Raw genomic sequence first — 288,358 nt, 5'->3', positions numbered from 1 at the left:
ATATAAATTTTCCTCTAGATTATAAGTTCTATTAGTCAAAGATTTTGTCTATTTTGTTCCTCTTTGTACAAAATGTTGAGTATGGTGCCTAGCATATACTAGATACTCAATAAATATTTGTCATTGAATAAATTTTCCTCCATAATGTAGTGCCCCATTTATCACTTGGCTCAGCAACTGTTAGAAATTCTTCTGAGGACAGTTAAGTGTTGAATACTCTTTGATGTTTCATCTGTGTTCTCTAGTCAAGCCTTTCTGATCTATTCTTAACTTTTTGGCAGTTCTCATGTTTGGAGAGTTGATGAGGGTTCTCTGTCATCTGGGAAGATAAAAGGACAGAGCAAAGGAATTCAACCTGAGTCATAATCAGACCGTGACCATCATTTTGTTCCTTTAAGATCATACTTCCAGCTCCAGGAGAGTCACCAAGCAGTTGATAAGAATAATGTGCTAAGTTCCTGTTGAGTTCTTAACTCATTCTTCAATTCATCTGACTCTTCTTACAGTTCTGGCCATTCCATTCCAGGCTAGACTTCTGTTCTTGGTTTGTTGACTTCCTGAATAGTTAGATTGATTTACTTTGATATAGACCTTGATTCTTTGTATTTCAGATATGACTACTTCAGACTTAAAGAAGGATATACAGCCTACTTTATTACATTCCCCAGATCTCCCACGCCTCTTCTTCTCTCTCTATCCTTCCCTACTCTTCCCGACATACCCCTAGTGTGTCGCTTTTTCAGGCAACCTTGATTTGTTCTGGTGTGACCAAACCCTGCCTCCCTTCACCTAATCACCTAATCTCAAAAGGTGACTTAAGCTTTATCTACAAAATCTCCCTCACTTATATATGGGTTGTGATTTCATTGGTTCACAGAGAAACAGCAATACTGCTGTGAAAACTGAGTATTAAGCCATCAACATCAGGAAATTGGAAAAGAGACTATTATTTCTAGTGGCAGTTTCTGCTATAGTTCATGTCACATGGACTCAATGTTTGACTATCCAGAAAGTCTCTGATATCCTTTTACTTCCTGATCTTTCTGTCTACAAAGCCTGACTCAAAGGACTTTAGAAAACCACACTGGTTTATTGTTATAATTTCTCATTGTTTTTACTACAAAGAACAAGATCTTGTTTTAAGAATGTTTCCAAAACAAATCCTCCCTTCTTTTTTGTATTCTATTACTGTAAAACATGTCCATATGCATATTCATTAAATATTCCATTAATACCAAAGTATCTAGCCAGCATATATTCTCTATTATTCAACACTATTTATATGCTCGACAATTCCCCGCACTGCTGAGGCTTCTGCCCTTTAGCTAATGCCATTGTGTTGAGATGTCAAATGTATCAGTGTGTGAATTAAGACAACTTACTTAAGCTTCCTGAGTCTCAGTTTCCACATCCACGAGATGGACATAAATGGTACTGCTGCCTCTCTGGATTATGTAACAAGATGTGGGTGGCGAGTAAGAGAGATATTGGAAACTATGTCAGCCTCTCTTATGTCCAGAGATAGAGACCAAATCAACTTGGAATAAACCTTCCTTATTCAAGGATAAGTCTTTTAAATATCCGACTCAAAGTTGCACATAGAGTGGATAAATTCCCACTGTCTGGGATAAAAGGCGTAACAAAATCTGGCATGGCTCAGTCAAGACTGCCTATCTTTGAGACCTCTGATATGAGAAGCTCATCTTTGTGGAGGTTCAAATCAATTTACATAAAGAATCCAGGGTCTCTGTGAGAGGAAATGACCCACAAGCCCTACTCATGGGGATGTGATGTCAGAGAGATGTTGTTGAGATGTGTCAAGGAAATACCCAGGAATCAGTACCAGGGAAGAATGAGAATGTCAAGCTAGTATAATGATGGACTTTGGGCACAATGATAAAATAAAGCAAGGAAGTATGAGAGAAGGAGCTCCATACCTGTACCAAAAGAGGGTCACTGCTGGGTCCGGGGAAAGGACAAAGGGAGCAAGGGTTTCCCAACAGCAGTAGGCAAGCCTTATCTTTGGTTGTATATGATTGGTCCTGAAAGGAAATATTCTTAAGTTGCAAGAAGTAACAGTAATGGTGGACTGGTTCTATTCTCAACCCCTCTTTTCCTTGTTTTCTTCTTTCTCCTCCTTCCCTGCTTTCTACCATCTTTGGAACTGTAAAAATATACTTTGTTATAAATCCCTGAAATGTACCCTAGTGTTCTTTTGACTAAATATACCTTTGAGTTCTTAGACAATTTTGAAGCGGTAGGTTCCATAATGAACATACTAGATTTCCTGTGATTAGTTTGAGTAAACAGAGAAGCAAGTAATTATTTTAAAACACAGAGAAGGACTATATTTATACCTTGAGCCCAGACAGAAGACCGTACTATTTATAATAGTAACTAAGCTTTGTAAATAACAATACTCTCTATAAAACATGAGTGTGTTTTCCAGCTTTTGACTGTGATCTTTTCCTGAGGCCCGGAATACTCCTAAATTTTCCTAGGTCATCTGAAAAATTATCCGAGATCAACCAAGATCTAGAATAAAAATAAATCTTCTTGAGATACCTGGGGGGCTCAGTGGTTGAGCATCTGTCTTTGGCTCAGGTCATGATCCCAGGGTCCTGGGGTCAAGTTCTGCATTGGGCTCCCCACATGGAACCTGCTTCTCCCTCTGCCTGTGTCTCTGCCTCTATCTCTGTGTCTCTCATGAATAAATAAATAAAATCTTAAAAAAAATAAATCTTCTAGGCAGTATGTGCAAGATGGTGTAAGGGGATGTTTGAGGCAACAACTTTAAGAAATAGCATAAACCACTCAGCTCTGAGTTTGTATGATAAGAGCTATATCAAGACCTTTCTAAAAATTCTCCAACTCCCATGTAAAGAATTAAAAAGTAGGAGAGAAAACTCCAGATATCACTGACCTAAGGGCCTTGCACATCACCCTTGCTGTTAAATGGCAGTCACGTCCTATGCGTCCATGAATAGAAATTCAATATTGGGATCTGGAGATACCATTTTTAGCCAAGATTTTGGCCTTCAACTAGGTCCCCAGCTCCCTCCCCAAAACTGGACCACAGAGACCACCATCCTTAGCCAAGTTCCTCCGGCCACACTGTAGACAGGGCCTAAGGCTTAGACATTCATTATTCAACCCAGCCCAGCACCATTCTTTTTTCCTTTCTTTTTCTTTTTTTTTCTTTTTTCTTTTTTCTTTTTTTCTCTTTTTTGCCATACAGCAATGTGACATCTATCTTTTTTCATTTTGTGTTTTCATTATTCCCTGTTCCTTACAAAACAGCATTACAATCCAACAGCTCTTCTCTCCCACTTTCCACACCCCTGATCCTATCATACCTACTCCCAAATTCCAATTTCTAAACCGATTTCCTCTGCTCTTCAAGGTACTCTGAAATTATCATCATGGTCTTATCACTATAGCAGCGGTAGTACCTGGCACATATTATGTACTTCAGAAATATTTTTTGAATCAACTATGTTTCTTGAAGAACCCATTATATAAAATGAATTATTTTTATCCATTTTAAAATATTCAACCTTGTTGTGATATCAGTTATCTTCTTCTGAGATATTTACTGCCTTCATCTTTCTCTCTTTCTAACTACACTTCATATTTCTACTATTATTATCAATAATAATGAATGCTACATACTGTTTGTTGATTTATTTAAATTCCACCCTGGTTATCTGTTCTACCAAAGCACTTAAGGTGATGTATAAGAACACCCAAAATACAACAATGTGATATAAATTTAAAATAAGTAAAAAAGTGCTTGCTTTGGCAACACATATACTAAAATTGGAACAATACAGAGAAAATTAGCATAGCCCCTGCACAAGGATGACACGTAAAATAAGTGAAAAAAGAAAGGAAGGAAGGAAGGAAGGAAGGAAGGAAGGAAGGAAGGAAGGAAGGAAAAAGAAAGAAAGAAAAAGAAAGAAAGAAAGAAAGAAAGAAAGAAAGAAAGAAAGAAAGAAAGAAAGAAAGAAAGAAAGAAAGAAAGAAAGAAAGAAAGAAAGAAAGAAAGAAAGAAAGAAAGAAAGAAGAAAGAAAGAGAAAGAAAGAAAGAAAGAAAGAAAGAAAGAAAGAAAGAAGAAAAAAAGAAAGGAAAGAAAGAAAAAGAAAGAAAGAAAGAAAGAAAGAAAGAAAGAAAGAAAGAAAGAAAGAAAGAAAGAAAGAAAGAAAAAGAAAAACAAGAGTACAGAAATAAAATGGGTTTGGAATAAAGTAAATATAAAGCTTCATACCAAAGGGACCCATATGGCTGTTCTGGGTAGATTACTGATTTGACTTACAATTTCCTAGCTACCAGTCCCAAAAGGTAAATGCAATCATTTTAACAATTCATAGTATTTTTTTTTAAAGAAGAAATTACTCCAAAGAAACAATTATTTGAAATGTTAAGATAAGATAGGAACGTCTTTCATAGGGGCTACTGAGGAGTCCTGTGCATGCAGTGAACCACGTCCCCACAACACCCATACAGGCAGCATGCAGAAGTTTAGTAGGAACATTTGAACAGTGTTTCCCACTGAAAGCCAATGACATCTTTCCCAAGGGCAATGAAGTATAAACATCCTGATGGGCCCCCAGTATGAATGATACAATGCAGACACACAGATCTTTAGTGATCTGACTTAATCCAGAAGTAAATACAAAATCTAGAAGAACATGTGCAGTGCATAACTTCTAAGAAATTTTCCCTGGAGATTGTTTCTCTAAGTTGAGTTTTGGTTTAAAATTGGGTTCCAACTGCTACCAATAGAAAAACCAGCCACTTATCAGGCACTCTATTCATTATCTGGGATCCCCAGATCAACTCACATGGTGGATATTACTGTACATATTATGTTAATGAAAGAGCTGAGGCTCTGAGAAATTAAATAACTGCTCCAAGCCCACAATAGCTAGAAAATAAGGTCATGGGGATTTAAAACACAAGGCTTAATTCCAAACACATACTCATTTTATTTAATTATGAAAATTCTCAAACATTCAGACATAGAGATCGAAATAGCAAATAGCCACATACCTACCCACCATCCAGATTTGACAGATGTTAACATTTTCCCCTACTTTACTCAGTAGACCAAGTTGCTCCCTCTTGGTACCTCTTTGGTGTCTAAGAAATGGAAACAGACTAACAAAAATTGGAAAGTGGCTTCTTTCCAACCATACCAACAGAGACATTTCCTGGCTGCCTTCTGTTATAAATTTCTAACTGCCCAAATGGCTTGGGCTGCATTATTTAAAACATATTGTGTCTTTCATCCCCCCACCCCCAGCCCTACGACCTTGGCTTGCATGCAGGTGCAATTGGGAATAAAATTTTAATGCTTCTCTAGAGAAGAAAAGGCTCAGCTGTTGGTTCATCTGCCAACTTCTAAGGTGGGTAAGTGCCATTTGTTCCACCCCCCCCAAAGAATCCTTTGTAACTCAAAACACAATGTGTGATTGGCCTTTTTTTCCTTCCACTTGGCTGAACATGAAAAAGACATGTGAGAATATTATTTTCAAAGGTGCCCTTTTCTTGGGATATAATTTTTTTTCTAAACACCTTTGATGAAATTTTTAAGCTAGAAATTAAAGTAGATTCAAGATCTGTTAATCACGGGTAGGTATTGATTTGAAATACAATTTTCATCCTCTTTTACATTGTATTTTCTGTGGACTCTGGGCAGCCATGAAAAGTGAAAGAATTTTCCTAAAGCAAAGACGCCCCACATTTCAGAAATAAGAATGAAAAAAGCTCTAAATGGATCATCCCTTAACTCATTCTTTAATTAACACTATGATGAGACGCTGAAAATCTAGGGAAGAACATTGGCAGATAATGATAGATAAATAAGTAGGCAAGTAGATAGATTCATAAATAATAGATGATAGAGATAGATAGATGATAGATAGATAGATAGATAGATAGATAGATAGATAGATAGATAGATATTTTCTTCAAGTAACTGGTATGAAATTGGACAAGGTGATCTATTTACTCGTTACTAAGTTTAAAATTTTTTAACAGTATAGCTTAACTCTCATAACTTTCATTTGGACTATAATATCTACATCACTATAAATTAAAGTAGTTGTGATACATACAATTAACATTTGGGTTGGCAGTACTGAGTTCCAAATTTCTCACTATTGGCACCCAGAAACTAAAAAGAAATATCAACAATCCTCAAAGAAGTCAGATTGTTTATCAATGTCGTAAGCTCCAACTTGTCTCAACAAATATTTGAAGTCCTTCGTCGTCTTCAGCCGAACTTTAAAGATTTGCATTAGGCTCGATTTTTTAAAGTGTATTTTTAAAGCTTTCATGCAGTTTTCTTGTACAACCTTAAATAATTTTCTCTTAGACCCTTTTTCTTTCCCAGGCAGGCCATAAATGCTTAGACTTTGCACCTAGAAATGATATACAGTGGCAGCTAGACATACAGTGCCTGTGTCTACTGAACCGGAGCCACACACAAAAGATTATATGGATCGATCATTCAGACAAAAAAAAAAAAAATCCACATTGTGTGTGATTGTGTGTTTCCTGAAGATGTCAATTTGGAATAATAAATATTTGCAACTAGGAAGTCCTTAGTGATCTTAATGATTTTCCTTCGTTTTTTAGAATTGTATGATGAGGCCAGAAAGTTTAAGTGGCTTGTCCCAAATCAAATAACATGTCCATGGCAGTCAGCACTTAAAACCATCCCTTGATTCTTCTCACCATTTCACAAAGCCTGTGTTGGATATCTCCATTTTCTAGGTATATTTCATTCCATTTTCTCCTCCTCTCACTCCTCCTTCCTTTTTTTTTTTTTTTTTTTTTTGTACTATTTTGTTGTTGATTCTCTACCTTATGTATGAAGACAATGATCTAGCTCTGGTTTAATTCAAATTGCAATGACTTTTTGTAGCTGCTCAAAAAGAATAAATCTGGGCAGCCCAGGTGGCTCAGCAGGTTAGCACCACCTTCAGCCCAGGGCCTGATCCTGGAGAGACCCAGGATCCAGTTCCACATCAGGCTCCCTGCATGGAGCCTGCTTCTCCCTCTGCCTCTCTCTCTCTCTCTCTCTCTGTATCTCTCATTAATAAATTTTTAAAATCTTAAAAAAAAAAAAGAATAAATCTTCTATTTGTTTTAGCTGTCAGGTTTATTCCTCCAGGTCTCACAGGAGCAGCCACTGATCTCCTCTTTCCTTTGATCCAATAAAAAGATAGTTAAACCAGGCCAAATATTTTTAACACTTCCCCAACCCCATCCTGAAAAAAAAAAAAAAAAAAAAAAAAAGAGCGTACAGAGACAAACACACACACAAACATAAACACTCACATTGGGGCGACAAAATCGATCACCAGAAAACAATACAGTAATAGAGACAAAGAGACGCTCCTGGCAAGGCCCATAAAAGTCTTATTTCATCACTAATTTCACACTCTTGAACTCTGGTTGATCCTGGCCTGACATCCTCCTGTTACCATTTCTTAGTGCCCCAGCTCCAACTGGACATTGGATATGGAGCATGAATCTGTCCATTAAGGACACAGGGCCTGTAATCAAATACTAAGACAATATTATCTCAGAGCGTACATAGGGTATCACTTTCTTGCTCTTCTTAAGTATTCATAGCTAAATGATTTATGGACACACAAATGGATATAATGTCCCATAATATATAACGGGACTAATATTTAATGTGTTTCTTTTTTACTTTGTTTGAATAAAATTCCTAAAAATACTTTTAGCAAATGATCATTAATTATGTGCATTGTCAAATGCTCTCGGTTTCTAATAAGCAGGCCTAGAATTTACAGTCCCTGGTTCTTTGCAAGTGCCCATAAATTCAGTGTGGGTGACGCTATTCAATAAAATGGCCCCATCACCGGAACAGAAACCTCAAATGGTTCACTTTTAGAGATAACACAGATTTTCTTTTCCAGTGCCTATAACGCAAGCAGAAAATACCCTTTCCGAATGCTATTCCAAGGAACTTCCATATTATCTGAAGTTGTCTTTTTTGTTTTCTGTTTATAATTTTTTTTAAAATTAGGACTCTATGACCCACAAGGGCCAAGTTTGGCCTTCAGTCTGTGGATTTTATCAACTGCGTCTTTTGGACAGATGGGTTACCTGGGACAGAGATGAAAACCACAGAGGCTTCTTAGGGAATATTTATCAGCAAATATGTTTCCTCCCCCCCCAAAAAAATAATAAAGATTAAGGAAAAAATGTTAAAAAAGAGTTGTGACATCATAGTCAATTTACTTAATCTTCAATGTCTTTGCAAATCCATTATGCACTTGGGATGTCAGAGGGGTCTACAAATTACCAAGTTGTTTGAAGTTTACTGCTTTCTGAAGTGGCTTTGGTCATTTATTTTCATAGAAATGTTATTTCTTCAACTTACAAGGTATGTAATAGCAAGGTCTTTTGAGACAGCTGTCTGAATAGGAAATGATTATCTATGTTTCTAAAGAAAGATGACTTGTTCTTTACAAGAAGTCCTCCAGGGAGTATTTAGCATTTTAAGAATATAAAAAGAACAAACTTCAATTTTTGAAGTCTGTAAGAAGTTTCCATACAAAAAAAAAAGAGAAAAGCAGAGAAAAGAAATAGAAAGATGAGCTGCTTTGATCTGAGGTAATGGAGGAAAATGCCGTGTATTTAGTCTTGAATTACCTTTGTCTGAAGATCTCCAAATACTTTAGATCAATGTAAGAAGGTGTTATTGTCTTGTTATTTGAATACCAGCCTGGGGATTGAAGAAATATTTGGCCTCCAGTTTAAACTAGAATTAATGATTGAGTAGAATGAACTAGATGCTAGGCTAAGTGATGAATCATATCAGGATTTATTTTTCTTTCTAAGAGATCTGTCCCATGGAGGTTTAAATTATCCAACGAAGAACAGGATAATTCACACACTACCCTGCCTTTAATATGCCAGGAACCTGCGTAATGCAATGCAACCAGTGAGCATTGCCACTAGAGATTTTATTTAAAAGATATACTTCTAATCAAGCTCCAGCCCAAACAAGCACAAAAAGCAACATCACAACAAAATAGGAAAACACGTGAAAAGCAGAAAAATAAAATAAAAGCTAAGGAAATACCACCTGTCAAAAAAGTTTAAAGAAAATGACAATAAAGGCTAAGAGAAAGGAATATAAGATCCCTTGATCCAAACATAACAAATTTCAGGGTACACTGCACCCATGGGGGCTGGTCGCTCACAGGTTTCTTGATTCTCTGGCAAGTGCTTTCTTCCTCATGTGAGACTAAACGTTCAAAGGTCTGTAGTGTACTACCAACCGCACATTATCTTGGCCCTTATGTCAAGATTTCCCAGGATGAGCACTGGGTGTTATGCTAAATTTGGCAAATTGAACCCCAATAAAAATAAAATTAAATTTAAAGACTTCCCAGCTTTGGTGAGGACACAGCCTTCCAGCCTCTCTTTCCTGAATAACAATCCTTTCCTGGTTTCATTCTGGTATCGTGTAAGGTACTGATATCAACTCCATCCTTAAAAAGACACTCCTATTCCTGAAAAGTGCAGGAGCTCATCTAACCGGCAGGGTATAGTTTATGCACACCTGCTTCAAAGCCATCGCAAACCTCCCGAGTGTGACAGAGAAGGGCTATTCCTCCCACACCAGGAAAGGTTTCCAGGCTTCCAGGCTCTGGTTTCCAGGACAGACAACCCTTTCTCTTATAGCAGGCAGGGCTGTATCACCATAGCCTCCCTTGCCTTCAGGTCATCTGTCATGATCTGCTACTCCCGTTCTTTCTTCTCACTAGAGATCAAAATAAGGAATTTCCTGGTTCCTTGAAATCCCATCTATTCTTGGGCCTTCTCTGGGTCCATTCGAGACAGCTCTTGAATCTCTTAAGGAACCGGCTTTTAGAGTCTGCTGCTGCTCATCTGTCTGCATCATTGTCTTCACATCTTACTTGGTTTGAGAGAGATTGTGTTGAATTTATTTGGTACAGTCAGTCTGAAGGCACTGCATCCATGGTTTCTCAAAAAGCATTTTGTTTCAGAACACTTTGATGGGAGAAATTATTTATTTGGGTTTGGGGTTGGACTTTTAGAATGGGAAGAGGGGTTATGGAGGTCAGATAGCCCCATTAAGGAAGGAATTGTAACATCAAACAGGAGAACCAGAGTAGGATTTATTATTTTCTGAGTGATTCACCCTTCAGGAAGGAAATATTTGCCTCTGCAGAGCAGAAAGGAATTGTTTCATAATGATCACAAATGATGGTAAAGAAACAAGATGAAAACTAGATGTCTCTGAATTTAGATATCCTCAAGGAGATTTGTCTTTTGATTCACATATATTAACGATCAAGAGGTATATCAGGGCATAGGATGGGTGGGAAAGGGCATAATAAGGTCTGTAGGAAAATAGAGTGTAATTGATTGTGAAGGCGAGAAAGGACTTGGAAATCAGGGTTTTATCTCCCCTATCCATGAGGCAGAGAATCCCTTTTGGTGTAAACTGTTCAAACAGCGATATCTGCCTGCAAAGCTTGAAAACGTTCATTTGTTTAGAAGAATAAGATCAGAATGGTAATTCAACTCCTATCATGTCCACCCCTAAAGTAGGGACTCACTAACAAAAGCATCTCAGTATTTTGGCGAGTAGTCACATCTGGCAATTTCATTAACCCACAAGTTTTTCATCTGGGAATGGATCCAGATGTTTCAGGAGAATTTGTATTGGATCTGAAGGAATCTGGACCCTTTTGGCAAAGTGTTATTTCGTAGCCTGATATCAGACCCTTAGCTCCATCTACATGAAAGGGTCCAGATTTTGTTTCTATGTGATTTAAACCCATTGGAAAGGCAAAATGCTTTTGCAATGTGTGTGCTCCATTCTGGTGAGTCTGGACACTGTTGTTTTCCTGGCTCCTACAGACCACCCATAAAAGGGGGGGGGGGGAGAGAGAGAGAGAGAGAGAGAGCATCCCTAGATTTTAATGCAATGCATAAACTCTTACTAGTTTCTTAGATATATCCTCACAAAAATTAACTATTCTCCACCAAACTAACTAAAAGAACTTAGATGAATCAGGAAGATCCAAGAACACGATCTATCACATCTCTCTCCTCTCCTTCGGAACAGATTACATTTACAACAATTCCAACCAATACAACCTTTTAAAACCTTCTAGAGAAGCAGATTCTGAAATTATCATCATTGTCCAGCCTAGTTCTTACAAATCCTCAAAGAAAAGGAAATTGTGTTTGGAGTTACTGGACATTAAGAACCCATTTCTCTATACTGTGATTTCTAGGGTATTCCTAGCAAGCAAGGGAAGCATTTATATTGCTCACTCTCCATCTTTCCTGACCTTTAAGCCTATCTGATCCTACAGCTCAAGACACATGGCTATAACAGCAGCTACTGGGTTAGTCTAATCCCATTAGCTAACCTAACTTCCCTGCTACTTTGGGTGGTTGAAACTCTGGAGTCAAACCAGGCTCTCATTTGCAAGCCATGTGACTTTGGGCAAATGATGTGATCAATCACTCCATTTCTTCATAGGAAAATGGTGGTTATAATAGTATGTACACATCCTATTAAACATGTTTTAGGGAACAAATGAGATTATTTATGTAAAGTACTTACTATGGTAGGTGATCAAAATTTGTTAGCTTTAATGATGTCTGTTTAAAACTACCATTACTAATTCTTTCTTCATGCCTCCCTTTACCTCCCAGTTCAGATGCCTCTCACTCAGACCATCAGACCCTTGACCACAAAATAGAGATTCCCTATAAAGCCCATTTCAGAGCATGTGACACAGCCCCAGAGCTCGGTCATGGGAACCTTGAATGATCCTGTACTCAACCCCTTGGCGCTAACATTTTACATTCCAGATGTCTCCCCTAGTTCTCAGAACAACTCTATGATATATAAGGAACCAATATGATCATTTCTATATTGCCAGCAAGACAACTGAAGCAAGCTCATGAGAAGTCAATAATTTATCCGATGCCACACCAAAGAATGGGGTCTTCCATGCTGATTTCATGTTGCCCAGACCAAACCTTCCATTCCTTTCCACTGACTTGAAATCATATCTGAAAATCCTGGTCCTCACACTAACCTGGAGCCCTACCAAACTTCAGAGAAGGAGGTCTCAGAAGGGCAAGAGGGGGAGGGGGAGGTGACTCCCTCATATGTCAGAGGATCCTTGCTGTCTGTCTTGTGTTCTTCTCTTTACCAGAAAGCAAAATATGTTCTAGCTTCACCTCAGAACATGCTGAAAGTTCTCCATTTCTTGGACTTTCCTCACTTGGAATATATAGCCCAATAGCAGTAATCCCCAACTTCGTGTGTGCATAAGAATCACTTAGAGATAGTCAATTTACTGTGTCAAGGACTGGGACCCAGATATTTAAATACTTAATTGACACTCCAGCACTGGAACAGAGGTTGCTCGAGCTCTAAGACATTGTAAATTCTCTATTCTTAGTTTCTCTCACTGGCAGCTATACTATAATTCCCTTCTGCTGATTCTGCACCCACTCGCGATATTATTTTTTTACATTAAATCTGCTGATCATGTAATACGTGTAGGCATCAAGCATGTATATTATGTAGATCATTTCCTGCAATATAGCAAGTCTGACATCGTCATAAAAGAAAATTAAAGTGGTCTGACAGGATTTTAGCAACCACCAGTTATTTCTTAAGGTGATTTTAAACCAGATGCACTATCTATAGGGAACATTGGATGGGTCCTAAATTATTGCTATTGGTAATGGATAGTTTTATTTTATTATTCCTAAGATATATGGTTCTGATAATATAGGACAGAAGAAAGTAACAGAATCTGGTCCTCCACAGTATTATAGAATTAGAAGGAATTAGAATTCCTAATTAGAAGGAAAATTAACTTAGTTTACATCCAAAACCTTTAGTGTTCCAAATGTATCAGTGTATAGCCCTGACCTTTGTGTCCGTCCTTCTGGAGCTGATGCTCATGATCTTTCCTTCGAGTTTCTCCTAGTGATGCCCAGGCCCAGAAGTCTGTGCAATCTGAATGTTAATCAAAATTACAAGCCCCTGCAAGTCTGTGTGGATATCTATTGTGTGTGTGTGTGTGTGTGTGTGTTCATGTATTCTGAAGCAAAGAAAAAAAACAAAAGATAATCACAAAAATATCTGAAAAAGTTTTCTGAGACCATTTCTAATGAAAAATGTAGATGGATCACCAACATGATATAGCGCAGAGTAACACATATGTGTGACACATTTACATATATGTACGTGTGTGTATACATACATATATGATGTCCATATACATGGTGATACGCAGGTGGATGTTTAAGTAGTTCTTTGTGGGGTAAAGCACTGGTTTATGACGTTTGCCAATTTCCATGGTGTAAATGCTCCCCCAATGGCTGAATGAAGTCTACCAGCATGACTGGACACGCACAGTCTGCTTTCCTGAGCTGAAGGGCTCTCACCACACCACTACTATTTACCTCTCTCAATTTCTCTTTGTCAAAGAGGAGGATTTCACTAGCTGATCTCATTTCAACATTGCACATTATGCTTTCTCTCTTTACATATACACACTATAATTAATTGCCATGGCTTAAGTAGGAGAGTAGGTGGTCCACAGTGCTTTTAATCTGACCGAAAGTAAAAAAGTCATCACGCAGAGATTTGAAAGCCACCACACAAATTTAGGGCTTTGAAATCCACTGGAATCCACTGCTTCTCCCAGCATTTCTAATCCCATGTGTTGGCAGAAAGGGATTTTCCCTTGGTCTGTTTATCATTGCAATCATTTCTTCCCATATGATCTACGTATTTCTACATGTGTCTTTTCCTTCAAAATGATTTCCTTTGTTTCAGATGTGAAATAAGAAATGTTATTCCATGCCCCACCAGAAAGAAAAGAGGGGACAAAGTTAATTGTATCTGAACTGAAGTGTAACTATGGCCCTATTAAAGAGGTATAGCGATAGGCTATTGATCGCAGCGCACAGGAAAAGCTTGTCATGTAAAGTCAAGAGGTTAATGTAATTACAAGAACGGGCAGCAGGATCAGCTGTAGCCCAGAAGTGGCGAATAACTAAAAGCTGCTTTAGAGACACATAATGTTGTCAAAGCATAAATAATTCATCCTAGCGTTCGAGAAGAAATTACTCCTCTGTCCCAGCATATTATTCCACCATTAAAATCTTGCCTTCTAAAGACATTTGATGTAGTCATATTTTCAGTTCTTAGTCATTGTGAGGCATGCCACCTTCATTAAGCCTCGTATTGTATAGTTTTCAAAGTATTGGAGAGGATGTGGAATAGATCCACAATTTGTTTAATAACCACAGCAGAATTCAGCTAAGAGGGAAGAGGCTGGGAGGGTTTATGCTGCATCTAGTAGCGAAGTAGCAATGAAGATAAGCAAAACGGGGTGGAATTCCCAATTCTTGAGTTGGACCAAACTCCATTCGCTCCCGTTCCTTGCTGGAACCAAGTCCTAGCTGATCCAATCCCAGAAACGTGGCTCTAGTGCCGAAGAAGTAGAACAGGCATGGGAAACAGCGGCTGGTCTCACACCCTCGGTGTACATATCGTCATCAATTGTTCATTAGCTTTGATCAAAATACCCTGACAATGTTTGGAATGGAATCTGCTTTTTTTTTGGTTATTGTTTTTCTTTTAATCTGTGCATTTAGAAACAAAATGTTGTACTTCTATGGCAAACCGATAGCTATAGGCCCCTCAGAATCAATAGTCAACTACTGTCCCTGTAGTGATCACGACTATTATTTCTACATATGTGCTCAGTGTGTAAAAGGTCGTACACAAAACAATATAAGAACGAATATCAATATGAAATCATGAGACCAAAAGTGACCTTAGAAAGCAAATGTAGTGTCAACTCCAAATCAATTCTGTACCCTGCCCTTCCCTGCCCTGTGCCCCAGGATGGTGAGCCTGGATCCTTGACCCTCTGACTTCTTTTCGCAGATCAGCCAATGAGACACCCCCAGCAGACGATTGATCAGGAAGCAGGAGGAGAAAGGTGGGAACATTTCTTACCTGTTCCCTCCCTGCTGGAGTTCAGATCCGAAGTGGCTTCGTTATTGAATGATGCTTCTTTAATGTTTCTCGTCTCATGCAAGCTTTGGCAGAACTTTTGCCATCCCTTCTCTGTAAACCTATGAGATCTCACCACCTTTGCACTCTCCACGTGTTTCAGCACCATGCTTGGCTTGCTATCAGTAGTCCTTTAATTGGAAGTCTTCAAAAATCCCCGCTCAGTGTGCTGAGCATTTTTCCCAAGGATCTTGACTGATAGGTACAACAAGGAAAGAAGCAGTAGGACTGCTCCTCCTCAGTATATTCTCTGGAAGAAATTCCACCTCTTCGTTTCTTAAGGCATTGTAACACTTGCTAAAACCACGATGAAAAAGCCTAAGAGAAAGTCATGTCAAAACAAGATTCTGGAACGCTCAGGGTCAGGTGCTCAGAGGAGGGTTGTATCTTTTTGATATCCTAGGTCCTACTACCAACCAACTGGTTATCCTCTAACCACTCATAGGAGAGCCCTCAGATCAGATCAGCTTCCTCCCTACCCATGTTAGAACTGGGCTTTGCCTCTCTTTCAGTGCCAAGAAGCTTAATCTCCCCACCAGAGACAACAACTGTATATCCTGCCTCTGGGTGAGCTGCACTAGCGAGAAGCAACTCACTGTGTATTTCAATGTATTATATACCTCTAACTCGTTGTATATTTTAATTCATTTTATTTGACTCATTCTATAGATTGAATGCCATGTGTTTCAATCATTAACGGTTTCTTCTGTTTTTTTTTTTTTTTTTTTTAATTTTTATTTATTTATGATAGTCACAGAGAGAGAGAGAGAGGCAGAGACACAGGCAGAGGGAGAAGCAGGCTCCATGCACCGGGAGCCTGACGTGGGATTCGATCCCGGGTCTCCAGAATCGCGCCCTGGGCCAAAGGCAGGCGCTAAACCACTGCGCCACCCAGGGATCCCCGGTTTCTTCTGTTTTTAAACTAAAACTATGCTCCCCTGAATTGCTCCTGGTTTAACTTTGAAATTAAATAACATAATCTTCATTATAAGGAGGAATTTATTTATTCAAAAATGCCTGAGACATTCCCGTCGGTGGAGCTTACGGGCAGGAATACCCTGGATGGTACATGTTACAGTACGTGTGATAGCTGTGACCTCAGTGTTCACTTCAAACTCAGCCTAGCTCCTCTCCATAGGATTAGTAAATATTTCAATTTAGCATCAGCAGCTAGAAGTCATCCTTGATTTCAATTTTTGTCACCTCCATGCCAAATCCATTAGCCTATCAGATCATTTTCATCTCTAAAATGTATCCTAAATCTCTCTATATTTCTAGCATCCTTAATACCTGGTGTAGCCTGCCATCATCTCTCACCCGGATTAATATTAATGGAATAGCCTCACTGCTTCCATGCCTGCCTACCAATAATGCCTTTATACACAGAGGAACTGGTGTGACATTTCTAAAATGTAGATCAGATTACATCATCCCTTCCCACTGCAACTTCCAATGGCTCTCCTGATCTATACGGCCCCTACATAAACTTGCAGTTCCCTTTCCCTGTGCCCCTCACTCATGTTAATACAGTAGCCTCATGTGAGTGTATTTCTACGATTCAAATATGGCTCCTTCCCCTTCAAGATTTTCTTATTTTTCTGCCCAGAACACTCTGCCCCTAATCATTGCTTGGTTAAACATTCAAATCTCAACCCAAATGCCACCCTTCAGGGAGACCTTTGTTACCACTCACTCTAGCACCCTGTCCCCAAGCTGTGTCCCATCACATCTTACTATGAGGTTTCCTTCTAGTATTTATTACCATCTAAAATATATCATTTGTTTATTTGTCCTACCTGTCTTCACATTTAGGATATGAGTTCCAGGGGATCAGGAAGCTTGTCTGTACTGTTTACTCTTTTTTGCCCAGTCTCTGGAATGACACTGGTACAGAGTAAGGACTCAGAATCATTCACTGGGTTGCCTGTCTACTGCTATAGAGTGCGAGGCAAAGTGAAGTAGCCTCATGTTTATTGTTTTTCACCAAATGTTCTCAATTAGTTTCACCTTATGCTCAAATTATTTTGCCTCCCTCCTGGTAGACGTCAGCTAACTCTTAACCTGCTCTGTGCAGTGGTAGAAAATGCTAGAATGTGTACAGTGTGAAATATTTCTCATTTTTGGTGAATATTTCACAAGTGATGTTTAAAAATTTGATTCTTATGTATAATGCGAAACTACTTGTCAAGTATAGAACACAGAATTTAAAAACACAAAAATGTGACAAAATGAAAGAGAGGTAACAGGAACAAAAAGACCTGAAGTCCAAGTACTTTCCAGAATGAGCCTATCCTCCTCACACCAGCTCACCAAAGAGGAGCTATATAGGGTGCCTCTCTCTGAGAATTTCAAAATCAAAAGGTTATTGTGTATGATTGTTTTTTTTTTTATCTTGCTCTCTTCTCATACAATCTTTATGTTAGGAGCCAATGGGAAAGTCTGAAGGAGCATATCTCTGAATCACACCCCCCTATGGCACTGTTTATTAGATCTTGGGTAAGTTATGAAACCTGGCTGAGGCTCATTGTCCTCATCTGAAAATGAGGAGGCGCTAATACTCGCCAGCTCCTGGACAAGACTGAGGTGACCTGGAAGACCCAGTGTACCTGTAAGTACTTAGCGACATGTCATTCATTACTGCTTCAAGAGAGACAGATGAGAGAACAGTGGTAGCAACCTACACTGAGCATCACAACGGTGTACAAAGGATAATCCCCAAGTGCTGAATATTTAGAGGAAAAAATAGGGAGAAAAACATACCTTTGAGGAGGGGTAGGAGCTGGGAGCGCTTGGTCTAGAAGTTTCTGGTAGAGAAGATGTGACATGAACAAAGCCCTAAAGAAGGACAGAGTCACCATTTAGCAGACAGAAACAGGAAAGGATGATTTGAAAGAAGTGCCCAGAACTGCACAGAGGTCAGGGATCAGAACAAGCAAAGCAGAAGCAGGTGTAGGGAAATGCACTGCAGGTTTGTCTGACAGGAAGACAAAAGCCTGAGTGTAACAAGAGAGGAGATGAATTAACCTAGAGAGGAACCGAATAATGGGAGGGCTTAAAACCCCAGACTGGAGGGTTGTGACCAGGTCTGGAGACAAGCAAGGGCTTGATCAAAAGAATACCTGGGACCGCTGAGAATCCTCACACCCTTCTGCAGCAAGAGAAGAGGTGAGCCCGGATGAAGGAGGCAGGAGAGTCCTACTGCACTTTGTCAAGTCGGGTTGCATCTGCAGAACTGGGTTGTGTCTCAAGTGCCACATTTTTCAAAGGACATTGACTTGAAAGCACCCAGAGGAGAGTGACCAGAGTTGCAGAAGCTAATAGAAAGCATACCAAGCAAGGAAGAATTGAAGAGTCTGCCTACATGCCACCCAGAAAGGGAAGAAATGGGAAAATGGATAGAACCATCTTTTCTATTTGGGTTGATCTCAGATGATTCTTCAAGATGAAAGAAAATCTAGGACCTAGGAGATTCCACATGACCTAGAAGTCAGAGAGGTGTATGGAGAAGTCCACTTACCTGGAAGCCACAAGATGTGGATTTCAGTTCTAACTTTACCCTGGACTTGTGCATGCATTACTTACTTTTTAAGTTCCCAGTCAATTCATGAATTAAAAATAAATAATAAATAAATAAAAATTTAAAAAGTAAAAAAAAAAAAACTGGTTAGACTAGAAAATCTCTAAAATGGCAGAAGCACAAGAAAACATCTCATTAGTTCAGTCTAGTACTCACCAAGTTATCGGAATATTAATATTCCTCTTCCTTATTTGGATGAATCTAAAAGGATACCACACAGAATAGTAGAAATGGCAGGAGTTTGTAAGCAGTGTAAACTGGGCAAAGGAACAAACACTTGGAAGTGTATCAGAATCCCATTACCCAAGAAATCATAAAAGTCAAAGATGGAAAATAAGGTTAAATGTTCTTACTACTCAGGGAAACAAAGGGAAGGAAGGAAGGAAGGAAGGAAGGAAGGAAGGAAGGAAGGAAGGAAGGAAGGAAGGAAGGAAGGAAGGAAGGTGGGGAGGGAGTGAAGGTAAGGAGGGAGGGGAAAGACAAGAGAGACAAGAAGGGAGGGAGAGAGAAAAGGAGACTAGGGAAGGAGGAAGGGAGGGAGGAAAGAGTTCTATGATAAATTTGGTAAACAGTAGGTTCAACATAATTTTTCTTTATTGCAGGATTTCTCAGCACCTTTAATATGTTCAAGAGTCTCGTGACTCAGAATATTGTAGAAAAAAGCTTCTTTAAAAACAAACAAAAAAAAACCCACAAAGGTGAGCTTCCTCTCACACCCCTTTACAAGCCTTTTAGCAGGAGAGCGCTTATCAGACATTACTTTACAGCAACCCTGGAGGGCTCTGCTCCTGGGCCGGAGGGTCCCAGGGGAGAGGGGAGGAGTGGTGAGCTCGCCCTGTGGGAATAAAGCAGGGATCCCCTTAAATGAAACATTAAACACGAGTGTCTGGAGCAGAAGGTTCTGGAACATTGGCAGATAATGCTGGAAAACTGGCCGGGCAGGGCGTGGCGCTGATTCCCAAAGAGCCTGGGATCCCAACGCGGGACGCGGCCTGCGCTGCAAGGGCCCTGAGCTGCGGGGTTTCGGGGCAGGTACTTGGGGTCATGAGAACGTGCGCTCGCCTTCAGCTGCGTGGAAACGGGGCGAAGCTGCCCGCCCCTCGCTGCCCACCCACATTTCATTTTTTTTATTTCTCCAGCAAAGCGTCTGCCCGGTTCCTGCAGGAATTCAGGGTGAAGGGGGGAGTTTCTGGGTTGCCTCCCCCTCTGGCAAACAAGCCTTGGGGGGGGGGGGGCTATTTTCAGCCTCCTGCCAAGGACCCCAGCGACAGGAGGACAGGAGCGGTGGCCGCGTCCTGCGAAGAGCTCCGCCGCCTCCTGGGCCGCCTCTGCGCACTGTTTAAGTAAACAGCCTAAAAATAATACAATAAGCTTATATAACCGGGAGAGACAGGCTGTGAGTTGCAAAGTGATTGCAAGTGCTTCCTCTTTCAGTTGGGAGGTTTCTTTGAATTTCAGCCAAGAAAAAGCCACTCTCGGGTCTCAGGGAAGGAGCCTCGCAGACGTTTGCAGAGCCCCTCCCCCGCCACCTGCACCCCAGGGGCCCTCGAGCCCAGCCACCCGCCAGGCCCCAGCCAGGCAGCCAGGCCCCGGGGGACCCCCGGTGCCCCCGGCCTTCCCAGGGCGGGTGGGGGACCTCGGGACCGAATCCTTACTTGGGCTGGGGGCAGCCCCTCAGCTCCCTTATTTGCCAGAGCGCGTCCACATTCTCCACTTTTGCCCGGGCGCGTCCCTAACCAGTGTCTGCCGCTCCCGCTTCGGGGCCGCGCGTCTCTAATGGAAGCTTCCTTCTTCCCCAGTTGTATTTGGCCCACGAAGGTCCGGATTCCCTCCGCCGTGCAGCTCCTCTAAGGCAGGGGAGGTCAAGCCGCCTGCTTGGGAATATTTCTCCTTAGGAATAAAGGAAACAGCAACGCGCCAGAGGCTGGCAGGGCTAGAGGAGAGACAGTCGGGCCTTCCGACTGCCTGCTCGGCTTCTCCGCGGCCCCCTGCAAGCCCTGCGGCCGCGACCCCCTGCGCCCTAAGGCCCGCGGCCCCGCCTGGGCGTGTGCTCGGCTGCGAACGGCGCAGCTGGTGGGACCATGTGCGGGACACGTCGGCCTGGGACGGTGCTGGGCTCCGGCCGGGCCCCCCGCCCCCCCACCCCGGCTGAGCGGGGCCCCACCGCCCCGGGCATCAGCCGCACCGACGGCACCTTGGCTCCCAGCGGCCGGGCGCGGCGGGCGGGAGCATCTTGGAGGCCGGTCGGTGGGGAGGAGGCCGGGAGGGAGAAGCGGGGTCCGAGGGGTCTCGCAGGCCGCGATCGGAGCCCCCGGCCCGGCCCAGGCCCAGATCCAGGGGCGTCGGCGGGGCAGGCACTGGGGGCCCGGCAGGAGGCGGCTACCCTCGGGGAGAGCCCGGGGCTGGGGGCACCCAGGGCTGGTCCTGGACTAAGGAGGCCCCGGGGGGAGGGGGAGGGGGGGCTCGCAGCCCCGCGGGACAGACGGCAGCAGCGCCGACGTGACCCGCTGTGCGCAGGGCCGCCTGCTATTAATAATCACAATCAGAGGAAGAGGAGGAGGAGGGTGCTCGGGCCAGCGGGTCGGGCCAAGCCAGGAGGGACCTCGTTCCGGAGCCTTCCCTGAAGGAGACCCAGGGACCGGGGATGCCCCCCCCAACTCGGCGGGGCCGGGAGTGGGCGCGCCCCAGCAGGTGCAGGTCAGCCCGCGGGTGCAGCCCCCCCCCCCCGGGGTGCGGAGGCGGGAGCGGGCCTTTCGCAGGCTTCCTCCACCCCGCCCCGCTTTCTTGACCCCAAGGGAGGCTCTCGGGGGTGACCGGGGGTCCCGGGAGAGAGAACCCCTCACGGATCCTACTCCAGCTCCCCGCGCAGCAGGGACTTGTCTGACTCCAGAGGTGATTTCCCGGGACCCTGGACCTCACTGCTTTGGAAGCGGAGCCCGGCACGTAGAAGGTTCCGAACACGTGCTGGTTATTAGCCGGCAGCATTTCTGTCCCTCCCTCTCTTTTTTTTATTTTTTTTATTTTTTTAAATTTTATTTTATTTTATTTATTTATTTATTTATGATAGTCACAGAGAGAGAGAGAGAGAGAGAGAGGCAGAGACACAGGCAGAGGGAGAAGCAGGCTCCATGCACCGGGAGCCCGACGTGGGATTCGATCCCAGGTCTCCAGGATCGCGCCCTGGGCCAAAGGCAGGCGCCAAACCGCTGCGCCACCCAGGGATCCCTCTTTTTTAAATTGTATTTTTAAATTTCACTTTAAATCCGGTGTAGCTAACACACCCCGGGACAGCGGCTCCAGGTGCGCAGCGTAGTGAGTCACGACTCCGCAGGTGGCTCCGCGCTCGAGATCAGTGTCCCTGGAGCCCCCGCACCCATCCTCTCCCCCCTCTACAACCCCCGCCCTCTACCACCCTTTACACCCCCTCTACCCCCCTCTACCCCCTATTCCCCTCTACCCCCCACACCCCCTCTACCCACTCTACACCCCCCGCCCTCTACACCCCACTGCCCCCCACCCCCCTCTCTACTCTCCACCCCCCCACCGCCCCCCAACCCCACCCCCACCCCCCTTACGGTCACTATCAGTTAAGAGTCTCTACAGTTAAGAGTCTGTTTTTTGGTTGGTCTCTTTTAAAGATTTTTTTTTTTTTTAATTCATGATAGAGAGAGAGAGAGAGAGAGAGAGAGAGAGGCAGAGACACAGGCAGGGGGAGAAGCAGGCTCCCTGCGGGGGGCGAGGTACCACTTGAGACTTGATCCCGGGGCTCCAGGATCCCGCCGTGGGCCAAAGGCAGGCGCTAAATCGCTGAGGCACCCAGGGATCCCCCTTGGTTGGTCTCTTCTTTGCTCGTTTGTTTTGTTTCTTAAATTCCACAAATGAGTGAAATCATATGGGATTTGCCTTTCTCTGACTGACTTGTTTTGCTTAGCATTATACTCTAGCTCCCTCCATGTTGTTGGAAATGACTCCTTTTTATGGGCAAGTAATATTCCATCACACACATGCTTCTTTATCTTTTCTTTTTTAATATTTTATTTATTTATTCACGACAGACACAGAAAGAGAGAGAGAGAGAGAGAGAGAGAGAGAGAGAGAGACAGGCAGAAGGAGAAGCAGGCTCCATGCAGGGAGCCAGAGATGGGACTCGATCCTGGGTCTCCAGGATCAGGCCCTGGGCGAAGGCAGGCGCTAAACCGCTGAGCCACCCAGGCTGCCCCTTCTTTATCTTTTCATCTTTATCCTTTCATCTACTGATGGACACTTGGGCTGCTTCCACATTTTGGGTATTGTAAATAATGGGACAATAAACATAGGGGTGCATATATCTTTCTGAATTAGTGTTTTCATATTCTTTGGGTAAATGCTCAGGAGGAGAATTATTGGGTCATACAGTGGTTCAATTTTTATTTTTTTTGAAGAAACTCCATACTGTTTTCCATAGTGACCGCACCAGTTTGCATTCCCCCCAAGTGTGCAAGGGGTTCCTTTTTTTTCCACATCCTCATCAGCACTTGTTTGTTGTGGGTTTGTTTTTTTATTTTATTTTAGCCATTCTGACATATATGAGGTGATATCTCATTGTGGGTTTTATTTGCATTTCCCTGATGATTAGTGATGTTGGGTGTCTTCGTGTGCCTGTGGGCTATCTGCATGTCTTTAGAGAAATGCCTATTCATATCTTCTGCCCATTTTTAATTAGATTATCTGAGTATTTTTGGTGTTGAGTTGTAGAAGATCTTTATATATTTTGGATCCTAACCCTTTATTGGATATCTCATTTGGAAATATCTTTAATAGGTTATCTTTCAGTTTTGTTGATTGTTTTCTTTGCTTGTGGTGGCTTTTTATTTTGAATGTCATCTCAGCAGTTGGTTTGTAGCTTTGTTTCCCTTGTCTCAGGAGACAGAAAAATGCTGCTATGGCCTGTGTAAGAGAAATTACTGCTTGTGCTCTCCTCTAGGATTTTCATGGCTTCAGGTCTCACATTTAGGACTTTCATCCATGTCAAGTTTGTTTTTCTGTATGGTGAAGAAAGTGGTTCAGGTTCATTCTTTGGCATGCAGCTGCCCAGTCTTCACAACACCATTTGTTGAAGAAATAATTGCATGTTCTTGCCTCCTTTGCTGAAGATGAATTGACCATATAATCATGGGTTTGTTTCTGGGCTCCCTATTCTGTCCTATTAATCTATGGTCCCGTCTCTGTGCCAGGACCGTACTGTTTGGGTTTCTACAGCTTTGTATAACTTGAAACCTGGGATTGTGACACCTCCAGTTTCGGTTTTCTTTTCCAAGATTGCTTTGACTATTTGAGGCCTTTTGTGGTGCCATACAAATCTTAAGATTGTTTGTTCTAGTTCTATAAAATATGCTTTTGGTACTTTGATGGGAATCAACTTAAATCGGTAGATTGCTTTGGGTAGCATGGATGTTCTCACAGTATTGGTTCTTCCAATCCGTGAGCCTGGATTATCTTTCTGTTTATTTATGTCATCTTCAATTGCTTTCATCACTGCATTATAGTTTTCAGACTATAGGTCTTTCACTTGCTTTAAGTCTGTTCCTAGGTATTTTGTTATTTTGGGTGAAATTATAAACGGGACTGTCTTCTTAACTTCTCTTTATGCTGCTTCATTATTAGTGTATAGAAATGCAATAGATTTCTTATATTGATTTTGTATTCTGTGATCTTACTGAATTCATGTATCAGTTATAGTAGCTTTTGGGTGGAGTCTTTAGGGTTTCCTATATAGAGTATCATGTCATCTGCAAACAGTGAAAGTTTTACTTACTCTCTACCAGTTTGGATGCCATTTATTTATTTATTTATTTATTTATTTATTTATTTATTTACCTTGTCTGATTGCTTTGGCCAGGGTTTCTATGTTGAATAAAAGTGGTGAGAGTGGACATCCCTGGCTTGTTAGGGGAAAAATCTCTCAGTTTTTCACCATTGAGGATAATGTGAGCTGCAGGTTTTTCATAAACAGTCTTTATTATGTTGGGGCATGTTCCCTCTAGACCTACTTCATTAAGGGTTTTTATCATGAATGGCTGTTGCACTTTGTCCAATTTTTTTTTCCTTCATCTGTTGAAATGATCATAAGGAATTTATCCTTCCTCTTGTTGGCGTGATGTATCATGTTGATTGATTTGTGAATATTGAACCACTCTTGCATCCCTGAAATCCCACGCGATCGTGGTGAGTGGTTTCTTTAATGTATTATTGGATTTGGTTTGTTAGAATTTTATTAAGGACTTTTGCGTCCATATACTATATATAACTATCTCTGTTTACCAGAGATATTGGCCAGTAGTTCTCTTTTTTATAGTGTCTGTATCTTGTTTTGGTATGAAGGTAATGCTGGCCTCATAGAGTGAATTTGGAATCTTTCCTTTCTCTTCTATTTTTTGGAATAGTTTGAGAAGAATAGGTATTGCTCTTCTTTATTTCTTTCTTTATTTATTTTATTACTCTTCTTTAAATGTCAGGTAGAATTTGCCTTCAAAGCCATCTAGTCTTAGACTTTTGTTTGTTGGGAGTTTTTTTGATTGCTGATTCAATTTCATTGCTGATAATCAGTCTGTTCAAATTTTTTATTTCTTCCTGATTCATTTTCGGGAAGTTATATGTTTCTAGGAATTTATCCATTTCTTCTAGATTGTCCAATTTGTTAGCACAAAATTTTTCATAATATTCTCTTACAATCCTTTGTATTTCTGTGATGTCAGTTGTTATTTCTCCTCTTTCATTTCTGATTGTATTTGAGTCCTCTCTCTCTCTCTGAGTCTGGCTAAAGCCTTATCAATTTTAATGATCTTTTCAAAGAACTGGCTCCTGGTTTTATTGATCTATTGTTTTTGTTTGTTTCTATTTTGCTTATTTCTGCTCTAATCTCTATTTTTTCCTTCCTTCTACTGGTTTTGCGTTTGGTTTGTTCTTCCTTTCCTAGCCCCTTTAGGTGTAAGGTTAGGTTGTTTATTTGAGATTTTTCTTGCTTCTTGAGGTAGGGCTCTATTGCTATAAACCTCCTTTTCAGAACCACTATTTCTATATCCCAAAGGTTTTGGACCATTGTGTTATCATTTTCATTTGTCTCCAAGTATTTTTTTTTTATTTCCTCTTTGATTTCTTGGTTGACCTATTCATTGCTTAGTAGCATGTTATTCAACCTCTGTGTATGTGTGCTCTTTTCAGATTTTTTTCCTGTGTTTGATTTCTAGTTTCATAGTATTGTGCTCAGAAAAGATACGTGGTATGACTTAAATCTTTTTGAATTTATTAGAACTTGTTTTGTGGCCTATTATGTGATCTATTCTGGATAATGTCCCACGTGCACTTGAAAAGAATATGTATTCTGATGTTTTAGGTTAGAATGTTCTGAGTGTATCTGTTAGATGCACCTGGTGCAATGTGTCATTTAAAGCCACTAGTTTCTTGTTGATTTTCTGTTTGGATGATGTTAGTGGGGTGTAAAAGTCCCCTACTATTATTGTATTACTATGGGTTGCTTCCTTTATGTTATTAGCTGCTTTATGTATTTGGGTGCTCCCACATTGGGTGCATAAATGTTTACAACTGGTATATCTTCTTGTTGGATTGTCTATTATTATAAAGTGTCCTTCTTTGTCTCTTGCTTCAGTCTTTTTTTTTTTTTTTAAGTCTACTTTGTTTGGTATAAATATCACTGTCTTGGTTGTCTTTCGACATCTATTTGCATGATAAAAAATATTTCTCCATTCCCTCACATTCAATATGCAGGTATCCTTGGGTCTGAAACCAGTCTCTTGTAGGCAGCCTGTAGATGGATCTTGTTTGTTGTTCTGGTTTCTTAACCACTCTGTCACCCTATTTCTTTTGATTGGAGTGTTTAGTCTATTTACATTCAAAGTAATTATTCATAGATATGTATTTATTGTCATTTTGTTACTTGCTTTGTGGTTGCTTTTGTAGTTTTCTCTGAACCATTCTTTTTTTGCTGTCTTTCAGAGATTGTTGGTTTTTTTTTTTTTTTTTTTTTTAGTGATATGTTTGGATTGCTTACTCTTTATTTCCTGCGTATCTATTACTGGTTTTTGATTTGTGATTACCATTCAATTTGTAAATAACATCTTTGGTATATAGCAGTCTATATTAATTTGATAGTTGTTTAAGTTTGAGCCCATTCTTTACTTCTCTCCCCTGCCAGGGTTTTCGAGACAATCTGCTATAGGAGTTGACCTGGTAGGAGAGAGGCCTGGCTGAAGGGGGTGTGCCTGAATGGGAACTCCAAGGGTGGGGCTCACTTTTATGAAGTTACATAGGGAGTACTGGCACTTCCCTGGTTCTGTGCATTTAGGCTATGGGGTTGGAGGAAGGAAATGGTGCCCATGAACTGCTTTGTTCATGAAGTCTCCCAAGGATCCATGTCCCTCCAACACAGGTTCTGAGATCAGTAAACAAATCTCCCTCTCCTATGCCCCAGGGATTTTTCAAACTGCTGCTGCTCTACAGTGTCTCTGAGGGACTATTTGTTGGCTGTTTTTTAAAGGGTGGGGACTCAGTTTTCTCCTGCCAGCTATCCCGGAGCCAAGCCAGCTGCTTTTAAAGTTCTAGATTTTAATTCCTACTGTTTGTAAGAATGCACAAAATTCAGCCCCTATGGCTTTCAAACCCAAATATTATGGGGATCTGTCTACCCTGGGTAGGTTCCCTAGTGTGAGAGTCTGTTTCTCTCCCTTCTGCCCCTGTGGCTCACCTCCCTCTGGCAGCCAGACCCACAGGATTTTGTTTCCTACTCTGTCTCTGCCCTTCCTACCCTCTTCAATGGGGCCTCTTCTCTAGGTTTAGTTGTGGGAAGTCTGTTCTGCCAGTCTCTGGATTGTTTTCTGGGTTATTTACACTGATGTGAATATTATCTAGTTGTATCCATGAGACAAGGTGCACTTAGCATCCTTCCTCCTCCACCATCTTCCCCGGAAGTCTGTCCCACCTTCTTTCTTGGCTTATAATTTGCACTATTTTGGGAGAATGAAAAATACAATCATGAACCAAATACAGTTGCAATCACTACCCAGAGGTCTCATGATCCAGTTATTCACAATTAGATACAAAAATACAAACTCTGAGAAGTTATGTGGAGGAAAACAATGCAGGATAGTATGCAAGAGAATCATGGGGTGTATCTACTTTTGGCAAGGTATTCAGGGAAGGACTCACAAGGGGATAGTACCTATACCCTGTATCCTGAATGACCAGGAGAAGGAAGTCCTCTGAGAGTGGGGCAAAGACATTCAAGAAAGAGGGGAACTGTAGGTGCCAAGCTCCTGACCAGGCAAGAACTTGGCACATTTGAGGACCCTGAGGGAAGGTGAGAGGGAGAAGGCAAAAGATTGCCCCAAAATAAGTCTCCAGCAGTGGGTGGGTGGTGGTCACACCATGGAGGACCTTGATAATCACACACACACACACACACACACACACTCACACTGTGCCTACTGTGTGTTCTTCTAGGTACCCTATGTTTGAATTTAATAGAGAAGCAATGAAAAGCCATTACAGAGTTTCAAGGTTGGAAGAACCATGATTTATTTATACTTGAAAAGTATCTATTACCAATTGAAAAGTGGGAAATCAGTGGGAAGGGGGAGAAAGTGTTGAAAGGAGAAATTAGGAAGCTCCTGCTGTAATTCAGGAAGGAGTGGATGGGGATTTGGACTACAGCCATCCTTATGGGACTGGGAAGGAATGGCTGGACTGAGGATGGACTTGGAAACAGTGCTGAGAGCACTTGATGATACTGAGTGTGGAGACGAAGAAGGGAGGTATCAAGAATAATTCTACTGTCAGACGTGGAGCCCTGGCTTAATAAAAAGTATGAGAGGACTAGGCATGAAAAGACAAAAGTGCTGTGTAGATGTGTAAATTTTGAGATATTTGTCAGAAAATGAAGCTCAAGTAGGCAGAAGTGTGTATGAATCTAAAGCCCAAGAAAAGATACATCACTGGTCAGAATATAAGTGATATTTAAAGACAAGGACATGGGGCACCTGGGTGGCTCAGCAGTTGAGCATCTGCCTTCAGCTCAGGTCGTGATCCCGGGGTCCTAGGATTGAGCCCCGCATCAGGCTTCCTGCAAGGAGCCTGCTTCTCCCTCTGCCTGTGTCTCTGCCTCTCTCTGTCTCTCTTATGAATTAAATAAATAAAATCTTAAAAAAAGAAACTTAGAAGTTTATTACAGCATTATTTATAACTTTTTAAAAAAAAGTTAGAAATAGCCTAAGGATGTATCAAAAATTGATTTATTAAATATGTGACTTTATAAAATAAAATGTTTCCAGACATTAAAAATAATACATGACAGGTCACCTGGGTGGCTGAGTCGGTTAGGGAGCTGACTCCTGATTTTGGCTCATGTCATGATCTCAGGGTCATGGGATCAACTCCCATGTCAGGCTCTGTGCTCAGCGGGGAGTTTGCTTGAAGATTCTCTCTGCCCTTTTCCCCGCTCATGCTCCTGTGCACTCTCTCTCTCTCTCAACTATAAATAAATCTTAAAAAATAAATAAAATTAGTTTGTGTCTATTTACAGAAGCTGAAATCTCTCCTCTATGTATTTAATAAAATTTTAAAAAGTGATAGAGAATAGAGCATATCATTTTAGGATGATTCCCTTTAGGGAAAACTCTTCATATTAGCAGCTATATTTCTGTCTATTGCTATTTCTATAGAAAAAGAGTATCATTTTACTTATATCTATCTTATCCCCCAATTAATCCTTGAGCTTGTATACTCTCTTCATATGCTACCTACTCAAAAAAATTATTTAGTTAAATTTTATACCCACCAGTAAGATATCATTTCTGATTTTAAAAATTATACTATTAATAATGATGCCTATCATTTATTTAGCACATAATATGTGCCAGAATTTGTCACATGCGTCCTTCAGTATAAAAGTAGAGAACTGGCAACAAATATTTCAACGAACACATAATGAAGTTATCACTGCCTCTCATCTAATTAGCAAGTCAGAAATTTGGATGTTGACTGCCTTTCATAAAACTCTTCCAGCTTTTTCCCTTCAGGCCATCAGGCTGGGACTCTTCCTCCCTTTCTTGGCCAGGGACAAACATATCAAATAATTCATCCAAGGCTGACCTTGGTAGCTTCCGCCTGTATTTTTCCCCTCAGTCTACATTCTTCTAGATCCCCCGAGCCAGAAAACTGCCCTAAGCCTCAGATTCTGTTACCTACTTGGACCTCCCCTCCCTGCCATCCCTCCACCAGAGTTCTCTCCAAGAAATCCCCCTCCCTACCCAGCAGTGGTCTCATTTCCTTAGCACAGCTGGTCTTATCTAGGAATTTTGGGGAAGGCAATCTGACTCCATCTATTCTAAAGGAGCAATAGTTGACATACTTTTGATCTTCCAGAGTCATTTGTGTCAAAAATAAAATTAAGATGTAAAAGAGGTGGGAACCCTGTAGCAAAAATGACTGCCATTGGTGGAATGTTAACTAGTATAGCCAATTGAAGTGAGAAAACAAATACAAAGACAAAAAATGTCCAGATATCTCTGGACTATCCTGCTCAAGCTGAGGGTAGAGTTGGAAGCAAGAGCAAGAAGGTAAGTGTACCAGAAAAGTTGGGGTGTGGGAGACAGAAGAGTCACTTCCTTTAGGATGCTCTTAATTTTTAAAATGTTTTCCTTGTCTACATTTTGAAATCCATAGATCCTCTAAAATCTCTACATTCGGCCTTGTCTTGTTTTGTCTTGTTTTCTTGGAGACCCTTTCTCTCGCTTTGGTGATGGTGAGATCTCTGGCAACACAGAGGAACCAGCAAGGGGTTGAGACTCCTTGTGCCTGATAGTAGCCACCACGGGGAAGGTCAAGGAGATGTACATCGCAAGAAAGCTCCAAACCATTTCACCCATTTTTACTCTATATCTAACCTCATATTTCCTGTCTCCAAAGAGTCTCACCAGATCCTAAATTGGCCAGGCCTTGAGAAAACTGAGAAACCACACTGTCTTGGTCCAAAGAAATAGAGACACAGGGCTTACATTTTTCTCTTCCATTAGCATTCAAGTATTTTAATGAACACCAGATTTTACTATTTGTTCCTAGAGGAGAATGTTTGAGTCTTCTGTGGCTCGCTTTATTTTTAATATTTTAAAATCTCTTCCCTCAATGAGGCATAACCATAATTGCATTTGTACGAAGTAGACTCTATTTGGTTGGTGGAACTGTTTCATAAATGTGGTGACAAAAATTAACTTCATGTTCCTTTTGTAAGGTGTTCTTCTCCCCATCTTTAAAAAAAAAAAGAAAGAAAAAAAAAGAAATATTATCAAGACCTGGAGGTTTTCAGGCTGACCCAGATCCTTGTTATGTGTGAATACCAACGCGTAATGACTGATAAGAAGCCATGTAAGCAGGTAGATACAAAGAAAAAGTCAAGTGCAAAGGATATTCAAATGGTTCCCTCTAACCACAAAGAAGAGCAAATCATTCCCAAGTATAAAGCGGTTTAAAGCCAGGGAATTGAGAGCTAAATTTCAAGCTGACATCTTGACAGTCTCATGACCTAGTTTCAGGCACGAAGCTATACAAGAGTGACAACTGAGGGAAAAGAAGAAGAGGCAGATGGAAAGAGCCAGAGAAAAGGAAGAAAAAGAGAAAGGGGGTGAGGTGCTGCTGTGAGGGGAAGAAAAGCCATCCAAAACCAATTAAGGAGGAGATACTGCAGCTGAGTGTAGCACACATGGGCTGACAACCTGGAAGCCGCTCTTTGGCAGGCGATTGATCCATGAGATAAGTCTTATACATTTAAATATTTGTTAATATGTATTATTCTATTTATGAGTATACATTTACATGTTCCAATACACCTGTGACCAGTGCTCTAACAGAACAACAATCCAGTGAAACCTGAGGGACAGGAAGTCAGTTTTGTGCCTATTTTTCCAACTTCTGGTGAACAGCAGGCACCCAAATATCTGAAATTTTTTTTCTGCAACTACGTTAAATAAGACAATATTCCAGGGCGCCTGGGTGGCTCAGTTGGTTGAGCATCTGGCTTTGGCTCAGCTCATGATCCTGAGGTTCTGGGATCGAGTCCTGCATCAGACTCCCTGCTCAGTGGAGAATCTGCTTCTCCCTCTACTCCTCCTCCCTGCTTGTGATCTCATGCTCTCTCTGTCTCTCTCTCTCAAATAATAAAATCTTAAAAAAAAAAAAAAAAGACTACATCTCAAACAAACATCTCTGATTTCTTAACCCCCAACTGAGGGCAGATTATAAGAAAGACAAGAGAGGCCCCAGGAATGACTTCACCATAGTATGGGAATGAATACGTCTGCATGGTACAACACGAAGGCCTGAGGAGTAGAGAAAGCAAGAAAAGAAATATTCCTGGTACAATGTACAGGAAGTCTGCAAGGCTGGCCTGGCCCACCCTCCCTGGGCAGCCTGTACAGCATAGGGTGGAGGAGGATGCCCTGGCAGCCGCCCTCCTGTAAATAGCACAGGTGGGTCTCCCAAACATTCCATATCACAATGGCAGCAGCAACAAGAAGATGGACGCTAAGTCTTGCTTCAATGGGACAAATTCACAGCATTGCCCAGGTTTGGTTGCAGCGAATCAGTGCTGAGTATTGCAGGTCGGGGAGGCAGCAATGCCCAGGTCGGATGTACATACTTTATAAACAAACCTGGGAAGCCTCAGAAATGTCAGGGGAGTAGGACACTTGAATACACTGTATCTCCTGACATCAATCAGGTGAGGTGTTCAGCCAATGAAAATTGGATATTAAAGTCAATGTAATGCATTCATAATCCCAAATAGAGAAGGGTGGGTAAACTGGTTCCATTTGTATTATTTTTTTCCTGTTGGCTATTATACAAATCCACTCAACAAAGGAAATCCTGAAGACTTAACTCCTCTGAGTGGTGATTTTGAATGCCCCAAATGCCTTCGGTTTATAGTCTCCAATTTATGCCTCAGAGATAGAAGGTTGTGTTTTTCTTTTAAAGATAAGCTCGAATTTAAGATTAAAAAGTATATGTGTGTGTGTGTGTGTGTGTATGTATCTTCCAGACGAAGTGTTACTTCGCACGCTCATTACTCAACGCTCATTCTTCTGGTTATGCTTTTCCTATCACTTTAGCAAGGCTGGGCGTAGCAGGAAGCTCTGATGTTTTAAGTTTTGTGACTACTACACGTGGGTTTTGTTGTGGTGACCTGGCCCTGCCTTTTCCACATTCGGTCTTTGATGATCACTATCTCAGTGGAGGTGCCCATTGCTTCATTTCAAATTCCAGTCAATGCCCTCTTAAGATGCTTTCAGAAGCAAAAAAAATGAAGTCTCATTTAACTATAACTTGGGATTTTTAAATGTTTAAGATTAAATTTGTCATAACACAAAGGGAACACTGGCTGAGCTAAATGTTCTATCCGGGACTCAACATGGGTTTTCCTGTAAAACACCAGATTAGTGAATATTTTTGGCTTTGTGTGCCATGTGGTCTCTCTCATGAACCACTCACCTCTTCCATTATACCATGAAATGTGCAATGACAACATATAAACAAATAGGTGTGGCTATGTTCCAATAAAACTTTATTTACAAAAACAGGCAGCCTGCCCAGGGTTGCAGTTGGTCTCTAGTCTAGGTCCTCATATATGGCCACAGGTGTCTTTGTTTCGTGATGTTCGTAACAGTGGTACCTGTTTTTGTTGGTTACCCATGAGTAGGAAACAAACAACAGGCTTCAGAAAATGAGAACCCACCACTAGAACTGAAATGCCAAGCTCTGTACAAGAGCATTAGACTCTAAACAAACAACAAATTAAGCTATTTCAGTAAACAAATACTCTTCCAGGTTAAGAAAAAAAAAATCACAAAGGGCAAACTGGGTGTGCAGAATTTAAAATAAAGACCAGGTAAGTCTGGATCCTAATTATAAAAGCACATCGCATACACACAGTGAAAAGGATGATGTCATACAGAAAAGATAAAGGAACTACCTTATTATGTAGATTGATGAGTATTTGAAATGCATCGTTTCAGAAAGTCCCATCTCCCCATGTAAGCAACAAAGCTGTCTCTTGATTGCTGATTAAGCCCATAAATTCTCAGGAATGATAGGCACGAACAGCTAAAACCAAAGAAAGAAGCAAAATAAAAGGAATTTGCCTCGCTCTGCCCTGGTGTCTATCCATGGCAACCACGCTCAATGCTATAAAAGGTAGGGACGCACACTTGCCTACGAAAGGAAGCCAATGGGTTTTCACTAGCAAATGTCATTTCCAAAGATAATATGTTGATTTAAACTTTCAACTTTCCTCAGGAAATATTTTTTACAGGCCCACATTTGAGAAAAACCTCTTTTTTTTAAGCAATGAATATGCAAGGGGGGAAATGTGGCTTCTCTGTGGTTTCTGGCATAACATAAACATCAGTTCCTCATGTAATTCTCTGTTTTGCAGATCAGACGACTAGTTTTATTTGAACTTGAAAAATAAAATGATAAATTCCTGGTAGCTTGTCTAGGTATTCAGTAGTTTCTGTGGTTTCTCTGTGCAGCTAGGAAGAAATCCTTTTGCATTGGTTTCTTTCGTAAAAATTACGCTTACGAAGATTTAAACAAAGAGTGATGTCCCGTTGGATGCTCTTTCCTACCCATCTTCTTACCAATTTTTTTTTCTTACCAATTTTTTAAATTTAATTTCTAATTAACATACAGTGAAATTGACTTATTTGGATGTAGAGTTCTGTGAATTTTAATACATCTATAGATCGATGTAAACATAACAAACTGTTCAGGCAAGCCCCAAAATTCCCTCTTGCTATCCCTGCATGGCCACTCCTTTCTCCACCTCTGTTCCCTGGCAACTTGTGATCTGTACTCTGCCACTATGGTTTTGTCTTTTTGAGACTTTTCATGTAAAGCAAATTATGTAAAAAAAAAATCATGTAGTATGTAATCTTTTGAAACTGCCTTCTTTCATGTAACGTAAAGCTATGGAGATCCACTCAAGCTGTCCCTTGTGTCAATAGTTCTTTCCTTTTTATTGCCAACGAGTTTTCCATCATATTGATGTACCGTGGATTGTCACTCACGCACTCAAAGATATTTGGGTTTTTCCGGCTTCAGTGATGTTGAATGGAGCTCTGTAAATATTCATACACAGGTCTTTTGTGTGAACCTAGTTTTAGCTTCACTTAGGTAAATACCTAAGAATGGGATGACAATTGATATGTTAAGTGCATCTTTAACTTTATTAGAAACTGCAAACTGCCTTCCAGATCGGTTGCACTGTACCATTTTGCATTCCCACCAGCAATGAATGAGGGTTCCTCTTGTTGCTCAACAACAAGGAGCAAGAAGGGTAATAGTGCCCTCCTTCAAAAAAAACAATTGTTTTCTCTCTTAGTGTTTCTATTTTATATTCCCGCTAAAAACCACATCTTCTGACTCCCTATTTTGTTCTAGCACTAAAGAATCTATGCTTCAGGGGCACCTGGGTGGTTCAGTGGTTGAGCGTCTGCCTTGGGCTCCGGTGGAGATCTCAGGACCGAGTCCCACATCAGGCTCCCTGCTCTGCTTCTCCCTCTGCCTGTGTCTCTGCCTGTGTGTTTCTCATGAATAAATACATAAAATCTTAAAAAAAAAAATCTATGCTTTAAGGAAGATATACTCTCATTCGTCAACATCTTTCTTTCCTTTCCCATTCTTCGTGGTTCCGAGCTAATTGTAGATGTAATTCCTATTTCAGAAGGAGTAGTGAGTAAGTGGTTAATAGACAGTGAATCACCTACTTTGGAGCAACACCCTATTTGCCAAGGATTGGCCATGTTGATTCAGGTGTGTGTATAGTACTTTTTAAGGAGCAGGACTGGATTGTCCCAGTAAGGTAATACACCTACAAATTGTCATACATACCCGGGCTTGCCCTCTAAAGGAGATTCCTAACAAATACAGTAAATCTCCGCATACGTTGACAACCTATACTGTAATATGGTTACGTAAATAACACTAGAAGGCCAAACTTACCTCCACGTAGCTGATTTGGGGACTGATTTCGCAGACTATCAGGGGAAATGACCTGAGGGTGTAACTGGGGATTTCAGTGCAGGGGTTCATTCGGAAAACTGCCGAGGTAGTGAGAGTGACCAGAGGGACGGATGCTGAGGGATCAGCCAGGGAATGACTAGACTTGGTTCAGAATCCAGTTCCTCGGTTATGCATTTGTTTAAAACGGGTGGCATTGAAGTAGCCTACGAATGAGCGGCGGGCAACGGGAAGAGGTGAGCTTTGCAGCAGTGTGGCAGTGAGGATTCACACAGGGTGTCGTAGGCAAAGTGTGTGCCCTTACTCATTGGAGGTTGTCAAGACTGCAAATAATACACAATTAAAAAGATAGTAAAAAAAAAAAAAAAAAAAAAAAAGATAGTTTTAAAGAGGGATAACTTGACAGCCCAGGATAATGTGGAGAGCATAAAACAGAAAGAACGGAAACCATTTGGGAAACTCTGAAAAAAGCCTTGGCTCCAAACTCTTAATGTAGACTCTGCTTTTTCTCTCCTGTTTGGTCCGTGTCATTTCTTCTCTGTTCTCTTCTTTTATACTCACATCAATCCCACCTCACCTAGCACCGTGATGCTTCAATCTTGGGTTACTGTACTTCCTGTTATTCCCTCCTGGACAACGTTTGAAACAATTGCTCACGTAGCCAGCATACATATGGATAACATTTAGACGGTGAGGGGGCAGTGGTTTAAAAGGTTTTTCTCAAGGGACATCTGGGTGGCTCAGTGGTTGAGCATATGCCTTTGGCTCAGGACATGATGCCGGGGGCTTGGGATCGAGTCCCACGTCTGTCTCCCTGCAGGGAGCCTGCTTCTCCCTCTGACTGTGTCTCTGCCTCTCTGAGTCTCTCAGGAATAAATAAATAAAATATTTTTTAAAGGTTTTCTCAATATTTTCAGTGTAAATTTTTCGTTTCACACTTTGCTATTTCCCAATTAAAGAGAGTCAGGTTCAGTGTGATGTGAGTCAACAAAACCCCTCAACCACTCTTGTCTGCTAGGGAAGCAGGCTGCTGTTGCCACCTTAACTCCCTACAGCACCCACTGCCCACCCCCAACACACACACATGCCCCCAACCCAGAATCCTTGGACTAGACCAAGCACTTTTCTCAGGGTTACTTTTTCCTGATGGATTTAGAGGAAAAGCTAGACTAGAATCTGGACATTCCCAGGATCAGGATCCCAAGAACTGTATAAACAAAGTCCACAAAAATGACCAGACTCAAAATTCCTGATGTATTGGAAAATGTAGCACAGGGCCTTGTGTCTAGTTATTACCTAACATATACTTACTAAACTGAATTGGATCTCACCATTTTATTTGATGTAACCGTCTTTTCTGCTCTGTTTTTCCTTGCTTTAAGAACAAGTCAAGGGACGCCTGGGTGGCTCAGCAGTTGAGCGTCTGCCTTCTGCTCAGGGCACAATCCCATGGTCCTGGAATGGAGCCTGCTTCTCCCTCTGCCTGTGTCTCTGCCTCTCTCTCTGTGTCTCTCACAAATAAATAAGTAAAATCTTAAAAAAAAAAAAAAAGAACAAGTCAAAGTGAGTAAAGGGAAGAGGTTTTTGAAAGAGAAAAGCACTAACCAACTTCATGTAGAAATTGAAAATAACTATAAAACCTCTTCGCGTGTGGATATGCAGCTGTCACGGACTCAACATGCTGAAGCACTACGTGATATGTGTACACAGTTCCCTGGGTGGTAAGTTTGTTCCCCCACAATGAAATGTGTTTTTATTTAAACTTCAGAGGGAAATTTCCCATTAGGAAGTCTTCTGATTGGCTGCCACTGTCAAGTTACTCCTTCACTCTTATTTTCTACCTCTAAGAAGCTGGAGGCAATACACAAGAAAGAAGCATTTCAGGGGTGCCTGAGTGGCTCAGTTGGTTAAGGGTCCGACTCTCAGTTTCAGCTCAGGTCATGATCTCAGGGTCATGAGATGGAGCCGGAGCAGAGGGAGCCCTGGTTTGGTGGGTCAGGCTCCGCACTCAGTGGGGAGTTGGCTTGAAGATTTTTCTCTCTTTTCTCCTTCTGCCCCTCCTCTCCTTCTCAAATAAATAAATAAACCTTTAAAACAAACAAACAAAAAGAAGCATTTAGGAACAAACCTGCATCAGCTTATCTTCATTAGGCCATCCTTAATTACATACCCTTGGTCGACAGTTTATTAAATAAAACTACCAGAAAAGTCAGGTGATGTTCATGCTACTTGGCAAGTATTGCTTGGCAGTCAGTACCAACCTTCTTCCCCGCATCAATGATTCCCTCAGCCCATGACTTCATCATTCTACATCTTCTGAATGAATCTGCCCATCTCGCTGATTAAAGACCAAAGAACCTAAATCAGTGTATTAATACCCAATAAGACATGTGTCGGCACAGTCTTTAAAAAAATATCTGAAAGTAAAACTAACCTCATCATTGTGGAGGTAGGATAGCAGGCTTTCATTTTTTATTTTTTTTTTAAATAAAATTATGTAAGATGAGCGAGCTAGATATTACAATGAGGAGTACATTACATGCCTCCGCAGTTCATCTCCCTATCTGGAGCGGATATCACACGCAGGGCTTCCCTGCGAGATAACCTAACCACCACCAGACTGCCCTGAACAGCCTGCAATGGCAATGATATCTAGTTTTCCTACTCACCAGGGAGTATGTTTTTAATTGACCACATTTTTAAAAGCTTCTACAGGATCAATTCCATCATTTTCAGTGTTACGACTACAAACCTTTTTTTTGTACAGGCTCCTCTTTGGAAAGTCACAACACTTCTCATTGTGCCTCCATTGTCAGGATCTGTGTTTGAAATGTTAGAAGAGTTGCAAAGAGCCATCCCCCCCCCCCCCCCGTGCACTTCCCCTCCGTTCCTTTAGCCCCCCGGCCTCATAGAATTGTGTATCTGCATATAATCTATCAAAAAGATTAGCAAATACAACCCTGGGGAAAGCTGAGGTAAGGATACTGCCACAAATATTTACAGCCTTTGTGTCTGAGGCTCTGCGCATAGGCATTTCCCACTTTCATTTATGCCAAGCGTGAGTATGTCTGTGTTACCAGATTCTAAAAGAAGAATTAAACAGACATGGATTCTGAGTGACTTTAGGCAAATACTTCTCGAACCCCAGTTTCTATTTCTATAAATGTTGAGGTGGAAGGGAGCAGCTCTGCTAAGCAGCCTTCCAGGCTCCCTCCTTCAGCGGCAGTCTGAGACTCCAAAGACAAATCTCTTTCCGTTGTCGACCGATTGGTAATTATTACCCGTTAATTGGTAATAAGTACTGATTGGTAATTAATTACCTGTAATTATTTACGTGTGCAGCAAACAAGCCAAGACAGTCACACGCACAGCTTCATGGCACTATTCCTTCACTTGTGCGCCAGCTCCTGGTATCTCTGCATAATTTCCAAGCCGAGTTTGTCAACCATAAGACGGCTCCCTTGACGAAATCCCATGCTCAGCTCTTTGAGATGGTTGGATTCAAGCTTTCACTTCCCCCCTCTGCCTCCATCTCATAACCTTGAAAATAGCCAGGTGGCCTACTCTAAATCACTGAGGGTTAATTAGTCACTGTTTATTTGTAAGCGTCGGTCCTCTCTGCTCCCAACATCTGCTTCTTGTACTCAATGTTTAGCATCTATCATGCTCATCGTTAGCTCTGATGAGGCTGGTTGGTCACTGGGGCAAAGTTTCAGCCAAACTTTAAGTGAGTTTTCTTCATGTTGGCACATTGAACAAATATTTGTTGAATAATGACTGAATTTGGTTAGGAGGAAACCACAGGCTCATGTAAAGTCCGTGGCTCCTATTAAATTGAGCGTAAATGTCATCTGTTGGTGTTACTCACTACGATTGCATTGACATAATAGTTGTAAAGAAATTCAGTATTACCGAGTTCTTTTACCATCAGCTGCAGCAAATGAGTCCTGAATAGCTGGGCCCCTTTATTTTAGCATCTGCAACAGGCCTTTGTAAACCCGTGAGAAAACTGTGAAATGGACCCTCCAAAGATTTCTATCCTGGTACAAGACACACCTCCCACCCCTCTCCAAAGAGTTCTTGAATGGCCTACGAGGCATCTTGGCTGCACACTGGATGGAGGAGTGTCACGTCCAGTTTCCTGAGAACAGTTTAGTGTTCTCAAGAGGCACATGAAGGGATGTAACACTTCAAAGAAACTTCAAAAAACGTCAGTTCTGTCCATCATAAATGTGGCTCAAAGTGGCAATCCAAAAGGATTTTGTTCTTTACTCCCAAGAAACGTGGGGCTGGACTCCTCCCACAAGGGGAGAGTGTGAGAAAGAATAAACACTACATGGATTTCTAACACTACAATTTTGTGTGTGTGTGTGTGTGTGTGTGTGTGTGTGCGCCTGAATATCTTCCCTCCATCCAGACCCTAGAATTATAAAATCATTTACCAAAAATTAAAAGACTTTTGATTTGCTCTATTTTGGAGTTATTGGAAGTCTCAACTCCAAAGGATTGGGTCTGAACTAGCAGCCAATGGTAATTCCATGCTTCTTTCCTGATAGCCTCAGCCACAACCCAAGAATCCAAACACAAGTGGAAGTGGAACTCTGTTTGTCTCAACATCAACAAACTTGTCTTTATAATGAAAGACAAGACTTGTTTTCCAGACTCATAAGGAAAACAAATCTGTTTTGTGTACTGCAGCAAACTGGTCCATGGACAGTGTCACTAGATGAAGGCAGAGGCCTTTCAAACTACAAAGACCTATTGAGTATTGAGTCCCAGTCATACAGGGGTTGCCTGATTGTACCAAAGGCTCTCGGCTGCTGCCTTCCAAAGAGTAACCTTTGTTTTATATATCTTGTTTTTTTTTTTTGTTTTTTTTTTTTTTAATCTACCTGTGATTGTCCCTTTTGAACTGGCCTTGAAACTTGTTTCAACTTTACCAGCCACAATCCTGGGATTGATACCAAATCAAGACAGGCTGATTGGTGCTGATTTGGAGTTGATACAAAGCAAGAATACATAAGTTTTACATATGATTTTTTGACAGAAAAACATAGATTGATTGATTTTTGTCAGTTCTTTGAAGAGAAAGAGGTGAGAGAAGCTGATTGCCTTTGCAACATGAGTTTCACAAAAACTCCCTAAAAGGGAGTAAAATGAGTTGTTTCAAAAAACCAAAATGTTTATGTGGTAAACTATCTCGGTAAGTTGAGTTGGCTAGTATAAGAGAAAAAAAGAATAATTTAATTAGGGAAAGGAACTAAGAAATTGCCTTAATTTAGCAATTGAAGTATGAAAATTAAGGTAAAGAAAAACCCACAAATGTACATCAGATACATTTCCCTATTCATGAAATGTACCATTTTCTTGCTTTCCCTTTTGGCATTTCGGGGAGGTGTAGGAGCTACGTAGGAAGGACTGATTCTGGTAGAAGTGAGGACCTAAGTCTCGTAGCCGTGTCGGGCTTAATCCTTTTGCCCTGTTGCTCTGCATTCTCTGCTTTGAAATTCAACTATTCTGTATTTCATATCTTTTATTAGAGGCATGAAAACCTGACACCAGATCTCTGAACTTAAGATAGCAATCATGTCTGTCCCATCTTGTGATATAAGCTGTTCCAGTTGGCTAGTACAGTAGAGGGTAATGGTTAGCGTGTAGGCCTCAGAAGCAAAAAGCCCTAATTTAAATTCTGGCTCAAGCACTACTCTCTGGATGAACTCAGGGAAAATGTTTTCAGCTACAAAATGGGAATAATAATTTCCATCTCAGGAGGCCATTAGGAGAACTAAACAAAGCTCAGTCTGGTCACTTGTGAGCTGTTCCCTGGGACCTGGCACATATGCTAGGCTCTGAGTTTGGCAACGATCGTGGAGTGTGTATTATTTTATGTCATTTCAGATAGGAGGAAATCAGAGGCTACACTGCTCCTTGCTTTTCCATGATTCTGGTCTATAGATCAGTGCTTCTTGTCCAGCTCTTGTTTAGAAGCAAACTGGGAAAGCTAGTCCCCTTGGTCATGAAAAAATACTAAGAGCTGTCATTGGAGGTGCCCCTAGAGAAGCAACATAAATGGAGTAAAAAGAGTAATGATTGAAATAGGAACAATCAAAATAAGAATAATTCTTTCCTTTGTTCCACTTAAAATAATGGAAAAAAAAAAAGACAGAAGCAGATTTCTCATGAAGACACAGATACTCAATTTCTGAGCCCTCCCTTCCTAGGTCTTTACTAAATCAACATTTATTTTCCGGCCTAACTTTGCATTCTTTTCCTCAACGAGGGCCCTCAAAATTGTACCGGCATCAAGCTACGCAGCACCTAGCTCCACCCCTGGGAATGTCATCTCCAATTAATTTTCCTTGTATTATTCCTGTCCCTCTTTCATACTGAACATCAGACTTAAATTCTGAATGTGAAGTTTGGAATCTGATGTGCAAAACAAACAAAAGGAAAGTGATGGTCTGATTAATTGGCAAAATCCTCGCACTCAAAAAACACTGAGCACTGGCATATGTTCACTCAGCAGTATAACAATGCATCACATTTGGATATTTCTTGCTCAATTATAAAGCACGATTTTAAATCATTTGAACTGATGAACAGCAAACATACAAAGAGAGCAGAGATTATGAGTGAATAGCTGGGTGAATCTAAGAAATCAAAGATGTCCTTGCAATAGTCCCCCATTTCTAAATACACAACATTACCGACTTCCTAGAAAGCCCTTTTGTGCTCTGTCATTTGTTTATTTTCTCCAATTTTTTTAATGTGAAAAACTTCAAACCTTCAAAAAAATTAAATAACACAATAAACACAAGCACACCTTTTAGCTAGATTCATTGATTAACCTTTGGCTTGATCTTGCACTGTCCTCCCATTCGTTCTTTTGTTTAATCATTTGAGAATTGTCATAACACCTGACTCCTGAAAATCGATGTATTCCCTAAGAGCGGGACATTCCCCCAACAGACACAATACCAGTATCACAATAAATTACATGTCAATTCAGTGGCATCACCTGGTATTAAGTCCACATTCAAATTTGTTCCCCAAGTTTTCCTTATGGTTTTCTTTGCAACCAAGATTCAATCCGTGTTTCTGTGTTACTTATATTTGTCATGTATCTTCAGTCTTCTCTATTCTCTAATGGTCTCAGCACCATTTTTGCCTTTGGTATATTGAAACATAAACAATATGTCTTACAGAGTCTCCCAAAGCCAGGTTTTGAAACTGGGCCTTCTGTCTGTTTTTCTTTGTTATTGTGTTTGTTTGTTTGTACTCCTGAGGGTGGCTACCTCAAATGTCACAGACAAGACCAGCTACATAATTTATGGGACCTGCACAAAATGAAAAAGCAGGGCCTCTTGTTCAAAAAGCAGGAGGGGTGGAATGTTAAGAGAGGAAAATGATGAGTTTTTATTTTATCTTATTTTTCATTTATTTTTTGATAAGTTTTTATTTTAAAAATTATTTTATTCCTATGAAACATAATGGAGTAGCAGTAATACATGAGTGGCAATTTAAACTTACAAAATACAAAAAAAAAAGCCTTTGGTATTATGTTTTATATAAGAAATAATAATCCTGGGGATCCCTGGGTAGCTCAGCAGTTTAGCACCTGTCTTCAGCCCAGGGCGTAATCCTAGAGTCCCAGGATCGAGTCCCATGTCAGGCTCTGCCTATGTCTCTGCCTCTCCCTCACTCTCTCTGTATCTCTCATGAATAAATAAATAAAATCTTTTTTTTTTAAAAAAAAGGAAATAATAATCCTAATGAAGTCAAAACTTTATTAAGCACTTATATGATGTCTTGAGTGATCATAAAAGTTTTTCTGGCTGTCTTCACTTACTCACTTTATTAGATCAATCAAACATACTTTTAGCAACTTCATTTGAAATCAATATAATTGAAAGTAATTATTTTTGGCAAATGAAAGACAGCAAATGATTTTTGACCATTTTTAACTTCAAGAATGATCTTTATGCTGATGCAAGTGTTACCATAGTTAAGGGCATCTTATAGACTGGCGATATTAGGAGGAATTTTTGGTAGGCTATTTCAAAATAGAAGTTTTAGTACATTTAGAGCTAATGATGCTTGAGAAACAATTTTTCTAAATAGATTTAACTCTTCATACAAATCAGTTTTGTTTAAGTTTGAATTTAATTGTAAATGTAAATTTATACAATGGCATTTTAATGTTTCCTCTGATACTTTACATAACTTGTGGAGGTCACAGGGAGGAACCAAATGAAAGCTGCTTCACAGTTTGTATGTTATTCAAATGCCTATTTATGCTTCATATTGCTGTATCTTCGATTACAAGAAAACATTAATCTTAAAATTGTTTTCTTTGGTTAATCCAAAGCATCATATGAAAATATTCTTTTTTATTGAATGTGATATTTTTTAATTTAATTTTGGTTTCTAAGTCTGTGGGTGTTTGCTTTGCAATGGTGCAGCAGTGTTCAAGCCAAGAGCTTCTAAACTCTTGTAGGAATAACTCCTTAATATGCTTTTATTGCAATGTCCATACATATGCTATTATTTGGTAGTAATTGAAGGACAACGTTTACTGAATGCATGCCAGTAGTTCTTCTGCTGGTTATATACAATCAAGATGACTGGTTATGCATTCTGCTGCTGCCTTAGGGATCCGCGGTGGCCCACACTGCCCTAGGCATGCACATGTGCACTGGGCAGCCAAGCCAACTGCTCAGCATGCATGCTACTCTGCTCCCCTCCTATGCCCACCAGCCTGAGTCCATGCATGCTGCCAACCAGTGTACTTCCTCTGCTCACACACGTGATCAATTGTCTCATTACACTTCACTTAGAAAACATGAACTCAAAGATATAATTATTAAGAATTTCAAGACAGAATAGCAAAGCGTCAAATCAAACTCAAGCCTCTCCTGAGAGTAGGGCCATATGCCTGCATAGGTCACACACCTAGAAGCTGGCTGGGCTTAGGGACTGGCTAGGAAATTGTCCCCCAAGAAGTCAGGGGCAAGGGAGTATGTGTACACACAATATTTCCACAATAGGGTCGGGGGCAAGCTGGAACATCACAGACCAGTGGGAAGATGCCTGCTCCCAAGGAAGCTTTGCTGCCACAGAGCAGCGGTTCTCATGCTTGGCGTGCATCGGGATGACCTGAAGGGTCACTAATACCACAGTGTTTCTGACTGAGTAGGTTGGGAGGGCCCATTCACTTGCATTTCTACGTTTCTAGGTGCTGCTGGTGTTGCTGATGCAGCAAGCATACTCTCTGAGAACCAATGCTATAGAGTACAGCAAGACCAGTTTGCTTGATATTCCATTTTTGGGAGGGAAGGCAAAAATCCAGATTTTATGTGAAATATTCAAATTAAAAAAATATTCACTTGAAATTCATCAGACGTCAAACAAAATACTTATAGGTTGAATTTGACCAGAGTGTTCTTGGTTTATAACCCTTCTCGCTAAGAAATTATGCTAAATTAGATGAAAATAATACTTAAAACCTTAATGTTTAAAAGTTTAGTAGGAAATTGAGTCAGGGATACAATCCTTAAGAAGCCATAACTAGCAGAAGTAGAACTACATTATTATTTTTTTTAGATAAAACTGCCCTCAGTTATTATCCCTCAGACTCTAGAAAAAAAAAAAAAGTATGATGAGCAAATGTGTGTATGCCTTCAGACTTACATTATCAGATTAAAAGGAAAACACTCCTCACAAATCAGGTAATGAATTTCCCATTGTGGATAGGAGTTACAAGGCAAGATAGAGATTTATTGTCTCGGTCTCATTTTTATCTGAAATATGGAATGCCTAACATTAAGCCATCTCTCACCCACACCTTTACTTTCCTTTCCTTCCAATCCCCAAACTTCCTTTTTTCACAAATACTGTACATTTGGCTTCACAAATCCAATATTCAGCAGTTATAATTAGGATGGAGAGAAAAAAATGAAGGCATCTTTTTCTTACAGTGAAAAACAACTGAATTCATTTTACTTAGTGGCAATTAAAACACATTTGTGAATTTATAAATATTTTGTAGCATGGTTCTGCGAGTGTTTCTAATTTGAGCGATGACAGGTGTTTGTTGTTTAAAATAAATAGTGATCCTGGGGTCCTTTACTTAGGATTCAAAATATGTCACTGTGGAAGAAAACCTTGAATGCTGGCTAAATTTTCTTCAAAATCAAGTTGTAAAAAAAAAAAAAATCAAGTTGTGATGTGCTCTGTTTAGTTAACTTAATTGACATATGCTAGACTAGCATGTGAAGTGCCTACTAGATGGCAGGTGCTACTTCACCTACTTGCATGTAATCTTCAGGACAATTCTGAGACCCCAGTTTTCGCAGCTCCATGTTATGGATAAGTAAGCTGAGCTCAGAAAGGAGAAATGACCTAGCCAAGATCATCTTGTCAAGATGTGGCTGAGATGGAATTCAAACATGAAGCCTGACTCATACCCAAGAGAGTGGTCACTGGTGATGATCTTTGTCTTCGCCAGTCACAGCTCAGCTGAATACCTGTGGGAGTCATCACACTAGAGAAACACCAGTCTTACATGTAGTTTAGGGGAGGAAGGACGGTGGGCTTCTAGTGCATGGTGTCCAAATGCCTTCTCGTCTGCATTTTCAGGGGGCGATTGAAAAATTAAGTCCCTACACTTTGAGGTCAGACTGTTCGTATTCAAATCCTATATATGTAACCTACTTTGTGACCTTTGGCAAGTTGCTTGCCTGCCAAAAGCCTTAGTTGTCCCCCCTTGGTAGAATGAGGATGATAATGGCACCTACTCCTTGGGACTGTCTTGAGGATAAAAACAAATAATGAGTAGAATTCACTGAACATTGTACTTGGCACATTGTGAATACACAATAAATCTTGGGCACTGCTTAATATAAGGGGATCTTTGGGAATACTCCCACTCTCAGATAGCTTATCTCCATAAGAGTCACATCTGAAACCCCAACAGGACAAATTCAGTCTTAGAGGTCACTAGCTCGTCCTAATTTAACAATCAGTTCAGGTGTTTGTCTTGTTTTATTCTCCCCAGGAAATGTTTCCAAATGTCACAGACACATGTGTCTAGCATTCTGCTTATGGGATTATACACCATATGAAATTATATTACACTGTTTATGATGTATACTGTATTTATTTGACTTTTGCCCTGTGAGACTGTGTACTTTCTGAGGGTAGAATGTCCTTCTATCTTATCCACATCTGAGTATATCTATGAGTGCGGCTCTTGCTCTAACCTGCTGGCATAAGCTCTTACCTCTGCAAAACACTCCCTCCTGTTGCAAAGCATTTCTGTGAATTACTTACAATGTCAGTCTGTCTGGCAGGCACCGTGGCCCTACTTATATCTGTGGACATGCCTGACCCACCCTCTGGACCACTATCTCTGTTCATCACAGTCACTACATGCCAGGCTTTGCTCTCCTCCAAGTAGCAAAACTGAGCAGTGGTCTGTGAACAAATGGGGACCTCCCCCTCTCTGTCTGCACTTGGCCTTGTTCTAAAATTTCCCAAAGTAGTAGTGGAGTAGGAATGGTGGGAAAATGGCCTTGGTCCACCTTAGGAGAAGGCAACACAAGGATGTACTGCCTGTGGAGAATTAAAAATAAAAACATCCAAAAGTTGATTGCTGTACACTGGCAATCCTAACTATGATAAACTACACTCCTTCCCTCTAGTTTATCTAAGTTCTAGACAACTGCTGCAGTTTTTGTTGAGTTTTAATAATAGTAATAGCAAAACAACAATGGCAATAATAACACAGACTTCAAATTAGCAAGTTTTGTCACTTATCTCTTAATAAATGAGGTATTCTACACGAAAGTTAACTCAGAGAACTCCCAATTATACAGCCACCCTCCAAATACACAAACTCATCTACATAATTTCATTTGAAGAGTAAAAAATCTTTTGAAACCAATCCAGCTCACTTTGGGTGTAATTTGTGTCTTCAATTTCCTAACTACTACATATTTCTGCATTTAAACAGTGGTTCAAATTAATGACAACATAGTGGTTGGAAAGGTGGAGATAGATAGGACTTGAGTTGCTTTGGCTCTGTCATTGTATCTGATCACTTGGATTTTTTTGTGTTTGAAATTTAAAAACAATGAAATATAGTGCATATAGCAAGCTGTGCTTGGTAGGTGCAAATTTTAGTTCATATTATATTAAATGATTTATTGCATTTTAATAACATCATTATGATGAAGTTTCTTTTTCAACTGTTTGTTATTTCGAGAATGAATTGAGGGATGTCTGGGTGGCTCAGTGGGCTGCCTTCAGCTCAGGGAGTGATCCCGGGGTCCTGAGACCAAATCCTGCATGGGGCTCCCTGCAGGGAGCCTCTTCTCCCTCTGCCTGTGTCTCTGTTCTCTTTTTGCGTGTCTTATGAATAAATAAATAAAATCTTAAAAAAAAAGAATTGAGAAAATAAGGACTATTACATGATTTTTTAAAACAATTTTACGTTTTTTTTTTTTTAATTTTTATTTATTCATGATAGTCACACAGAGAGAGAGAGAGAAGCAGAGACACAGGCAGAGGGAGGAGCAGGCTCCATGCACCGGGAGCCCGACGTGGGATTCGATCCCGGGTCTCCAGGATCGCGCCCTGGGCCAAAGGCAGGCGCTAAACCGCTGCGCCACCCAGGGATCCCCTATTACATGATTATTACAGAAAATAATTTTGCTGAGTTGAAGGAAACTAATAAGTGATCTGCTCCAGGTGTCAAATATGTTAGGAATGCCATAAAAAGTTCTGCTACCCAGGCCATGATATCTTACAAAGAATGATCTTTTAGATCTTTCAGATATATAGATAGATATAGATATGTGACAGAGAGATATGTTACTGAACATATATATCACTGAAACATATCATATAAGATGTTTGATATTACCTAGATCTAGATCAGATGCAACAAAGTCTAAGCTGGAGGTCAAAACCCTTATTTCTAGGTGAAGCTTGTCCTGCTACTGGTCTTCCTCCACTCCTAGGGTTTCTGGGGCTTTTTGGCAAGGATTCCTAAGGAACCTGCCCCGCCGGTTCTCCCAGGTGCTCAGACATGTGGGCATATGGCCATTCATGCAGGGAAGGCTCAGACTGGAACCCCTCCACCTTTGAAACCAGGTAAAGTATAGAGCCTGGACAGAGCAGGGGTACCAGAAATGTTAAATGGATAAATGAAAGAATGAAGTGCATGAAATTAAATCACATCAACATGATCCCGTTTCACCAGAGCAATTTTAACTCTTGGGTTGACAGAGAAAGGGAAAGGAGGACAGGTGGGTGTCAGGCAGGTAGTCGAAGGGTCAAGGCTAATGCTAGACACCGGGGGAGTTTAGCTCACTTCTCAGCCTGGCCAGGCTGGAGCCTGAGTGGGGTCAGGTTTCAAGAGCTGCTCTACCGGGTGCGGAGTTGAGCAACCAACAAGCAGAGTCCCTTTATTGTTGCTTTTCTGTTTCCATAGCACTTTAGGTCTCTTGCTTTACAACCATTAATTATTTATTCCGCAAGGCACTCCAGAGAGATTATAGACTAGAAAACACGCAGAGCGAGATTGAGTGCCTTGCCAGGCCTACAGAGCACTGCAGTGAGAGCAAGGAAGACTGTCTTATGGTTTCCACTCCTGTGTTCAGGTCCCCACGGCCCTTCCACCAGTCTTTGCTGCCGGAGGTGAAACACACACACACACACACACACACTGGCTTTCAGAAGCCATTCAAAAAGCTGAATCCACCACTCACTTTTGCTTCATCATAATTGAAGACTTTCAGGAAAATGACATTAGCTTTTGAAACTAACTTAAAAGGAAACTATTTAAGAGGAAAAAGAAATAGTTAAGTATAAAATATTGAGCCTGGACTCAATTTTCCATCCCTTATCAAGTAGTGACCAGAGGTGAAGCAAGACTTTATTGACCTCACTATTTTGAACCCTAAGGATATTTGGCATTTTCTTATCTACCAACAGGGCAGGCAGTTAGTACTCAGCAAACAGTAATTTCAGCAAGAGTTCTGGAGTTCTGTGAAGACCTCCAACAGTGGGCATCCTGTTGTTTGGACTGTGGTACCACCAGCTGCCTTGAGTGTCTCCTGTAACACCTGTACCACCTCAGGGGGTTTCAGAAGTCCTACAAAGCTCTGTGTGCTCCTGAAAAGATGGCCTCTCTTGCAGCCACACCACCATCCACCTCACTCCTACAAATTGATCAAGAATAAATCTAAGACAAGACTATGAGCAGAGTTGATTAATTGCCTTCATTGAAAAGACCACCAGAGCTAATCTGATCATGCTTTAAATCTCTGCTCACCTCCACCACTACCAGAAGTTTAGGGCTTCCCATTATCACTTGGGTTTTTATGCTTCTGTAGCCTCATAACCTCCTAATCTGACCCAGCCTCCTGCTACTTCTCTACCTTCCACTCTTAATCTGGAATTTAGAGTCTATTATGAGCTAAACTCCCTTAATCACATTTCCTTGGTGTGGTGGGTGGGAGGCGGGCAGTTCTTTTTCTTTCTTTCCCTAGGGGGAATCTGCCTGTTGTTTCACAGCACTACTTCCTCAATAGCCCTCACCAACAATGACAATGTTTTTCTATGACTCCCTAGTATCCTGGGGCCTGGACATGCAGTGTTGTTGTCCTTGCTTCTCTTGGCCGTTTGCAAATAATTTCTCATCCCTTCTTCCTCAAACATACAGGCTCCTTTGAGTCACATCTATGAGGCAACACCATCAACTACTGCTCCTTGTTTTAGTCATCTAACAGTAGTCAATCAGGCCTCCATATTTATTGAAAATATTAGCACCCAGCTCACTGCCTTTCTTGCCAAAATTAATCCTGTCCCTGTCATCACTCTTGGCAGCTTCAACATCTAACAAAATAATCCATCCATCACTTGGTTCTCATTGTCAACAATCTTTCCTTCAGTTCACCTTAGCCATCAACTCTCATGATCTTAACAACCTAGATCTCATAATCACCATATCCATAACTATATTACCTCCACTATCTTGATTATACTCTCTGATCATCAACTGTTTTTCCAACTCACATGTTCTAGCAACCCCCCATTCCAACAATTCTTTGATTTTCATCGGGGCTTCCAATCTATTAACTTTATCATACCTGTAAGTCTCCCAATAGGTTTATATTCTTCTTTACTAAACTTAGATTCTATGGATCACACAGTTTCTATGGATAAGAATCAGAGAAAAGCTGGATATTTCTGCCTCAGAGTCTCTGATGAAGCTGTAGTCAAGATGCTAGCCAGACTATGGTCATCCAAAGGCTTGCCTGGGGTTCTAAGGTCTGCTTCTAAGTTGGCTCAATAACATGGCTTTTGACAAGAGTCTTCAGTTCCTTGCCATGTGGATCCCTCCATGACACTGTTTGAGTGTCTTCATCTCAGGGCAACTGACTTCACCCAAAGCAAAGAATCAAACAGTGAGAGAGAAAAGCACAATACCTTTTATGACCTAGTCTTAGAAGCCACACACCACTACTTCCACCATATTCTGTTAGAAAAAAAAAAAAACAACTAAGTCCAATGTACACTAAGAAGGAGGAAAATTATACTCTACCTTTTGAAGGGAGAAGTAACAAAGAGTTTGTATATATAGTTTAGAGCTAGTATACCATTTTACCAAGGAGGAAATTGATGTGCATGAAGGGCAAATAACTTGCTGGTGATCACACAGCCTCAAACATGAAAAGATTCTATTTCTCACTCATGTAAAGTCTTGATCAGTGGGTTCTCCTCCAAGTGATAACGCCAAGATCTAATACCCTTCCCTTGTACAGCTCCACCATCTTCAACCCATGGCTTCCAAGGTTAACATTTTTGTCTTAAACCCTGAAAAGGGAAAGAATATGAAAAATCAAACATGAGAAGTGTTTATGGGCCAGACTTTAGATCGACATAACACTGTTTCTGCTTATATTCCACTAGCTAGAACTCAGTCACATGGCCACAACTACCAGCAAGGAACTTGTGAAATCTAACTTAACTTGTACAGGAAAAAGAGGAAATGGATTCAGTAAGAAGTTAGAAGCCTCTACCACGTACAAATCCCATGCTCATCCTTGAAAGCACTGCGATGTGACAATGTGCCTGTGCATGTGTTAGTAGGAACAGGGTGGCAGGTGAAGGAGCAGGTAGGACCATGAGCTGCTTCCACAAATAGAAAGTGTGTGTCTTTTTAAGATAAAAATGGCAAAACTACATTGTATACCTTCAAATTGTTTCCCCCCTTTCTTTTTTTTTTTTTTTTTTTTTTTTTTGAGACAGAGACAGAGGCAGGGAGGGGCAGAGGGATAGGGAGAGAGAGAGAGAATCTTAAGCAGTTTCCACACCCAGCGCTGAGCCCAACAAAGAGCTTGATATCACAACCCTGAGATCATGACCTGAGTGGGGTGCTTAATTGACTGACTCACCCTGACACCCTAATTGTTTCCAATTTTAAAAATTGTTGGTTCACAATTGTTTGTTGACTAAAACCACCAGTGGGTCCCATACTCAATCCATTATGTCTAAAAATAAGCTTTCTGGGCTGTTCTATATATAAACATGTAGCTTTAGGCCAGACATGTTCTTTTCATCTTCACAATATGGATATGACTTATTCGAGGCTCTATTTTAGAATTATCTAGAAAATGGATCCAGTCTCTCCCTTCATCTATGGAACACAATGTTCAAAGGCAATGAATACAAATTAAACTGCACCAACTATCCTGCCTGTTCAGAGTTAAGCACCCCTGGAATTCTCCCACAGGTATTTTTTTAGACTCCCCGGGGGGTAGTAGCATCTCATGTGTGCTCAGCAACAAGTATACTCCTGCTGCACTGCTCCAGCATCTTACCAAAGCACCTGGCCCCTGACTACAGGTGAGAAGCCTCAAGAGAAAATACTGCTTCACCATGCTCATCAGTTCTCCACTGATGGGCTGCTCTAAACACTGGGAGTACCAATGCTGCAGCATAGTCTATGGCACTGTTGGGACGCTGATACTCCTAAGTATTTCATGAACATACGCCCTTTACTTTCTGGCATTATCACATGTGGTAGATGATAATATTGTTGGGGAATTGTGTCTTCCCTTCCCCTCCCTCATGACAGGAGAGTATTCCCCTACCCATTGATGTTTGTCTTAGCCATGTGACTTGCTTTGACCTCATAGTGGGTGGAATGATTCCCTACCCCTTGATCTTGAGGTCAGGCATGTAACTTGTTTTTTTGCTAATAGGATGTTAGTGTATATGACATACACGGAAGCTTGAAATGTGAGTGGCATCTTAGGGTGGCATGCAGATTTTATGTAGCAAGAGCCAACTTAATCCTCTTCTGTGATCTCAAAGTTAGTCCCTCAATCTAAGCCGGGGGGGTGGGGGTGACAACAATCCATCCATTCCGATGTTATTCCACCCATCCTGTCCCCTTCAGACACTCTGGGACCAAACTAATCAAAATGAAAGAAGGACCCAAATCCAGTTTGGGACTCAACTCAGATATCTTGGTACATTTGACTGACACTTACGTGGCCATGTTCTTTGTGAATCGGTATGTAGAAGTGCGTTAAAATGACATTCGGAAATAAAACTTCAGAACAATTTTTCACTATCACCTTAAAAAAGCAGACTTAGCATTTCCCATAGGGAGAAGTTTATGAGAATTTTCTCTATTTAATTAGGCTCTCATGAATCCTAGGTCTTACATATATGTGACCTCACCCTGCAGCATTAGTGCTATCTTTGCTGGCAAATATTTTACAAAGAGGGCATTTGTTTCAGAAATACGCGTTTAATTTAGATGAATTTTCATAGCCACAGTGCTTGATTCTGATGAAAATGTTTACGAGCAGCATTTCTGCTCTGGAAACATTTGTTTCTATTATTTTGACAGAAACAAAATTTGGCTGGTTGTTGTTTGGGATGTGAAGTGGTTTTGTAAGCATTTCAGCTTGATGCCCAGGCAGGCAGTCACAATAATTCTTCTCCAAATAAATGGGAACCACTGTTTCTGTATTCATTACTTCAATAAGAAAACTTTAACCAGTGAAAGGATTTGCAAAACACCGCATCACAAAAATCCTAAAGTGGATCCCAACAAAAGTTAGAACATTGTAAATATTTTGCAAAGGTTTGAGCAATCTTTTCTTTCAATAAATAGTCGTTTGCACAGTACCGGAATGAAAAGTCACAAGAGGAAATTGTGTTGCCTCTTTTGTAGTTGCGAGCAGCAAATATTACTGAATTCAGCAGAATTTTATTGTGTGCCTTATGAGTTATACATAAGGTGGGAGAGTGGAGTAAATTTCATGCCAACATAGTAAGTGACATAGAAGTGACTTCTGTAATTAAATCATTTTTTAATCATCAAAATTGAAAATAAGAGAAAACAACTTCTGAAGAAGTCCAGGGTCAATCAGCTAAATAAACTAAAGTCATTCAGTCAACTAGCATTGATTGGATTTTAGCAAGATGAAATTGACTTTGTTCCAACTCCACCCACTTCACAAACTAATTAAAAAAGCACATCAGCAACATCTTCAATCAGCTAAGCAAGATAAGTGGGCTTCAAAGCAATCAACTCCCAAACTCTGTCAAGAATAGCAATAGATCCTCAAAGAACCTCCGAGAGCTTTCTGAAAGTTACCTGCGTCAATCAGAACAAAGACTCAGAGCCATGTGCTTGTGATTTGGGGGGACTTTCTGGACAAGGTGGCTGACATATAAAAAAAGACACACCAGCAGGGCATATGTTAGTATCCAAGATCTCCCTTGAACTTCAGGCCACCTAAATTTCCATCAAGCAAGAGTATAACAATGCTTGGGTCAGAAGGGCTTGTGGGGTCATTGGGTAAATCATTTAAAATGTCTAGAAATGTACAAGCTCCTGTAGTCCTTAAATGAAATAGAGGATTATTAGATTACCTTTTGCAAGGAACACTGGCTGTGGATCAGTGAAAGACCTTGCATTGTGATTGTCCCGTTCTCTCTACCATCCAAAGCACTACAGAACATTTCGTTCATTTTAGAAAGAATTAGAGGAAAGAATAAAAGAAGCACTTTGAGTTCACTTAATGGCACAAGCAATGTTTTTTCTTCTATGTGTTTCCATTCTCAAAGTACCAGAAATTTAATTTCTTAATAAAAGAAGGTAGATGTAACTATTCAGAGCTCTGTTCTATGGACAATCCTAGGTAAAAGATTCAGGAAAAATCTGAAAATAGACATTCCTTTCCTTTAACTCTTGGATGAAAAAGAAGAAGAAAAAAAAAAAGGAAGAAGGGAGTAAAAAAGAAAGGTAAGACCCAGAATGACATAGGAGACCATCCACGTCGAGTATGGTGTTAAGTTTTCCAGTCATCTTTATGGATCCTCGTGGTAATCCTTTCTTTTCTCTCTGTCTTGCTCTTTCTATCCTTAGTGTCTTTTTTTTTTTAAGGCCTTGTGCCTCTATTCAGAGTTTTTATCACTTTATAGGTGTAAAAATATTTTTAAACCTTTCAAAAAATATATTTCTATGAAATACATGGATTCAGTGGTCGCAGGGCTGCATGGAGGATAATTAGGACCGCTAGGATAACAGGGGGCACTCAGCACGCTTCGGAACAAAAACCACACACCGAGTAGCATGAAAATACTTATATATCATAATAGCTGCGACAGCAGGACCAGGACATACCTGCTAAATATCAGTTCTGCCTTTCTTTTCTGTGACTGTATATAAACATTCTTGCATTCAGAAGCTCATTCCTAGGACCAAGAAATTTAAAGCATACATCGAATTTTAGAACTGAAAGATAGTAGAGATTAGGAAGTCTGAGTCCTGGCTTTAGAACAAGAAATCATGAGTGACATACTCCCACTCACTTTGTAGCAGAGTTCAGGCTAGCTCTAGTATCTTCTAAATTGTACAGTATTATTTTCCAATGACACCAAGCAGAGAGTACCTATTACACTAAGTAGATTTCCTATCACATTGGTGTATAGCTGGGGGAAAATCAATTTCAGGTCATCGACCAGAGAGTTAAAAGTATTGCTTAAGATGTAAAATGTTACTGGTTCTCAGGAAAACACAAATTTCCCTTCTAGCCCACTCCTCCATCAAGACACAAAGAACAGATAGCAATAATAATGGGCAACTTATACCAAAAGAACTGCTGAAATGGAAGGAAAGCAATACTTTCACAGGTCTGCTTTGTGGAAATACTACAGGAAGTTCACCGGTGAACATTTCTCTCCAGCTCTACTTCATCCTTTAAGAAGCACGACGGTATTGAGGGAAGAGCATCGTCTTCCCAGGCAGATGGGTCAGATCACTTTCCAGCCACTTCCTGGCAAATAGCCTTTTCAAAGTTTCTTGAGTGTTTCCCAGCATTCTTGCCTCTCATATAGTCTGGAACAAATCTGTCAGGTTCCCCTTGGTTCCTGTCAGGTTCTCCTATGCTGCTGACAATCCTCATGATAGCATGCTCCTTCTGGGCAGCTACTTTTCAGTACAGGCCCTCATTTCCTTCTCCCTGGTCTGACCGTGAGCTTACTGCTCAACCCAAATCCCCTAAATTTATTCCAGTTTAATTGGACTTTAGGGTTATAAGAAATAACTGACAACTGCTAATATCCCACATACCCAGGTTCCCCGTTTGATCTTCTTATTAGGTCAACTCCCTGCCTATCTCCAGCTTGTTTCTTTGTGCAGGGACCCGATAATTCTCACCACTGGAAATACTCCAAACACACTGATGGCTCAACTTTACTTCACCATTTAAGGCCCTACAGAAGAAAATGTCTCCTGTATTAGTCCATGGGCAAGATTCTGTTCAGTTCCACAGTTTCTTCCTTTTAGGATGATTGACAGTGATCGACCTTCCATCCAGGGCTGAATTGCCGTCTGTTACATATGACTTTGCCTCATGGCTGGGACATGATGACATTCATAAGAGTCAATAGGATATTTCCTCAAAACTGGCATATTCAATCTTAACTCCACATACAGAACAAGAGTTACTCAGTCCAAGTTGCTAAGACCAGCTCAGTTTTTTTTTTCCCCTGAAGTATGTCTTCCAAATTAAAATATGAAAAGATATACCATTTTTATGTCATTTCTGTCATGGTTTGGCCTTACATTCTGATTTCCCACTGAGCAAACCTCAGTGGCATGCCCATGTGCACATGCACATGCAGGACCTAATAAAAGGGGAAAGAATAGGAGGGATCCAAAGGCAAATCACAACCAACCCCAAAAACAAGAAACTTTTTAGAAACCTGTAAGTGATAGGGTTTCAGCTTGAGAAGAAAATGTTTTGCCTCCAATCCCCATGGGGATATATAGTAATATTTGTGGCTATTGTTAATCATAATTGGATTAGTAGGATGCAAAACTAGTTTGAAACATCCAAACAAAGTAAATGGAGGTCAGATTCTAACTCTTAGGTGATAGTTCTTAGGAAAACAAAAACAAAAACAAAATATGGCTAAGTGTGTAGGACATGAAGATAAAGAGTTACTATTTCTAACAGACATGTCTGTTACCATGTACCTGGCCATTTACCAACTATATATTTTCACACAGCAACCTTAAATATTAGACCCCACTCCCATTTTATGTATGAGGAAAGCATGCAATTTGCCTAAGAAGACCCAGGCGGTAAATGACAGGACTAGAACTCATATCTTGTCTATTTGATACAAAAGTCAATGATCTTCCTAATATCCCTCCACACAGTCTTTTACTTGCCTGATTCCTGGGCAGACAACATATGGTGATAATGATGGTGATACTAAAGATGAGAAAAATGAAGAAGGAAGAAGTCAAGGAGTTTTGATGCCCTTATGATGATTCATATATTTAGTATAAGGATATGTACTAAGGGTAATAACAGAGTATTTCTTCCTTCCTTGAATTTCAGTGCAGTAAAAACAAATCATGAGGATTTACTTATTTATCCATTCAAGTAATTCAGCCAGATTTGGTTGGGAACCTATAGTGTGGCAGCCGTGTCTATATCCAGGAGGCTGTAGACAAGAAAAATGAAAGATTCCCTAAGATTTCTAAGATGCTGTGGATCTTATGGGTTAGTGGGGGAACCAAAAAGAAAATTGATGAGAACTCTGCATTGCTGGCACTCCAGACAAGGTAGGCACAGGGTGATATGAGAAGCGACTTAGTGACTCAGACTAAGAGGATAAAGAAGAACTCGGCGAGGCACTGACTCAGGATCCTGAAAAACAAGTAGGCATTAACTAGGTGGACACGGTATATAAGAAGAGGAAACAGCGTAGCCGAGGCATGGAAAGGCTTGGTATATTTGGGAAATTGTAAATGGGTCTCTTGGAAACTTGGATAAGTGACACTCGTACTCTAAGGTTTGTGTGCGTTAGAGATAACCAGAGTCTGTCCTATGTAGAAGTGGATGGTTCCCTTGTGCTAAGCAAATTCACATTTAGCACATTTCTTGGTCCTTGGCAAAGGCTTCATTAATGTTAGCTCTTGCAATGGAGAACTTTGCAGGCCGTGGTGGATATGATTTTGGTAGTAGTCACAGAAATCATCTGGGCCGACTGACTTAAACGATGAAGGACATTTCTGGCCTTCCAAGCTGAAAAGTGCAGAACTAAGCCAAGCTTCAGGCATGATTCAGTCAGAAGCACAGCTAGTGCAAAGCTAGGGAATGTTTGCCACACAGCTCTGGTGGGGGGCAGGGTTGGGGGGAGAAAGAAGAGGAAAGACAGAGGAGAAAAAGAAGCAGCAGCCCTGATTTTTAGTGTTTGCACATGTCTGTAGTGTAAATACTCCCACTGTGGCCAATTGCAAGTTTCCAACATAATGTGAACCAGCTCACAAGCGTCGTACAACTTTAACAATCAGCTCTCGAGAGCTGGTTGGTACAAACAGGTTCCAGTATACCCTTGGGTCTGGCTCTGTTTTTTCAAGATCCTCTTCATCTATGTGTGTGTCACCTTCATCCTGAGGCTAACTTTTCTCAGAATCCTGAAGTGGCCGCCAGAGCAAATGGTGCCTTTTGATGTGGAGGGTGGGGTACAGTTCAAGAAAGATTGCTTCCTTCCCACACTATGGAAATGAAGTCTCAAGGTTCACAGTGATGGGACCTCCTCAGAAGCAGTCATTGGTTCGGAGGTTTCCTCTGGTTCAGACCCACTTGTATAACTCCAGTGGGGATGGGTCAGTCCCACCCAAATGACTTAAAGAGAGACAAGGATCGTCTACTGAAATCTGTTGGGTGGTATTAGGAAGAGAAGCAAGGGGGAGTGAATGCTGTGTGAACTACCAGCAAAAGCCCAAGACACAGCCTGGGGAGCTTATACTTTATTGAGAAGATAATGCAGAGATCCTGGGGTGGGGAGGAATCATTGGAAAGTTAGACTTTTAACATAAGAGGCCAATCCTTATTTAACCAGGTAGCTCTGCATTTACTATCATGGCAGATTGCATCAGGGGAAAATGTGTATTATGTTAGCTCAAGTCTTAACTTCATATATTTTATAAACAGTCAGGACCTAACTTATAAAGAGGCAATTTACAGGGATCTTCTCATTTTGCAAATGAGAATTTGTTTTGATTCTCTAAGTTCCTGGCCATTTTGAGGAGGGAAAAAAAGAACTCAATTAAAACCTTATCTGAATGGTAAATGAGGTGGTGACTCTATTATGTCATCCACAAGATAATGCATAAGCAACAACAACCTACGGGGCAATTAGCCCCCTGAGAGATTCTAAGTTTTCAATAAGTCACAGAAATAAATTCTGAGCAATTTAAAGACTAAGAACTCTATTAATTGTAATGTTCTTTTGCCCATATAAAAAACTGTCGTGCATGTGTGTCTTTCTGCCTTTTCCTATCAAGTCTTTCTTGAACTTCTTTGCAACTTTTCAGCCCTGCACATTTGCCTCTGGCTGATTTTAAATTATGCTAATTGGAAGAGGGAAAAATGCTGGTAATGGAATAAAATGGAACGCTATTTCTTATAGCATCTGGTGCAATCTGAGCCATTTAAAAGTGCATCTTATGGAATAGAGCTCTGAATAAGCAATGCCAGTCTGATTACAAACAACATGGGTCTCATTAGAATCCGTCAATCTGATTGCTAGGTAGTGATACACTGCAGATTACTAGGCCATAATTGCCTCTTACATATTATGTGTATAATATATAGTTTCTCTGGTGTATGTTTAAGCCACTTTCTCTCATGGCTATCTTTTCCAGCTCTACACAAAGCGATGTCTATGTTCTACTAAGTTGATTTTAACTGGGTCCTTAGGTCCTAATTCTATTTTCTTCTAAGTATTCATCAAGTTTTCTACAACAGTGCTGTAAACAAAGAATTATGTTCAGGGCAATTGCCAGAAACAAGATATGTCAGGGGTCTATTACCCATTCAACTGGGAACGGTCAAAGGCTCAAGGCACTTCCTCCAAAGGGAAGGGTAAAATGACGGAGGCCAAAGCCCACAATATAGCTACGAGTCTTAATTAGATTGCTGATTTAAGTGTGTCGTGCATTTTTGCATTGTCAAAATCTATTTGGTTCTTTACTACGACTAGAAGAATTCAGACATCTTCGCCCTGGTCATGACTTTGGCTCACATGGCTCAGTTTGTGAATTAAAACCTTCTATATGAGCTCTGAGACACGGACTTCGTACTTACACTTTCGAGGAGCATAACCTCTCTTACCCGTGCTTCCCACCTCACACACTCCATCCTCAAACAGAACTGCAGTCACTAGGCCACACTGGAGAAAAGGCCAATCTCCATGCAGCTGCACAGCCAAATAAGCTCTTGGACTATGCCTGGGATAGTGAAAGTAGGCTGCATTGTGGGCTGCGGATCGAGACTCTCAAGCTAAACGTTAGCTCCACAGTTAGCCTATCTCCTTGGGTTTCCTCATGAGCCCCCAAAGGATAGACGGAAAGCTTTCATTCCATGGAGATGCGAAAAGGGTTTCATTTTCAAATGTCTTTGGAACATGCCAGGTTAAATTGGCAGAATTGGTTTCTTTGCTGCAGGACTTCTGAGCCTAGAACGTACCAATGTGTTTTATGAGTCTCCAAAAGGGGGTAATAGGATGATTCATGGTTTTCTTATTTTATTTGACTGTAGAACCCTTCTTGACCCAACCTGCCATCGACTGAGTAATACTCATTAACATCTTATCAATCTAATGGTTTATCAAAATACACGTTGTCTGTTGTGGTACATTTGGACAGTTATCACTCACTCACATGGCCTAATAGGCTCCCGTAGACATCTGTGTTTGCAGCTCCTGCTCTCCATAGGATTGACTACACTGAATTCTTACAAGACCCCGACAAAGTAGGGACTTCTTACTTGCATTTTAAAGGTGAGTAAACTTAGTTTCAGGGAGGTTATGTGATTTGTCCAAGGTCACAGAGGCAGTGAGTAGCCGGCGCAGAGTTCACATTAAATCTGTATACTTTTTTATTACATGATCCTCAGACTCCCCTTCAATGAATTTTTCTCCTGTCCTTGGACCCATCCTTTGTTTTCATTTGCTTAATGACTAGCCTCTCTGTCACAGGCTGTCATCAAAGTGAAGAATGGCACTTGAGAAGTTCCATCCGTGACTTTTAGGCTTAGAAGACGAACGTGATTATTAAAGAAAATCACTACTTCCTCCCACACTCTACATGAGATGGCAGTATTTTTAACACTAATAGATTACGGTCGGCTTTTCAGTGAAAAGTAGACTTTGGAAATTAATTCGTATAAAACACAGGGTGTCGGGTAAACATTGCATTTAAGTTATAGTTTCTCTCTCCAGAGCTTACCAAAAACAATCAACATGACTAACTGATCAAAAATGAGCCACCTGGCCACAGAAGAGACAGGCAGTGTTTAAGAAAGAATGTCCTGGCACATATACCTGCTAACCACGGCATGTAACATCAGGGTCGAACTGGAACATACCCACCTGGCAAAATGTTTCATCGGATTGAGTTTATCCCACGTACAGTACGTTGGGGCGCTGTACAAGTTACAAGCAAACTGTTGGAGTCCAGCTTCCTGTGCTTAAATCCCAACTTCCAACCCTTTTCGGTAAGGTGGCCTTGAACTAATTGTCTAAGCAATCTGTACTCAAGTATTTTCATCCATAAAATGACCATGTGAGGACTCATGTCACAGACATGGCTGTTGCATTGAAAAATAAAACAGAGCTTAATACATGTCTAGCATGTAGTTTAAGTGTTCAAAAATGCTAAAGGGAATGAAACCCTGAGCCTGAGCTTTAGGTCCAGTTCTCAGGATGCTTCAGACAGAGTAAGACTTTAAGGTCTTGCCCATCTGATAGATGTCAAGGGGCTATTCCAGTTGTATCTGTGTCCAGAAAAAAAAAAATGATGCTTTGAATCTCTTGCCTGAGGTTAGGGCTTATTCTATGTTCCCCCTTCCCTTCCTTTATCCTAGGAATACTGAGTAGCTAAGGCCATCTAAACCTGAAAGGAAGCACTTTTGTATATAGACAGAAGCTTGGGGCTAAAGAAAGCATAGAGATCTGTGATGCAGAAAGGAAAACGTTATCTCTGAAGCATCTGGGTAGACAAGACATGAGAATGCAAATATTATAGCAAGTCTGAACATTGCTCATGCTTCTCTGCATCTCTGGGAAATGAGCATTAGGCACATTTGTGGGAACAGATCAAACGACTTCATTTGACTTCCATAGGAAGCTTTCCCTGCCATCCCCTTGGTGCACGGTGCTCCTTCGTACTTGTGGTAGAGACTGGCTAACTGCTCAACAGATTTAATTCGTCTTCCCAGACACACAAGACTCCATTTTCCATCCTCTGAACAGTAGCTTAGGCCCATGTGGTAGGTTCTGGCCAATAAAATAAAGGAGAGAAAATGCAAGCCCTTTCCAAACCTGGCCATCAAGCCTTGAACACAATTGTCCACCTTCTCTTAAGTAGTGGCCATAGATGCCATGTGTTGAACATGACAGCCTCACAGGAGGGAAATTTGGATCCCAGTCACTGCTTGCCTGATTGCCAGAAAGATCCTCTGGATCTTCATCGGGATATGATGTTTGCCAGAAACAACACTTTAGTGTGTTAAGTAAACACTGAAAATATGGGGTCATTTATTACAGAAGCTACCCTTCATTACCATAAATAACACAAAAACCTCGTATTACGCTATGTTGAAATCAATCTCAAAACTGTTAAGATTATGTGTGGCTGTTTTGAAACCACTCGGCAAGCTCCTTGTAGAAAATGTAGGGGACACTGTTTCACTGGTCAATATGGTGGTTAATTTCCTGAGAACCTGACTGTCATGGGGGGCCCAGATTAAACATTATTTCTGGTTGTGTCCGTGAGATGGTCTCTGGATGAGACCAGCACTGAAATTGGTAGATTCAGTACAATGCCCTCCCCAGGTGGGTGGTCATCATCCGAGAATGATAGGCAGAGAAAGGTGGAATTCCCCTCTTTTGTTTCCTGCTTAACTGTCTGAGCTAGAACATCCTCTCCTGCCCACAGACTGAGACTTAGGCCATTGGACTTGTATTGAACTACACCACTGACTTTCCTGGGTCTCTAACTTACAGATCGTGGGGCTTCTCAACTTCCATAAATGCATGAGACAATTCCTCATTAAAAAAAAAAAAAATCTCTATATCTCTATAGCTCCGTCTATTTATAGATCTAGATATATCTGTAATGCAGTTGACTTTCTATCTTGCTAAACAAGGTGGGACGGAAAATACTAAGCCTAGTCGGCCTCAAATCACAAAAACATTATCAACTACTCATTAATATAGCTGATTCTAGAGAGGTATTTAACTAAAAAAAACAAACACAAAATAACCAGACGTAACCCAGATTCTTTTTTATTTCAAGGTCTATGTTTTAAAATATCTCTGGTAACACTAAACAGCGTGCTCTCATTCTGAAGCCAGCTGCTCTTATGGGCTTTAGTTAAAACACTGTAATAAGTCTTGAGACTGATTTTCAATTAACAGGGGCTCAGTCAATTGACAGTTTGTTTAATGAAACGGTATAATGATGGGAGCATTCATCCTTAAAACCATGGCTCTTATGATTTTTGTATTCCACATTCATTTAGAATTTGATAAAATTTTGGAACTTTCTCCCCATCAAAACACACATATATATAATCATTAGCCTTTGCACCATGTTTTAGGGATACTCTTGGACCCGTTGGAACCCCAGTGTCTTTTCAAGGATCCAACAATCCAGGATTAAAAGCCTGTGGTAAGGATGGGTAGCTTGTCACTTGGATCATGAGCAAAGATGTTAGGGTATAAGACTGCAGATGTTGGAGAAGACATGTTACATCACTAAAAATGCTCTTGAGAATACTGTAGTTCCCTCTTATCTGTAGGAGATACATTCTGAGACCCCCAGGGGATACCTGAAACCAGATAATACCAAACTCCATATATACTATTTTTTCCCAATAAAAACATACCGACGAGAAAGTTTATTTATAAATTAGACACAGTAAGATGTTAACAATAATAATAAAATGGAATGATGTAACAATATACTGTAATAAAAATTACGTGGATACAGTCCCTTACTCTCTCAAAATGTCTTATTGTGCTGTATTCACTCTTCTTGTGATGGTATTGGGATGATAAAATACCTAGGTGATGAAGCGAGGTGAGTGATATAGGCACTGTGACATAATGTTAGGTTACTATTGATCTCCTGATGCTACACCAGGTGGGTCATTTGCTTCCAGACCGTGGTGGACTATGGATAACTGAGACCACAGATAAGGGGGAGGGGACCATGGTAGTTACCATTTGCTGAGCTCTGGGGAGATGTTAGACACAGTGCTGAAGTTCTAATATATTTAGTCTTCATAAAGGTTTGTGGGGGTCTGGGTGGCTTAGTTGGTTAAGCATCTGACTCTTGATTTTGGCTCAGGACGTGACCTCATGCATCAGGCTCTATGCTCAGTGTGGAGTCTGCTGGAGATTCTCTCTTCCTCTCCACCACTCATGCTCTCTCTCTCTCTCAGATACATCTTTAAAAAAAAAAAAAGTTTGTGGTATTATAATTGCCATTGTACAAACAAGGAAATGGGCAAAAGGAAGTTAAGAAACTTGCCCTAAATTGCATGATCGGTAGTAAGCAGGAGAGCCTAAATTCCGACCAGAGATCGTAGTCTTAATTACACTGGGATTACATGCAGGATCTCCTAGAACCGAAGTCTGATTTGCTGATGTGTTGTTCTCAAGGGCAAGGGCTATTCAGAAGTCAATGCTTTTTATCCTCTAAGCGCACTCGATTAGAATTTAAGTTTGTGTCCTAACCAAATGACAAGAATTAATTTAGAAACAACATGCATATGGAGAAATTATTGAAAGGAGACAACTAGATTCCAGGTCTGTATACGGCAACTACTTTATTATTTTCAAATGCAAACTCTTTGCATTTAGTTTGCTATTTTACAATTTTACAAACTAGGTATAAAAGACCATAAATAAATGACATAAGTTATGTGTACCTAAAGTTCATGAAGGGAAGAAAAATACCTTGACAAAATAAAACAAAATAGAAAATCTATGTCTAACTCAAGAGATCGCTCAAATTTCGGAACATGTATGAACCAAGCAATGTTCTGTTAATTTCCTTTTCGGTATGAACTAAATTATAATATGCCTTATACATTCTAATTTTAACCACAGTCCTTGCATATTCCAACATACTTGGATACAAAAAATAAATGCACTCTTCAGTGTGTATCAATGCTTGATGTTGTTTGGAGAATGTTAAATAAGTGAAAATATTGCTTCTAGAACTTTCCTTTATTGGTCAGAATTTGAGTGTCTTCAGACAAATATTGAGGCTATAAGCGTGTATGGATTAATACACATATCCTTCACAGATTGAATACAAGAGTTCTCAAAACACACACACCAGCAGTGTAGTGAGCACAACCTGTCTTTAAAATAACTTCTTAAACACACCAGAACATTTCATCCATGACTGTTAAAAATAATTTGGGGCCAGCAGACACATGGTGAAGCTACTTGATTTGGTGCAGGGGAACAGCTTAATGCTGCCTACATGGAAGATCTGAGCAAGACTGAGCATCCGAACTCACTAGGCCAGCACTCGCTTAGGGGGCTAGATAGAGTCCCTGAAGTTGGCCTCCTGCCCTGACCTCTGGGGAAAGATGACCAGCTCAGAGATTCAACCTCATTCTTTATACATATTTTTCAGGCATCAATGCATAGGCACATCCCTTTAAAAATATATTAAAGTCCCCAAAAAGGGGTGAATTAACTTTGTCACTCTGGCATAGCTATAAGAATACAATGCCACACACCCTGTCAGAATGTAATAAATATTTATGGATGATTTTTCTCTACTTAGTCAACAACATAGGGTTCAGAATCTTTTTTTTTTTCCCATTTTTTTTTCCCTGATTTGATGTTATAGCTTATGTGATTGGCCACAGTTTCTGCAACCATAGATTAGAATAAGCAAGGCAGCCACTCAGATTATGAAAAATGGCAGTATGTTGGCTGGAGTTTGGTATACGTTTCCTATCGGAACTGACTCTTCACACACCGGACCTCAGATTCTAGAAGGCTAAGGGCCATAGGAGTTAGCTGCATATTGATAACTGTAGAACTCTTCCTGTAAATCGGGAACCTGAAAACGCTTGAGGACATTTAATCCCAACTACGCTAACCTCAAGAGTCACTGGCATGTATTTTTCTGTGACATTGAGAGACAAAGTATTAATCCAGGACACATCATCTCAAAGCTGACATACGCGTCTACGTTCATCTCCGAAAGTATATGAATTGCATATATTTTGTTCGCATTCAACGAGTCCATTTATGCAGGAAAACAAAGGCTACTTCTATTCCATTTGGGGTTACCAGACAAATTCCATCCCCTGATCTCTCTCCATCAAGAAACTGGTGATTCAGATGAGAAGTTCAATCAGAATTGGTGATTTGGATGATGGGTTGTCACCTGAATGGACTGATACTCTAAAATTACCCACTGCCAAGGTGAAAATGCCTCCATCCAAAGCTGTAGAATTCCTTATTAAGGTTAGTGTGGCAGCTACAAAATTACACTTATAGATACAGGACATTTAACATTTCCGGGCTGTCTTTCTAAGGGGACGGGTGCGGTCTCCAGGCCCACTACTCTCTCATGTGGCTCTTCATCTCAGAACTCTGGCGGGAAGCCAGAACTCTCCAGGTGTAGCATTCCACAACATTCACAGGCAGTTCGAAGCATGAGGTTATCCACTCGCACGCACAGACACCCGTGTACACGCACACTCACACCTATGTACACACATCAAAAGAGATAGTCAGCTCATATTTAGTCTAGGAAAAAAAATATATTTATATCACGGCAATGGCACACCCTGGGTAAAATGTTACTTCAGCAATGCATATTAGAGGCAGCTCATGGGAACTGGCTTTGTTTCGTGTGGTGGCACCTAACCTGGTGTCCGTTGTAAAACCTGTAGCCTTCGGTCACTCGCTGCCACACCAAGGCAGCAGTGACGTCCAGGAATGAGATATGGAAATACATATAAATAAAACCACAAGGAGTTTAGGAACAAGGGCTCTGCAGAGCTGGTGCCGCGAGACAGTACATTCCGCAATGCAACTGGAGAACACGCGCTAAACTGTGCACGTTTGCTGTTTCTTTCACTGGGAAAGCAGGTTCGAACGTCACACCTTTATTCTTTTCAGGTATGGGTCTTGTTTCATCAGTGTCTTTGCTCCAGGGTTGGCTGAGCAGAAGCAGAAGAAACACATTTCGAAGGGACTGGGGTGGGGGGGGGGTGTTGTTTTCTTCTGTGGGCTTTGTAATCAACAGGAAGGTCTGTGAGGCCAAGATAGCGGAATCTACTCCCTGTAGAGAAAAGAACAAGATTTTAGACAAAACAGCAGCCAGTGTTGCCAAGCCAGTTGTCAGCCCATATTGCAAGGAAGAAGAAAAGCACATAGATGTTGGTGTGGCTCGGGACGAAGGAGTTGAGGAGGGAAGCATGTGAGTTCTTGCTTTCCTCCTCTGAAAAATGACAACTATAGTAGCAACAAGAATAAATATCTTAATTATAACGACTCGAGGCAGGTACCATCTTACCCCTACCATGTGGATGGGGCCATCAGATCATAGCAAAGCTGAGCAACCTGCTCATGGTCCCATCCTACCTACACTGTAAAGGGGCAAAGCTTGGATTAGAACTCACAAAGTCTGAGTCTACAGCCACTCCTACCCACTACGTGAACAAGCTCTCTGTGAAATGAAAATCCTGACTTGGGGGACTTGTGCCAGAGGAGAAAGGCTTAGAGTTGGTACAAGGATGTAAAAGGCAGATTGTACTACTGGGAAAGGCCCAGATGCTAGCATTCCGCCTTTCCAGAAAGGGAAATTATGTATCTTGGGGACAAATCTGGAAACACCACTATCTGCCAATATTCAATGACATGACTGAGACACGCAAACCAAGAAATAAAAAGCATTGGATGTTTTTCCTAAAAAGTGACTTCTAACAAATGAGAGTATCTAGTAAAGGACTCATATGAGCTGCATGTAACAGGCACGGAGAGGGAGCACCGGGGCCACGGCACAGGGAGATGCTTGGCATGCCAGTGAGTAAAGCTTTGGGGGCTCAAGCCCACCAAGACCTAGTCAGTCTCAACTGTCCCATCAGTCTAGAGCACAACAAGATCAGCACTACACAATGGAATCGTCGTGGCTCCTCGCTGTCCTCTCAATAATCAACGTGAACCAAAATTTCAATAAACAATTGCTCTTCTTTCCTTTGTGACAACAGACCACCAAGATCGCTTCGGCACAGTACCTGCCACCCCACTGGGTGTGTTTGGCAGCAGATGACCTCAGGTAGAGAGCAAGGATCAAGATTAGAATGGATCTCTACGGACAGGTTTGCTTATTTCGTACATATGTGTGAGCTAGAAATCAAATTTAGTTTCTTGGAGGTACATAACCATTATTTAGACTTGTCGGAAATAGGAGAGAGAGAAATCAAGTTTTCTTATAAAATGTTCAGACAGAGATTACTTTCTTAAGCAATCCAAAATTCCAAATGTGGGTAAGGTTATAAACTACCACACCCCTCAAGAAGCCATTTGTCAACACCATTCATTTTGATAATTATGAAGAGAACAAAATAAAAGGACCTGGATCTGCTTTTCCAGCTCTGACTTCTCTAGAAATTAGTAAGTCTATCAAACGCAGTGTTTGAAACCCGGCTTTGCAGGCCTCACACCAGGCAGGCGTGTATTTACATGCAGGACATGGAGAACACGAGTAGGACCTTAGCACTGGTGGAGCACAATCAACACCAGATGGACATGCACACTTTTTTGAAGATGATTTTGTTTTGCTGCTAGAAATCCCATTTTTAGAGGAGAGAAAGGAGTCCCTGAAACATGTCTGTCCCCTGTCAGTTTACCAATACTCTTCTTCACTAAACGTCTGGATATGAATATACGTTACGACAGCAGTTCGTAACAGGAAGTGGGCTATTTGGGGACTCATTGTGGATATCAAAAGGGTTGGATGTGTGAAAGGAGAAGGGTGGGAATGTGAAGGATTATATCTAGTTGGTGCCAGAATATTCTAGAGTGGAGAAAAATAAACCTTTGCTCCTTTGAATTCAGACAACTCCTTATTGGTGGGGAGTTGCTTGAACAAAGACCAAAGCGTGTGGTCTACGCAGCATAATGAGATAAAGATGTGACTTTCGTTATGACTAAATAAACAGAACATGGTTCCTTTGAACCCGTTGTGAAAACATCAAAGTGTCTCTACCATCCAGTCTTTTCATTACAACGGGGTCTCGCCCGTGCGTTTCATTCTTTACAATTATAAAATAACAATGTCATGAACTTCAAGGCTAAATGACAAAGGAGTATTGGATAGGTCTGGCACCTTCTGTAGAGAAAAATGTTTAAATCAAACCCTCATAAGTCTGCTCAAAAGTGAAGCAGCTTCATCTGCATGGCTCCTACCACTGAACTTCATTTCACCCCACTCTGGTGTGTCACAATACAACACTGGGGTTTGCAAGCGAAAGGTGGATGAGTAGTAACACTTGGAAAACCTTGGAGGAAGAGTACACCTTCCTCCTGTGAAGTTCAGTGCATTCTACATAAGAGCATTTCATATACATTTACAATAACACCATGGGTTAGGAAAGGTGTTATTATTTAAGTATCATTATCTCTATAGGTGGAGGGACTGAATTATAAAAAAACATGGAGTGAATTTCTCAGTGTCAACATCTTAGTTGGCCTTAGAACCCATAGCTGTCTAGATGCCAGAGCCTGGCTCCATGCCCTGGGAAACAATGCAACGTTCTTTGTGTCCTCCCATTCATTCCTCTTAGAAAATGTGTAACTTCACAGAAGCAGTGGAGTTTCACTTTCTACTGCTACTAGATATGATTTCAGGTGCTTTTTTGCCCTTTCCACTGGCCTGGACTCTAACTCATACAATGGGTTAAAGTTAAGATTCAAAAGGCAACCTTTGACTATAATAAGATTTCCGTTCTTGCCTGATTATTCTGTGTGTACACCATGATTGTGCCATAATGTCCAGCATTAACTTGTTAGGGTACCTTACAGCTGACACACACTCTCTCTCTTTTGAAGTGTTTTGCTTTGGGTATGTTCAGTGTGTAGAAAAATACCTCATCTTACTCTGTTGCCCTGAAGAAAGCAAGACTTCTAATTATTCTATGTGTGCAAGGAAATACTCTTGACTTCCAAGGAATACTCTTAATGCCATAATGGTATCTTATTTGAACTGGTCCATGGAGATTGAAAACAAAATACTCCACAGCTTTCCTGAAGGAAAAAAAAATACATATATAATCTTTTTTTTTTTTTTTTTGCAGCAAGCCAAAAAAAAATTTTTTTTACATTTGTCAACTTTGAACATGAATATCCAGAACTCTTAGGGTCCAGGAAAAGTGGTGATAAAACAAAAATTGTTGGAGTAGTTTAAAAAAAAAAACAAATTTTACATTCCTTCGGAACAGAAAAGCTTTTACAACCAATGTTCCAAAAAGGTTTTTACTAAACTGTCATGATTTGACAGCATCAAATTGAACATGCCTTGCTCTATAAGAAATAGCTTTCAGTATAAAACCGGAGGGTGGGGGGAAGGTCATTAAAATCAGCTAAGCTTGTGTTTAAAAGTGGTGAAAATGGAAAAGTTTAAGGAGTTGAAATCTGTCCAGTCAAAAAAGTTATGTTGTTTGTTTCTAGAATAAACCAAGCCATTTAATTCACATCTCAAGAAGAAAATTCGGTGTTAAAATAGAAGCATCTAAGGCTAATGGTCTCTATGGATGAGAAGCATGTTTTCCAGGAGGTCACATTCTGATAATGAGGACGTCCAGAGGAATTCCAAGTGTTACTATTGACTTCTAGGTAAATCCTCCCTGGCTGACCCTGTTTGTGCAACGGCTACTGGAACAGGACAGAAAGTGAGAAGAGTGGACAGATTTTCCAGTGCTTCTCAACTGCAGCGGAGTCTCCAAAGAGTGAGGCATGACCCAAGGTTAGACGTGATGAACTGCTACCCAACAGATACTTAGTAAATATCTATGGCATGAATGGAGGATGCCAAAGGGCAAGAGGAACTCTGTGTGAGAGAAAGCACGGCCAGCGGGGGTCAAGGTGCCACGTTCCCAAACCTGACTTCAAATGGTTCCTAATTCACTTCTCGGAAGAAGAGCAGGGAAGCCACCCTGGTTTCCATACTGGTCTCTACTCCCGTTGTCAAGAGAGGACCAAACTCTTGAAAGAACCCCAAACTAAACGGTGGACATGAAAGAATATTTATTGGACAGTGTTTCAAATTAGATCGAGTGGAAAAAAAAAGAGTTTTCATCAGGGAGAGATTCATTGCTGGAATTTTTTTTTTTTTTTTTTTTTTTGCCTTACCTTATAGGTTTGGGTTTGCTTCTGTAAAGGAGAGAAGTGTCAAAGTTCCCTATTCAAGATTGTCACGGTCCACTATCCATAAGGTAGTTACAATAAGTCCGTAGAGTCCCCAAATATGACTTTATATGGCACAGCCTCAGGCCCAAAGAAACAGACCTTGTTTGTCCAGTGAGGGGGAGGTGCTTGGGTTTTTTTTTATTATTATTATTATCAATTATCATTATTATTATTTTAAATCCACTTTCCTTTTCTTTCCAGCCCCTTATGTCATCATAAGCCACCACGTGGCCTGAGCACTGAAGGAGCAACACTGATGAGCCAGGTGGTTTTTCACCTCATTGTTCCCCGCGGTAGGAACCAAGCCTTAAAAGCTCCAACTGAGTCCTTCCCCAACGTTCCTGGGCATGGCATTCGTTCCAGTGAAAGCAGGAGGACGGTCCTTGACGCCACAAACACAACACTGCAGTTGTAACTCCCAATGGAGAGATGATCAAGGATGTCTCAGAGAAGCTCAGCGTCTGGCAGCAAAGGCGGCATCAAAACTCGGAGGTGGTGTTCTATTTATATAGGGACGCGTATTTTACAAACTGGTGATGGACGGAGCACTTCTGAGAAACAATTTGTTCCAGGTCTAATTCAAACGACGGCTGTCATTTCTGTAAGCCCCACGGTTCCGGAGATCCGGATGCCGAGCAACGCTGCCGGGATATTTTTTATTTTTCTCCTTTAATTTCAGAGGGCGAAGACGAAGTAAAAAAAGTGCAGTTCTTCAATTAAAGTGCATGGATGAGGTAAACTAATTTCAAGAGTTTCGAGTTTAGTCAGTACTGGCTCAGACGGGAACCATCCTGCCGTGGATCTGTTGCATTTGGGTTCTCATCGCCTGGACGCTGCTCAAAATCTTGTTCTGGTGTGTGACGGCCGTGATGCCGATCCTCGCCAGGTCCCTGCAGATCGGGGGAGAAAAAAGAGGGAGAGGAGACAGTTGGGAGCGGGGCAGGAGCTCGCGTCCGGGCTTCATGCAGACACACATTTGAAATCAGCCACAATCCATACAGCACAACAAGGCAGGTGTATTAGGATGTTTAATTAAGCAATTGAATGCGACAATGTAGGTGCTTTAGAGGCTGTGTAAAATTATATTCAATCAAAATGAAAGGCATTCCAGTTTTTTCTTTTTTTTTTTAAATGAGTAGGATGATAATGCAGCTCAAAGCAAAAAAAGAAAAATACTATTAAATCTAGATTTACCCTTTGGTGTTACATCGCTGAGTACTTACTCCTGGTTCATGTGCACTACAGCCTCTAGTGTGGTATAACCAGCAGCCGTGAAGTTATCCTTATATCGGTCCATTTTAATGGCCTGGAGCCAATCGCCCACTGATACCACGGCGGAGAATTCAGGGGAGCTTGGGTCCAACAAGGCAGTGTTAGGTCTGGCGATGGGATGAGAAAGTGTAGACAGAAGGACTATCAGTGAGATGGCAAGACTCGGAGGTCGGATGGCCTAAGACAGGCACTGACATGCCAAGGGCAGGCTTTTTTAGAGGGACTACCTATCGTCCCATGTCACCATGTGTTTTTTGGCCCTGGATTTCACAAAGTTGCTAAGAGCATGTTATCAATCGCTGGATCTGTTCTTAATTCCACTTCCCACGTTTGTTTTAGGTGGACCTCTTAGTACACGAATGATCACACAGGTCTCTTAATATCCTAGCCTGGGGTAAAGATCGCAGGAGACCTGGTGGCAGAAACTGGTTCAGGCTTTGCAGGAAGAGTGCGGTCCCTGCCAGCCCTGCCTATTACATACTTCAGGACAGCAGCTATGGAAACCCTAGCGAAGTGTAAGGCAAATTGTGAGCTTGCAACTCGCCAGGCCTGATGAAGTGGGAAAAAACAGCAAGAGTTCAAGTCCAGCATGCTCCCAGCTAGGTTTGCAGGCAGGTTCAGCGCCTTCAGACAGACCTGGGACAGCAGGGAGTTCATGCCCTCTCGAATCAGCCCATGCCTGACCAGCACGTGTGCCAAGAGGGGAAGGAAGGATGGCCACTTTGATCACCGCTTGGATTGCGGAATGTGCTTCTCATATTCCCTTGCTGGGGCTCTTAAATAGTCATTCCAATGAATTCTGAGCACTTCTTATTAAGTTATTTATTAGTGTACACATTTCTCAGGCCAGGTGTTTAATGTTAGGTCATTGTCAAGAGTGACTACAGTTCAAGGAAGGGATTTTGCTGTTCCTCACAACACCGACAGATGAGCAAGTATCTATTTATGGGAGCATTTGTTAAGAGAATTATACTCATCTTCATCATCAAACTACTTAGTAATCATTGAGGGTATTTTATATTACCTTTACTTTAATCACCTGTACAGAGATATCGCTGGTCATTTAGTTAAATGTTCCTGAACTACCGTTTCCCTAGAAATTATGGAATGTGGTTATCTTAACATTTGACCTAATTTTCATCCTGAGACTGTGTTGCTAGAATAAAAATATTAAATCAGAATATCATCACCACTGAATTTTTGGCCAAAAAATTATTTTCTTGTGGAAACAAAACTAAGTCACTGTTAATGTCTTGGTTAATTTTCTATGTAGCACAATTAAGCCAATGCCATTGTTTATTTTATAATTTTTACTTATTCCTTTGATTGATATCACTTCTTATATAACTGTTTTAACAAAGATTTATCAATCGTTTTTGTGTCCACATAGTAGCTTGCTTTTGTGATCTTTTATGTACATTATTTCAATTAAGTTTCTGAGTAAAACTCTATGTTTTTATGACGAGAATAATCAGGATTTAATTCTTCCCCCAAAAACAAGTGTCACCACACAGAATTTTAAGCTTTCGTGTTAATGTTAATAAATAACATTTATCATGAGACAAAGACCAATAGTTTGCATTTCTAACTTTAAGCCAAGAGCATTAATAGGGCAACATGTAGGCTCTAGGTACCTGACAAGGTCAAAATGACCTTAGGATGAAAATATCCTCGTTTCATATCCATTAACTCTAAGGGTCATTCTTAAGCTTGTTCTGGAAGTCTTTGTAGTTTTTGTGGAACACCAGGACATTTGCCTAATTTTGTGCTGAATCACATGCAATGTTATACTACATCCCATTATCAGCAAGCGGTAATAAGCATCAAAGCTTCTGAAGTACCATCAGTGAGAAAAATTTAGTATTGAGAGGAGTATATCCAATAACTCAATTTGTTCTCAATTTGTTCTGCATCACGGTACAAAGCACACATAATGCAATATTAGTAACTGAAGACTTTATGCTAACAGGAGAAGCACCAAGTACCAATAACTGGCCTCAGGACCCTCAAACAAAATTTACGGGATTTGGAGCCAGAGATTCAAAAGCTGAAGGAAGTTCACCTTGGAATAGAAGAAGTCAGCTACACCTCTCAGAAAACTGAATAGCAAAAAATAGCCCAGAAATGCCAGGAGTGACTTTTTTTTTTTTTTTTTAAGTCACTTGGTTATCAAGTGGTAGAAATAAGATGTGAATTTAGCCCTGTGTTATTTCAGAAGAGCTTGATCATGATGCTCTTGGGACAGTGCTAAGGGACCTGAAAACCTAAAGAATAGAGGGTATCTCTGCTGTTGGATCTGGATTCTTTTCTTCATGCATTGTAATAATCAGCGTACCCCTTCCCTTCCACGATCATTAGGCTAAGTCTTCAGAAGACTGGAGGAAAAGCTCATAGCGCTGAGCAAGACTGGAAGGTCTTGGCTATCGTGGGGGAAACATTTTCCCATTTTTAACTCAGGGTCATGATGAAAGACAAGCAAAGAAGTACAGATTGGGAGGTGAGTTGATGCCTCACTTCTTGCAGGCCTGAAGTAGCTGGTCATCTTAAATCCTTGAATAGCAACTGTGGTCTCTACCCTTTTGGATGGGACAGGGATCTAGGTATCCTGAACTTTATACTAGTGAGGCCCAGTCTCTAGGTAGAATAGTTCCTGTTGAATTATGGGACTTGCAGTATTCTTACCTCCTTTCTGGACTGATCTAAATGTTCAGGACTAGCATTGTAAAATAAGCACCTTTGCTATTTCCTTGTTGCTGGTTTCTCATTGCTCTTGTTTTTAAATGTGTTTCTCTTAGGATTATTTGAGGCCTGACAGGTGTTAGGCTCTTCAACATGCTGAATGAAACCGTCACACATACTCCATTAGCCGAGAAAGAAGCCACTCCGGTGGCAGAGAGCTGTGCAGTGGCCTCTGACAAATAGGCAGGAATTCAAGTGAGCCACCGCTCGCCTGCCACCTCTAATGTATTATTTCATACATCACTATTAAGTAAGCATGGCCGACCTGGAGCTCTCAGTTCCCGTCCTCTTCAAGCTGTTGGGGTTGCGGATGAGTTTGTCCAACATGTTGACAATCTGCCCGAATTTCGGCCTGTCACTTCTCTCCTTCTGCCAGCAGTCTAGCATCAGCTGATGGAGGGCGATGGGGCAGTCCATTGGAGGGGGGAGCCGATAGCCTTCCTCAATGGCTTTAATCACCTACCGAAGACAACAGAATGGTATGTTAAGCTTCCAGGGAAGCTGTTGCTAGAGCTCCACCCTCCTGACCGGCAAGTTCCCCATACATTAAGCTGCCAGCAAGCTTGAGCATGACAATGGCACCAATTTCTTCACAGAAGCCAAAGCTGGACCTGAGTATTGCTGGCAACAGGGCAGGGAAGCCAGCTGCTGCTACGCAGTGTTCTCGGATGGCAGGCCATGCCAACCTGAAATTCTAAAGTGAAGATGCATCAATGTTCCAAATAGTTAGAACATAATCAAATCAACAACATGGTGGTGTCCTGGGCCTTGGAGATAGTGTGGCAATGACCCTCCCCCTTCCGCTATCCAGCACCAGCTGAACCCTCTTGGCAAAAGAGACTCTAACCTAGTGTTAAAGCTCTTCCTTAAGAAATATTAGTAGTTGCGTCCAAAATGGAGGTCCCTTTGTATCATTTTAAGCCTGTGTTCTCTTTCTCAGACAGCTACAGAAGCCCACCTTCCAGACCTCCCAATCCAGAAGACAACACCTCTCTCTGAAACAGCACTCTCCTCAAACCCTCCAGATGCCCAACCATTTTTACTTTTGGAAGACCACGATACACCAATAGACCAATTCTGTATCTCATTCTCGGTCTCAGTTGGCTGTCAAATGACCCTCTTAAAAGATGTTAGTAAGTAGATTAAAAAAAAAAGTGTCAGCGAAGAAAATTTAAACAAACAAAACTCTTTTAGGGCATTCACATTTTGAAGGAGACCCTTACACATCTAAGGGAAGGAGTTATAATGGTGGATGCTAATTGTCTTACTGGCCAGAGTTCTCCCTGCTTAATAAGATAGAAGTAGTCCATTCAACAGTCTTTCTTCTCATTCTAATTTTTCTAATCTGTCTTTACAGGTATTATATTATTTTTCTTATTGGCTTTTTGCTAAGCCCCCCTTCTAAAGGGTGTGAAGCCCAGTAATGTAATATTGTATGACTCATGCCAAATTTGAGAGGAATTATTTCATAACTTCTTGGCTGTTCATCAGCATTATTTATAAGGATCCTATGAAACTCTGAATATACTTTTGTTTGTTTGGAGATTTTTTAAAGTTTTATTTGTTTTAGATCAGTTTGTTTTTTTTTCCTCTCCCTCTCTACCAAAATGGTAGCTGTGAGTCAAACAATGAAAGCTGTAGCCATCTCAATGCGTTGGGTTCACCCCACTGTGGGGTTTAGTCACTGTTAATTCGGTGGGGTTCAGCTTCTATGTATCAGTATGACTATTGTCTTTTTAGCCAGTACACAATTTAACAATCATCCTGTGACTTGTTAAGCCCTCTGATCCTTTTTCCCCATGTATCTCTGCCAACATCCTGTTGTATTAGTACTATTTACCACTCCTTCCAAAGTAGACTTCTATATGCTATCTTACTAAACATAATTCTATTTATTTTTAGCAATTACATTAAGTCATTTTGATCTTCTGACTTTCTTTTATCTTTCCAGGTGTATGGTGTTGACTCTAGACTTGATGAAAACATTTTACATTGAATTGATGAGAATGAGAGCAATATTGGGCTAATGCCAGGGTAACACAATTTGTTATAAACCCTCAGACTGCTTAATACTCTTTCATTAGCTCCCTCTCTGCTGCCAGCTTGGAAGATGGCTTGTGGGTTAACAAAGCATATTTTCTCAGTTTGCTGCTGAATGTTGGGGGGAGGGGGCTGAAGAGCAAAACAAACAAAAAACTTGGTAAGTTTGCCATATTTTCAATGGTTATTTTGATTCTATTCACCATATGCCAAATGAATTCTACTGATGAAAGTAATTCCCGAATTACATTTCCTATTGATCCCTGTTCTACACAGAACCCAACAGAGACAAATACATGTGAATGACAGATCAATATTATTTGTGGCAGAGAAATGGCTTCAGACGTTCTTCATGGATAAAGCCAGATAACTGAAAGTTTAAAGCAATAAAAATTGTTTTCATATTTTATAGAAACTGTCAAAACTACAGGTCTGAAAATATTTAGGGCACGAAAATGGACAGCACCTTTAGATCTTCTGCTTTTATGCGCATTTGGCCATGACTCTCAACTGAAATGAAGTTTAAGTAGTAAACCATTAAATGAGTAAATGTATTCATTACTTGCTCATGTAGGTTGTTTTTATCCTTCTGAAAGTCTCAAATCTGAAACTAAATGTTGCTGCAAGGTAGGACCTGGAAGATGTCTGTGGCACAATCACACCAATCAATAGATTACACACCACTCACTTCTATAGTTTCTTTCCAGCCTGCAATTACCTATCAGTTATGCCAACTGCTGGCTTTCTTCCTATCTGTGTGAACCTTTCTTTGTAACTTACAGATAACACAATGTCAACACTATCCTTACTCTTAATCTAGTTAGAGTCTTCTTTTTGCCCCACTAGACACGGAGTGCATTAGCTTCTCCATTGCTCTGAACAATCTTTTTTGATAAGGCAACCAGCAACCTTGAGTGCTCATTTAACGGTCAAGACTTTGCAACTTCCTGTTGGTCCAGGACAAGGCAGATGGACAGGGGGCATTCCACATCAGAGAGAATTTTGTCAGAGATCTTTTTCCAAACTATTGTTTTTATTGATGAATTGAATACCATGCCTCTGTAAACACTCTCTGCTAATATTTTACTTCACATGCATAACTAACAAGTGTTCTAGGAAGACCCCCTGGTCTAAGTTTTTTGTTTTTGTTTTCTTTCCTCTTTTGCACTGGAGATGTTTGTAATTAAATTCTATTACTCTGGAATCTTATTAGTGTCATTATTGAATGCTTTTCTGAAATTGCAGGCATTGTGGATACTCCCTTATGAAGTAGTCCAGATGGTACATTTAAAGGGATGTGCATAATTTACAAAGGGTCATTTAGTGAGGCTTTATTTTAGAGTCCTCAAGGGGCAAGCTCTAATTACAACTATGCCAGCTCTAAAATATTCACTAGTTTTCTTCCAATAAACCCTTGGAGTCAATTTTTTCACATATGAAATTTGTGTTTTTCCTATTTCCTTGTATTTTATTAAGATTCAAAGTTGAATTTTGTTTCAGCATGCATTTGGCATTAATCAAGTAAAATACTGTTCCTTATCACTGACCTATCCATCTATGCATCTACCTATAAATCTATCAAATCTGTCTTCCATACTATCCCATTTAGGTCATGTAAATTTGGGCCTTGAAATCCATGACCCAAATGTTTAACCAGATTACTACATGAGCTTATATTGAGAATCCTGAGTTTTGTGTATCATTTCCAGCTCAGCCCTCACTCCATCATACCATGATGCAATTGTCCCTGAATCTCAAGGCAAAGACACATATTTTAGAACATAAAGACTCACGTCTTGATTGGACATATCCCAATAGGGTCTCTCTCCATACGACATCACTTCCCACATAACGATTCCATAGCTCCATACATCACTCGCTGATGTGAATTTACGATAGGCAATTGCTTCTGGCGCGGTCCACCGGATAGGAATCTTGCCACCCTGTGAATATTCAAGCCATAAGTTATCCTCTAAGTACACCACTGATGTGCCATTTTAGTCACTGAATGTTGTTACTGTTTGCCAAGCAGGACAACAACATTCCTGAGATAGCTCTCCAAACAACAATAAGAGACTTGTTTATTTTAACTGGTCTTCTAGGTTGAGATACTTCTCCTCACATGTTTTCTTTTGTTATAGGGAAGTGAATAAGTAAACTGTTTAATTATTTTTAAAAAGTGTAGCTCTTATCTGAACTCTACTTCAGATGTAGAAGAAAGGGAATTTCAGTTTTTTCAAAATGCATATGTCATCATGGTATATCAATGGATGGATGTGCAGCTGATACTCATTTTGACTTCTTGTTGGAGTCTCTCAGTCAGCAGCCCAGAGGCAATATTTAATATTGTATCTGAAATCATGAACTAAGGAAGTTAAATATGAGCATTTCTATCCACCACACTGTGATCCTATTTTTATATAGCATGAGAAACATGTTTAACATGACTAGAAGATAATACATTACATAGGCTCTTAGAGGAAGCCAAATACCAGCTCTAGAGCTGTTATTGTCTGCAATAGAGTGAGGACACCTGCAAAAATGGCAAAGCAATTGAATATTACTCAGGAAAAGTTTAAAGTGCTGTTTTTGGGGGAAGGGGATGTTTTGTTTTTTTTGTGGGTTTGTCTAGGTTTTGGGAGGGCTTGGGAGGTTTGCTTTTTTTTTGTTTGTTTGTTTTGCTTTTGTTTTTGTTTTTGCCTCAACTGTGTATCGTTTGATTATGCTTATGTGAAAGTATTTTTAATCGAGTCTCAAATTTCTTAAGATTTCACCTGGGGAAATTAATTCAACTTGAATTCAGACTTTTAAGCTGTTCAAGAGAACATCATTTGAAAGTTCGCTTTACTAAGACTCCCACACAAGACAATAAATTGTACTAGAAATTACATTGAATCACTGAAGTTTACTCTGAAAACCCAGTGTGTTACACTTGTTCCATACAGAAGGCCACTTGTGCTGCCTTCTACCTTCCTTAATTATTTGGTTGAGGTTTTACGTATGTAAATGTATCATTCTAGAAGCCTCCTTTAACTTTCCTCTTTCCAAATACTGGAAAAAAATCAGCAATCTTTAGCATTCACAAAGATGCATTCTTTCCTAAGTGAACAGACTTGCAATTCAAAAGTGGATATACGGGTAAGAATCAAAACTAGAGCCAAAGAAACTGAACACTACTAGGAAAAATAAATAACCGACCAACCAACTAGCCAAACAAACAAACAAAAACAATGCTTAAGATTGCTAATGCAAAAAGAGCATCAAAGTAGAAAAATGCCTAGTAACTGTCTGCTTCCCATTGATTTCAGCAGTGCCAGCTCTAATGGCCAATAATTTTTATGATTCTGTTTATTCCATTAGTATCTTATATTCAGATTGTCTGGCTAAGATAGCCTAGCCATTAACTGTATACTGATAACTCTTAACAGTGCCCTAATCCAGCTTATCTACCACTAGTAAAATGAAGGTAATTAGATACTAAAAATTCTTGCACTGTGTAAATGTTTTATAAATCCTGTCTATACATTCTCAGATTTAGTAGCCAATCAACTAGAAACATTGATCTGTCATGTTTAAAATAAGGAAATTTTTTTAATAATAGAAAAGAACTAAAGGGAACATTTAAAACAGACAGGAAGGAGGGAAGGAGGGAAGAAAGGAAGGGAAAGAAGGAAAAATTAAGTGTGAAAAATGCAATAATAAGTAAAGCTCTAGTTTGCTGTTTTTAAAGTAGTCACATATATCTTGAGGCAGTTTCAAAAGCCCTCAGAAACACGGCTTAAAAATGAATGCATGGAAATGAAGAGATTCTGAAGGATGAGTAAACTTAACGAAATCGCAAAGGGCTTAAACATCAAAATGAGAAAAGAGGAACAGTTTCATCAGAGTCAAAACCCAGAGGTCAGAAATCCTCCTTACCCTGGTGGTGTAAGCTGCTTCCGGATCATCCTCAAGCACTCGCGACATGCCAAAATCAGACACTTTGCAGACCAAGTTGCTATTGACCAGAATGTTCCGTGCAGCTAGATCTCGATGCACATAGCTCATATCAGATAAGTACTTCATCCCAGACCCGATGCCACGAAGCATGCCCACCAGCTGAATGACAGTAAATCTGCCATCATTCTTCTGCATAGGAAAGGAATGAGAAACAATCTCATTAGCATTAGGCCAAATTAATTTTCACCAAGCATTTATTACTTGGATCTTTTTTGATATCTGTATCAAGTACGCAATGAAACTCAACATTATTTCCGGGCCTTTCTGATCAGAGTCACTAATTCTCTCTCTAGTAGAGTGCATCCTAGGAACTGAGTTTGCTTCCTGTGGTAGATGGAAATTATCCAACTGTAATGAATCTATGGCTCAAACAGCCCCACAATGCAAGAATAAATCTAATGCTACCTTCACTGAACATGGATTATTTAATAGCCTTTAAAAATCACATCATTCTCTATGTCTTCTCTTCTTCCCTTGCCCCATTAAAAAAGTCCATGAATACAACCAAACAGAATGGACACAAGGAGTCTGTTGGAGTTTTCTAAATACCAACATTCTTGGGTTTAATATAAAGTAGTCACGTACCCTGAGGAATGCATCCAAGGAGCCATTCTCCATGTACTCTGTTATGATCATTACTGGTTTACCTAGAGTTTTCAGAAAGAAAAACACAAACCCTTGATGAGCACTGCAGTTAATGAGATAAAAATGGGCTGTGCACAATTTTACTGCCAAGACACCTGTCTTGCACGATCTAATTTAATTAAAACAAGCCAAGCTTATGCCTCAGCTGTGGGGAGCTAGGAATGAAATATTAAAAGGACGAGTAGGTTTAAATTCCATCTGGAAGGTTAACCCTTTGGGTGGCTTGTTGACAAGGTCTTTAGCTAAAGTGGCCTCCGGTATCCAGGGAGCACATGAACGGATAATTGCTCTCTCAAGCAAAAGGGGAAGAAGATAAATGGGCCGGCCTGTTTAAAGGCGAAAAAAATCTTTAGGATAATTAATTTATTTTGTTCCCAGAAGAGCCACTTGTGTGATGCTAAAGGAATCAATGGACAGAGAAACTTTTTTACTTATTTAGAGAAACTCAAGTTTCTGGGAGCAGTAACTACATCAAATACTTCATTACTCAGGCACATCTTAAAGCTGGAGCATGTACAATATTAACTCCCCCCACCCCCACCTCCACCGCTCCCCCACCCGCCTGCCTTGCTCAGGTCAGAAGCTATATCCTTTCTTTTCCCTTTCTTATCTACTAAAACAAAAACAAAAACAAAAACAAAAATCCACTTCATTTCCTCCCTTAAGCTGATAGCCTCAGCAACAACAAAAAATAAAAATCAGAGAAAAAGGTTCAGCAAATTATTTCATCTGAGACAGCAAGTTAATTCAGTACTAGAATATCCTTGCTCCCCCTCATTATCCCCCCACCCCTACAAAAAGAACAAAATTATTTTAAGGTTTGGTAGTAAGTTGGGGGGAAACAATACTCTCATTCCACTCTAGTTTTCTTTCTGAGGAACTTTGGAAATATGAACCATTCTTTAGTTTCTTAATTGCTGGCAATGGGCTCAAGTTCTGAAATTCCTTCTTTCTAAATGGTATTTGCAGGAGGGTGGGGTAGGGGAGCATAAATGCTCCATATTTTACTAAAGGATGGGTTAAAGCTGAGAGGAACATTCCCTGGGAGGAAAAGAAAATGCTAGTTTGATGAATCAAAAATATTCACTTTCATCGATGTACTTGTGGACGGTTTGGATTTAGACATTCAGTCTAAGGGAAAAACAGACTGGGATGTCACTGCTGAAAAGTTTCCTCTATTATTCTAAACTAATACCTTTCCCACCCAGAATAGATTCTGTTCTGAAAGGCCTTCATTTCAGAGGCAAAAATTAGGAAGAACAGAAGTTTTTCATTTCAAAGCAGTCCAAGTTACTATTTTTTTTTCATCGTGTTTTTGGTGTCATGTCTAAGAAAGCTTTCCAAGGTAAAACTTTTGGATGAAGAAACAATACCATGGAGACTTCATTTTCAGTGATGAATGAAAGCTGGCAGACGAACCGGAAAGTGTGGTGTAATCAAAGGATGAACAAAACCCACTTCCGGTCTCTCCCCTGGGCTGGAGGGAGTGGTCTCTGGACACCTTTTCTGTCCTCCCTCAATATAACGCATACGAAGGCCTTAGTTTTAGACTCCTTGACCCTCTACATCTGTGGCCACAGACAGAACCAGTGCATCTAAGTGAGTTTTAATGAACCCGCCTCAATCAAAAGATACTTTGTCAACTAATGAGAAAAGGTTGACTCTCTTGCATTAACACCCACTCCAATTTCACCAGATCTCTCTGGAAGGGTAGACAAGAGAGTGGAAGACCCAAAAGAAGAGGATGGGGGTGGGGGGAGCTAGTGGAACCTATAGTCTCGTCAATTTAAAAAGTCACTCAAGTAACTGCCTGTAATGAATACACACGCTTCGACGTCAACTTTGCACCCTTACACCTCCCTCCTCTGAAGGTTGGCACCATCTTTGCAATTTTTCTGCATTCCTTCTTCAGTTTATTAAAAGTATCCATTTGTCAGAATCTTTATGAGCTCTCCAAGAGAAATAAAGATGAATGTCTCCGTAAGCAGAGGGGCTTATAAAATGGATCTCAGCTGGGCTCGGGGATGGATGTAGCTCCTCCCCTGCAACAGGCAGGGATGTGGTGGGGGGAGGCCAGGGTTGGGGCCGGGGACAACTCCTCGGGTGGAAATTTTAAATCATTTTAATTCAGTGACAACTGCATTATGCAAATGCATCCAGTCGTTTATAACAGTTACAGCTGTAATAGCTACGGGTTTTAGAGGCGCGGTGGGACTTTAATACAAAGATCCCCTGTTTCTTCTCTCTTCTGCAGAGGTGCTATGAAAATCACTGTCTGCAGCAGGAAAAACACCCCAAGCTGAACAGAGTCTCCTTTTGAGAGAATGGACCTGCAGAAGTATTTAAACAGAATGTTATCTTTCAATTAAAGTAGTGGAGGGCTCTGGGCAGCCCCAAAGGCCACGGGCAACAGAAAAATATCCTGTCTGTAAAACTAATCTTAAAAAGCAAATAGAGCTATTCTATGCTAATTATAGCCTTCGCTTTAGGTGGAAAATTATATACCCTTAGGTAGGAACCAAGGTTCCGTTTCTGAAGGATTCTGATGATGGGGAAAGGAGTCCTTCTTGAGACGTAAATAATAGCCGTTAACACTTAGGGAAGTTTTCTGTTGTTGTTGTTTAAATTTGCCAAGCGTTATGCTAAATACAGGAAATATTTCATCCAAAATAACCTGAGGCAAGTTCTATTTTTCTGTGGTATAGGTGAGTAAACCACCAGCTTGAGCCACTAACTAGGCAAGACCACAGGTGCTGTACTAGCAGAAGCACCCACAGAAGCACCCACAGGCTAAGGGCTCTGGTCTTGGGGCTGAAGGGTCTCTAAGTCTGCTCTAAGTCTGGACCTGCAGCTTTGATTTACCTTCCTACTCTTTAGAGATGCGAACTCACTGGGCCCCACCCCACCTGCTAAATCAAACCTGAGGATGTAGTCCAGGAAGCTGGTTTAACACATTTTCCAGAATTCTGACCTATGTTTGAGGACCTCTGAATGAGTGTACACTTTCTCTCACGTTTCAGTAACCTTATTTTCTCTTCTTAAAGATCACGGACTCTTGTGTCTCATTTCCTGCTCTGCCCCAGACCTTATGTTCAAAGTTTACTTTTTTTTTTTTTTAGATTTAATTTATTTATTTCATGAGAGACACACAGACAGAGGCAGAGATGCAGGCAGAGGGAGAAGCAGGCTCCCTGCGAGGAGCCCGATGCGGGACTCGATCCCAGGACCCCGGGATCACACCCTGGGCCGAAGGTAGATGATGCTCAACCACTGAGCCACCCAGGTGCCCCCTTTGCTCCCCACTGCCCCCTTCCACCCACTCTGTGCATGTTGAGTGAGGATGCTTGTCACAGGCACCTTGAATCAAGTGAGAGGAACCTTGGCCTTTCTGGAGACATGGCCCAGGGGCTTACAAGATCTTGACTTGTAGTCAAGTAGTAGGTATTGCCACTCCTGGAACAGAGCCACGTTCAATAGCAATCACTTCAGCTGAACTGTCCATGTGGTGCCTTATAAATTGGTCTTAGCCAGCCTTACAGATGTATTCAGGGTTTGCTTCACAAAATGCATCTGTTGAGCTGTGTCGTATTTTAACTGAAGCGTGGTTCACAGGCTTGGCGAATGCTAATAGGCTAAAAAAAGGGAAGGTTCATCCAGGTGTTACTGTAAATAGGTGCTGAACAGCAACAGCCATAAATCAGTCCGAGCAGACAAGCAAATCCCCCAATATAATAAAGATTTCCAAGATTCACTCCCTGCATCTGGAACTGAAGCTTCGAGCACAAGGTGTGGCGAGGTTTTGTTGTGTTTTATATGAAAAGTACTTAAATTTTATTTTGCTTACCATCTGCTTGCGCCTACTCTGTGACAATCAGTTTGGTCTAGCGGAGGTTTGAAAGATGGCGAGGCATACCAAAAATCTGCAATATTAATTTCCCTAAAATCTCACGCAAGCTGCCTTGGAAATAGGGAATCAGCCTAAACCGTAGACCCATTGAGAGCTGACTACAAGATTAATGACTTGTCCTGCACTGATTTCCTCCTATTAGCAATCAGTGGGTCTGCTCCATCTGTCATTTCCCTGGAAAGAAAATGTGTGTTTAATTTGCCAGTAACTTCTAAGTTGGCTTTGCAAAGGGAGCGACCCACATACATTTGGTGACAACGCCTTCCAAGTGAATTATGTTCGGGTGGTCAAACTGTCCCATGATGCTGGCCTCACTCAGGAAGTCTCTCCTCTGTTTGTCTGTATAACCAGCTTTCAGTGTCTTGATGGCTACACAGATCTCTCTCTTGCCAGGCACTTTGAGACGCCCGCTGCATACTTCGCCAAATTCACCTTTGAGAGAGAAAATGAATCAACTATGGTCCAGAAACACATTCAAGATGAAAGAGTAATAGCTAACATTTGTTGAGTACGTCTTACATGCTGGGCCCTGTGCTAATGTTTTACATAGATCAAGGAAATTTAATGTACACAGATATTTACATATATACATGTATATGCAACAACATTCATACATATTTGTATAATCCGCATAGGCATATTTAGCATCTACAAAGAAAATAGGCTAATTATTCAGGAGACACTCAGACACTTACCAACTCCTATGACTTTTTCAATCTTAATGCAGGAGGCGTCGATTTCTTTGGCAAATTCTCGAACTGCTTGGTTGGGATCTTCATATGTAAAGGGATCCACATAAGTTCTAACACCTAAGTAATACACATGCGATAGGATGGCTGAACACTTCTCAATAACCACTAATAAACTTCAGTTGTCCGGGTCTAAAAATACTTAGTACAGAAAGTGTTCTTAGCATGACAAAAACGCTTAGCATAGACATACGAAAATGTTTAAATACTTGCTCTGGTTTTCATTAGTGGGTAAACAAAGAATTGTTAGCTACTTAAGAGGCTACAGCTCTACTGACTTCCTGGAATGTCTTCACACTTCAAGGATGAAATTTGAAAAACAACCCATCCAATGGAGGAAAAGAGAGTTTGTGCAAGAAAATTTGGAATGTGTTCGCTGAACACTATCGTCCAGATCAGTTGCTCATGTCCTACCCACCAGCTCAAGCTATCCCTTCTTAGGGAAGACAACTGGAACTTTCTTTCTCAATTAGCAATGTCTACAGGGTGCCCCCTTTTGCCCAATATCTGGACCGATTAATCATGTGACCAATAATTAACAAGTGAAGATTAAAGCTAGGTTAAAACAGATCAGAGAGATAACACCAGCTAGCTGATTTGAGAATTAATCGGACCTCTGCTTTTATTCTGCTTTATAAAGAAGGTGCTATTACTAAAGACATTGACGTTCATCTGGAAGCTTCAGCTGGAGAAAATGTTGTTGCCTCATTGTGAATGGTTTGAATACCAGGAAGTGTAAATTCAGCCAAACCCTACAGTCAACTTGCAGCCTAAATCCAGAATGTGAGCACTGAGCCCAGAGATGTCTGGGACGAGGAGCATTAGTAATTATTGGTAATGCTCCTTTCCCTGCCAGAGCTCCTCGGACTTTGGAGCACAGATTGGGCATGCCCTTGATTTTCCAGAACTGTCAGTTTTGTCCTCATTCAAAAAAAAATAATAATAATAATAATTAATTAAAAAAAAACATATACTACATGCAAATCTTAAAAATATGTTCCTGGAAAGAAAACAAGGTGAATAAATAGAAGGTTGTCAGATATCCCACATCCTTTATCACTTTATACGCTGTAGCCAAGAAACTCTCAAGATGATTCTTCCTACCCATGGTCTCTGTCTTCCTTTTTTTTTCCTGTGCTGTCCAATAGTGTAGCTATTATCCATGAGTTGCTATTTAAATGTAAATTAGTTAAAATTAAATAAATTTAAAATTCACTTTCTTATTCACACTTGCTACTTTTCACATACTCAGAAGTGCATGTGGCTCTTGGCTGCTGTACTGGATATACAGACAGAGAACACCACCATCTCAGGAAGTTCTATATTGTGCTCCAGGAGAGTCATCAACCTTGTCCATTTAAGAGTCTTCTATCTTGCTCACTTCGTTCCAAGGCCAGTTCCTCAAATTTATTCTTCGACCCCCAAATAACCAAAGTACATTAAAGAAATATTAGTAGCCCTGAAAGCCATAGCAAATATTTTGGGGGATGGGGCAAGTTCCTTGAACTTCTTTCCCCCCCCTTCCAAATTTTATCTTATAGCATGAGAAAAATTGTGACCTGTTAAGTCTCACCACCCAGCTACAAAAATGAGCCAGCAAGACCGATGATTTTTCAGGGTGGAGAATAAAGTAAGGAAAAAGAAAAATCTAAAGGAGTTTCCCCAACCCCCGTCTTTAATCTCACTTGAAACAATCCCAAATCACTTATGTCGGTTGGATACCCTGAAGTTCATTATTTAGATAATTCTGTGAAAGGACTATAATATTAATAGCCCATATGAATCTAATTTAGGCATTTCTAAACTAAAAACATGAGACATGCTCTAAAAATAAAATTATTTTTAATCCAATTTCTGTACCTTGATTCAAATGTTTCTCTTCATCTGCTTCTTGTTTAGCTTTACTGTATTTACTCCGTCTATTAGAAAGAAGAAAAAAAAAACAACCCCCACAATTATTTTCAAAAGTTATATGCCATTAGTCCTTTGCTACCATGCTATAAGTCGGGCAAATTCACTGTGTACATTTCACAGATAAGTAAAACTGAGGTTTATGGAAGCAAAATAATAAGGTGAATAACTGTCACTTTGGTGGTGAATAATGGTTTCAAGCACAAGCAGTCAGAACCCAGAGTCTCTGTTCTTAACCACAATACCAAATTGAAGTGACAGAGCAAATATTTTATAATATAATTTCAAATCTCTAGAATAAATTTATCTTACTGAAGACAGATTATAAGTTTCTTGGCTAGTTTCCCCATGCATACTCTGAATTAAAATTAGTTTCCATGGGAAAATTCTACAGAAATCAAGTGGCAATAATCTTCACTACATGTTAGGTAACAGTAAGTCCTGTTGCTATAACCACAATAACCACGACCACAAAAGACTCATTATCATATTATATGATATTCTTAAAACAATAGTTTTTGTGGTTATTGGTTTCAGCTGCTGCTTACAAACTCCTAAATTATTAATGAAAATTTAAAAGGTAAATATTTGCTTTTTACTGGATTACATTCCTTAAGTGTTTGTAGAAAACGTGCAGGAGTAAAAACGGGAAGTTTCCATTTGTAGCTGAATTATCTTTCCAAAGAGATGGGGTATGGTCTTATAATTGGAATTGTTTTAAATGTCCTAAAGACATGAGATTGTGGGGGTGGGGGAGCTGGATGGCTCAGTTGGTTGAGCACCTGACTCTTGATTTTGGCTCAGGTTATGATCTCAGGGTTGGGGGATCAAGCCCCACATGGGGTCCTGTGCTAGGCCTGGAGTCTGCTTAAGATTTCCGCTCTGCCTCTCCCTCTGCCCCCCATTCCCCACCCCCGCCACCCCTAACGCTCACACTATCTCTAAAATAAAAAAATAAAAAAAAAAGAAGAAGAAAGAAATGAGATTTGAGTGTTATAAAAGTCCTGGAAATCAGAAATCTTGAATATATATGAATCTTAAATGAATAATTTTGATACATTATATGTGTATGCATGTGTCTATATATACATGTAAATGTGTTTGTCACACGAATCGAAAAATCAACTCAGTTGGTATGACAACTTTCTACGGTTTGGGAAGATGAGGCCAAGTAAGTGGATAAAACGTGTATATTTATGTTTCTGTCCACGATGTAAAGTCCACCTTGGAGTTCCTCTCATGTTTTCTAGGAGTTTCACAGGCCAGGTGGGTCGAGACTCTTGTAGATGAGGAATCTAACAGATGACCTGCAGGCCACAGAGCATCTCAACAGTGTGGCCCCGTCAGAGTCTAGAAACCTGACCCCCTGATCTCTGAACAAACAGAAAAGGATGGGATGATGGCAGAGAAGAGACCACAGCAGAGAAGCCCATGTGGCCCTTGAGGTGACCAGACAGGAGCCCCAGCGCCATCCCCACATCCGCTCCAGATCCTCTGCCAGGGGGAAGCCGGCGGATGTCCCTCCCTGGGCACTTCCCCTGCAAATAATAGTATCTTGCACTTTCCCACTGCATTTAGCTTTCCAAGGTGCTCGGACACAGCATCATCCCCTCCGCAGACTGTTTACAAAGCAGGAACCAGAGACTCAGTCACTCCAGTGAAACCACCAAGTGTGTGGAATCCAGTCCCAAACGATAGCCTGCGTTTGTACTTTGCTTTTAACTTTTTACAGAGCCATCATGTCTATTATTTTTTTAAGGATTTTATTTATTTATTCATGAAAGACACAGAGAGGCAGAGACACAGGCAGAGGGAGAAGCAGGCTCCATGCAGGGAGCCTGACGTGGGACTCGGTCCCGGGTCTCTAGGATCACACCCTGGGCCGAAGGCAGGCGCTAAACCGCTGAGCCACGGGGGCTGCCCTCATGTCTATTATTTAATTGCATCTTTGCAGCAAGCCCATGGAAGCAGCCAGGCGGACAGACCCACACTCAGTTCCACAGTACAGGTGAGGGGGGCGCGTGTGGGAGGCAAGCGGTTCCCCCCCACCCCCCCACGACCCTCGCAGCAAGGACGGGAGTGCAGCTGCCCAATCTGCTCACGGTCTCACCTGCTTCTCCTACTACAGAGGAACTCACATCAAGATCTCGGGTGAGAGTTATTATAATACTACATTTTATTATCAGTAAATCCACTTAAACTGGGTTCCGCTGCTTTCAGAATCCACTGCTTCATGAAAGAAGCGGAACACGGTGAAATGTCCTGAAACCCAACGTTTGCCGTGAAAGATGGAGCCCCCTCCGCCCCTCCCCGCCCCCTTCCCCTCCTAAAGGAAATATAAGAGTGTAAGGTCAGGAACTATGAAAACAAGATTTTATGTCGGGGAAACGCGTGGCTCGGTCCCAGGGGTGTGATAGGGTCCTGCCAGCCTGAGCGATTGTATCTTATCAGAGCTCCTAAAAGCATTATCTAAAATTACAAGTATATCTCTTGAACCACTTTAGATCGCCAATACTGATTTGAATGTCTTTCCTTTAGAGAAGCAAAACAAGGCGCAGAGCTTTGGTACCAACCCTGAAATGCCAGGGAGTTTGTCAAAAACCCTGTAACGGGCCTCCCGCTGCCCAGGAGGGCAGTTATCTGTTTTACATCAAACACATGCATTAAATACGTGCAGAGCCAGAGGAAATGCAAAGTGGCAGGGATCATTAATTATAAGGCCGACACGCCCATCCCCTCCTCTGACTCCTAAACCCAGTAGGAGGAATTAAAGCCGAGGCCAAGGTGTATTTTTAAAGAAACTCCTTGACTTGCAGTGTTACTTGGGGTGGGGGGAGGGGGAACACCCTCCGGGAGCACAGAAGATGCTGGAAAAGAAGTACCAGGACTCACTGGGTTAATGGTAGCCTGTTCGCTTTTCTGGAATACCGTGGAAGCTCAAATGCCTAAGTCGGGGCTCTACCTTTGTCACCTGATGACCCTTTCTGCTTGGCTTCGGGGAGGGGGCGGGGAGGAGGACACTGTGTCCCTCATTGTTCCAAGAAAGAAAGCCCATTGAGGTTGGTCGGCCAGGCTGGAGGGAACCACGACAGCCCAAAGAAGTGCTAACCTCTAAATTGACATCCCAGGCGGGGATCACCTGAATGGCAGAAAGAAAGCTTTGTGAAAGGTTTTCTAATTACCGGGACGGGGGAGCTGATTAAACCTGGGCGGGAGGGCAGTGGTTGGCAGGGGAGGCTCCCGGAGGAGGCACGGGGGAGGCACGCAGGGGCCCTCCCCTCCGCAGGTGGGGCTGCGACGTGGGGGCCCAGGCCTCCCCCCGCCCCGGCCCGGGTCACAGGGGGGCAGAACCCGGGTATTAGAGGCATTGTGGGGACCAGCGTGAGCCCCCAGCGCGGCCCTCCCCGCCCTGCGTCCTTCTGGCCCCCGACTGTTCAATAAAACAAACAAAACCCCGGCAGGGCAGGGGGCCCCAGCGCAAACCCCGCTTTTATTAAAATACTAACTTCCCTGATCAAGTGGACGGGTTTGATTGATGTGGTTCACTGTTCCAAAACTAATTAGCAAAAGGTAAGTAATTTATGCAGCTAAAGTGCAGATTAAAGAAGATAAAGCAACGTAATAACTAGCACGGCTCCAGGAGGACCCTTTCCAGCGTTTAATGGCATCACCCGTGAAGATTCATAGAAGCCATCCTTCTTTTCCCCTTCCTTAAGCTGTCATTGTCCTCGCACCAAATGATGTCTGAATGTTCTTCGCGAGCAACATTTTGAAATGGTCGGAATTGAACCGCACGATCGCGCGCAAGTTGTCTCAAAATGTTCCCGCAGCACCATCTGCCCCCTAATTGTATGAATTTACATGACTTCATCAGAGCCAATTTAGGCTACCATTTGAGTGTATTCATTCTTATGTGATCATAATATTCCAATTAGGACACCCGGGAAGATGGATACAGACGGAATAGTCCCTGTTGGCGTGTCACGTGGACACTTAGCTCCCAAGTGGAAAATCTGAGCCTTCGGATGAAGACAAAACCAACTCACGACGTCGGACCTTAGAGCGTGCCTGGGGCTTGCACAGGAGTTCACGTCTCAGCAATGCCACGAGTGGCACGGGGGACCCCCCTGAAGTGTTAGTCTGCTGGGGCTGGCAGGGTGAGCTTTCGACACAGGTCAGTTTTTCAGTTCGGAAGACACGAACATCGATCGGAAGTCAGGAAAGATGGACTTTGGAACTCGTCAGGCAACTAACTAGCTGTGAGAACTTGGTTGAGGTCATTGGTTAACCTGCCCTCCAGGTTCCTGGTATGGAAGGTCCCCGTGTTAGAAAGAGGTAGGTTCCTAAACCCGGGCCATTTGTGCACTTCTTCACAAATTTTACCATCTCCTTTTTTTTTCCCTTAAAAATCAAGTCACTTCTTTTTTTTTTTTTTTTTATTTCTAGTGAAATGGGCACATCTACCCTAACATAAACGGATGTAACAAAAACCCAGTAGCACCAGCAATCATTAGAAGGTCAGTATACAAGCCTCCATGCCTGGTTATCAGAAAATACTTGCCTCCGATCACCAAACTGTCCTTTCGAAATGAGAGACTCATCTTATATTCTAGTCCTTTCTCAAAAGTTGTCCTTACACAATAAAATAGTATTGAGGGAAGACACACTGGCCTCAAGGAACCCGGATTAACAATATTTGGGACATCCTGATGAAATCACTTATAAAGGGGCGGAGGGTCAGGTAAACACAACATGTTCAATCATTAGTCCCGGATGTTATGACCTTATCATTGCATTTTATGATGCCTATCGTTAACAGTACTTTCAAAAATCACTTTAGAAAGCAGTAAAGTGGTTACACTACAGAGACCACAAGTAAATACCTAGGAACATGGAGCCACCACGGTACCATGCTGCTGAGAGAATGTACATACGTAATTTGGGATAAATTTTCTAGCATCACTAGATACACGGAGCGCAGTACCTGAACAACCCAACAGCAAGTACAATTCTGTGCTCTGAAAGCTGAAATACTTGAATTCTAATTCAAGGGATGAAGAGCACACTGGTTTTAGACACTTGTCGAAAAAAAAAAAAAAAAGCAAGTGGATTTGCTTACAACAACGTGGGTGGTAAAAACATACAATAGGTCTTAAGTCAACTTACTTTGATTTTCATTTTAAATATATAAATAAAATTTATAAATGTGGGGGGGGGCGTTGGATTCTTTCATCGAGATCCCTAAATATTTACTCATCCAAGTGGGCCGAAAGGAAAAAGTAGATCTTCTCATTGAAAAAAATGGATATTACCTTGCCTTGCCTACAGCTCAGGCTTTTCAGTATAAAGATATAATGAAATAAATGCAACAACTGTTATCAAAAAAAAAAAAATAGCAAGATACCAGCTGTGAGCCTGAGGCCATTTCCTCTTTCTTAAACGACAAATTAGCACCAGACAGATTTTTCTTTGAGGTAATCAGGAGGGTTGAAACTTTTCTCACAGTGTGGGTCCTTGGCCTCTACTCCTGAAAAAAAATCTCACATGCCATCACCTGGTGGGACTCAGTTGGAGGAGAATCACCTTATAAGGGATCCCTTTGTCTAGCATGGACTCTGCCATCAACCTTCTGTGGCTCCAAAGAGTGACAAGCAGCCCTATCATTTTCTGGGCCAGGGTGTTCCATTTGTTGCCTTCCCAGAAGGCTGGCAAGATTATTTGGGGGCGCCATTTACCACCTTTCATTTGTACTCGCACTAAAAGCATGGATCAGACTTTTGTCCGCACTCCGTCTCCTCGCTCTTCACCTGTTCTTGTCTCATTTAAACATCTGTAGTCCAATGTGACAGAGCACACAGCCTGCGTGCAGAGAAGAATCAGCTGAGTGCGCATCGGCCGCAGCAAACCCTGTCAGCTACCTGGCTCCAGGCAGCCTTTCCCGTGACAGCTTTATGGCCCACACTAAAGAAGAATCAATAGCAGGGCAAGGGGTTGACATTTCATTTTCTAAAAAGTGATCCATTGAGGACCAATCACCAAGCAGTGTTTATCAGCCTTGGGAAGTGACATTTTTTTTTTAATGGGGGAGAAGGGACAAGAATCATCGCTGGGTAACTCGACAGGCTCAATTCTCTAAGGTAGGGACTCATAATTGGAAATCCAATGAATCCTCCTCTATCAATCCTCCCTTAAAGAATAAAGTGATCAATAAAAGCAGAAAGAAAATTAAGTCATCAAGTGTGCAATTCTATTTTCTATAGCTTCAAGCTTTTAATAAGCTCATCTGCCTGCATTATATTTTCTTGCATTTTTCCTTTCTTTTTGTCAAAGCAGAACACCTGAAAGAAACTTATCATGAGGTGACTTGTTCCTAATTATTCTGGTTTCACCGGTATATTTAAGGTACCTTGGGGGTGGGGGGAAGGCAACCCTTAAGAGAAGTTGGACCAGTAGACAAAGCTTCCCATCAACATCAAAGAGAAGGTGGAGATACAGATAAGATCCACTTTCTCCAAAGGCGTGCTCTCTCAAATGGTTCTGAACGTCACGTGGTGCTGGATTCTAAGCAAGGATTATTCTGATGTCGAGGCAATTAAGAATTTTCTTTTCTAATAAAATTTTATTGATACACACTGTAGAATTTTAAGACACAGAAATATGTAATAATGAAAACAAAAGCCCTTCTAATTTCCACAAATTCCCCCAACCCACTCCTCCCCTCTGCTATCGGATGGATATATTATTGCGTCCAGTTTCCATGTTTGTGTGTCCAGCACATATATACACAAAACTAAAAGACAATGAACAAGAGAGAGGCGCGTCTTGACTGATTTCCAAAATCAAATGCCAGAAAAGGAAAGAATACTTGAAATTCCATTTGTGTTTGGGCCAAATTGGAGTTTCCAAAGGCTGAGCTACATTAATATATAGGGTGCAGTGGGCATGTCTGTGTAAGGTCTACACGTGCAGTCCAGCAAAGGGATAATAAGTATTTGTGGTGGATTTTACTTCTTCAGGAGGGAACTCACTGCTCTAATCAAACACACAGCTACAGACTTTGCACCAAAAAGAACAAACACAATGACAAATGTAGGTGGTGCCTGCATGCACCAAGTTCTTGTTCCACACTGCACTAGATTGATTGATTTCTGTAATACCAGGACATTTTGGAGTGTGGGAGTAGAGGCATGATATTAATAGATACATGAGGCAGCTGAGACCATCCAGGCAACTTAGGATATACAGTCATCACCCTAAATGAGAACGTACCACAGAGTGAGGAAAAAGGATGATGGTTTGTTTGCTCAGGCCAGTGGCAATAGCCAGAGGCCTTGGTGTGACATCAGTGAGATCACCTACAGGAGGGGCAAAGAGAGAGGGCACAACAGACCCTAGCCAGGGTATCCAGTAGGAGCATGGCTCCTGGGTATCCAGGTGGAGCTCTACCACGAGGGCAAACTAATGAGCCTAGGTAAGCACTGTGTCTGCCTGAGTATCATTTTACTCTTCTGTTATGTGAAAAGGTTCATATTGAAGAGGATCATTTTGATGACCCCTGGGTTCTGGCCTTCTTGAAACCTTGTGAAATAGCTGATGGCCCAGGCGAGTGAAGGTTGGAGAAGCTTAGATGTGGGCACATCTTGGAGATGAGTCGCTGTCCCTCCTCCACCCCATTCCCCGGGAGCCCTGGGTAGTGTTAATAAGCACACGGGAGCGACAACGATAAGAAAAACTTGTTCCAAAAAAAGTAGGTTGCCAAGCCGTTTCTATTTCTCTCTCTCTTTTCTAGGTTGGTATTCAAGCATTAAGTTAGAGTGTAGACTCTCACAGAATTAAGTAATCTGCTGTTTTAGATTCATTTCCAAGAACAATGCCATGCCCACAGCATGCTTAATGGAAACTCTCTAGAAACGCTGAAGGCCTTTCCTAAAAGAAGGCCGAGGGGCAGCCCCTGGATTATTTGCTTTGGTTACAATTATTATTAACCGAACTCAAGTTGAAGCACCTATTGTGTGTTAGATTAGCTACTGTACTGACCAAAATTTCCCTGTCAGTAACTTAGAGGTAGATCTTCTAAAATCCTCTATCCCTACTTCATAAGGAGGGAAGAAAAAGAAGACTTAAAGAGTTTAAGTAATATAGCTGACAAATGGCAGAGCTTAAATTTTGGACCTAAGTTTTATATGGCTTCTTTTTCACCTTTGGCAGTAAGTCCAGGCTTAAGAGGGGTATAAATGTAACACCTTACAGCTTGGAGTATCTAGGAATCTCTCATTGGCTTGCTCATTGGCTGGGTTTTCAGGAATTAGCTGGGTCTTTCCAGGACTTTTCCAGGACTGCTGTGAGGGCTGTCGGGGGTGGGGTGGGGGGGACCACAGCCAGCAGCTCCAGTAGGGGTGTCCAGGGATCAAAGCAGAGAGGAAGGACCTGGCCATGCAACATGCCCCATTTATGATGCTAATCAAAAGCCTCAGCTTTGTGGGGAAGAGACAAAAAGCTCCCTCTTAAAAACTGGGATGGAGGGCTAGGGGGTGGGCAGCAAGTGGCTTAAGTGCTTACCTCCTGCTGATGACAAAGGCCGCGATGAGAATGACCACCAGCACCACACTGCCTGAGACTGAGACCAGAAGGACCGTGGAGTTGGCCCCATCTCCGATGATCCGGGAAGGCACTGGCAAAGAGAGTTACACAAGGATCACCTTTGGCAAGATCGTGAGAGCTCAAATCTCTGACTGGGTCATCAGTGTCAGTGTTCTGAAGCCACTGGGAAGGCACATGGCCTCTTTTGCCCTTTGAATGCATTTATGGAACAGCAGGTCTACGACAACCTCAAAGAGATGCAGATTTTTTTTATATTTGTACGAAGAATGTCAACCAGAAGATTCTTATTAAACCCTCTGGGTAAACATTACTCTTTGTTGCTTCTTCTTTGTTTTGTTTTGTTTCTAGTTTCAGCCCAACTCATATTCAGTGATCTGATGCATTCCTTAGTGAGAAAGACACTTGGCAATTTCAAAAAGGACAAGTAGTTCTAAATATCTCCCCATCCCCCACCCCCCAAACTATCAAAAACCTGTGTATTAAAAAAAAAAAAAAAACCTGTGTATTATTGCCCAGATCAAAAGTCATTTCCTCCTTGAAGCCTTCCAGGAATAGCCCCCAAAATGTCAAACCCCAACAAATTCTAGAGTGCTTTCTTTCTCTTCTGCTTTTTTTATTCCTACTTTATCGCACAATTCATGAAGAACGTTACTTTCTAGAACTGATGTTGAAGATGCTTCTCCACTATCTCCTTATCAAGTAAGTTCAGTGTGGGTTTGTTAATCATCTAGATGGAGCTATCTTATGTAAACTGCTTATTCAGTGGGCAGGTCCTTTGCTAACATTTTCAAGTCAACCAATCAGTCCAACTCACAATGTTGAGAGTTGATGTGTTTGTCCAAAGGGTCTTTAAGAAAACAAAACAAAACAAAACAACTAAAACTAAAAAAACTAAAAAAAAAAAAAGAAAAAAAAAAAACTAAATCTGACTTGATTTAAACAGATTCCTAGAAATACGTAAAAGAAAATACATTTGGTCTTTTCTTTACTCTTCCCAGGAAAAGTTCCTATCTTAGGTAAGATAGCTAATGCGACTCTCAAAGTCCATTCAACAATCCCAATTTTTCCATGATTCATAGAAGACTCAAGAAAAAGAAAACATTTCCTAATCATGTGAACCCTTCTTAAGGGTTCGATACTATGAAAAATGCTCTCCTCTAAAGAGCAGGAGCTCTTCTAGGTTACAGACATCGTCATTTCAAACCGTGTTCATTGCATCAGAATGTTCACCTAACCAAAAATTAGGGACAGCTCCTCACATTTCACTGTAATGTTGGTACCTGTGTTGGTTGTGACCTCCAGGGGCTCGCTGAAGTCGCCGTAGCCAGCTGCTGTCCTGGCTCGGACATGGAACACGTAGGAAGTCAGAGGATTCAGGCCTTTGATATCTGTGTTCCTGGCGGCCGTCCGGACAATCCGGTAGCTTCGCTCATTCTGATCCTGCATCACAGGACGACAAAATTGGGGAAGGTGGCAAAATAAATCTCCCACTTACTCTAGATACAAAATTAAAGGGACCAAGCCAGTGTACTCAGAAGTTGAAAGCAAACTGATCGATAGACCCTCTAAACCTCCTATTCTCCTCAATGTTGGAAGTGCCACGGTTACGTCTCGGATATGGAAGGATGTGTGGATTTCAGGTGGGATCACGGTTGACACCCACAATATACAGAGTCTTTACTGATGATCTTTTTTGAAAAAGAAAATCAGGTGATGGTTGGTGGCTCTTCTCACTCCACGGCCAGGAATTTAAAAGAAATAACCATAAGCAGGTCTCTCGTCTTTTTCTATTTGCCATCTAGAAAATGTCAAAAATGTTGTAATCGGGTTTCAGTGAAAAATAAATCCTGTCCCTTTTCTGCTTTTAATAAGGAAGCCAATAAGTGATTATCTTTAAAAAGAAAGAGAAGTCAATTGTTCGTTTTCTAGACAATCTTGAATGCAAATAGCTCTCTTCAGAATTCTGTCCTTTAAGAGAGACACGTTATTTGTAAAAATAATGTCTTTCTATAACTTTAAGAGGTTGAAAAATGTAATTTTCCTTCCCCGATTTTCTATTAAAAGTCATCAAAACCCACACCTTGATTCTGAATAGCAGTGATCTACTTAAACAGATCATTATTTCGACTTTTATGAGTCACTCTCACTGATAGAAGGCTTATATATAAGAACTTCTTAGCTATCTTGATTTCCATTACTAGAAAGAAAAAGTGGTTATATTAGAACACAATGTATTTTTCCTATTTTTCAAGATAACCAACCTAATACATAAAATTCATAATTGGATCTGATGGGGGAACAAAATGCATTTGGTTTAGGATTCGCTGGTATTCTGGATTTATAACTGGCTAAAAACTGAAGAGATAAAGGAAAGGAGGGAAGGGGGAGGGAGGGAAGGAAAAGAAAGGAGGAAGGAAGCTTGCTCATTCAGGTAATACCTTCTCATAATACTTGACTTCATACTCCAAGATCACCCCATTGGGCCGATCTGGTTCCAGCCAAGCCAGAGCAACACTGTATCTTGTAACTTCTTTCGCCTGGACCAAGGCAATGGATGATGGTGCTATTGGGAGAAACAGACAAACAAGAAAACAAAAGGGGGAGAAAACATTGGTGGTAGCCATCGATAATTTTATTTTACTTAAGAAAGTGTAAAGGATTCTTGTCTCTTCCAGACCCCCATCTCACTCTTCTCCGGTACAAAAGCACACCATTTTTACGGTTCTCTCCAATATTTTTGGCATATGGTTTGTCTTAGAAAGATAATCTTTGAAGTAAAAGCCTGGTAGGTCAATAGGCCCATGGATCACCTCCGCAGCACCTGCACTATAACTCACAGAAGGTATAGAGAATGCTACTTTGTTCTTCAATTTTTGCAAGCCGTGAAAGCCACTGGAAGATTTCATTTTAAGCTCAAACTGCATCTCATCCCATCTCCAAAGTTTATAAGTGGTCAACTTACTGGTCTTTAATTTTATACAAGCAGGAGAATTTTCAACTCTTGTACTGTAGGAAATGCAAACAACTTCTCTTCTTTCCAATAGAAATAAAAGGCTGCCTAATTATATAGTGAAGGTTCCAGTTTGACTCAACAATGCAAATAACGAAGAACACAAATAAAGCAATGATGCTCTCTCTCTGGACATATGTGACATTTTGCAGCTATTTTTACAAAAGCTGCAATGTTGATTTTGCCTGTTGAGTAGCAAACTTTCTTCTTTCCACTAAGAAAGACACAAAAGCCGTCCTCTACTGGGTGTGTTCTCAGGGGTTCCTGAGATTTATAAAACCAGGCTGCCCTCTTCTTCATTGTGGCGGTCACATTTCCAGCTGGCTGTTGTCAAGCTCTACTGGGACTGACAATGACACAAATGTGCCATCTCCAGGGAGAAGAGGAGCATTCATGAAGTCTGTAATCTCATTAACAAAGCTGGTCTGTAGAACCAGAGATTAGGGGGTCTTCCTCAATTGAATGTATATTATTCTTGTTTGTCACCAAATTGTAGAAATACGTGAAAACAAACACCACAAAATGGCCACTGAGGAACAACCGCATAGTGTCAGGTCATCCTCCTGCTCTTTCCCAACACACACACACAGCTGCCAAACTCCAACTCAGAGGGGAAAAGAGAAAAGTAAAATAAATTGGCACTGAGTATGGATCGGGGCTAACTTCAAACATACTTGACCATACCTGACAAGTGTATTGATGACAAGGAAAGCAACCAGACGCACCATAGTCACACAAGGGAATCTTCCAGCTGAAGTTAATCCAGCAGGGAGGTGGTTACTTGACAGCCTGGCTGGCATCTCCGATAGGGCTACTTCAAGATGGCATGCACGCACACGCACACACACGCACACGCGCGCACACACACACACACCCTGCCCTATTTCTCTCCCCTTCTCTCTCTCCCCAAAGCTATTCCAGATTGACTCTCAAGCATAAATACAAGTGAAAGATAACAGTGGACACACATGTCCTCCATCAAAGGCAACCCCAAGGTTAGTAAGACCAAACTGGATGAACAGAGCTGCATGCAGCAGACATATGGAAGCCACTGAACATCTGAAGAAAATGAAAAACGGAAATGTGCTCATTAGCTGCATTAAGGCTTCCCTCCCCCAACACACACACACACACACACACACACACACACACTCTCTCTCTCTCTCTCTCTCTCTCTCTCTTTTTCCTTACTGGTTGGGATGGAAGCCTCATCCAGCAAAATGCAAGGAGTGACTCCTAAACACAGAGAGAGCAGGAAGGCTAAGAAAGCTGCCTGGCTGTGAAAAGCTATTTCGCTCCAGGTAATAAATACATCGCCTAACGGAGCACGCTAGCATACACTCCATAAAAAGGGGCTCTTTAAACTCTGATGTTCGGGATTGGGAAGTGAAATAGAGAAGTGAGGACTTTCAAGAGGAAGCGGTGCGGTGGGAGGGTGGGATCATAAAGTTGTAAGACAGACTTTCTCTCGGAAATGGCTGGGTCAGATCCCGATAATCAACGGACTCCTCGGGAATGAATTGCCTGCAGTCCTTGGGTCTTGGGGTGCATGGATTAAGCTGGTTTCTCTCTGGTCGGGTCAACACCAAACTGTTGCATGTGGGCCACGAATCCGACTTCCACTTTAGAAGTAGGAGCAGCAGCGTTCCTGTGCCCATTCAAGGGGAATCTGAACTCAACCCAAGTGTGTTCAAAATACGGTGGGCAGGGAGTTCACAAAACCATCATGTTAACTAACAGAATGTTTCCAATGAAGCCCTACTTGGAAAATCCATCGCACAAATGTGTAACTAAGCCAATAGCGCGTTCTTTGACTTGGCCACCATGAAAATGGAAGAACAGGAGACGAAAGCATAAAGCAGAATGGTTCTAAATCCCAAGAGGTATTATGTTGGGGGGCTGTCCTGTCTGAATTCTTTCTGGACGGAGGTCGTCAGAAAAGCATTTCCAGGCCACAGTGACAAAAGCAATCCGCGACCAAGCGAGATGGAGAAACGTACTCAGTGAAGCATGCCACTGCACCGTGTCCGAACACAGTGTCCCACGTTCACTGGGACAAAGAACACCAGGCTGGAAAACGTGAGGCTTGCCAGCACTGCCACTCTGGAAGGAAGAGGCAACCTGGACATGCTCCACGTTACAGGCCGCACAGGGATCCTCCCCTCACCCTTCCTACCCTACTTCCAATCCAGCCTCCAGCTCCACATCTGGAAGCCGTCTCCCTGCCACGTGTGCCCGGCTGCAGCTCGCTTCCCCAGAGGAGGCATTCGGCAATGGCATTTCTCGATCACTCTCCTGCCCCGCTGCTTCCCAAGCTTGCCTTCTCATGCCATTCATGTAATCGCTGCCACAACCCTCTGCAACTTGTGCTACGATTTCGGTAACACTGTTCTTGAACCAACACACTGTATTTGTTGACGTGGGTTATAATGAAGAAGAAACTTCCTAATACTGACATAAATAAAACCCTGGGAATAGCAGGTAACCATAAAGATGAACATGTAAATAAACAATGCTGCCAATGCTTGCTGGACACTCCTGCCAGCTTTATCCAAGTACAGATTAGCCAATTTGCACTACAGGGCAATTCAGTATTATATGACGTTCTAGACGGGTCTTCACTAAAATCATCTCTGATGCTACCATGGTTGCATTCCCACAGTTTGATAAATACTACCAAGCGTTCCTCAATTTAGAAATGTTTTGGATCTTGAATCCCAGGACCCCAGGGCTCTGCCCTTTGCTAACAAAATTACAAGATGACAGACTAATCGACTAACAGATTGAACACTCCCGTCCCTGAAACATGGTTCAGAAGGAGCTATGACAAATCTAGGCCTTAATTCCAAAGAGAGCTTCTCGCCATAGTGGAAATTTTAGTCAACATAAAAAGACCAAGCAGGAAAAAAGACGCAATGAGAACCAATGGAATAAAGCAGAACTGGGGATGCACAGACACAGATAATCAAACACAGTCCTTGGTATCAAATTAAGACCCATCTTATCCCTCGGCCTTTTCTGAATTAACAACAACAAAAATAGATGAGGAAGTTTTTATAACAGTCTTGGCAGAAAAGACACCCGTTTTCTAGAACTCGAGAGAAGCCTGCCCACCTTCTTCTTGTCCAGAACCTCTCATGGTGATGGAGAGAAGTGTGAGGTGGGTACTCCCTGATTATACTGTGTTTTTACACGTGCGCTAATACCCCTGCTGAAGAGTCGGAGGCGAAGGCAGGAGGAAGCCGAAGGCGGGTGTTAAGTAGCCTTGCTAAAAGAAAGAGTCACATCTTAGATGGGAAGCATTCCTACCTACCCACAGACCTCCTTCATACAAGAGGTGTTTGCTTTAAAGAAAGTTCTGGGCCCCTGGACATCAGCAGGCACTCTGTGGTGGCTAGAATTTTGGCGTAACACAAGGAGAGCTGGTCGTGCCGGTCCACAGAAATGTGGCTGAGAAGGATGACTGATGGCTGTCAAACTCACAAAGGCTCCAGGATAGTTTTAAAGAAAGGTTTGTGACTTAACTGAATTAAGTACTTAATTTTCTTTTCTTTTCTTTTTTAAGATTTTTTTTTTTTTTTTTTTTATTCTTGAGAGACACAGAGAGGCAGAGACACGGACAGAGGGAGAAGCAGGCTGCCTATGAGGAGCCCGATGCGGCCCCAGGACCCCGGGGTCACGACCTGAGCCAAAGGCAGACGCTCAACCGCTGAGCCACCCAGGGGTCCCTACGTCCTTAATTTTCAAATGTTAGAAGCAGTATTTCCACTGACTGACAGATGTCCATCTTCCTGTCCTGGGATGCTCTTATCTGAGACCACAGCCTACTATTCTCAAGGGTATTTTCATAGTTTTCACCCCAACCACGTTCTTGATTTCCTTTTCTTTTTGCTTATAAATCACGCTGACGTACCCTTTCAATCATTCAACAAATGTCCTTTAGTCCTCCGCTGGAGGACCTTAAAATCCAAAAGTAGAGCTGAAGAGGTATTTGTGTTTATACAGTGAAACCATATTTGGCTAAATAAAGATAGTGACCGAGACAGGAAGAAAAATAGGGAGGAGGGGGGCGTTGTCCACTGCAGAGAGCACTGTGGAAGGATGTGGAGTAAGGTCGGTGAAGTACAGTCAAGCTCTGTGGTGACAAACCAGAGGCACCCTGGTGGCCGAGCAGGGGTACCCGCTCCAAGGATGACTGGGACTTTGAAGAACTCACCGGTCCTCTGCGTCTGTGAGCACGTGGGCTCATCCAGCGCGTGGGAAATGGTAAAGACGGACAAATGGTAAAAGGATTCTTCACTTTACTAGTTTGGTGGGTAGATCGGTGACAGCTAGAGGGACCCGGGGGATCATTCTGGGGTTGAAAGTCCCCGGGTGCCATGCTGGCCAAGCCCCTCGAACGTCCTTGCCTCCGTCTCCCATTTGTAAGACCCCTTCCTTCCAGCTGCGGGCTCGCGGGCCGTTAGGACGTAGGCTCCACGCAGCTGGGGCTTTCCTTTGTCCGGATCAACATCCAAACCATTCAAGATCGTGCCCCGCACGTAGCGAGCGCTCGATACATTTTCAAACAAATAAAGTGAACTAAGTCAAAATAGACTTCAAAAAAAAAAAAAAAACACAAAAAACCAAAAAAACAAATCTTTGTAGACAGGGAGATGTTTTCTACATGAGAAGCACCAGAAGTCCGTCTCCCTAAGACAGCTTTTCGTCTGCACCTGTTTCAGGCGACCTTCCGTGGGCTTGGTTTTGCTATTTAGGTGAACTCGGAGACTGACAACGAGGAGGAAAGCAAATGACAATTCTAATTATACGCAGAAGTCTCTTGTTTTCTAAGAGACAGGAGATGCTTCCGAAGTTTTGTTTTGTTTGTTTGGTTTTTTTCCAAGCACACAGGTTGGAAAATGTCATTCAAGGGCGGAGTAACATTACACCGGGTCCGACTGCACCTGTTACCCAGGGCATTGGGGGGGCTGCTCTGTCGCTGACGGAGGTGATGACAGCCCTCTCAAACTTCACCTCCGTATCCGGAGGGTAGGTATGTTGTTCTCGTCACCACGAAGGTACAGTGGCCTTGCGCCCGCCAGGCCAAGCCACAATCCTAAACCCAGAAAGGGCATTTAAGCGCCCCTCTAGTTTTACGAGAGCAGAGACGCGCTCACTAATGGAAACCAGTCGGGGGCTGCCAGGAGAGGCCCTCTGGGGCTGCGGGTATCCCTGAAATCCCACCAAGGGGACCTCCCTGAGGAGGTGTCAGGGTCACAGAGCGCAGAGCCCTCTGTGCTCAGGGCAGGGGCAGCAGGGCGAAGCATGTGGAAGAGGTACCTTTCCGCACTCACGCTGGAAACAAATAAAATGGTAGTAAAATATCATTTTTGAAAGATGGAGCAAAAAAAAACCCCATAGAGGATGAAAGGGAAAAAAAGAAGAAGAAGAACTCACCAAGGCATGAAGGTTGAATGAGCTGAGCTTTCTCCAAGAAAGCCCGGACAGATCATCCCCTCTGCAAATAATTCTGTATTCAAAATGCCCCACATCCCTGAGAAACCGAGAATGCTTTCCAAACAGGGCCCCCGTTTGCCCTGTACCTGCGGTTCCGTGCGGTGGGAGCCCGGGCCTCACGCACGCAGAGGCACACGTGGGTTTTATCCGTGTGCGCGTTTGTGATAAACAGAAACAGCACAGATTAGGGGCCGCATCACGCCTCTCTAACCGCGGTACATTTCACAACGAAGAATTACCGGAGATGCTTTGATGTCAAACAGAGGAGGCTCCTTTTAAAGAAAATGGTAAATTTAACTTTCTTTGGTTCAAAGCTCAGCAATTCTTGCTCCCCACTGATGCAAGTGCTACAATTTTCTTTTATTCGCTTCCTCAATGACTCGCCATTAAACACCTACAAGTCATTTTACTGCAGCAGTTTGGTCCTTGTGACACCCAAAGAGGATGGAGAGGAGAAAGAAAAAAAAGAAAGAAAGAAAAAAAGAACTCTAAGGCAGGAAGGGGTCTCCGCGAATCACTGCGGGCTATCAGGCTGGTTGCTTGGGTCCCGCATCACAAGCAATGAATTAAAAACAGTTTGGGAGACTTGGGTCGGGGTGGGTGGGGGGAGAGAAAGCTCAAACAGATCCACGGCAGTTCACTACTGGCTCGAATTAGGAGGGCGGAGGGAGGAAGGCAGGAAATAAGCAGATGCAATGAAAGCTCTCCAGCCTGCAGGCAGGGAAGAGTGGAAACAGCCCTTTCGGGAAGCCCAGAACCCCAAGCCCAGGATGTCAGTGGTACAACAAGGCCCAGTGCTCGGAGGGAGGAGGGCGGCCTAACCACAGGGGTGGGGGGGCCCGGGATCCGAATTTAAAGAGGCCGTGTTTACTCAAGGGGTCTTCCACCCAGAGGAAAACTAAACCCACAGTTTATACATCTCTCTGCTTCCTGCAAACAGCATATTTAAATTTAATTACTTGGGCCTTACGATGGTTTTGGCTTCCTCTTTCTTTCTCATTTCAACACCGCAGCTCTGATTTGCTCTTTATCAAAGGTTTGTGCATTTTAAAACGCTGTCAGGCATCAAAATTAAATGCTTCAGAGCACTAATGATATCCTTGTGATTAAGGGTTTTGCCGTCACAGAAATGCTAAGAACTCCGGTGCTAATATTAATTGCTTTCTTCCACATCCCACCCAAGGGGGGGGAAGGATTTCTCCTCTGAGCTCCGCACCACCTATGGCACTAAACACCAGTGACTAATTTCTCTTTCTACTATTACCGTCGCAGTATTTTATAGTTCTCAACAGTGTGCAGTGTTTTCACAGACATATGATTTCATTTGCACTACATTCAAGGAGCTGGCTTAGCCCTCTGCCATTTTTTAGGTAAAGATCATTAAAAGACTCAACCCCCACCCGCCCTCCCTGGATACCTCACTAAGATCTCCACTCTGCATCCCACAGCTTTAGCTGCCGTATTATGAATAAGCGCTTACGTACATGTGACCAGGGGCATGAAACAAAATCGTAAAATCGTTTTTGTTCTTTTTTTTTTTTTAAAAAGGTACAGAAAAAGTTGATTACTTCGAAACTGATACAGAATTATTTTCCTATTCAACAAAAGACATAGAACCAAATTCTCAATTAAGACCTTTAGAGGACTGAATACAATGGAGTTCATTTATATTTAAATATGGATATATTAATATTAATTAAGCATACACTTAAAATATACGAGGGATGCCTCCCCCAACCCCCTGCCCAGAAAGTGACTTCTTTCCAAGGTTAGTACACAGAGTCAATTTTAAACAAATGAAGCAGGGTGCAGGATGCAAAAGACCCATGCTTCCAACAACTTTCAAAATGGGATTTGGGGACACTAATGGTGCTTTAACTAAGTGATCTAAGAGCAAGCCTTTACACAGCATTAAACTCAGACTCTGACTTTACTTATTTTTCCAAAGAAATGGGTGGCAGGTAATTTTAGAGAAATCTTTTATAGGGACCTAGTCACCACATTTTAAATAATGGGATGTGACGCTATCCTTGCTCTTCAGGTGAAGTGCTCACCCGAGCAAGATGAAGGTGTTGAGATCAGCCTCTGTGGCTAATGGTCCAAAGATACGAGCGCCCCTCCCCTAAATGCCTGTTTCTGGGGTGGAGCTGCCCAGACAAGGATGGCATTTCCTTCACGTGTTGGAAGGTTCGTGTGACTGAATTCCAGGCAATGGGATGTGGGTTTAAGTGATTCTTCCTTTTCTAGACAAAGCACATAAGCAGTGTCCTCTGGCCCTTCCATCCTCTCTAACCTACAATCCGCCGGCGGGATGTTGGCACCCGGGCCCATCCTGGAAGCCCCTCACCCCACCCCACCGCCTGCCAAACCTCCCCTCCTCACCATCAGCTGGATATAACCTGGGCAAGAAATAATTTTCTAGGGGCACCTGGGTGGCTCAGGAGTTGAGCGTCTACCTTTGGCTCAGGTTGTGATCCCGGGGTCCTGGAATCGAGTTCTACATGGGGCTCCCTGCAGGGAGCCTGCTTCTCCCTCTGCCTGTGTTTCTGCCTCTCTCTCTCTCTCTCTCCGTCTTTCATGAATAAATAAAATAAAATCTTAAAAAAAAGAAATAATTTTCTATTGTGTTAACCTACTAAGTGACATTTGGGGTTATAGCAGGTGCTCATTCAGGTCAAGTGGAGCCATTCAGCAAAAAAGAGGCATTTTGCATGTAACATTTTCACATGACAACTAACTCAAGTGTGGTAGTATGGTGGCTCCAGAAGATTGAGCTGTGGTCTAAAGCTGCCTGAATGGCCTTCGGGTTCCCTCTCGGACACTCCAGCTCCAGTGCACACACTGCGAGCAGATATCCACTCATTGGTCAGAGAGACTGGTGCGTGCTGTCCTGAGGTCCGCAATGCCAGGAGGGGATTGTGCAACTTTGCAAGGACGCGATCAACTACAGGTCTTCCTCCAGTGAATGAATTCAGCAGAATCACTAACTACCAGCCTCGAAGATGCCGCTGAGCTGGTCTTAATGTTCAATGGGAAAAGATAGTGGGGTTCTCAAAATAGCTTGGTTGATTTTTCTTTTCAGAAACGAGTTGGTCTCCATTGCATAATCCATAGCTGACACAGCTGAAGTTCTTGGGCCACGTCAATCAGGGGAAAACAGAGAACAATGGGCATGTGAGCAAGTCTGGCCTCCTCGGTAAGGCACTTCCACACACTTACCACCAATCCAACCTCACAACTCTCTGGGGCGCTTATAATGATCACCTTTGAATTCATATTTGCAAACTTAGGCAGCACATGGAAGGTAAATAATTGTACCGGAGCTATAAAATGAGATTGTAAACCCAAGTCTGCCTGACTCCGAAGTATACAAAACATACCCTCCTACCATACATACCCTACCCCCTGCTTGTAAACACATGCTCCCTAAATTAGCATTTACTGAGTAACTGCCATGTGCAAAGCACTGTTGTAAAGGTCTTGCATGAATTAATCCATATAATCCTCACAAAAATCCTATGAGGCAGGTATTCTTATTGTTCTCACTTTATAGATAGGGAAACTAAGGTACAGAGTGTCCGAATAACTTGCCCCCAAGTTATAGCATGCATGTAAGTGGTGAATTCACAAGGCAGGGCCTACAGCCCACATTTTTAGCCACTGAGCCACAAGAGGCCTCTAGTCTCTCCCTTCCTTGCACTGGTAGGAAACGAGAGATTTGAAGGTTGAATGGCTTGCTCTCCAGCAGCATCAGAAGCATTAGTAACAGCAAATGCTAGGTCTGCTCTATGTTACTTAGGTATAAGACTGTCCATGTACATTCTTGGTTGCTAGAAATTCGGAGGTAACCTAGACATGTCCTCTGTCCATACACAAAGCATAAAGGTTTTGGAGATGAATCACCTCACAAGAGAACTACTTAAAGATCTAAGAAGAGAATTATCTAAAACAGAAAAATTCAATTGCAAAAGAAAACGATACTATTTGAAGTTAGGGAAGGGGTAGGAGGTGCAAGGCAAGCTTCGAGAAACTGGAGAAGGTTGGTGATATTCCATTCTTTGCCCTAGTTTATGGTCCCACAGGTATTTGCTTCGGGCTAATTCATTGACTATCCATTTGTGTCTTATCCACTCTTTCATAATCGAGAGGCTAAAAAACAAAGAGAAATGCTAACATTTATTATTAAGATAGTAAGGATGGAATAAGAAAATTAGTATTAGAAAGACCCACCCCAAGTTTAACTCTGGGTAAAGGTCTAAAAGTGTCGTGAAAGATCTAAGTTTTTGCAAATTAGGACTTTTGTAAGTATTTAATTGTTCTGTTTCATATTTGAGCCACACAGCAACCCCTGCTCTCTGCGGAAAGAAAATGTATTATTTAAATGCTTGTTTTACTTTTTTAAAAATGACCATCTTAAATTAGCATTATCACAAGTATAGCCATTATCATTCATTGTAAGAACTACAAGTGAGCAACAGCTCCACTTGGAACCAAGGCGCCATGTCCCCCAGAAGTAACTGGGGATGACTTAGGACACAGAGTCTCTGATGTAGTTCAAGTATGTCTTCTGTTTCATCTGAGACCCGCTTGTTTTACTTTCTATTTGCTTACTAAGAAGCTTGTTGGCAGGTTCCAGCAAGGGTAGCCCAGTATTTGCCAACAGAAACATGGCAGGATTCAGCGTGTATTTCCTGTTAAGTAAGGATGCCAGTTTGAGGCGAATAGGAAAACAAGTCTTTCCACTGGAAGGCAATTTATAAGAATTCGCCTGAGAAAGACAACCACTTTAAATGGACAAAGTTAGCAAGAATTTTTTAAAATTATATATATTTTTTTTCTCTAGGAAGATGAACCTCTTCATTACATCTCAGCAGGTCAAAAAGTATCTAAGATAAACTCTTGGTTGAAATTATTTTATATGTGTCTTGATTAGATGAGACAAGGAGCCTTGGGCAAAGTGAGCCACTCCATGCCCGAGGATGCCTGCCAAAATTATTCTGGAATTCGGAGGATGGCGTAAAGGAAAGGTTCTCTTCTGCTGAGGAGAAATACAGCATAGAGAGTGGAAAAGGATTAGCTGCTGTGAATCAAGGCTTCTATTCCTTTAGCTGTCAACTCCACTAGAGAGCTCCAGGCATTCCAAATCTGGAAAATAAAAGCTGTGCTGTGGGCTTCAGGTTCTTTTTGTTACTCAGACAGCTGCTAATCGTCCTGCTGTGTTTGGAACCAAGAAGACAATGCTGTAACATTTAGCTTTCTGACATCCGAAGCATCTAGATCAGTCCCCTATTAAAGATGTATTAATCACGAAGACTCTAAGAGCCAGGAAGATAGATGCACCTAGTAAATCTTTGCTCTTGCCTTTTACTTTCCACACTCATGTTTCTACATTTACAGGCAGAAATGCTTAAAAGCCTGCTCCAGAAACGGACCAATAAAAAGCCTTGTTTCTTACTTTATATCAGATGCTTGCTGATTTCTTACCCCCGAAAAGCCTTTCAGAAAGAGGTAAGACATTGATCATTCTGCTAAAAGAGGCTGTTTCAATAAATAGATCCACTGTGACTGTTGTCATCTTGACTTTTTAAGTGTGATAACTAATTTGTGGCTTTGCCACTTGCTACAGGGACATCCAAATTATCTGTGGAGTTAGAAAAAAAAAAAAAGCCATTAGAGAAACCTAGGACACTTCAGAGAGCAAACTACTAATACTACTAGTATTATATACTACTAGTATATATACTATACTACTACAAACTACTAATACTACTAGTATTATTATAGCAGTGCTATAATTAGCACTGCTCCTCCTAATACTAGTACTACTAATAATACTAATACTATTTGGCCTCCAAGTCAGGCCAAATTACCCACCAAGTCATAGCCCTGAGTGAGACTGAGTAAATGGGAGCTTATTTTGGATCCAGAACTACAAAAGAGTATGTGCTTGATGAAGCTTTGGAATTCTGTGCAGAGACTTAATTTATGTTAATAAAGAAGTCTCAGAGATATTTCCTCACAACTGTCTTCATTTCATAAGAGGATTGTAAAGAGACATCAAATTCTCCATCAGAGTAGATCATCCATAGCATTTGTCATGAATGGGTGACCTGGTAATCAACCCTGAAACAAAGAAAAAATTAAAAAATAATAACAGATAGCCGGCCTGATGTTATCACAGAGGCCCAGAATCTGATTTTGTTTTTTCTTCCTTACCTATCATCTTCATAGGGGAGCATCTAATCATCATAACACAAGATGAAAAGTCTCAACACATAAGACTCCTGTTAACTACAGAAGAGCAGCATTAGCCATTCTGAGTTACTGGAAATCTTTTGAAATTAGATTGCTTGCTTTTTTTTTTTTTTTTTTTTTTTTTTTAATTTCCAAGGCTAATAGAACCCAGAAGAGGCAAGTACAATCTTTGCAAGATGCCATGATTGTGCCAGCTCAAGGCACTGAATTCTTTGGCTTTCAATGAGTCTGAATATATCATGACTAACTCCTTCCCCATTGCTGTCTCAGTGACAGGCCACTGTCTTCCAAATTGAAGGAATAGGAAGTCAATTAGTGTCACTTATGATGTGAACACCTGTCGACTAAGACCTGGACTGAGACCAATTTCATTACCATAGGCACTCACTGGCTGCCAGATGGCCAGGCCTTGGACCACTTATGATATAGTCCAGATTCAAGGAGGTGACCTAAAGACAGAAAGGTCTAGAGTCCCATTAGTCATCTCCTGAGGCATCCAATTCCCCCATCACATATGCAATTGCAACAGGATACCTATTTTTCCTAATGATCACTTAAAAAAGACCACAGGAGCTTCTCAAAGAAAGGTTGTGGAGACCAGAAATCGAGGATATTAGTTTCTTAAATGATAAGCATTTTTACGAGCCATTGTCATTTTTAAATCTGAAACTCCATTCTGTTAACTCAACTTTCATTCTCTTATTACATTTAAAACACATGTACAGAGTAGAAAAAAACAGAAACGGGGGATCCCTGGGTGGCTCAGCAGTTTGGCGCCTGCCTTCGGGCCCAGAGCATGATCCTGGAGACCTGGGATTGAGTCCCACACAGGGTTCCCTGCAGGGAGCCTGCTTGCCCTCTGCCTGCATCTCTGCCTCTGTGTGTGTGTGTCTCTCATGAATAAATAAATAAAATCTTTATAAAAAAACAGAAATGAAAAATATCAGGCAAAGAATAAAGTGGAACATGAAATTACGGGCTACAGATCGTCACTGACAGGGTAAGACAGATAGGCAGAGAGGATCCATTTCAATACAATGCTTGTTGCAAATCTATGTATACTATGCTACTTGGAGTTTTCCCAAGTCCAAATGTTGCTTGGCTCAGAGAACAATGGCAAAAGGCTGAGAAATGATGGTCATGGATGGTAGAGTGTTGCAGGTGGAAGAGAGAGAGGGAGGAGAGAGAGAGAAGGAGAAATGGGAAGAAGACCAGCACTGACTGTCCCTTGTATTCCAAGCTGGTTTCACTACCTGGAAGTCTGGGAAGGTTCCGGCCACAGGGAAATCAAATATTCAAGGGACAATATCTATGAGCCATAGAACGAATGCTAAGGAGCTGGTTGTTAGTTATACCTAAGGAAGCCTTCGTGCTACGTGGAACCAAATCTTTCCCACCCAGTTTCCTGCTTGCTATGGAGACAAGCACAGAGTGACGGGCAAGTGGAGAGAAGTGATAGAGACCTTTGGGTTAAATTACAACCAGCACATTTTGAAAATGCTTCATATACAAATGGTCACCACATGCTATGGTCTCAAAAATGTGGCCATGAAATGATATTCTTGAAGCTCTCCTTGTTGAAACTCTATCTTTTTGGCAATTGTCATAAAAGCTATGATCGAGGTTAGGGAAAAGAGCATAATTTATGAGAAGGAATTTTAACCTTGGGAATCTGCAACCATAGAATTAAATTTTTTTTTAAATATTGGGGTATCAGCCAGAAACTAAATGTACGTGCCAGATAGTTTAAACTCCTACAGGCATTATAAGCCCGAAGCTGAAACAACCGAGCTATTAAATTTTAAAATGTTATTAAGGTCAGTAGATGTCTCCAACTGGATCTGTGTTTGAAAGCCCAAGACAACTTTTGTAGTCATAAAGAGTAACAAAGGATGAATTAGGAAATCTATAATTGTTTGAGGACTTGAATTTTCTTTTTCTTTTCTTTTCTTCCTTTTCTTTTTGAACTAGGAGGTTCACAGCATCTCACTGGGGCCCCTCTTTAACACAACCTGCTGAAGTGTGAAATTCAGTATTACCGGCTCCACCCAGGAGTCAATCTGTAAATACCAGAAGGACCTCATTAGAACAACACATCGCCTAGAAATAGTCCCGCAGCATGATCTCCAAGAGAGCCATTGGAGCAGGGCTCCGGCACACTACAGGCAGTTAGTTTATGGAAGTATTTTGTGTGCATCCTGAAATAGGAGGGGAAGAAGAGCTGGAAAGAGAAAAAGCCATCATCCAAAGCACACATACGAGGAAGGCTGTGCTCTTGAAGAGTTAACGGGGAGATTTAAAGGGCTTCTCATCTGCCATTCTTCCCCCAGACAATTCCCTTTGACATTACACAAAGATTCCTTAAATATATCACCAGCCTCCCAGAGCCACACCTGAATCAGATGACTACTCGGCACTGGTGTCTGCAATGAGGGCAGTGAACACAATTTATGCTTTTTAAGTTCTATGACCTGTGCTCTGATTACAAGACACTAATTTTCCTAGGCTGACCTTCTCCCATATTTGTATTCCCTGCTTTCAGTGGCAAACAAAGCAACAAGAATCCCCATTGTATATTGTAATGATAATCACACCCCTATTTTAAAATGGGGGAGAAATGAGATGATGTTAGCTTTAAGAATTCCCAGGGCTCCCAAAGCATCCTCCTAGAAAGATTCCCAAAATCATGCTCTCCTAGAGCCCTGTGGGATTCAGTGGGTTTCAGTGCAAATAACATCTATACCAACAACTCTTAAGATCATCTGAAATTCTCAGATGAAAAAAAAAAAAAGTCTTTGATTATCTTGGAAAGTGGAAGGGACACTTGATTAAGTGGTCAGCTAGTTGCATATTCGAAATCTCTGGCCCGTCTATATGTGCCACCCTGGCATTGATAAAGGAACATGGAGGAAGCTGTGCTCTCTTGCCCATCTTTACACTTTCTCTGCTCAAAATACACACTTATTATGTTAAAAAAAAAATTAGGGTTGATTCAAGAGGCAGATTTACAGCTTGCAGTATGTTATCTAGACAACAGCAACTCTCCAGGGAGCCACTGTGAGCCTGTCCCTCTCACGATTTGTGCTAATAATGGATGGCTCTTACCCAAGCTCTTTATATACAGTGAACCTGTTGGTGGCAGGTCCCTATTTAATACCCACTGAGAAGTTGAAGCTACATATCTGTCTTGCTTGTATGCACATGTCACCATCAAAAGGTTCCGGGATAAGGATTTTTTTAAAAGTCAGCAACCCCAGAACCTTCCTTCAAGAGGCCTTTTTGATAGTTTTGATAGTTTGATAGATACCAAACCACCTGAGAAATTCATATATGGAGGTTCTCACTGGAAGGTGCCAGGCAAAAAAGGAGTGGCCCCCTCTTCCCTTCTTCCCTTTCCCTCTCCTTGCAAGAAGCGATTGCAAAATAGAATATGTATTTCAGATCGTTGTCATTTTACCCATAAGACATTTTAGATAGATTGTGGTTTGGAAAGTAGCCCTTGTGCTTTGTCATCAAAGAAATAAAATAAAATAACAAAACAAAACAAAACAAAATTAAATAAGATAAAATAGATTTTAAAAGATGATTTAGGAGAGTCACAAGGAGTTCCTTTAGAACAAGCTCTCCAATTTATCAGAAGAGAGAAAGAAGGAATTTAATGTAGGATTTGTTTCTTCAGCTCTGTAGCCATTTTGCTGACCGTTCAGCCACATTCCCATAGCGCTCTGGGTACCAACCTTCACAAATCATGAGTGACATTTTCCAATGAAGCCACAGTGTTCACTAGGCAGGTGACCACACGATGTCTGGTACCACCCTTCTTTCCCGTGACTGTCGTTCTGGGGCAGCCTACGGAATCTTTTTCATTCTTCAGTCACAGACAGAGGAGGACAGTATGCCTGCGTGTGTGTGCGTGTGTGCGTGTGTGTGTTGGGGGCGAAAGGTGGACACTGGGGAAGATATTAAAAGAGCTATTTTTAATACTGACGGATAGAGCTTAGGTTTGCTTATTGTGACAAACCAAAATGTAAAACCTAAAAAAAAAAAAAAAAAAAAAAAAAAATCCCTCACAAGTCTTTACCTGCAGACAACATATGGAATATATGGAATGCCCTCTTACTGTATACCCCACAGGACAACAGCACGCAGGTGCTGACGTGCAGAGAAGGCTCCATACAGTGGGGAGGACATGGACACGCATTTTAATGAGTGCCTGTAGATTGAAGATCTTTCAATGCAGGATTAGTCCTGCAGCAGGGCTCTTGGTTTTCCTGGTGCTTAAAGGAAAAAAAAACTCTTTAAGGACATTAGTAGGGGGTTAATAGGAGGTTTAAAAAAGTTTCTCTGGATCGTTTTATTAATGCTCAATGCAAACTATCTCCAGAGTCTTTCTTGGCTCCTCTGAGGAGGTAGTCATTATTTTAGCCAGTTGGAGTGATAACTAGTCAAGACAGAAGCCCATCGAAGAGCTTCCCTAGTCCTGCACTGTTCATTTCTCATCTCAGCCAGGCACTTATTTTTCAAATCTCTTGATGGCTTCTTCAGGGGGTGCAAAGTCAGTGTTAGTGTTTGAAGTAACGAGCACAGCACTGAGAAATGAAAAGCAAATCAGAAATAGATTGTCAAGTGTTTGGGGTGAATGCTGGTGAGTGAATTTCCTTTCACACACACACACACACACACACACTCAGTGCATTTGAATATGTACATTATATAAGAGCGAAGGGTTAGGGTGGGAAAAAAAAGTGTCCTCAGTCTTGGGTATAAACAAAACTTTCATTTTCTTAGATGGAAAAACAGTTGACTATTGAACAGCATTGGTTTGACCCGGGCAGGTTCGCTTATACGTGGGTGTTTTCCTACGCAGTATAGTACTGTGTGTGTATCTTCCCTTCCTTAGGAATCCCGTAATAACATTTACCTGTCCGTAGCTTACGTAAGAATGCAGTACATATTACACACAACACACAGAATATGTGGTAATCAATTTTTTATGTCGTTGGTAAGGCTTCTGGTCAACAGTAGGCAATTCGTAGTTAAGCGCTGGGGAAGCGAAAGTGTGGATTTGTGAGTTTAGGGTAGGTGCCCTTAACCCTGGCCTTGTTCCAGGGTCAACTGTATAAACATCTTTTTAAAAACGCAACTCAGGGATCCCTGGGTGGCGCAGCGGTTTAGCGCCTGCCTTTGGCCCAGGGCACGATCCTGGAGACCCGGGATCGAATCCCACGTCAGGCTCCCGGTGCATGGAGCCTGCTTCTCCCTCTGCCTATGTCTCTGACTCTCTCTCTCTCTCTCTCTCTCTGTGATGACTATCATAAATAAAGAAAAAAGAAAGGAAACCTGTCAAAAAATAATAAATAAAATAAAAATGTTAAAAAATAAATAAATAAAAAAATAAAAACGCAACTCAATTTATTCCTCTACACAATAATTACTAGTAGGCTCTATGCACACACTCTTGGTCTATGTTGCTCAGTCAGCCTTAAAGCTGGATAATTTCATAGGTTCTTCTATTTTTTTTCTCCTCGTCGGGACTTGCGGCACCCACCCTGAATACAAATTCATGGGCTCCAGTGCTACACGCAAGAGGCTGTGTACCATTGTACATCTCCCAGTTTATTTTATTCTAATTATATCATAGTGCGTATGCTTAATAATTATAGAGGTGGCAACAATATTCAATAGACGTGAAATGATGCATAACGTTAGAATCAAGAGACTATTCCCTTTTTTAAGACAAAAAAAGAACTGTACTCGTATTTTCTAAATGTACATTTCCTAGGCATTATGGACTAAACCGGGAGCCCATAGCTGGATCAGGGCTGTTAATGAGAAAATCGCAGCCTGGCTTCTCTGAAGCCCATTGTGTGCTCCTTTGGGCCTATAATTACTCAGACACAGAAAGGACTCTCCAAACAGCTTCCACTTAGAGGTACTAATGATCACATACCAACCACTGGGGATGTGCGAACAACCTCCCAACAAAATCTCTCGACGTAATCACCCTACAATTTGTTTAAAGCATTTTGAAATGTGTTTTTAAAAAGATCTCCGACTCACATCCAACCAACTAGTTTCATCGTGTGTTTTTCCTTTAGCTTTCTTGGAAGTAAGAAAAATACAACATGATTTACTTGAGATCAAAGGCAAACGAGAAATCATCTCGGTGAGATGACAATGTCGGAGAGCAGCGCATATGATTATTTAAGAGGAAAATCGCTGCCGGCATCCAGCAAGCCTACAGCACTGCTCAGAGTGCATGTTTTCAAGAGAGCCAAATGCCACCTTACCAGAACATTCAAGCATGTTCCACGTTATACATTTTAAACCTGAGTATCACCGGGGAAAGATCTGTGCTACGAGACGGCGGAGACATGCTTGAAATTCTGCTTGATTCCCTGAAGTCGTGTTTACGTAGCCAAAACCTCTAGAAGAGAAGGTGTCTTGCCAAATATTAAAATTGTTTCGAGGGATCCCTGGGTGGCGCAGCGGTTTGGCGCCTGCCTTTGGCCCAGGGCGCGATCCTGGAGACCCGGGATCGAATCCCACAATGGGCTCCCGGTGCATGGAACCTGCTTCTCCCTCTGCCTGTGTCTCTGCCTCTCTCTCTCTCTCTCTGTGACTATCATAAATAAATAAAAATTTAAAAAAAAAATAAATAAAATTGTTTCGAATGTGAGATGAACCCCAAATGGGAATCCACCACCATTTAGCCAGGGGTGGTTTCTGACAAACGACACCAGCAGCTCAACATCTTTCCAACCTCCTTCCTACACTCATGTTCTTTCTCAGTAGAGCAGGGCTCGGCAAGCCTTGTCCACAAGGAGTGAGATGGTTAATATGTTCGCTGTGCAGGACCTTCCGTCGCTGAGCTACTCAGCTCTGCTACTGTCCTGTGAAAGCGGTCTCAGGTGACACACCAAGGAATGAGTGGGGCTTCGTTGCTGGAAAACTTCTCTATGGACACTGAAGATGGAATTTTATATAATTTCCAAATGTTGCAAAATATTATTCTTCTTGGGGTTATTTTCAACCCTTTCGAAATAGAGGAACCATTTTTAGTGGGTTGCACATCACCTGGTAGAGGGCGGAGATTTGGCTCCCAGGTTCTAGTTTGCGAACCTCTGCGCTAGGGTACCAACAGAAGTCAGATGTTTGTGCTTTAAAAGTATCAACAGAGGCCCCGTCCGCCACTTCCCTTCCCTTTCAAGCTTACAGAAAAGCCTCAGTTCTGGTCACCTCTTATTTGGACTAATATTCCATTACCATTCTCAAAATCACCAGGAGTGTGCTTTCTGCCTGTTAATTTGATCACAAACCACACTTGAGGCCACTCTGGTGCTGCCGGTCACACTCAACTCTGGTTGGGATCACTCCAGGGTGACCCTGCTCTTCAAGGAGTTTCACACCGGGCCCAACAGGACCTCCTGACATCGCTCCCTTCTTTCTGTTCCTCTCTACCCTGAGGAATAATTGCGCGATAGCCCCACTGCCTGACAAGTGCATTCATTTCCATCTGGTCAGAGGCAGAATTATACACACTGAAGCTAAAGAAGTTTGTACAAAACAGAGGATCAGGGATCCCTGGGTGGCGCAGCAGTTTAGCGCCTGCCTTTGGCCCAGGGTGCGATCCTGGAGACCCGGGATCGAATCCCACGTCGGGCTCCCGGTGCATGGAGCCTGCTTCTCCCTCTGCCTGGGTCTCTGCCTCTCTCTCTCTCTCTGTCTCTCTGTGTGTGTGTGACTATCATAAATAAATAAAAATAAAAAAAAAAAAAACAGGATCATAGGGGAAGAGAGGGAAAAATAAAACAAGATGAAATCAGAGAGGGAGACAAATTGTAAGAGAACCGTAATCATAAGAGACAAACTGAGGGTCGCTGGAGGGGAGTGGGGGGGAGGATGGGGTAACTGAGGTGACAGGCATGAAAGAGGGCACGTGATGGGATGAGCACCAGGTGTTATATCAGATTGATCAATCCTGATTTCTACCTCTGAAACCAGTAATACATTCTATGGGAATTAACTGAATTTAAATAAAATTTTAAACATGAAGAAGTTTGCGCAAGCCCTTTCTGAAGCTCTCTTCTTCATTTGATACTGGCAATTTTGTTGGATTTTTTTTTTTGAAATCACAAAAACTGTCTAAGCTCAGACCCCACAGAATCTGGTGCCACCATGCCTAGAGCACATTACCTAACTCAATTGCTCTAAGATGTTTCCCTTTCTCCCACCATCTCCCTGAAGCTTTCCTCTTACCATGTAGAAGACAGGTAGCAATTATACCCAGTGGGGATGAGAATTCCCACTGTTCTCCATTATCCTACTCAAATAACATAATATGTCTAATTAAAAGATGACAGAGAGAGAAAGAATGGGAACTTACCAGTTGAGTAATAAAAGACAGTCTGCCTCCTGCACTTGGTTATTTTCTTTTCTCTACTCATTATTTTGGTTTTATTAAATTTATCACTACTCAAGAAAGAGTCTGCCGATTGTTTTTATTATAAATAAGTGTGGTGATAAACAGGTATTGGGTATCTACTATGGATTGTGCGGTAGCATTCCACTGACATACCCAATCTTCTTGTCCATCCTAGAGAACAGGGCCGGTCTAACAAGCAGCACCATTTCGTGTGATGGCAAAGCAACTGGGATTCTTCGCCTGAGGTCCCAAAGGGCCCTTTATAGCCTGCTATCCTCTATGATCAGTGTTGGGAGCAGTATGTTCCCAGCAAGGGGCAGTGGAACCAAGCAAGGGCAGGACAGTGATGGAACACTTGGAAGGTCAGCCTTTCTACAAAGTCATGAAATCTGTTTTTTTTTCAAACATATCACTAGAGTGGAGTTTCTCAATCTTGGCATGAAGGCCATCTCAACCAGATGATTCTTTGTTGTGGGGGAGTGTCCCGTGCACGACAGGATGTTTAGCAGCCTCCCTGGCTTTCACCCACTGAATGTAATAGTGCTCCCAGCTGAGAAAACCAAAAGTATCTCCAGACATTGCCAAATGTCCAAGGAGGCAGGTTGAACAACAATACCAGCGATGCAGCTAGCTTCCTATTTCGCGTGGGTAGGTGTGGGTTTGGAGGGGCAGAAAGGAGGCAGGATTCGAATGCCTTCTCCTTATTCTGCAGGAGCATTTATTGGGATTTTTCCCATCCTTGAGATTGCCGTCAGAACCCATTTCTGAACACCCTGTGGAAATAAGCCCTACTTCCTCATGCTCATAGCTCACGACTTTATTCTTGGAATTACAGACACTTAGAATTAGAAAAGATCTTAGAGACCCACTAGGTTCAAATGATTATGTAATCCACCAACTCTCTGAACCCCTCCAAACTCAGTCTGTTGCACATGTTTGTCACCAGGACCCTGCAGTGGGTGCCAGAGAGGCCACCAGATGGCATTTCATTGTCAGGTATCTATCATCGTATCTCATGCAAAAAAAAAAATCAAAAGTGTGATCGTTGGGGGGTCCTGGCGGCTCAGCAGGTAGAGCATGTGACTCTTTTTATGTTTTAAGATTTTATGTATTTATTCATGAGAGACACAGAGAGGATGCAGAGACACAGGCAGAGGGAGAAGCAGGCTCCATGAGAGGAGCCCGATGTGGGACTCGGTTCCAGGATCCCGGGGTCACGCCCTGAGCCGAAGGCAGATGCTCCACCCCTGAGCCACCCGGGTGCCCCAGAGCATGTGACTCTTGCTCTAGGGGCTGTGAGTTTGAGCCCCTCGTTGGGTGTGGAGTTCACATATATCCATGTGTAATCATCCCAAGTGCACTCCAGGGTTAGAAGAGAACACGACCCCCCCTGACAGTTCATAAAGATTTAAAACAAACAAAACAATGTCGAGTATGCTTGGGCCCCAGAGCTGGAGGACAGGGGTGAAGGACTTGGCAGTGGAATGGGGTGGGGGGGGACACTGGGAAAACGGCCTCTGTGATAGTAAGGTCTACTGCTCAGCTGCCATCTCAGCATTGTTAGCAAAACTATTCACAGTTCTGTTCCTTGGCCAGTAAAACCGTGTTCCATTTATACAGCATTTGTGTGTCCCAGTGACACAGCCTGTATTCATTTGCCCGAGATGGTCCACTTAAGTAAAAGTAAACCAAAGGAAAGCCATTTAGAAACAAATCACCCAGCAGTCTACTTATTCATTTTTCATAAACGCCAGAACCATCTCCTCCTAAACAAAAAACACAACAGTTGCGGAGGAGGTAGATGGAGGAGGGGAAGCACAAGTTTTCAGGAGAAGCCTCACTGTGTGCATTTGGATGATGATGCAGGAGAGCGACAGTGTGGGGACGCGCTGCCTCTTCCTTGCCTGCCACTCTCCTGCAGGGTGACCTGCTGCTCCTTCACACTCTTGGCAATGACGTGGGGCATGGGGGTGAGGGTGGGAGCAGTCCTGCACCCCCTCTGCTCTGCACCCTGGCCCACCCGCCCAGGGGGGTGGCTTCAGGAGGACAGGCCCTGTCCTCGCAGGGAGGCCACAGTCCACCAGCTGAGTTCCACAGTCTCTGGGTGACACCAGGCAAGTGTCATTCACCCAGCCCTTCTGGCCACAGGAATAAAGCTTCCATCCTTCAATCAGACAGTCAGCAATAAAGCTGACATCCTGAGTTCCCTTTGTCTTGGCTCCGGTGTCAAAGTGTCAATTGGGTTTGAACTGGGAGGGGAGGAAAAGCGCCTTATTTACCCCTTAAGACCTCTGCAAGTAGATTTGGGTTCGAATGGCTTAAATAACTACGTGAGAACACGGGCCCATTCACACCACATTCCACAACTGAAATGATCAAAGCCTCGTCAACCATCCATTTCCGCGCCCAGACACTCGAAGTCTGGTTTCCCCATGGGGAGAGAACACCAACCTGAATACACGGATGCCACTAATTATCTGATGATTGTAAAAGAAAGCAACTTTGTCCTTTCAGGAGCAGGGAGGGTGCTTCCCGGTTTCAGGTGCTGGCCCAGACATTAGCTTGGGCGAGTCAGGTCACCTTCAGGAACCCGTCCAGCCGTGAGAGTCTCAGAGGTGGTGGTGATAAAACCAGGGATCCCAGGAGGGTTTGTGTCTCTTGGTTTAATAAGTTACTGAGGTAAAGAACCCTATGGAACCAGGGCAAAACCCGAGGGCCAGGAAACTGTGGCTCTTAGGTGGTAATGCTGACATCCATTCCCCCTAGGTAGTCTCCCCAGAGTCCCCCCTCTTTGCCTACTGAGGTCCCTAAGGAATTCAGTTTAATGCCGTGATAGGAACGAAGGCAGTTAGAACATAATTGTGGGTATGTAAATAAATATGGTTAGGGGAGATTTGATAGAGTTTATGGTTGCTACATTCACCCAGAATTTTGGCCTCCACTATTAATTTGCCCCACCAGGAGGAAAGGGTTTGTTCATCAAAGATAAACTACTCTGCTGATACTGAATTAGTTGAACCCCGAATCATGGTAGGATAATGAGGCAGCGCCACGCGCATATGCAACCCTCTGCTAAGAGGAAGCTTTCCGACCGGCCACCTAGGAGGTCTCCTTGTTGAAAGATTTATTTTTAATTTTGAACAGCTTCCCAGCATTACCCTTCATGAAAATTAAAATAGGGAGCTGGAATTTTGTCCTGTTCAGCAAACCTCCTGGCAGGATCACTCGCCATGGCTGAGAAAACCTCATTGTGTCAGAGGAATTCCCCTGTCCACCTTTCTGTTAGATCTAGAAGAATTACAATAAAAATTTCAATAAAACTTGGTCTCCTCCACCCCCCACCCTGCCTCTCTCAGAAGGCTTTTGCACATTTTCTTCTTTTGGAGGATTTTGTCTTTTTTGTGCTCCTTGGGCCTTCTGGCCTGGGAGGAGCAGACATAATGACTCGGCTCGAATCCTTGTATATGGAGAGTCATCGCTGTCGCCCCCCACCCCCAAATCGGTGGGCGCCAAGCCTGTCCTCAGCCTGTCTCCCAGAGGCCATTCTCTGCCAAAGAGAATGACTTCACCTTGTACAGCTGAAGCCTCTTCCTACTTTTAAATCAGTTAAGAACACGAAGTAGGGATGTGTTGGGGGGTAAGTACATCAGGCTGAACATAAGAATATTGACTGAATCATAAACCAGATTCCCCCGAGAGGGCAGAGAGGTTGGCTCCGCTCTAACTCAGAGATACTAGTAGCACCCACCCGCTCCCGGAGATCTATGGGCAATATTTCCGAAAAAGAACTAATAAAAGGCTGGGCAAAGACAGAGTACTTGTGATGCTATCAAAAGCTCCTAAATCATACTAGTCTTTGTAGAAAAATAAGACCGATTCCCACTAGCAGCGTTCACCACCCAAAAGTGCGGAAATAAGAGACAAAAGCGTAACCAGATGATCTGTTCACACCACATATTTTTAAAGGCTGGTCGCATTTGTAGAGTCAAAGCCGCCTTCCGGTAGCATTTGCCATTCCAGCTCCAGTTTAAAACCTTGCCCGAGTCGTAACTTCGTATTTATTCTAGAGAGAGTTCAGGGCAAAGCGGAAAAATAATGACGTTGGAAATTGGGACACTGGAATACTTTGCACTATAGGATCAATTAATACAGACATATTTAACTACGAAGTGCACTTACTGAGACATTCATTTAAGAGAGAAGTGCAGTAAGAGGGGATGGGACGGCTGGGCAATTTATAATCCCTTTCCGGCGAAGTTTGTTGTTCTTAAGAGCCTCAGAAAGAACAAACCACAGTTCTTTTCTTCTGCGCCCCCCCACCCCTTAACTCACCAGAAATAAATAATGGGGAGCCAGCAATGTGAAGCAGGTGGCAGAGATCCAGGATGGAAAACGAGCACGAGAGAAAGCCTAGAAACGTTTCCAGGGGAAGAGATGGGAGTGAGGGGCTCAGGAGCTGGAGCCTAGAAATACAGATTCCCATCTGCACTTCGAAATACCCGACATTCAAGACTTGGTAACGGTTCTGCGATTCACTCAGCAGAAACTCTTCATGATCAGAGAACGTTTCAAGTCTATGGAATTAGAAGAGGAAAGTGATCCCCGAAATGGATCCTCCCCCATGTGCCAGTTGTGGATTCAACTATGGAAGTGGCTGCAAAACAAGTAAGCGTTTTCAGGAAAATGTTGTCAAACCACACAGAGAGCCCATTAAACTATTCAACTGTTCACGGATTTACAGGATGGTTCTAGAAGAGGTCCGTATACATTTTTTTTTTCGTATACATTTTTTAAATTCTAAAATACCAAACAAGATCAAAACTACAGCCACCAATGCATCTGCTGGAAAAGGCAGCAAAGGTCCATACAGCACTCTGCACTGATAAAAATCTATTTTAGAATCCAAAATAAGCCAAGAAATGCTCTGATGTCCAACCACAGACCCTGTGATTAAAATGGCTAATATGACTCCCTTACGAGGGAAGTCCAACATGCAGCGACTCAGCTCCCTACACTGTCATCTCCTTGCAATCAGGCACTGTCTCTTAATCTCATTTAATCATCACCACTTAGTATAGGTCATGCTTTGCAGTTGAGGTCCAAAAAAATATTTGCTGAATGAATGAACATTCTTCTAAGCATCTTCTGTATTACAAAGCAGCTCACAGATTTATAATTAGATCCATGTGGTTCTACTTCAGTTGTAGAACTTTAATATCATTCATGGACAGCAACATAAACCCCTTCTCTATATTTATTACTATCATATAATAAAGTAGATCCGATTCCTACCTGCTTGGTTGGTCGTCACAGTGACGGACACTGATTGGTCTGGGCTGGGGTTGTACTTGGACACTCCATTCACCGCCCAGATTTCGAAGGTGTAATTGGTGTGAGCCAGGAGGTCAGTGATGGAAACTTTGGTGGTCTTCAGGCCATTCTGCTGTGGGGTATAGTGGACCCCACTTCCACAGGGTCGGCACTTGCTGGAATCACCAGCTCCACATTTCTTGCACACCACATTGTAGGAAATATCCTGGCGGCCACCTGTGTTCTGGGGACTGCTCCATTCCAAATTCACCGAAGTCTCGTTGACATTTGAAATCAGGTTGAGGGGAGCAGACGGTGGGCCTAGAAAAAGAAAAAAAAAAAACACATACACACATACATTATCACACCAAGAACTTAAGCTATCCTTTTGGAATGTCTCAGTTTATATTATTCTCTGGAGCTCCAGGAAGTAAGGTGGGCCCATGTGGCAAAGAAAGCAGAAAGCAAATCGAGCCAGCAAAACAGATCTTGTAAAAGAACAATACGAAGGAAGGCTGCCTGTATGTCATTCTCAGTCCTGTGTGAACAACAGGAGCACTGATTGCCACCGGGTGATGTCGTGCATCTCTACATCAAATGGGTTTCGAGTGCAGGCTTCTCTTTGAAGCAGCAGGAAAATACCAGAACTTATCTAGTTTTTATCTCATCATCTGAAAACAGGCATATGAATGTGATTCTAGTTCCCAGGGCTATTGTGGGACTCTGGTAAAGTAATAGTTATGTACCACTTTTGAAGATGAATCACGGCTTCTAAGCACAGCATGTCCTCAAGATGGAATAAAATTAACTGAATTGTATAGATATGCCTGTTCGGGTCAACACAGCAGTTGAAAATTCAGGTCTTTACAGGTAATTAGTAGGAACTGGTGAGACCTGGTTGCAGAGATGTCAAAGGTAGAGTTGTTGGGAGAGCCCAACTTGAGGCGGAGATTGTGCAAAGGCTCTCAGGCCCCGCGTCCTGCCTTCAGCTACCCCAGGCTGCACCAGGCCCTTTTAAGCATACTCATTCCCACCGACATCAAAGAGTTTATGAAACACGAATGGTGGTGGTGGCTGTTTTGAAAGAGAACAACTGACTGCAAGCAACATTGTGGTTGGTTTTAAAGATAGTAATAAAAAAAAAAAAAACAAGACCAGAGAGCCATGCTGAATCCTCTTGCTCCTTGCTATAGATTTGTCTTCCCATACCAAGAAGTTCTAACACAAGCTGCCTCTAAGGAGAAGAATCGGTTGGGAGAAAGGAGGGTTAGGTCTGAGCCACTTCCAAAGGCAAAGACACCTGCTCCCTCTGATGAAAAATACCTACTCAGTGGAATGCCCGGAAAGCCCTCTCTTTTTCTTTCCTCTTTCCCATTTTGGTCTTTCAAGAAAAAAAATACAGTGCGTTTTAATGAAAACGTAGGGTTTCTTGCTCCCTGTATCTATCCTATTTCTAATTTATGTGTAGTGACTGCTTTGAGGGGAATGTTTTGTGCTCCCTAGGAAAGGGAAGCTAACTGGAGGCCTGTATGAACCGGGAAGAAGCTTTAGCTAGTCAACCATAATGGAATGTGTTGTTCCAAAGTAGCCATTGAGAGAGAATTGAAAAGAGGTAACCTATTAATCAGGAGTCATACTCAATATTTATTACTTTGCTCCTGCTGATGAGTGACTTAAAGTATTTGGTAGTAACGCTGAACGAGGGTAATCCAGCCTCCGTTTCTCTTCATACAACTTACTTGAAGGCTCTCACAAAGCAGGCAGGTCCTCCCAATCTCCCCCTTAGACGAATTACCAACAATCTCTCTTAATTTGCAGATCTGCTCCCATCCAGTGTTGTAAAATGTGTGTTTAAAAGGAAGATTACCCCCCACAGACGTCTGCAGGAGGAAAATGCAAGTGTCTTTCTTGTTTAGACTTCTAATTTACGGCTACGGTCCTTAACACATTGACTGGACCATAATAAAGATAAATAAATGGCTTCTGAATAAACGAGTAGAGTTATTTATAAAATCACAGTGTCTTGGAGCCAGAGAGGATGTTAAAGATCATTTGGTTAAATCGCCTCATTGTGGGCACTGAGATCCAGTAAGTGGATCTGCTAATACTGAAACATGATGCAATTTAATTAGTGACTGAATCGGACTAAAACCCAGAAGTACTAACTCTCCCTCTGGGGGTTACCTCCACTCCCTTATGTGGCCCACAATGAAGGTAAAATAACAACAAAATTGGTAGTTTCAGCCAAAGTTTGAGATGTGAAGGTAGGAGAAGGGAAGTCGTATTTCCAATCCTGCTGAAATCCTAGCGATGCCACCAGCATGGTGAAATCCGTTAGCAGTCCGTCACTGGAGCTGACCACAGCTTGGTTTGTAAAATGGGTCAGCCACCGGTTCTTATTTCTCTGTAACTTCCAGGGTTAAATACGAGTGACTCTTAAATCCATTAACCTCCTTGCCAAGGTTCCTGGTCCACTTTCACATGGGAAAATGTGACACAATGAATCAGGCAATGCAGAAGCAGAAAGTCAGTAATTAGTATGTAGGACAGGGCACAGCGGTGTCTACATGGAGAAGAAATGGAGCAGAAAAGGAAATGGTCACAGGACTCCGGGACACAACACTGCTCCGTGGAGAAAAAAAACAAAAAACAAAAAACAAAACACAACAACAATACAAAAAGAAGATGCCAAAGGATTTCAAAATGGAAGGCTGGACCAAAAACAAGTGTTAGCCTGAACAGCCTTCTTCCCTTGGACAGTGGTTCTCAGGATGACCCTGGGGTAGATGCCAAAGGGAAGAGAGAAGACGAGGCAAGTTCAAGTTCAGTGATGTCCCCATGAGCACGTTTTCTGCGTTGCTGCCATAGACAATGATGTCATATGGGCTTAAAAACTAGACGATAGCAGTTTTCTTTCGTGGGGTTTTTTTGGGGGGCAGGTGGCAGATATAAAAAAAAAAACACCCAGTAGGTTTATAATGGTGTTCTGCAAAGGCCTGGGAAAGAGCTCATGCTTTAGAAATTAAAATAATAACAGTGGTTGTATTTTATTTGCAGGATCGTGGCTTTCTTTTTTTTTTTTTTTTTTTTTTTTTAACTCGTGTCAATTAAAAGACGGTAAGTACATTTCCATTTATAAGGAGGGGCCATCTTTTCCTCAGACCAGACAGTAAAGTACAAGAAAAGTACACACTTAAATACAACTCAAAGTCCAGTTAGACCCAGCAGTCATACTTTCATATGAATTAGCAGCACCTTAAAACCATGGCCTGGTCCAAATGGCAATCATGAGAAGAAACAGCCTTTTGAGTATCACGGCTCTCTCAGTAAATACGAGGAATCCAGGGGGGGAAAACTTAACTCTCTGATTATCCTATCCTCTGTTTATGTAAGTAGTTTATCTGGATATTTGGGAACCAATAAATTTCTGACAAGTGATTGTGCCTTTCCTATCAGAAATATGCCCACCTGCAAGGAAATCTCCAATTACAAGTATGAGATCTAGAACAAAGGGGGTGAGGGCACCTGGGTGGCTCAGTGGTTGAGCCTTCGGTTCGGGGGTCATCCCAGGGTCTTGGGATTGAGTTCCACATCAGGGTCCCTGCAGGGAGCCTGCTTCTCCCTTTGCCTGTGTCTCTGCCTCTCTCTCTCTCTCTCTCTCTGTCGCATGAATAAATAAATAAAATCTTTTTTTTTTTTAAAGAAGATTCAGAACAAAATGGGATAACCATACCATTTGTTTAAGTTTTCTAGTCGCCATATTGAGATCATATCTAGTGAGCGTAGGGGGTCAGGTAGCTTACAGGTCATGCACATGGCAGGATTTCATCCTTCCCCAGAGTCCTCAGTACTAGCCTATATAGGACTGGCTGCAACCCTGGTTATGATGGGACTGCTGCACATTACAGGTCACGTTTCTTTCTATGTCTCACTCTGTTGGGAACATGAGATGGTGTCTTGCTACACAGGCAAACACAGCATATCCATTTATATCACCACCAGTCTGTGTGCTCCTCAAGACAGCCAATGTCTTCACCATTTCCCAGGGTCTACCCTGATTCCCCGTTCAGAGCAAGCTCAACAAATGTTTCAGGAGCCAGCAAATGAATGAATCACTAGACAGAAAATGAACAAAATCCTCCGATGCATCTAAGGCCTGCTACCTACGGTGTGTGAATGAATACAGCCTTCCCGGAGCTAAAGCTGGAATACTCCAGACTCATTAGCATTAAGCTCTGGAAGGGAGTATCTCAATGTACCTAGTTTATTTATTTATTTTTTATTTTTTTTTAATTTATTTATGATAGTCACAGAGAGAGAGAGAGGCAGAGACACAGGCAGAGGGAGAAGCAGGCTCCATGAACCGGGAGCCCGACGTGGGATTCGATCCCGGGTCTCCAGGATCGCGCCCTGGGCCAAAGGCAGGCGCTAAACCACTGCGCCACCCAGGGATCCCAATGTACCTAGTTTATTTATTTTTTTATTTTTTATTTTTATTTTTATTTTTTTTTATCTTTATTTATTTTAATCTACGATAGTCACACACACAGAGAGAGAGAGAGGCAGAGACACAGGCAGAGGGAGAAGCAGGCTCCATGCACCGGGAGCCCGACGTGGGATTCAATCCCGGGTCTCCAGGATCGTGCCCTGCAGGCGCCAAACCGCTGCGCCACCCTGGGATCCCCCAATGTACCTAGTTTAAATCAAGTTTCCCTTTTCTAGAATTTAAAAATACTTTGGAAAAACTCAATAGGGCTACTTATCATATCTCAGTGGTTACTCCTGTTGGGAGGGACTAGTGGACTCTTTCATTTATTCAAAGGCACTTACTGAGTATTTGTCACCTGCTCTTGAAGACAGAGGGAAATGATTCATTTTGATGCTACCCTGGGTAACCGAAAAAGGAAAGGGCAGGAAATCAGAGGGAAGGAAAAGACTAAAGGAAGCTAAATATGGTGAACACAGGAGGTATAGAGTAGGCTTTCTGCTCGTGCTCATCATTTTTAGAGCTCCATTACCAGCCACGGTGGCTGGGAGCGTAAAATGTGGGCTCCATGGGGCACCCACCTGGCTCAGTTGATAGAGCATACGACTCTTCATATCAGGGTTGTAAGTTCGGGCCCCACTTTGGATGTAGAGATTACTTACAAATAAAATCTTAAACAAATAAATAAAATGAAAAAAAAAATGTGGGCCCTGTCAATCAAAGTTTTGTTAACCGAGGATTGGTTATTACAACTTTCTTTCCCCATCTTGGTTCCCGGGGATGATTTATTCAGGTTTAAAGCTGTGGAAAATTTTGTATCTGAACAAAAGTTAATTTTCACATTTTCAAAGGTAGGCTGGTATTTCCCTGAATAAGGCCTTTGCAGAACCACAGTTTTCCTTCACATTTTATTTTTATCATCAAAATTAAGACATCTTTCAATACAAATCAATCAAATGCTGAAGAGTATATAAAGAGAAATAAACGCCCTTCCTTTACATTTTTTTTTCTTCTTCGGAATTCACACATTAAAATCCCTCTCTGAAAAAAAAAATAAAATACAATAAAATCCTTCTCTGTCTCCAACAATGGGGCTAGCACGTCAAACTACTTTAAATTTCTCATGTTTGGGATGCCCTTCACATTTTAAATATAATTTAGTGGAAGAGATAATAGCTCTGCTACCAGAACCAAGAGTCAAATGCAATAATCCTTAACCTACAAATCCTTTACAGCAGCATTCAACAAAATTTTCTCTGTAAAGGGCTGGATGGAGAGTCAATATTTCAGGCTTTATGGGCCATATGTTCTCTCCAGCAACGATTCTACTCTTCACTGTACTGAGAAAGCAGTCAGAGACGAAGTGGAAATACCTGGATGTGACTGTGTCCCCAAGAAAATTGTATTTGTAAAACCTGGGGGCAGTTGAATTTGGTCTTCGGGCCATAGTTTGCCAACCCCAGCTACAGAGACTTTGTGGGGGGCAAAGTACCCTCCCCTCAAAAAGATGCTCAGAGGAAGCCTCAAAATTTGGCCCATTAATTCTAGGGACTTCCAGCACACTGAGCTATCTAGGCAGCTCCGTCCAGGAACCTCTGATTTACACCTTCATACAGCCCTGACTTCTAAGGTAGAAGTTACATCTACCTTCATGGACTCAGGAAGAAATAAAATATGTGAAATATTACGGCCTATTTCTTGAGTTTCTCAGTGCTCTGAAAGAAATGGGCACTGTATTTCCTGCCACGTGGATAAATTGAATGAACATCCATTTGCTTCACTGGTGTGAAATACTTTCTCTCTGGCACAGCAGGTGCTGGTGAAAGGTGCTACGATGGGTAATTATTATTTTCTGGTGGGATGTCAAGATGCATTCAGTTGACAAAAGTTTGACAGTATGAAGTCCCAAAGAAGCTCTTGCTAAATTACAGCAAAAGCAAAGGACTCTCATACCATATCATAGAATATCCTATCATGTGATATCATAAAAGGAATCTTGGTCTTCCTTAACCCATCATATGCACTATTTGGGGAAAAGACAAGCTTCCAGAGATAAAGCTCATACTAACCAGAGAAGCTGAGTGAATGTGACGTTTAGAAGAGAGATATTCTAGGTATAAGAGAAAATGCCAATAATTCTACAAATCTTACTGCTTCCCTCCCGTGTATCAGACTAAAGTATAATTCCTGCGTAATTTAGGGAACACACTTACTGGCTGATGTCGGGATTTAAAGTAGCCCCATTCAGGAAAGCCAATGTCAACACATCCCCATGAAATCTGTAGGAGCCTCACTTAATAACTCCATTGAAAAGGGACCAGCCAACACCGAGCCTCAAGTCCTAAATGCCTCCGATGTGAAGGAGGAGTTTGGTATGGCCCATTCCATAGAAAGTCAAGGTTAAACAAGTGCTCCCTATGTACCCCACCCCCAACTCATAAGTCCCATTAAAAGGACTTTTTTATTCTTAGAGAAAGCAGCTAGAATTTCAGCAAAAGATGAAAAGCAAAATGGTGGATGTTGTGATCACCGCAGCTTAGAAGTGGGGTCTGCGGAAGGGTTTAGATCCAAACAGACACGTGGTCTCACATGCCACATCAGCCTGAAACTGCTATTTCTTATAACAACTGTGCAAGTGCTAGCAGACTCTGCGAGCCAAGGGGAGAAAGAAATCAGATGAAAGTACCCATTATTGGGGCACCCGGGTGGCTCAGTTGGTTAAGCCTCCAACTCTTAACTTCGGCTCAGGTCATGAGCTCAGGGTCATGGGATCAAGCCCCGTGTGGGGATCCATGGAGCTCACTGGGGAGTCTGCTTGGGATTCTCTCTCTCCCTCTTCCCCTCCCCCCACTCACACGCATGCTCTCTCTAAATAAATAAAATCCTTAAAAAATATATCCATTATTAGGATAACTCTAAGATGCGCAACTTATGGATTTTAGACTTGGTAGCACTACCAGGAATTCTCTCGCTTGGCTTTTTCAATACCTGCAGCCTTCCTCCCTGAGGTCTCAGCTCAGATCCTATCTCCTCCCACCTGACTACTCCATGCAAAGTGAAATGCCCCCCTTTCCTCCACTGTGCACAATCGCATCATCTTGTCTTTTCTCCTTCTTGTGAGAATTTTCAGTCATCTTATTTATTGCTTCTATTCCCATTAGAAAAGAAATATTTTTCTTTTTCTGGTTCATGAGAGTCTCCCTAGCCCTTAGGAAGATGCCAAACATCCAGTAGATACTCATTAAGAGCCTGCTGGATAAATAAACGAATTCATGGACGATCCCTTAACCCATCCCAGCTCATTCCTCAGAAGCATCACCACCATACCACCATTGCACTTGTGTGTGTTATGAAAGCGTATTTAAAAAAAGAAAAAAGACAATCACAGGCTAGAAGGTTGAAAAAATTTAAGTCTGCAACCCAATCAACGAGATAGTTGATACAAAAACAAAGTAGCTGGGCTCCTGTAAAGAGTGGCTTCCAGAGCTATCACAGGCATTTAATACTTAACTGATTTTTAATCACCATTTTAAAATTCAATGTCTGAGCCATGAAATTAATTCTGGATGTGGAAAGAAACATTCCCCAAGAGCATGGGCAGAAACCTGACTCTGAAATGATCAATTTCTTCAAATGCTAGTACTGTCACCCTACAAAAATGCCAAGGCAACTGGTACAAGACAGATCTTCTGAGGAAGAGGCACCGTGGGTCTCAAGTTCCACTTCATAAGGCTTCATTAATCATGTACAACTTTTAGATTGTCAATAATACTCCAGGGCCTTAGCTGTAAAACCCTCCAACCCTTCAGATAAGCCTATGCTAATCTCTCTCCAGCTGAAAGACAGGCTGTAAAGGCAGAGTCAACAGTTGGGGTGTGTAGGTTTTGACAGAAATGAAGCCCATGCTTCCTCCCTGGACAGTTGTATATGTTGCCACCATTAATTGCTCTCTCTCTCTCCTGCTGCCGTGGGTTAGTTTACATCAAGACGGCTGCTCAGGGACCCCCCTTCTGAGATCGATGGACAGAGCATAACCTTTGCTCGTGGCAGTTTATGTGTTTTAATGATGAAGAGAGCCAAAGCATAACTGCCCATTATTAAAAAACAAAACCACTTGGAGGCATCAATCACTTATTGCTCCATGAAAAAATTCTTGGCTTCTTATCAAGATAGCTTCTTGCTGCAATTTTGCCACTACCTATTCTTCTGATGTATCTATTTTATCATCCTCCTGTCCAGGAACCTTCATCTTTTCTGGGTAAATTGAGGTTTGGGTTTATTTATTTTAAGATGACTAGTTTATGGCTGAAGTACTTTTTAAAGTAAACTCTCAGCCTTGAGGAAGCTGTAACATGGAAGACCGTGAAAAGTGATTTTTTTCTTTCACAACTAGCTTTAGAATTAGCTAGCCTGTGAATTGATGGATTCTTCTTGCAAAGCAGTTTTTCATACTTTATTTATCTGATTTAATCCTCATAATAAAATCTGATGAAAAGTATTTATTAGCCTCGGCAATCTAATGACCAAAACGAAGATAAGAGAAATTAAGCAAGTCGCCGGAATTAACACAACCCAAGTGTGCAAAGCTATGATGATCAGAATGCTTGATTCTGAGGCTATAAGGGCCCCTGTCAGAATGATATAAGCAATCTGAGGGAAAAAAAAAAAAAAAGCACAACTCTGAATTTTGGGGGGAATGTTCCTCACTTTCTCACCTCACCCTCAAGTCCACACATCTCCTAGCCTCCTTGTCTGTCATGCTGAAGTTTGCTGGCATTATTTCCTGGTTGCTGCGTGTGTCTTAAATGAGTTCCCCCTCTCTCTGGTAACTTCTCTCTCAATTCCACTGAAGAGGGTAATTAGGAGTTTTTGTTAAAGGCTTTCCCTGGCAGGGAGGACACAGGAGGACGGAGGGCATGGGGGGAATGGGGGGCAGTCGTATCTCTGCAATGAGACTCTTCTCTCCACTCACCTTCCGCTTAGCTGTAGATAGGACAGAGAACAAGAGTCAACCATGGGCGGAAAATCAAAATGCTGGTAGCAAAGAAGGTAACCAGTTCTCACCCCAGGGGATCTCAGCAAAATGTATAATTGACCCTGTTTCAAAGAAGCATGCTGTGCACAACCACTGTATGACTTCCATGAATAGTGTCAAAAATGTTATCCAGAAATGACAGTGCTCAGTTGCTAACAAGCCACTCTTAATTATTCATGGTGGTGGAAAAATTGCAACAACCTGGCTAAATAGCATTGGCAGATTAGTCAAGCCTTTCACTTGGGCATCCGTCGGTGTTCTTCAAACCTACGGATCTTCCAGGTAAATCCCCATGATACTATTAGTCCCTATAAAATGCCCACAGTGGACTGTGTATCTGTATGAAATGAGAAGTAGTTTGGAGGGTAAGGAGAAGGCTACAATAGCATTGCTTTAAGACAAGTAACTCTGGGCACCTGGGTGGCTCAGTCAGTTAAGCAGTTGACTCTTGATTTATGGCCTGGATCAGGATCTGAGAGTCCTGGGATGGAGCCCTGTGTCAGCCCACTCAGCAGGGAGTCCGCTTGAGGTTCTTTCTCTCCCTCTGCCCTTTGCCCTGTTTGTACTCTCTTTCTCTCTCTCAAAAAAATAAGTAAATCCTTTAAAAATAAATAAATACAAATAATTCTGTGAGATGATAGCTGATCCCTATTAAATATCCTGAAGCTTTCTAAAAATTTTACAACCAAATGGCAAGTGATCAGCCGGGGATCCATCCAAACCCTTCCAGCAAGCTTTGCTTGGTGATCTTTTTCCCTGTGTCCCTGTATTTGGACAAGAGTCATGCACTTGGGGTCTCCAGAGGTGCTTTTTTTTTTTTTTTCTATCAGTCGTTAAAATACGAAAGACAATCAGAAAGGAAAGGACAAGGATGTGAGTTACTTACTAGCTGATGTCAGACTCTGAACTATTGAGATCTAACCAAAGAAGTTTCTAAAAAGGGAACCTGTTGAGGACTGCATCCAAATCATTGAAATCTTTGATTATTCTTATCTGTTTGGTACGGTCCGAGGCAGCAGTCATATTAAGCAGCTTATCAGGGGATTACCAGGCAGCAACACCATACATTCTGAACTGAAAACCCTGTCACAGAATCTGGTAGGGTGTGGGGGTGGGGGTGTCTCAATCTGGGTTTTTATACCATGACAAATGGGATGTAGTATGAAATCACACCCTCACATTACAAATGTGATAAATGATATAAAATAACAGATTCCCCTGTAAATCTTGGATCCAAAGATTTTCATAAAAATATATTCACAAAAATGATTGATTACATGGATGATAAAATGTGATATAGTTAGAGATCAACCAATGGATCTTCTGAGACAATCCGATTAACAAAACTTTAGGAATCCCTGGCCTTTGTTCTCACTCTTGTACCAACTAGTCTCTCACTGGAGCTAAGTATACTCTCATTGATCCATTTCACAGAATGTCCTTCCTCCCATCATTATATTATTAGTTACCTGAAGCTCTAGAGCAAAAAGAGATATACGCTTTGGGGTGCAAAAAAAAAAAAAAAAAAAAAGTAGTTTCCTTGAAACCGAAGGCTGCCTTTTATGCTATGGTTTATACATCAAAGACTCATGCTAGACATCCCTCCCAAAGTCCCTTAGCCAGACTGTTAGGCATATAAATCTTTGGGGCAGAGAATTGAACTAAACATCAGTGGCGCCTTCAAGGGCTTGTTTGAAAATGGATGTGAGATTTCCAAAATTAAAGCACTTAAAAAAAAAAAAAAAAAAAAGTGTCTCTCTTCTCCTGACCTTGGAAACAAGTAAGGACGATGTTATTTTAATTTGCATTCAAATTTTAACAACACAGTCACACAGCACCACTGGGATCCACATTGGGTTTCCACTGAAGATTGCTCATCATTTCATTATGGTTCATTATGTTGATAACTGTCAGAAAGCATTAGAAGTGAGGGCTTTGAGTAATAGAACTGAAATGGTAATTTTAAAACAATACACTTTCTGGAGGAAATACGGTGGTGCACTAAATTCAATTAGAAAAGGCAAATGTAAAGACAAAGTAAGTGATGTTTGCTGCTTGGCGCTAAGCTATTTCAATTTCTCCATAACCCAAACCTGCAGAAAGCTTTTTCAAATCAGGACCTTTAGTCATAGATCTTGGTAAATTTGCCCTCATTAGCTAGAAGCTCCTCCAGTATGAATTGTCTTAAAAGCTACAAATTTGGAATATTTTAGGCCATGCCTAAGTATCAATCAATCACCCTTTGTTTGTTTGGCACAGCTGACTGAATTATTCAAGGCCGTTTACTTGGAGACAGATTTGTGGAGGCCCTTCAAGTTGGCAATCTAAAATAATAATCTCTTATTTACCGAGCGCTCCAATCAGGGAGGTTCTAATAAGTTTCATCCAACAAGTTAAACAAAGAGTACCCAAAAGCCCAAGGACAGATTTCCAATTGAAAAATACAGAAAACCGTCCTGGTAATGGTGCTCAGAAGTAAAGGTGGCAAAATAACAAATTAGTTATTGCTTTCTAGGTATACAAAGCCAATTTACTTCTATAAGGCATTTTTTTTTCTAGCGCATTTTGAAACACAATAAGGGGTTAGCAAGTTCCCTTAATTGTTATATTGGTTCAGTCTCCCAGTGCGGGGAATGAAGACCTTTCTCACTATAATCACTGAACAAGAAACTAAATAACTAAGGTAATCAAAGTCTTCCTGCTCAGGCATGCAGTTGACTTCTCCCAACACGGCTGATTGTCAGACCACATTCCTGACTCCAGAGAAAGGTAAGCGGAAGGTGAAAGAGACCTAGAGGGGAGGGCCTGGTTATTAGCAGAGTTAAAAGATGTTGATTTCATTAATAAAAATCACATCCAGGGGTGTCTGGGGGCCGGGGGTGGGGGGGCTCATTCGGTTGAGCGTCTGCCTTTGGCTCAGGTCATGACCCCAGGGTCCTGGGATTGAGTCCCACGTTGGGCTCCCTGCTCAGCAGGGAGTCTGCTTCTCCCTCTGCCTCTCCCCCTCTCTATGCACTCACTCGAGCTCTCTCTTTCTCTCTCTCATAAAGAAATAAAATCTTAAAAAAAAGAAATCACATTCAAATCCCTCCTAAGAAAGGACTCATGAAATCAAAATGTCTTCATCAGCTTAAATGGCATCCTTGTGTAGGGGGGGTCTTGGTGTCTGCCTCGCTGGTGGTGTCACAGAAACCCCGGTCACCTTTCTGGATGGATACATGTGTCTGAGGTGAGCGCTGACATCTCCACTCTCAGGCAGTAACCTGGTGGGGACTCGAGAAGAAAATACGAATAAACAAAACTCCATAGTGAGTGCATCTGATCGTGTCACTGTGAGCCAGCTTGGGTTTTCTTCTGGGAGACAAAGAAGTATTCCATTTTCATCAAGGGAAGAATGTTCACAATCCTTGAACTATCTTCCTAGAGTCCCCGCTCAGCCAAAGAACAGCCACGGGAAAGAGGGTCTCCGTCTCTCGCCAACCGTCAGGAAGGATGTGTATCCTTGCCTCCTGAGGACGGTCCACAGACCAGCAGCATCGGCAGCCTCTGGGCACTTGTCAGAGATGCAGAACACCAGGCCCGCCTTCTGCTAAACCAGCCCCCCCACCCCAGACGACTTCCATGATATTTCTACACTCATTCATACTTAAGGTGCATTTTTCAGACCCTCTGTTCTTTTTTTTTTAATTTTTTAAAAATTTTTATTTATTTATGATAGTCAGAGAGAGAGAGAGGCAGAGACATGGGCAGAGGGAGAAGCAGGCTCCATGCAGGGAGCCTGAGATGGGACTAGATCCCAGGTCCCCAGGATCATGCCCTGGGCCAAAGGCAGGCGCCAAACCACTGCGCCACCCAGGGATCCCCCCAGACCCTCTGTTCTAACTGGTGTGGATTATTCCCTTGAAAATATTCACGATGCTTCTCTGGAAGCACTGCTGACTCCTCAGGTAGCCGTTTCCATTAACCCTAATCCAGAAGCTCCAAGAGAAGTCCTCCCAAAGATCAAGTTTATTTACTATGCAATTAATTCTTCGGAGTTCTCAAGCCGTGTGGATGGGTATGAAGAACTTCCTGGGGGTTTCCTTCTAAATTAGCTGGTGCTGCTTGCATTCACCTGGTCTAATCGTTCTCCAAGTGAACAAAACCCTGATTTTACGAACCAGTGGAGCAGAGTCTCTCTTTGGCTAGAAGAATGAGTCTCGGAGAGTGTGTTTTATTTCTTCATTAGTGTGCCGTCACAGTGAGCGATCACTGAACGCGGGGCTGCATGAGAATGCTGGGGTCAAAGATAGCATAATGAACAAAGAAGGTGCCTGATTATCATGGCTGTCAGCACCAGGGAATTGGGTTTGTCACCTGGCTTAACCAACTGGGAAGAACTGATTAAAGGCTGGAATCAGTTTGAAAGGATCCCTGATGTTTACGTTCCTTTCCATCCCCCACATTTTGCCAAAAGAATCCCATAGATGGAGCTGGGGGCCAGGCGAGGGGAAGAGCTTCCCTCACTCTGTCAGGTGATTTGACCAAGAGGTTCTTTGAGAAGCTCCCACTGGCTTCTCCCTTGACATGCCTACTGAGCGCCGTCCAACAGAACCCTCAGCGACGGCAGACATCCTCTCGGGCAGGGGCCGCCCAGGTGGTCACCACTAGCCGCACGTGCCTATGGAGGCTTGGGACATGGCAAGCGTAGGTGAGAAACTGAAATTTTAAACTTGGTGTGAGTCATTCTAAACTTCTAGAGCCACATGCGCCTGGTGACCAAGGTGGTGGACAACGCTGGACGGGAGAAATCTAGACCGAACCGCACGCTGGAAGCTAGACTAGATTGTAATTCTGCTGCTTCACTTACCAGTAGACCTATGAGCAGAATATGGTCACCTCCCTGTCTATCCCTGTCTCAGTGGAGATCTTAAGAGGCTTCTGTAGTTAACGTTTATTACTTTTCTTTAAAAAAGATGAAGGGGATCCCTGGGTGGCTCGGTGGTTTAGCGCCTGCCTTTGGCCCAGGGTGCGATCCTGGAGTCCCGGGATCGAGTCCCGCATCAGGCTCCTGTCATGGAGCCTGCTTCTCCCTCCTCCTGTGTCTCTGCCTCTCTCTCTGTCTATCATAAATAATAAATAAATATATATTTTTAAAAAATAAATAAAAAATAAAAAAATGAAGAACTTAAAAATAATCTCTGTACAGAAGTGATCTCAATTTTGCCTTTACCGTACAATTATGGGGGCAACTTTTAAAAATACTTGATGCCTGAGTCCCATCCCCCAGAGATTGTGGAGTGCTCTGTGGCCACAGGGTAATTCAATTGCACAGTCAAATGAGAAAAGCACCCCAGAAAGGTAGTCAGACACCCCGGTCATGTGCTGTGGAGCTAGTCTGGGGGAGGCAGTGACCAGCTGGCGATCTAAGAAGGGAACACACATTTGCTAGGTTCGTACCATGGGCCAGACCTTTACAAATATTTTCTTATTTAACTCTATTTTTTTTTAAGATTTTATTTATTCCTGAGAGACACACAGAGAGAGAGGCAGAGACACAGGCAGAGGGAGGAGCAAGCTCCCTGTGGGGAAACCAATGTGGGATTCGATCTCAGGACCCTGGAATCATGACCTGAGTCAAAGGCAGATGCTCAACCACTGAGCCACCCAGGGGCCCCTTATTTAACTCTTCAAACAACCCTGCAGGTAGACCGTGAGAATCCCGTTTGACAGATGAGTAAGCTGAGGCGTGGAGCAGCTTAACCACCTCAGAACTTTGTGTTGTTAACAGCCATGGGCTTCCTCTTAACTCCAGTCGGAGGGATGCAATAAACATTGGAATAACACAAACAGCTTGAGTCAGCGAAGTGTAGGTGGAGTTCCAAGAGAATGGAGCAGGAGAAAAAAGATCACCCATCGCTTTGGTATTTTCATGGACCTTTTATCAATGGCACAAAAAGCTCCCAGTCTTCCTCTCTTAATGTTACTGAAAGCAATCTGTGAAAAATCCAAAAGTTACTCCAGTTCTTAAACTTTTGGGTGCACCTGATTGCTGAAATCCATACTTTTTTTTTTTTTCACGTGTATCCTCAAGATAAAGCCAACCATTTATTGCTACACAAACATGAAAATTTCAAGGGCTCAGCTTCTACACTTATACACACGGCAAAGCATTCCGGTGACCCAGACAGGTGGCGACCTTTGGGGTCTTCCGAAACTCTTGTGTAGCAAGCGGCAGTAGTTAGGTGATTGGCCCATGGCCCTGGAAGGCTGGCCGATAGATTGGAGTCACGAAACTCAAAATACTAGGAGCAAGAGCCAGGCCATCTTGCCACCAAAGATGAATTTTATGAGGTTCGTAACACAGTCAAGCCCCAACCTGGGGGAGGCTCTATCGGGACGAAAAGCAGGCGGTGGACCGCACACCGTAAGTTCCAGACACCACCACGCTGTCCGTCCCCAGTCCTGCCCTCTGAGTTTGTTGCCATGCCCTAAAATCCCACACCTGGACCAACGTTGGCAGTTAGTGTAACACAGGAGGAGACTGACCATTACCCTAACCACACATCGTGGGATATAGGATGAGGATCCTTGGCAAAGAACAAGTCTGGCACCTGAGCTTGTCACACATCCGTGGCCATCCAAAGTACTTGTTCTACGGAAGCAAGAGAAAATGAGAAAAATCTGTGCCCAGTATGCTAAGCTGGCCCTGGGATACTCCTTCCTTCTGGAGGAAGTTTGTGTTTGACGTGGGGGAGTGGGCAAGACAGCCTGCCGGGGTCAGGGACCATGTGAGCCTTCTGGTTGTCCGACTCTATCACCAGGCTGGGGGGAGCCTTGGGCATGTTCCTTAACATCTCGGAGCTGGCAGTTACCTTGTCTATCAATGAAGATAATGTCTATTTTCTAGATTTGTGATTATGCGAGCCCTGCGATAAGGTTTCCTGAAAGTGCCGGATACGTTACCCAGGCATCACTATAAAATGGTTCTTAATGCTGCTGTCCTCGTGTCCTCTCTGGCTAGGAAAGAAGCTCTGGAGGGTGCGATCTCAGCACGAATTGGGGATGGATCTGAAATCTCCTCCCAGTCCCTTTAAAGGTGAAGCCTGAGCTAGACAATGGCCTCACGGCTGGCCCTCACCGGAAAAATACTTCTATTTGGAGGGATGTTGGCTTCGGGCCAGCCAAGATGGAATTTCTAAATAGAGAACAAAACAGTAATAGTCATAGACACAGCAAAAGCTAAAATATATTGAGTAGCATCACCTTGCGCGTTTATATACCATGTAACCAACACGAGGGGGCTCAGCACCAACGACCCTGGAGGGGGTACTATTATTATTAACCCTGCAGATGAGGAAATGGGAGGCCGAAATGTAAGAGACTACACGGTCCTCCAGCTCCTAACTGGGTGAGCCGGAAAACAAAGCCCAACCCGAGGGAGCCCCGTGTGCCAGGCCCTCAGCACCATCCCTCCCAACACTGACTCACCCACTGGAAACACCACGGGTGGAACACCGGGCCCCGCCTCTCCCTGTCCTGGTCAAGGTCACAGCCACCGTGGGGGCTGTGAAGCCCAATGTGCACAGGAAAGAAACGGCATCACTAGGAGGCCCGTCCGGAGAACGTGCAGGGACGGATTCCCCTGCTGCCCTGCGTACAAGGAGCCAACCCCACCCGTGCCCTAGCCCCGCACTTATTGAGCACCTATCATTAAATAGGCATTTATGAGGATCCGGGCCTAAGTGTTATGAACACAAAACTATGAGGAAAGAAGGAAGAAGGGTAATGACAACGCAAGCCATGACATCAGTGCCCAGAACTGAAACCACGGCCCACGCGCCATCCATCCGCGGCACCCTGCCCCCGACCTGTTCCCTCGCGGCTCTAAGCTTCCCCAAGACTCCCTGATGAGGCGGGGAAGCCACTGTGAGCGCCCACCTCCGCTCTAACCGCCCAGCCGCACGGCCCAGATCGCTCGGATCGCTCCACCGCTCGGCGGGCAGCCGGGCATCCCGAGGCCACCGGGGCGGCGGCAGGGACCCTGGCTTCTCATAGGCCTTGCCCCTCGGACCCCGCGGGGCTGACCTGGGCCGGGGCCCTGCAGCCTCGAAGAAACAGGACAGAAGCACATGACTTACGGGTGCAGGGCATGGAGGCGGCGTCGTTGTCGGCTCTGAAAAAGCCTCGGTCACAGGTACACGATGTGGCTCCTTCCCAGACCGAATAGCTGTGGGGCGGGCACTTGGCACAGGCCGCATCCGTGGAGAGGGCCTTGTAATACCCAATTTTGCAGGCTGCAGGGAAGAAGAAAAAACAAAGACAAAAAAAAAAAAAAAAAGTAAGACCACGGCTAAGAGAGGAAACCAAATGTCACCTCCTTGATTCGGAAGAGGCGAGACATGTCTGTTAAGTGCTAGCGGTCACCCGGCTGCGGAGGCAGCTCAAGCACCAAAGGCATCGATTATTTACGCTCACCCTTTAAAGTCATCGCGCTCCCGGTCAGGTGGCAAGGAGCCTTATGGAAGAGATTCCTGAAAACCAATGGTATCAGTAAAATTACAGGTGGGCGTACGGAGCGGAGCGCCTCCCGCGTGCAGCTACGCGGCTGATGTGCGCAGCACCGTCCCAGCCCGCAGCACCTGTTGCCCGGGCCCTGTGGAGGCCCTCCCTGAGGAGGACCAGTGCTGAACCGGAAATCCTTGGTACCGGACCATGCATCAGGGGAATGTCAGGGACCAGCTTTGACCCAAGTGTTCTGCCCACGAAGCCCATACTCTGGGCTACACGCTATGGAGTCGGAGAGCCTGGTCTGGACCCAACAGTTGGAAGCATACCCTAGTCCTAAAAAATCACTGGTGATTATTTCCCAATCACAGGGATAGGCCAACAAAGGCAACGAAGCATGAAAGTAAAGAGTTGGTGAGACACATGTCACAATTTCAAGAGAAAGTAATATAAAGACCCAACTGCAGATTCTGGAATCTAATATGCTAAGTTTTTTTTTTTTTTTTTAAGATCAGCAGATATTTTATGTTTATTTTTGAATCAATAAAACCCTCCGGTTTTTCCCTGTCTCCATTTTTTTCAACACCCACCCCCTGTCCTCCTCATGTGTGCACACCCTAAGTGGCTGCCGCAGAGAGCATGGGCCATATAGTTCTTTATGCACCTGACGAGCTTTCCATGACTTCATCTTCGCAAACATCACACTGACACCAAGAGCTGCTTTTACTAATGTGGAAAATCTCCATAATCCTGTGAAACCCCACAATAAAAAATAATTAATAGGGCCTTGCTCGCCCCTTTTTCTCCCCTATGCCACTCACTGTCACCTCCCAAATCTGTCTCAACCTGAAATAAAAGTTGACCAACACCATCAGTATTAAGCCCACAGCGACAAGGCCATCCAAAACAAAGTTTCTCCGTTAAGACCAGAGGTTTAAACAAAAAAAAAAAAAGAAGAAGGTGACAACTCACAATCTTTCCAATATGATTCACTTTCCGTTTTCTCCATTTATCTCATCCTGAGGATGTTCCTAAACGATCAAAAATACCAGCTGGGAGAAGGACCCATCAGGCATTTTCCATGAGCCTGGCCACCAAAGGAGACGGACCATTTTACTGGAAGGAGTCAATAAGAAAAAGAGATCCATGAAACTGCTTGATTCTTTGAGATAGAGCCACATTCCCTTGTCTCATTACTCATCCATGAAGCATCTGTATGGCTTCCAGTTGAAGTCTGTTCCTCCCTCTTGCATATCCGGTTGGTATTTTCTTAATCATGCTCTTGTAATGGCAAGCGGAAAGGGAGTTGAGCAGAAGCTCCAGAGAGGCACAGTTACTTCACTATTACTAACTCCAGTTGTTTATGGAATTTCCTTTAACGAGCCAAAACTTTATGATGTGTGGAGCCCCGACAATAAAAGCGCTCAGAGATCAATCTCTCCCTTATTTGCCTTCGTCTTTCACTGGACCGGAGCATCTTAGAAAAACAAGTGGCTCCCATGACTGAGATTTATGTGTCTCGAGCTTATACGCATCACATCATTAGGTACGGTTCAACATGCAAGGTGCTCTTTGGTCATGCCTAAGATGGCCCTAGGGTTTCGATTAAAATCAGAAACACCAGCTTTGGGAGGCAGATGCACGGAGGGTCAAGTTTGTCCTTCCCACTTCAAACACGAGTCCCTGAACTCAGAAACAAACCCACTGGGACCTGTCTGTCACTCAGTCACAGCCAACAAAGGCCAAGTTGTAAAAACCTGGTGTTGGGTTTGGTGGGGCTAGGACTGCCGAGGAGTCATAAATTGCTCTTATTTTTTCACGTCTGGATATTGGGAGAACATTCTCTACGTTCCTGATGAAACTTATGTACCTCTATTCCGTCAGACATCAAGATCTAAAATCTCACAATGGGAGTGGAAGACTGACAAGCAAAATTGGCCCACGATTGATTCGTCGCAACATGGAAATGGAGCACGTTCAAAAGTTGTAAGGAAGAGGAAAAGCAGAGTGTTGCTACTTCCTCAACTTCTGAGCTGATCGGACTACTTCCAGCTAAAAAATTAAATTCATCATTCACAAAAGTCAAATTACAGGATGTCTTGAATTGCTGTAAGTCAAAAATTGGTTGTATGTTTGTGTTGATTTAAGGAAAAAAGGAGACGGCAATTTTATATGTTTTTCTCCATGTCCCCGAAGCTGCCATGAGTGTGTTAGCACGAGTACGTGTGAATTCATTTGGGGAATATGGAGTTTTATACCTATTTGGAAAATGGAAGGCTGCCGTTCTTTAAATACCCTACTTTTACTCGTTTCCTCTGCTTTTACAAGTGCAAGCAAAAATACAAAATTGTCATTGCGCTATTCTCAGCAACTCTTGCTGCCCTTAGCATACTCCTTTGTCTTCGACTACATTAAAACCACGTGATTAATATTTCAGGATTCTTAGCAAGGAACTCTCAAATATAGTAGTAGTTTTTCGTGTACACGGCCGCTTGGCCGCCTACCTTCAAGATGACCTACTAAATTGATGGTAGAAGTACATTTTTTGCTCATGTGGTTCACGGCCTTCCAGCATTTGGCACCTGAATGTGTAAGTATGTCCCACATTTACTCCTTCCTCGCTTATTTGCATCTTAAAATTTTCACTACATCTTTCATTCTAAACAAAATCCCCATGCGAGGTGCATTTGGTAGAGCAAACATTGACATGTGTTGTGATTTCCCAGCATTCTCCCGGGGGTGCCAACTACCTCACTCTACTCTGTTATGGTAATGGCCTGGTGAGCAAGTCCACAGTGAGTCAGACTCTACCCCGGGGAGGGCGTGCGACTGCTTCTGCCCCCTTGCCAGAGTATAGCACGAAGGCGCACCTTCTTTGGCCTTTCAAATACGTCATTGTGGGAAGATGAGTTCACAGGTGCAGAGCAAACTTTGAATTCATGTCCTTTAGCTTCGCCTTAATTAGTCCTTTCTGCTGAGTTTAAATGAGAAGATACATGAGGGCAGGAAGAGGGAGAAAAATTATTTTTTTTTCTTTCATCGGCTCACCCAGGACCACAGTGAGGTACACTTTAGGAGAGTTTTTGTAGAAGTTTCCCTGTGGAATATTTAAACATCATAATTTCTGGTTAAATAGAAAACCAAAAATGTTCTTCACGTTATGTGGTGTCTTCAGGATTTCTCGGTGCAGGGAGGACTTCCAGGAGGTGTAATGCCCAATCTAAGCAGCTAGTTAAACCGACTCTTTAAAAATATTGTGTATGGAAGTTATGGTCACTTTCCTCCTTTTTTTTTTTCCAGAAATAAAGAAAGACTGTCTTTATAGTTCATTTTTCAGCAATTTTGGTTTGTAAAAGTAGCTCATAACCACAGCAAAAGTGATGACCTATCAAGCATTCCTTGAGCATTTACGGTGTTTTTCTGCATGACTTTATTTAAGCTCCACAACAACCCTGTGAGCCTGAGGCTTTATCACTATTCCCATTTTGCAAGTGAAGAAACTGAGGGTTTTACGTAACTTGCCTGAGGTCACACAGTTGAGCGTCAGCATCTAACCTCAGCTCACGTTTTTTTTTTTTTAAGTTTTTTTTTTTGTTGTTTGTTTGTTTTTTTGTACGCACTTCTTTGGGTCGCACTGACACTGATATAATTGAGTACAAAAGAACTGAGAATGGTCCCAACTTTCATTGTTCCCTACAGTCCACCCCGTGGTCGTCTGCACCCCCCACGCTTTGCAGTCTGCGACCCAGTTTCCAATTCAAGGCTCTCAGAGCTGTGCTGGCCAGGAAGATGGCTAATTGATGCCACAGGCAGCTCCTGAGCACTTGAGATGTGGCTGGTCCAAATTGAGACAGGCTGTGAGTGAAAAATACATACTGGGTTTCAAAGAGTATTGCAAGAGGAAGTGTCTTATTAAGAATTTTTATATCGATTATATATTGAAGCAATAATAAAGCAGGTGTATCAAGTTAAAAAATGTATCAGTAAATTTAATTTTACCTTTTAGAGTTCACTTTTTTTTTAATGTGATTACTCAAAATAATCTGAATGGCTTGCATTATACTTCTGCAGGGCAGCGCCACTCTCAAGTGAACCATATTAAGGCCCTTGTGGAAGCACGCAGGTGCAGAGGGACTCCTGCAAATGGTAGGTGCCAAAAGTGTGGGGGCTTGAGTCACAATCACCTGAGTGCCCTAATAAAAGTGGCCGAGGTGAGAACTGGATTTGTGTCTATTTAGTGCTGCTCTCAGCTATCTAGCTAATTCGGAAAAACCTAATAGGGGCTAATGTACTAGCAAATAGACACCAAGAGTTAAAAATTAACTTCCTGGGTAACAAATTTGCATTTTAATCCAGAGTCCCCTAGAAGGTCTAAACTGAAATTCCAGCAGTGGCTCTCTCAGGGGAGAGTTGAACCTCTTATGCAAACTAGTAGCTGTCTCTGGGGAACCTCTTGGCTCTGGGGAGTCTGTGGGTCCCTCCAAGCTCTTCATATAGGTATGACATTAGGCCCGCGCTTCCAAGCTGGCTCTATGGGAACTTCGACTTGCGTGTGCTGGCTACCCAGTAGATTCGGTGGGTTTGGGAATCTACTTTAGAAGTATGAGTCACTTTTAAAGGGCATTACCGAATCAGTTCTCTGATTAATCATTCACTTGCTAGACTATTATATGAATAATTTAAGAAAAATTGATGGGAAAGGAAAACAATCTGCCAAATAGGTTTCTGCTCTGAAGTTTTTATCACAACACACAAGCCCCAGCCATCTTTGGGGAAGCTGTGAACATGAACAGATTTCCCACGGTACAGATGGGAAGACTTCACCATAAAGGTGAAGGATATGCCCCAGGCGGGGTTGGTTTTCTAACCTAGGCAGTATGGCTGGGATTACTATGCTTATGGGTGAGGATGGGCAGGGACATTGTTTATAGAGAAATGGGGCTCGCCTTTCCACTAGCAAAACATGGCCAAACGCTGGAAAATTCACATGGTCCAACTCATCTTCATTCCACAACTGGTTTGACTGATATACGATGAGACTATTTGAACATTGAGTTTTTGAAGGAAACTTAAAAATCATCTAGTCCAGGGATTGGCAAATATTTCTGTAAAGAGCCAGATAGTTAAATACTTTAGGCTTAAGAGTCATACCAAGACTATTAAGAAGGTACTTACTTATAAGAGAAAAATCTAACAAATTTTCTTTAATTTTTTTATTGATGGAATTCAAAATATAATAGTAATAAAAAAGTCCTTTTTTTAAAAAAAAAAAAAGCAGGTTTAATCATGATAAAAATGAAATTGTTATCTGGGGAGATAACATTTTGCTTAGTTAGATTTCAAAGAAAATGTTCCATATTATCAAATTGATTGCAAATGCCGTCTGTAAAAAGCATTCTTAGCTCTCAGCCCATACAAAAACAGGTGGCAGGCCTGAGGGCCAAACTTTGCCGATACTTGATCTAGTCCAACATACTCGTTTTTGAGATGAATGACTTGCCGGTAGTTCCTTCTAGAGCATTCCAGGACTAAGTCTGGAATCCGAGGTACCGTAGTCTCTGTGACCCTGCAAGGCCTCCCTTAGTTTTGCACAGTGAAGCTTAATTAAAAAACAAAACAAACAACAAAAAAATACTTTCTATTGCTGCAAGACAGTCAACTTTCCATCAACCACTCTCCTGGAAAACTGATTTGACTCAGTATTATTATTAAGTAAATCCACTTTTAAGTTAATTTTCTTGGTTAAACGATGTAGCCTGATTTGGGAGACATTCCTCCTCCATTTGGGGGGCAAATATATCTCTTAGACTATTGGAGTTTTTGCCATTAAACATTATGATTGATTTTAACATCACATTGTTTTAAGGTTTTATTTCCTGGGAATCTTGAGCTTGAATTGCGGACCTCCTCTGTACAGGAAAAGAGTGCCGTTAATTTTTCCTTTCTGAGCCCCTAAAACTAAAAGAGCAATCGAGATACTTTGCACTTATGATGTCTGTGGATAAATGCTGCCTTAACCTTCTGCCAGTGAAGATGGGTTTACTCCCCACCCAACTGGAGGATATGCGTAGGCAGAGGAGGTTCAAACACTTTAGAAGAGATTACCGGTCTCTTAGGCCATTCCCCCTGGGGCCTACCCTCTAGTTTGGGAGACCAGCTGATTTAAAAGGGGTGAGGCATCAAAGTGCAGATGACCTGAGCCCAAATCCAAATTCGGCTGGGATGCTGAGCTTCAATTCCCAGCAGCCGTCACTCTCAGACTTTAACATATATCAGAATGATTTCGAGGTCTTGTATAAAGATCAATTGCTGGACTCCAATCCAACTTTTGGATTGTCCGATGGGGCCCAAGAATTTGCTATCCTTACAAATTTCCAGATCGGTGACAATACTGCTGGTCCTGGCACCGCACTTTGAGAACCGCTGCCCATCTGTAAACAGACCCATCTCTAAGCAAAAACATCAAAACACAGTTTATCTCAAATGAGGTAGAAGTATCTCATCCTCTTCCAATACAAATGCTACAGGGAATGAAAACGGCTTAATTACTTTGGGGGGGCGGGGGGAGGGCTAATTATTATGGGGGAGGGTATGGCATATTCTCTGCCATCGCCTAAACCAATGGAAACTTAAAAGAATGAATGACTTCCTTATGAAATTGAAATTATTCTTCAAACCAGTATAATTGCTCCTTGTAATAATCCCCAACTTCATAGAACAGAGCCTATTGTGGATTGTCTTTATAAAAATGGACTAACCTGGGGGGGCCTGGCTGGCTCAGTCGGTAGGGCCAGTGACTCTTGATCTCGGGATTGTGAGTTCCAGCCCCACACTGAGGGTAGAGATTACTTAGAAATAAAAAGAACCTTTAAGAAATGAATTAATCCAAAATCCAAAAGAAACTTATTAATTAGAACTATCTCAAATAAGCAGTTTTCTTCTAATACCGGTACTATGATCACTGTTTCTTCTGATACTGTGCTTCAGAACTACTGAAAGGAATGCTCCATTTGTGTTTGTTTGATTTTAGAACTGTCTTCTGTTATCTGGATGGTAAGTGCAGGATGGTAAAAACAGGTGTTTGGGGGTTTTCTTCTTATTGTTTTTTTTTTTTTATTTTTTAAATTATTAAATAGTGGATCAATGATTTAGAGATCTTTTATATACTCTGGAGAAAACACTTTCTGAAAGACAGTTGTTCTGGCTCTGAAAGACCAGAAAATGAAGTTTATCCCACTCATGCCAAGATACACTTCCTCTACCAAACAACTGAGTAAAACCTAAAAGATCCACAGAACTGAAGACTCTGCCCTGATGCTGGTGACTTTTGGTCTTCATTCTCCTGGGGATATTATTTTGAAGTGGCTTTTGGGGAGATGGTGAAAACAAAGTTTCAGATAAAATGAAAATATTTTTTTTAGGTTTACTGTAATCAAGTTTATAAAAGAATAGACTGGAGATCTGTTTCGGATGGTATTTGGATGATATTTAGGACAGAGATGTTTCATGATCATCAACAACAAGATCGTAAGCGAAAGTAAAGAATGACAAAGGCAGAAAGTAACGCAAAAACAAATCACTGGTTATTTTTTTAATGTCACATTTCTCCTCACTGTCCCATTTCCTTTTAGACTGTGGAGTAATTTATAGCAGGGGACAGAATGGGAAAGGCACGCACTTGGGTCCAGAGTTACGTGGCCCTGGATTTGGTCTTTGCCTTGCCATCATCAGACGTGTGAATTAGGACTTTACCCACTCTGACTTCAACATTGTCCTCTATGGGGGCTTGGTGTGATGATGGAATCAAACAACAGGGAGAAGTGAAGTTGGGGGCCTAGCCTCTATCAGCGATGCCCTAAAAAGGTCACGTGTTATCACCACAGTGTCATGTGGCTGGCCTGCACCAGATGAGAGGGTGGATAATCCATGTATTTTACATAGTACCGGAGACTATTTCTAAAACACTGCAAGAGGGACATCTGGGGGGCTCAGCGGTTGGGCACCTGCCTTCGGTTCAGGTCGTGATCCCGGGGTCCTGGAATCGGTCCCACATCGGGCTCCCCGCAAGGAGCTTGCTTCTCCTTCTGCCTGTGTCTTTGCCTATCTCTCTGTGTCTCTCATGAATAAATAAATAAAATCTTTCAGAAAAAATAAAACACTGTAAGATAACACACCCATATCAGTTCACTTCCCCTGCTCACATGATATAGCAAACTTGAGAGTGACTTCTCGCTCATAGCATCTGCAGCTTATTTAGTGACTGCAGGTAAGATCAGTCATTGGGTAAAAATACATTCTTATTAAAAAATATGTAGACACATTTTAAGAACAAAATAAATAACTGGGTTGTGTTTTCAAGGTTTCTTCTCTCCCCTGATAGTTTATGATCCAGACCGTCTCTTCCAGCAAACCACAGTTCTGTCCTATTCTCTACATTCCATCTCCTGCTATTGTTTCCACTCTTACTTGGGAACTAGCTTTCATAAAAACAGACAAAGGGAAAAAAAAAAAATGACCGAAAAATCTATGCCGAAAATTGACTTGCTCTTTCAAGAACAGAATGCAGTATCATCCCATAAATAGGTGGGTAATTCTAAAATGTCAGATGTAGATGGTTTTTGCAGAAGATGCAGTAAATCCTCAGGAAGGAAGTTCACATAAAGCTTGCTCAATTTGAATTAACTCCATAAAAATTATTGAGCACAAACAAGAAGAATGTAAGGGAGAAATAACTTGTTATTTCCCCTGCTTGCCCGGAAAACAGACAATCTAATTATATGAGGTGCTATTTCTTTTTGGTGAATCTGGAAGGAGTCAACTTGAGCTGTAACAGAAGCTCCAAAGTAGACCAAAGTCCAATTAAACATGGAATTAATTAGTGGATGCCGCACACAAACAAGACCTCATTCTATTGTCAGGAACTCTGCTCGGCCCTCCTCCAGACAGATGGGAATGAAGATCCTTGGTTGTCATCTTTGTACCTGCAACTCTTGGCTGGTACGCCTGGGGCTCTCCCTCCTGGGGGAATTTTTAAGGGCTCTGGCAAAGGCAATCAGGCTCCCAAATACAGATGTAAGTCACTTGAGTGATAGATAAAGTGAAGGGCGGCTTTGGGATTTTTGAAAAAGACATCAACTATTCTGTTTGTTCTAAACAGAGGTTGCCACCAGATTTCATCACGGTGCAGTCAGACACTTTTACTTAGTTTGATCATGACAATTCCACCCAAGATGGAGTTACTGGGAATTTACAGTGGGTCACAATAGAGCCAATAGAAACCAATTATTTCAGCTTGATAGGAGATGACAATTTTAAAATAGAAGGCAGCACAGCAAACTGCTGCTTGCCATGATTTCTGTAATCACAATAATTTCTTTTTTAATATGTAGTTTGTTAAATAAAGAGTCTTTATTCCTACTCTAAAGCCTTGTTCTTATTCTCCCACTTAGGGCACTGAAAATTTTCTGTGTGAAAAAAAAAAAAAAGAAAAGAAAAAAGAAATCACAGATTTTAATATTGCCTCCAAAAACAATTAATTCAGGGAAACCATGTAATCCCTAGAGAAACTCTACAAACTTCGTATATTTCCCCTTTATCTCCTACCTGAACTTCGCACATCGATGACCCTGACTTTCTCCAGTAAACATTGAGATTGGGGAAACGTTAACTTGATTTTGTTTTCAATTTATCAATCCTACTGAAGATATAAATTCAAGTATATTCAGCAGAACTCAAATGAATGACTTATCATTATATTTCAAGGTCATGACAAAATTTAAGCTTATCAGCTCTTCTAATACATTAAAGCAAACAAATGGACGCTAAAAACACACATGACCACACTATAAAGAAAAACAATCAAGAGAGACCAATACATTAAGATGAGCTAAATGCAGAAAGCGTTTAGTCATGTTTTTAAAAACACCTCATCTCTGCCTCAAATTTGAATATAAAATTACTGAAAATAGAAAGGAACACTCTTGAAAGATTTAAATAAGCCCTGCCACATAAACTATTAATCCTCACCACGGATAGTACATCATTCACAGCGATGACATGCAAATCCGAAGCCATTAACACCGAACTTGATTACCCGTGACATTTCAGAGAGGGCCAGGCGTTTTGATGAGTTCCTATTGTCTTCTTCACCCTTTGATATTTGGGGTCCATAAAGACCAGTGGCTCATTACATATCCACTGATTACAAATACCAGGTCAAGGCGCTGAGTAAGGAAGCAGCTGGTCCTCACTCCCACACCTGACACTACCCCCATCTGCATTTAATACAGAGTCGGTGTGATTAGCATTATCATGTACAAACTTCCCCCGTGGAGAGGCATGTGCATGTATTCACTTGGCCACTCATGTTTTAGTAAATATCCACTAAGCCTTTATATAATAACAGTGGAAGAAGCAATGCGGGTGAATGCTTACTGAGCACATACTAAGCGCTACAGGGCAACCAATGTGCTCCTGCCTTCAGGACCACTGCTCAGCCCCACATCTTAAGGAACATTCGTTCCCCAGCAGAGGCACCTGCAGACCATCATGCGGTTCTTCCCTACGCATCCAACCCAGGCCACCTGCTAGTAGAAGGAACATTGTAGAAAAATGACATCTGAACGAGTAAGCGACCCCTACGTGGAATATTCCCGAAGAAAAAGGCGTTAGCCAGGAAGCTTACCCCAGGGGTTGAAATGCCAGTGACTCCCAACCGGCAGCAAACCCATGTGGTGGGCACTCTAGGGACCCACCAGGCTGACTTAGACGAGGACCCTCTTTTTACAAAGATCAGAGCCCGACTGGAGAGAGAAGTGCTTCCCTCCACGGACAGCCTGTTCCTTGCTCATTTTCTCCATTTAAAAGTAAAGGTGGTAAAGAAGAGCGGGAAAGAATGAAATATGTCCTGAAGGCAGGGCCAGATCAAGAGGAACACGTGTTAAATAATTATTTGATTAACTCCGGCGGCCTCGCTAGTCATTGTCATCCAAACGACTTTATTGCCCGGGTTGTCACAAATCATGATTTACGCGGCTGTAATAATTGCTTGGCGCCCCTTCTTCTTTTTTGTTATGTTGATGGGGACTGAGGATCTCAAAAAAATAAATAAATAAAAAGTGCAGCTTTTAAAGACTGGCTTCCCCGTGTTAGTTATTAGCAATGCACTACAATTCGGTTTTTGATCATGGATCCCTTTGCTGGTTCCTTTTTGAAAATGATTGTCCTGAGAGTTTTTTTTTTTTTTTTTTTTTAAGAGAAGGTTAAGATTCTGAGTACTTGTAATAAAAAGAAAGCGATTTATGTTTAATGGATACGATCTGGTTCAGTATCTGTTTTTGGCATTGCAGGTAATCGATTCATGATTTTTTTTTAGAACTCCCTGCCAGCATTTAATATCCTATGTGTTTGACTATTCCAACACTGCTTATGTCTGTGGAGAGGAAAATAAAAATTCCCAAGGAGCTCCCAGAAGAGTCCTAGTCTAGACCAAGCGAAATTTATGGGGACTCTGCACCGTTGGCAGCGGCGACCTAAGGGACCAGAGCAAGGCCCAGCCGGCCAGACCCCAGATACCAACGGTGAGGACTTGACTCTTCCACAAAACAGTGTATACACCGACCCACTGTCTCCTACGGACTCGGTTAGGCTCGTGCACGTGGGGGAGGATTTGATAATGTAATTAAAGCATCCTGAAGCCATCAGGCGGCCGGACCGGCGGCCTAAGAAATCAGTTGCAACTGCGAGCAGGAATGTGCAGCGTGATGCGGCGAGGCCGCAGGCACCCACCTCGACAAGGATGACCTAGGCCGTCGTCAGGGCCGACCCAGGGCCTCCCGAAGGACCACCTGCGCCAACATGCGCGGCTCTGACCCCCACAGCACCGGGGCCACCTCCCGGCCTTCCTTTGATCTCCTGCGGTAAAGCACAAAGGGCCGGTCTCTAGATCCTCCCCACGGCAGGATGGCAGGGCAGGCCTGGCTGGTCCCACCCTTAGGGGCTCTGGAAGGTTCTCTTGCGGAAAGCGCCCTGGCAGCCTCCGCTTTCTGGCATCAGCCCGGATCCGTGGGAAAGAGCAAGATGCCAAAAGTGCTTGCAGGTGAATTCTTTGTCCCTTTCAAGTCCATCTGACTTACCCTGATGACTTACAAGTGTGTTTATCTTTTGTCGGGAAGGATTATCATTTCAGTCGTAAATCTTTCCCAGGTATAAATTATAAATCACAAACAGGGACGCCAGGGGAAATACCAAGTCGTCATCTGCTCGTGTGTCTGCGTCTCATCCCAGATATCAAACACGAGTGACCTTGATGAAAATGGATATTAGTACAAACAGCAACGAGCCCGTGATGCCGACATGTTCCCACAGGGTTGGGTCATGAAGGAGGAAAAAGCAGAACTCCTCCCCTTTGTCAAACAGCGACGGGATCAAAGTGAGAGATGACCCACCCCCCTGAAGAAAGCCCCAGAAGGGACCAGGCAGACTAGCAGATGCGAAAGGCCTGCCTATCACTGACACAACCTAAAGCCAAACAAACAAACAAAAACCACCTTTCCGCATCCCAAACGAACTTCTCGACCAAACTTCAAAAATTATTATGAACAGTATAGGATTCGAACATTTTTTCTAGGATTCCATCTGCAAGACCTGGCTTACCTGGAGGTAGGGAAATGGTTTAACCGTTTTGCTAATTACTCTTCTTTTCTACAGAGCACAAAGCAATGACAAATCATTGTGAATCCTTCCAACTAGTCATCAAAAGGTCGATCATTTTGGGGTCTGGAAACCTGAGAGCACGAGGAGACCTAAATTTTATTTATTAGGATATGAAATTTATTTCCACCCTGGCCCTGAGGCTGAATCATTCTGAAAGAGGTTTGGATGTGAAGGGGGGAGAAAAAAAAAAAAAAAGGAAAGAGAGATGAAGTCATAAATCCTTCCCCAGTGGGCAGGGGAAGGGGAGAGGCATTAAAAAACTTTGGCAGGTGGATGATCTTCTGCATGAACAAAATGAAGCCTTTTTCCTCAAGGCTATGTCAAGGTTACACTCGGCATGTCAGGAACACAACCAAGAATCCAACGCACACCCCTGAGGAAGTGCAGTTGGGGAGTTGAGGGCAGGCCTGCCGGAGGCCGGGCCGCGGGCCTGGAGTCCAGTCCATCGCTCCCCAGCCAACACCCGGGGCCTCTGCTTCCTCTCAGGACCCCGCACTAAGTCATTCATAAAAGCTCTAAAATCCTAACCCCTGGGCCCTTCCTGTGACCTGACAGGCTCAGTGATTCGGAAGTGGCCCAAGACGTTCTAATAAGCACTAATGTCATTGACAACTGGGCGATGATGCCATTGGGCAGATGAGTTGCACCGGGACGGGGACTGGGACGGGCTCACCCACCGACGCAGGACCTAAGCTCTGCCGCTTACCTGCTACGGAACCAGGAGCAAGGGACCGGCTCCCTGGCTTCCAGAAACAACTCTCTTCCCTCCAAATATTCGTGACTTCAAACTCCTTGTCAAACTCTTTAACTGTCTTGGCAGAGATTTCAGAGTGCCCCCTATATTCTTTTAGCCATTTGCTAAAATCAAAAATGAAAAAAAAAGAACAAAGGCAAGAAGTGTCTTTTCTTGGGGGTGCCCGGGAGGCTCAGTGGGTTAAGCATCCGCCTTGGGCTCAGGTCATGATCCCGGGGTCCTGGGGTCGAGTCTCATATCGGGCTCCCTGCTCAGTGGGGAGTCTGCTTCTCCTCTCCCCACTTGTGCTCTCCCTGCTATCTCTGTCACTATATCTTTCTCCCTCAAATAAATATATAAAATCTTAAAAAAAAAAGTATTTTCTTTATGGTGTCCAAATTCACTCAGTCTGGACGTATTGTGGGCCACCCATGTCTGCCTGGCAAAGGAGGAGGACAGACAAGATGTGTGTTTTCAAAGACTATGTACTCCAGGTTTTATTCAACAGGAGAACAAAACTTGCAACTTGGGAGATAGTGAGGGTGAGGCGGGGAGAGTTAAAGCAGGGGCTCAGGAACTACTTTCAAAGGGGACCAATGAGTTGGGCCCTGAGCTAAAAAAAATTGGATCAGCAAAGGTGAAAATTTATGCAGGAAAGCACTCACGGTGAAAGAGAACATTGCAAAGGCCCTGTGGTGAGTGCGTATTAGAGGACTGGAAAGACAGGAACTGAGGGACATCCAGAGGGACGCCAAGACCAAGCTCAGAGTCCAGCAGAATCTGCGTTATAAGACGGAAACTTGGGGAACAGTTGAAAGTTTATTCTCCATATGGCGATGTGATTTGCTAGAGATGTTCAGAAGAGCATTATTGGCCACCGGCGGAACAGGGAGGGTGGTGAGGACCAGTTAGAAGCAGGGTGACTGGTGGGGGCCACTGAGGCCAGGGAGAGGAGACGGTCACCCGGGGGTGGGGAAGGCAGTGGAGCCGGGGCTCCCAGGAAGGGTAGGTGTTCACTTTGCTCTCCCCTCGGTCTCGAGGTGGGGACTTCGGGTACCAATCAAGTGACACAAGGAAAACATTTTGCTCGTCCCCTCGGCTCCGTCCCTCCACATGAGTCATGTCTAGATGCAGCGGGGTGGGCTGGGCCATCGCTGCCACCGCCCACTACAGAACGACTCCTGTACCTGCTCGGGCAGCAGCCTCTGGGAGGCTGGTAAGCAGGTCCCAGGTTCAGACCCCTCCCGGCAGGCCGCGCCTCGGTAGCAGCTCGAGGACAGCGCCCCCGACATCGGCCGGCCAAGGGGCCAGACTCCTGAGCGTGGTTCAGCCGGGAACCAGGAGGGCAGCCACCGAGAATTTGTCAACGGCGACGGAAGCGGGTGAAGTTATTAGGTTTGTGGTTGACATCAGGTCGCTGTTGGCGTGGGCAGTGCTCTGTTGTTCTGCAAGCGAGATCTTCCGTTGCCTGTTTGCTCACAAAACCAACTTTGACCTAATTGGGAGACGACAGAGAGCTGGCTGGTTACCAGGAAACTTGGAAAATGGAAGTAGATTCATTCAGACCCGGCATCATCCATGCCCATTTTTCTTGATTGCCCCAGTGGTCATGGAGCTCAGTCCTCATCCTTCGGTGGAAAACGGTCTACATCTCCAGCTTGTAAGAAATGAGGAAGCTTCCCTGACACCTGTACCCGCCACGAGGAAGTCTCTCTCTTAGAGACCCTTACGCAGCTCCTCTCTACCCCCTTCTCCTACACAACTGTAATACAGTAATGAGCTGCATGTTTGGGGGTTGACTGTCCATTTCTCCCATAGAACACATCTTCCTTTCTTTTTTTTTAAATTTTACTTATTCATGAGAGACACAGGCAGAGGGAGAAGCAGGCTCTCTGCAGGGAGCTCGATGTGGGACTCGACCCTGTAGGCCCTGGGCCAAAGGCAGACGCTCAACTGCTGAGCCACCCAGGCGTCCCCAGAACACCTCTTCCCCTGTGTCTGGACAGCAGCACCAATGCACCTACCTACCCTGCTTATCATGAAAACTCTAACAGCGAGGACACTATCTTATGAGGCTAGCGGCTCGGCCAATGTTTGCTGAGTGAATAAACAGATGCCTGAATGATGCCTTTAGCATATGAACTCTGATGACCATCTCAAGAGGTCCGGACAGTACGTGACTCAGGCCACTCTTGGCCGACCATTCCAGTGTCACTTTTGTGTTTCCCGGTTTCTCCGCCATTGGGGTTTAGATTTTACTTCCAACAGCCCCACAGCATTACTGGCTCGGCTGAAAGTTGCCAAAAGGGTAATGAGACAATCCTAACACAAGCAGGCACGGAGGTCCGCCGCTCATCCTTAAAGATAGAGGAGTAGGTAGAGGAGGCAGGATTTTAACACTTTGTTTGTGACCACCTGTCCATCAGAGAAGAAGAAAGCCATGGCTCAGAGTCCCCAACAGAAAGTGAATCCAGGAGCAGATGAGTTTTGAAAAGCCAAAATATTCAGATATGAATAATTTGGGGAAGAATGACAGCAGTAAGGGTTGGAGGGGTTGGAGCTGGTAGAGGAAGAAAGAAGTCCTATCAAAGGCAGCCTGGAGAGCTTAGGCAGATAGGATACGAGAGAAGTCCCTCCGCTAGATTACTCCCACTCTCCCACACACAAGTCTCTCAGCCAAGGCTCCTTGACCACCAAAGCGGGCAGAGATACTAAACATGACATGGTGCAGTACAACAGCTAGGGTGCCTAGAAATGCAGTCTTTAATACATTTTTAGAAGCATCAAAGGAGGGGCGCCTGGGTGGTTCAGTCTGTAAGGCGTCTGACTCTTCTTGATGTGGGCTCAGGTCATGATCTCGGGGTCATGGGACCGAGCCCTGTGTCAGGCTGGGCACTGAGCACAGAGTCTGCTCCTCCCTTTCCTTCTGCTTCTCCCTCTGCTTGAGCTCACTCTCTTTTAAATAAATAAATAAATAAATAAATAAATAAATAAATAAATAAACAAGACCTCAAAAGAGTGGAAAACAACCAACAGGAACCACGGGTTGAGAATACTAGAAGACTAAGATGCCCCAGGTCCTGTGGCCACAAAGGCAATCAGGTTTCCCCACTGTAACGTTCAGCAAAGCATAGTTTCTGGAAAGGGATTATTGAACCTCGAGGCCCAGACAGTGGAGCTGATGCTAATCGGGATGGGATGCGGGAGGAGGGGGGTACAGCTGGTGGTTCAGAGCAAGACTCGGAGGGAAAGAGAGAAGAAGAAAAGAGGAAGACACGATGGACAGGGAGAAAACTCACTCCCTTTCCGGCAGCGTCTCCCTGTTCTGCGGGGCTCCACACGCACCCTCCCTGGGAGCCTCTGCTCCCCCATGGTATTAAGGCTCCAAGCTAATCCTACAATGACCCTTAGGGAAGGGCCCCTCCGTCGGGTGCTCTGGCTAAAAGGACATGAAGAGACCTGTGCATAGCGGGAGGACAGCCGAGTTAGCCTCGCAAATGTGAGGCAGAGGTGACATTGGAAACTCAGCCTGAATAAACAGAAGCAGGTTACCTCCAACACAATCTGGAGTTCCGGCCATGCCTTTTCTATCTCTCGGCAGATCGTTTTTCTTCCTCTGTAATTTATCAGTTTTTCTGTCTCTCTCCTTACCTCTGTTGTTTCCTCTCCTGTCGCCTTCACTGGCCATTAACTGGAGTTAAGGCGAATTTTTACATACTCATTTTACGTAATAAATAAAACATAATGCGCACGCCGATGGTGCCAAGCCTGTTTAAGATCTTTCACGCGCCCCATCGTGCGTACCAGGAAATTCAAATGAAAGAGTACAGAAACCCAAGGTCCCCGATATACAGCCCCAATTTGTCTTTCAAATATCCTACACGTAATCAAACCAGATTGCATACCATTTGATCTTACTGGGACGGCCCACACATTCCCAATCTCTTACAGTTAATAAAATTAAACTCTCTTAAAAGCCCCAAATCAGGGACACCTAAGGTGGCTCAGTCGGTTAAGCATCTGACTCTTGATTTCAGCGAAAGCCATGATCTCAGCATCATGAGATCGAGCCCTGCTTCAGGCACACTGGGTGTGGAGCCTGTTTAAGATTCTCTCTCCCTCCCTCTCCTTCTGCCCCTCTTCCCCCAGCGAACCCCCCTTCACTCAGGCATGCTCTCTCTCTATAAATAAATAAATAAATAAATAAATAAATAAACAAACAAACAAACAAACAAAAACACAAAGCCTAAATCAACTACCCTTTCTTCTATCAAGCATTACTACCTTCAGGAATCAGAACTCAAGTTTATTTTTGTGTCTATAACATTGCTACCTTTATGCTGATTTTCACATTTATTTCCCATATTATCCAACAAGCAACTGGTAAACTCAGAAGACAAGACTCATCCTAGACACAGTCACATCTCTCTCTCTCTCTCTCTCTCTCACACACACACACACACACACACAAACACACACAGCGTCCCATCTTATCTTGAATATAACAGAGGTATCTTTAGGAAGTGGGAATTTGAAACTTGCTAATTCAATTGTTTCAAGGTTTTCAATTTCTCTCCCTCAAACTCTATTTTTGAACGCTCACATCATCTCTGATTTTTTTTGCCTATGCATTGGTGCCCAAACAAATGAATGTAAGTCATTCATCCTTGAAATCCATGTTTCATAGAGACATCATAACATTCGGATAGTTGTACCTGCAGTATGCATTATTCGAAATATCACACAATGACAAAAGGTTACTGCACATTCAATAATGCTTTAAAACAGATTTGCATTTTACCAGCCATACTGGTATCTGCATGTATTCTAAAAGTAGAGATTATGAGAGTCTGGTAATTACACACACCAAGGTTTGGCTCAGACCACAGTATTAATCCAAGGATATCTTGCAATTCCCTCCCCATTCTTGTCCACTCAGACTGTGATCTACAACTGTGAATTTCGATCAAGCAGCTATTGCTTGACCTAGTTTCAAGCAGCCAACTTCATTTCCAAACTTGCCCTCAGATGAGGAAAGGAAAAAAGCTCTATCCAAGACCACACCACCAGCAAGACCTCACTTCGGATGAGATGTTTCAGAACACAGAAGTGGGACTGAAATTGGCTTTAAGATTTCTAGGCCAAGTGCCTGAGAGAATAGAGATACTATACCCAAAAATAGGGCTGAGAGGAGGAGGAGTCAGATTTGGAGGGAAGGGCATATATGAAGTCAGTTTGGCATTCATTGACTCTGAGATGCTTGTGTTGAAATGTTCAGGAAGCAACTGGAAATGCAGATGTGGAGGTTGGCATGACCAGGGACGGAGATCTAAAAACCATCTGTGAAGAAACACAGGAGTTATAGAAGTGGAAGGGCTGAAAATTCAGAAAAAAGTTCAGGCAAGAATTGGAAATACCATATATTTCAAAGACAATTAGAGAAAAGGTAATAAAGAAGGCAGGACACAAAAGAGGACACAGAGGAAGAAGGGAACTAGAATTACTGAGCACCACCAGGGAGGGACAAGTGCAGGCACTTTACACGTGCAACCTCACTTAACCCTCACCATGTGCTCTGCTCGTGGCCATTGTCCATTATAGCCACTGTGCACATAGAGGGCCTGAGCATCCTGGTGTCCACTGCCCCAGATCAAAGGCTATATTCATCATGGAAGAACCAGGAGAGTTCATGAAGAAAGTCAGAGGTCAGAATTTCATGCAGTCAAGGAAGGTGTCAGGGAGGGTGAGGCCTGGGAAGAGACTGCAGTTATCAATGTCAAAGGTGTTTGTAACCTTTGAGAGCCATAGCAGGGGAGTAGTGTGGGTGGATCTTAATTGCAGGAATGGTCCAGATGATAAGTCGCAATGAATCAAAAAGATAGGTGACAACACCTATGCAATGACCAAACTAGAAATTATATAAAGACAACTGGTTGCCATTACAACAAAGCTCATAAAGAATTTAAACCCAATAATCATACCCAATACACACCCACCCCAGAACATGGTTCAAGCAGGGTCTCCCACACTTCATTTACTTGTGTTCCATTTTCAGGAATTTTACATTCTGAGAGTTAAATCGCGGTTTTAATATCTTTTGTTTTTAAGAATTTATTGATTTATTTGAGAGACATAGAGAGGAAGAAAGCATGACAGACCGAGATCACAAGTAGGGGGAGGGGTAGTAAAAGAAGCAGACTCACCGCTGAGCAGGGAGCCCAAGGCAGGACTCGATCCCAGGATCCTGAGATCACGACCTGAGTTGAAGGTGGTCGCTTAACTGACTGAGCCACTCAGGCGCTCCACAGTTTTAATATCTTAACTCAAAAGCCAATACCCCTTGCTATAAATTAAAGGCTATAATAGAAATTAGATCCTAACAATTATTTCTTTGTAAACAGTCTATGACCACCTAGAATTTGAGAACCTGGCTAATAGCCTGAGTAATATGAACAGCATGTAGTTACTGGGGCTCGCTACACACTCTTATTACTTTAATTGATCCTCCCAAACTCTAAGGAGTATGAGTTATTATTTACTAATTAACCAATTTATTCAACAAATACTTTTTACATGCCCAGTGTGTCAGGTAGTGTTCTAGATGGCAGAGATGAATCAACATCCCCTTGTCAGATTGGTGGAGAAAGAGGATAATACATACATCATAAAATAAAATAAATAAGTAATTTAATAAAATAAAATAAAATAAAATCCCAAATATATTTTAAAAACGGTAGGTGGTTAGAAGTGTTTTGAGGGGGCAATAAAAAATAAGATACACTTCCACTGAGGAAAATAAGGCACCAAACCCATGCTTGACTTGTAGAGGGCTGTGATATGTTTATCACGGGGTGGACTCTGTGGTGGACGGGAGATCGGATGCAGAGGGTGACCAAAGCAAAGGTTTCCGGACACTCCTGTGTGCTGCCTCCTGCCAAACGCCACCCACATTCCTGACCACCATCCACAGGTGAGTGTTGAACCCCACAGATTCTGCTCGACTGACATTCAGTGCTAGGCTTCTGGACAGAAGAATGAAAAATAAAGCTTGAGCAACTGAGGAAGGCATAAATCACTATCTGCCACAGTCAGTAAGGCAAGGGGTAAGTTAAATTATCCTCCCTCTGTATTGTTGCAGGCAGTTTTGCCAAACTGAGACTGAACATGCAGGGCAATGGTTAGTCCATGTTAAGTCCTGGTGTATCCGGAAGTCACTATGACCTACCAGGTTATGATCCGTCTTCTCTGAGGGTGAACATTCCCTGGGACGTACAATGGTCATTGCCCGTGTTGAATGGAAAGGCAAACTAGAAAAGATACGGAAGTATCGTCCTACATGCTTACCTATCAGAATTTCCCAAATGCTCAATTAAACTTTAAATGCAGTTGAGGCTTGAATAATGTGGGGGTTAAGGGTGCCAGCCCCTCCTCCTCCGTACAGTCAAAAAATCCGTGTATTGGGGCACCTGGGTGGCTCACTCAGTTAAGCATCCAACTCTTGATTTCAGCTCAGGTCATGATCTCTGAGTAGTGAGACTGAGCTCCGAGTCGGGCTCTGTGCTGGGTGTGGAGCCTGCTTAAGATTCTCTCTCCCTCTGCCTCGGCCCCTTTCCCTCCCCAGCCCTACACTCTCTCTCTCCTTCTCTCTCTCTCTCAAAAAAAAAAAAAAAAAAAGATAAAAAGATATGTCATCAGCTTAGGTCATGATCCCAGGGTCCTGGGATCGAGTCCCGCATCGGGCTCCCTGCATGGAGTCTGCTTCTTTAAAAAAAAAATAATAAGGAAATACATTCTCTCTATTTAAACTAAGGAAACGGAGGCAGGCAGAAGTAATCAGCTGCTTGAGAACACATGGTTGCTAAATTTTGGAGTCAGTGTTTGAACAAAGCAGTAGAATTCCAGAACCGTGGCATAAAATACACACATGCCTCTCGAGGATCTGTCTTTCCCTTAGGTGTTCAGGGAAGAGGGTCCATGGTCAAGAAAAATTTACACACACACACACACACACACACACACACACACACACACACGTTTAAATTGAGAGAAGGCATTAAAGTCCCAGGCAACTCATTTGTCTTAGAACAACATAGAAGAATAAATTAGAGCAATGTGGAAGTCAAGTAAACTCAACACCTGCCATTTCTCTTGGTTCAGAGGATTTTTATTAAAAAGTACGTTCTACTCTTCAAGGGCAAGTGTCTCTGATTGATGCCCAGGCGCACCTGCCCCGTGTCTCACGGGAAAACAAAGAGAAAGGGAAGAGCAGGGGAGAGATACAGAACGATGACCCGCGGAGCGGCCGCAGGAGTGGATGGCCACACTCCACCAGAGGCGCCCGGGACAGACCTCCGCCACCTGGATCCAGGACAACGACTCAGCCCCACAGGACAGAGGGGTCATCGCCTGACGTGAAGCCCTGAGGCTCCACCCTCATTCCCACCTAGATATGTACAGCCAGGTGTGGTGGCCCCTGGCCTGCGCACGGGGCCTCGCGGGGCTGCTCAGCACTCAGTGCTCACAGTGGTAGTCTCTGGAAGCCCAGTCTGTCCGTCTGTCTCTTTTTTAAGATTTTATTTATTTATTCATGTGAGGCACAGAGAGAGGCGGAGACCCAGGCAGAGGGAGAAGCAGGTTCCATGCAGGGAGCCTGATGCGGGACTCGATCCCGAGACCCTGAGCTGAAGGCAGGTGCTCAACCACGGAGCCGCCCGGGGGCCCCTGGAGGCCGTCTTTCTGAGGACCACCTTCGCAGGTCCTCCTTAGGGATTGAGCACCAAGCAGGCCTGGATCAGTCCTGGACACAGGACGGCTTAGAGGGACTCCGCATCAGCCCAACGCAGTGGATACTATTATTAGTACTTTTTAATTTAATTTTTTTAATGAGAGACAAACTGGAAGGTCAAAAAAGATGAAGTGACCTGGCCAAGCAACAGGCGGGCCAGGGTTCAGACTGAGGCTGACTCCAGAGCTCTGGGTATTGCCCTGCGAACCCCTCCTCCGGCTTCGGAGGCTCGGGACCAGAGAGACACCAGAGACAAAGAAATGCTCGCACACATCACAGTGGTCTCTGCGTCCTTCCCGGGCCTCATCCCCACCCAGTTACTCCCTATTTCCCTTCCCTTCCCTTCTCTGCGAGGACGACAGACCTTATCTGTTGTTTAAAACACAGAGCGAGGCCTGTCCTGTTCACTCTTGTGTAAATGCAGCAAGATTCCTGATACGGGGCCTGTAATCCCTAGTAAAAGTCTGATAAGAGTCTCCTAGGTGAAGAGAGTAAACATATTAGCTTTTCAGGAGAATGTACTCGTCGAGTTAAAAATACACAGAAAGAAAAGAGTGGCCGGCACCAAGTAGCGACTAGAATAATCCCAAATTTCAGGCTGGATGGCCTCCCTAACGGCACACAGAGACCACTGGCTGCGTTAACAACAAAGAAAATCCAACAGCCAATTAAACTTTCCCCCTGGCCGCCCACCCACGGCTTCGGGCCGCCTTTGCTCACTCTCCCCGTTTGCCCCTGAGCCCCCAAGGTCAAGCCCGAGCTCCCTCGAGTCGTGATCATGTGGCCGGAACCTTGCGGCGCTGATGGGCCGATCATTTTCCTAAACCGTACCTCACTGAATAATCTGGCTCGTGGACACAGCCCAGGAAAGCACTTCTTCCATTTCCCAGATTAGGAAACCCCGCTTCGGGGAGGACACCCAGCCAGCAGGGCAGGAAACCCAGGGCCCTCCCCTTGCACCATTCGCAGCCCTCGGAGGTGGAGGTGGCCTCTCGCACTCCTCCTTTTCTATCCTAGCCTCTGGTCCCGTGCTCTTATTATTTTTTTTTAAAGATTTTATTTTTACTTCTTCATGAGAGACCCAGGCAGAGGGAGAAGCAGGCTCCCTTTGGGGAGCCCGATGTGGGACTCCATGTGGGACCCGGGGCGAGGCCCTGAGCCTAAGGCAGATGCTCCACCGCTGAGCCACCCGGGCCCTGGTCCCCGCTCTTCCGCGCCTTCACCAAGTGTGCACATCCCAGAATTTGAAACCGCTTTCAGAGTCCCACAGCTAAGGGCAGGCTGTCAGCCTCTATCACATACCCTCCTCTGACACAGCCAGGTAAAGAATCCAACTCAAATGTGCAGTCTCAAAGAAACTTAAAGCAGAGAGTATTAAGAAAAACAAAGTATCTCGGGGCGCCTGGGTGGCTCCGTCGGTGAAGCGGCTGCTCCCAGCTCAGGGCGTGATCCGGGGCCCAGGGGTGGAATCCCACGTCAGGCTCTCCTGTTTCTCCCTCCCTCTCTCTCTTCTCTCTTTCAAATAAATAAATAAAATTTTTAAAGAAAAAATTCTATCTATATGCCTCAAAAAAAGAAAGGAAAGGAGTAAGATCATACACAATACATTAATCGTGGTTCCCTCCGGGTGATAGGATCGTGGGTGATCCCCCCACTCCCGTGCTCTCCGCTTTCTAAATGTTCTCTAACGAACACACAGCACACTGTCTGACGTGGGGAAGGTGACGGAAGAGTGAGAAGCAAGGCAAACACTGAGGAAGGAGGGAACGGGGCGGGCGGCCCCTGGGGGACAGAGGGGCCTGCGGGGGGTGGGGGGTGAAGGCGGCCACCCCCATTCCCAGGGCACGGGGGACCCGGCAGGAGGCTCCCTCTCTCCTGCAGGAGCTGTGACCCGTGGGAAGCAGCCACCGCCCTAGGGGGCCCTTTGCTCATCCAAAGGCGCTGACTTGTCCCAGCCAGGAATGCCTCCGACACACGACACACGACACACGACACACAATTGCAGGCGGTGCGGGTCTGGGCTGAGGAGCAGGGGGCTATTTGGTGGGCGGGGCTAACAGGCAGATCCCCTGGTGTCCCCTCTCTGACTCAAGAGTCACGCCCAACGTCACCCCGCGCCGCGTCTAAGGTCCCGGGGCACAGCTGAACTTTCCGTGGCCCGACAGGCCCCGGCAAGGTCTCTAGGCTCCACTCTGGGAGCCTGGCCTCCGCCCGCGGCCTGCCTCCCTCCTCCGTGGGGCACCCCCCCCCCCCGGGGCGTTATCTGCGCCATGAAGACAGAGCAGGAGAGGCAGAGAAGGTGTTCGACGTGAGCGCAGTTTGCCCACGAGGAAACCCGACCTACCACGAAACCAACTCACGAAAAGGGAGGAAAAGGGCTTCGGAAAGTGGAATGATTTCAAGTGTGATGTTAACCGAATATCACAATAGTAAACGCCAAACGCAAGCGGGCCGGTAGGAGCAGGTGATGAATCAAAATACTTGTGGGAATGAGGCCTCGTTAGGCTTGAGAAAAGGAACAGGGTTTGTTGCACAAACTGGTTATTAGCACGGGGTTCTCGCTCCCTCCCACTGTTTCTTTTTTTCCTCTTAAAAAAAAAAATTGGGACAAAGTCCAAATCTTCTAATACGTAATTTCTTTCCTTATTGTGCATGTCTCGACAAGTCGCCGTCAGCTGTGATTTGTTGTTAAGGCCCCGTGTAAGCACCCAGGCCGGGAGGCTGACTCACCCCTGGGCCAGGAAGAGAAAGGAGGTGATCACGCTGTTGCTTTCACCTGCCTTCATGTGCAGCATCACCCATCTCAGAGGGCACGGCAGCCAGCCTTCCCCAACGCGGAGCACTCGGCCCGGCCTGGAGCAAATTCTAGAATGCAACCGTGTCACAGCAGGGAACCACGGTGAGCTGGCCAACTCAGGTGTGGGCACAGATCTGTGCCTGGCAGGGCACTGGAGGTGGCTCTGCTACAGGGCCCACAAGAACCCTGGGGGACCCTGCACACCCTTCTCCGGAGACAGGGCCACCACCAGGACAGCTGCTACGCCAGGATCCCTTGAAGATGTGGCCTGAGGGCTCGGTGGCTCTGGTTCAGGATCGGGGCCCCCCAGGGAACTCTGTTCCAGTAGCTCCACAGGGCCAGGAGGGGAACAACTACAGCGGGACGTGGGCTCTGCAGGAAGGAGGCTCCTTTAGTTGTTGGGAAGTAGCACATCCTCCACTCAGTGCACGGTGCACTGTATGGTGGGTATTCGAAGATTGTTTTTAAATTTATTTATTCATTAGAGACACAGAGAGAGAGAGAGAAAGGCAGAGACACAGGCAGAGGGAGAAGCAGCTCCATGCAGGGAGCCCGACGTGGGATCCAACCCTGGGACCCCGGGATCATGCCCTGAGCCAAAGGCAGATGCTCAACCGCTGAGCACCCCGCCCCCCCGGCGTCCCTCCCTGTAGGGTGGATAAATGTGATTCTTTAAGAACTGCCCCCACCACCACCACCAAGGACCCTGGAAGTCCCTCAAATACCAGCTGTAAGTGGCTGAAGACGGAGTCCACACCTTAAGGGCCTGGGAATTGACTTACAAAGACTAATTTAGCATCACTGATCGGCCCAGGGCACCCAGCTACAATTAAGAATCAGATGTTAACCAGGCTAATTGTGATCATTTCACAATAAGTACAAATATTGAATCACTCCATTGTACATCTGAAACTAATATAATGTTATGTCACTTAGACCTCAATAAGAAAATCACTTAAAAGAGAGGATCCCTGGGTGGCGCAGCGGTTTGGCGCCTGCCTTTGGCCCAGGGCGCGATCCTGGAGACCCAGGATCGAATCCCACGTCGGGCTCTCGGTGCATGGAGCCTGCTTCTCCCTCTGTCTGTGTCTCTGCCTCTCTCTCTCTCTCTCTCTCTCTCTCTCTCTCTGTGATGACTATCATAAATAAATAAAAATTAAAAAAAAAAAAAAAAGAAAATCACTTAAAAGAGAGAGAAAAGAGGGTGCATGGGTGGCTCAGCAGTTGGTTGAGCAGCTGCCTTCAGCTCAGGGCGTGATCTTGGGGTCCTGGGATTGAGTCCCGGCATCAGGCTCCCCACAGGGAGCCTGCTTCTCCCTCTGCCTGTGTCTCTGCCTCTCTCTCTCTCTCTCTCTGTGTCTCTCCTGAATAAATAAATAACATATTTTAAAAAGAGAGAGAGAGAAAAGAATCAGTTAAGGTAAAACTGTTTGAATTGCAGCAGATCCATGTTCTAAGGCCACTGGACAAAGCAAGGTCAAGCAAGAAGAACTACCAATAAAGTCCGACAAGAGCTTCTAACCATGCTTAGTATTGAAGGTGCAAATTAGAAATGTCTTTAAACTTTCTGAGATAAACTGAATGCAAAAATCTAGTTAGAGAAGGTCTATATTGGCGGGTTTATCACTCGACTATGGATTAATAGATTAACCACTTCAATGCCTCTGAAATACTGATCATTTCTTACATTCTTCCAAGCATTAGACCTGTTCCTGCTTGCAGAAGCCATGTGTACTTTTTGAGCTCAGAGTCAATTTGCCCAGGACTCAAAATCCTCTCTCAACTAACTTTTGCTCTGTATAATTTTTACAAAATTCCTGGCAGTCCTCACGCAGGAATTTCATAGCAATGAAAATGGAAGCAGAAAAACAAAAGATACTCTCATTCAAGATTGAACCATGATAGAAAGGAAAAAAAAAATTTATGCAAATTTACTTCCTGTATAAATAAGTCCTTTTGCCTTCCAACTCAGGGCTGATTCTGGATGACATCCTTTTCCTTCTTTGATGTATGTGAAAAGCTTTTTTTTTTTTCCTTTTAATTTAAGAACAAAAGTAATATAAACAGGCTAACAGCTATAGCCATCTATCTGCATCATACCAAATGTGGACTAAACAATTTGTGTTTCTAGATATAGACAAAACCATTTCATCTAAATGTCTGTTTTATTTTGGACATTACAGCCACTCACATCCAAACAGAACTTTCTATTTGGGTAAAGACCATGGCTTGATTTGCCTCTGAGCAAAGCAGAGACTTCAAGTACAAATGTTTGCTTGAAGGAAGGGAGGAGTGTAACAGGAGAGCCCGCGAGCAGGATTTCTCAATGAAAATGTGTCAGGAGCAAGAGCTTCTAATTGTGTCCCTGACACACACCCCCGCCCCCCTCCACCCCTCCACCTTCATCGAGGGAGGGACCAGTGCTCTTTCAAAGGGGGGCTGCTTGAGACAAACCAAAGACACTGGTTTGCAAAGGAAATTTCAAACATGGATCAACCGTCACCAAGATATTTCAACTGATCCCATTGAAGGGAGATAAGAAAAACTGACCAGTTGAGATTTAATAATCCAGGTCTGATTGCTGGCTGCTTTAATTCCTGAAGGAGGCGCATGAATTAACCAAATCCCCTATCGTTTGAAGGATGAGAGTATTAAACTTCCAGGCCCTGCGCAAGGAACCATTTCTGAGCCATTTTATGAGCCTCCAGGAGATGAGCAAAATTCAAAGCGGTCACGTCACAGTTGTCGATATCACGTGGCCACCCGAACGGCCTTGGCGCAGAAGTTGTTGCAAAGTCACATTCGACGATGTGTGTGCACAACAATACACCCATTATGTAGCCCATCATCTACAGCTCCAGACACTGGCATCTTTTTAGTCAAACTGGGTTACAACAAATCATAAGCCAGATCCGTCTCTTTTGGACTTGGTTTCTCTGTTTCTGTTGGTTGGAACGAGGACACGGAGGGCAGGGGGAGTCACGGCCCCCTTCTGGACCCCCCATTTACCAGGGAGGGTTACAGATGTGCACAGGACTAAGGAGGGGTGGTGACTGAGGGAAGAGGAAAGCTGGGTTCAAAGCATAAATTCCAAGGTGTGTCCCCGAGAGAAAAATGTTGAAACCCGAGTCTACACCCATTTGTGACTCCTAAAGTCAACACAGCTTCTAGACACGCAGATCACGGCAACCTGAATGAGTTCCAGTTGAGGGAGACTCCAAAAACCTGTGATAATGGTGGTACCTGCAGATCTGCGTCCCACCCCCCAAAAAATCAATACGATTTCAAACACAACCTAACAATTCGTTTTGTGACTACTCGGCCAAAAACATGCCCTGAGGTAGGACCAGAGAGAGAGACCCTCTCCTCCACGTTAATCAGAACAGCCTTCTACAGGGTTTGCTCCAACCTCCAGACTCTCATCCTACAGGACTCGCAGAGCCACACCGGAAGTGTTAGGGCAAAAGCCCCCTGTGAGACCACCTTTCGCCACACCTCTGCGGCACCACCCCTGTCTCACACCTAAGTAAGTACAACGCACGTGCAACCAGAGCCCCTAGTGAAGGCATCCAGTCTTCTCTCCTGCTGATTATTTAGTCTATTCTGGAGAGCAGAGATTCGATGGCAAATATCAATCCAACCACTTCTCTTGAAGGTCAGCAGAGACCATTTTAACGGATATCTTTATAAGGATAACTACAGGGAGGATTTGAAGGTGGAAAATAAACTGTATCCTGTTTACTAAAGAATGAATTGATGCAAAACAGGCCTCTAAGGAGTAAATAAATCATTGGTGTTCAAGCCCTCACAAGCGAGTTGGGAAAAGTCACTGCCCTGGTCCTAGCCATGATGCTGGCCTTAATTCTATTTCCCCTTGTTGGTCTTCTTGGCTAATGCACATCTAGCCTGCTCTAAACAACTTTTCTTTTTAACCAAATGCTTGGTGAACTCCAGAAAACTCTGATAACTTCTCTGCAAAAGCTCCAAGTTCTAACGTGGGGAAGGACCTCCCTCCTGGAAAACTCGGAGCTTACATCTTACAGGTGCCCCATAGCTGGAAATGACCTTCTTCCCTGGTCTGGCAACAGTTTCTGGGGGTTAGGCAGTGATGGGCAGGGGAGGGATTTCTCCACTTTTTAGAAGGAAGAGAACCAACAACCAGCAAGCTGTGATTATCTCTGAAACCCCAAGTCATCTTGGTGGCTCTAAAAGTCTTCATAGTTGATCACTTTTGATGTGTTCCCCTTTGCTTTCATAGGGCTGCCACATTTAGTTTTATGCCTATAACCCAACCAAATAGCCTTCTACTATGTAGCGGTGTTTCAGACCACATCCCCTCCCAGCAGAAAGTTTCCATAGAAGAGAAACACTCCTACCTCTCCAGTCTGCTCCTCATTTAAGCATCTACATAATTTAATTTTTAATTTCAATTATTATTTTTTTATTAACCAGAAGGAACATTACTCAGAGCACCCCATCTAAACATACATGAAATTAGCTAATTTCAAACTGTCTGGGATTGACCGCATTGGCCTATATGGGTGCCGGCTCGGCATTCTCCTGGATCCACAGGCCTCTCTTTCTACCAAGTTAAGAAGAAATGAGCAGCACTATTACCTCCATTCTCTCTTTTATTCAGCAAGGGGACCCTTGCAAATCCCTTTCAGCTCTGTGTCAACCAGTCTTTTCGGTGTGGGCAGCAAAGTTCACAGAGGCATCCAAATGCTATTCTCTCAACCTACCAGAACCTTCTGGTAGCTTGTTAAAAATTCAGATCATAAACTCAAAACCTTTGGGATGTGTCCTTAAAAATGTGTATTTGTAGCAAACACCCCGAATGATTCTAAAGAACAAAACAAGGGTCCATTTTTGGAACTCTCAGGGTTCACCATCAGAGGGAAAGCCCAGAAGGCAATCACCTCCGTACTTCCATTATGCCATTCTTACTCCTACAAAGAGTAACAACCAGGTGCTGACCTTCTACAACAGTTCCAAATTCCAAGTCTAAATAAACATCATTATCATTTGTTTAGTGCCCTAAACTACCCATCTACAAGGTAATAAAGCATCAATCATACCAAATTGAGAGCACTTTTTTTTTTTTTTGGCTCTTCAAACAACTGATTTGTTGTTTTCTCCTTTTGTGGAAATGAAGCCGATCATCCTTTAAATAAAACCTTCAAGTCACCTTTACTCTGAGGCTTTCCTTATCTCTCTTCTGCATACCTAAAGTAGTAGAACAAAGATTTTGGTAAACATTACAAATCTTGCTATCAATGGCACATTCCCTTTGGTTAGACGAAATATCTAGAGTCTTCTAAGATCAATGGCTCTCAATAGCCAGAAGATAGCAGGCAATCAATGACTATCTGGGGAATGAGCCAGAGGAAGAGAATAAACCCATCTGCTGCCCTTCAAAGTCTTCCTCAAATCAAGTCTTCTCAGCCTCCAGGTGAGACCGCCCTATTCCTGGCTCATGGACATCCATTCTTCTTCCACCACCTAATTTATCCACATTTAATCAAGTTCCTCTTCTGCTTGGAAGCCTTCCCAGATAACTCCAGTCAACATAGATGGTTCTTTCCAATCTCCAGGCAAACAGCATTTATTATCCTCTCACACATTTGGACATCAAAGAGCTAAAAGGTATGGGCAGATGACTTAGCCTAGCTAATTATTTTCTAGATGAGGAAACTGATGTGAGAAAGCTAAGGAATTTGCCCATGATCAGATAATTGGGTATTTTTAAACACAATTAGAAACTCAAAATGTACTCTTTCTCAAGCAGATTGTAGGCCTTCTGGAGGCGTGAGCTTTAGATAAAAAATTATGGTTTCTTTTCTTCCTCCTCCTCCTCCTCTTCTTCTTCTTCTTCTTCTTCTTCTTCTTATTATTATTATTATTAAAAGAGAGAGAGAGAAGGAGTGTGAGCACAAGCAGGGGAAGGGCAGAAGGATAGGGCGGTTCCAATTCCACCACTCGGAGATCATGACCTGAGCCGAAATCAACAGTTGGACACTCAACTGACTGAGCCACCTAGACACCCCAGGTGAAAAATTATTTTTAATAAATGTCCTAGTGCTTACTCTTTCACAGAAGTCTGACCATCAGAATACTTGCCTTGGGATGTTTTGCAGTAGAGCTGTGGCATTCTTGTACGTTATATCCCCAAATCTCCACTAGTTCTGAATTAGATAATCCCTCTATAAGCCATAATTTGGCTAATTCCCTTATCTGTGAAAGGGGGTTATTATACCCCCAGTTTGGGAGGATTGAAATGTGAGAACATGTATCAAATCAGAAAAACAAAGACACATGGAAAGGTAAGCAAAAAATCTGGGTTAAGTCATAAGTCAGTATAGCCTGACTTCTCAGGTTGAATCCTGACTCTTCATTTATGAACTGTGTGACTTTGGGAAAAGTGACTTTGCTTCTCTGAGCCTTAAATTTCCACTATGAGGAGAAAATAATGACAGTCACATCTTCATCAGGTTGTGGTGCTACAAAGAAATACTGAAAGTACACTGCTCACCACAGAGCCAAAGTCCCCCAGCTATGTGCACAATGGCTTCAGCACAAGTGACTTAAATTAATGCCAGAAAGCAAAAAAAAAAAAAAAAAAAAAGATAAACCACTATATGCCATGTTGCCATGTGCCTTCACATGCATTTGTGAACTACTGTTAATACTCATACGTGCTTTCATTCACTCATTCATTGCAATATCAACTATGTGTCAGGCTCGGGTCTAGGTTCTGAGGATTCATTGGGACCCAATGAGGCCTCACCTGCATCCACAGTGCCTTGTGGTTGACAGATAAATCCCCAAATGCTGGAGACCTACCACATCCTTATTCCACTGTCACCAGCGTTTCAAACACCCCTTTTGAAGCTGCATTCACAGCAAGTTAAAAGTCACTCACAAAAACAGTTTGTTACTTTGCAATCGCTTATTGTTCTTGACTCAAAGGCACCACTACACCGCAAGCTTGATCTTTTCACTTATCCACAACCTGGTCTATGAATCATTTGATTTCCAAAAATTAAATTCACCTTAAAGGACAAAATTGCCACGTGAAAAGAAAGTATCAGGTATTTCGAAAAAGGCATTTTCAAAGAAGTTCCAAAGTCGTGGCAGCATTACCATAGTTCTATGAAGCCACCATGGGGACCACCTTCAAGGATTCATTCGTGTGAAAGTCTCTGTATTTGCTCTTAAAGCATCGTGTTGTCCTCCAGAGTCGCAGACTTGTGTAAGTGTACTTCTCAACAAAGCTGAGCGCTGGGCATGGCACAGCATAAAATGGGTAATTTATTGAATTGAACCAAGAGCCTAAAACATACTGGGCATGAAATAGATGTGGTAGGGTTATAAGTCTTCTGTCCTGAGACACAAATGAAAATCTCCTTAGGGATACAGCTCTACCTGTAATTTATCTCTACATTATTCTTGTGTGTAATATTATTTTTGGCATGTTAATGCATTGTCAAAGAATTCCAATCTAGTGACATGACAAAAAGCTGTATTTCATTTTGGAATGTAAAAAGTGTGAAAATCAATTGAATTATATATCAATGACATGCAATAAGAATAACCAGTGTATGCTGGATAATGTCACTTTTCCGGAATGATTAGCAGCCTAGAGCTATTAGATTAATTACTAGAGTTTTACTCTTATTATTTATTATAAGCAGTTGGATTTGCTGAAGGGAGATAAAGGCTCAAAGCTCTTCCCCCCCCAAAAAAAAAGAAAGAGTAATTTGCCAGAATCCACATAATTCAAATGATTAACTTCTTTGCTTGGCACTAGACTAAACCCCTGAGTTTATGCTGGCAAATAAAATAAGTACTGAAAGTTGAAGTCACTCTTTCATCTAGTAAATAAACCCACCAAAAATCCAGCCTCAATAACACTCTTTAAATTCATGGCGTATCCAGTATGGCAACAAGATGGGGACAAATCCTGGTTTCTTACTGAACGTATGTGATACATCCTAGGAGTATGCTTCTGAAGTCAATGGGCTGTTTATAAATAAACAAAATCACAGTGGCATTTGTCTTTCTTACATTTGTTTTTTCATTTATTCCAATAACGAGTAACTCAGGGTGCCTGGACAAAATAGGACCCTCCATATTATAGTGTTTCAAGCACTGTAGGGGACATACAGGTAAATGGAATATAGACCTAGCCCTGGAAGAGCAAAGATTCTGGCACTGAACTCCATATACAGTTGTTATCAGTTGTTTACTGAACAAGGGTATCCAACCCAAAAGGAAAATGCAACTTTAACTAAAACGCAGCTTAAACTCTTCTCACCTAACTCAGGGCCCTAACTCAGGGCCACAATGACACAGTCATCGTGAAGAGGAAAAGCAAACATTTTTTGAGTGACTGCTATGTTCCAGGCACAGTTCAGGGGCTTTACGAGTATTTACAGGTCTAATCCACACAACAACCTGATAGAGTAGGTATTATTACTACCTGCATTTTATATACAAGTGAACTAAGCACAGAGAAACAAACTGACTTGCCTGAAGTCAAATAGTTCATAAGATGTAGGGAGTTTATTCACCAAGTTATCCTCTGTGCCCCGAAAAGTAAGAATGTGTCAGTAGAATATATAAGTGACATCAGGGAGTGGAAACACCCACCAAAAGTTCCAAGAGAGAAGAACGTGCTACTTTAACGATGCTTTGAAGAATGTGTACCGCTGAGGCAGGCAGGACGTGGGGCCGCTCGGACTGTGGACAAAAGGCCAGCAGCTGGATACAGTGAAGGGACATTTTAGAGAGAGCTTGGACCACCTTTTCCTCAAGGGCCATATGTAACAAGGGCTCATTTCAGAGCAGAGCGTCTGTGATCAATATTCAGGTTTGGGAGGATTTATAATCCCAGTGTGTGTGTGTGTGTGTGTTATATACATATATACACACACATATCCTGTTATAATTATATATCCATGCTATGTAATGCAGGCTGGGTAGGTTTGGAGAGATCTGTCAGCATGCCCAAATACTCCTTCATTTATTAGCACTTGTCCATTTTTACAAGACCATTTTCTTAATTAGTTCAATAAATCCTCTCTATTCAGAGCAAAGCATCCAGCTGCCGCTTGTGTGATTACTTAAGTTTCTATGAGCAACACAGAACGAACAGACGTCCGACGACTAGTGACACGTCGAGCCAGCGACAGAAGCAAACAGGATCCCCACCGAATTGAACTCGGGCAACGCAACCGAAACTACCAAACAGGCACTTTTTGATCGATTTATGATCTTTTCTATTTTCTGTACTGACCTGATCTTGGTGAAATTTGATTTTATAGTTGATGGGCAAACCACAAAGCCTTCCATACCCACGAGTCCTCCCAGCACCGGATGGGGGATGGGGGAAATGGTGAGAGGGCTGTCTTTTTTTAAATTGAATCTGTGAGTGGGAGGGGCAATTACTGCTGAATTATAATAATCCCAACTTGAGAAGGCACCAGATTTAATTATTCCCCTCTTCCTTTCTAGCCAGGGATACTTGCTAAAGTGCCTCTTACTAAAGACTCCTTCTAGTTTCTGTTTAAACACTTTCCATGGCAGAGAGCTTACTGCTTATCTTCCACGGGCTGACTGTCCAAGGCATGTAGAAACCTCACCGACACAGGTGACAGCGGGACACAGGGAGTCACTAGAATCCAGAGGATCTAGGTTCCATAGAGACAGACATGGGGCCAAATTAGTGTCCCAGATGGTACAGGAAGCTAGGGGTTGATTTGGGACAATGTCAAACTCTCAGGAGTTTGAGCTCCAGAGCAGAGAAGAGAAACAGCTGGGGGGAGTCCAGGGAAGGGGCCATACTGGCCATCAGGTAGGTGACCCACATCCAAGCAGATGATTCAGAGCAAGATTCTGTGAGATTGAGAAACAGGGTGACAGTAGCCTAGGGGAAGGGAACGGCAGGCTCATTCATAGAGGATCTTGGGAACACAGCCAAAGGTGCTGGTCCCAGTGGGGAACTGGAATGCTGAGCTGGAAAGAGACAGGAGTAGTTACAGTTTCTGGGCCAATGAAGTGTGTGGGAAGCTATAACACCACGGGCATGTCGATGCCAATATTCACCCCAAGCAAGACAGGAATGCAAACTACAACAGCAAAACGAATCCCTACCCAGCAAGTAGGTGATTGTAAGGTTACCACTGAACCACTTCTCCTTGGTTTGCACTGGCGGTTGAGAGGAAAAGACAAGTCCCACCACGGAAGCAGAATACAATCATTCTGCCTTTAGGCACGTCCAGCAAGAAGCCAGAGAGGATAGCTACCGGGAATGTCCACAAATACGACTTCAAGTGTACTTTGCATGTGAAAGTGTTTCTCTGCATTTTCAAAACACTCTACAACGGCACAGTTTCATGAGTAAACTGTGTTAATGCATGTAACAGAAAAAAAATGGTAATGTGGTCTTATATTCCCTATTGCTAAGATGTCAGCTGCAGAAAGTAGAAGGAATGTTTGAGGTCTGAAGAGATGGGTTCAATGGTTTCATCGTCCATAGACTCTACCCTATTTCCAAATGTCCAGTTCTTCCAGATTACTCCCAACACATGCAGAATTCTTCTTTATTTTTTTAAGATTTTATTTATTTATTCATGAGAGACACAGAGAGAGAGAGAGAGAGAGAGGAAGAGACACAGGCAGAGGGAGAAGCAGGCTCCATGCACCGGGAGCCCGATGTGGGACTCAATCCCGGGTCTCCAGGATCGCGCCCTGGGCCAAAGGCAGGTGCTAAACCGCTGAGCCACCCAGGGATCCCCCATATGCAGGATTCTTTCACTGAGAAAGAAGGAGCAGAGAAGATGAAGAGAAAGTGGGAAAGAAAGGATGAAACATTGTCGCATTTTCCATTCATGCAATTGAAAAAACGACTTGCAAGATGCTTAATCTGTTATAAAGTGGAGAAGGTGCAAAACTGAACTGGATAATTAATATTCCGTGGTGAAAAAGTGGGTCCCCAGAGACAACTGCAGGAATGCTAGTATAGGCACTGGGATGACCTAGTTTAAAGATGTTAAAGCTCTGAAGGGTAACAAGATGAATTTTAAGGTCACAGAGACTATTGATTACCCGGCAATCAATGCATTTAACTCCTAAAGAAGGAGAATCAGCCGAGCCTACAGGGATTCGAACCCCTGGTTGCCTTCTGTGTATTTTGAAGTCCCTCCACTGTCCATGAAGTCATTTTCCTCGCCAGCTGGGGAAACCCTGAAGGCATTCTGTAAAACTGTAAGACAACAGTGTCTAAGCGATTATATAAAGACAACCAGCCCCATCAAGCTCACTTTAACAATGTCTTTTTGAAAGGCAGCATTTCTCCGGGTTTTAAGAGCAATGATGCTCCTTGGATAGGAGGAGGAAAAATCTACAGTGGATTTAGAGGCAATAATTTACATCAGGTGACTAAACTATATAATCCTTTATATTAGAGGTTATCCTTTACATTACAGGGCAGCTGCCGACGGCTGTCACAGGTGGCCAAAGAGTCCTACGTTTGTTTAAAACAAGCAGAAGAATTCATTGATTTTTAGCCTGGAAAGAAAGGCTTTGTTGGCAAAAACCTGGTTTTTCAGGAGTTTAAGTCCTGAAAAGTTTCCTCACATGCAGTAGGTGCAAAAAGTAAAACTATCTCAGCTTTGGGGTTCGTTTCGTTAAGGAGTATTGCGTGGAGATTAACCAATAATGTCCCCAGAAGTCCACGATTTCTCTTCGCTGGTAAGAGGTGCATAAGCACGCATCTCAAAACCGAGTCTTCTTCGATAGGTGTCAAAGCCTTTAAGACTGCATTATTTTCCAAGCCAACAACTATTAGAAAGTAATTAAAGTTGTATTTTGAAACTTCACTGCGATGATATCCGGGGCGATATCACTAAAAGCACCAAACAGGAAGCAACCTATGTGTCCAATTCAGTAGGGCCTAGCTGAAGAAACAGTCACATGCTCAAGCAATTGAAAACTCCTATTTATTGATCTGGAAAGATTTTATGATCATCCCGTATGATCAATAACTTCTAGTGTGTATGTACATTGTATAATATCCCCCCCAAAAAAAGTCTGAAAGCATAGAAACCAAAATGCTAAGCATGACTCTCATTATGTGGTGACATTATAGATGATTTTGCCAATTTTTCTTTTTTTTTTTTTTTACTTGCTTATATAGCTGCATTTTCTCCACAAATGACTTGCAAATTTCTTGTGGTGTTTTTTTTTGTTTGTTTGTTTTGTTTTGTTTTGGTTTGGTTTGGTTTGTTTTGGTCCTGAACTCAATAACCCATAATTCCTCAGTTCCCTTGAATATGGCTTAAAACCATACTTAGAAATCCCAGTTAGGCAGGGTTTCCCATGCTACACCTGGCAGCTTTGCACATAATAAAGCCAGAACACATTTCATGAGAAAGCTGTGTTTTAGCCTAGTGAAGTACTTATCAGCTAAAATTTTAAAAATCACTAGGTTCCTTAACCAAAGACATAATAAATGCATACATAAATGTGGCACATACTATATGCAACTCATATGCATTACACAGAAAAAAATTCAGAGTTGAGTAATAGTCTCCACTTCACAGAGGAGGAACAGGGCTTGGAGGGATCAGGTGATGTGTAAAAGATCCGCACTCATAGAAGAGCCCTGGTCAAGGCCACTTAGCCACGCTATTTTCATGAGAAACCCACGCAGGCAGAGATCAACACATAAAATAAATGCTGAGACAGGAAGACAGAAACCTTGATAGGAAGGCTAAGTTGTAACAACCTGCCACACGGTCACATGTCTTTTATAGAACAAAGAGAAAGGCGTCTTTCATTCTTTCATCTGTTGTGATGGAACGAAACGTATCCCTCTAAGGATTCATATGTGGAAGCCCCGTGTGACTGTATTTGGAGATGGGCGCTTTGGGGAAGGTAATTAAGGTTAAATGAGGTCATTAGGGCAAGCCTTAATCCCACAGGACCAGTGTCCTTGAAGAGAATCTCTTGCTTCACACACACACACACACACACACACACACACACACAAGGCCATGTGAGGACACAATGAGAAGGCAACTGTCTTCAACCCAGGAGAAGAACCTTCACCAAAAACTAACCCTGACAGCGCCTTCATCTTGGACTTCCGGCCTCTAGAACCGTGAGAAAACAAAGTTCTGTTGGTTAAGCCACCCAGCTGTTGGTATTCTCTATGGCAGTCCAAGCAGCCAAAGATATTTCCCAGAGTATCAGACAAAAGCCTCTCAAAAGTTGTTTTTCTACAAAGTCAAATTCATAGTGGAAAAAACTAAAAATGTGGATTGTTCTCCTTTCCTGGACCAGCACTCGCATCCACTCAGACCCTCATAAGTATAAACTAAATTAATCCTTCATCTGGCCACACCAAACCATCATCCGTTAAAAATTACCACATCCTCTAAATTTTTTTCTATAAGAATGAAATCCCTGTGCACCGATGGACACAAACCCAAAACTCAGTATTTACTCAGTTTTCCCTTTTACGTATCTTCTTGCTCCCATTGGCCACCATATCCATGAGTGGGTTTCATGCCATGTGCATTTGGCCTCACATTGACCGGACACAGTAGATGCTTAAGAAATGTTTACAGTTGAAGTCAGCTGCTGCTCAATGCTCTGCTTAATTTTCCAAAAACGTTCCTTCACACCTCGACTGCAGTGATACTCGGCATTTCCCTCCTCCAGGTCCTCACCTGAGCTCACTTACTTCACTTCTCGGATATTATAAGCAGTTTACAGGTTGGCCTGCTCCCTTAGACTATGAACTCAAAGGAAATTTTTGCAAGAAAGTCTTTTTTTTTTTTTTTAAAAAAAAAAAGGCATGGAAAGTGTGGACACTTCAGTAGGTAGTGATGGAGACAGAGAGAGGCACGGTAGCATATATGACAGTTCAAGTTGATACGAGGGAGAACGGTTTGCTGAAACCCCAGTGAATGCAATCCAGGAACAAGTTTAACTATTTTTCAAAACTGAGGAGTAAGGCATAGGTAAAAGGAACTTAGTTCCCCAAGGTCAACTTCAAAGGTATGCAGATACGACTCTGTCTGGCTGCCCACATCTAGGCTTATCCTGCCTGTAGCTGCATCAGGGTAGCCAGACCCAAAAATTCCTGACCACAGGGGCCAGTCTGTACTCAGTTATTATACACGTTATTGAGTTGAGCCTCAGTTTCTTCATCTGTAAAATGAGAAATATGATCTGAGTGCAGGCTTCCTGAGCTCCTCCCAGCTTGAACATTCTCCACAGACGTCCCACTTCACCGAGCTACAGCACAGAACTCCCTTTGCTTCTCTCAGCAGTGGAACCCAAATGAGTCCATCTTACCATGAGGATGAAAAGGGAGGACAAAGAGCCCTCCAACACGCTTCCTTCGTCTACAGGACTATGAAGAAATCTTTTGGAAGGACAATTGCTCAGCCTGGGAAAACACATTATGTGTTTTAAGTGCAATGTTTGGGTCAAGAAAACTACTCTGTGAGCTCATCGCCATGATAAAGTAATGAGCTCCTTTATTAATTAGGATTGCATTGCAAGCAACGGAAAACTCGAATCTAAATGGCTTAATCCAAAAAAAGAAGAAAAAGAAAAGAAAAGAAAAGAAAAGAAAAGAAAAGAAAAGAAAAGAATATTTGTGACTTAAAAAACAATTTGGATGGAACTGTTTTTTAGGTGCTGCAAGGTGAGCCATTTCCATGGAGGGGACAAGATAGCACCCCAGTGGGGGAGCTGAGTGCAGGCTAAAGGAGCTGACATTTAGGGCAGTCCCCCTTATCCAGGGGTTCACTTTCTGCAGGCTCAGTTCCCCACACTCAACCCCAGTCCAGAAGCAGATGATCTCCCTTCCGACTGTTGCCAGATGGTCAAGAGCAGCCTATGGACATATCACAATGTCTACCTCATTCCCCTCACCTCACCTCATCACATCATCAACTCACATCATCACAAGAAGAAGGTTGAGTACAGCACATTCAGATTTTTGAGTGACCGGGGTACCTGGGTGGCTCAGAGGTTGAGCACCTGCCTTTGGCTCAGGTCATGATCCCGGGGCTCTGGGGAGTCGAGTCCCTCATCAGACTCCCCAGAGGGAGCCTGCTTCACCCTCTGCCTATGTTTCTGTGTCTCTCATGAATAAATAAAATCTCAAAAACAAAACAAAGACTTTTGAATGACAGACCACATTCCCATAACTTTTACTACAGTTCATTGCAATAACTGTCCTATTATTAGTTATGTGATTACTCTCTTACTGAGCCTAATTTATAAATTCAACTTTATCATAGGGAGGTATGTAGAGGACAAAGATAGCATATATAGGATTTGGTCCTATTTGAGGGTTTCAGGTATTCATGAGGGGTCTTGGACTGTATCCAAAATAAGGTGGAGGGGAAACTACTGCACCACCATTTACAATTGCTTGCCCATTTTCTCTTTTCCCCCTTATTATAGAAATGTATTACCTTCCAAATGGTTTCACAGCCATTTTTTTTCTGCACACATTTGCAAGTAAATACTCTACCTGAATCAGCTTAAATGCACATGCCCAACATTTAGATAATTAAAAGTCCACCCTCCTTTTCAGATTGATTTTCCTTCTACATCTCCCTGGATTTATAATACAGCATATGAGAAATCAAAAAGTTCTCATTTGCTGAGGCTGTCCTCCTGTTAAGACAAGATGATGCTCTGTCTTAAGTAAACCTGGGTCCTGTCTGTAACCTTCCTTTCTGCTGTGATGCCAAGTCAACATAAGAATAATTTGCTCCACAACACACTCTAGGACAAGGTCTTCAGCCTTAATGATTGCAAAGTCACAATGTGCTCTTTGCAAGGCCACTCGAAATAACACCAAAGGCCACCCATTGGCAGATGGATATTTGACAAATCTTGGGAGTAAACACAGGGCACTGTTTACATAAGTCTATACCTCCGGCATTTTAAATATTCTTCTTGTAAGGATAGAAGGTGATCCCGTATTGTTAACGTGGAGAGAGTTTCCTTTCTAACAGTTCTTACCCTGGGAAAATATGGTATAGAGGCGGCAGGCGTGGAGGCTGGAGCCAGTTTATCAGGTTCCGAATCGTCTTGGGGAGTCTACATGACCTTAGGCACCCCTCCATGCCTCAACTTCCCCAACTGTAAAAGGGGGATGATAAGAGTAACACACCACCTGAGAAAGCTGTTTGGGGACTACACAAATTAAAAAGCCAGTAGAGCACTTGGTTGGTGGTCATCGTTACAGCTGCTTTTATAAAATGTTAGTAACTTCTTCTAAAATACACTCCCCATCTCTTTAAATAGGTGTCTATTGGGGAAACAGGGTGGTGATTTTCAGATTCCATGGTGTTCAGTTGTAGGTTTAAGAAAAATAAAATCAGAGAGATTGAAAGCAAGTATTCTTTGAAGCACTTTTCCATCTCTCTGCTACAAGATCCTAGACCGAGGTTACCAGCCCTACGGGAAATAGTTAAAGCAGGATATCAAATGCCCTCCCATCTTAGAATCCTCAGAGTGGTAAGGAGTCTCACAGTCTAGTCTAGAAGTCTACAACTGAGGGGAGTATTCACACTCCGGATACTTGACTTGCAGATGCGAAAGGAGGTTTGGTTCAGGGACCAGGGGCTACCACTGGCTCAGGATACTGGATGCTTTGTAACATGTCTGCACAGCGCGCACAGGACAGATCTGCAGTGCCTGGTGGATAATGGAGGAAGAATCATCCTGCCCAGGAGGACACTCGTGTCCCCCTTTGGAGGAACACAAGGTCTCCAACCTCTAACTTGTTAGATGCCCTGGGGCCATCCAGCCAGTAGGAACATGTCCGAACCATGCAGAGCTCATTGCCTCCCAGGGCATCACAATCCATCCTTGCCTTGTTCAAAGTACTAGGCAGTCTGTCCTTATACTGAGGCGATATCTGCCCTCCAGTCTTTGTTCTGCCTGCGGTAGCCTACAAAATAATCTGTCTGTTTGGTTACATGGAAACTGAAATTTGCCATTCCTCAAAACCAACATAAAATATTTACAAATTATTATGTCAGAGTTGTGGCTCTAAGGAGCACCAGATGTTTCTATTAACAGTGGATCTGTCGTTTCATGTTCTGTCTTTCTCCCTCAATAAAAAAGGAGAGTAAAGCCCCACAGCTCAGAAGGACTGCATGCACACTCACCCGCAGTGAAATGCTGCTTTCCCTAATGGGATATTAAATATTTCCTCAACTAGATTCTCATTAACAACCAGGCTCCTGATTAATGAGTAGCTCAGCCACACCAATGCACTAACTCCAGGCCCAAGGATCCCATTACCTTCACCTTCTATGTTTAAGATCTGCACGACTAATACAAAATCTCAATAACGGAATCATGGACAAGAGCAATGTGACATCTTTGCTTTGTCCCTAAAGTCAGCAGAGGCTGGGAAAGGCCCAAATCAAAGTCAAAGAGCACCGTCTACTCTGTTAAGGGTTGAAAAGCCACTTGTGTGATTTGAAAAACAACCGAACAAAGTGCCAGAGCCAACTTCCTTTATGAGGTTTTTGCACTTTTTCGGGAATTCTAGCAAATATACAGAAAAGTGCCCAGATCATAAGTGCACAGTTCAGGGCCAGTTTTTTTTTTTTTTTTTTTTTTCTTTTTTTTATATTTTTTTCTTTATTTATTTATGATAGTCACACAGAGAGAGAGAGAGAGGCAGAGACACAGGCAGAGGGAGAAGCAGGCTCCATGCACGGGGAGCCCGATGTGGGATTCGATCCCGGGTCTCCAGGATCGCGCCCTGGGCCAAAGGCAGGCGCCAAACCACTGCGCCACCCAGGGATCCCTCAGGGCCAGTTTTAATGGTGAAATCCTTCAATCCTGCAGAGAAAAGCTAGTTCTCCTTGCACATTAACTTTCCACGATGTTAATTAAAAATGAAAAACTATCCGAATTAATTTTATGAACTGACTGTAACACCAAAACCTGCTAAGAACAGGATCAGAGAGGAGAGTAAGACATATAGTTGGAAAGCAAGAACGAAAAACAGAGAAAGAGAATATAGAGGCTAATATCAGTTGAGTGATTTTTAAAGATTCAAGATAAAATAATGATAACAATTTGCACATTTTACTGACCACTAAGTAGATGCCACTTCACAAGTAAAACTTACATACATTGTTAGGTACATTATGTACAATATTTGATTCTAAGTTTATTCAGGGGGTAGGTATCATTTTTCCTATATGACAGAGGAGAAAACTAAAGTATTAAAGTAAGTGATAAAGCTGAGATTAAAATTAAAGTTTTATTCCAAAGCTTTGGCTCTTATACATCACTTTCAAAGTAAAAAAAAAAATAGAATTCAAGAAACTAACAAACTTTACTGTAACCTTATAGAGTTTTTTCCCCCCACAAATGCAAAGAAAACTTCTGGATCTTCTTCAGAAAAATCTAACATATTTAATATTATAAACACAACAAGTCCAAAAGATCACATACCTAAAAGCGATACTTGAAGTAATTTAACAGAATTTACAATTCCTTCTTTCCGAGAAATGTATAGGAATTGGAAATGTGATATTAAAAAAATAGTATCTCAGAGCATGCTTAAACTAGGCTCACTAAAATCGTGCATAAAATAAAGATGTTCACAATCCTATACTAGCTTTTATTACTGGTCTGAAAATTCTGACCAGCGGTAAAATGGGAATCAAAAGTAAGAGGTCTAATTTTTAGAAAGAAGGGGAAAAAAAAAATATATATATATATAATTGCATGCAGTCAAAACTACTAGTTCTCTAGAAAACTCTGGAGAATTAACTGAAAACCTATTAGCATTCACAAGGCAGTTCAATAAAAAGATTGGATGCAAGATAAACATACAAAAATCAATAGCTGTCCTGTAGATCAGTGATAACCAGCTAGAAGATCTAATGGAAAATATTGGAAAAACTCAATAAGTTTGTGTCTTTCGGTCATTAACTGTAATAGAAGTCAACATTCCTTTCTTCAGGGAGGGGTTCTTTTTAGGATATCTATTTTTTAAATAGATAACAGTTTGCGATAACAGTTGTGACATTTATAAGATCAGACTTTCAAGAAATGATTGTATATTTCCCTGGAAGAAAAGGAAAGATCTAACAATGAACTTCTCTAAAGCCATCTCAGTACAACTGCTGAAGCCACAGTGCAGGATTCTTACCGTATCAAGCACCCATTTAAAAATTGCTGAAATTGTTATAGCGACAATGTTTTGTGAATGAGGATCCCAGAGTCTATCATAAAGATTAGAATAAATTATGTACTTGGTTTATTTTAGCTAAGTCCAATAGCCATTTTTGCTCTATGGAGGAGAACTTCTCAAATGTAAGACTATTTGAGACCTTCTGGTGGCGTGTTTCAAACCTTTTTGGAAATACTTCTTTTCACCTATGCAAAGATTAACATTCTCATTTTTCCATCAACATGGATTTCTTTCATATAAGTCCTCTGCACATTTATATTGGTTTACTGGAGTCTTGCATTAGCATTAATTTAAAACTCTAGGATAACAACAACAACAACAACAAAACAAAAACAAAAACAAGCAAACAAAAAAACCTCTGGATACAGAACTGCTGAATTACTATATCGTAAACCTGAAACTAATAAAACACTGTGTGTTCTAATTAATTAATTAATTAAAAATGAAAAACAAAAAAATCCAGAATATAGAAAGGTAGTTCCTAAAGAAAATGTTTCAAACAGAAGCCTGAACACTCAAGTATTACTTCCGGCTGCACTTCTTTTGTTAGCACCTCCTTAGAAAACAAGAGTAATGGAATCTCAATTTCTCACATTAATTAATTAGCCACCTTTGCATCTTAAGTACTGGAAGCATTATACTGCTAATTACCTACAAATCCACTCTCAAAATTCAGTGACTGATTTGGTTTTTTATTTTCTATGCATAGATTTGCACTACCTTTAAAAAAAAAACCCCAACCTATAAAATACCCCTCTGCACACAGGCTAAACGTTACAAAACGTGGAGTGCTCTAACAGCTAAAAAAGTGAGTTCAATCAACTGATGCCCTTATATTGATCTCTTATTTCTCCCAACACTTTTCTTCTAATCCTCTCCATAATTACATGAACTGCTACAGCTTTCCTGAAGCTGTCAATTCCTCCCGCATCCGTTTTCAAATGACCAGCGAAGACGCAGTCTGGGCACTAGATCAAACTGTCAATGTTCCCAACTCGGCAATGAACAATCCTCTTGAAATCTCCTGGCATGTCTGTCAAGGGCCTCCTAGGGTTCTTCAAAACTCTTCCCCCTTGGAAGGGGGTAAGAAGGATGGAGGGGCCAGAAAGGTATTGATCCACTCTTTTAACATGCTAATTTGCCTGGGGGCTGCTGCAGTCACTGCCAAGCTGGACACTTCAAAAGGAAACTGTTTTCAAAGTGGAGATGTCTTTTTCAAACACTTAGAACTGAAAACAAATGAAACCCAAGCATCAAGTTCACAGTGCAACGTGAAGGAGGCCGGCCAATTAGAAATGGGATAGCTCATATACAGAAAGGGGACCTAAAATTAAATGATAGGAGCAAGAAGTTTGAAAGTTTGAAACCTACGTTAAACTTCAAAAGCCTCTGTGTGCATCATAGCCAGTTAGGAAGTAGTCTATGAGACGGCCTGCATTAACCCCCGGGGAGCAAAAAATTGAGATTGAAGTAACTAAACTGATGTAAAACATTAATAAGACCGATCTTGATGAATGCTTGGACATCTCCGTAAGTGATAAAAATGGAAAATAAAATCGATTATTCGTTTAATCACACCTCTCACTGGCAACACACCATGAAGACCAGACAAGGGAAAAGCAGGGAGAGCAACAGCACCAATACGAAAATATCTTTGCGGCCTTTGTCATCAGTTTATTATTTCATCGATGAAACATACAGTTGCAGATAAAACAAGAAGACAGAGTGGAGTGCGCAACGATGGCAAAGTATTACCATACTGAGTTTGTAAAATCAATGCAGCCAAAGCCATGACCTGCTCACAGATTTCGGGCCGTGTATTCCTGGGGATGGCCCGGGAGTCACGAATGGTTAGTAACGGGACAAGGCCATACAAAAAGAAGAGGCAGCCGTGCTCCTAACGAAGGATCCGAGGTGGAAGATGGCAACTGGGAAACGTGGCGTCTTAAATCAGGGACTGTAAGGACAAAAGCCCATGAGAACTGCATTCCTCACCGAGCTGTGTCTTAACCCATCACGAGGTTGGCCCATATTTACCTGCCATGGAGTGATGGGAGTAAATCAGTATTCTGTTAACCTCTGACCCCTGGGATCTGAAGCAGACAAAGGACCAATCTGGAGACCCAGGAGAACACAGCCAAATGTCAAGCAGCAGGGAAGCGATTGTTACGGAAACATTTGGCGTGGGCACCTCCAGCTTCATCGGGGCAAACTGCTATTCACAGAGACAAGCCATGAAGAGATACCGCCATAAAATATGAACAAAATGGAACCTTTCCTGCCTTGCTTCTAAATTGTTGGCTTTATGGGACATCATGCTGAACAGTATGAAAAAAATCCAATTTGCTTTGAAGCGCATTAGTCTGTCTAACATCCTAATTATTGTTTACATTGCCATTTGCCTTCTATTAAGAATTGAATAATTACCCAGCACTTCATAGTTTAAAAATACAAGCAAACAGGATTATCTGGGTAATTAAGAAACTGTACTTTAGCTTTGTACTGCTGCGGAAAATATCTGTACACGTAGGGGAAATGATAATTATCAATCAACTTACTTCAAATGGTATTTTAAGGATTTTGAGCAATTTGAGATCTGTAACTTATTAAGAAGAGGTTACTAAGATCACCTTTGAGTAGTGTGGGTCTGTTTAAATCCATCCTTAGAAACAAGAGCCAGATAAGCAGCTGAATTTTCTCATCCACTAATGACACCAGAGAACACACCAAGTACAGAGCCTTCTGCTGTTCTTTAATCCCTAATAATCCATCCCAAATGGACTTTGAACAGCATCATCAAACTTTGTCAGACCATGTGGAGCTGAACCAAAGCTCTTCCACATTTCGATGTTGTTTTAGCTGACCCTGCCTCCACTTAATTACGCGGCAAAGTCCGGCTATGCCCGTTTTCTGCCCTGTGAAATTAGCCTGAACTCAAAACTAATTGAACTTCAAAAACTTTTCATGCCAAGGCCTCTTCTTCTACTTTATAGAATGCATATGATCATGGCCCTTCTGAAGACACTGCCGTTGCCAAGCAGAGGGAGGTCTGTTGGGTCACACATGCAGTGTGCTTGCGTTTCCATATTCTAGGGGAAGAAAGCAAAGGTTAAGTCAATCTGGAGACTCTGGGTGGGATGGGAAGACAGTTCGACCCAAAGTGAATGCACATAACGGAATAAGGAGCAGAATTATAGTCAACACGCCTTTTAAAGAAGGTTATCTGGGACACACGCGAAGATAAGCGCTTTTAATTGTGAGTCTAGGTACAAAGACTGATGTACTGGTTCATCCATGTAGCAACAGATGAAAATACCAACGGCGATCTTAAGCTATATGCCTTCAGTATCTATTTGTTGAAGGAATGAATGGATTCCAGCACTAGTGACCTGAAGCCTATTTTCAGAACTTCCTGAGGTCTGACAATTCCTTTTCAAAGAATTTTATCTTTTTGCTTTCCGATTTTTTTCAAGCCCTTTGTGGGGATACTTCTAAACATTCCTCGCATAATCTGAATAGTGCCATCTCCTCCTACTCAGAAAGAGCTGCAAGATTCCAGCTGAAGCTGTCACTAAACAGACCAGCCAAAGGAGTCACCAAAACTAGGTTACTTTCCAAAGGTCAAAATAAAATGAGCAGCAGGAGCTTGGGTTGTTTTGCAAGGGGCAAAGGGGGCCCGGGAGTGACAACCAGCCACTCGGGGGTGGGGGTGGGGGTGGCACAAAAAGAGCCCAGGGCAAACAGGCCACTCTTTGCCCCGCCGCCCCCGATCTCTGGAAGCATTCAAATCAAAACCGAATTAATTTGCATGGTGTCTAAATCACTGGGTTCTGCATAAACAGAAGGAGATTTTGGCTGGAGTTGCCAAAGGAAGCCTTCGCTGCCTTTGTGCGAGGGGGAAATGGGTGTGCTGTTTTGCATGAGGGCGCATACAGAGTATGCAAATGAGGGCTCCGCGGCCTGGAAATGCAACCCGAGGCAGACAGCTGACGACCCGCATTCACCCAGAAAACGCTCGGAGCCTCCAAAGGGACTTGTAAGCGGTTCCGACAGGATTGTTCCCCGAGACGCCGAAACAGACCCTGAATATTCATAGAATGTCCATTTAGTCATGGGACTATTAATTACCCTTCGGATCAGGGAAGGGAGTGACCTCACCTGCTCTCCTCCCCAAAAGCAACAGCTCAGGGGTACCAGCTGTAAGGCACACAAGGAGAAAGGGTTTGTGCCCCAAGTGAAAAAGATACAGTCTCTCAGGGTCCAGGGGACAGCTGAGACCTCCTTAATTATGCCGTCTCCCAAGGACAATAAAACCGAGGAGCGCCAAGCCACCTTCCTGGACACAGATAGACAGCTTTTAAAAGGCTAAAAGCTACAAATTGCCGTCTCAGTTTATAGAAACATCTAAAGGGTCGGATAAAGAAGAGGCCATTCTTCTAAGCTACCTTCATCTCCCAGATTCCGAAAGTTGTCAGAAGTCTCCTGATCTCATTCTAATTTTTAACAGAAGGGCCCCCTACCTGCCCGCCAGAGAAACTTAAAACGCTGATGGTCTTGCGACCCCTTTACCCTTTTAAAAACACTGAGGATGCCAAGACGCTTTTGTTTCTCTGCCTTAAAGCTGTCAATATTTACCATTAGGAATGGAAATTGAGACATTTTAAAAGTAACGACTTATTAAGACACCGATTTTAAAAATCAGTGGTTGCCCATCACATGCTTACACAAATAACATGTTAATGAAAAAATAACTATATGTCCCCAAAATACGTTAGTTATAAGAATGGCACTGTTTTACTTTTTTTTTTTTTTTTTGGCACATCTTTCATGTCTGTTTTGATAGAGGACAGCTGGATTCTCCGATTTGCTACTACATTCAGTTTGATGAGATACCGCACATCAAGAAGCCTCTAGAAAACTCCAGTTGTGAAAAGAAGGGGTGGTAGGCAAATGATAGCTTAGTGACTAATTAAGAAAAGGCTTGACCTTGCAGACCGCCAGAAAGGGTCTTGGGGAATCCAGCCAGAACACACTTCGAGAACCTCTGCCCTGGGACATGGGGAGCAGATGATCTAATCAACGCCTATCAGCCATTTCACACCATCTCCTACCCCTGCTTATGTAACATCATTGCCCCCCCGGCCTCCAAACAAAAACAAAAAATACCTCTACTCTGGAACCTAAATGAACTGGTTTCACGGTTGGACAGACACTGGTCAAATAACCCATACTGTCCACATATTTCTACCTCACAAAAATATAATTAACAATAACAGCTTCCACTTACTAAGTGCCTGATGATGCCAGACGCTGTGCGAAACCCTTTTCCCCATGCAGACGTGCTCCCGTGTGTGTATCATACACGATAACATACGATCGCCACCAATCTGCAAATACGAACTCGAGCTTCAGTTAGTGTCCGTGATCACATGACTGGTTGAGTCGCGCACATGGAGATTAAACACAGGTCTCGAACTCCAAAAACAGGTCTTAGCCATTTTATGCTACACACTGCATAGTTGACCCATGCACTGCAGAGACTGGTGGAAGTTCAGGCATTGAGATGATTCAGGAACATGGTGAAAAGAGTCAAGCTCCAACAGAAGTAAGAATTATAAACAAGGACCTCATTAATACGTTAGTCACATGCAAAGATTTGGATATGTCATCTTGACTCTGTGAGACCTTACTCCACCAGCTAAATGTTTAATATGAAAGAGGCCACAGTTCCTTATACATTTATTTATTCATTCATTCAATGAACATTTAATGAGACCCCACTGTGCTCTGTAATCATCCCTAGTGTTACCTGTCCGGTTATACCGCACTGGGCTTCTTGACTTACATAGTCATGATAAGAAAGTTGACTAAGTTCGCTCGTCCAACATAAAGCCAGAAAAATAACAAAGCAAGGCGGATTGTTCAATTTTTAAACAAAATCGTACCTGTTTGATTTGTGAATTAAAGTGTTCGTTTACAAATAATGCTGGAAAAAACTAAGAAAGCTAAATATCTACCACTGAGGGAAAAAAATTATATAGAGTAAGAGATATTGATACTATAGAATATTAGTAGCTACAAAGGGTGAATGAAGAAAAGCAATATCCTTTAATATGGAATGACGGCCATGATAAATAGTCAAGCATCATAAAAACAAGATGATAATTAAGAGGATGATTCGATTTCTTTCAGTGTTAAAATTGAACTTTGAAAAAGTTCATTTCTAAAACACATGTGTATAGAGATAATATCTGGGTGGCCTGCCAACATTATAAAGAGTGGTAACGCATAAAAATTTGAAGAATTCGAAGCACGCTATTCTTTGGTAAAGTTAAATTCATCAATTCAAGTTAAATTCATCAATTAACTTTAATTGATAAAGTTAAATTCATCAATTAAACCAACAACAAAGTAAACCTTAAGTAAGTCAAGTTCAATGATAGGAAAGTCAAACTTGTTTCGTGACCACTTCCACTTAGCATAGTAAGGAAAAGCCAAGGCCTCGGTCTTATTTTTTCCAAAGACGCAAGTCTTAACAGAATAATGAGGTCTTCATTCATTTTTGAAAGGTATGAGGAATTCCAGACTAAAATAAGTCATCACATCTTAAATACCGTATTCTGAAGTCCCTAACTGAGCTCCTCCCTGCGTGACGCTCTGTGCGCCCCAAATAGAGACCGCTCCACGATCCACGGGTGCACAAGCACCCGGGTCACACGCAGAAGGGGGAAAAGAAAAAAAAAAAGTATAACAGAAAAAGCACAATAATTAAACCCTGCTCTTCTTGTATATAAAGAAGTGTGTCTTTCAGGGATCACAGCCAGGCTTCAAAGCTGGAGATAAAAGTAGCCACATGATTCAAGCAACTGAGTCTTAAAGACATGATTCAAAGGTAGAAGAAAAATTCCAAAGGTGGAAAGGATATGAAGCAGCATCTCTCGGGACTTTATTTTCCATGCTTCCTCTCCACTGCCTTTCTCCTAAGGTCTTTCCCACTCCACTGGGTGGGAAAACAAAGTCATTTCTTTCTGTTTTTTGTTGTTGTTGTTTAAACATAAACTCTCTCCGTCTTTTCAGAGCACCAATCTGAAATTTTTCTTTTCTTTTTCATTTATTTATTCATGAGAGACACACAGAGAGAGGGAGAGAGAGAGAGAGAGGCAGAGACACAGGCAGAGGGAGAAGCAGGCTCCATGCAGGGAGCCCGATGTAGGACTCGATCCCGTAACTCCAGGATCAGGCCCTGGGCCGAAGGGGTGCTAAACCGCTAAGCCACCGGGGCCGCCCAACATTTCTGTTATGGCCATCTAAACATGTCTATTTTGTTCTTTCTCATAAGAGCTTTTTTTTTTCAAGATTTTATTTATGTATTCATGAGACACATAGAGAGAGAGGCAGAGACCCAGGCAGAGGGAGAAGCAGGCTCCCTGCAGGAGGCCTCATGTGGGACTCGATCCCAGGACCCCGGGATCACGACCTGAGCCAAAGGCAGACACTCAACCACTGAGCACCCCCCAGGTGTCCCTATTCGTATCATTTTTATATGCACTCCCTAAAACAGTGCTTACTAATATTTCACAAAGAGTAAATCTGTGACTTTCCTTTCATTTCTCAGCTTTTTAATTAGGCAGAAAATATCTTAATAAAGAATCTTTCTCCTCTCTTTGTCTGTTTAATATTTTCAAAGCCATGAAAACAGCCCTGTAAGATATCTGGGCCGTTTGTTTCCTCACCGGGGGACACACATGTGTGGGGAGGCAGGAGGGTGCCTGAGGTGGTTTTCGGTTTCTTCCAACAGTCGGAGGAGACCTGGTCACCGGGCTCACCAGGGCAGTGACGCATCCTCTGCGGCCGGTCCCCAGGCAAGTGCTCACGGCCGCCCAGGCCCGCCAGCCCTGGTTCCCCTGGGAAGCCAGATGAGTGGCTACCACTGCTCTTTGGGGCCCTGCTTTGGGGCCAAGTCATTTCAGAAAATGTTTTTCGAGAGCAGAAGGAACTCGCGGCTGCTTCAGAGGCCAGCCCGCCACCACCCAGCCCTCACCCAGCCCTCACCCGTGACTCCCCCGCCGTAGCTCCCACCCTTGGCCTCCCTGAGCAGGAGCGTGTACGGCTTGGAAGAGGAAGTGTAGCTCTGTCTCCGAGGTCCCTTGAGGACGCGGGCAGATGATGAGGGTTAGATTCAAACAACAGCACAGCCCAGGCCCCCACCCACCCAGGGCCACTTTTGCCCAAGGATCCTTTGTCAAATGTGTAAGATCTTAATCCATCTTCACTCTGACCTCGCAGACCCTAAGGAAGATGGATGAGGAAGTGGGTGACCTTTCACCTGTTCCATTCAGCCTGCAACAGTAGGTCCACTGAAAAGACAATTGGGGAGGAACCTGCTGCCACGGTTCTGAAGACTTGCCAGTTCCCCTTTACATCCCTTCTGAAGCACTCTTTGCACCCGAGTCTCTCTTGGCCCGCCCCCAAACCACTTTTCTCTCACTCAAAGGAAAGTTCTCTTTCCAACAGGGGAGAAATAAAAATGACACTCTCCAAATATCATTTTTCAACATGAAGTGTGAAAACAGACGTTGCTCTTTGTTAGGGCAAGGGCAAGGCTTCCTTCCTATCTTTAGCCTTGACTTCCGAGAGGGGCTGGGAAATGAACTCTTTCGCTCTTTCAGTTCAAACACCCTTAAAAGTCCACAGCTGAGGCGGTGGGAAGAGCGCAGTAGTCAACGAACTACATGGAAAGAACTAGCATCAACGTCGGTTTAAGGTGTTGGGATCTAAAAGGTTTACTAACCTTACGTGACCAAGTCCAATACTGTAAGCAAAGTGCAATTATTTTCAACCCATTTTACAGATGAAGAAACCAAAGCTCAAAGGGGTTAAGAAACATGCTGAAGGGGACGCCTGGGTGGCTCAGTGGTTTAGTGTCTGTCTTTCACTCAAAAGTGTGATCCCGGAGCCCCAGGATCGAGTCCCACACCCGGCTTCCTGAATGGAGCCTGCTCCTCCCTCTGCCTGTCTCTGTCTCTCTCTGTCCCTATGTCTCCCATGAATAAAAAAATAAAATCTTAAAAAAAAAAAAAAAAAACACGCTCAAGGTCATACAGTTGTGTGAACACATTGGAACACATGTCTCCATCTCGGTGTCCTTTCAGCTCTACCTGGGTGCTTCCCAGGAATGACGTCAAGGACGGAGATGACCATTTTTATTACTCCTAAAGTTTTTATGGTCTTGACTCATCTTTATTTTTTATTTGTTTATTTTTTTCTTGACTCATCCTTAAAAAGTCTCCCTTAGGTTTGGAGTTGAAGAATCTTGCCGTTCAAGTTTTTCCTTCCTCCCTAAATTAATCAGCGCACTCCTACCTGGTAGTAATATGAACAAACAAATAAACAAAGCGCAAGATGATTTTGTTCAAGAAATGTCTTCTTGAAGTTGTTGATCATTTTAGGAACAGCAAAGAAAATACCCAGGTAGCCAGAATGAGAATAAGGAAGATTCTCAAAAATCGTCTCTAATCAACCTCTCCCTCCGTTAAATATCTGGCCTTGTGTTAGGAATAGTCTGCTCAGAAACGGACTGAGCCTAAAACGGGGAGCCGCACCCCCTCCCATGAAGCACATGATTACCTGGATTCCCAAGATTATGTCCATAAGGCAAACCCCTAAAATGTTCAATTGGCTTTATATTCACTCCTCCTCCATTTTTTTCTCTTCTTTTTCTAATTTGGGTTGTAAAAATGGCAACGAGTTTCACCGTGTAACCATGTATGAGCTCCTGGGCTCTGAAACAATTGAAAATCCATGACATTAGACAGAGAGATGCACTCATGCCAGAGCAGAAATGGAAGACAATGGTGTTCTTCTTCTTCTTCTCCTTTTTTTAAAAAAAAAAAAAAATATATATATATATATAAGAATCTTGACATGTGAAGACATGCAAGTCCTCTCTTGCAAAAATCAAAAAGGCAGAATAATTTACCCTAAAATGTGATGCAGTGTCATTGCCCTGCTCATGTCACTGTTCCTGCTATGATGGTTGCAATTTAGGTGCCAATAACGATGCACTCGCGTATGTTCTAGCACTAATCCCAGGATACAATTTGGGATTTCAGTTTGGTACAGCTTATCTAGTAGTTGCTAAGTCAAGAGCTAACACGACGATCAAGAAATCAATCTTTGCAAAAACAACAACAACAAACACCTTTAAATTCCAGCTTTACAATTTTCAAATTTACAAGTTCACCTTTTCTGAGTCACAAGAGAGGCACCCAGCTTTTATTATTTTATTTGTAATGAAATCACGACATTCCAATTATTATTCATTTCCGGAAACTACTAGCAAATCAAGAACACCACTTCAATAAAACAATATAAATTATAAAAAGGAAAGAATGCATAACTTATAACATCAAATGACCAAAAATGCAACTTTCTTCAGGTCATTCACTGTTGATTTCCAGTGGATTGTCCCATAGTTAATCCTGCCCTGTCATTAAGATGGTTGAAATGCCAGACAAATTGTTTGGCAGTCAGTTATTTTGGGGTCTTTAATCACCAAATCAGATGAACCATGTGGCAATCAGTCTACAGCTCAACAATCACCCCGAGAAAAGATGAATCAGATCTGTTCTAGTCGGGACCCAAGTTACACCGTAATAAGATTGGCGGCAGCAGACTATGGATAATCACGAAAAATAAACACCAAGCAAACACAAAAACCTTGGGATAACTGATTTTCTCTAGGCCTTAATCCACACACAGCACCAGCAATCCAGATAAACATGAACTCCTCTCGTCCCTTACTCGGAAACGAAGCTGCTATAGAGAAAAAGATTTTACAAACTCCCCAGAAAGGGGGAATAAGGGAAGAAAGAATCGCATACGCTAAACTCCATATAAGAAAAAAAAAATTAAATAAAAAACCACTTTAGTAATACGATAAGTAGTAATTCACATGATATAAAAGTCTACATTTCTGCAAACACTCAATAACCAAGATGGGTCACAATTTTCGCTATTGCCTGTGACCACACAGATCAAATAAGCCTCTCACTATCTCTTTATCACCTCCTCAGGGAAATCAAGAGGTCTTTCATCAAGATTAATGTCACTCGCAGAGCCTAGCAAGGGGCGCTCCGTGGAACAGAATGCACTTGAAACTTTGTCACTCTACTTCGTTGGACCGCGTCTACACGGGCCCAGGAGGCAGGAAACACTGTACTTTCCCCACACAGCTCCATCTTAACTAGCAGGCGGGAACTGCAGGAATGCAATCCTGATTTCACATGGAAGCCATTCGCGTATTATATTATATGGATATAATATATGGCACAAGAGAGATTTACCATCTTGGCCATTCTACCAGGTCCACGGACAGGAAAACTATGGTTGCAAAATGAGTCTGCCCTCTTCAAGAGAGGATCAATCAGGTCTGTTTCTTGAGCTTGTGCATTTACATTTCAGAGGGCACATCGAGCCGGTGCAGATCTGAGTGCCTGTTAGCAAATGTGTTTGGCCTTCTGCTGATTACACAGCATCATTTATTTTGTCAGTATTAGAAACGTCTTAGCCTTGCCACCTGGAGCTATAGCACTTACTCATTAGACCCCTCTGTCCCACCACATCCCACAGGGGCTGCTAATTACTGGCTTTACTCCATTTAGTCTCATCTCTGATTTAATTACGTGCACTAAGCCCTAATGAAAAGTACAATATGGCTCTCCTTACCTTGGCATTCTCCATTTCGCTCTTCGTGCCCAGCATTGCATAGGCAGTTGCCAATGGGTACCAGCCATTCACCATCTGCCCCACAGTACATTTTTGGCACATCCTTCTCTTCTGAGTTGTTGACACAGGAGCCTCGAACCTCCACCAGGGAAGACGTATCAGCCCCCGTGATGGTGTCTGGAAACTGGGCCAGATTGCGGACGGTGAGCGGACACTTCTTATAGAACACACGGACTGACACCAGGGCGATGCAAGCCCCCACATCCTGAAAAGCCAGATAAAACCCCTTTTTGCTCAACGGCCCTACATCCCGGATCTCGGTGTTCAGCTTCATGATCCTGTCACCAATGTCCACCTGGGTGAAGCTCTCGTCAGCAGCGATGGTGTCAATCTTGGCAAACTGGCTCTCTCGGATAAAACGCTCTTTGTCGTTGTCTGATTCATAGTAGTAGAGGTTGAACGTCTCCTTGCAAGTGCCCATGACACCTGGAAGGCTGTTGCAGTCTCTCAATGTGAACTTGATTTCAATGTACACCCTCTGCGCCCCTTCTCGGGTGATCCAATCAGTTCGGAGCCAGTTATTCTGGCTGGGTTCCATCACGTTGCACACTTGGTAGGTTCGGATTGGTGTGTTTTTTTCATCCATGATACTCACTTCCTCCCACTGCAAAGATCCAAAGGAAACGTGTCGATTACAGAGTGTCATCACACAGTGACTCGCCAGTTCCACTTTACCCTCACAGGACACTGAGGATTCTTGCTGCAAGGAGGAAGGAAGCTACCAAACACCAAGCCTCAGCAACAAACCTCTTATGGGAGATAAGATGGTATTTTATTGGGGATGTGATGGGGGTTTCGTTTTGTTTTTTTTTCTTTCTTTCTTTCTTTTTTTTTTTTTTTTTTTTGTGTGTGTGTGTGGTTGTTTCATTCTTTTGCCTAAGATCCAGAAGCATGGGGAGATCTACCGCTTGTAAGTTCCCAGCAGTCGCTGGTAGTGGTCTCACAACCTCAGATTCACCTATTACAACAGCTACAATTTCAAGTGGCAACAGTTCAAATTTACTCATAAAATAAAAGCTAGTATGTGTATTGTTTCAACAACTGAGCAGAGACCTGCAAATTAAGAGCAGGAAGAAAGAAGCTTGCCAAAGGAAGACAATTATCAGATAATTAGTGATGCTCCTGTCAGAACTTTGCTCTCTAATGCCTAAAAAAAAAAAAAAAGTCAGTTGATTTTTTTTTTTTTTTTTTTTTTTTTTTTGGCATTGTCACTATTCTTTAAAGGGGTAAAGAAAATCTCACTCTTCTGGTTTTGGTAATCCTGGGAAGATAGTTAACTTGATGGTTGGATTTCTCAAATCCACTGTCATTTATAACAATGAAACCCTTCTTCAGAGCAATGTATTCGATTCAGTATTCTTAAGACATATACCCATAAGTAAACAAGGATGCACACAGACTTTGCTTCTAACTACGCTTTGCATATTGAAAATAAAATAGTAGGTGGTATTGATGATTGAAAGCCAGACAAAATTAAAGAAGGGTGGTGAGGTTTTCTTTGCGATCTACTTCCTCCCATAAAGATTCTAACAGTGGGACCATCTGAATTCGCGGTGACTGGAGTAGTAAAAATTCTCTCTCTCTCTCTCTCTCCTTTGCCACAGCTTTTAAAAATAATCCTAAAAGCATCAAGATTGTTTCGGGGGCTCCTATAAGGCTAGTAGGCAGCCTCCAATTCTTCACAAATATCTACAGTAATGCATTTATATAGATCTGGTATAAATCAGCTTAAGTATCTAACACATGAATATAATTAGAAGAAAAAAGATAGTTAAAAAAAATCATATTCTATAATAGCTCCACTTAAAGCTCCATTCAATCCAACGAAGTACACAGAACCATAATGTCTCTTTTAACGGGTTTTCCATCTGTGCATTGGAAAACTATTAATGGATGGAAATGTTACTATATGAAGGGCCATACTGCATAAAATTCTGTATCCCTTTCATCTGCTACCATTATGAAAGTTGGAACTGGGAGGGATAAGTGCCCTGTGGTGATTAAAATTTCTTTTTATCCGCTAAGCAATAAATCACCAGTAATTTACTTATTTGGGGAAATTCATGTAAATCCAAAAATAGATCTCCACCTTCAAAAAAACCCCACTCAGCATGCTTCTCATCTCAGAACAAAGGGAATACGGAAAAACACATTTATCAATGTAAATGAAAGCACACAGGGATATCTCCACAGAGTTCATACAGGATAGTCCGGGTCTAATGTGAATTTTCCAGCCTGACCCTAATTGTCTAAACACATTGATCAATTCACCAGAATGATGACAAATCTCACCTTACTTTTGTGTTTTACAATCAGTGTCAGAAACTCAAAACACTCCTTTAAATGAACACTGCCAAGAAATTAGGCTTTCACTACACTGTTACCAACAGAAGCCATTACTTCCTATTATTATTTTCTGTTTAGTTGTTCTTACAGAAAAAAAAAAAAAAAAAAAAAAAGGAACAGCCAGTTGTCTCTGACTCTATTTCATATTTCACTTTGTGGTATCGTCAAGTAAGTTTTCTTATTTGTCTTTAACAAGAACAACAAATAAATGTCATTATTTATCAACAAAACCATGACCCCCAGTGCCCAGCCGAGACAGATGTGAACCGCTTGAGCTACAGATAGAAATTTCAGAATAACCCAAAGACAGAAATGTGCTTTTCATCTTCAGATAGAAAACAATTTTTGTCAAGCAAATCCACCCAGAGTTGGTAGGTAATTTAATTCCTCTCTTCATCCTAAACCTGAAAAAGTTCTCTTTGATGACAAAATCTACAGATTAATGGAACTTCATAGTTTGGCACATCATTTCTCAATGGCCACTACACATGTGGGAATGGCTAATTCTATGATACGTAAACAAAACTTCATAGTTGAGGAAAGAAAGATGCTGCATCCTGTGTTCGGGAGCCTACATTCAGCCCGTTAAAAAGTTCTCGGTTGGACACAAGCAGCTATGTAGGCGTGGTATCATTTTTAAGAGACTTCGAGACACCAGAAAGAAGTTTCGTGTTTAGAAGAAGTGAGCAGGTGTTCTTCGGGCAGTTTGGGGGTGGGTGCGGGCTATGGAATGTCTACGGCCTATTAGGTTGCAGTGAAAGCTTTCCAGAAACTAGATAGACCACAGGCAGTACTCAAAAATGCGTCATTCCTTGCCTTTAAACAGGTCACATGTATATTTAGTGTAACAAGTTGGATCCCAAATCATACAGGATGCATTCATTCTCCCTCCAAACTTGAGAGCAGCCAGTAGAAAATAAGACTCATTAAATTTTTAAAGCACTAATACCTTCCACCTTCAATTTTGCCAGGAGTTCTAATACGCTGAGTCTACAGAGCTTTACTCCTGGGGTAGCCTGGGAAAGCCTCCCTGAATCAGTGACCTTTCCAGGGTATAGGATTAACAAGAGTCTGACTCTCACAAGATAAAGCTGTACCTTTCTTCACAGTCAAAGGACTGAGGGCAATTGCCTGCAATCAGCAGTGAATACAGCCTGTCTACACTGCCAGAGGCCTGCCAATCACTTCTCCCTCCCTTTAAAAAAATGGTTTTGAGGGCCGCCTAGAATTTTTTTCAGCAGAGATCCAACCAACTGCAGTCAAGTTCAGGCAGAAAAACAGAAAAGGCCAGGCAAATCTCTGTTTTATTTCACCCGGGCTGCAAGGCCTGCTGTGGGAAGAGACGCCTTAAAATTCTCCATTTTCGTGACAAGTTTCTTGCCTTATTTTTAAGACCTTCTGTCTGTGACAGCAGTCTCTGTGAATCTTTACCTTTTTTGATCCTCTACTGTTTATTCAATGGACAGGTGTGAAGCCCCATACTGGGCGCTGGCTGGCAGGACCATCTCCCTCTGCGAAAGCCTCCCTGTCTTTCACCTCCATTGCTTTTAATCAAGTGATTCAGCCGTAGATTATCAAGTACATGCAGGCAGAATGATCTTGATTTTTAACGGATGTGAGAGTTACTTAAATTTGGCAGAAGGCAGAGTTACATGCTATACTGATTTCTGTCCAAAGCCGAGTCATCCTGCCCTCTTCCGAAGGGCAGAGCCGGAGAACGGGGGCCACTGCCCTAACTGCATCCTCTGAATCTTCAGAGGGAGGTGGTGGGGGCACATTTCAGAAGAAATGGACAGTGAAGCGCTGTCTCATACTTATAGTCCAGCTTCCCCTTCCCCAAAGGCTCGAGGTTCCCAACACATCAACTTAGTACATTCAGCACCAACAATACAAAAGCTTGGGTTCTTCTCTGCAGGTGTTGTGCCCCTGGCACGAGTTCGTAGGGCTTCCCCCCTCTCAGTGGGCAAGAGAGCTACAGTGGATTTAAGGTTGTGAGAGGTAAGGACGCTCCCCTCGGCACCACCCCCAACCTCACCCCCCACCCCCGCCACATGTAGCTTATGCCCCAAACTAAACTTGTGCCTGGTACAATCAGAAATGTTTTGTCCCTGATATCTTTATTTATTCATTCTCCTCATCTGGGAACAGAACAATTGCTCTAAAATTAACCCTGTCAGGGACTTCACGGCCATCACAGTAATAGGCACAAATTCTAATTTGGTTCCTGGATCGTATTTCTTGTCGGTATTTTAGTTTTAAACAGGCATCTAAGTCTATGCTTCCACCAATCTCCTAACTTCGAAACCCCTTTCTGCCCTTTTGGTTTCTAGTTCTTCCATGACAGAGCTATCCAAAGGGAGTATAGGATTTCTCCGACAAAGCGTAATTCACTTCATAGGCCATGGTGGAAATCTGACCCCCTCACCACAATCAACAAGAATCAAGCCATTAGGACCCTCGGAAAGTTGCTAATCATTCCTTTTTACCCTTTGGATCAGAGAGCAACTCGGAACTTACCCCTCCTTCCAGAGGGCTCGCTATCCACCCAAGTTCTCCCTGAACAGATCTGGAATCCAATAAGGTTACTGCAAGAAAACAAAGAAAAAAAATGGATTAATTTCCAATTGCAAAAAAGCCAATACTACAAAAACCATTTGCCTGAGCGTTTCCATATGTGCTGGGGGTGTGCATATCCAACTCTGATCAAAACCTAAACTCGGTCTCACTTATGTAAATAATCATTACTTACTTGATCTTTTCCCCTCTTTAAATCTGCACGTTCTTATTTATTTAACTTGCTTAGCATTTAAAATTCCATCCCAGGACTGAGCTGATTCATTTTCTAAAAAGGATGAATAGGGAATCTCAAGTACAATTCAAAAAAATAAATATATCTACGTAGGGCAGTTACACTCCAGAGCAAAATCCGCATTCATCTCTGTCTGGTATCTACTAGAGTTATTTGTTTTTGCAAGTTTCGGATGACCACATAACTCATCAGCGTGGTGACGGAGCCACAAGTGAATTCTAACAGAGAGCACTCATAGGGTCATGAAGAGGCTCTCTCCTCTACAATTTCATTTTTTCCCTCCTGCACCAAATAAACAGGTCCTGGTTGTGGTATCCGCTGCTGCTGCTTTTTTGGGTAAATATCAAAGTTTCAGAAAGGGGTCAGGGCAGACCTGTAGAATTAGAACGCCGACTCAATGGAGTATTCTCTTCCCGGGGTCTTTTGGAAGACGACCGGGGACTGTGCTCCCCAGCCTAGGAGGAAATCACTGGCTTGAATTTTAGGTTGAGGAGTGTGGCCCAATAGATCTCCCGTCTGTGCTGCACCTAAGCGCGTGCGTCAACGTTTCGTGGGGAGGGGAAAGGGGAGGAAGGCTACAGAGCCGCTGTACCCCACCCAGGCTGGAAATGTCCTAGGCACCGGCGACATTGAAAAGGACACAATGGATTCCTAACCTCTCCACATTCTCTTTCCCACCGAGATCTGCAGGCCTGGGGGTCGAAAGGCCCAGCTCAAAGGAACCACTGGGTTATTAATTTGATCAGTGAGGCTGGCTCCTCCGCTGGGGGAGGGGTGGGAATGGGGAGCCCTCCCCCTGGCTCCTGGGCACTCGGACGCTCCATCTCACCGCCAGGCCCCTCAATTCCGCCCACCTTCCCTCTTTGCATCCCCAAATCGAAGGAGCTACAAACAGCTGCTTTCTCCTGGTTTTCCCCGAGAAGCCTGAATTCCTAGGGTCTCTTAATTATTTTAAAATGTAGAGCGTTCCCTGGGTCGCTCCCGCCCGGAGTTGTGCCCCCCCCCCTCCCCATTCCCTCTTCTGGGTCCCTAGAGAAAAGCCCGCTACATCCATTTGGATTTATGTAAGGTGGATTAGGGACACAAAAGGAACAATAAGACCCAATTTACAAAAAAAGGGAGGGAGTAGAAAGGGAGGGTAAAAGGGAGAAAAGGAAACGTGATGGGAATAAAAAGCAACAAAATGAATTAATTTTTAGGGGGGAGGAGGGGCCGGTGGGGGAGTGGGAGACACCCCCCTTCGTTCCACATCAGCCTACGGCCCCTTCCACATCGTTTTTGTCTAGCGCTCCCAAGTTCTCCTTCCAAAAGAAGAGGCAAGAAAGCGGAGGGGGGAAAAAAGAAAAAAAAAAAAAAGAGGAAAGAAAATCTCCGTTCCGCCTGGTGCCAGAGGGGTCTCGAGGGACGTCCTAACAAGTGCGCGAAGTCGCCGGGAGGAAGCGAGATGCAGGATCCCACCAAGGAGCGAGCCCGGGGACCGCGGGGCCGCAGCGGCCGAGGAGCCCCCGAGCCAGTTAGGAGGAGGGGGCGGGCGCGGGGCGCGGGGAGCGGGGCGCGGGGGGCGCGGGGCGCGGGGGGCGCGGGGCGGGGGGGGGCGCCCTGGCCTCCTAACAGCGCCGCCGGCAGGTGTGCGCTCTCCCCGGCCTCCGCCTGGCGAGCTCCGGGTACCGGCCGCCCAGCCGAGGCTAAGTTGGCTTTTGGCTCCCTCCTTCGGATCAGGGGAAATGACGGATTGCGCGGGGATGCACGGACGGGTTCCGCGGAGACGGACGGACGAAGGGACGGATGGATGGACAGACGGATGCGGAGGCAGCGGGGCTGTGGGAGGCTGGAGGCGCCGACCGCGCGGTCCGGGCACTCCCGCGGGGCACACCGCCGTCCGCGTCCACGCGGGCCCCCGCGCGCCCACACGCGCGCATCTGTGCGCGGGCACACGCGCACACACACTCACGCGCGCACACACACTCACGCGCGCACGCACACGCGCACACTCACACTCACGCACACTCGCCCACGCGCGCACACTCACACACGCACGCACGGAAGCTGGACGGTCCACACCGCCCCCCTACGCGGAGGCGCGTCTGCACAGCACGTCCGAAGGGGCGCGCGGGGTGGGCGCCGGGAGGGCCCGGCGGGTCCCAACTAGCGCCGCGCGCGGACCGCTCTGGGGCGAAACCCGGCGCTCGTGCGCGGCAGTGGCCGGCGGGCTCCGAGGTCCGCGGGGGATGCGCGGGCAGCGGGCCCCGGGCCGGGGTGGCATCCGCGGCCCGGCCCGGCCCGGCGGGGGACGCAGCTGCCGCCCGCAGCCACCGCAGTCGGGTCCCCGCGGCCCGCGAGGGCGCCCCGGCCGCCGCGCCGCCGAGGCCCCGGAGCCGGTCCCGGGAAGCCCGGGGCTCGGGAAACTTTGCAGAAGCCCGAGCTCCGAGGCTCGTGCGGGCACCGGCGGCACCGCAGCCTCGCTCGGCTCCCGGCCTCCGCCCCCCTGCCCGGGGCCGGCTGGGAACGCGACGTCCCGGTAATTCCTTTATCCCCCGAGCCCCGGCGCCGGCTCCCGCGCGTCCCCGGGGCCCCTGGCGCTCGCCCCGCCGGCCCAGGCGGATAAACTTCGTCCTCTCGCCGCAAACTTGGGTCGCCGGGCGCCGCACGGGGACGGCCGGGGCAGGCTCCCGCCGCTCCGCAGTCCCCGCGAGGCCCCCCCGCGCGCGCCGACCCGGGGCGCAGCCTCCCGGGGGCCCCGCGCACCCTCCGGCCGCGCGCTCGGGGGCGTCCGCCCGCAGACCCGCCTCTGCCCCGGGGCCGGGAGGGGCCGCCGCGCTCTCACCTTCGTTCGCGGGGTACACCCTGGAGCCGGTGACGGCGTCGCAGATCCCAAAGAGAAGCGGGAAGAGGGCGAAATACAGAATCCCAGCCATGGCTCGCCGGTGCCAGCGCCGCTCCTGCCGCTCCTATCCCAGCGGAATAAATGCTTAAGTTAGGGGAGCCGCGGGCTGAAGACATTGCCAAGGGGGCGGGCCCGGCCCGTGACGCGCGCCTGCCAGTCCGCCGCCCGCAGCCAATGGGGGCGCGCACAGGCCGGCCCGGCCCCGCCCCGGCGCCCGAGGCCCCGCCCCCGCCCCCGCGGCCCCGCCCCCGGCTCCGCGCGGCGCGCGGTCTCCCCGGGCTGCGGCCGCGGCTCTGCGGGGCGCCCTCCCCCCGGGACGCGGACGGCGCCGGCCCTGGAGCGCGCCCCCGGCTTCCGAGCGGGACCGCCGCCCCCCCCCCCGCCACGGACGGCGTGGGACCGAGGAAACGGTCCTTCCACGCAGTAAAATAAGCATAGAGTTGCCCTGCCCGTCGCCGCCCTCTGCCCGAGGGTCGGACCGCGCCCCGGGGCTGCACCGGCCACGCGCTCGGCCCCCGGCCCCGTCGGCGTCCGCCCGGGCCCCCAGCTGCCGGGGCCGCGAGCACCCGCGAGCACCCCGCGTGCACCCCGCGAGCACCCTGAGAGCACCCCGCGAGCACCCCGTGAGCACCCTGCGTGCACCCCGCGAGCACCCCGAGAGCACCCTGAGAGCACCCCGCGTGCACCCCGCGAGCACCCCGCGAGCACCCTGCGTGCACCCCGCGTGCACCCCTCGAGCATCCCGCGTGCACGCCTCGAGCACCCCGCGAGCACCCTGCGAGCACCCGCTTGCACCCCGCGTGCACCCCGAGAGCACCCCGAGAGCACCCCGCGAGCACCCTGCGTGCACCCCGCGAGCACCCCACGTGCACCCCTCGAGCATCCCGCGTGCACGCCTCGAGCACCCCGCGAGCACCCTGCGAGCACCCGCTTGCACCCCGAGCACCCTGCGTGCACCCCGCGAGCACCCTGAGAGCACCCCGCGTGCACCCCTCGAGCACCCCTCGAGCATCCCGCGTGCACCCCTCGAGCACCCCGCGAGCACCCGCGGGCAGGGCGGCGGCCGGGCGGGGAGGCGCATCACCGGCCACCGACGGCTCCGGGTCGCACAACGCGGAGCAGCCCTCGGGCCGCGCGTCCCGTCCTCAGCCCGGGGTGGTGCCCGGTCCCCGCCGGCCGGAGAGGGCGGCCCAGCCCCGCGCCCCGACGGCCCGGGCGCCCCGGGACGGGACCGCACACCTCGCGGCCGCCCGCCCCGGCCCCGCGCCTGTCGCCGCCCCCTGCGCGTCCGTCTGCCCCGAGGCCCCCGCCGCGGGAACGGCCCCCCGAGCGCCGCCCGGCGACCTCCGACGCGACTCGGGCGCCTCCCCCGACGCTAACGGGGCCCGACTCCGGCCTCGGCCCCCCGCTCCCTCCCCCAGGCCGCCCGCCGTCCGCCTCCCTCCAGGCCGCCCCGGGTCTTCCGCGGGAGCCGGGTCCCAGCGGGGGGGGGGGGGGGGGGGCGCCCGCGGCCGGTGGCGGCGCCTCTCGCGCTCGGGCGGCGGCTCTCCGTGGGGCAACCGCGCCACCTGCCGGCCAGACGCGGGGCTGCGTCGCCCCCGCGGAAGGGCGAGCGGACAAAGGCCGCAGCCCCCGCAGCCCCCGGCCCCGCAGGCCCCCGCAGCCTCGCGCAGCCCGCAGCCCCCCGGCCCCCTGCAGCTCCCCGCAGCCCCCAGGCCCCCGCAGCCCCTGCAGTCCCCCGGCCCCCTCAGCCCCCCAGCAGCCCCCCTGCAGCCCGCAGCCCCCTGCAGCCTCCCGCAGCCTCCTGCAGCCCCCCGGCCCCCTGCAGCGCCCCGCAGCCCCCAGGCCCCCGCAGCCCCTGCAGCCCCCAGCAGCCCCCCGGCCCCCGCAGCCCCTGCAGTCCCTCGGCCCCCTCAGCCCCCCAGCAGCCCCCCGCAGCCCGCAGCCCCCCGCAGCCTCCCGCAGCCCCCAGCAGCCCCCCGGCCCCTGCAGCCCCCTGCAGTCCTCCGGCCCCCTCAGCCCCCAGCAGGCCCCCGCAGCCCCCTGCAGCCCCCGGGCCCCCACAGCCCCCCGCAGCCCCCCGGCCCCCTCAGCCCCCCAGCAGCCCCCAGGGCCCCCAGGTCCCCAAGGCCCCCCGCAGCCCGCAGCCCCCCGCAGTCCCCCGGCCCCCGCAGCCCCCTGCAGCCCCCGGGCCCCCACAGCCCCCCGCAGCCCCCCGGGCCCCATAGCCCCCCAGCAGCCCCCCGCAGCCCCCTGCAGCCCCCTGCAGCCCCCGGGCCCCCACAGCCCCCCGCAGCCCCCCGGGCCCCATAGCCCCCCAGCAGCCCCCCGCAGCCCCCTGCAGCCCCCTGCAGCCCCCGGGCCCCCACAGCCCCCCGCAGCCCCCCGGGCCCCATAGCCCCCCAGCAGCCCCCCGCATCCCCTAGGGCCCCCAGGTCCCCAAAGCCCCCCGCAGCCCGCAGCCCCCCGCAGCCCCCCGGCCCCCGCAGGCCCCCAGCAACCCCCCAGCCCTTGCAGCCCCCGCAGCCCGCAGCCCCCCGCAGCCCCCGGGCCCCTCCGCCCCGGGACAGCCGCAGCCTTGCAGAAACCCAGCAACTTGGGCCGCGCGCGGGGGGGCGAGGTGGGCAGCGCTGAGCGGCCCCGGTATTTGGGCTCCGGGGGGGGGGGGGGAGGCCTCCTGAAACGTGGGGGTCAGAGGAGACGGAGACGGGCTGGGCTGCCCTTATGGTAGCCACAGTTTCCACACAAGTAAAAGGCGGGAGAAGTGCACACGGGGGATTTTTATGTTTGTGTCTATAAATCATGTATAGATGTCTGCACGAAGACCCTTTGAGGGATTCACTTCTAGATGCTCACGTGTGTCTTCCTGAGTTTTATGCGAAAAGAAGATGAAATGGTGGCTCCCGTCACTTGGCACAATGACCGGGGGAGAGGAAAGAGCGATCTGAAATCTGTCTAAAACGTTTTTAAACAATAGGTGCGGGCTGCGCCTCCGCACGACTCTGCGTTGTACACGTGCGTGTGGTTGGAATGGGAAACTGACCGGCCGCCTCCTTCAAAACAGTGGAATTTCTAGAACATGTACCATTTTTCCCCTCGTGGGATATGCACACTGAATATTAAAGGCTTTGCAGCCACAGCTGCTGGAAAGCAAGGCATCGTTTGCCAGGGTACATCCAGTGACTGCCCCTTTTTTCTTCCCATTTTCCTCTTCCGGACCCCAAAGCAACCCGGTGACCTGGAGCACCGAAAGGCAAGAAGTGCTAACTTGGAAAACTGAACTAGAACTTCCTCTTTAAAGAATTTTCTGAGATGAATATCAGAAATGAGCTACTGAAAATTCTGCCTTCCTAGAGGGGAGTTCTCTAACCTAACAGGCATGGTTCCTCCCCAGAAGAGGGCAAAGTGGAAAAACAGATGGTGGCCCAGTCCCTCCTCGGTGTGGAACCCCCCATTTTACTGGAAAACACCTAATAATTTTCAAGCATTAGAGAGTATTTGCAACAAATCAGTCACTCACTGGGGTCATGAGCATACAGTAGGATACCATAATCTCAAAAAGTACCTAAAACCACCTTCTTTTAAAATAAATTAGCTTGACTCCAGAGTAAATCAACTCTAAATGCCGAGAGTATTTTGAATCCATTAAGAGACCTGTCAAAATATATGTGTTTATAAGCTTAATGAATATTGTAATCCCCTATGTCAAAAAATTGGATAGATTTTTTTTTTTTTTTCCCTTTGTGGACAGTCCCTACAACAAAGACTTGCGCTTCCAAGTAGATCTTAAATGCTAAGTTGGATTAAGGTTGATTTCCTGAGGTCTTTCTTTCTTTCTTTCTTTTTCTTAAGTTTTTATGTATTTATTCATGAGAGACACAGAGAGAGGCAGAGACCCAGACAGAGGGAGAAGCAGGCTCCCTGCAGGAGGTCCCATGTGGGACCCGATCCCAGGACCCCGGGGTCACACTGTGACTGAACAGTCTGCTAGGTTTTTTAGCGTCTTTAGCTGGACTTCCCTGGACGTAGGTCTTGTTGTCAACCAAATGGAAGCCCCAACAGTACTGCAATGACTCTGTCGTAGCCAGAAGCATGGTTTTCCAGACAGACAGCTAGCTGGTCTTTCACTAGCTGTGTATCTTTGGGTAAGTTATGTAACGTCTCTGAGATATGGTTCCCTCACATGTAAATTGTAGTTATGTTATGAGATTCTTCTAAACATTGAATGAATTTTGTAGAGCACCTAGGATAATGCCTGGCACGTGGTAGGCAGTTATTACCCTCAAATAATATTTCACAATAACTATTTAGGGTAATAACATAATCATTTAATATCAATAATTTCATGTTATTTTTTAAAAGATTTTTATTTATTTATTCACAAGAGACACACAGAGAGAGGCAGAGACACAGGCAGAGGGAGAAGCAGGCTCCCTGTGGGGAGCCCGATGCCAGACTCGATCCCAGGACCCTGGGGTCACGCCCTGAGTCGAAGGCAGACGTTCAACCACTGAGCCCCCCAGGGCGTTCCTAATTTCATGTTATTAAGCAAGAAATCATTTATTCAGTTTGAGGCTTCCTTTCCACTGTGACTTAGATCTTGCACTTCCATGAGTGAAGGATGTTTTGTTCCACCAACTCCTAGAGTAGGGTGGGAAATAAATCCTAAATTCTTCCCTTCCTTCAATGTTGATTTGTTACGGCTCATGCTCAGCTCATATTCCTGGATGGCACGGTTGGATTTGAACCTCGGGGTTGCGCTTATCTCCCATTGTAATAGTTTCAAAAGCAATTAAGTGAAACCAGGTGCAGGGACCCCCAAGTCCCACAACCAAATCAAAATATCCGTGATCGTGAGTCACCAAAGCTCTAATGACGCAGCCAACTGGGTCAGGGAGGACACTCCTGACCATCAACCACCACCTGAAATATTGTAACCCAAAACCACATTTGGGGAGCCTCCTTCGAGCTTCCAGAACACCCTTTTGGAGATTTCATTCCTTGATGTCAAGGCTTTGATGCTATTTCTGATGCAAATAAGAAGCAGGACTCTTGTGAGCCCTTGACAACTGACTGGGGAAAATGGCCACAGAGCTCAGGTCCTGAGGAGTCAGAAGAGTGAGGACAAGACGGAGGGAAAAAGCCTTTCCGTGACTCACTGAGCTGGAAAAGGACAAGGAGTTCTCCAGGAAGAAAGCTTTTCTGAAACTTTGGCACGGTACCCGAATTTTAATTCGGTTCTGGTCAACGTTTGCCAAGCGCCTACTGTATACCAAACACATGTTTAACGTGTCAGAATTTTCTTCTCGGCTCTGACCATGCATGACATCTACCACCCAGGGAGGTGGGGGACACTGTGTCATCCTTGGGGCCGCCAAGAGGGAGGTGGAGAGAGAGGAAGACACTCCAGTTCAGTCCTGGGGCCGCTCTAGCCCCCAAGAACTGAACATTTCGTAGAGGCAATGAACCTTTCCACAGGAGAATTTGGAAGGAGTCATTTGCATCTGTTTTCTGGCCGTGTTTTGGGAACATGAGTTAAATGTTGAAACTATTTTATTGCACAGGCAGGAAAGCCATGCCCCCAAAGAAACAGAAAATGCGGTTTACTCGGAACCCTTCAGGATGTCACCTATGAAATGCTGTTCACTCGTTCTAACTCAAAATGCCAACAGAGGGCTTCAAGTTACAGGGATTAAACACTTTAATACTTAATAGCTATATTGATTTATGATCATTAAAAGAAACTTTTGGAATTAGAGTTGTTTTATGAAGGAAAACTAATGATAGTATATATGTGAATAACATAAACTGGTACAACTTTGCTTTAGCTGTTTTCAGGAGAGACATAATTACCTACAGAACCAGTTTATGGAAGAACCACAAGAGCCCTCTTTTTTCCCCCCCTCCTGAAAAACAATGTGTAATCACAATGAAATGCTGTAAGGAAAAGAACATAACCATGAACATACTTTATGATTTACTACATAATGAGAATGTAAGTTTGGAAACCTAACTTTTCTTTTCCCCGTCGTAATCTAAAGCATTTACCAAGTATTTACGGCCCAAACATTTGTTTTGTAATTTCAGAAGATCTCCAAGTATCCTAATGATGTCTGTCTAAAATGACAGATAACGTATTTCCTTATGCAGAACGTAGGTCCTGTAAAGGCTTGTCTAGATTATAGAAACTTTTAAGTGTCTTTACGCAGGAAATGTCACTTTGGAAATTGTATTTATGTGCTAGGTCTGTAACGTAATCATTTATGCCAAATAGTAAGTAGGAAAAGCCTTTTCCCTGCAAAAGATGATGCCTCTTGACTCCGTTCAAAGGGGCTAAGAGGAAATTCCATCGAAACCCCGAGAAACGTGGTGTACACTCTTACCTGCATCACCTACTACTTGAGCTCCACTGCAAATCGATGAAACCTTATTAAAATCAATTGAACATGAATAAAATCCCTATATAGAGAAGTGCAAAAATGAGATTCATTAACATGGTTTAGTTAGAATGAGCAATATTTGGGGCCATTCTGGATATATCGTAAACAATGAAGGATTTCTATACAACAGATGGCAGCTCGGGAGTGTATGCCTACGGTCGTGTGCAATGCAGGAGAGAGTCTATATTGTGCTCCACGAAGTTACATGCAGAACCTACTTTTTCTCAGACCGTGACTATCTGCACAAATACACTGGTGTGAATTCAGGCAAACAATGAGTAATTTGAAGTACGGAGGTAAAAGAATTCAGTTAATAATAAAAGAATTCAGTTAGTAACGGATCATTTGATTCAATGTGACATTTAAAGTCTATCAGTTCAGGATCCCTGGGTAGCTCAGCAGTTGAGCATCTGCCTTTGGCTCAGGGCATGATCCTGGAGTCCCAGGATCCTGGGATCGGGTCCCACATCAGGCTTCAGGCTTCCTGCATGGAGCCTGCTTCTCCCTCTGCCTCTCTCTCTCTCTCTCTCTCTGTCTCTCTCTCTCTCTCTCTGTGACTATCATAAATAAATAAATAAAAATTAAAAAAAAAATAAAAATAAAAATAAAGTCTATCAGTTCAATCACTTGGTTTTCCTCTTATTAAATTCTAGGTATATGCACCCCCATCTTGCTTTTTCCTGGGCAATGGGAGAAAGAGTTAAAAATTAGGCACTAAAATACAAATGATGGCATTCCCACGAGATGTATTATTTACACCGATGACTTCGTGTGCAAGAAACCTTCTGAGAACAGCACCCTTAACCATCTCTAGCCAGATTGCAGATGGAATTGGTGCCAATTTGGAATAAATCTTTCTTCTGTAGAGAACATTAGGTCATTGCAAATATTATATTATCTCCTGAGATTTGATGCTTCACTCTGATATTCAGGATTAGCAAGTGGGATTATATATGTTTATATATGATTTTTTATATGTCATCAGTTTAAGTATGTCACCTTTTAAGTATCTCTTGAAGCTCTGAACTAAAAAAAAAAAAAAAAATTGAATCAAAACATACACAGGTGATTATCAGAGAGAGACTCCCAATATACATCAACTTGAAGAGTGAGGTCCCATGGCTGCAACCTCAACCTGCCTATTTATGTCACACTAGACACCTATCAGAGGTAATTGAACATTAATAAGTCTGTTCCATTAAATGGGCAGTTGACTGCAGCTCAGTAAAGCTGGGCCCCATTTCTTCTGTGTGTCTCATTATGTTCTCATCTGAAACTTTTAGAGTTTTTAGTCAGATCGTTATCATTTAAAACACTTTGATAAATGCCTCCTTGTGCCCATACCGCTTAGCAGGCCCACCCTGGTGAAGTCCCTTACAGAACTTAATTCGCAATACAGAAATCACTGCAAAGGTACTAAGAAAATTTAGGATGCTTTGGGTCTTACCACTGAGAGCTGTCTTTAGCAATATCCTTCCTGTGCCACTTAACAATATGTATTTATGTGTTACAGATTTGCTCATAAACCTGGGTGCTGCTTTAAAAACCTGGCTTCGATTAAAAATAAGATTAGCTGGTTTTAAAGCTCCTGAAGCCTTCTAAGTCTGGACAGGTCTGTGATTTAGAACCTTCCTCTTGCTGTGTTCTGATTTAATCTGTTCGGCTCTCTGTTTTTTTTCCATGTCCACCTACACCCAGCTGTCCATCTTCCTGCAACCTTTTTGCTGTCAATCAAATGACAGCCTTGGATGGAAGCTTTGTGTACCAAGGCCTCCTGAGGCCCAGCACCACATTTAGATGGAAAAGGGTAGGGGGGCTATAACCAATTCTTCTTGGAAAGCTGGGAGTGGGAGGGTACCGGTGGGGGAGTTTTGGTCCACGGCCCTTCAGAAACTGCTTTCTCAAACACACACAAAAATGCAAACATGGATACCAAACCCCCACATCTGTAGCCCAGCACCAATGTAATGTAAAATCACCCTGGGAGGGCAAGCATTCCAAGGCTTGTTGATGCAAAGAATACAGCACCCTTGCTGAATTTAATCGGGGACTGGAATCCAAGAATAGCCCAGTCTCTCTCCTAGTGTGAGTGATCAGATGTGTCTAGCTTCCCCTTTCTTGGACTGACTGATGCTTAGCAGACTTGTAAGTACTAACATCTCTTCTGAAAAATTGCCTGGGAATATTTGTTTTTGCTAATTGGAGAGTAACTGGAGGGATGTTCTGCTTATGACTTTGTATGGCTTGCATCCTGTGCAATTAAATGTCTTAATATTGGAAGGAGGTTGCATCCTATAATATGAAGCCACACCACGGAGACAGCTCTGTTTGTACAGTAGATTACTTCCCTGAAAAGTCAGATAGGTCATTAGCATAAATTAAAACTTTGATCTCTAGAAAGAGAGCCTGAATTAAGATGTAGGCCTTATTTTAATTACTTTGTTTTTATTTGGTGCCATCTGCATTCCGATTATAAGAGTCTCTTAAATTTGACATCATTTTCCTGATCTGCTAAAATTGCAGGATCCTTAAATAAAATGTTTGTGTTAAAATCACTAGGAGCCCTGATATTCTCTAAAAATAAACAGATTGATTTTCACCTTGTCTCAGGAAATGAAATATGGTTGTCTGTGTTTCAATTAAGGTGCCTGTTATCCAAAATATTTTATACAGTACAACATCGTAATGTATTGTACTTTACTTTTTGTATTAGCTATATTCAAGTTTTGCTGGGTTCTTATTTTTATTTTTTGTTTTACTGGAGGTAAGAAGACATAAAAATAAAAAGTGCGAAGGATAGAAATTTGAATATGATAGTTTATCGTCCTATCTATAAATTATTTTGCCGTCCGGGAGCCTTGTTGCTTGTAACAATTGGGTTTCTCTTCTACCAGGCAAAAGGCAAGCAGCAGTTGTTCAGGGGCAAGAGCATAACCAATAAGCCTGAGTAAATAACTTTATAACCCTGGAGTTTATTTGGGATGTTAACACAGATGCGTGGCAAATCCATGGGGAATGTTCGGCAAATGTTTGATTCACCAGTGCCCTAAACCTGTTGAGTGTAAAGCTAATAATTGCCAAGAAAATAATTTTGAGATTTTTTTTTTTGTCTGAACATAGCTCATCTTCAAAAACAATTCTTCTGGCACTTAGTATAAAAAAATAGAACAAATTTAAATGTAAAGAATTTTGGGAAATTATGAACACACACACCTGAAGAGTAGCAAAGATAGCAGCCTCTAACTTTTAAAATTAAGCCCTATTATTGATTATTCTCAGTTTACATAAATCTTTTTCAAAGATAATTTACCTGTACATTATTCTGTAATGTTTTGTACTTCATGTTCTGATAAAATACACATGCATAATTTAAATCTAATATCACTTAGAGCTCAACTTTTTTGACAGTTGATTAATTTTCAAAATGATGAAATTGGTGAGAACAAATGAAGTAATACCAGGAATTAATATTTTAAACCTCGGAGAATCCCCAATAAATTACACTTGGTAGTAGATAGAAAGAAAGCTTTTAGTAAATTGTCCTCCAAGTAAGATAATGCCAAAAATAATATTGCTCTTTAGAATTCAGTTTGGGTTGATTTGGTGTATTTCAATACAAAGTGTACCTGGAGATTATCTGTACAAATATTGGATGCATATATGCACACACATAGGCACAAACTCTCACAAACACAGAAATACTCTTGGTATGCCCCTGAGGTTTGTTACCCCCAAAGAATATACCTTCATGTGATGCCATCCCACCTTCCAACTCAGAATAAAAGCAATTTATATGGGGAAGCGGGGGAAGGATGGGTGATTGTTAAAGAAAAAAAAAACTCCTTAAAAATTGGCATCTGTATAAAATCACCTCTTTAAACCTCAAAATAAGTTATTGATTTTTCTCTTTTAAGTCCCTATTATTGAATTTCTCCTTAATTCTTTGTTCACCATAGAAAACATACATTTTTCCTTTTATGTTCAGTGTATTTAATTTGGAAGTAATAACCATAAAAGATGAATTTCAGGAGGTAGTCATACATACTGTGCATGGAGGGGTGTTTTCTTAACTAAATCAGGGTATAATTAATCTATGAAATAAAATTGAGTTAGCTGATGGTAAAAAGTTTCCTGAAACTTCTGAAGGCTTACTTCACTTCTTTGCGACCACATAAGACTTGCATTGACTCTCCTTTTAAGGCTCATTCATTACAGCCATTTGGGGAATAGATGTAGATTTTCACACAATTACTTGCTTGCTGCCAAACCAAAATGAATGGCCTTATGTTGTACCATATTGGACAAATGTGCCCACTTCTGTAAACAGAGTATCTAATTACATTCCCCATTGTCTCCACAGTCAACTTTTGATTTCAGGAGTTTGAAGATTGTCCCCAAAAGCCACTGACATTGGCTTTTTTGCTAACTGATTATTTGACTGTTTCCAACAAAAAGAGGAATAAAACCCCAAACAAACACAAATAGCTTAGCTGGTTGTTAGCAAGTGCGCTTAGAAGTCCAATGGCTTAGAATGCTCAAATTGGTGATTAAAATGAGATTTAGAGAAACTAATTCTTTAAAATCCCTTGGCCATGTTCTCTCTCTCTCTCTCTCTCTTTAAGAAATCAAAGATAACTAAGAATTTGTTGACCTTTTGAAAATATTGTCAGAATTAAGCGTTGTACAAAATCTATTTCTCCATGGTATGGCATAGTAGACCCAAGACAGCTTCAACATGCAAGATTTTGACCATTGAGAGTAACGTTGGTTGACGATGGCGTGGGACTTCTAACTTCATTGAAACCTAAATTTGAATCACGCACTTTCTAGCTAAAGCAGAAGAAGGTGCCATTTACTTAAAGGACACTAACTGTCCGTCTGGCATTCAGCCTCAGGTCAGTGCGCATGTTTTCTGCTCTTCATCTCAAACATAATCATTCTCTACATTAATCACATTCTAGGGACGCCTGGGGGCTCAGCGGTTGAGCCGCATCAGGCTCCTGCTTCTCCCTCTCCCTGTGTCTCTGCCTCTCTCTGTGTGTCTCTCATGAATAAATAGATAAAATCTTTTTTTAAAAAAATCACATTTTAGGAGAGAACTACATGCCCTAGTGAGAATCTCAGTTTCTTCATCTGTAAAATGAAGCTAATAACAGTGCCTGCTTCAGGATTGTTATAGGGATTAAAGGCGAGATAATACATCCTGCCACAAACAGAGTGCCTGGCACAAAATAATCGTTTGTTGTTAAAAGTATCATATCTTAATTTTGTGTTCAGTGAGTGAGGTGCTAGATAATTGCAGTAAGCCATTTTTAAAACTTCCACTGCATTTTAATAATCGCATTTAATTATCTAGATGTTTTTAAAGAGCCTCACAAGTCCTTCTCTGCCAATGATTGCTATTTTGATTTGTTACTGGTCTTAAATTCAGAGGTGGACTCACTGTGAGTCCACCATGAATTGTCTTCCTCCCATGTAACGTCTCTTGCAGAGATTAATCTGTTTTTTATATTCAGATAACTTCTATGTTAGGCTTCATCTGTTGCATATGTGGATGCACGTGTACAAACTGCTTTTTTGCTTGATTCTCACAAAGTGTGAGCCGTGACTTTTTTCTTATACAGGAAATTTACATTGAAATGCAGATATCACTCAAAAGTGCTCTCTCTCTCAAACACGGATGACCAGATCTTAATTAGTGCAGTGTGGAATCTGTGTATAAGATAACAAAGCAGAGCACAGAAATCAAACAATTTAGCTCAGGGAACTACAAACACATGTTACACAATGAAAGGAATGCCATATTAGAAGACAAGCGTCCTGGATTGTTTGATGCTGGATAAGCGCTGCCCATCTGTAAGCCTCAGTTTCCAAACTAGACCACTGTGATGGTTTCTTTAAACTCTAAAATAATATGATCCTAGTTCTAGCAACTTCCATACTTTTTCCTTTGCGAAGAATAAAACTTCATATTCAATCACTTCAAAATAATTATCTACTATTCAGGAACATTGAGTGGGTTACATGCAACTCGATGTTTCTGGGTGTAAATCCTTTTATTTTCTGTAAGAATTCTGTAAGGGTAATAGTTAAAACCTATTTCGTATTTTACATAGAAAAGCTCTGGTTACCAAAATTATATATTTAAAAACTCAAACATATGAGAGAAACACATGAAATGCTCCATATAGTTAACTTCTGTTATCATGTTAACCTTTATTGGGCTTATGAATGCAAGCTTATGAATTCATAACTCTCACAGTTAGAGGGTCTTCATAAATAAAACAACCCACTTAGATCTGCATGTTTCAAAAAGCAAGGCAACAAGCAAGCCAACAGATGGATGCATTTTTAATTAGTCAATCCGTTGCTATCTTTTGGTTAGAAAATTTTCTTGCAGGTTGTACAAAATCTTTCATTGGATACAAAAACAAGGGCAATTTCAGAATCACAGGTTTCCTGAAAGAATGATAAATTTCAATACTTTGATAACCTATTCAGATTGTGTATGGTGATAAATTAAACTAAATTATTGGTGGAGAAACAAAATAATTTGAGGTTATTGTAAATTTGAGACATGAATAAAATTAACATCAGCATCCCGTTCCTTTTATGTTTACTGATTTTAACTGAGTTAAGTAAAGCAGTATGATCCAATCGAATTCGAGGCTGTTTTTGCAATGTTATAAGGAAAGAATTTACAATATTGTGCCTCCATTTTTAATTTGCATTATACTGACAAATAATTTGGGGAAAAGATGCTCTCTGTTTTAGAAAAATTGCTACAGAAATGAGAATATAATATTTATCAAAAGAAGCCAGATGCAAAATTGAGGACGGTTTTCAGCCATTATATCGGGTGGTTCCCAATTTTAAATGCTGTCTTTTTCTAAGAAGAAAAAAAAAAGGTCTATCAGATTATCTCTTCATATGCACAAAGTAAAAGAGAATGGAGAAATAATTATTTCCATAATTCGGGCACTTAAAACTTTCTTCTAAAATATCCAAATGATTGATATGATAATTTTGACTGAATTAGTCAAATTACTCTTTCACAGTTTGCCTTCTCATTAGGAGAGTAGATACAACTGAAGTGTGGATGTAACATTTATAAATGCAGAACCCTAAACTCAAAGGTTACTGTAACTTCCAAGATTCATTCAATTATATATAATCAGTTACCTTTTGGCAACATAGATAGTAACAATTTATCAATCCTCTCCTTCAAAACTTTAGAACTTTTCCTCTGGGACCTCTGTAGCATCCCTATACAAATGAGTTCCACATGTGACACTAGACCTTTATCACCACACAGGGATTGCCAACCACTGTGGCATGTCCACATACAAGCTATAGGTGACGATGGAAACATTGAGCTTGGAATTAAATGAATTAGCTTAATAGTATTTTATTGGCTCCTTCAATACAATGTGTTAATGTCAAGAGATTATATGCCTCTGCAGAAGCAACAAAAAAATTCAAAAAATAAAGGGTCAGTCCTACATCGGAAATTCCACAGTTTCTACAGATATCTGATGACAATTTTTATGAATTGTTCATTTTAATTGGCTACCTTTTTACGTCTTTATAAGTTAGTAACATCGTGTAAAAGGGGAAAACAAGCTTATGGAATCTCCCATTGAGCCACTAGTAAACCCAGATAGAGAAACCAAGAGAGACTCCTGGAATCTGGGGTCATCATTTTCATGAAAATTACACATAAGAAAAAGAAATGTACATTTTGCTTTTGGAAAATGGATAAGGGACTGATCCGTTAATCATACCTGGGGAAAGACGCTTTAACGTTAATAATAAAAAAGGAGACAGAAGACCTACTTAGTTTAATTTTCCTTCTTTTTCACTGAAATGAAGAGATCGGCTTTCAAAATGGAAAGGGGAGGGAAAAAGCCTGACAAGTCAAGCAGTAACAATCAAGCCTCGTGTTAGATCTGAGGTTATGGTGATAATGAACGCAGACACAGTTTTCCCAGGATGGGGACAGGGATGAAAAGAGAGAGCAACTTTAAGTAACTATAAATCTTCAAATGCACTTCAATGCTTTCCCTGGAAAATAAAATAACTTACAGGTATGATTGGGGAGTCATGGTTGATCATCTTTAAGGCAACCTGAGAATGAATGGGATATGAAAAAAAGTGGCAAGTGACAAATGGCGTTCTATTATTTGCAAAACGTAAAGGCTGGACTCCGGCAATTATAAGCCAGTAAGATGAACAATGGTCTCTGGCAATATGTCCTAACGGTCCGAGCAGATTGTTACAGATATAGTTTGGGAACATATAGTGATGGAAGAGGCGATTGCTAGGCGAAGAATTGTTTCACTAAACTCAAGTCATACCTCAGTGCCTAGAAAATGTCTGGCACACAGTAGACACTCCGTAGATCATGTTGACGGCTCTTCTTTTCTGATGGAATCGTTTGATCAGATAACACCACCGCGTATCTTAATTTTAGAGAGCCAGTCAATAAGATTTCTCAGGTCATAATGGACAAGATAGCTCTGTCTAGTTCAACGCATTTATCAGTGATTAAGACGGAATCCAAAGCAAGCTTATCATGTCTCTTACAGGTGCACAGAGGAGAATTTCCTGAGTAGGGATCAGATTTTTTTTTTTTTAAAGATTGTATTTATTTATTCATGAGAGACAGAGAGAGAGGCAGAGACACAGGCAGAGGGAGAAGCAGGCTCCCTGCAGGGAGCTCACTGTGGGACTCGATCCCGGGACCCCAGGGTCATGCCCTGAGCCGAAGGCAGAGGCACAACCGCTGAGCCACCCAGGGGCCCATAGGGATCAGATTTCAAATGACCTTGGTATCTTGGGACAGTGGAATAAAAAAAAAAAAAAAAAAAAAAAAAACCTTGTAAAGCAAAATTTTACTGAGATAAACATAAAGTCTTGGGTTTAAAAATCAATTTGGTACATCTGGCATAAGGAAGCTATGACTTCACACCAGCCTATGTGAAGAAAGATGTTGGGGTTAGTGGATGAAAAGCTTGACACGTGTCTACCATGTAATAGAAAAGATGATAGAACAAATGTGGTCTTGAGCTAAATAAGCCAAGCTTTGTATCTGGATGGAGAGAGGCAACAGTTTTACAGTCTTCTACTCAGTGTGAACCACATGTGGAGTTGGAGGTCCCTTTTTGGATTCCACATTTTTACAGGGACATTGACAAATGACAAAAATTGGTGGGGGCGGGGGAGGATGGCTGAGCCTTGAGGCCATGACTTGGGAGAGATTGTTGAGGAGACGGGGTAATGTTTAACAGAGAGCAGCTTAGCTTAGCAGACCATGACAGCTGTCTTCAAGGGAGCGGAGGGCTGTCATGTGGAGAGGAGAACCCTCACTCTATTCTGTTCCAAGGGCAGAGCTAAGATCAGCAGGTCGCTTTTATAAGGAAACAGATTCTTTGTCAATGTAAAAAAAAAAAAAAAAAAAAAAAAGAACTTTCTTACAATTTTCCCCTAATGTTCTGTAGAGACCCACGAGGAAAGACTCCAGCAGAACCTGGTGGTTAACCATTGATCAGCACGGCCTTAAGAGGAAATTCCAGTGTTGATGGGAAAATAGAATTCCTCTACCTCTAAGAGCATTTATGAAATGATGACTAAAATGAGCAAATTGCTCAGCAATCCCAGAAAGAATTAGGGGCGGAAGCTCTGCACTGGGTGACAGCAATTGCAAATCCTGTAGAGATGAAGAAGGCAGTGTTTATCAGCAGGAAGACTCGGAAGAGGGATCTGTCATCAAGGACAATGCGGTGCGTAAACGATAGTATATGGAACATATATAAATGGGAGACTTGTGTTATTTTAAATGTTTCAGTAACCATATCTTAAAAATAAAAAAGAGCTGGGTAAAATTAACTGTAATACTATTTTTTATTTAACTCCCATATATCTGGAGTATTTCCATTTCAGTATGTACTCAAAATCAAGAAGATTATTGAGCTAATTACACTCTTTTTTTTCGTAACAAGTCCTAGAAGACCTCTGTAGGGATTACACCTGCAGGGCACCTCGGTTCTTGCTGACGTGCTTCAAGGGCTCCGTAGCAAGCAGCTACCAAACCGGATCGCCTAGGCCAAGCAGCTCAAGTGCCCAAGCACGGCCAGTTAAAATAAAGGGAGTTCTTAGTAAATCCAGGCAGAACTGTACAGGTTACCAGGAAATTCCAGAGACGCAGCCAAAACCAAGAGGGTGAAGCTGCGGAACGTTTTCATTCTGGCAACCACAGGAGCGACGAGAGCCAGGAATACAGGTGGAGTTTGACCAAACCGAGCCGAGAATCCATTTGAGGCTGAACTGCACCTGCCCCACTCCTGGTTGCTCTGGCAACCAGACTCCCTCCCCATGCTAATGACATTATAATGAGAACATCCACATGCAAATGAATTAAGCAGTAATTACAGGCAGATCCTCACTTGTTCTACTAGCTGCACTTAAGGGGGTGGCGGTTGAGAGCGGACTTGGGGAGAGTTGGGTACCACGCAGAGGGGGTCGCAGAAGGGAAGACTTCCAGTCTGGGAAGAAAATGCACACCAGGCAATAAAGTCGTGTAGCTACTTACCCACCGGGCCCCACCTGTTCCTCGTCCCCTGCTCTTACCATGGGGCTCGGGGGGAGAGACCATCCAGGGGAAGGACTCGAGGAGAACGGTGACAACAGCAACTCGGCAAGGTGGGCGTGGGGTTGAGGGGAGAAATGCAGATGGTCCCAACCCCCTCCCCCAGTTTCCAAATAAATGACTTACGAATTGCTCCACCTCCCAGCCCACCTAAGGGGAGCTACCCCAAGAAACACTGAAACTCAGGGAAAGAGAACAAGGCGAAAGAAAGCCTGTCCTGTATTCTTGGGTCTGGTTTGGTCTTCATTTCATATATATATATATTCTTTTTAATTGGAGTTCAATTTGCCAACATATAGCATAACACCCAGTGCTCATCCTGCCAAGTGCCCCCCTCAGTGTCCATCACCCAGTCACCCCAACCAACCACCCACCTCCCCTTCCACCCCCCCTTATTCGTTTCCCAGAGTTAGGGGTCTCTCATGTTCTGTCCCCCTCACTGATATTTTCACTCATTTTCTCTTCTTTCCCCTTTATTCCCTTTCACTATTTTTTATATTGTCCAAATGAACGAGACCATATAATGTTTGTCCTTCTCCGACTGACTCATTTCACTCAGCATAACACCCTCCAGTTCCATCCACGTCAAAGCAAGTGGTGGGTATTTGTGGTTTCTAATGGCTGAGGAATATTCCATGGTACACAGAGACCACAGCTTCTTTATCCAGTCATCTTCATTGCTTTTGACAGTTTCTCCCCAAGTACATCAGAGCCCTATAGTAGCTCATGGAGAAGCTGGACACTGAGCTTCAGATACTTGACAATCCTGATGACACAGAGAACCTCAAGGGTGGGAACATAGTGTGTATACTGAGGGTCTACATCTTGTAGGATTTTTTAGGTTTCCAGAACCTTTTAGGGCCTCCCAGAAAAACAATACACATAAATATCTGGCGGATGATATTTCTCGAAAACACTCAGCAACTGACTACACAATTGGGCATCTTGGAGGGCAGATCACTTTGGCTGTGACACCAGTAGGCACAAAACTATTAATACCATGCATCAGTAATGGCCTTCTCATGCAGTTGTTTGTTTTTTTTTTTTTAAAGATTTTATTTATTTATTCCTGAGAGACACACAGAGAGAGGCAGAGACACAAACAGAGGGAGAAGCAGGCTCCCTACAGGGGCCCGATGCAGGACTTGATTCCAGGACCCTGGATCATGTCCTAAGCTACCCAGGTGTCCCCACATGCAGGTTTGTAAAGGAAATAACGTAACACTCTTTTCTTTTGGAATAATAGTGAATAATTATCTAGTGCTTACTAGACACTGGGGACAATTCTAAATTCCAACTCTCTGTGGTAAGCATTTTTGTTAGCCCATTTTGCAGATGAGGAAATATGTCTAATTGGTAAGTAGCATATAACTTGCTTAACCTAGTAAGTGGCAGAAACAAGAACCAATTCCAGTTACGTGGCTCCAGAATCCTTAGATATATTCCGAGCTGTCTGGGATAGACACTTCAAAACAATGAACCAGTTTTCATTGATGGTTAACTATTCAACTATTTTGCTATCTAATAGAACTACTAATACTGGGGAATTACTTAACCGGTTACAACATTTAGAACAAAAAGTTGGAATCATGAGCAGGCCAACTTGGCTGGAATGGAAAGTTCACATAGGAAGGAGGAGGAAGGGTGATAAGGGCCTAACTGTAAAGGAAGCCTTGGCTGGGAGCTTCTAGAAAAATGCCATTGAATGTGTTTCATGTGAAGAAAACGGTATTTGAGGACATTTAATTTAGCAGCAGTGGATAAGGATAGGAGGTAAAAGAAATGAGCTATTAAGACCAGTGAAGGGAGGACATCCAGGTAGCTCAGTGGTTGAGCATCTGCCTTTGGCTCAGGGCGTGACCTCAGGATCCTGGGATTGAGTCCCACACTGGGCTCCCTGCATGGAGCCTGATTCTCCCTCTGCCTGTGTCTCTGCCTCTCTCTCTCTCTCTCTTTCATGAATAAATGAATAAAATATTTTTTAAAAATCTTAAAAAGAAAGACCAGTGAAGATTATATATTTTTTAACCCAAGTGCATGCACATGATGATGGTGGTAATAGGAATGAAGAAAATGATCAATAGACAAAAATTTCCAAGGAAAAAAACCCAAGTGAAACTCTGCATATTAAATGGAATGGGAAACATGAAGAAAACAGAAAAGGAGGACACAACCCAGGGTCAAATTCATTCATTCTGCCAAAGGGATTTGACAGCAGAAATGAGGAAGTGTCAGTAGATGAGGACAGAGCTTCAGCTTGGACACTATTCATACTGGAGGTCAGAGAGTTCTTTGTTGGGGGGCTGTCCTGTGCACTGCGGGACGGTTAGCATCGCCAGTGGCCTCTACCCACTAGAGGCCAGCAGCCCCTCCCCTGCCCCGCACCCACCCCCCAAAAAGTGTGATGATGTCTCCAGACACATGCTGGGGAGAGGTGCCTGGAGAGGGGAAGCAGGGCAGCTGGGAGCTCACCCTCCCTCCAGAAGTACGGGTTTAGGGAATAGAACAAAAGGTTTGTGGCCTTTGAAGCAGTAGTGGGACAATCAGGTAAAAGGCCCAGGAGCCCGGGGAGGGCCATAAGAGAAATTCCAGAGAGAGATAAGAGCCCGACAGGAAGATTTTTGTTTTCTCTTGTGAAGAAGCAATAGTGGATGGCATAGCTAAAGAGAGGGTTTCGAACAAAGAATGAATGAATGAATGAATGAATGAATGAATGATAAAGTAAGAGGCAGAGAACTCTGGAATCTACAAAAAAGGAAAGAAGACAGCATACAATGAAGGAAGCCAGCAGAGGCCCAGTTGGGTTATAAGAGCCTCCCTGAGGAGGGAGTTGCATGGAGTGAGCGAGGGCGCGGGCAAGGGGTCTGGGGAGCCGCCAGCATGAGTGACACTGTTGGTTAGGATGATGTGCATGTCCCAGTGATCCTGGGAGGAGAAATTGCACTCGAGTCTGTGTGTCTGGGGGTGGAGTGGGTAGTGGTGGGGTAGAAACGACATTTCACAAAATCAAGGAGTGAGCGTATGATGGTGGAGACCTAGTGCCCATGAGTGTGCATTCGTCTTTGAAGAGCTTTGGCCCTGATGACTACAGGACTAGGGCACCCGGGAAAAGGGCAAGGCCCACGGAAGAATTCTCCTTGTTAGGATTTGAAATGATAGAGCATGTTGTCAATCAGGCAGGCAGGTAGGAGCATTGCATACAATGGAGAGGCCAACGTTGGAAAGAAATCAAGCCCCCTCCCTGGCTCCCCTCCCACTGTTTGATCCTTACCTTCTGGGATGAACATCGCTCCATAAACACCTCTTCCCAGAAACTCCAAAGAGCAAAATGGAGAACAGAAAATAGCAACTCACATTGACTTCTCCTCCTCCTCCTCCTCCTCCTCCTCCTCCTCCTCCTCCTCCTCCTTCTTCTTCTTCTTCTTCTTCTTTCTTCTTCTTCTTCTTCTTTTTTTAATTCATAATAGACATAGAGAGAGAGAGAGAGGCAGAGACCCAGGCAGAGGGAGAAGCAGGATCCACGCAGGGAGCCCGACATGGGCCTCAATTCCAGGACTCCAGGATTGCACCCTGGGCCAAAGGCAGGCGCCAAACCGTTGAGCCACCCAGCGATCCCTTGCACATTGACTTCTTGGTGAAACTGAGAAATCAATTCCAAAAATCTGTGTGAGGGAAGGGAGCTATTTGCCACATACCTTTGGGATTTTTTGATGTTTGACTAGTGCAGATGTATAGTTATTGTTGCAAAAAAGTAAATAATTTTGCTCAAAGAAAGGCAAGAGCTAGGGACATCTGTGTGGCTCAGTGGTTGGGCGTTTGCCTTCGGCTCAGGTCATGACCCCAGGGTCCTGGGATCGAGTACCACATCGGGCTCCCCGGAGGGAGCCTGCTTCTCCCTCTGCCTATTTCTCTGCCTCTGTGTCTTTCATGAATAAATAAATAAAATCTTAAAAAAAAAAAAAAAAAAACTTTAGCCTAAAATTTTTTTTTTAAAAAATGGCAAGAGCTAGAAAATTAAATGCCATGCTTCTTTGGTCTTCTCTCAAAGAGACACTTCTAGAATGACATTGTGCATAATTTTTAAAACACTCTATCCCTGGGGACTACATAAATTTGGTCTTTTGCCAATTGTCTGAGTTAGTTGTTTGGTTGTTGAAGCCAGGCAACCATGGTGGTCATAAGCTGAAGGGGAATATCCCAGACAATTGGTGAAAAGTATGAATTCTTAAGTGTTTGGAATCATCCAGTTGCTTTTTTGTTCTTTGGATTTTTTTTTCTTTTGTTTCTGTTTTGTTTTTAGTTTGTCCGAAATGTAACCTCAAATCCCCTAGAAGAAAAAAGTTTCATCAACTAAAATCTTTCGTTGTGGAATGGGCTTCCTGTTTTTCTCAACATTTCCATCTATGCATTTAGAGCTAACCAGAGTTAGAGGTACTTGCCACATACCAAAATTTCACATTGTTTTTAATTTATTATAAGTCATTCTAAAATTATGCACATTCACTGAAACTTTTAAAACAGTACATGTGCTACTCTCTGTGATTAGGAAACTCTCCCCACTGACCACTGTCGTTGCTTTCCATCAGCACATCTGAGGTAGGTACATATAATGCATCCTTTTTGGCAAACAGATATTATATAAAATTCAAAAAATCTAAGGATTGAATACAATATACTGAACCTGGTTTCATTTAATTGATTTTATGGGCCTTTATTTCTTGAGTAATGGAATAATATCTTGAGGATTTCAGAAATTTTAATCATAAAGCTTTACTGTGTTTTGTCTATAACCTTCTTTCTCACTCCCTTTTCATTTGCTCTATGAAAAAGTATTTATTGGAAATGATTTACTGAAAAAGATTATTTGTGCAATGCATACTAAAATGCCCTGTGCAAAGCACTCAATTTGAATGAAATATTTTATATTACAACTGACATTCTAAGATCCTAATTACGCACATGTATAGCCTTCTTGGTGTTCTACTTTTATCTGCCTCCAAGAGAACACGTGTATTTCATACATATTCAAACGCTTGCACATACTTTTTTGAGTGTCAGGCATGACGTGCATCACTAGGAATGCTGGAGGGACCGAAGTAGCAAAGTCTCTGTCCTCCTTGTGATAAGCCAGTGGGGGAGAGGGAGAGTCAGGCAAATGTGCAAATCACACAATATAATTAGTAAACAGTCAAGGTAATCACGACCAAAAGTGGGGGAGCTTGACCACTACAGGAAGGAGTCAGAGAAGGCCACACACAAGAGGTGATACATGAGTAGACGGAATAACTTCTCGCATACATGTAATGAATAGGCTACAGTTTATACAGATATATATATATATATATATCTTTATGCTCAGTTAAAACAAACCACTACTCAGCAAATCTAGAACGTCAGTCTCCAAGCTCCTGATCAAAAAGGAATAGATATTTAAAGTCCAGGTTAATTTTTTAGCATAATCTGTTGTTTGCATTTAAGCTAGTTAGCCTACAGTTTAAACCTAACAAGAAAACACGATTTACAGGAAATATACATTAAGTAAATCTTTACTGTCCTCAGCGTTGCCTCTTATTTTTGTTTGACTTGGAGTTTAAAAAGTAGGTTAGACACACTATCTTTATTGTGTCAAATAACAGCAAGTTGTTCTTAACGATTACCTATAACCATGCCCTTGACTTTCTTCCCTCATTTCTCCCAACCCACATTTTGACCCACAATTTATATATTGGAACTCAATGGAAAGTTCCCATCAGAGTAAGTAAGAATCTATCATTCCCATCAGGTCTTTTCTACCATGAGTATATGTGACAAATATGAGATATTTTTCATTGCATCTATGCCCAAAATAGAAGTTGTTTCGGGATGCAATACAATATTAATATGGTACCAAGTTCCGGAGCTCAAACAAGAGAATATATTCAGGAATGGCTACAAGGACTTGACCATAATATAAATGAACTCTTTTTGTGTGTGTGGTTAAGATTCACACAGTGTTAGAAGAACCAAGAAGAGATAAGATCTGGGAAGAAGTAATTAATATGAATATATTCAAAGGATATTGGACCAGAGGTGAAAAAGGATATTGGACTAGAGATGATATCTAGGACACAATGCTTAGTTTACATGGATTTTCCCAGATAAACTTGAAGCGTCACCTTCAGGATATGGTTGCTATTATCCTAGGGTTGTTTCCAAACTCTGTACTCATTCAGTCAACAAGAGGCCCAATGTCCCCATTATTCTACACTCAGACAAGTTATTGGTCTGGAGAACCGTCCTTTATTTGTAGTTTTTATGGATCTCTATGAATTAGTAACAAAGACACCTAGATGCACCCGCAAGTGCGCTATTTATGCTGTGGTATAAACAAGCCTAGAACATGAAGCGTTGGCACAGTTTTCAGGATATTAACCTGTAACATCATTCCAAACAAGACTAGGAATTTCAGGCTACTAATATCCTCCATTCAAGTGATAAAATTTAACTGCTTAGCTTTATATTTCTTTAATATGGTCCAAGTTAATCATTTCCAACCTTGGGTTGTTTTTCTTTTCTTTTTCTTTTTTTCCACTCTATGTGTCGTCTTCAGTTTCCTTGTATAGCCTTTGGAGAAAAGCAAAAATAAACCCCTTTAAAGCCAACTGGCTCATCATCAAGCAAATAGCATGTGTTTAATATTGACTTAGGTCATGCGAGGGCCAAAGGCCACCGCTAGCCCTGGCCCCTGTGCTTGGAGGACATGTCATTTTGTGGGGAAGAGGAGATAAAAATGAATAGTATACAGAAGTTAAAGCAAGAGAACATAATACACACTTCATTACAACTTGTTCTAATATTAAATGTGTGTGTGTGTGTGTGTGTGTGTGTGTGTGTGTGTCTACGTGCCATGTGTTGCTTTAAAATTACAGAGCAACACTTGGATGTAAGTGACAGGTTGCTATCACGCAGTGATATGAAAACATAGCTTATATATTTTTTCTTGCTCATCTGAACCCATCTGAATTTGCTATTTCGAGATCACGACTTTAAAGGAAGCCCCGTAAGGAAAACTGAAAGAAGTAGATGGAAGCTTCACCCTAATAATTCTTGTGTCTCTGAGCAGCTGCCCGCATGGGAGCTCCTGAGCGGCCGTGTGTCCTCAGCTGGCCCACTTTGTTCGGAACCTCTTGCAACAGCGTGGTTGTGCTGACCCAGTTTATGAGCTTCGGCAACATCTGGTGGCACTGGCATCCTTGTTGGGCTCTGACTGTCACTGCCTGTCACCGAGTGAATCTGTCCCGCGGGCCTGTTGGAGTGTGTGATAATAAAGCCTGCATTAGCAAACTGCGGGGCGGGGGTGGGCAGAGGCATTCTTGGGCCTCCCCATGCAGTGCAGCAAGAAAGAGGCGGGGGTAGGATGCACAAAAGTGCTGATGCCAGAAGGCCTGACACGCTGCAGGCGGTACGTGACATCTCGTGGCTTTGGGCTGTTGTTGGGTGTGATGTATGTCACGGGCATGATGGATGACTTTCCGATCTTTCCCATTATATCATATCTGTAAGAAATCCCCTCTTCCTCAAATGTCTTTTTGTTTCCCCACCCGAGAGCTGCAGATGGCATCTACCCACGCATTCCCATTGTGTGAAGCCCACAGAGAACTTTACCATTCTTCAGGGATCCTGCTCATGGTTCAATTGCTGGCATTCAATTAAGACTTGAAATTATGTCTTTGGGCAGTTTAACCTCTTTCAACACAGAGGAATGGTAGCTACTGTGGCCATTTAGCAATTTCCAGAGGTGCCACTCATATATTTCATTAAGGTCTGAAAGGAAGGAATCAGTGGACAAAATAAAGGCAATTGTTTTTGCTGTTGTTGTTGTTGTTGTTTCTACCCACTTCAGAATAAAATTGTTCTCTTTAGAAAGAAAACTGTATCCTCTTTGGGAGTAAACCATTTATATACATACATGAATGCCTAGCAAAATGGGAGTGGTCTCTCGATTGCAAAATTCGGACTAACAATATTCATATTAGATGCGGAGGTTAAACACACACGAGTTGAAATAGGCCCAAGTAATAGCTTCTTCTTTCTTTCTGTTGCTCAATGACAGAGACTGCATGTATGATTTATGCAGCAAATATCTTCTACTTACAAGAGGCTGAGATGATGAGTAATGTGGAAAGGAGCAGATTGGTTATACAGTCTTTCCCGTTCCTTTCTGATGATTGTTCCAGGCGTTCTATAAAAGAGAATATAAGCTGTAGTTATGGATAAGTCAGTGAATGAGTGCAGTGACTTCTTCCGAATTATACAAAGAAATCAATATGTCATCTGGGTGCTCTCAGGTTCAATATATCGCCCATGATATGTGCAGCGCGTGGATGGTTTAGACCTCTCAAATGCAACACTCCCAAGTCATGATTAAATAAATATTTGTGGATTGAAGTAACAGTAGTTATATGGGGTGAAAGCCACATGGATGCCTGGAAATGGCAGATTAATTTTAAATAATCAGTCGCAGACTCAAGGTTCCAGGTAAATTGGGTCTAGAGACTAGGATCCAGGAGCATACCTTGAGAGTGACCAATGGAATGCCAGAATTCCCAGGAAGGGCTCCTGTGTGCACAGATAAGAAACGAAAGGACTCTGGGGCAAGTCGGTATCAGGAGGGACATTCAGTTAAAAACAGAGGGAGAAGAAAACAAAAGAGGAGAGTTAATGAAAAAGAGGAATTTGATCAAACACCTGAGTCAAAAGATAAAAGGAGTACTGGATGTGACAAACAAAGGCTTGGGCCAGTGGCTGAGAAGGCTAAGGGCCTTTGAAGACTGACCTCGCAAAAAGCTAATTCTTGTCTACACTGATCATGACAAGGGAAAACAACAGTATCTAACTCTTACTTAATTAAGAGCTTACTATGCGCCAGACACTTTCCTAAGTGTCCTGTATGTATCGTACAACCTTTTGAAGGGTAGCTGCTCGATCTATTCATTTTTTTAAAGATTGTATTTATTTATTCATGAGAGACATAGAGAGACAGGCAGAGACAGGCAGAGGGAGAAGCAGGCTCCCTGCAGGGAGCCCAATGCGGGACTCGACCCCGGGACCCCGGGGTCACGACCTGGGCTGAAGGCAGACGCTCAACCGCTGAGCCACCCAGGTGCCCCTGCTCAATCTATTCATAATTTAACATAGCATCTCTTGCGGTCTCCACATCTGTGCATTCTCTTAGGGCACAGTTTGCCAAATTGCCAGGTCATATCACTCTCTGGTGCTATTTAAAAATACAGATTCCTAGGATCCTTCCGCAGAAGTCTTAGTCGAGTTAAGCATCTTTTCTTTTAATAAGCAATTCACATGGTTTTTATGCTGAGGACATTCTGGAAAGCACTGACTTGGAAAAAAATAAAGGCTTCCTAGTTTTGTTGTTGTCGTGGTTTTCCTTTTTAAGAGCATCCTTCCACGTTCAGAGGTAAGCCTCGCAAAAACGTACGCTTTACATATGTATTTGGTGGTGGACACTCAATATGCATTTTTGAATAGTTGTATGAAAACCTTGGGGACCCCCGGGGGACTCAGCGGTTGAGTGTTTGCCTTCAGCTCAGGGAGTGACCCCGGGGTCCCGGGATCGAGTCCCACATCGGGCTCCCCGCAGGGAGCCTGCTTCTCCCTCTGCCTGTGTCTCTGCCCCTCTCTGTGTGTCTCTCATGAATAAATAAATAAAATCTAAAAAGAAAAAAGAAAAAACTTTGGACAATAAATAGACTATTGCTAAAGAAATGTAGCCCAAAGTTCAAAGGTAGCTTGACAATTTGTAAAACGAATTTTCAAGTAAAAGTCTCGCCTGATCTGTTTTAATTAGAATTCTCAGAAATAAATGACTTGTAATGAGTACATTGCATGTTCCTAAATGACCTCATGACTTGCTGCACCGTGGATCCCGTCACAGAGTGTGGATCAACGCTGGTTTCCGAGACCGTAATGGTGTCTGGTGCATTTCTTTCACTCAAGTATGAAACATCTACAAGAAGGTGTTGCATTCTAATGGGATGGCTGCACAGAGAAGCTCCAAGCCTCCTTCTTTACCAACTCCAAATCGTCTAGAATTTTGAGTCAAACCAGCAGGACTCTGAATCAAAAAGACTAGAAAAGAAGATATTATTATTATTGTTGTTGTTATTGTTATTACTTAAAATATGTATGTATTTAATTGAGAGAGAGAGGATGAGCACCGGTAGGGACAGAGGGAGGAGGAGGGATGGGAAGCTGACTCCCTGCTGAGCAGAGAGCCCAGACGCCAGGCTCAATCTCGGGACCCTGAGATCATGACCTGAGCCAAGACCAAGAGTCAGACACCCAACCAATTGAGCCGCCTGGGCGCCCCGATGATATTATTTACTTATTATTTATTTATTTTGGGAAATTCCCACCATAGCAAGTCTCTTATTCAAGAAAACTCTTCAAGCTGTCTGAAAACATCGCCAGAAGTGTACCTTTGTGTTATAGGAAAAGTGGGGACCAGAGCTGATTGAAATTCACTTCTCTTTTTTTTTTTTAAAGGTGATACTTTATAAAAATCAAATAGGGATCCCTCGGTGGTGCAGGGGTTTGGCGCCTGCCTTTGGCCCAGGGCGTGATCCTGGAGACCCAGGATCGAATCCGACGTTGGGCTCCTGGTGCATGGAGCCTGCTTCTCCCTCTGCCTGTGTCTCTGCCTCTCTCTCTCTCTCTCTCTCTCTATCATAAATAAATAAAAATTAAAAAAATCAAATAATTTCCAAGATACTTAAGTATCAAATGTTCCCACACAAAGAAAGAAAATGTGAAAGTATTGTCTGCAGGGCTGCCAAAGCACTTCTGGGCATCAAACCCCTAATCACAAAGGAGGATGTGAAAGAGAAACAACCATGTGGAGAATTACTTCATCCCAACAAAAGGTTTAGGCTTAAGCCAGGTTGCTAAATTATGAATTCAAAAGCCAAGCTGAATATTTATGACACTTTAAAATTTCAATACATGAATGTGAGGCATCGTAAGCATCATTGCGGTAAATGGATTATGAATATGTGATTGTGATTTGGTTATCCTTCAAGAAGACATAAACCTCATCTCTTGGTAAAAACGTTCCCATGAAATCAAAGGGTTAGTGGTGGGAACGGCCTTGCAGGACGTTGAACATCACCTTCACTCTCCACCTCGTTGACGCCACTAGCACTCCTCACTCCACTGTGACGATCAAAACTGCTTCCAGACCTCGCCTCGGTCCCCTGGCAAGGGAGGGAAGGTTACCCCTGGTTGGAAACAACTAGTCCCGTCACTCAGAGGAACGCTCTTCCAGTTCATCAGACTGTTTGGCAGCTTGTTAAGAAAAATGGTCCCGGTCCACCTGGGTGGCTCAGTGGTTAAGCGTCTGCATCAGGTCATGACCCCGGGGTCCTGGGATCGAGTCCCACATCGGGCTCCCCGCAGGGAGCCTGTTTCTCCCTCTGCCTGTGTCTCTGCCTCTCTCTGTGTGTCTCTCATGAATAAATAATTTTTTTTTAAAGAAAAATGGTCCCGAATTGCCAATGGTGATGATGCAACACTATTTTTTTGGCTATGGGACAGTGTTATTTATTTTTTTTTTTAATTTTATCCTGGCATTTCTAAAGTCCCTGACAATGGAGTCAGTCAGATCCCCCAAAGCAGCCTGCCCATAGCCATGTCAACATGCAGAGACAGAGTGGGGGACAGATCAGTTCTCTCAGAAATTCCAGATGCTGCAGGAAGAACACTCGCTTCATCTGCACTACAGTCTTACTAACCCAACACACAGTGCAGGAATATTTGCTCCTGGAAAGTGGCTTCCCTTCTCTGGACAATGTAGTTTGTTTGTTTGTTTCACCATATTTCGGGCTAAGAAGACATAACCCCAGGGGCCCTCTAAGTTTACCTATAATGTCTTGTTTTGCCCTCCCACATACAGCCCCTTGCAGATTCTACTCAGCAGAGCAGGAGCTTTCTTCTACTTCTGACTGCAATGGAAAGCCCAGTGGTAAGGAATCCCAGGCCCTTGAGCAGCGCTTTGTTGCCTGCAGGGGAGGCCTGCAGGGGAGGTGAGCCCAGAAAATGAGCCTTGGAAGCATGGAAAGACTTCTGATCAGAATAAAAGTCAGATAATATTCAGGATCCAGAATGATACGAAAATCCTGCTCTCTACAAGAACACCGCAATGTAAAAGTCGTCACAAAATGAATTCGTGTACATTTGCTGGGGACATGAGCCTCACAGAAATAGATTGCTCCAAATTTGCATGATTTTCTTAAAAAAAAAAAGTAGTACCTGCGTGGCTCAGTTTGTAGACCTGGCGACTGGATCCCAGGGTCACTGGGCTCAAACCCCCCCATTACGTATAGAGCGTACTTAAAAAAATATTTGTAAATATTATATTTCTTTTCAAAGGGCAAAAGCATATGTAGATGTTAATGTACATATTTAAGGCTGAATATCATTAGGAAATGCATTGTTTCCTGAATGGGATTTTTGCAGTTTTTTGTTTTTTGTTTTTTTGCTTTAAAGAATTCAAACTAGGAAAATTTACCTTCACTGCTAACATATCTGGCTGAAGTTTACCTTGAATCATAAGTTTGTCTTCTCCCTAGTAGGCTAAATGGAATCATGGATTATTAATTTGCTACTTCTCCTCTTTCTGCAGGTATGAGCTTGCATTTCCGATAACTATCTGCTCGCTCTCTCACGGCTTCACACTCCCTCTGCCCCTTTCTCTTGCACTCCGTGTTCCTGGAGAGGGTAGAAAAGGGTTAGGTTCATTGATGTGAATGAGATGAAAGTTCTCTAAGGTCAGGGACAGAGACACATTTTTTAAAGATTGACTTACTTAAGATTAAGTATATGCAGTAAGACACTGAAAGAGTAGCATCCAAGAATCCCGAGAACTTTTATTTTCCCCCAAGAAATCAGCAAATCTTAGGGTAGAGTGCTACTTGTCAATCAATGTCCCATCTCTAATGATTGCTTTTCTGAGCAGCATCCACCAGGGCTCCAGTGATAAATATTTAATAAAGGGAACTCCCCCTACCTTTTTTTTCCCCATATGCATTAAATTAATTACTTCATTTTCACAAGCAAAGCGGCTCTCTCGAATGTTACTACCTCAATATTTCACATTCTTAAAATCTCTCTCCGTACCAGGCTGATTTACAGTGAAACACTTTTAAGGACTGAAGTTTGGGGAGTAGATTTTGACAGAGAAAAGCAAAACAACAACACAAAACTTGAAAGAGGCTTAGCCTACTAGACAGAAAGGTTCTGATACGCTCCCCTCCTTCAGGTTTGGTGAACATTCTCCACATTTGGTCATTTCAATGAAATGACATAGAAATTTTGCTTACTGCAAAGGGAAAAATAAAGACATTTTATGTGCTTTGTGGAGGGCTTGATTTCCCAGAGACTTTTCTCCCTTTTTTCTTCTCCCTCCCCCCACCCTCCTTTTTTTTGAGGGGGGGTAGAATTCTCTGTGTGCTGAAGACATTCTGTTCTGGTGAGCTCTGCACTTCTTATTCATGGCAATTACGTTCACATCTTTGATCTTGGATGAGATCTCTTGTGCATATTTTGTTCTATTTATGTCTTTGATCTGGTTTCTTGTGATTTTTTTTAAGGTTGTGTTTTTACTCGAAAGACAGTCAGCCTACAATATTTAAAAAGGAAAAAGAGGTGAAATTTAGTTTATCCATATGACATTGTCTTTTTAGGCATATGGATAAATTAGACTGTCTCTATACCTCTCAGCTTCTCCTTCCAATATACCGATAATTTGTGTTGTTCAGCTGTCCTAACAGTGGAAAGCTCAGCAGTCAGATGGATTGCAACATGGTTGATCAAATTCAGCTCAACGTTCTTGCGATCTTGTTATTCCATTTGTCATAAAGGAATCAAGCTGGTCTTCCAGGGATATGGGTGGTGACACAGCTAGGAAAGAGGCAGGAGTGAATCCACCAAGCTCTTGCTCATGCATGGCTTAAGGAGTCTTATTTATTTGTTATTATCATTCTAATGTTATCTAATAGGAATTTGTTTTCTTATTTATGTAGCGTATCATTTGTACGCAGGTTTCAAGAATTCACCCAGGTAGCTTAAAGGTGTTATGTATTACTAAGGGGGGATTCGATAATAAGACAGCAGCTAGCAGTCGCTGTAGTGATGGCAAAGTGCTATGAATAAGGAGGCCGCACGGGACCTGGGAATGTACATGACAAAAATTGGTCACCATGGCAACATTTGAACAGTGGGAGACTGGAGCTGAACTGAGTAACACAGAACTGCAGTGGCCTGATTGAAAAGAACTGCCTATAATTTAGCTTGACTGACTTGTTATGTAATATGTTTTCTGTTCTATGCAAATGACTACAGAAATGTGAGGATCCAAAAACAGTCTATAAATTCAGACTACAATAAAGAACACATACCTTTCTTTGGGGGTAAAGATTAGGAATTCCAATTTGTAGCAAGCCAGAGAGTTCTTTGTTCCTAATAATATTTGACTGTGAGTATTAGCTCAGGTATTCCTCTAGAAAGCCATGTTTCTAAACAGGATTTCCATATTTTAGAGGCCGATTTATGCAAACACTCAATACCATTTTATGAAAGCAAGTAAAACCAGAACTAGAAGGCAGAGAAAAGTGGCACAAATATAAGAAATTGCTCAGTCGAAGAGCTCCATGGTGAGCTGTATCATAGAAGATAGGATTCAATAGAAGTTTTTCTTTTAATTTATTTCTAGCAAGGATTTGTTCTTTAAATTACACGGATAACTGTCCTTGCCTTTCTTTTCAATTAGTTTGGGCGGCATAGAGTCTCAGCGACATAAGGAGCCTCAAACAACCATATGATCTGGTAAAGAAAGGCTAACTGGCATTTTTCAATTTTATATTTGCATACGAGGACAGGGGACCTCTAACGGGCACTCGCAACATATGTGTGGATAAGGACAATCAGAGCATAGCTTACTAAAAGTGTTTTAAGAACAATGATACCTCGGTTAATAAATCTTCTAAACATGAAGTCTTTTCCTAAGATTCAGTGATGTCGAGCTTACAATTAGGAAGAATCATATAGCTTAATGGTGATATCTCTCCTCAATTGTGCATGTGTTAATAATAATAATAAAATTTTAGTAATTATAGAAATAATGAGACCTTAAATTTACCGAGCATTATGTATATGCCAGGCGCTCCGTGGTATTATTAATCCTCCCCAAATCACGGAAGCAAACAATCTCCCATTTTGTAAGTAGAAGCTGAGAAAGGGTAATTTGCCCAAAGTTACACAAAGAGGAAATTGCTCTGATGTGAACCTAGGCTGTCTGGTCCCAAAGCCTAGCTTTCTAAACATAGTTTCTTTCTGCCATGTATTCAGTTTATTCCCCACCCCCCTTTTAAAGATTTTATTTATTTATTTATTTTAGAAAGAAAGAGCATGCACGCGTGAGTGAGCAAGTGCAAGTGAGGGAATCTCCAGCCGACTCAAGCTGGGTGCAGAACCTGATGCAGGGCTTGATGCCATGACCCTGAGACCATGATGTGAGCCCAAACTGAGAATTGGATGCTTAGCTGACTGAGCCACCTGGGTGCCCCCCAGACTTACTTCTTAAGAGCTTTCTTTTCTGTTACTATGACATTGCTTTTCTCTGCCCATCTCATCTCCTATCAATGAATTGCAACCCTCTCTTGCTGAGAGTCTCAGCTTCCAGTCGTGCAGACGCTGGAAATTTACTTTCTTTGTTTTGTAATCTAAAACTCATGCATTTACCTCTTTTAGATTTTCTACTTATAGAACACCTAGGTGGCTCAGTGTTTGAGCTCTGCCTTCAGCTCAGGACCTGATTCCAGGATCTAGGGATTGAGTCCCACATCGGGCTCCCCGCAGAGAGCCTGCTTCTCCTTCTGCCTGTGTCTCTGTCTCTCTCTGTGTGTCTCTTATGAATAAATTTTTTTTAATCTTAAAAAAAATTTTCTACTTATGAAGTTTTTCTCCTTGATGATCATGTATCAATTAACCCTTCCTTCCTTCTATTTTAATTGGCTAACCTAGATGAGGAAGAAAAATATGTCTTTGTTTAAGGCCTGAATGTGCTCATTCATGTTGTCTTTGAGTGTTGATGTCACAAAGGGATCAGGAAGCGAACAGAGAAGAACTGGCTGGGATTTGCTAGAACTGGAATTCATGTAGGCTAGAAGGAGTACGTCAGAGAGTTTCTCTACAGCGAGGTGACTTCATCCATTTGTTTTCTCACAATTCCAGAGGCTACAAGTCTGAGATCAAGGTGTCAGCAGAGATTTTTTTCTCCTTAGGCCTCCTTCCTTGGCTTGTAGATGTAAATGGCCATCTTCTCCCTATGTCTTCATGTGGTCTTCTTTCTCTGTGTGTCTGTGTCCTAATCTCTTTCTCTTAGGAGGATACCAGCTATTTAGGATTATAGTCCACCTTAGTGACCTCATTTTAACTTAATTACACCTTTAGAGATCCTATCTCTAAATATAGTCACATTCTGTGGGGCTGGGGATTAAGATTTCAACATTAGAATTTAGAGGACACAGTTCAGACCATTACAGGCGTGGAAGGAAGATTAGTTGACTGTGGGGGTGTAGTTATTTACACAAATGAAGCGTAACCAAAGATAAAGGAAGTTTTATGAGAAAGCTCTAGGCTAGCGGTTTTCAACTGGGCTATTTATTTTTGACAACTTCTTTTCTTTTCTTCTTTTCTTTTCTTTTTTTCTTTCTTTTCTTTTCTCTTTTTATTAACATTTTACAACTTTTAAAGTCTCCAGAGAGTGACATCAGCAAGGGGACCAAATAAGACATCCCTCATTCATGCCTTGCCCTCAACAACAGCAATTTGGCATTAATCCATGGATGGAGGTGTTTTTGAGGGAGCAGAGGATTCCAGGTAGAAGACTGGGAAAAGTTAGTATAGTCCACAAATGAGGGGAGCTGTTTAGAGAAGACAGGCCCACACTTAAGTGGCCGATTTGCCATGTGTCCCAGCAAGAAACCATAAAATAGCTCTGCACCTCCAAAAACTTGGCTACAGCCCCATTTGGCTTGAGTTCTGTCACTAACCTATATATCAAGGGACCTTGGAGGACTCTCACCCACCTGTGCTCCGGTAATAGGCATATAGACCTCAGTCTTGGCTGTGGGCCCAAAGTGCCCAGGGAGTGGCTCCAGCCTTTCTCCACCATGGTCTGGGAGTCCCTGGAGAATGCTGTCATAGATAATCACTTACAGATGAGAGAAATTTTGTAAAAGTTTCAGAGTCCAGAAAAAAAAAGGGGGGGGGAGATCAGATCAAGGGACCTTGGAGGACTCTTGGAGAGGGTGAGAAAAACTGTTTGACTTTTCCTGCATCACCCTTCCTCCAGGGCAAACAGCTTGGTGCCAAGAAATCTTTGTTTGGCTTTTGATTTCTCCTGTGGGGGAAAGTGAGAGCATGTGAGTACCTGGCTTCCTTAGCTTTAGGGGACCCTGCCAAAGAGGACCATTTCTCTCTTGCCACATCCAGGGTACTGAGTAATGAGCTGCATGGCCACGGGACATGAAGGGCTGGGAGAACAGCAGCTGGGGCTGAGAACAAAACATATCAAGGGGACATGGATCCTTCTAAGCACATCAGGGACTCAATCAGGAGGGCTGTCCATGAGCCATTGGGGATGTCTTGCCCACAGATCCCCCATCTGGCCCAATGGCACTCACAGCACTCCATGAGCCTCTTCCACACAACTTCCCTCACCCTGTGGTGGACTACCTATGCAAAATTCAAATGATGATAAGAGTGAGATTTTGCAGATAGCTAATAAGCATATAAAGAAAGCCATTCTGAATCTGTGGGCCTGGGTGAGACCACCCATGGGAAAACAAAAGAGAGGGTATGAACACACTGCTTGGCTCTACAGGATCTAGAGAAGGCATGCAAGCTTAAGAACTCTGCCATAAGAAAGAGCAAGAATCGTGTAGCAGGTATACCCTAAGAAGACCTGAGACATAGAAGACATAGACCATAGAAGACCTCAGAATCCTTAGCAATGGTGATGGAAGATATTTTTCTCTTGAAATCAGTCAGTAAAGACTGGAAGAAGTGACTGCTACTTCAAAAGTGAAAACAGCAATGCAAGACTTCAAGGAACATAAAAAAAATCAAGGAAAGGTAACACTATAAAAGGAACACAATAATTTTCTAGTAACCAACTCTGATGACCTGGGGATATGTGATTTACCCTATAAAGGATTCAAAATAGCTCAATGATATGCAAGAAAACTGAGGAAGACTATTCAATTAAATCAGGGAAAGAACACCTGAAAGAAATGAGAAGTTTAACAAAAAGATCGAAATTGTAAAAAAGGATCAAACAAATTCTGAAGCTGAAGATGACAATAAATAAAATGAAAAACACAAGCAGCATCAACAGTAGCATGGTTCAAGCAGAAGAAAGAATCTGTGAATTAGAAGACAGCACCTTCAAAATTATCCAAGAAAAGAACAAAGAGAAAAGAAAGAAAAAGGAGTAAAGAAAGCATCTGTGATCTGTAGGACACCATCTAAAGAAACAATCTGCAAATTATTGTAGTCCCCGAAGAAGAAGAGAGAGAAGGGGGTGGAGAAAGCCTATTTAAAGATAAAATGGCTATGAATTTCCCAAATCTGGAGAGAAATGTGAACATTCAAGTTCATGAAGCTCATACATTCACAAACTCAACTTAAAGAGATCTTCTCCAAGATACGTTATAATAAAACTGTCAAAAACTCTAAGAGGTAATCTTAAGAGACGCAAGAGAAAGAGAAGCTTGTAACTTACAAAGGCACTCCCATAAATCAGCAGATTCCTCAGCAGAAATCTTATAGTAGTAAGGACAAGTATATAATCAAATTCAGGATACCTTAATACTATAATATGGTGATGTGCTGACTTTAACTTAAGTATAAAGATTGAAGGACAAGAGCATTAAAAATAGCTATAGCAACAATAATTTTTAAGTGAGCATGTGATACAAGAAGTTGATTGTGACACAAAATACATAAAAGAACAGAGTGAATGGGTAATGGTTTTGTCTTGTTTTGTTTTTGTATGTGATCAAAGCTGTTATCAACATAAAATAGAGAGCTATATCTGTAGGGTGTTTTATATAAGCCTCATGGTAATCACAAAGCAAAAAACTATAGTGAGCACAAAAAAGATAAAAAGAAGAGAATCAAAGCTTATTACTACGGAGGATATCAATTCTCAAAGGAAGGCATCAATACAGGAAGGAAAGAACAAGGGCTAGAAAACAAGATCACACTGGTAAGTCCATACCTATCAATGATTATTATAAATGTAAATGGCTTAAATTTTCCAATCACTTCAGCTTCAAGGACACATACATCCACTCAAAGCAAAAGGGTAGGAGAAGGCATTATATGCATCCAACAGCAGCAGAGCACATATTCTTCTGAACATTCTCTAGAATAGACTATATGTTAGGTCACAAAACAAATGTCAGCAAATTTAAGAAGATTCCAATCATACCAAGAACCTTTCCTAACCACAATGGTATGAAAATATAAATCAATAATAACAGGAAAACTGGAAATTTCACAACAGGTAGAAATTAAGCAATAAATACATTCTTGCACAACCAATGAGTCAGAGAAGAAATCAAGAGGGAAATCAAAACATATCTGGAAACGTACAAAAGTGAAAACACAACATACCAAACGCTATGGGATACAGCAAAAGCAGTTCTAAGAAGGAAGTTGCAGTGACAAACACCTACATTAAGAGTATTATTCAACCATAAAAAGAAGGAAATCCTGCCATTTGTGACAACCTAGAGAGACAAATACGGCATGAGTTCACTTTTAGGTGGAATCTAAAAATCCAAACTCAGAAACAGGCAGCAAAATGGTGGTTGCCAGCACTGCATGGTGGGGGAGATAGGGAGAAGCTGGCCAAGGGTTCAAACTTCCAGTTATAATGTGAATAAGCTCTGGGGATCTGATGTACAATGTAGTGATTGTGGCTAACAATATTGTATTATATACTTGAAAATCACTGAGAGTAAACCTTAAGTCGTTTTTCTCTCTCACACACACAGGGTACTTCTGCAAGTGATGGAGGAGTTCTATCTGACCCTATGGTAGTACTAATTTCACAATAGATAAGTATGTCACATTATCACAGTGGTTCATGGCTGTGACAGTGGAAGTAGGGCTGACAGGGCCCCTCCTCTGCCTGCACTTTGCCTCCCTTTTCTACCATCACCAACACATTGATAAGAAGGGTATTCAGAGCAACGGAGGGGGATATGAGGGCTGGAAAGAAAGACAACAGTAAGGTTGGGGGTGAAAGGAAGAGAAGTTGACACGGAAGGGGGTGGCAAGTGGACAGATTCTGTAGTGGTACAGTTGGAGCTGTCACCCCGGCCATACCCAAAGGCAAGTTTCAGTTCCCATGCTCAGCAGAGTAAACTCACATCCTCCCGTAATCACTTGTACTTTTGTGTTTTGTTTTTATCATCAGTCACCACAGCAGTATAGTCATTTTTTCCCCAATTGAAAAATAAATAAATGATATCACAAGGGCGCCTGGGTGGCTCAGTCAGTTAAGCATCTGCCTTTGGCTCAGGTTATGATCTCAGGTCCTAGGATCGAGCCCCACATCTTGCCTCCCTGCTTAGTGGGGTGTCTGCTTCTCCTTCTCTCTCTGTCCCTCTCTCCCAGCTTCTCCCCCCGCGAACGCTTTCTCTCTCTTTCTCTCTCTCTCTCTTTCTCTCAAATAAATGAAATCTTTTTAAAAAATGATGTCACAAGTAAAAGCTGAACTAGTTTAGTCAAATTTAAGTTTCCCTAGAAATTATGAGACTCAAAGCTTCTGGAAAATTCCCCATCTTATATTTAGTTCTGGAAAAGTGCATACTTTAATTTGGCTTACAAATTAAACATCACAGAAATAAAAGAATTAATTTTTCTGTGAATGTTTCATACTCTGGATGTTACATGAAAAGAGCATGGAGTCACTCAGATATAAAAATATTTGGTTTTGCTCTGCTCACATACATTCTTTGCATTTACATCTCTCTGTACACATATTGCACATGTTGTCAGAACAGCTTCTCCTGTGCACAGGGCCACGTTCCCACTAGCACTATTACCTACATATGGCGATGTCATAATTCTAAACAAATAACTAAAGCATTACCTACTTGCTCTTCTGTTTCCTCATTTCTATTGTCTACCAGTTTCTCTGCTGAATGCTTACCGAGAGAAACACACCATGCTAGCAGTGGTGAGCTTTTACCTGGACCGAAGAAATGCTCTTTTGCCCTTCAGCAATTTAGAAACTAAGTGGGGTGACAGCTATCCCAATTCCCAACCCATATGTCAGGGGAGAGGACTGTCATATGGCTACATAATGATGATCACTCTGTAGAGGTTCTCTCCTCTGTAGGCACAGGACACTGTGGCCTGGTGACTCCACATATATTAGATTTGCTGTCTGGAAAATCTGTGCCATCTGGGACCTGGTAGGATGGGCCAAGAGGACCACTCGTGCTGTAGTTCCTGTGGGTTTTTTTTTTTTTTTGAGCGGCTGGGCAGCGATGCTGCGTGGGTTTGAAGGAGTCCATTGTAACAAGGGTCTTAATGCATATGAAGTTGAAGATGAGAGAAAAAAGTGTTTTCTTAATCTGAAGAGTTCAGAGGGAAGGTGAGTTGAAGTTCACAGAATAAGGAAACCCGGGTGGCTCATTGGTTGAGCATCTGCCTTTGGCTCAGGTCATGACCCTGGGGTCCTGGATCAAGTCCCACATCAGGCTCCCTACAGGGAGCCTGCTTCTCCCTCTCCCTGTGTCTCTGCCTCTCTCTGTGTGTCTCTCATGAATAAGTAAATAAAATCTAAAAATAAAAAAATCTAAAAAAATAAGTTCATGGAATAGAAGACACAATGAGGGAATAGGGGGTTGGGGAGGCAGGGAAAGAAGCACATTCTTATAAATTAGCCACGTGCATATTTGCACTGCAGAGTCAAGGTGGAAAGGAAGAAGGAGGGACGGGAAATCTGTTTCTTATTCACATTCTTTTAAATAACTCATTCAAGAAAGACTTACAGAGTGCCTGGTGTGTCCTAAGCTCTACCTTACATCCTGGGAAGACAATCATGAGGAAAACTAACAAATCCTCTGCTTTTGTGGAGTTCATGTTTTAATAGAGATACAAAGCAAGAAAAATGAAAAAAAAATAAAAGGATATATTATGTATTATCTTCGAAGGTGACAAGTGTATGGAAAAAAATAAAGCAGGCTTAGGAGGATGGAGGATTATAGGAAAGAATTACATTTGAGTAGAAACTTGAAAGCAATAAAGGAGGTAAGCCATTGGTATAACTGGACAGGAGAAAGGAGAGGTGCAAAGGCCCTGAGGTGGCAGCAAGGAATGTATAGTGAGTGGAGGGGAAAGCAGAGCTTGACCCAGAAAGGAAATGAGAGCCAGTCTATGTTGGGACTTGAAGGTCTGGTGAAGACTTTGGCTTTCTCACTACGAGTCAAGAGAACAGTCAAGGGGGTATTTTGAGCAGCAGAATATGCTCGTGTATCAAATATTCAATAAGCTGGAGTGCAGACTCGATGATGTGCCAAATACTAGACATACAGTGGTGAATGTGAAACAGTCATTGCCCTCAGGAATTCATGGTTCATAGGAAAACTTGGTCCCTGATGCCACCTAATGAAGGGGCACGGCAGGCTGCGGGCAGAGGCCGTGAAGAAAACATATGGTTGGCCAAAAATCTTAGAGTGGGCAGGAGCTTGATCACATGCTTTAAGAAGCATAAGGAAGATGATCCAAGCCTCCTCTTCGGTGACCACCCTTTACCCCAAACTTTACAGACAACCTTCCAGAAACGACATCCCTCAGGGTGGGTTTCCCACTCTCAGAAGCCTGAACTATTGGACAGGCACGGTTGATGTATCCTATAATAAAATCAAGTGCTTTTGCGGGAAGGGAGTGTGGCCTTCATCTTGCCAGTTACCATAGCCTAGTGAATGCAGTTTGGGTCCTCCCTTTCAAATAAGTTTTAAATGGAAAAAAGGAGAGAGTCTGAAGTGACAAAATGTTTGAGGTAGAATGAGGGTGGGAAACGGGGTGCCAGAGGCTTATCGTCATAGGGGTTGGTGAACTAAAGGTAAACTGATCCTGAGGGCCAGAATAGTAGGACATGGACCATGTGTCTTAGTGGAGACAATAGGGTTAAACAGGTGTAAAGGAGGTAAGCCAGATAGTGACAAAAGCTATGGAAGGAACTGGCAGGGAAATGAGTGACTTTGGGCGACAGGATGGAAGTTAAAGCATTACCAATTCGTAAGACTCTGAGTAAGAAGTGTGCAGACAGGACCGAACTGGCAGAGTGCTTTCTCAATACCTGAGTAAGTGAGCTATACCAGCACATTTATTTCTTTAGGAATGCTCCAAAGTTTCAATTTTCCTTTAGGTTTTGATTCTCACTGGGATTTCCTTTGGAATTCCCTTTTGGAAACAACCTGGCATTGAAAATCATTGAAAACAACAATAACAACAACTAATAATTTGATTTGTGTGTGTGTGTGTGTGTGTGTGTGTGTGTGTGCAAGAAGAAAAGGAAAAAAAAGAGAAGAGAAGACGAAAGGGAAGGGAAGGGAAGGGAAGGGAAGGGAAGGGAAGGGAAGGGAAGGAAAGGGAAGGAAAGGGAAGGAAAGGAAGAAAAGGGAAAAGGAAAGAAGAGTTTCTATCTTATTTCTATTTTCTTTTTAAGGGATAAAATATCTAAATATTTTCTGCATTCCACCAGGGGTTGGCAGACATTTTCTGTGCAGTACAAATAACAACCATTTTAGGATCTGAGGGCCAAACAGTCTCTGTTGCAGCTCCCAAGCTCTGCTATTACAGTGCAAAAGCAACCATAGGCCGTGTGTAAATGGAGGAGTATGGCTAAGTTTCAATAAAACTTTATTTATGAAAGCAGGTAATGGCTGGATTTGGCTCGGGAGCCATAGTTGGCCAACCCCTGGGTTTCATTATCATGTTTAAAATCCGCCTCTGTTGTAGATTTTTTCCTGTTGAGTTGCTGTGATTCATTTTCATTTCTATTTTATAACACATTTTACACTCAAATCTAATGATTTTAACAGCAGACCTTTTAAGAGATTAAAAATTTTCCTATTTTCCTCCTTTCTTTTTTCTTTTCTTTTTTTTCCCCTCCTGAATTTCAGTTGTCTGTGAACTTTTAGGATGGACCCAGAGAGTGGTAAAGCATTTCATTGTCCGCTTTCTTTTCCCTGAAGGAAATAAAATTCGTAATTTCTCGTGTCATTTTTATTCAACAGCAGCTAGGCCATCAGTAGATTTCTGTTGCAAACATCATTTAAAAAAAAAAGTGAAAATTAATTTCCTACCGTTTGAATCACAGTGTCCCAAGGCCTCAATATGGTGCTAAAAGTGAAACTGTACAAGTTAATGGAATATTATAATCTGCAAGATGCTCTTCTGTGGAAGAGGGGAAATTGCCTGGGCCTCCCTGGTTTGAAAGGTTTACAGCAACAGGACCAACTAAATCAGCAATTAACAGTCAAAACAGATGAAAATGGATCTGGCCTATCCTCCGATTTTATGATTTTACCCAGAAATTTTCTTTCTTTCTTTCTTTCTTTCTTTCTTTCTTTCTTTCTTTCTTTCTTTCTTTCTTTCAGGCCGTCTCCTAGCTGAGTGAACAAATGAATAGACAAACTGTTGCATGGAAAAGAAAAAAAGAAAGAAAAAGAAAAAGAAGATTCCAGAAGGGCCACCAAAGGAAGTCTTGCTCACGGATGTCTGAAAATAGCCCTGTGTGGAAAGGTATGCTTTTAGACTGAGAAAGCAGGAAAAACTAATTAGACAAGAAGCCACCGTGAACAAACATGTTAGCAGAATCAATAACTGGAACCGATCAGCTTTTTCTTTAATTGTGCCAGCTGGGCGGCCGAGATGTGCTTAGCAGAACATAATTGCCAGTTTCCATCTCATAGCAAAGGTCCTTTCTTTCCTTTTTCTTCCTCTTACGTAAACACTGGGCATATGCCATTTAATAATAATGTGCACAGTAATAGTAATAATAATCATATTATTTTTTAAAAGGGAAAAACTGAATGGAAAATGAGATGTCTCGTGTAAGATGACATTTTATGAATAATTAGTAGGAGGCCAAGCAAGTATGCAAGTCGTGCTAATAAGAATGTGAGCTATCAAGGAAATGTAACTAATTTCTTAATTTAAAGGCCATTATGTGCTCCGTGTGCAAAGCTGCATTATTAAAAGTAGGGACAATTTGCTTTGCTATTTTAGCATGAGTTGCATAGTTTGTTCTCATTTGCAGAGCTATGATTGATTTGAGCCCAAAGCACTGTGCCTCTTGCAACTTGAAGGACCCCGCAATACAGTTGGCTGGTACCATTAGGAGGAATTAAGACACTACAAGTCGTGGAAGTAAAAGGAATAGAGAAGAAAAAAGGTTTCACTAGTTAATTCAAAGGAAAGGAAAAAAAAAAAAAAAAACAATTCTGGCCCAATTGATTTGTACACTTTTTTCCCCCCGAGTGACAGCAAAACAAAGGTTTGTAAGCATGTAATAGACTGGAAAGCCCTGTGTTTAAAAGTCTTAGTTTAGCTGTGTGTAACCACAAAAAAGCTGATCGTTTCTGACATATTGCTGTGGGAAACTGGCCTCTTTAGGGCAGTTGTCACCTGGAAAAGTGACATGTTAAAGGAAATATGTACATAGAGAGTGAAGGGCAGACCAGAAAATGCTGGAAGATTCTCATAAAAGTAAGGATTTTCTGATGCTTATTCAAAACTCAGACTTACCTAAAATGTCTTTTCTAGACATCTAGAAAAGATTTCCTCAGGATGTTTTGAACAAAATGAAAGAATCCATTATAATAAAGGCTTTGACACATTTGCTTCCAGATATAAAGAATTTATTAGTAAAACAAAAACAAAAAACAGTAAAATACATTTTCAAGTGACAAAGGGTCCTAAGTTCTTTTATCTTTTCTTTCTGTTTCTTTCCTTCTTTCTTTTTCTTTCTTTCTTTCTTTCTTTCTTTCTTTCTTTCTTTCTTTCTTTCTTTCTTTTTCTTTCTTTCTTTCTTTCTTTCTTCTTCTCTTTCTTTCTTTCTTTCTTTCTTTCTTTCTTTCTTCTTTCTTTCTTTCTTTCTTTCTTTCTTTCTTTCTTTCTTTCTTTCTTTCTTTCTTTCTTTCTTCTTTCTTTCTTTCTTTCTTTCTTTCTTTCTTTCTTTCTTTCTTTCTTTCTTTCTTTCTTTCTTTCTTTCTCTTTCTTTCTTCTTCTTCCTGAGTTCCATTGTTACATATGAAATTAGAAATAGGACTGCTTTGTGCAACAGCGTAACTCACTACAGCTGCAAGCACTGGGACACCTGGGTTCTACGATCCCTGGAGAAGTGACTGCTGTTTCACTCAAGATGTTCAAAAAGGGGAATTCTTATCCCACCTCTCTTCATACCAACAATTTAGTTCAGTTTAGTTCAACCCAACAAATCTTTATTGTGCACCTACCATGTGCCAGCCCATTGTGAAGCACTTGTCCACAGAGAGACCCGTGGTCTTTCAGTTCCAGAAGAGATCATGCATTTCCTTTTCCCCAAGCTCTCTAAAGGCAGAGTAAAACCAGGCTATTTCTACTTCACAGTAAAGAAGAAATAAGCTACTGACTCTAGAAGAAGTTTCAACTGTGGGGTAGCTGGCTGGTCTGGCTGTGACAAAGCTGACATGAGAGCCCATTTCTCACATCGTTGATTTGTTTCATGGTTTTGCATTGGGTATTTGATCTCTCTGGGGGTCATGAGTCCTATCTATAAAATGCGGATTACAGTATTTATCTATCTCATAATATTTCTTTTTTTTTGGAGGGAAAATTTAAAAATTAACAGAGTACTACTAAAAATAATACAATGAATAGCTAGGTCCCTAACCAGAATTGAGTCTAGGGCCATACCACCCTGAACGTGCCCGATCTCACCTAACCAGAATTGACAACGATTTGTGTTTTATAATATTTGCCCTTAATATATATATTTTTTAGCATTTTAAAAAATGTTGAGTAATGCAGGTGTGAACACCAGCCAGAAAACGGAAGAACAGGTATTCTACGTATATTAGGCTCTTTCAGGTTGAAGGTAAGAGACCCCTCAGGTGACCAGATGATGAGTCTGTAGCCTGAGATGTCAGGAGTGGTAGCTTAACTACCACAAAATTCCCCTGGGTCCCCAGGCTCAGGTCTCCTCAGAGAGAAATGCCCTTTGTCATCAAACCTTGCAGATGCTGTGTAGCTAATTTCATTAGTTCACATGATGAGGATTAGAAAGAAGAGCCTTGGAGAAGAATATAAGTGTATATTGCATACTTCAGAATTTTAAGAAAGAAAGCATATATATAGTCTCATTGGGGAGGCAGAGTAATTGAGGTTCAATGTCCCCTTCTTGGCGATGCTGTGTGATGGAAATGATCTATACCTCCTCTGTCCAATATGATAAAGTATGAGCCACGTGTGGCTGTTGGGTGCTTGAAATGTAGCCAGTGCAACGGAGGATCTGATTTTTTAAATTTAATTTAATTTTAAGTAATTCAAATTTGAATAAGATAGCCCTATAACTCATAGCTACCATACTAGACAGCACAACACTAAGCCAACCAACCCCTTTGCCTAGGTCTAAATCCCAGGTCACTATCTGATGTTTGACTTTGAGCAAGTTATTTAATCTCTCCATTTCTATGTTCCCTTTCCTGTGAAATAGGAGTTTTTGGTGATTTAAGGACTTAAGATAAAGTGTTTAGAACGGTGTTTTGTATATAGTAAACGGTGTATGAGTGTTTACATTAGTTTTATTGATAGAACCCAACATTTGCATGTTTATTTGGCCACTTGGATTTCTTATTCTGTTACTTTTTGCATATAACCTTTGTCCATCACTGCCTGGTCATTTGTCTTTATTTTATTGATTCCCTCCAAATTAATTCGATTTTGAGAAACTATCTGATAAAGAATTTTAGAGTGACCATATTGAGAAGCAAAGGAATGACATCCACCAAAAGTACAGGATTTTCTAGGATACTCCAATAAAAATTTTAAAAAGAGAGATAGAGAATGTGAAGGATAAGAACTGAGCATTTTCCAGAATTAAAAAAAAAGAAAGATTCTCAGAACATGATATACTTCAAATATTAAGAAGGATAAATCAAGATCAATCCACACCCAGAAACATGAATGAAGCTGAAGAAAAAGAATGGAAAAACAAACTCAATCTCCCAATCTCTTATTGGCTTTTCCTCCCTCCATTTTTCAATTTTTTAAAAGATTTTATTTATTTATTTGAGAGAGAGAGAAAGAGAATGTGCACAAGTGGAGGGAAAGGACAGAAGAGGAAATAGAGGGAGAGAAAATCTCAAGCAGATTCTGTGCTGAGCATTAAGCCTGAGGTAGGGCTTGATCATATGACCCTGAGATCATGCTCTGAGCCAAAACCAAGAGTTGGTTGCTTAATTGACTGAGAGACCCAGTGGTCCCTGCTTCCTACACTTTTTCATTGTTTGTTTGTTTTTTCCTGCAGAAATAAATCATAATTGATTAAAAAGTGTTTTTGTAGGGACCTGTAGGGGGTAAATTCTCACACCCTTTGTACCTTGAAGAGCAACTCCTTTTTTTTTCTCTCTTTAATGGCAATCTAGCAGAATATAAAATTTTAAGTTGGACATTTTTCCCCTTTGGTGCTATGAAGACACTAGTTCATCTGTCTTCTGATCCCTATTATGGCTCACAAGAATTCTTTGTCAACTTAATAGTCAATTCACTTAAAGTACACATCAGTAGTAACTAATTAAAAATGTTATGTGTAAAGTCTACTTCACAATAGTAACAAAAACTATAAGGTACCTAAGTGTAGAATAAAGGATGTATAAGACAATTTGAAGAAAATTACAAAACATTTACAGAAAGACCTGAATAGCTTCACATATATTCCAGCTTCATGGATATGTACATGCATACATATGTATAGATATGTGTAATAAAGATATAATAAATTCTTTCTAAATTCCACTCAATTTCAATAAATCTCACAGCATTTTTTTTTAACGGAATAAAACAAGCTTATCTAGTAAGTATGATGGAAGAGCTAAGGTCAAAACTAAGACAATTTTGAAGAAGAATAGTAAGAGATTGAGAACTTGTCCTATGTGGTAAAAATATATATATATGGTAAAGCATATGATTAAGAAAGTATTATATTGGCAAAGGGGTAGACTGAAAAAATCATGGGAAAGAACAGAAAACCTATGTTAATATTACTGTCTGCCTTTCATAGCATGAGCTTTCTCCTTAGGCATGAAAGTTGGCTTTGCATGTTCATTTTGAGAGAAATTTTGGTTTCCGTTGTAGTTTTTGTTTTTCCATTTCTTTGCTTTCATCAGTCTCATTCTTTTGACTTTCCTGCATGGAGGCCCTTTGCTTCTCATCTAAAAATATGTCTTAAAATGCAGTTAGAGGTACCTATTCTGCAGTGATATCAAGATGTCACAGATGCAGTGCAGTGAGCTGCCTCATTACTGGCGATACAAATATCAGGACACAGCTTCTTTTTAAAGCCCTGATCCCTGATCTCAACTGGGCACGCCTTTTATTCCCCTTCAGTTTATTTTAGCAAGCCTGCAAGCCTTTCCCAGCTCTTATCTTTGGGTACTAAATTCTAATTCTTAATTCTCCATTTCTTAATTTTAATCCCCAGTACCCTTCATAAATTGGACTCACAGCTACTACTGTTAGCTTCTAGAGACTGAACCGATCAGGCCAGGGTTTTCAGTTCTATTCATTGCTACTTCCACACCCTCTTTCTGCTTTTCATTGGTCTTTGTGCGATGTTTGGAACCAAGGGGTTGAGTTCAAATTATGAACTATGGAGCCATCTTGGTAGAGGCCCTGTGGATTACCATTAATTCTTTGGACAATTGACTCCCAATTAAATAAAAGAGTATGACTTCATGTCTCTGCTATTAAAAAAAGTAATACTCTGCTTTGAGTAGAAATCAATGTCAACGTAACAGTCTAAGTTGAATTCTAAGCAAATTCAACAAATTCTACTCTTGGAGTCTTTGCATATGAAAGGATTCAGTGAGAATAAAAGGTGCATATTCACGAAGCCATCAAAAATACAGTGTCTGCCCATTCCCGACTCCTGCTTGTCCCCTGCCTCACCAACACAGAAAACTAGTAGCTGTCCTTGATCTGGAGCAATTTTCAGACTCTATTCTATGTAGTCTATAGAGGCCAACTTAAGGAGCTGTCTTTTTGCTCTGTTTTGGAGTTCCATGTGCACTTAATTTTCTTTTCTTTTTTTTCACTTTTTTTTTCTTTTTTTTTTTCACTTCATTTTATAGAAAGATCTACTGCTATAAATGTGTTTGGAAAGGTGTGGTCTGTGGTAGACTCAATCTATTAGTTGCTAACTGTAATAAAAACTTGATAGTCGGGGCAGCCCCGGTGGCTCAGCTGTTTAGCACCGCCTTGGGTCCAGGGTGTGATCCTGGAGACCCGGGACCAAGTCCCAGGTCGGGCTCCCTGCATGGAGCCTGCTTCTCCCTCTGCCTGCGTCTCTGCCTCTCTCTCTCTCTCTCTCTCTCTCTCTCTCTCTGTGTGTCTCTCACGAATAAATAAATAAAATCTTAAAAAAAGCTTGATAGTCTCCAGAATTATATCCTGAGATCTTCACCAGTTTCAAAGTAGTATTTGCAAATAACCACTGCACAGTTGGTGTTCTCAGTTTTCTCTTCTGCAAAGTGGTCCCAATAATGATTACGCCACAGGTTGTTGCGGGAGTTAAATGAAGTCATGTGTTGAAAAAGGAGAACAGCACGCTGCATTGGAAGGAAAGCAGGTTGATGAGCAAACCTCTCTCTAGCTAAGTGACTTTCTTTCATACAGCAGCCTTGGAACACATGCAATTTTAGCTCATGCTAAAGGGGAAAAGGATTATTATAAACTGTGGCATTTGGTTTGTCAATAATCAGAACCACCAATGTCCCTTGAAAATAATAGGGGCTGTGGACATTAAACGCCTCCTCACAGCCTTCAGAACACCCCAGGCTGAGGTCTCTTCATCTTTCTGGGAGATGTCTGTAATGCTATCCCAGCAAGCCACCGTCGGTACAACCCACCTCAAAAGGACACTTCCATTTTTAGCAAATAGAGTATCCCACAGAGTCTGAATTACTCCAATAATATGGATCAATGTAGACTAAGTACTAAATATTTATTTAGCATGGCACTGAGTTGGTGCTCTCCCCAAGAAATATAGAAAGTAAGATTTACAGCATACATCAGAAATTTTATTTAACAAGACAAGCATCCTCAGTGGAGCTCTGGAGGAACAGATAAATACTGGAGAAGTTCCGTGGTGGGAGGGCTCACAGTGTGACTCAGGGTGAGTCAAGGAGGCTTCATGGAAGCTGTGAGACTCAAGTAGTTCCCTCTGGTGGTGGGGATGCTGATGGAGATGGCACAAGGGCATCATGGTTTAGCGGGGAAAATTGGGCTTTGGATCCAGGCTTTCTGAGTATAGATTCCGATTGTGGCTTTTCCTATTTCTGTGAATTTGGGCAAATTATTTAACCTCTCTATGTCTCCGTTTTCTCATCCAAATGGATTTTAATAATAGTCCCTGTTCGAACAGGGCTATTGTGAAGATTAAAATTTTAATATTTTAAGTGTTCACAACAGTGCCTGGCACTTGGGTAAGTCCTGGGCCAGTGTTTGCTAAACAGATTAAATAAGGATCCTGGAGTGCCTTGACTTGACCCATGCGAACCTGCTTTTTCAGAGCTCAATTCAAAACACTCAGTGATGGAAAAGGGGAGCTTTTTTGAGTCTCCAAAACAGATGGGCTTGATTTTTCCTCCTGCTAAGATTGTTGGACTATTTCTAGACACATATGAAAACAGTGAACTATAGAATGGTCTTGAAACTCGTGTTGCTTGCTCAGTGGTTTATGCAAGTTAAATTCTTGTGGATGGAACAGAAAGCAAATTTAGAATAATGCAGTATTCCAAAAAGCCCAATTCCTTTCCGTGAGTCTGGTCCTCTCTGGAGTGAGCCGAGCTCACTGGTCTTTGATAATAATTGTTCCTTTGGTGAGATAAATCAGCTCTCCCTGGGGCCCCAGGGTGTTACTGAATATGCCACCTTTCCCAATTAGGAGCTCTGAGAGAAGTTGTAGTTTTTGGATCCTATGATTTAAAATGTTCTGCTCCCTTGTACCAAACATAATTTGGCATAAGTAGAATTAGACGAGCTCCCTTGTCTGCCTAAATTGCTATCACCCAAGTGCTGATTTGAAAGAGCACCTAAAGAGAAAAAGAACGTAAATCTGCCACGGAAGTGTGAGTTCCCAGGCTGGGAGGTAGGGCAACTTAAAGCCATGTAATTGTCAGCTGAGACAACAAAGCTCTTCGAAGGGTTTCTTTCTAGCACCAAATTACAGACTGTCCAAACAAAGAAAATTAAATTAGAGAGCTTATAAATTAAACGTCTTCCACTAGCAAGAGTGCACTGCTCTGAAGGAAGTGTTGCTCTCATGCAATAAGCAGCTTCGATAACATGACAGCTGGATCTGCCACAGAATTTATAAAGCCATTGCAAAAGGTCATCTTCTTCTCCCTGCCTGGCTCCCACCTCACTCACAGAGAATGAAATTGGCACCGGCGGACTGTTTGGAATTACAGTTGGTACAGACCCATCTGGGTCTCAGATGTTTGGCTTGTTCATCCTTTCAGAGGCAGGCTCACGAGCTTGGTCTCCCTTATTTGTAAGGAGGTCCAGTCATGGTGTGGTGGCCAGAGCACCCCCCAAAGATTGCCACATTCCAGAATGTCTTCCCCACTGCTCTTGGGTCAGATCAGAAATGCCACCCCTGGACATCCGTTCTGTGACTTAGGTTAGGAAAGGGGTCAACACACTTTTCCTGGAAAGGGCCAGCTTGTGACTAGCGTAGGTTTTGTGAATCATACAGCCCCCGCTGCTTGCACCTTATACTTGTGAAAGCAGTCGTAGACAAGACGGAAATAAATGGTCATGGCTGGGTCCCAATAAAACTTGATTTACAGAAAGAAGCAGCTGGCCGCAGCTGGCCATCTTTGCAGCCAGAAAACAAAAACAAAAAACAAACAAACAAAAAAAAAGAAGAACAAAGAAAAGAAAAAAAAAAAAGATTACTTACATAAAAAAGAAAATTAGAGACATATCAGATTTCTTTGTTGTAAACCTGGAAGATGGTGGAATGATTTGCACACACTTGTGAGTCCTGGGATTTCTATAACCAGTAAAGAAATCCTTCACCTGGGGTTGGGGGGGAAGGAGAGTATTTTTAGGAACATGGAACTTCAGAAAGCATAGCACCAAAGAGCTCTTGCTAAAGACCTGAGGAATTACTTCAGCCAAATGAAAATTAAGTCAGATCAAGAACTCAAGATGGAGAAAGACGACATAAGAAAAAAAAATGATGAATGACGATTTGCAAAGCGTAGAGTAAAATTTAACCAAATGATGCTAATAAATCCTGTGTTAAAAAATGAATTTTTGTAGAAGACTAGCTTTACTTAAAGAGAAAACTTAGTGCCCTGCATTAAAAGCAACCATAACCAAAACAGTTTGTGACTGGCATATTATCAACAAAATGTTTCATTGACACCTAGATATTGTTAGATCTCACTGAAATCCAAAACACAGAAAGAAAGGCAGGTTCAGATGGAGACGCATATGGTAAAGGGAGTGCTAGAGGCCAGTGGGTAAACGGCGGGGGATTCAGTATAGCGTGGAAACAACTGGCTGGCTGTTCGAGGGAAAGTAATGAATGACTTCTGTCTCAGCACAGACACAAAAATGACTTACAGAAGGTTTGAGTACCAGTGTAAATTTAAAATATCAGAGGAAAACAGGCGAATATTTGTTCAGCTTTGAGGGGGAGGGGTCCCCTCTGAAACAAGATAAGAAATTTAGTATGTTTTTATCAGAAGATTAGTAGGTTTGAATCTATGAAAATATAAAGTTTTTATGGAAACAGCTTAGATAAAAGAGTGAGAATGAATATTCAGAAGAGTACCCCCAGATGAGCTCAGAATGCAGCAAAAATGAGGGGAGGGGACATTTTAATAGATCCGGATAGTCTGCCTCTAACTGTAGGATCATTTAATCCATGCACAGAACTTAAACTCTGATTCAAAGAGCTAACTGTACCAGTAAAGAAACTAAAAGGTGCAGTAACAGACAACCACACATACTACACATATAAATGTTCCTTTTCCCTTTAACTGAGCATAAATAGTGTTCTTTTGGGGTCCTATAGACTCTATGAAAGAAACCATCTAAGCTCCTAGAGTTGGATCTACAAAGATAACCCCACCACACACTGATCCACACTCACTCACACACACTCCCTTGCATAAATTAATAATGCAGGGGGAAAAAATCACAAGATGTACAGAAGCTCTGAAGGACCAACCTGAGGAATGAGGCTAAAAGTCTCCCTGTGGGTGACTCAGTGGTTGAGCATCTGCCTTTGGCTCAGGTGTGATCCCGGGATCCTGGGATCGAGTCCCACATCGAGCTCCCTGCATGGAGCCTGCTTCTCCCTCTGCCTGTGTCTCTGCCTCTCTCTCTGTGTCCCTCATGAATAAATACATAAAATCTTAAAGAAAAAAATGTCTCTCTGTGGAACCAACTAATAAGAAAGAAAAACCAAGCTCTTGAAATGATCAAATACATAGGATCAATATAATTCTTTAGGATCCTGTGTAATAAAAGACGGATGAAATAAGATCAGAGAAGACTGGATTTCCATAAAAGTTTAATTTTAAAGTGGAGGCAGTGGGTAGCAGACTGACTAGTACAGAAAAACACTTCAGGTATTAGAAAATCAAATCAAGAAATTCTCGTATTCTGAGACAAGGAAGCACTGAGAAAATATACTGCCCACATATCTTCCCTAATTAAATTCAGTGAAGAAATACTATAGCTGAATAATAAGTTAATAAAAATAATTCACTAAAGAATAAGGAAGATCTACAAAATGATGATGATAAAATCTATAAATTATAATTTATATGCAAATGATGGTTGAACAAATGGTTATAAAATTTAGTGAAAACATTAAAATTCTTGGAATTTTACATTTCCTTGAAATTCTTGAATAAGGAGGGATAGAATGTATTTATTTGTACATCGTGATCTGTTTCTTCCTATAAAATCTGGTTGATAAGTTCAGGAGTCAGGAATTAAAATTCTTTTAAATGTATGAACCTCTCTGGAAAACGTTGAAAGATTCTATTCTTCATTTATTAGAGATGCATGGATTTTTTTTAAGATAGCTAGCAGAAAAATGAAATGGATTCTTCCAAATCAGAAACTGTATTATTTCCAAACAAAACTTGAGGGGTGAAATAAATAAGATGAAAAAGAAAAACATAATCAAAGATGCATAGAAAAAATAAAACAGGTGAGGAAGCCAACTGGGGCTTTCTCTTGGCCCATCTAATCCCAGTTCAGTAAAGGCTGTTAGCATTTTTACTTCCTGAAAAAGAGATTCGACTAGGTTGGTTTGGTGCCCTCCAGGTAGAACACGTGTACATCGCTTTTGGGTAGAGTTCATCCCAAGCTATGAATTAACTCATTTGCCAAATGAGAGGAATGAGTGAATTTAATATTTTGTTCAAATACATTGATTCTTTATAAAATAAATTAATTTGAAAAAGAAAGAGACAATATATGTTTGGTTATTAAAATTAACAGGAATAGGTCAAGCTTTCTAATTTAAAAACAAATTCTTTTTTTTTAAGTTTTATTTATTTATTTGCCAGAGAGAGAGAACACAAACAGAGGGAGCAGCAGAGGGAGAGGGAGAAGCAGGCTCCCCATGGAGCAGGGAGCCTGATGCAGAACTCAATCCCAGGACCCCGAAATCATGACTGAGCCAGATGCAGATGCTTAACCAACTGAGCTACCCAGGTGCCCCTAAAAACAAAAATTTTAGATCAGTTTAAGATGCACACTTAAAATAAAATGACTTACAACCATATTCAATTTTAAAAAATGACTTACAAAAGTTAAAAAAAAAGAGAGGGGAAAACACATGTGGGATAGAAAGAAACCAAAAGAATTTGTGTATAAAAGATTCGCTGTTATTAAAAATCTGTCACCCCTGTTTGGAAGCAACCTGAGATCCAGCTGCAAGGGACTGGATACATAATTTCTGGCACCTTCATAGGGGGGAAGGCTAAAGGTCACATTGACATTTAGTGTTAAGTTAATAAAGTGGATCACAAAACCAAGTTATGCTGACAGCAATGTGAATGACATTTGGAAAATGGACATGCCCCGGAGATCCTGCACTTGAGAGGAAAACAGCTTGTGTTGGTTCTTTGCATCGAGAGTTGCCTGATGGGAGCGGAACCAGTCAACTACCCCCTCCCAGCTGGTGGACGATCCTACACCAGAGCACGAGGTCCAGGGACACAGGCTGTGTGTGAAGGGACACAGCAGCCTGCAGGTGGCTTGGAGTGAACTCTACCCAAAAGCAATGTACACGTGTTCCACCTGGAGGGCACCAAACCAACCCAGTCGAATCTCTCTTTCAGGAAGTAAAAATGCTAACAGCCTTTTTACTTGTATGGGCTCTTGGCCCATCTAATCCCCTGAACTGGGATTAGATGGGCCAAGAGAAAGCCCCAGTTGGCTTCCCCACCTGGCTTCCCTGAATCCTTCCCGTGCAAGCATTCAGAACAGCCTCTATGCAGGTGAAACAGCTTCCCTCCTCACCCACATCCCTGTGTAACCCGAAACAAATCCCGTTATTGAGAGTAATCTGTGACAGGTCTTCTTTGTAACATTACGGAGCTTGACCTATATGTTTGCAAACTATAGTCTCAGTGTTCATATGCATAAAGCAATATCTGGAAGTCTGTTGTGTGGTTAACTCCTGACGGCTCAAGTTACTCATGCTCTTTATTTCCTTCTCGTTGCATATCTGTACCATCTAATTTTTATGTAATGAATATGCCCCATCTACAATAGGACAATAATAAAAGTTACTTCAAAATGAAATTAAATTTAAAGGCAAACTAATTTTATAAGCAAACAACATGCTTTCTATGCAATTTGGTAATGTGCATATATAAACTTTAAAATTGTTTGTATTCTCTGACCTAGTCATTCGCCTTCTGGGAATCTACCCTGAGAAAATTTGATCCAGAAAGAGCTTTATGTACAAAGTTGATTGTCAAAGCATTATTTATAATAGTTCAGACTTGGAAGCAACTAAAATATTCACTGAATAAAGTTTGGAAATGCCCCCTTAATGGAATACCATGGAGTAAAAGATAAGGCGAAGGGTTTGTAATAACGTAGAAAACTGTTTATGGAAGGGTGAAAGATCACAACTAGTACTATTTGTATAAGAAATATAATACAAACTACATATTTAAAAAATGAAAAGAAAAGAGAAGCAATGGGCATCAAAGTTTTTCTTTCCCCTGGATGAAATTTGACTGTAACAGCTCTCCTCCCCAATGGTGAGATCAGACAAGCCTTGAGATACTTAATAACATGCTCAGCCAGTGATCAAGTGTCTGCACAGAAACACAAAGCCTCCTGACCAAACCCCGTACCCTTGCAATGCCCAGTTCAGCCACGCTGCCCAGTGGACACTACTGATAGATACCATGTGCTCTTTAGGAATGGCAATGAGAGAACAAGGGGAAGAATAAAAGTAAATCCCCTAGGGACAGCATGCCATCTTGCCCCCAGAGCTCAAGAATGCTACCTGAAGAGGAGGTTGAGGCCACAGCGAGTGAGGAAAGTAGTGAAGGCTTATTTAACTGGTCATTTTTGGGTACTTACTCCCCAGATTTCCTTAAACTCCAGTGTCCAGTTCATAAATACTCATTAAATAATAATTCACTCAGTCACTTGTCCAGCTATATGTGACTATCTACTATGTGGCATGCATTGTGGCAGGCTGATTGTCCCTGTCCTCTATACGATGAGAAGTCAAAAATTAAATAAAGATCTCGTACAACATTTGAATAATGATGGGATATTGGATAATTTTAAGAAATTCATTAATGTTTGGCAGTGTGAGAGTGTGAAAATATTTTAGGGATTTTTTTTTAAGATAAAGAGTCCCTATTTTCAGAGATATAGAATAAGGTATTTAAGGGTAGAATATGATATTTGGGGAGGAAGTAGGGTAGTATAAATGATAGAAAAGATAAAAGGTGTGTGTGTTGTTAATTGTTAAAGCAAGAGGAGAGATGGAGGTTCGTTATATTTTCTCTACTTTGTACATGCTTGAACATTTCCATAATAAAATGTTTTTTATAAGCACCAAGAAAATTAGATCCATTAGACAAAAATAATTGCCCGGAAACATTATGAATTGAGATGAGTATTTTGAAGGAAAGGAACATAGAATTCGGAACATGAATAGCAAGGAGTTTGGCCTAGATCAAGGCATAAAAGAGGTTTGAATTACTGGCTCCTCTATTCACATGAGGAGGAGGAACTATTAATCTGATGAAATAATGGAGGGAGTGGAACGTTCCAAGCAGTGAGAGAGACCTGCCTGTGTCCAGACCAGTGGGTGGAGGACTGCATGGAATGCTCTAGAACTGAAAGAAAGCCAGAATATGAAAAACAATGGCACAAGTTGGGTGAGATTAGCTACAGAGGTCGGACACAGCCACAGTATGCAGGGAGGCCTTTAGGACAACCTGAGGAGATGTATTCTTGTCCTAAGGACAATAAGAAGCCATTAAAGTTTGGGGGCATAAGAGCCTGTTTGCATTTTGCAAAGATGATTATCTTGGCTTCAATGAAAAGAAGAAATGAGGAGGGAGGGCAGTGCTACTGCACACAGGAAGGCCAGTAAGAAGCTGTTCTAATAGTGCAGGTAAGAGCTGATGACAGCTTTGTGGTTTGCATGGAGATGGACAGAGGGATCTGGTGTTGAAAAACATTTGGGGGTGAGGGGACCATAATTTAGTGATGGGTTACCTATGGGGGACTAGGGAGAGGGAGAGTTTCCAGAATGACTGGCCTATGGGGTGCCTGGGTGGCTCAGTCAGGTTCACAGCTGACTCTTGGTTTTGGTTCAGGTCATGATCTCAGGATTGTGCAATTGAGCTCTGCATTGGGCTCTAAGCTGAGTGTGGAGCCTGCTTGGGATTCCCTTTCCCTCTCCCTCTGGCCCTCCCTCCATTTAAAAAAAGAAAAAAAAAAAAAAAAGGAATGTATGACTGACCTAGCACTTTATGCTCCAAAGCTGAGTGACAAAATATTCCATCTTAAGAGATTTTAGGGTCAAGAGGTGGAGGAAATGAGCAATTTTGACCTAATACGCTAAATGCTAAGATAAAAGTAAGCCCAGAGCTTCTACAGAAAGACAGAAGCTATGAGTAAACTTGCACAACCTGAGGGGCAATGCCCAGGAAATGCCCAGTTCAGCCAAATCTAAAATATAGGAATGATGATTGATAGGAAAAGGAAGGTAGAAATGATATTCCAGCAACGGCAACAGTACCAGCCAGGAAAGGGAACACGTGGCACAGCATGAAGTCCAGGGTGGAGATTCCCTGAGGAAGTGAACAAGTGAAATTCCTAAGACACGGCATTTCCAGAGGTGCACTTAAATGATCCCAAGAGCCAGCATCTCCAAAATTCCCACCCTAATGACGGGTCTACTTCCTGGTGCGTGGGTCTGCAGGGGAGAGTAGTACGAGGTGAGGGAGCAGAGGGGGAATAATTGTGGACTGGAAAGCTCGTACTCCATTCTGCAGGAGAACATCCAAAAGCATCACGCCTGGGAGTTAAAGGTCAATTTTATGGTTCAGATAAATCTCTCTGTTGTAGGATGGGCAAGGAGTAGGATGGGCAAGGACGGAGACAGACCAAAGCTCCGGAGACGTATTTGGATGCTATCGTCTCATAATTCAGGGGCAGATGGTAGAGGCTTGGTGAGCATGATGGCATGATAGAGGAATTTACATATTCCAGGGACAATTAGGAACATTTGGAAAAAGATGAGTCAAAGGTAACACAGGTTTTGCAGTAGGATGAATGAATAGATGATGATGCCACTTAATTGAGATTCTCAATATGCCTATGCACGTGCAAACACACATGCACGCACACACACACACTCACGTTCATATGCTAGAAAGCCACTTTACTATTTCTTGCATTCAGCCACCATATTTCTTAATTATCCTGCTCAGATTGTCACAAAACAAAACAAAACAAAAACAAACCTCCAAACTCTGCACATGGTCTAGTTTCTGAACCATGGCTCTTTCCTGAAATGTTATAACCATGAATACTTCCAAGACCTGAGTTGGATTTTAAAAGCAGTCGATGGTGGAGGGCAATTATTTTCAACATGAAAAAATTATTTTCCTCTTTAACACAAAGAATGATAGATTCATGACTATAAGCACTGGGAGATCGGGTGGCAGGTCCGTTTTATTTACAACCATTTTCCCAGAAGATCTTGGTATGGAGGAGGTAGGTACTCATGGCTTTATGGAACAAAAGAACAGTATTTTAAGTTAGGAGGATCAGTTAGGCTTTCTGTGGAACTAGTTGGCCCAAAATTCAGTAGTTAACAACCTAGAAGGAGCTCCGTGGTTGCCATTTCTTCACTCCTGGCAGCAGCTAGCACAGGGCCCTCCACCGAGGCACCCGCATGATGTTCATTTCATTGCTCTCATGCCCTGGAGGTATGATAGTATAGCTGTATTTTTCTTGTTCACATTCCTGTAGGTCGGTGGGGTCGACTGATGGACTCTGGGTTCAGCTGGGGCTTGTGCCAAGGCATGGACAGCATCTGGTCATCAGCACAGACATATTTCAGGCCTCAGTTTGTGTCATACTTGTGAATATCCCATTGGCTCAGGAAACTCAGGTGGTCAAGGCCAAAGATAAGGAGCACAGGGGATCCCTTGAAAGAGCTACAAAGTCATACGGCAATATGGATCCCGAGGGGAGTGAAGACCTGGAGCTAATCATTTAACCTACTACTGTGCACACTCTTGGTCACAATTATTCATGTCCCTCCTACTTGAAAAATACACTCACCCCCATCCCAAGACCTCCAAACTCTTATCCAGGCATGGCATCAGGCTCCAAGTTCAGAATCTTATTATCTATATCAGGTCTGATTTGCTTTCTCACCATCTATAGGCAATTTCCTTCTACTTTTAAAATATCAGACCTTTTGTTTTAAGACATTTTGATGTATTTTTAATTTTAATTTTTTTGTTTTAGGATTGGGATTATTAATTTTATATGTTGACTTGATTAGATGATGAGGTGCCCCAATATTTGTCAAATATTATTCTGGGTGTTTCCTTGAGGCTGCTTTTGGATGAGATTAATATTTAAATTTGAGTAAAGCAGATTGCCCTCTCTAATGTGGATGGGCCTTATCCAATCAGTCGAAGGCTAGAATAGAATTAAAATACCGAGAGAAAACTCCCACTTGCCTGCCTGCCTTTGAACCGAAATATCAGCTCTTCCTCAGTCTCAAGCCTGCCAGTCTTCACCAATGGAACTACACCATCTGCTTTCCTGGGTTGCTATTTTTCTGACTCATCCTGTAAGTCTTCACAGCAGTATGATGTGCCAGGGGTACCTTAAATCACCCAGAGAAAATTTTGCATCTCCTGGGAGCACCCATTCTAGTCAATGGTAAGTAATTTTTAAATTGATTTTTACATCAATACAGCATGGATATATTACAGAGCAGAACATGCTATATATTTTTCAACCTAAGACAATTCTTCAAAGATATGCCATGACCACTGTTGTCATTTGAGGTCACACAAGCAGATCCCCTGAATTATAGAATAATCTTTTCTGCCCTTGGAGGTGCGTTGGTACAAACCTTGAGAAACACCACTAGTTGCCACCAAACCTGCTGCTCTCCCTCTCCTTATTGAGGGCATTCGACTTTGCCTTTGCCATTCTATTATTCCTCACAGTATGTAGCACAGGACATTCAACTGATCTTGGTTGAATTGCACTGGGCCTGGCTGATATGATCCCCTATCTGGATTCTGGATAAAAAAGTCAGACGAGCCTCAATTGAATACTGACTCTGTCCCTAGTAACGTGACCTTGAGCAAACTATTTAACTTCTCTGAGATTCCATTTCCTCATCTATAAAATCTAGCATATAAGGCCAATTGCGTGGGGTCATCGTAAGATTTAAAAGAAATACCATATAAAGAAGCCACCACAATTTGTGATCCAAGGTAGGTACTCAAATAACAAGATCTGTGACCATAGTCACGATGACACCAGGGACATGGATGATCTGAGCTCAATCTTGCCAACTGGCAGAAACAGCAAAAACTATAAACAAAAACGATTGGGGGAAGACTTTCTAAAAAATACAACTTTTTTTTTGCTCAACGTCAAATATCTCTTCTATTCTGTGTGGTAGAAAGGGTAAAGTAAAACTGAAGTCCGCTCCAGGCTCACGAACATACACTCACGTCAGCAAACAGAATCAGTATTCTGTTTCCTAAATCTAAGCATTAAGTGGAAATCTCAAGCCTTGCTCATATTTTCTCAGTTAATTATGAATCAGATATAATCAATGATGTTATAGAGAAAACACTAAAAAGAATAATAAATGTGTCTGGGGGGGGAAAGGGCTTTAAACAGAGCCCTATTTCTCATGAAATAAGAACCACCAGAGTCATTTTCTCTGTCCTTTTTGGTGACAGCATTTGAAGCTGCTTTTTCATAAGGCTTATTGTTAGAGAAGAATGATAACACGAAACAAACCTCTCGGGCCCAGACCACCTGATGAAAACACACCCCCTCTTCAGTCAGAAGAGCGAGGACATCTGTGGCCGCGCCCTGGAAAGGGGTGGTTCTCGCTCACCCTCTGCACCTGTTTAGCCTGAGAGAGTATGGCACCCACCCCAACCTATCAGGGAGGCCCTCACCGCCCACATCACCAAACTGGTCCAGGCTTTAGTCAGGAATCTTCGCTTCCCGGTTGCTCACGTCTGCAAGAACATGTCACTGGACAATGACTTCCGATGTACCTGTAAGCTCTGCACTTCCTAATAATTTAGGGCCATTTTCCTGACAGCAGGGGTGTATGTCTGCACCTGCATGGGCAGGGCCAGCTCTTCTGGAAAGAACTGTCTACAAGAAGTTACCCACAATTCTCCAGGATGGAATAGCATAGGATGTTCCTAATGAAACAATTCCTGGGTCTGCATGAATGTCAAACATGACCTATTGAGGAAAGTTGGCCATAAATAGCATTGGGTTTCGGTTGTTGTTGTTTTCCCATCTGAATTCTGAATCAAGTAGGGGGTTTGTGACATGCCTTAGGTGAGGAGAAATGATGGGCTCCCTACTACTGAAAGGCCAAGTCAGACCCACCGCCCCAGGCCCAGGCTGGGCAGGCCCCGGTAGGCCTCCTTGGTGCTTGAACAGTGACGTTTGTGCAGTGGGAGTAGGTACAACCTGTGGGCTTCTCACCCTCAAAAGGAAAAGCTGAGGACAGGCTGGTCCTCACAGGCCTGGGTCCTCAGCCGGGGCCCACGACCCAAGCCATCACCCGCTGCCCAGTGTGCAGAGGGGATGAGGCCACCAGGTTAAGCTGGTGGGGCAACCTCCAGAAGAAAGAAAATCCAAGGAGGGAGGGAGGCGGCTCAATGGCGGAGGAGCAGGGGCCTCACCCCACCCGGCCCCCCACTCACCTGGATGACTCCCAGACCATCCTGGAAACCTACAACCTCGACCTGAGATCTAAAGACAGAAGAGCCGGGCCGCTCCCCAGTAAAGGGTTTTCATCTCTAACCAGGTAGGAAGGCGGAAAAAAATAAAATATAAAAGAACCGAGTAGGGGAGGGGCTGCGAGGAGCCGGGCAAGGGGGGCGCGGGAGCCTGGGGACAGGAGGGCTCCCCGATTCTTCCCCGAGGGAAAGGCCCTGCAGGGAGCTCAGGCAGGATCCCAGGAGGGGCGGTGGAGCCCCCAGGTCCCCGGGGTCACTAACACGGGAGGGGCACCCCGGGAGAGGGCACCCACCCCGCAGGCTGAGCTCGGTAGGGGCTGGAGCGGCCCTGCGGGCAGGGGAGAAGCCAGGGGGCAGGGGATGCCCCGGGGGGAGGGGGCTGCGCCCTGCTGCCTTCGCAGGCCCCGGAGCCCGGGGTGCAGGGGACACGGCCCAGGATCCGAGGCTCCTCTGGGACAGGCGGAGGCGGGAGGGCTCAGGACAGCGAGGATGCTCCCCCCCACCCCAGGGGCCCCCCAGCTGTGCAGGTCAGCACCCCCACCCCCGAGCATCCAGGCCCCTGCGGACTGGGAGACTGCGGGTGGTTACTGGGGCAGCTGACTCCAGGGCTGGACGGCTGGCCCCCGCCAGTGGGGTTGTTCCTCCTGGTGTCACCCTGTGCCTGGGATGGAGCAGCCACCAGGGAACAGGGGCTTCACGGGGTCAATAGCCCCCACTGAGCCGGGCACCTGGCAGGGGGAGGGGCAGCTCCCCAGGTGCACACACCTGCGAGCCAGCATAGCAGCCCCTCCCCCAGAGGCCAGCTGGAAGGACAGGGGACCAGCGAGTTCTGGACCGAGCAGCACTGGGAAGCTCCAAGGGAAGTCGAGGGGTTTGCAGTATATAGAACCAGAGGGTACCTACCCCTCCTTGTTTTTCCTTTTTTCAGTACAACTCATTTTTATATTAGACTAAAACTTTCCAGTATTTTTTCTCTTTTCCCACTTTAACTACAGTATTTTACCACCTCTTCATTTTTAAGATTCTTCCTTCCTGACGTTCATATTTCCACAATTACAGGTCCGAGATATATTTTGCACTTCTAGATTCCCTTCAACATACTCAACTTAATTTTGGGAGATACACAAGATATATTTTTTTTGTTTTGTGTTGTTTTTGTTTCCTCTGCCTCATTTTGTTCTACAATGGTGGAAGGTAGTTCTTTCTTTCTTTTCCTTCTTTCTTTTCCTTCTTTCTTTTCCTTCTTTCTTTTCTTTCTTTCTTTCTTCTTTCTTTCTTTCTTTCTTTCTTTCTTTCTTTCTTTCTTTCTTTTTTCTTTCTTTCTTTCTTTCTTTCTTTCTTTCTTTCTTTCTTTCTTTCTTTTTTTCTTTTTTTGGTAGTACTTTCTAAAACATGACCAGCATGCACCCAGAACCAAGTGGAATACCTAGCTGGTTCATTCTGTGAGATTCCTCATTCCCATTCTCCTCTTTTATCTCATTTACATTTTGGTGGTCAATGTTGGGGCTCTCTACAAGTATTTCTGGTTTATATAAATTTGGGACTGAGCATCTTCTAGCATACAGAACTTAATATACTCAGAACCAAGAGGATCACCCTCTAGGACCCCTCAGGTATACTACATTCTCTCTCCACTACAACTTCGTTACCACCATCTCCCAGTACCTCCCCTTTTTTTCTTCTCCTTTCTTTTCTTTTTTCTTTTTTTTTCCTCTTCTTTATTTTTTTTTTCTCTTCTTCTTTGGGATTCTTGGCCTTTTACTTTTTACTACTTTGTTTTGAAATTTGTTTTCCCTTTAGTGGTCCTTTTGTTTTTGTTTTTGTTTTTGTTTTTTTTGTTCTGATCTTTGTTTTCATTTTCTGGTCTCAGATCTCATCAGAATCATCTAGGGTGAAATTTACTTAGGTCGCGGTTGATATTCTTGATGCAGCCCACTCATATAGCCACTCTGCACTAAGCAAAATGACAAGAAAGAAGAGCTCACCACAAATGAAAGAATCAGGAACAGTACTCTCTAGCACAGAGTTACAGAATATGGATTACAATTCGATGTCAGAAAGCCAATTGAGAAGCACAATTATAAAGCTACTAGTGGCTGGAAAAAAACATAAAGGATTCAAGGGACTTCATGAATGCTGAATTTAGATCTAATCAGGCCAAAATTAAAAATCAATTAAATGAGGTGCAATCCAAACTGGAGGTCCTAATGACGAGGGTTAATGAGGTAGAAGAAGGAGTGAGCAACATAGAAGGCAAGTTGATGGTAAGGAAGGAAGCTGAAGAAAAAAGAGAAAAACAATTTAAAAACCATGAAGAAAGGTTAAGGGAAATAAATGACAGTCTCAGAAGGAAAAATCTACATATAATTGGGTTTCCAGAGAGTGCCGAGAGGGACAGAGGGTCAGAAAGCATATTTGAACAAATCATGGCTGAGAACTTCCCTAATTTGGGAAGGGAAGCAAGCATTAAGATCCAGGAGATAGAGAGGTTCCCCCCCCCAAAAAAATTAATAAAAACAGTTCAACTCTTTGACATTTAATAGTGAAACTTGCAAATTCCAAAGATAAAGAGAAAATCCTTAAGGCAGTGAGAGACAAGAGATCCCTAACTTTTATGAGGAGAAGTATTAGATTAACAGCAGACCTCTTCACAGAGACCTGGCAGGCCAGAAAGGGCTGACAGGATATATTCAGGGTCCTAAATGAGAAGGACATGCAGCCAAGAATACTTTATCCAGCAAGGCTCTCATTCAGAATAGAAGGAGAGATAAAGAGCTTCCAAAATAGGTAGAAACTGAAAGAATATGTGACCACCACACCAGATCTTCAAGAAATATTAAGGGGGACCCTGTAAAAGAAAGAGGAAGCTGAAAGAAATAATCCACAAAACAGAGACTGAATAGGTATTACAAAGACACTAAATTCATATCTTTCAATAGTAACTCTGAACATGAATGTACTAAATGATTCCATCAAAAGACACACAGTTTCAAACTGGATAAAAAAGCAAGACCCATCTATTTGCTGTCTACAAGAGACTCATTTTAGACCTAAGGACACCTCCAGCCTGAAAATGGAAGGTTGTAGAACAATTTACCATTCAATTGGTCCTCAAAAGAAAGAAGGGGTAGCAATCCTCATATCAGATAAATTAAAGTATATCCCAAAGACTGTAGTAAGAGATGAAGAGGGACACTATATCATACTTAAAGGATCTATCCAACAAGAGGACCTAACAATCATGAATATTTATACCACTAATGTGGGAAATGCCAAATATATCAATCAATTAATAACCAAAGTAAAGACATACTTAGGTAATAATACACTAATACTGGGGGACTTAAACACAGCACTTTCTGCAAATGACAGAAATTCTAAGCACAACATCACCAAAGAAACAAGAGCTTTAAATAATACACTGGACCAGATGGATTTCACAGATATATACAGAACTTTGCATCCAAATGCAACTGAATACACATTCTTTTCAAGTGCACATGGAACTTTCTCCAGAATAGACCACATACTGGGTCACAAATCGGGTCTCAACTGATACCAAAAGATTGGGATTGTCCTCTGCATATTTTCAGACCTCAGTGCTTTGAAACTTGAAATCAATCACAAGAAGAAATTTGGAAGAAACTCAAACACGTGGAGGTTAAAGAGCATCCTGCTAAAAGTTGAATGGGCCAACCAGGAAATTAGAGAAGAATTGAAAAGATTCATGGAAACTAATGAAAATGAAAATACAACCATTCAAAACCTTTGGGATACAGCAAAAGCAGTCCTGAGAGGGAAATACATTGCAATACAAGCATCCCTCAAAAAAATGGAAAAAACTCAAATACACAAGCTGACCTCTCACCTAAAGGAACTGGAGAAAGAACAGCAAATAAAACCTACACTAAGCAGAAGAAGAGAGTTAATAAAAATTTGAGCAGAACTCAATGAAATAGAGACCAGAAGAACTGTGGAACAGATCAATAAAGCCAGGAGTTGGTTCTTTGAAAGAATTGAAAAGATAGATAAACCATTAGCCAGCCTTATTAAGAAAAAAAAGAGAAAATACTCAAATTAATAAAATCACGAATTAAAAAGGAGAGATCACAACCAAAACCAAGGAAATACAATTTTAAAAATGTATTATGAGCAGCTATATGCCAATAAATTAGGCAATCTAGAAGAAATGAACGCATTTCTGGACAACCACAAACTACCATAACTGGAACAGGAAGAAATAGAAAACCTGAATAGGCCAATAACCAGGGAGGAAATTGAAGCAATTATCAAAAACCTCCTAAGACACTAAAGTCCAGGGCCAGATGGCTTCCCAGGGGAATTCTATCAAACGTTTAAAGAAGAAACAATACCTATTCTACTAAAACTGTTCTGACAGAGAGAAAGGGACAGAATACTTCCAAACTCATTTTATGAAGCCCACATCACCTCAACTCCAAACCAGACAAATATCCCACAAAAAGAAGAATTACAGACCAATATCCCTGATGAACATGGATGCAAAAATTCTCAACAAGATACGAGCCAACAGGATCCAATAGTACATTAAGAAGATTATTCACCATGACCAAGTGGGATTTATCCCAGTGATGCAAGGCTGGTTCAACACTCGTAAAGCAATCAATGTGATAGATCATATCAACAAGAGAAAAAACAAGAACCATATGATCCTCTCAATAGATGCAGAGAAAGCATTTGACAAAATACAGCATCCATTCCTGATCAAAACTCTTCAGAGTGTAGGGATAGAGGGAACATTCCTCAGCGTCTTAAAAGCCATCTATCTACAAAAGCCCACAGCAAATATCATTCTCAATGGGGAAACACTGGGAGCCTTTCCCCTAAGATCAGGAACGAGACAGGGATGTCCACTCTCACCACTGCTATTCAACATAGTACTAGAAGTCCTAGCCTTAGCAATCAGACAACAAAGAGAAATAAAAGGCATTCAAATTGGCAAAGAAGTAAAACTCTCCCTCTTTGCAGATGACATGATCCTGTACATAGAAAATCCAAAAGACTCCACCCCAAGATTGCTAGAACTCATACAGCAATTCAGCAGTGTGGCAGGATACAAAATCAATGCCCAGAAGTCAGTGACATTTCTATACACGAACAATGAGACTGAAGAAAGAGAAATTAAGGAGTCAATCCCATTTACAATTGCACCAAAAAGCATAAGATATCTAGGAATAAACCTAACCCAAGAGGTAAAGGATCTATACCCTCAAAACAACAGAACACTTCTGAAAGAAATTGAGGAAGACACAAAGAGATGGAAAAATATTCCATGTTCATGGATTGGAAGAATAAATATTGTGAAAATGTCTATGCTACCCAGGGCAATTTACACATTGAATGCAATCCCTATCAAAATACCATGGACTTTCTTCAGAGAGTTGGAACAAATCATCTTAAGATTTGTGTGGAATCTGAAAAGTCCCTGAATAGCCAGGGGAATATTGAAAAAGAAAACCCCAGCCAGAGGCACCACAATGCCAGATTTCAAGTTGTACTACAAAGCTGTGGTCATCAAGACAGTGTGGTACTGGCACATAAACAGACACATAGATCAATGGAACAGACTAGAGAATCCAGAAGTGGACCCTCAACTCTATGGTCAACTCATATTCAACAAAGCAGGAAAGACTATCCACTGGAAAAAAGACAGTCTCTTCAATAAATGGTGCTGGGAAAATTGGACAGCCATATGCAGAAGAATGAAACTAGACCACTCTCTTACACCACACACAAAGATAAACTTAAAATGGATAAAAGATCTAAATGTGAGACAAAATTCCATCAAAATCCTAGAGGAGACCACAGGCAACACCCTGTTTGAACTTGACCACAGCAACTTCTTGCAAGATACATCCATGAAGGCAAGAGAAACAAAAGCAAAAATGAACTATTGGGACTTCATCAAGATAAGAAGCTTTTGCACAGCAAAGGATACAGTCAACAAAACTCAGAGACAACCTACAGAATGGGAGAAGATATTTGCAAAGACCTATCAGGTAAAGGGCTAGTATCCAAGATCTATAAAGAACTTATTAAACTCAACAGTAAAGAAACAAACAATCCAATCATGAAATGGGCAAAAGACATGAAGAGAAATCTCACAGAGGAAGACATAGACATGACCAACACGCACATGAGACAATGCTCTGCATCACTTGCCATCAGGGAAACACAAATCAAAACTACAATGAGATCCCACCTCACACCAGTGAGAATGGGGAAAATTAACAAGACAGGAAACCACAAATGTTGGAGAGGATGAACACTCTTGCCCTGTTGGTGGGAATGTGAAATGGTGCAGCCACTCTGGAAAACTGTGTGGAGGTTCCTCAAAGAGTTAAAAATAGATCTGCCCTAAGACCCAGCAATTGCACTGCTGGGGATTTACCCCAAAGATACAGATGCAGTGAAATGGCAGGACACCTGCACCCCAATGTTTCTAGCAGCAATGTTCGCAATAGCCAAACTGTGAGAGGAGCCTCAGTGTCCATCGACAGATGAATGGATAAAGAAGATGTGGTCTGTGTATACAATGGAATATTCCTCAGCCATTAGAAACCATGAATACCCACCATTTGCTTCAGCATGGATAGAACTGGAGGGTATGATGCTGAGTGAAGTAAGTCAATCGGAGAAGGACAATCATCACATGGTTTCACTCATACGGGGAATATAAAAAATAGTGAAAGGGATCATAGGGGAAAGGAGAGAAAATGAGTGGGAAATATCAGTGAGGGTGACTGCACATGAGAGACTCCTAAATCTGGGAAACAAACAAGGGGTAGTGGAAGGGGAGGTGAGCGGGGGGTTGGGGTTAGACAGGCACTGAGGGGGCACTTGATGGGATGAACTATATGTTGGCAAATTGAACTCCAATAATAAAATGTACAAAAAAAAAAAAAGGAAAGAAAAAGAAAGAAAGAAAATCTAACGAGTGAGAGAAATACCTTTGTCCTCCTGCCAGGGCTTTTCAGCCTCAGCACTATGGTGTTTAGGACCAGATACAAGTTTGCTGTGAGGCTGTCTTGCACATTGTAGGATATTTAGCAGCACATTTGGATACTAATAGCACACAACCTGAGTTGCAACAACGAAAAATATCTCCAGACATGGTCAAATTCCCCCTTTGGGGGTGGAGCAAAATTGACCTTGGGTGAGAACTACCAGCCTAGACTCCCATTCTAGTTGTTATCAGTGGGTTCATTGTGAACCCCTCTGTTGAGCACTCACCACTGTGTGCCAGGCTGCAGGGAAAGGCAAAGGAGATCTGGTTCTGGCCCGTAAAGAGCTGTGTCTAGCTGAGTCACAGTGATGCATCTAAGGAGAAATTTGATGGTGCACCTGAATGTTTAACCTTGAATCAGGAAAACCCAGTTTGGCCATGTGGACGTGGACCTGCCATGCCTCCCATGACAAAATGCCTCTTAGGAAAGCAGGCATTTCCCTGCAGGTCCTTCAATTTCTGTTTCGAGAATGACTACCGTGTCTGGCTCGACGTTCAGAATGTATGTCTACAGCCCAGAAACTTGTTTTCTCCCCGAGTGATGGGTCCCTTCCCCCTTCTGTCTCCATGGCATCTGTGAGATCAAAATCATTTATTTCATGACAAATATTAAGGCCTGGACAACTTAATCTTGTCGGAAGGCAGAAGCTCTGGGGAAAATGTAGAGAATTTAAACAAAAATAACTCACTAATGCCTTCATACCAGTGCTTGTGACTTTTATATACCAAATATATCGAACTGATGTGATTGTTAAACTTAGGATATCACTTCATGTAGTCATTTTTAAGGAAGTAACTTCCTATTTCCATGAATCAAATTTCATGGCAAATTAGGGTGATGTTAATATAAAACTTCACAGGGAATGTTTTCTATGGCACCTTTTCCACAAAAGTTGTCAGATACCTGGAGGACAAAGAGATAGGGGGACAAGGGTGTTTGTGTTCAACTTTTTAAAAAATGATTTTAGAGGAGTAGGAAGGAAAATTATGTCTTTTTTATAATAGGGGCTCTCATATTTTCTAGGGCACAGGCCATTTTCATGAAATATTCCCCTTGAGTCTTCTTACTTTTTGATGCATAGAGACAACACCAGGAAAAATGGGAATATAGCTTATTTTTAATAGGATACTGAACTGGAAAAAGGAAAGGGCAAGAGATTCAACAGGAATCAGGACACTGGAGCCATAGACCCAGAACTACTTCTGTCTGTGAGACAATCTTTTAAGTACAGTTGACCCTTGAACAATACAGATTTGAACTGTGAAGATCCAGTTATGTGTGACTTTTTTTTCAGTACTGTACAGTACTGAAAAAAAATTACAGTACTGTAAATGTATTTTCTCTTATGGTTTTCTTAATAACATTTGCTTTTCTCTAGCTTACTTTATTGTTAGAGTACAGCATAGAATACATATATAAAATATGTGTCAATCAACTCTTTATATTATTGGTAAGGCTTCCGGTCAACAGTAGGCTATTAGTAGTTAAGTTTTATGGAAGTCAAAAGTTATATGTGGATTTTTGGCTACATGGCATTGGCTCCCCTAACCCCCTGTGTTGTTCTGGGTCAACTATAATTTCCTGTTACAACATAAAGGCCTAGAAACAAGATTCTCTCTCTGAGGTGTTTTTCGTTTTTTACTTTAAAATAAAGGGTTTAGGCAAGAAAAACTCTAAGTTCTCTTGAAGTTCTGAAATTCTACAACCCTAAGAAAACAACACTTAAGAATATTATTGCTAACAATGAATAATTTTATTCTTTCAATGACATTTAGTGATTATCTACTCTGCACTATGCTTAATTTCAGACACTAGGGCTAGGGAATTGCTTATTTTGGCAAGAAAATACATTTGGATACTTTTTCATGACAAATATCAAAGCTTTAAAAGACTCTTTGAAGAACTTCTTCATGGTGTCTGCTTTATTTTTATTTTTTCATTTTTATTTATTTATTTTTTATTTATGATAGTCACAGAGAGAGAGAGAGAGGCAGAGACATAGACAGAGGGAGAAGCAGGCTCCATGCACCAGGAGCCCGACGTGGGATTCGATCCCCGGTCTCCAGGATCGTGCCCTGGGCCAAAGGCAGGTGCCAAACCGCTGCACCACCCAGGGATCCCTGTCTGCTTTATTTTTAAATAATCCTCCTATACAAAGGAAAATTTAGGAACTTATCCATAACCCTTAGTTACCTTGAAATATGGAACTAGATATCTTCCTCAACCTTCATAGTAATGCTACTGGAATGAGATAGAATAAACTCAGGAGGGCAAAGTGATGGAGCAGGATAAGGCCAAGCCTGTATCAGCCTGGAATGCCCCAGACCTCACTGCCACATTTCACCTGTATCCTTCCAACACTTATTCTGTGTATTTGTCTAGGGAATACTGAAAATCTCCCCATCTCCCACCAACAAAATACATGAATAGACATTTTTTTCCAAAGAAAACCGACAGATGGCCAATAGCGAAAAGATGCCCAACATCCCTCATCATCAGAGAAATGCAAATCAAAACCATAATGAGATATCACTTCACACCTGTCAGACTGGCTAAAATAAAAAACACAAGAAACAACAGGTGTTGGTGAGGATGTGGTGAAAGGGGAGCTCTCTTGCACTATTAATGGGAGTGCAACCACTCCCACTGGTGCAACCACTGTGGAAAACAGTATGGAGTTTCTTCAAAAAGTTAAAAATAGAACCACCCTATGATCCAGCAATCACAGTACTGAGTCTTTGCCTAAAAATACGAAATTACTAATTCAAAGGGTATGTGCATCCTAATGTTTATAGCAGCATTATTTACGAGAGCCAAATTATAGAAACAGCTCAGACATCCGTTGATAAAGATATGGGGGGTATATATATTATATATAACATATAATAATATATATATATTATTATATATAACATATAATAATATATATATTATTATATATAGTTTGCAATGACATGGATGGAGCTAGAGAGTATTATGGTAAGCGAAGGAAGTCAGAGAAAGACAAATATTATATGATCTCACTCATAGGTGGACTTTAAGAAACAAAACAAATGACAAAAGGAGAAAAAAGATAGAGAGGTGGACAAACAAACAAACAAAAAAGCAGAGGGGAGAGGGGTGGGGAATGGATTAAGTAGGTGATGGGGATTAAGGACTGTACTTGTCATGATGAACACCAGGTATTGTAGGGAAGTGTTGAATCACTATAGTGTACACCTGAAACTAATATTACACTGTCTGTTAACTAACTGAAATTTAAATTAAAACTTTTGAAAAAGTAAAAAAAGAAAAGAAAAAAGAAAATCTACCCACCAAACATCTACACATACACATACACACACACACACCTCCCTCCACCTGCTTACATGCATTGGCTTGAGCTCCCAAAATTGGCTAGCTAAATTGCAAAGAAACTCTAAAGAGAGGGCATCACTTTTCTGAACCCAAAAGACTTAATTTCGCTGAATATATAGAGCAAACATTTGAAATCTCAAATTCCAAATGCCCTGATAGAGAAAGCATGGTGCACTTAGCATTAAAAAAAAAATAGTAAAAATTACTCCTAGTCAATAATAGTGAATCTTCCTTAGAAATTTTGGTTGATCTTTAGCTTATTAGGCAATCCTGGAATTTAACATGTCATTACTTGAATAACATTTTTGAGCAATAAGTAAAGTTGATCTTTCCTGTTGAACAGCAGGAGATTGGTGGCCAAGATTGGAGATAAACAGTTATTAGCAGCAGAGTTTCACTTAAGATATAAATTAATCTCCATTTGAATGCTAAGATCCTCAAGTGCCCTCCTAAAATGCATTTATTAAATATTCTCTATCATAACCAGGAGATAGTACTAGGAATATATGTTTCTTTTCAGTGGAATGAGACAGTATGAGAGGGACAAAAGAGAATTTATTGTTCTCCCATGAATGCCCCCAAAGAGGTTCCTAGAGATGTCAGAATAAATACAGGAATAATCCATGTACTTTGCAGTGAAGACTAGGTATAATGTATTTTTTTGAGATTTAGCTTAACTCGAACCCCTAACTCTATTGTTCATTCCTGTCAGTTTCCCCTGTAATTACAATCTTTTGAAATATCCAACAGATGGGAGGTAGTAAAATCCTTTTAAATTCTGTTGGTATGATAGCTTTTATTCAGGCAATCTGAATTCCACCAAGAGGCAGAAAGATGGAGGAGAGGAACCAAATACACCAGACCTGGCGAGTGAGAAAACAAGTGGGATAAATCCATAGGCCAGCATGGCATTCCTGAGACATACTTGCTACTTCTCCTTCGCCCTGTGCCTTCATGATCCCAAGTGCAGTTTCAGAATCCTTCCCAACCTAGGAAGCCAAAACCACTCAATGATCCTGTGCACTAGAGATGAAACCCATCTCTCTCTCTCTCTTTCTCTCTCTCTCTCTCTTTCTCTCTCTGGATAGGATTTATGGGATAAAAGATGAGAAATCATGGACAACTGAATCAGATATATTTCAGAATACTCACAAAGCAGGTGGCCTAGAAGGTCTGATTTGAAAAACGCCTTAGACATAAATTTTACAAATGAGGAAGCTAAGTTTCAGAAGGCTGTTCCTTGACAAACACCAACATAATTGATGACAACCATAAATAGCATGTTTCAATGGCATCACATGTCTACCATCCCACCCATCAATCAGAAGCATGCATCTGCATTTTAAAATATGCTTATAATTGCTTATTATTCAAGTTTACTGTTGGAAAAGCACTCATGGTCCCATATAATGTGAGTAATTGAGTCTCTCCTATATATTGTTAAGTGATTTGCATGATCTGGACCTTGAGATCCTAGCACGACATTTCCCTCTTTTCTCATTACTGGCTATTCACAGCATCCAAAGACATGACAGAGGCTCCGACTGTGACGCCTTGATCACTGCCAGGCCGCAGGCATTGAAGCCATGCTTGCTGCAATTCTCTTTGGCTAAGTTAGACACATGCTAAAATGGATACAAGGATCCCAAAGCAATTGCCTTGTAGGACACTTAAATAAAGGCAAGTGAACACAAGGTGGACAAGGGAAAGCTTTCAAGAACCTTGAAATTGAATTTGGAGTCACTAATACAGCTGGGAAATGATAGCGCTGAATGTCTCAAGGTCACTTGCTACGGAGAAGGGGCCTTTATTTCAAAGAAATTGCCTTGTCTGCCAAGATAAAAAGGAGACATATACACAGCAAAGAAAAGGAACAGCTGCTACAGAGCACTACCAAGGGAGAGGCTGCGAAACAAATCATCAGCAGGAAGGGGGACAAGGAATGCCACACGTTTCTCCATCATTGGGCAAGAAGAGCTCTTCTTCTAACTCAGAGGACAAAAAGTAGGCTGGTTCCAAACGGCCGTTTAGGCCCAGTAGGGCCATTTGCACGAATGGGAAAAGCTAGAGAATAATATGATTCTTTTTTTTCTCCTCTGTGCCAAATCAATGGCTATATTGCACCTGCTGCAGCTGGATCATTAAGGCTGAAGCACTCTGGAACCGTTTAGGCCACGTGGTCCCCACAGTCAGGGGGTACTCCCAGAAACACCATTTCCTTCTACCTGTGGATCAGACATCCAGCAGATTCCAGGAAACAATATAAATAGACTAAAATCTCCCTTGTTTCTGGAGGTAATATAAAGACGCTGCAGAACCAAGATCTTCTCCTTTGCTTCCTTCTAGAACTTTTACAGTTTTAAGGTTTTAAGGTTTCACATTGAGTCCATGATTCGGGTATTTTAAAAAAGATTTATTTATTTATTTTTGAGACAGAGTGAACGGGAACATGTGGAGATGGGGACAGAGGGAAAGAATCTCGAGCAAATTTCCCACTGAGCAGGGAGCCCGACACAGGGCTCCATTCCACAACCCATGAGATCAAGGCCTGAACCAAACCGAGAGCCAGCCACTTGACCAACTGAGCCACCCAAAGAGTCCTGAGTCTGTGATCTGTTTTGTGTGTGTGTGTGTGTGTGTGTGTGTGTGTGTGATCTGTTTTAAGCAAACGTTTTATATGGATAGTAAGATCTGGATCACAGTTTGAATCTGGACATAGATGTCCAATTGTTCCAGCATCGTCTGCTAAAAAGACTCTCCTTTCTCCACTGAATTGCCTTTTCAACTTTGAAAATAATCAGTTAACCCATATATGTGTGTCTATTTCTGGGCTCCATTCCATTTCTCTGATCTCTACCATTATCTTTTCACCATTATTGTATTGCTTTGATTACTGTAGTTCAGAGAAAGTCTTGAAATCAAGTAATGTGAGTTGTCCAATTTTGTTCTTTTTCAAAATTGTTCTATTTTAAGTGCCTTCGTCTTACCATATGCATTCTGGAATTAGCTTATTAATTCCCACAAAAAAAAATTCTGTTGGGACTTTTGGTTGGAATTATATTGAACTTAATTCCTGTTCAAATTGAAAACTATAGAGTTTTTTACTGAACCTCTTTGTAAATATCTTTTTTCTTCCACACCAAATGGCCTGGTTCTCTTGGACATGGAAGACGATAGAATTAAAACATTCCATAATTATTCATTACTTTTATTACACATTATATACATAATCTCTAAATAATGCTCATGCAGGCACCTAGGTGGCTCAGTGGTTGAGTGTCTGCCTTTGGCTCAGAACATGATTCCAGGGTCCTAGGATGGAGTCCCGCATCGGGCTCCCTGCATGGAGCCTGCTTCTCCCTCTGCCTGTGTCTCTGCCTCTCTCTCTGGGTTTCTCAGGAATAAATAAATAAAATCTTTTAAAAGTAATGCTCATGCTACAACCACCAATATAATTATTGGTAACAATCAAAAACATTTTTGCTTGTCTCTGTTCTCCTCCCATTCTTATAATGTACTATATCTACATTTTCTGAGCATATACATAGTCATCCCATCATAAACACTCTCCCTTAAGAATGTTTTTCTTAACAACATACTTTAAATCCATTTATTCAAAACTTAGTTGCACTTTGATTCCTCCAAAAATGATTTGAGGCTGCTTTAGTATATGTGCTGCCAAAGTGAGCATGATTTGAGGCTGCTTTAAAGAGGAAAACCCACTTGAGAAAAAAGGGCATAAATATCCTAACTGTAGTGTAAATGTTGTGTTGTAATGAAGCACAATATTTGGGTCTATGCATCCTAACAGCCAATTGAAGATAGAAATATGACAGGTTATGTAAACTGGTGGTTGTCTTTAGAAAATCTTTATTTTATTTTGTTTTCATCCCCAGGATTCAATGCCAAAAATATTTTTTCATATTCAATGAGGGTTTTACGGAAATGCAAAAGTGAAATTTATATGGGAGAAAAGTTCAAAACATAATACTGATGTGCTTATTAGTAAGACTGAGTGATTTTTAGGGAAAGATCTTTTCTCCTACTCCATTTTTAAATACCTTGCTAGTTACTTAATGTAGCTGTGTCTATCTCTCCCCTTCCCTTCTCTGTATCCCACTCTTTCTATTATATGTATCTATTATAATTATAGAGAGAACTATGATATTAAATATTTACTTTCATATTTATTTTACATTTATAAAAATATATTTATATACATATAAGCACTGTATATATATATACAGTGTATATATATATTCTAGGTCTATTCTGTGTGTATATATATATATATATAACTTCTTGGTTTCCTAATTAGAGAGAACTTCTCTGCTATCTATAATACCACCCAGAACCTTAGCTGACTCTTTGGATCAAGAACAGATATTTGAAAATTATAATTAGCCACCCCTTAAAAACTGCCAGGTACTTTGCCGCCATGTTTATGCCCTGTAAAAGTAAATCTGACACCAACTTTTCAGGGGCAAGGTAGAGGGAGAAAACATTAGATGTGGATGTAATTATATGAAAAGAAGGCATCATGAGAAAGCATAAGCTAGGCATGGGGCTAGTGGGGTGGGCAATGGGAGAAGAGACAGAGAGTAATAGGGCCACTTGGGGACTAAGCCAGGAAAGGAGGAACACTGAGCCATTGGCTGCCTATTGTCAAATCCCAGCGGGGCCTACAGGGATTGGGTGTGGCTTGGGGAAGTCTGAATTTGTTAAAAGGACAATGGCTTAATGGACAGTAAATGACAGGATTACTGGGAAGGATCATCTGGATAGGAGTAGGGTCAAAGATCCAAGATTAAAGCCTCCTACATTCTCTCAGAGGTAAAATTTCATTTTATAAAAATTCTATTATAAAAATATTTTCCATATTAAACCATGCTTCATGGTATGGTATATGAAATAGCATTTCATTTGCTGGAAGGGGGTAGCTGTTAAGCTAACTAAAATCTTATTACCACTTGAGAGTTGGTGGGTTCTGTCAGAAATCTTGTGCTTTACAAAAAAATGGCCCCACATTTTTTTATGCCAATTTTTCTATTTTCCTCTTGTTATTCTGTGTTTTAGTATAGCACTGGGCAGGCATTCTGACCTCTTAGTTCCTTGAGGGCTACAATTGACTAGAAATACTCTCAACTACATAGGCAAGTGAGCAGGAACTCTTGATAGGTCTTTGGTCAATCACTTAAGAACATTTATTTCATTTAAGCCATTCCTGGAAATTTTTTGTATTACTTATGTATGTTATGTACCTTTTTTGCTTCCCTGTCCTGATGTAAGGACACACAGGTTAATGTGAAAAAATTATATCCGTTTGCTAAAGAAATCAAACTTTTAAAGCAATAGGTATATGGGTTAGCTGTAGTATTAACCTCAATTCCTTATGCTCTTTCCCTACGACACCTATTTAATATATTATTTGCACTCATAAATTATTGGAATTTCATATGATCAATGATAAAAGGTCCTCATTAGGAGAAAAAAAAATCCTGTCTAAGGCAAACAAGGTTTTCACCTGAAAAGCATAGAAAATACATTCCCTTTGTAAAGCTACATAGAAAGCCTAGGGTAGTAGAACAGTAAACTTAGGGCGAAAGGCATGGGCTCCAACTTTAGGTCTGTAACAAGTCCTATTACAGGTTGTCTAATATTGGATGAGTCATTGAGAAGATTGGGGTCTTGATTTCTTTCTCCAGTTTTCAAGTAGAGATAATAATAACTATCCTCCTGAGATTGCAGTCATGATCAAATGAAATAATATGTGAATAAATTTATTAGTGTGCTAGAGTATTCTGTAACTTTCATCTGCCTTTGTGTGTGGTTGTTTATAATATTCTAGGTCTATTCTGTTTGTTTAAAGAAAAAATCCCTATTCAGACTGTTCTGGTGAGGAACCTGCCTTCACACTGCCATCTCCCCAAAAGCCATACTTGGTCATTAAGTGTTGTCATTCCTCCCACCTTGTGAGAAAGACTGGCTTGGGAATGACCCCCTGAGGCCCTCCAGGGACGAGAAACCAGTGAGCTCTGTGGACAGTGAGTGACCCTGACCCCAGAGTCAGCACAATGTGTGCCCCATCCCAGCCCATGATAGCTTCCAACTCCAAAGAACATCAAGCCAACTATTATTTTCATTTTCAGGGCAAGATGTTGGCTGCTTTAAGATGATGAATGCTATTTATATGGTTGAGAGCAAAAATGATTATACACACTAATATATTTTCATCAGCTTTTGAAAGAGACCTCTCCGTCCACACCCTCCCCCTGACATACACCCACTGGTTATGTACTGAAACATGCCATTAAAGAATAAGTTTTTCTTTTTGCTGACAAACAAAATCAGATGCTAATCAATAGGAATGCAGTTGGCAGAGATGTCTTGCTCATCAGTGAAATTACATCTGGATCTTGTTGGCTTGGTAGGAAACTCTTCTGATGGGAAACTAAAATTAAAAAAAAAAAATGTCCTCAATCACTTATCATAAAAAAATATAAACAACCACAACACTTAATCAATCAAGCAAGCAAACAACAACCCATCAGTTGCTAGGGTGTTGCAAACCAATTTTATCACTCTGTGCTCCCTTCCAATAAAAATATGAGTAAACAAGATACGATTATTAGGTTTGCTCATTCAAAATGTAAATGCTCTTTATAGATGATTACTCTCAAAAACAGTTGGGGTTCAAAGGAGCCTGTCCTGTTCTTTCTGTGACCGCTTTAACAAAACTGTGTCAGTCAGAATTGACCCTCACAGTCATATTAAATGAGGTTACTACCCCAGCTCTGTACCTATTGTTTACCCTTTAAAGGAAACACATGAAACATTTACATACTTACAATGAGTCTCCCCAGATGGTCTCACTTAGGTAGATCAGCTATATCCTTGGGTGAAGATCCATCAGCCAACTTGTAGGTCTAGGTTGGTGGTGACACTTTTGTTATTAACCAGGCTCTTAGCACATGAAAAGGAAGTTGCTTACCCCCTCTTCTTTCCACCAAATATTGTGAAGACAATAGAGTAAGGAGAAAAAAAAAACATAAGCATAATACATAACAGGATGGCTATTAACCAGGATATAGTAGTTCTGTCAGAAATATTTCTTATCTCACTATATAGACTTTGATGCCTTTGGATATATACCCAGAAGTGGTACTGCCAAATCGCATGGTAGCTCATATTTTTAATTTCTTGATGATCCTCCATACTGATTTCCATAGTGGCTGCACCTATTTATAACCCCATTCACGCAAGGGCTCCCTTTAATCCGCATCCTCATGAACAGTTGTTATCTCTTGTTTTTTTGATAATTACCATCTTAACAGGTGTGAGGTGGCATCTCATTATGGTTCTGAGATACATTTTCCTGACGATTAACGATGTCGAGAACCTTTTCATGTACCAGCCGACCATCCAGAGGCCTTCAAGAAAAGTTTATTCAAGCTCTTTACCCACTTATTAATTATATTCTGTTTTGTTTTGGTTTGGCTATGAATTTTTATGAGATCTTTGTATATTTTGGATATTAGCACCTTATCAGATATTTGGTTTGCAAATATTTTCTCCTAATCAGTAGATGTTCTTTTTGTTAATGATTTCCTTTGCTGAACAGAAGCTTTTTAGTTTGATTTAGACATTATCTCAAAGAAACATCTGTACTCTCAGGACGCCTGGGTGGCCCAGTTGGTTGAGCACCTGACTCGGTTTCAGCTCAGGGCATGATCTCAGGGTCATGGGATCGAGCCCTGCATCAGGCTCTGTGCCCAGCAGGGAGTCTGTCGAAGATTCTCTCCCTCCCTCTCCTTCTGCTCCTGCCCCAACTCACTCTTGCTCTCTCTCTCTCAAAATAAATAAATAAATCTTTTTTAAAAAAATAAAGAAACATCTGTACTCTTATATTCATTGAAGTATTATTCACAATAGCCAAGGTATGGAAATAACCTAATGGTCCACCAATGGATAAACAAATGAAGGAGATGTGATATATGTGTATTATAATATTATGCAGCCTAAAAAGAGAAGAAAATCCTGTCATTTCTGGCAATATGGATGAACCCAGAGAACATTAGGCTAAGGAAATAAGCCGGATAGAGAAAGATAAACACTGTGTGATACAATTTAAATGTGGAATATATATTTTTAATTGCATACACAGGGGTACCTGGGTGGCTCAGTCAGTTAAGGAGCCAACTCTTGATTTCAGCTCAGGTCATGATCTCAAGGTCATGAGATTGAGCCCTGTGTTGGGCTCTGTGCTGAGCATGAGCCTGCTTAAGAGTCTCTCCCTTTCCATCTGCAACTCCTACTCCCTCTCCTGCTCTTAAAAAAAAATGCATTTATAGATACAAAGACTAGAAAAGTGTTCAGCAGGGACATGGGGGTTGGGGAAATGGGGAGAGGGTGATAAAGGATTATAATATGAGTAAAGTCTGAGAATCTAATGTATAACATGGTGGCTATAGTTGATAACACTGTATCATAATTGAATTTTACTAAGAAACTGGAATTTAAATGTTCTCACCACAAAGAAAAAAAATAAAAGAAAAAGAAAAGTAAATATGTGAGGTGATGGATATGTCAATGTGTTAATTAACTTGAAGGGGAGGATCCTTTCACAGTGCATATGTATA

General features: G+C 42.5%; 1 protein-coding gene, 2 long non-coding RNA genes and 1 other non-coding gene across 8 annotated transcripts; 3 read left to right on the top strand and 1 right to left on the bottom strand.

Moving 5' to 3' along the window:
- Positions 1-3,789: 3,789 nt before the first annotated feature.
- On the top strand, positions 3,790-3,897 carry LOC140625918 (U6 spliceosomal RNA). Its single transcript, XR_012025187.1, has one exon. It is a non-coding gene; the product is annotated as a U6 spliceosomal RNA (small nuclear RNA).
- Positions 3,898-65,202: 61,305 nt separating this feature from the next.
- On the bottom strand, positions 65,203-208,439 carry EPHA4 (EPH receptor A4). Of its 5 annotated transcripts, none has more exons than XM_072813157.1 (18): positions 208,271-208,439; positions 205,155-205,222; positions 200,232-200,895; positions 143,848-144,003; positions 126,189-126,527; positions 100,146-100,270; positions 98,988-99,147; positions 97,666-97,777; positions 89,056-89,114; positions 87,142-87,255; positions 86,693-86,878; positions 82,480-82,541; positions 81,814-82,023; positions 79,689-79,838; positions 76,121-76,314; positions 73,068-73,223; positions 71,788-72,734; positions 65,203-67,717 (listed from the first exon to the last, which is right to left on the bottom strand). In XM_072813157.1, exons 1-17 carry the CDS (start codon positions 208,359-208,361, stop codon positions 72,620-72,622), a joined length of 2,961 nt encoding a protein of 986 aa, XP_072669258.1. In that variant the 5' UTR covers positions 208,362-208,439; the 3' UTR covers positions 65,203-67,717; positions 71,788-72,619. The 5 variants fall into 5 exon arrangements, with proteins under 5 accessions (XP_072669258.1, XP_072669259.1, XP_072669260.1 ...); XM_072813158.1 differs by having other exon boundaries at positions 73,039-73,223; positions 208,271-208,423; XM_072813159.1 differs by lacking the exon at positions 73,068-73,223 and having other exon boundaries at positions 208,271-208,423.
- Positions 96,395-111,724, top strand: LOC140625683 (uncharacterized). The gene is made up of 3 exons (XR_012025013.1): positions 96,395-96,577; positions 109,299-109,412; positions 111,614-111,724. It is a non-coding gene; the product is annotated as an uncharacterized lncRNA (long non-coding RNA).
- On the top strand, positions 169,259-179,030 carry LOC140625682 (uncharacterized). Its single transcript, XR_012025011.1, has 3 exons — positions 169,259-169,686; positions 170,685-174,889; positions 178,336-179,030. It is a non-coding gene; the product is annotated as an uncharacterized lncRNA (long non-coding RNA).
- Positions 208,440-288,358: the final 79,919 nt, after the last annotated feature.

The sequence above is a fragment of the Canis lupus genome, chromosome 36 (genome assembly GCF_048164855.1).
Source record: "Canis lupus baileyi chromosome 36, mCanLup2.hap1, whole genome shotgun sequence".
NCBI lineage: Eukaryota > Metazoa > Chordata > Mammalia > Carnivora > Canidae > Canis > Canis lupus.
Note: the sequence above shows the minus strand (reverse complement) of the source record. Positions and strands in the feature narration are given on the sequence as shown.

Coding starts and splice junctions, on each gene's coding strand:
- EPHA4 (XM_072813157.1), bottom strand. CDS start 208,361: ATGGCTGGGATTCTGTATTTCGCCCTCTTCCCGCTTCTCTTTGGGATC. Junction 87,256..89,055: donor AGAGAAACATTTGAATCAAG/GTACAGAAATTG, acceptor TGTATTACTTAG/GTGTTAGAACTTATGTGGAT. Junction 73,224..76,120: donor ACGGGAACTGAGAGCTCCAG/GTCGGCCATGCT, acceptor TCCCATCGCCAG/ACCTAACACTGCCTTGTTGG.